At 39.5% G+C, this 288,358-nt stretch overlaps 1 protein-coding gene across 3 annotated transcripts; it reads right to left on the bottom strand.

Annotated features, from left to right (window-relative positions):
* Positions 1-115,586: 115,586 nt before the first annotated feature.
* On the bottom strand, positions 115,587-263,788 carry LOC120523507 (zinc finger protein 536-like). 3 transcript variants are annotated; one of them, XM_039744887.1, is made up of 5 exons: positions 263,681-263,788; positions 154,039-154,214; positions 147,263-148,955; positions 139,591-139,737; positions 115,587-120,626 (listed from the first exon to the last, which is right to left on the bottom strand). In XM_039744887.1, the coding sequence occupies exons 3-5, from the start codon at positions 148,950-148,952 to the stop codon at positions 119,272-119,274; spliced, it is 3,192 nt and encodes a 1,063-aa protein (XP_039600821.1). In that variant the 5' UTR covers positions 148,953-148,955; positions 154,039-154,214; positions 263,681-263,788; the 3' UTR covers positions 115,587-119,271. The 3 variants fall into 3 exon arrangements, with proteins under 3 accessions (XP_039600821.1, XP_039600835.1, XP_039600826.1); XM_039744901.1 differs by having other exon boundaries at positions 154,097-154,214; XM_039744892.1 differs by lacking the exon at positions 263,681-263,788 and adding an exon at positions 185,142-185,161.
* Between the last annotated feature and the right edge of the window lie 24,570 nt (positions 263,789-288,358).

The following is a 288,358-nucleotide window of genomic DNA, read 5'->3' as shown; positions in this document are numbered from 1 at the left end:
CGGGTGCTGTGTAAGCAGCAGGCTTTTTACTGAAGCTCTGTATTTCTCATTGGTTTTCTTTGTTGTTTTCTAGTTAGTTGTCTAATCTACCTATTTAAAGATCTTCTGTAAAAAGGGGACCAATAAAGATCTGTGCCTTACAAACAGTATATGTCTGTCTAGTATATTATATAGTGCCTTTCAAATTAACCTGTATATTTTCCATTTATATAGTACATTTCATTGTTTGCTGATGACATTGTGATCTGTAGCATGAGTAGGAAGGAGTTTGAGGAGACCCTGGAGCAGTGGATTTATGCTCTAGAGAGGAATGAAGGTCAGTAGGAACAAGACAGAATACATGTGTGTAAATGAGAGGGAGGTCAGAGGAATGGTGAGGATGCAAGGAGTAGAGTTGGCGAAGGTGGATGAGTTTAAATACTTGAGATCAACAATTCAGAGTAACGGAAATTGTGAAAGAGAGGTGAAAAAGAGAGTGCAGGCAGGGTGGAATGGGTGGAGAAGAGTGTCAGGAGTGATTTGTGACAGATGGGTATCAGCGAGAGTGAAAGGGAAGGTCTACAGGATGGTAGTGAGACCAGCTATGCCATACTGGTTGGAAACAGTGGCACTGACCAGAAAGCAGGAGACAGAGCTGGAGGTGGCAGAGTTAAAGATGCTAAGATTGTCATTGGGTGTGACGAGGATGGATAGGATTATAAATGAAGACATTAGAGGGTCAACTCAGGTTGGACGGTTGAGAGACAAAGTCGGAGAAGCGAGATTGCGTTGGTTAGGACATGTGCAAAGGAGAGATGCTGGGTATATTGGGAAACCGATACTAAGGATAGAGCTGCCAGGCAAGAGAAAAAGAGGAAGGCCTAAGAGAAGGTTTATGGATGTGGTGAGAGAGGACATGCAGGTGATGGGTGTGACCCAGGGTCACAGGGTTCAGGGTGTGAACAAGATGATGAGGACAGAAAGATATGGAAGAAGATCTGTCTGTCTATCTACAGTATCTATCCAAACAATATCAAATCTATAGTTATGGTGGCAAAACCTTCCATGGATGAAAAGACTCCCAAAAAAACCCCTGTGAAACAACAACTTTTATTTCTATAGCACATTTACATACAAAGGAAAATGCTCAGAGTGGTTTACAACATATCAAAGAAGTAGTTACATGCAAAGAAAAACAAATGTAATTTAAATAAGAATAATAATGAAGAAATAGCATACAAAACACAAATAAATAATGCACACTTACATATGAAAGTGTGGCGGACAGTTAGGGGCCCTTACTCTCCCGGTACGCCCCAACCATGGAAGGACTGGAGGAGAGTGTATTTTCAAGACCGTTTCTCCCCAGGCACGACACAGGGCAGTCCCCTTGGCTGTCAGCAGGGCCACGGATTATGAGCGTGGAAGCGAAGCCAAAAAAATTAGTCAACAAAAATCATGAGTAAAGCAAATACGTACAAATTAAAAAGTGCAAAAAGTGATGATAGGCAGTGTTCTCATGTAGTCCTCACATCCAAAAATGACCTGCAAGGAGGCCAAAGTACACAGTATAAGGTGTTTTTATTATACATTGTGGCCGGGAACAGTAAGGCAGGACAGAGATGCCAACAGGTTGTCTTGTTTAGTAACAGTTTCAAAGAAAATAAAATGTTCACAGAAGCTAACTGAATGCTGGCTGATCTGGCGCTTATTAAGCTACTTCTACACAGCACTTGCTTCCTTAACAGACAATCAGGAGGTCTGCCTCGCGGAGCACTCCCGGGTCAAATGCCGACTCCTTTCTGAGCAGCAGGTCTTCTTATCCCAATGGACCCCAGAAGGGCATTCACTGGGCAGCTTCTCAGAGCTGCAGGGACAGAAGGAGAAAAAAAGGTCAGTGACAGCACCCCCCTCCTGCGGATTAACATTTATACCTTATCAGAGCCTGTGAGGAAGTCCTCTGACACGCATGCATGACAAAATAAAGATCACATGGAAAGGAAAAGAAGTGACATAAAATACAAAAGGAACAGAAAATGTCCTCTCTTGCTGCTTCTCTAGGCCTTCCTACCTTTTGGGAGATCTATTGTCTATCATGTAGAGCCGTTCCTTCAATTCCCACGAAAATACGACGAGTGGCCAGTACTTCCACTCCTTCTATCTCGCTATACACTTCAGCCTCTCTTCCTCCTGTCAGTTTTATTCTGATAACACACCAAACACTGACCAACTGGAAAAAAGTTTTTAAATATCATCCATAAACAACTTCAACATATATTCCAGAAAAAATGTAGGGGGTCAGGGAATAGCCTTTGGGATTTCAGAGGCCGTTCCCTTTAATTGCTGCAGGTGTCCCCATAATTCTGGCCTCTCAAAAGAGTTGGGTAACCTCCAGAGTTCCCGTCCAGCACAATGGGAGTAGAGAGCCACACGTCATGGCATATGCATTTTAAATAAATAGATAATGCACTCGGGTTTTTGAGTTGGACATAAGTTACAGGAGGAAGATGTGGGTGAGTAATCCCGCATCCAAGTATGCAAGTGTGGGATCGATCTGTTATCTGATCAGTGCTGGGGCCATGATTGATTTAAAGACCCCTGAGACACAAGCAGGAAAAAAAGAGACAAATGAGAGAACCGTAAGTGAGCACAGTATCAGGGGCCTGAGACAGCTTGAGAGAGGGGATGCAGAACAGTTGGTAGCCCTGCAGAAGAGCAAATGATTGGTGGATCGTTACCCATTGATTTACTGGAGGAGCGGGTATGATAGTGCTGGAGTCCTCCTTAGGGATCGATAGGACACCAGAAGAGCATTAGGGAGGATGGGAGGACAGCCATCTCTGAGCGATCTGGCAGACCAGACAGGAGTCAGAAAGGAGCACAACAGGTGCTGGTGGTTCTGTCGGCTGAGCAACTCATTGGGCGAGAGGAACTTTTGCTGGGCTCTTTTGTGGAAAGGAGAAAGAAGAGCAAGAGAGGACTGTAGTTTTAGTATGGTTTTATCTTTAGATTATTTATTGAATTTTAACTCATGGACTTTCACATGGATTTTACGGATTATTTATTTATGTATTTATAGAAGATCCTTTTTGCATTGCACTTTGGACACTTTGTTTGGTTTTCAATTAAAGCACTTCAACACTTTGCACCAACCCCTTGCTGTCTGTGTGTGTCCTCATTTGCCCAGCTTATCCTTGGGTACATTATCGGTGGGTCTTCTCTAATTGCACCTATTCTTCTGGGATTTCTTGTTACATTGACCATTAACTACAGTATATACTGTGACCGCTGCCACAGGGGCATGTGGCCGCTCGTCAGAAACTCTCTTTTAAACAGAATTTCAATGGGAAACAAATACACTGTTACACCTCATCTTTGTGGGATCAGCTGCAGGCTTGCTGGCTTGCTATGCGGGTCTTTGAACATTTAAAAGACCGAGCCGCGGCCATCCTGAGGTCTCACTTTTCTGTCTCTCTTTCCTCAGACTCCCTCTGCTCTAGTCGCTGTTTCCGAGCTGCTGTACCCCCTTGATGAGAAAGACTTTGTGTTCATTTGACCACGACTCAGTGCCGAGACGTTAAGTTTAACCGCTGTTCCTTGTGTGGCCTGATTGCTTCTGAAAGAGACATGAATTTATATGTTTCTGGACAGTGTGGCAGATGACTGGTGACTTTGCTCCACCAGGACATCTGGAGAATGGAAGGACTGGGAGAGAGGAAATATCTTCCCTGGGATGCAAGAGGACAGCCCCCCTGGTTTGCATCAGGGCCATGGACTGCAGCACTTCCACCACACCAGGAAGTGCTGCCGAAAGAGGAACCAGGCACACCTGGAATGCTGCCGGGTGTCCATGGAGCACTTTTGCCACACCAGAAAGTGCTGCAGGGAAGTCATCAAGGAGCACTTGGAGCTCATCTGGGTGAAGTATTAAAGGGGCCGCCTCACTCAATTTGAGGAGCTGGAGTCGGGAGGCAGAAGACAAAGCTTGTAGGAGAGGAGTGGAGGTGATGCTGTGCATTGTGTGGTGCTTTAAAGCAGAAGAACAATAAACGTGTGTGTTTTTGGACTTCTGTGTGTCTTGTGTCTGTGTGTAGCTGGGCTAATTTCACAATAGCAATAAAGTTTATACTCCTTGGAAATCCTCCTGTATTCTCCTGTGCAAATCTGTGACCCAAGCTTGACAATATGTAACTCCTAGTCTTTCTCCACCACATTCTGCGCTCTGTTGTCCAGAAATCCATTTACACTGGCGCAGACACAAGAGTTGCCATTACCAGTACACCCACCCCATGGCTTCTAATGTTCTGTCTCCTGCCTTTTACCATATAAGATCTTTTACAGCCCCAGTCCTGACTGGTCTTCTGTCATAATGGGTTAAACCATGAGTGGAACCAGATAGATGACCTGCCATTATTGAAGGTACCCTGAATGTTGCTGTCTATCAAAAGGTTCTTCAGAAAGATGTCAAACCAGACATTTGTGAAATGAAACTAAAAAAAAAACCTGGGTCGTAATAATTTAGAGTTTTGGATTGATCAATTTAAAATGAAGGCCTTAACCTCACTCACTGAGGTGGTTTGGACGAGAACAGTTTATGCTTGAAAACCCTCAGGCGCCAATTCGTGAAGGGAAAGGGGTCCAAATCCCACTACAGCATTCTGAACAATAAATACTGGAGTCCTCTGGTCAGGTACTTCTGCCAAAGGGGACATAACTAGTTTTTGGTCCACAGGAGCAATTTGGTTTTCACATTGAATTGTGAATTTCCCCTTATGATTAATAAAGTATCTATCTATCTATCTATCTATCTATCTATCTATCTATCTATCTATCTGAACTTTGCATCACAATCTTTTATAAAATAAATAAGTACCAAAATGTTCTTTGACCCCTTAGGGTCCCCTTTTATTTCATATTACTGAATGGTTAAAGATTTGATAATGTTCATTTGAAGTCATTTAGAAACCTGACATGTGAAGACTGCTTTTCACAGAGCTGTGCTTATTCTACTCGACATTCCCATCACACCTGCATAAAGTCCATCCCCACCCAGCCTGTAAATTCTACACATTCCGGCTGAAATTTCTATTTCTACACCAGAGACCTGAGGCTAGTCAGGTGCTGGGAAGCCATAAAGCCTTTGCTTCACCTTTGCTTCATTTTTATTTTTCACCTGTTGTATTTGTTACTTTCAGACACCAGATGTCAGACGATTTTACTGTATGTGCAGTACAGTCTTATTTTCACTTTAAAAATAGTTTAATTTTTTCACTTTAAAATCTACCAATAATTACTACAACGCAAAAATGTGACATTATTAAAGTTTTTTTTATTTTGGACAAATAGTCAGAGGAAAAAATGTGGACGTGACTGCTGTTCATGCTGGTGTGAGTCCTGAATTCAGGGCATCGTCTGGGTGGAGTTTCCTCGTTCTCGTTTTCTTAGTGTGGTGGGTTTTCTCCATGCGATCCAAAAAAACAGAACATGGTGCCTTATTAGAACTGATTGGCTGCCCAGGCAAAATTTGTCATAATTAATTCAGAGACCTAGAAATACATTTTTTTAAGTTTTTTTGTGATTTATTTTACTATTTTTATCATTATTTAAATGACATAATCGCAAGGGGCTATTTTATAATCAGGTTTTTCTTTGTTTGTTGTTGCTGGCAACTTTTGACAATCACATGCTTTTTTAGCTTGCTGCAAGTGAATTTAACTCATCAACATGATTTATGATAGCAGCCCACAGCCTCTGGCGAGTTATGCGTGGCATCAAATGCATAAAATATTACTGGTTTGATTAGGGAATAGATTACTAGTTTGGACTGTTCACAACTACATTGATTATAATTGTTGTCTCTTATTTTGAATTTGCATGTATTTTATGCTATTCAATTTGATCCATTCACAGCACTACTTTTGTTTAGCCCTTTAACATATTTCAAATATTATAGATACTAGAGGGCTTTGCCCACTGCTCGCTTTGCTCGCCAACCCCCTGACCAACACTACGCACTAGCCTCTTTGCGGTTCTGCTGCTCGCATATGTGGATATACAATTTAAACATATTTTAATTTTCATGTGAAGTGTTACATTGGCATCCACGTGACATATAACTGTCCGTGATTGAATTTCTTTTCTTTCTCTCTATTAAATAAAGCGAGTTTTTCAAATGTTTGGCTCTGAGATTTGTAAATTGCCTTTGCAAATGCTATTCTAACCAGAAACTGTTAACGTTTTAATATGAATGGCATATCAAGATCTCATTTGTTGTGTAATGTTATTCACGGAAGATTTATTACATGGTGTTAATGGTTGTAGATATTCTTTGGGATATTGTAAGTTGTTCTTTTCATCTTCTGCACGATCACCACCAACTGTTTCAGCATAGTCTATTGATACGCATTTAACCATTTTGCCATGTTACTGATCGACATTTTTGGGGTAAATTCATTGACTTCCTCATTTCTCGGTGCTAGGATTGCCCTTGTACTCATTTTTTCTGTTGATAACCCATCATGATGAAATTCTTCAATAAGATTTGGACATAATATGTCTTCTTTAATTGGAAACTTAGTGAGAAAAACATTAAAATTTATAAGAGCTGAGAGTGCAGGAAGTGTGTCTGACAAAGGTATTCACAAGGTCTTGTTTGAAAACGGTTGCTAGGAGGGTATGACTTTTTAAAATATCATGGCAATATTCCTGAATTGCGGGGCTTGTCTAGTCTCCTAAAAAGTGTTGTTGCGTCAAAATATTTTTTTATATAGAGAGAGATTTATAAATATTATGTACCTGGTATTGCTGTTAACATCTTGTGGTCACAGATGTCCTCCATGTCCATTTCGACTAATCACATTTTCTTTTACTCTATGAGTACACTGTTCAGGAGAAGAATCATAACACAACATGAGTGAAGTTAGATTACATTTATTAGTGACGTGAAATCTGATGTTGAATTAGGGAGTATTTTTAGTGCTTTACTGCTTTTACATGGTGACAAAAATCAGGAGCTGGCTTTAAAAACTTAAAATACTACTAAAGTCCCCAAAAAAAGAAAAAATGCGTTCTGAGGAGAGAACCCATAAAACCTCTGAGTAGAGGCTTTACAGTGTGGCAGAGCAGTTAAGGGCAATTGACTCCAAATCCTAAGGGTGTGGGTTCAAACCCTGCTACTGGGGCTCTGTGGCCTTGAGTTAGTCACTTCACCTCCCTGTGTTGTAACTGGAAAAACAAAAAGTTAAGTCAAATTTATTTATAGAGCACATTTAAAGCAACAGAAATCAACCAAAGAACTGTACAGCTTCCATAAAGACATCAATACACACACACACATATATATACACAAACAACCATTTATGAGTATCAGCACGATGGTAGTTAGGCAATGGAGTTCAGTCTGCATTTTTCTCTCACTTGCAAACTAGAAGGTTTGTGATGAGGTGTTCACACCATGATATCTAGGAACAAATTGTTTTGCTGGATAAGTGAATATTTTTATTAAGAACTAGGGGGCTTCACCCCCTGCTCACTTCGCTCACCAACCCCCTAGCATGCACTACATGCCAGCCACTTCACGTCTCTGCCGCTTGCGTATGTTGATTTCACTTTTACCAAGCAACAAATCTTTTAATTCTCGTGGATAAGCATCTTCATTATGAAGAAGCACTACTTTTCCCTGATGGCAACACAAATTAGATGGTCTACGGGCAGCAGTAGCTCAGTCGGTAGAGCGGGTGGTTCCAGCAATCGGAGGGTCGCAGGTTCGATCCTGGCTCCTGGCATGAGAATGCAGCTGTTGTGTCCTTGGGCAAGACACTTAACCTACCTTGCCTGCTGGTGGTGGTCGGAAGGATTGGTGGCGCTAGTGTTCGGCAGCCTCACTTCTGTCAGTGTGCCCCAGGGCAGCTGTGGCTACATAGTAGCTTATCATCACCAGCGTATGAATGTATGGGTGAATGACTGTTGTGTTGTAAAGCGCCTAGGGGGGTTCTTGAACTCTAGTTAGGCGCTATATCAAATACAGGCCATTTACCATTTTACCATTTACAAGTCTCCGACTTAAAGTTTAAACCCAAACCATATCTACATACTTCTGTCATATCACCTATGTCCATATATTCAATCTCTTTTCGCTGGAGCTGACAGCGCAGGAACTGTGTCTGACAATAGCATTCACACGAATGAGAAGTGAGTAGACCGTGGGCTATGTCCAGTCACCTATGTCCATATATTCAATCTCTTTTCGCTGTTCCGTTATTTCACCGAGTAATAATTTCCGTTCGTTAGTGCTAATGCAATCTTTACTATCAGTTTTTGAGACCTTCGAATTTTAGTACTTTCATAATCTCTAACCTGCTCTGCATTTGCATCGCGCCAACGTTTTTGAACCTCTGTACAACATTCTACTTTGTCTTCTACTCTTTGTCTTTTATTTCCGACCCCACAGCAGAGCAGAGAGTGCAGGAACTGTGTCTGACAATAGTATTCACACGAATGAGAAGTGATCGGACCATGGGTGTGGTTGTAAATGTTTGAGAGGAGGGCGGGACTTGTCAAAATCTCTTGCCAAAAACGTCTTGTCTCATGGGACCTGAAATTATCTCACGCCAGAGTTGAAAGTCTGGTCCCAGAATTTCCTTTTATAATAGAAAGATATTTACTTTCCCTCATAAAAATAAAGGTTTCTTAATGGCACTTTACTGGGTTAAATGAACCATTGTGGAAGAAATAAAGTAAAAAATATAATAAAGAAGTTTGCCCTTAACTGGAACCTCTCTGAATCAGGAATCATGCAGGAAGTCACTTGTTCAACGCGTCTTTAGTTTCTCTTAATTTCACCTGTTATCCTTTTATGGAAAGCTGTGTATCTGATAATTGGCATCTCTTACTGGGCACATGATATCATCCATTTTTTTTATAAGCCAGCGGGCTAGAACACTCTGTTTCTTTACTTATCCCTTCAGCAGTCTTGTTATGTTATTTCTAGGGCAAATGTTATATATTTCTTTTAATGTGCACTGCATTCAAAACACTTCATATGCAAAAAGCTGTTACCCATTGATGGTTCTCTTTACTCTCTCACACCATTACTTAACAAAGAACCATTTTATTCTGGGAAGAATTATTTTGGTTTTGAAAAGGTTCCTAATATGTGGACATAGCAGAAATCTTGAACGTATAGTAGGCTACATAGATAGATTTGTTCTTACAGGGAAGCTCAAACTTTACAGAACCTCATGAGACTATAAAAAAAGCACAACACTAACAAACACACACAAGAATTTCTGGCTTGGTTAACAAGAGATAACAGGCTTGTAGGTCAGAAAAAGATGTGCTCAGATCTGTGCAGTTGTGCCACAGGTTTACATTTAAAGGCATTAACTTTTGGATAAAGCAGGTCCAGCTTGTTGCATCCACAAATTAAACAAGCTGATAGAATTTTGTCCTTCCAAAGTTCCCCTGGTTGAAGTCACCTGCATAAACCAAGGATGAAGACAGAACTCTTCAAGAACTTGGCCTGTAGTATTGTATGTAGCATGCCGGATTGCCACCAAGAAAACATGGACCAAACAAGAGGAAGAAGATCTGAAGATCCAGCACCTCAGATCTGACGATTCGACCTGAAATAGGCCAGGACCATGGCCATAGACTTTAAAACACAGAACAGTATTATGAAGGGAGTCTGAAATCCTGTGGCAACCCCAGTTGTGCAGCCATTCTCCTCCTCCAGCCACCAATTAGGGATCAGAGAGAGACTGTATGCAGCAAGAGTTCTTTTAGATTAGGGGACCAGTTGGTATTTCCCAAATCCTTTATTATCTGTTCATGGCTAGGTTTGGAACCTGTTACCTAATAAATAAAGTTTCTTTCTGGAATATTCATATTGATTGTTCTTTTGGGAAACAAAAATGGTTCCCCTATGGTGTCACTCTCAAGAACCACTATGGCACCTTTACTTTTAAGAGTTAGCCTGCATGGGTTTCTTCTAAGGTACATCAGTTTCCTATTCATATCCCCAAAGATATGCATGGTAAATTGCTTGTCAGTTCCAAATTGTTCCTATGTATATGAGTGGACTCTGAAGGACTGGCACCCTGTCAACTTCTACTGCCATGATAGGTCCTGGCAATTTAACCCTGTCCTGGATTAGACAGGTTTCAAAATGTAGTGTTATGTCAATAACTCACTCAATTGCATGCTGTATAGTTATGTTTGGTCACACCTCCAGAGCCCAGGGTCCACAGAGTGTAGTGGGACCTTTTTATACTGCTTGACAGGATGAGCAGAATTCCAAAAATGCCACTTGTCACTCGCTTTTTAAATTTTGTTTTTCAATTTAGGAAATGAAGATGCATAGGGATGTTTTATGTTTAATTTGCAGTCTAAGAAGTAGAGTTCTTCTTTCACTTTGAGATTCAGGGTGCCTAAACCTTTGCACATAACTCTATGTTCTAAATCTGTGTGAGCAGTACACTTACAATAACAAAATATTAGATTATTAGCTCTTTGGCCTTTACAATACACAAGAACTTGAGGGATAATGCCAGCCATTCCATCGTCTCTCTGGGACTCGACAGCCGCCTTTAGTGGAAGTGACGCAGCAGAAGTCATCCTGAATGTTACAAAGTGGCCTCAGCTGACAGTGGCACAGCATGCCGCCTATCACGGGCATATATTGCATTAAGTGCATAACAGTTTAATTTTATTAAACAGTTTATGGGGAAGCATTCTTAAGAGAGCAATATCCTCATGACAGCCACGTGCAGGAGAAAGCTTTTTATTTCTCCATTAACATTTGGTATTTATATGAAGGTAATGCCTAACAAAGCAGAGCTTTTCCACTTTAGAAAATTTTATTCCGGGAGCAATGACCTTTTCCAGTGTTTTCCTCTCTCTTCTTTTGTTATATTAAAGTGCTTCTATTTGAAAGGTCTTTTAGTTTTCTAACAAATGATTAATGAATGTTATCACTCAAGTGGCCTTGCATAGAAAAGCTGAAGGTATGAAGATTCTGCAAATGTAACAACAGGTAAATGTGAACAAAATACACATTGATGTTCTTTTTAATTCATTATATGACATCAAAAGTGAGTCTATAGATTACAGAAGCAGGTTAAATTGATTGAATAGCCTAAAGTACAAAACATCATTAACCTAAGACACTAGGGCTCACCATGTTAGAAACGACAATTTCAAGTCAAGCATACTTACATACATAGAGTACTCAGGACAATGACATTCTTAGGTGTACTTCTCCATAGAAGAGTGGCAATCATACAATACCAACAAAATACACACACATGCACGCAGAAAAATAGACAAAGCGTGCAACAGTTACAATTCTTCATCATAAATATTTGCTAGTATATGACCTATTGGAGCTGTAGCTAGACGGCAATGTTCACAGGTTGGGCATTGCCCTGAGTGCATTTTGAACAGTGTTAAATGAGATAAAAGTGATTGATGGAGGACATTTAGTTGAATTATGGAATGCTTGGTTAATATAGAACTAACATTGATTCTATGGTATGCGTAGCTGAGTTTCACGCCTTTTCTGAGATGCCAGTTAAGAAAGTGCATTTCCCACTGTTCCCTCAGTGTTAATCTTGTAGGCCGTAAATGAATTTGTTACGTGTTTACAGTATTTTTCATGCATATCCTGTCATTATCATATGTGTATTCTCAAATTGACGTTAACCTCTAAATATATGCAGCATACAACATGGCTGGCTTTCATGAATTCAACCTAAGACTAAACAAAAGCAATATTGATGCTTCTATTAATGTGATATTGCATTTTATTTACTTCGGGCTTAGTTTTATGACCTTGTGCTTTAATTCTTTTGGCTTTTGTTAAATTCAAGTAAGATTCACAACTAATCGGACAAAAGAAATGTTACGATGCCACTAGGGGTTTATTAGAACATTAGAACACTAGACGAGAACAGGCCATTCAGCCCAACAAAGCTCGCCAGTCCTATCCACTTATTTCTTCCAAGAAGACATTAAGTTGAGTTAAGTCCCTAACATCTTACTGTCTACCACACTACTTGGTCGCTTATTCCAAGTGTCTCTCGTTCTTGTGTAAAGAAACCCTTCCTAATGTTTGTGCGAAATTTACCCTTAACAAGTTTCCAACTGTGTTCCTGTGTTCTTGATGAACTCATTTTACAATAACAGTCTCGATCCACTGTACTAATTCCCTTCATAATTTTAAACACTTCAGTCATGTCACCTCTTAATCTTTTTTTGCTTAAACTGTAAAGGCTCAGCTCTTTTAATCTTTCCTCATAATTCAACCCATGTAGTCCTGGACTCAGCCTAGTCGCTCTTCTCTGAACCTTTTCTAGTGCTGCTATGTCCTTTTTGTAGCCTGGAGACCAAAACTGCACACAGTACTCCAGATGAGGCCTCACCAGTGTGTTATAAAACTTGAGCAGAACCTCCTTGGACTTGTACTCCACACATCGTGCTATATATTGGAGGCTTCACTCCCTTAATCTCCATGTCTCATAACAGAATCCAGCTAAAGAGATTAGTGCAGATGAAAATTTTAAAGATGACGTAATGGGTCTTCCTCCGATGTTGGATACACTGAAGAAGAAATATAGCTGTAGCTTTTTGTGTTAGAGGAGCTTTGAATTAGACAACGTGATAAAACTCTTTTTTCACCATGGCTGAGCCCAGGAGTGGACAGTACATTACAAATACTTGAGAACATAGTTTACATAGTTCGGCCTCATGGCCATGTTCACCAGTATTATGCAAGTTAAGTTCCAATATGAGGTTAACTATAGCCACAGCAAGAACACAAAATGAAGGTCATTACAATTAGTCCTTTTAAAATTTTAGACAAGAAACTGTTCTCCTTTCCCTTTTTGATTTTAGAATTTGACAGAACAGAGTATATCAAAAGCTTCTGTGACCTTTACAGTGCCTGCTCTCTGTATTAATAGAAAATACATTCCTATAGTATGAGTTCAATTTTGAAATCATGTATCTGACTGAAATTTGACTACTTTTTTCTAATTCTGTTAAATTGATGTCACCAGAACATCTACCTTGGTATGTATTTGTCAGGATGGAATCATTAAAAGCTGTATATGTTTCTTTTTATTCCATGGAAGCAAATAATATGTTTGTATTATATATGATTCTCTGTGTTTTATTTTATTTTTCTGAACGACAGTTTTCTTTAATATTATGACATTATAGGGTCATGTGATGAGATGTCAGTGCTCATGTTGTCTGCATTTGGTGAAGGGTTGGTAAGATCACATGATATATTAGTCACGATCACATGACCAGAGGTAGTCATTTTCCTGTTTTTGACAGCCCTGGAACAATGTCAGGGTCATAGGCTCACATGACTCCTCCGGAATTGCTGGACTCCATCTATTAATAGCTTATATTTTACTTTTAAATACTTTTCCCATTTGTGTGATTTGTATGTTGCATCTTGTTTTAAGTTCTCTAGATTGTTTATTTGTTTTTACCAGTTTAAATTGCTTTTTATTTTATTTTTAACACTTCAATGCTTTCTTTTTCTTTCCAGGAACTAGTTTACATTAAGCAGGCACTCACATCTTTTCAAGTAGGAACAAGAAGGGAAAGCAAATGGGAATCATCTATAAAACAAGGCCAGGACTTTTATCAGCACATCTGTTCGTTTATATTTGTCTTGTTGTCATTACTTAAACCTTTGGAAATTCAGAAGATTTTGAGTTAAATATTTTTTAAATGTAAATATTTAGATTGAAGAGGACTCTTAAACAAACAGAGCTAAAGAGAGTTGATTTGACCAAGGTCACTAAACATTCACTGACTGTATTGCATCTCATGGAATCATCACAGATCATTTAAAGTGCAGCTCGTGTTTATTTATAGTAAGGTATGAATACAAAACAGGATGCTCAGATAAACATAATAAATCAGAAATGTACTACACACACATAGCATATCTTGAAATACTTAATGGGTGCATTTGAAAGTTGTTTTAATAGTAAGCGTAGTATGCTTATGGTCCGGTCTGTCGTCTGTTTTGAATTTACATTTGTGTTTCCACAGGTTTCTTATAATAGACAAATAACTGTAAGGTGTGACCACAAGGGGTCACCACTGAACTCCAAACCTCAGACACAATTTTACCCAACACAGTCCCAGGTTCAAATCAAAGATTATATTGCACTAATATGACTCACCAGACATGCAGAACTACCAACCATCAATTACAATCAAGTGTCTCTTCTTTCTCTCCTTCCATTCCTATGGTTGAACGTCTCCCACTGCCTCCCAACTCTGGCTCATCCAGGTCAGGTGACAGGCTTCCTTTATGCTAGACCTGTAAATGTATCTAGTGCCATAGTGTGTCCCCTTTTTTGAAATTAAGTTTATTGATTTTGTTGAAATCAGATAACATTCCATACAAATAGGTCAATTTTATAAGAATATGATTGAGTTAGGATTCTTCCAGTTTAGCAAGATAAGTTTGTGTTCCAATAGTGCAGTAAAAGCAATCCCAGTTTGTTTGTCCTTCTCCACTTTAAGCCCCTCTGGGAGTCCACCAAACACAGCTGTTAATGGATTAGGAGGGATTGTGAGACCAAGGCTGTCTGAAAGGCATTTAAAGATCTTGGTCCAGAATGATGTTAATTTGGTGCAGGCCCAAAACGTGACCCAGTGAGGCTGGAACTTGATTGCAGCGTTCGCAGGTTGGATCTTGCCATGGCAACATTTTGGACAATTTTAAACGAGACAGATGTGCTTGATATATAATTTTGAGTTGAATAATTGTATGCTTTGTGCAAATGGAGCTCAAGTGAATTCTCTGCATTGCTACCTTCCACTCCTTTTCTGAGATGTTGAGTGAGAGATCCTTAGTGTGTCCCCTTTTTAGAACTTCCCTGTGGAAACCAGGGAGGTCTTCCCCCAACAGCACCGTCTGCATGTACCCAGGGATCTTGACAGTGCTGTACTTTAGGACTCCAAATACCATGTACCCCTGCAGATGCCCACACTGGGACACCTTGGGAGGGCTACTGCCACTTGTCACTCCTGACTTCTTTCCAGATTGAGAGGGTATGGGATTAAGCTGGTTTGATTTTCACCCTTGCCCACAACAGAGGTTTCTCAAAACTTTTCAGTACCCTGGCCCTGAAAGCTGTTTGTCTGGAGAAGTGTGGTAACATCATTCATGCACTGTAGCTCTAGAGTCTGCTGTAAACAGAATGGGTGAGCATTAATAACCAATAGCTACAGTTTATTTTTTTCAAGCTGCTGCCAACTGGATGTGATATTTAGGCTTGTAGAGCAGACATGCAAGTTGTTGGAGGATGCAGGTTGGTATGTGGAAGAACTTGACAACGGAAAGATCAGATCAGATTTCTCATGCTTGGTTCTCTGGATTTGCTAACAAATCATGGCTGAGTATCCTGTGCAAAATGAAAACCTTATTAATATTGTATCACACACATGTATGCAGCCAAAGTGAACGTGAAATAGCAAGAAATAAAGGGTTGGAATGGAGCACTAACGCCTTTTGTCCTCTTCCAACCAACCAACAGAAGATTAATCCAATTTTCTTACCTCAGTCCCACGCAGATAATATCACTTCTGGCTCCCCGTGATAGCATAACTTCTGGTTCCAACGATGATGCTATGTCCGGTCCCTTACTGATGAAATCACTACTGGACCCTGTTGATGACTTCACCTCCGGCTCTTCACGATGACGTCACTTCCTTCAAGACCATTTCCGTTTCCTCTCTGATACTCTGATTCCTTCCTGCCGCCATTCCACAAAAGACCTGTGAAAAAATAGTTTAGTTGTCAAATGTGTTTTTCAATTTTGACCATTAAATCAGTCTTTTTTGATGTCTCAGACTGCCAACATTATACAGGGAATTCCCACAACTCTTCTTTTGTTGTTTGTCTGTGCTACACTGTAATAATGTTGTTAGACTTACGCATAGCATTTGACACCATTGACCATTCTATTTTACTGTACAGGCTAAAAAATGATGTTGGGCTTACAGGCACTGTGCTCGCTTGGTTTAGTTCTTATTTATCAAATCGATTCCAATAGAAATGTGCTGACACTACTCCATCATTATACACAGAAGTTCAATATGGTGTCCCGCAGGGCTCAGTACTGGGACCTTTACTGTTTTCAATTTACATGCTTCCACCAGGATATATCATTAGGAAACATAATGTTAATAATCACTCGTATGCAGATGACACCCAGTTATATCTTTCTTTTAGACCAAATGAAGTTTCTCCAATGTTTTCTTTAATTGGTTGTGTTAGTGAATTAAAGGAATGGATGTATGAGAACTACCTGTCTTTAAACACAGATAAAACAGAGATGTTAATTATTGGAGGGAATGACGTTGATCACAGCAATATTTTGTCAACATTTAACTCAGTTGCAATCACCAATAATTTTACTGAATCATTCAGGAGTTTTCTTTGACTCTAGCAGGTCATTAAAAAGCGCACATTACAAAATTGTCTAAATCATGTTTCTTCCATCTTTAAAATGTTGTGAAAATAACTCATTTTCTAAATTAACAGGACACTGAGAAATTAATTCATGCATTTATTTCTAGTAGGATTGACTACTGCAATGCAGTGTTCACTGGATGTTCAAACTGTTCTTTATACAGCCTCCAGTTAATCTCAAATGCTGCTGCAAGAATCACAAGAATAAAAATACAAACACATAACTCCAGTTCTTAAATCCTTTGTGAGCGCTGGTCCGAACACCATCAGACAAAACACCAGTTCCTTATAAAACACACGTTTATTTACAATAAAGTTCACAACAGTACACAGTGCTCCCAGCACCAATCACCCTCAACACGGGCCGTTCTCTCAATGTCCATGGGCCACCTTTCTTCCTCCTATCCCTGGAGCTTCGTCCTGCTCCAGCTCCCGACTCCAGCTCCACAACTGTAGGAAGACGGCCCCTTTTATAGTCACCCGGATGTGCTCCAGGTGCTCGCTGACGTACTTCCGGTGGCACTTCCTGGTGTGGCGGAAGTGCCGCATGAGCACCTGGAAGCACTCTGGGCGTCCCTGGAAGGTCCATCCTCCTACTTCCCAGGTGTGGCGGAAGTGTCACTCTCCCAGGCTCAACGGTGCTCGGGGCGCCCCCTTGGCGGTGGCCATGGGCCCCAATGGGCTTTACCCTCCTTGCTCTGTCACTTTGGTCCCCTCCTTATCCAGGGTGGTTGCCCCCTCATGGCCCGGGGAACGTATAGACCGCCACTCGGTCCTTCCAGGTGTCTCGGCTGGATCTAGCCCCCAGCCTCATGCAAAACCTTACACTGGCTCCCGGTTAAGCTTAGGACAGATTTAAAAATCCTCCTTTTAACATATTGTAGCAACCTGGGGTCGAGTCTTGAAGTTTTTCAAAGCCGATCGCTGCCGTGCACCTTTCCCAAGCTGTCGGCAAGCGGATTGCCAGCGTTAAACACGCAGCTGTACCCAGCTCTTTAAGTAACGAGCACTCGTGTCCCATACACCGCACGACTACGAGTGTCTCGCAGCACGCAGCTGTACCCAGCTTCTCAAGTAACGAGCACTCGTGTCCCATACACCGCACGACTCCGAGTGTCTCGGCATTAATTGCTTAGATAAAATCTTAGCAATGAATAACAGCTCTGTCCTGTTGTATCTCTTTATTCACAGATAGCCAGTAAACAAAGCTCGACATTATTGCACTGCCATGGTCAAGGTCATGCACGAAGACACATTTCACATAAACGGTACTTTTTACAAAATAAATAACCCCGGACGGCGATGACCCAAACCCACCCAACTAATTGAACACAAACACAAACACAACAATTATTTACAAGTTAAGACATTAATAAATACAACAGGAAAAACATTATAAAAAGTAGTGAACGTACAACCTTCCCACAATGCATCACTCCGGCAGCGCTGACTGCCGGGTCGCTACATAGCCCCCTCCCAAGAGGGTTTAGTGTCCTCACAACCCTAATCGTTACATTCAAAGTCTAATAAATATCCCGGTCGACAACGAACATGCTTTGGCCTGCTTGACTCGCCACTACTCGTGTCAGGTTCAGTCCGGAGACTTTCAATGTCTGTCTCAACACCGAGTGTGGAGGTTGGAGAGCCACTTTGAGTTCCAATTCCTTCTGGTGCTGGGGCCAATGGGTGGTATGGTGCTAAACGATCTTTATGTAGCACCACTCGTCTGCCCCTCCAGGCATTCGGACTCGAAAAACAACTTCCGAAATCATGTCCAGAATTTCTCCCGGTCCCTGCCAATGGTGTGTCAGTTTTGGGGACAACCCCCATTTCCTTTGTGGGCAAAAGACCCACACTTTGTCCCCTTGTTTGAAAGTTGGACCATGAGCCCGAATGTCATATGCCCGTTTCTGACGGGCTCCAGCTCCCGCTAGTGCCTCCCTGGCCAGTTGATGCACGGTGTTCAGCCGCTCTTTTAATCGTCGGAAATAGTCCGTCTCGTGACCGCCAACAAGCTCAGGTTCAGGGGGCGAGCCAAACACCAAGTCCACCAGCGTGCGCATCTCTCTTCGAACATCAGCCCCGCCGGTGTGCACTGACTCGATTCCTGAGCGGCCGTCCTATCGCCCACAAGACCAGAGGCAAATGTTGGTCCCAGGCTATCTGGGTGTTGACTAGTGAGGATGGCAAGTTGGGCGGCCAGGGTGCGGTTAAACCGTTCAACCAGTCCATCGCTTTGAGGGTGAAGGGAGTGGTTGGGTCTTCTTCACCCCAGCCGCTGACACACCTCTTTAAACAAACGGCTCTCGAAGTTCCGCCCTTGATCGCTGTGCAGTTCATTGGCACCCAATCAGTGAACATTTCATCCAGCAATTTTTGGCGGCTGTGGAGGCACTTTGATCTGGAATGGCATATGCCTCCGGCCATTTAGTAAAGTAGTCCATCGCCACCAAAACAAAAGCGATTTCCGGCCTCGGTGATAGGGAAAGGACCCAGTACATCTACCCCAATCCTCTCCATGGGAGCCCGACAAGATACTGTTGTAGTGGCGCGTGAGGCGTTGGCCAGGTCCTTTCTGCGCCGTACAAGCGTCACAGCAGTGGGCGTGCATCTCCGCATCTTGTCGACATCCGGGCCAATAGAATGCTGCGCAGCGGCGCACTGTCTTTGCATTTCCAAAGTGCCCAGATCCAGCTGCTCCATGAACCCAACGGAGGACCGTTATGCGTAAAGCCTGGGGAACCAGAAGTTGCAAGCGGTCAGTACCCCCTTGGTGCCTGCCATCTTCTGTAGATCACACCATCGTGCAACTCCAGGCTGCCCCACTGCGAATGTAACAACTTGAGTTCCGGCCCTGGGAAGACACGGTTTGCCAATCGGGGCATTCCTGGGTCTCCAGCCAACCCCTTACCTCCTCTAGCACTTGGTCGTCTGCTTGTAGTTGCCGTAACTGGTCGATGGTGAATGGTTCCCCTGCTCTATCAGTGTCCTCTAGCCTGGCTGCTGATGATGATGATGGTCCCATACCCCTTTCTTCTTGCGGCGGCAATATCGACAGTCGTCGAGGACGCATGGTCGCCTGGAGAGGGCATCAGCATTTGCATGCTGCCGTCCTGGTCGGTGTTGCACCTCGAAATCATACTCCTGAAGTATTTCTATCCACCTTGCCACCTGGCCCTCAGGTTGCGGAAGTTTAACAGCCATGTAAGGCTAGCATGGTCAGTTCAATTGTAAACTTAGTGCCCAAAAGGTAAGGCTTGAAGTGTCGTACTGCCAGAATTACTGCCAATAGCTCCCGCCGGTAACGCAGTAATTTTTCTCCGGTCGACTGAGGCTGCAGCTATAGTAGGCCACCACTCTCTCTCCAATCTCCCCCCTCTGGGAGAGTACTGCGCCAACCCCCACATTACTAGCGTCAGTGTCCAAAATAAAGGGTTGGTTGGGGTCAGGGTAAGCCAGGACAGGTGCACTGGTAAGAGCAGCTTTTAATTGTTAAAAAGCGGCTTTGCGGTCCTCCGTCCACTCAAACTGTTGGCCCTTCCTCATCAGCTGGTGCAAGGGGCTAGCAATGGTTGCAAAGTTTCTCACGAATCTCCGGTAGTATGAGGCTAAGCCCAGAAAGCTCCGCAGCTCGGTGATGTTGGCTGGTGGGGGCCAGTTGCTCACGGCAGTCACCTTCGCTGGGTCGGTAGCCACTCCACTCTCGCTAACCACATGTCCCAGAAACTGAGTTTGTCGGGAGAGGAGGTTACATTTCGCGGGGTTCAAACGCAACCCGGCGCTACGAACGGCTGTCAAAACTTCCCTTAAATTGTGGACAGCCTGATCAAAGTCTCTGGCATGGATTAAAAGATCGTCCAGATAGACCACACATCGGGTTCGGGGAATGTCTTTTAGGACCCGCTCCATCAGTCTTTCAAAGGTGGCGGTCGTTACACAGTCCAAACGGCATCACCTTGAATTGCCACAGCCCTTGTCCTATGGTGAATGCGGTTTTGTGTCGGTCCTCTGGTGCCAGTTCCACTTGCCAATACCCACTGCGCAAGTCCAGGGTGCTGAACCAACAGGATCCAGCCACATAATCCAATGCATCATCGATGCGTGGCAGTGGGTATGAGTCTTTTCGAGTGACTTCGTTTAACCTCCGAAAGTCCACACAGGCGCCAACCCCGTTTTCTTCCATACCATGACCATTGGTGCAGCCCAGGGGCTGTCCGAAGGCTCAATAACGTCGTTGGCTGCCATCTCACAAATCATTTCCTCGGCAGCTTGACGCTTCGCAAGAGGCAATCGGTGGGGACAAGCGAATGGGAGCGGCATGGCCAGTGTCTATGTGGTGTTTCACTAAATTCGTTCTAGTACAGTCCTCCTCTCGAGCCGCAAAAATGTCCACAAAGTCTCTCAATAGTTGTTGAAGTTGCTCCTGCTGTGGTGCGTTCAGATGTTCCCCACTTCGACGGCCCAATTCCTCTACAGCGGCAACTGTCTCAGCTGATGGGTGGTCGCGTGAGGAAAACCGTTGGGAAGCACTGGTCTGAGCTGCAACATTCTCCTGGGGGTCCCCTTGAGTCTCTGCATCTTCCGAACAACGGTCGGGAGCCGGTGATCCGTGGTATCCAGGCAAATCCAAGCCAGCAGCCCTTCCAGGACGGTTCCAGCCCGATTGGAGCGACACAGTCTCATTACCTAGGCAGAGGACGGCCCTAGACACATCAACACATGCTCCCCAGTGGGCCAACAAGTCCAACCCAATAATGCACTGGTCTTTAATGTCCGCAAGCCAGAATTCGTGGTTGGTCTGGCTCGTCCCTACCACCACAGATAACAGTTTCTTTCCGGGCATTACTGTCCGTTCACCCGTAACCGTGCGTAGTTCGCTATTTGTCGGGGTCCAGCCCTCGGGAAGAAGACTAGCTGTTTCTGGCAACACTCCTTTTCTTAGCAAACAAATAGTGGACCCGTGTCCACTAAGGCACGGCATGGCCGTCCATCAATAGTGCAGTCTAGGTATAGTCCAGTGGAAAATCCACAGCGCCCAACTTTGAAGCAGTCTTTGTTGAGGGGTGCTGAAAAACGGAGCGAGGGTCCCCTCACGGCCTCACCCCGATGTCGTTTCCCTGCGGTGATGCTGTACGAGGCAACGGATTTGGGGCAGGGCAATCCCTGGCAAAGTGCCCTGGTTCTCCGCATCGAAAACAGCAGTCCACTCGTTGTCTCCGTCGGGGGGTTGATGTTGATTGGGCGCGGCTGACCTCCACTGCCTCAGACAGGTCCCCTTCCGCCCTTCGTTCAACGGCTCTTGTTAGTCGACTCGGTCGTGGCGTTCGTCTTGTCGGTGACTCAGCCTGTAGTACGTCTTCAACCCGCTCAGCCTCTTTTAGTGCCTCGCTCAAATCTCGGGTGACGATAGACAGACATGCTGGCGAAGACGTTCTGGTGTGAGGCCCCGCAGGAAAGCATGAAGGCCGAGTTCTTCCCTCACTGCTGTCGAGAAAGTAGTGTAACCTTTTCGTTTATATATACCCTGACGTCAGCGGCAAAGGCTCCTATACTCTCCCCTTCATGCCGACGTCGGCTAGTCAGCTTGTCTCTGCTGCATTCTGCTGAAGTTCTTTGTCCAAAGCGACGGGTGAGAGCAGCGGTGAGAGCCTGAAGATCACGACACTCTTCCGATGACAGATCAATGAGTACCTGAAGTGCGGGACCCTCCAAGGCAAGGGCTAAGTGTGTCGCAGCTTCCTCGCGGTTCCACTCATTGTGTATCACGGCCAGATCCACTTGTGCGAGGTATGGTTCTAAAGGAGTCAATCCGCTGTATCGCGGCAGCTTAGCAGGTGACCGTGAGAAGCGGACCGTCCGACTGGTAACCTGGGGTATCGCTGCGGCCGACGGCCCCCTCTGGCCGTGCTCAGAAGATCGCAACACTGTCCGGGGAATACTGGTACCATCAGGCTGGTCTGCCGCTTTTCTCCGCACAGCTCCGCTGATCAGGCGCTCTAACGTAACGCTGTTCTCTAAGATGGCACGCTCTAATTCTTCAAGACTCTGTTCCATGACGGCGTCTTCTAAACAGCCTGGTCTCCCACTTCTGACACCAATGTAGCGACCTGGGGTCGAGTCTTGAAGTTTTTCAAAGCCGATCGCTGCCGTGCACCTTTCCCAAGCTGTCGGCTAGCGGATTGCCAGCGTTAAACACGCAGCTGTACCCAGCTCTTTAAGTAACGAGCACTCGTGTCCCATACACCGCACGACTACGAGTGTCTCGGCAGCACGCAGCTGTACCCAGCTTCTCAAGTAACGAGCACGCGTGTCCCATACACCGCACGACTCCGAGTGTCTCGGCATTAATTGCTTAGATAAAATCTTATCAATGAATAACAGCTCTGTCCTGTTGTATCTCTTTATTCACAGATAGCCAGTAAACAAAGCTCGACATTATTGCACTGCCATGGTCAAGGTCATGCACGAAGACACATTTCACATAAACGGTACTTTTTACAAAATAAATAACCCCGGACGGCGATGACCCAAACCCACCCAACTAATTGAACACAAACACAACAATTATTTACAAGTTAAGACATTAATAAATACAACAGGAAAAACATTATAAAAAGTACTGAACGTACAACCTTCCCACAATGCATCACTCCAGCAGCACTGACTGCCGGGTCGCTACAATATAAAGTATTAAATGGCCAAGGTCCGGCTTACTTATCTGAACTTATCATGACTTACAAACCAGAACACACATTAAGATCTCAAGATGCTGGTCTGCTTATGATTCTAAAGATCTATAAAATAACAGTGAGAGGTCAAGCTTTTAGTTATAGGACCCCTAAACTGTGGAATGGTCTGCCTGCTACTATAAGAGATGCCCATTTGGTCTCGGCTTTCAAATCTCAGCTGAAGGCTGACTTCTTCAGTTTAGCACACCCTGACTAGAGCTGCTGATTAACTGTACAGACTGCATCTCTGTTGTCAGTCATTAGCACTAAAACATAAGTAACAGGATAAATAATTTGATACTAACCCACACCTATTCTGTTTCTCTTCTCAATACTCAAATGTGGCACTTGGTGCCACTGCCCACCTGCCAAGTTGTTTTGCCTGCCTAAGGTAAAGTCATCCCTGATGGAGGATCACAGGAATCGTGGGAAAGAGGGGTCCTTTCATCGGATTGACTGGCCCAGTGCAGTCTCTGCTGTGGAATTGCCAATGGGGGAGGCAGCTTGATGGCTGAGGTCTCCAGAACTCTGAACAAATCCAAATTATATTTTGTGATATCACCTACTGTTAAGCTCTGGTCTGTACTTGTAATATTTTTATTTTATTATTATATTGAAGAATACTTGTGTTCTGTTCTGTGTATTGTTGTATCTACCCCTTTTTTTGATGCCCACTGCATGCCCAACCTACCAGGAAAGGGGTCTCTCTTTGAACTGCCTTTCCCATGGTTTCTTTCATTTTTTTTCTCTACAAGCGTGTTTTTATTTTTTTGGGAGTTTTTCCTTATCTTCTCAGAGAGTCAAGGCTGGGGGGCTGTCAAGAGGTACGACCTATTAAAGCCCATTGCGGCACTTCTTGTGTGAGTTTGGGCTATACAAAAATAAATTGTATTGTATTGTATTGTATATTTTTCCACAATTGATATAAATAAAATTTAAACTATAAAGATATTTTAAATTATATGAAACAGGCTATTTTGTAAATATAATATATGGCAGTCAATTGTATGCCTTTCAGAATGCAATGTTGTATAAAAATAACAACAATTAAATCTGACTTTACTAACATTGCCGCTAGTTTAAGAAACAATTCTAAAAGATAAAAATATGCAACTCAATGAAAGGCCAAGGATGTTCATTTGAATGAAAGCCAGTAACCTCTCGAGTTCTTCAGGCCTGGGACTGGAAGCCCCTGCTGTAATAGGAATGTAAAACACAAGCGTCTATGCTGCTGCTTCTCTCAACGTTTGGGAATTGGAATCTCAATTAGTTCTGCATTCTGTTTCCCATGAGTTAGCTAAATTAAACTAACTTTAAAACCTTTTGTTTGGGGGTGTTGTGTGGTGGTGACGCAGTTAGCACAGCCTGTCACCTTTAGGAGGGTTGTGAAATGAATTAGCTTTGCAAAATGGGGAAAGCCTGTAACTAGATAAATCCACACAGATAGAGAGAACATTCAAACTCCACAGAGGCCGTGACTGGGCCAGGAACTGAACCCAAGACTGAAGAGCGCGATATCAGCAGCAATGAAACGAAAATGATTCCCTTTTCTTTAAAATACAGCTCTTTTTAACCTGCATCCTAGAGTTACTGATTGATGAAAATTATTTTATATTGTATAAAGCAAAGTTTAGGCTTCTTTTATTGATCCAATGTTATATGGCATTTAGATGCAGATTGTCCATTTTTACAGTCATATGATATGTCTATAAAGTGATTCACACCTTACTGCATAAGCCACTGCAAATCAACAAATGAGGGTGGCTGGTGGTGTTGCTTCACATGGCCTTGATTTGTAATCCTGCCTGGTCATTGGCTCAATATGTACTCCATCTTAATGTTATTTATTTTAAGGACGCCCCTATCCTCCTACAGCACAAAGATGGGTGACTCAGGCTCATTGCCAGATCTGAATGAGACAAACGTGTGTGTGTGTGCTAAATATTTGGTCTTGATGGTAATGTTATGACAAATCTTTTGGAATTATGTTAAAAAAAATATTCTTCTGTCATAGTATCTCTGAAAAAGCATTCTTTAATAATGCGTATTTAATGAAGCAGACCCCAAGTTAGTTTTCTCAGGCATGAAAGTTATTTTTCGCATTTGAAGCCACACATTGTATCCCCTTAGTTTATATTACTCTGCAGCAAATGGGACCGGAGTTAACTCTTTTGAGGATTTTATCTCCAAACATTCTCCTATTTGGATGAGCTTTGATCTCTAAATCAATTTTAGGTTCTGATTGTATTAGAAGGATAAGTTTGGATGTACAAAGGGAAGATAAGTAAATCTGTCATCCTGAAAACCGTTTTTAAAACTTTTTTCTTTATATAATTTTGAATTTGCTATTAATAAATCATACAGATTATTTACCTGCTATCATTGTAATTAATGCTAGAAAGGTATAGCCACTTTCGCTGTGGACACACATGGGAAGTCAGGCTCTGAGATTCATAGTCTAAATATTCACATCTGGGGCCTCATGTATAAACGGTGCATACGCACAGAAATGTTGTGTAAGAACTTTTCCACGTTCAAATCGCGATGTATAAAACCTACACTTGGCGTAAAGCCACACACTTTTCCACAGCACCTCATACCTTGCCGTACGCAAGTTCTCCGCTCGGTTTTGCAGACTGACGGCACCCAGCGTCAAAGCAATGGTACTGTTCCTGTGTGGTTACTCTTTATTTTCCTGACGCGGCTTTATAAATACACTGAAACTAACTGCATATTGTTTATTAGTGTAATGCATCTGATTGTAATTAACTTGTAACAATATAATGGTCCAGGGAATAGCCATAGTATTCCAAATACCATAACTGCTTTAGCATTGTTACTCTCACTGCACCTTCTTCTTCTTCTTCTTCTTCTTTCAGCTGCTCGCGTTAGGAGTTGCCACAGCGGATCATCTTTTTCCATATTACTCTCACTGCACGACTCGGAGTATTTATATCACTGTATCTGAGTGTGAATCACAGCAGCAGCTGATCGGAAAGAGAATTATTGGTATACAGCATCAAGCACACGTTACCTCAGCCACGGCAAAACATTTCCTGTACGGACCTCGCGGTTCAGAAACAGTTTCATCCCAAGAACTATAAATGCACTCAAACAATTGCTCCTTGTAGAACTGTTTGTACTTATAAGTACAATCACCTCACTGTAAACTTGCACTACAGTTATAATATCTCACAACCTGAGCCACTTTATAAAGCGTGTATTTACATATGATGACAATATCATTTTTAAGGTGAAATGCAGCAAAATATGTTTATTATATTATACAGATAAAACTTTAACTTCATTTAAATAATCTATATTCTTCACTGGGACTGGCGTGAAGGATAGAATAATTAAAAATGTACTACGAAGATATTTCAATGTTCCTTAAACGTTTTGAAGAATCGGCACTCTAAGCTTACAGATGGCTTAAAATTTATTACAGAGCTGATTGTGTGGCGATCGGTTACTTGGAGAAAGAAAAGCAAGGACTGCAGGGGTGGCTACGCCAATAAATATTGAATATAAAACAGAAAGAGAAAATAACAACACAGCTAAAAACGCAGTGGCAAATTTAGACAAAAGTTAAACGCTTGTGCCATGAGCACAAGGCTGCGATGCAGTATCCACAACGGACGTGGCCATCCACCGTGCATAAGATATCATATTGACATTGGCGGGCGAAGGAGCCACCGATTCTTTCTCTGTCTAGAGCCGCCCATGAGTACTGTTGCAATAAATAATTTCATCGAAGGTTGCACACAATCACTGCGCCGTGAAACCCATGTTTAATAATGTGCTTTAACTCCTATCATCATAAAAATGATATCACATATACATCTCAGTATTTTAGTTATTCAGAGCGCTGTAATATCACAAATGTAATGGATTCAATGTCCAGTTGGAGGAAGAGAGACGGTTTAAGAAGCAAGTAGTGATTCACACACATAGAGCACATAGAAGATCAAAAACAAAACAAAGCTTTTAACGTGCTACTTTAATTACGATGTGATTTGAGAAACTGGTTAATTAAACGATTTTAAGATGAAGTTTATGATGTTCTACTTTAATGGCAAAATAAATTACGTGATTAAAGTGGAAATGTCGAGACTGAAATTGACATTTCGTGCATTTTCCCCACTGTGTGCCTTTTTTTCTCTGTACCCTAATAAGCTTTCATATGACACTCAGATGGTGGGCTACAACTCGCCTTTTCACGCGACTTTGATATGTGACTTCTTTTTTATTTCCGGCACTGTGCGATTTTGTGAACGTGAGCTTTCAAGTTTCTCCAACACGCTATGTCACTTGATCAACTTCCTTTTGTTGATTATACTACGGTTTATTTGAACAAATAGTATGTTTTTCCTTTGCTTCCACTTGGTATTCGCTGAAATTCTTATATTTTCCCCCGTACTTTTTCCATTGTCTTTTCACAGAAGGCTGAGCTTAAGGGCGATTTATATTGATTTGCATATTCAAAAAGGCGTAATTCTGGGAGGAGTTGGGGCCGGGCATAAGGCGCGTGCACGAGCGTTACTTTTCACGCTGACCGGAATTTATGTAGCGGAAGAACGTGGAAGCTGGAGTACGCACAGATTCCTGCATCTGGATTTTTCTGGCTTTTGTGCTCACGCCATGTTATAGTGCGAGTTCTACGCACGGCGTTATACATGAGGCCCCTGGTGAGTTTTCTTTAATGGCCAGGCTTTGAATCAAATGTAAACACACACATTAAGTTAAGCTGCTTACTTAGTATTACTAGGGGGCTATATGTTTATGTTTTATTGTGCTTAATTACGTTTTCCTCCTTTTTTTTTCTCTCTCTTTTTCTTTTCTAATTATTTCATGTGTACCCTAAATGAGACTGTTCAATATCATACCCTTGGTTTATTGTTATTGCTATTACTGCATTAAGACTTGTTATGCTTATTTTGGACACATCTTTAACACCATCACCTGGGTTTATTATCTGGGGGTATCATCTTAATGCACTAAAATTGCTGAAGATTATATATATATATTAAGTGCAAAATTCTTTTTTTTTTTTTTCCTCTTTTAAAGACTATATTGGTAACAGATATCTCTATCTTTTAACCCTAAAGCGCCACTGCATGGGGCTTGTTGTGCTTTGGACGTGCTCTGTCTCTGGGTATGTCAGAGGACTGGGACTGTGTGAAGTGGGTTTTAGCCTCACCTGGGGAGGCAAAAAGGGAGGGTGGGGGGTTAAGGGGGGAGAGAAAGAGAGCAGGCTTGATCTATACCTAATCTATCATCTCAATCTTTATAATTATAACTATCAACGTAATAATAAGCTGCATGGCAACAACTCTTGGGGAATAGGAAATTAAGACCTAAACTATTTCACTTCTAGTTAAGACTATAAAATGACGACAAAAACTCAGAATCAGTGTCTCCATGATGGGACAGTTAACTTCGTAAGCTGGAATGTTAAAGGCCTGAATCACGAATTAAAGAGAAAGAAAGTACTTTCTCACCTAACAGGTCTAAATGCTAAAATAGTATTTTTACAGGAAACCCACTTACTAAGTAAGGATCAGTTCCGGCTGCAAAAAGACTGGACTGGCCAAATGTTCCATTCTAGTTTTACAAAGAAAACTAGAGGGGTGGGAATTCTCATACATAGAACAGTACCATTTGTAGCATCAGATGTAGTATTGGATCCTGAAGGGAGATATGTGATGGTCATGGGAGACTTATCTAACTGTAAAATGATTTTGATAAATGTTTATGCACCTAATGTTGATGATAAGGAATTTATACAAAATTTATTTGCATCCATTCCCAATCTGAACACTCATAAACTTATAATGGCTGGGGACTTTAATTGTGTTCTAAATCCACTTTTAGATAAGACTTCCTCCACAGGGGAACGCAACTAACACAGCAAAGATAATTACAAAGTTTATAACTGATCACAACTTATCAGACCCCTGGAGGTTTTTAAACCCAAATTCAAGAACATATTCTTTCTACTCACCAGTACATCATTGCTACTCAAGGATTGATTACTTCTTTATAGATAATAACTTCTTGCCTAAGATTAAATCTTGTAAATACGATGCTATTGTTATTTCAGACCATGCTCCGATGATCTTGGAGCTGAAATTACTAAGCCCCATACACTCACCCCCAGATGGCCTCAATCCGCTTCTATTAGCTGACGAGAATTGTACTGAATTTATATCCAAACAAATCAATTCTTTATAGAGACAAATACATCCCCTGAGATCTCTGCAGGAATACTCTGGGAAACTCTTAAGGCCTTCTTAAGAGGACAGATTATCTCATATCTTTCCCACAGAAATAAATCCGAAGCGAAGAAAGTAGCAGAGATAAAAGCGAAATTACTAAAATAGATGAAGAACATGCCAGACTACCAAGCGAGACTCTACATAAGAGGAGGCAGGCTCTACATTCAGAATTAAACCTCTTGACAACTAAAGAAACTGAACAACTAATTTACAAATCCAGACATCATTATTATGAACATGGAGAAAGCTAATAAGCTTTTAGCAACAAATTCACAAGCAAGATGTACACAACGCAATCTCGGTAATTACTAACACGACGGAGATAAAATCATCGAACACAAAAATATAATGTACACTTTTAGAGACTACTATAAATCCCTATATACTACTGAGTTTAAAGAAGACAATATACAATCTAATGCATTTCTGGATACATTACAGATACCACAAATTGACGCTTTTAGTGTGGAGGAACTCGATAAACCTCTGTCATTATCAGAATTACTGGATGCTATAAAGTCACTCCAAGGTGGAAAAGCAGCAGGCCCTGACGGCTACCCTGCAGAGTTTTACAAGAAATTCTCCGCTCAGCTAGCTCCTCTCCTATTAGCAACATTTACAGAAGCCAGAGATAACCAATCTCTTCCACAAACCTTTCGCCAAGCACTAATCACTGTCTTTCCAAAACAAAATAAGGACTTATTACAATGTGCATCATACAGACCAATTTCACTTCTGAATAACGACGTTAAAATACTCTCTAAAATCATAGCTAGAAGGATGGAGAAAGTGCTCCCTCAGTAATATCACAAGACCAAACTGGATTTATTAGGGGCCGACACTTATCTTCAAATCTTGACGCCTGTTTAATGTAATATACTCACCAACTAAATCAAACACCCCAGAAATATTATTATCATTGGATGCAGAAAAAGCATTGACATGATTGAATGGAAATACCTTTTACTATTTTGGAGAAGTTTGGGTTTGGCCGAACATTTGTGCATGGATTAAATTACTGTATACTAACCCAGAAGCTTCAGTTTGCATCAATAACATTTGCTCAGACTACTTTAAACTAGAGCGTGGCACAAGACAAGGATGCCCTTTGTCACTGCTGCTGTTTGCAATTGCCATTGAACCACTGGCAATACATTGTCGAAATACTGATCAGATAAAGGGGATTAGCAGAGAAGGACTGGAACAGAAAATCTCATTATATGCAGATGACATGGTACTGTATATATGGACCCAGAAAATTCTGTGCCTGCAGTCTTAGCAGCACTCACAGAATTTCAAAAGCTCTCTGGTCTCAGAATTAATCTGAATAAAAGTGTACTCTTTCCGTGAATTCTCAAGCATATAATATTAGATTAGACACCCTACCTTTTATCATTGCAGAACAGTTTAAATACCTCGGGGTAAACATCACAAGTAAACATAAAGCTCTTTATCAACAAAATTTCGTCGTCTGCATGGAAAAAATTAAACAAGACTTGCATAGATGGTCAACCCTTCATCTCACACTAGCTGGAAGAATTAACACTGTTAAGATGAATATTCTTCCTAAGCTCCTTTTTATTTCAAAACATACCAATATACATTAATAAATCATTCTTTAAGCAATTAGATTCAACAATAACCTCATTTATTTGGAATTCTAAACATCCACGCATCAAAGAGCGACCCTACAAAGACAAAAGGCAGAAGGCGGCATGGCTCTACCTAACTTCCAGTTTTATTACTGGGCAGCAAATATACAGTCGATAAGAACCTGGACACAAATAGAAGAACATACACAGGCATGGACCGCAATAGAAGTAAAATCCTGCAGTACTTCTTTGTATTCCTTGCTCTGTGCTCCAATAAACACACGTTATCGGCAATACACTAATAACCCAATTGTGCTCCACTCACTTAGAATCTGGAACCAATGTAGAAAGCATTTTAAGACGGAGAAGCTTCTTTCTGTGGCACCCCTGCAAGAGAACCACCTCTTTCAACCTCACAAACATATGCAGTTTTAATATCTGGAAAAATTTGGAATTAACTTGCTTAGAGATCTTTATATAGACAACGTCTTTGCATCCTATGAACAATTACATTCCAAATTTAACATTCCAGCTACAAATTTCTTTCACTATCTTCAAATCAGGAACTTTGTTAAACAGAACCTTCCAGATTTTCCTCATCTTGCACCCTCATCCACGCTGGAAAAATATTGCTCAATTTCAAGGAGTTAGACTCCATCTCTACAATATATAAAATCATTTTACAATCCCTTCCTTTCAAAGATCCAAGAGGACACTGGGAAAATGATCTCTCAATTAATATATCAGAAAAGGAGTGGAAAGTAGCAATGCAGAGAATTCACTCAAGCTCCATATGCACAAAGCATACAATTATACAACTCAAAATTATATATCGAGCACATCTGTCTCGACTAAAACTCTCCAAAATGTTTCCAGGTCATGATCCAACCTGCGAACGTTGCAACCAAGCCCCAGCCTCACTGGGTCACATGTTCTGGGCCTGCTCCAAATTAACATTATTCTGGACAAAAATTTTTAATTACCTCTCAGACAGCCTTGGACTCACAATCCCTCCTAACCCATTAACAGCTGTGTTTGGGGTTCTTCCAGAGGGTCTTAAAGTGGAGAAAGACAAACAAATTGTGATTGCATTCACTACACTGTTGGCACGCAGACTTATTCTGATAAACTGGAAGAACCCAAACTCTCCTCTTTTAAGTCAGTGGGAAACTGATGTGTTATATTATTTAAAATTGGAAAAATCAAATACTCAGTTAGAGGATCCGTACAGACCTTTTTCAAAACATGGCAGGATTTAATCAGTAATATTTTAAAATAAGTTTATAAAGCACAGAGAATTTGTTGATTTAGGTATTTTACAAGCCTTAAATTTTACACGTTTGGCTTGCTCTCTCTCTCAGGGTGGGGATCGATCTGTTCTTAACATAATTCTTTTTTTTGTAAAAACTTGATTGCTATGTATTGATTGTAATAAAATTAATAAAAAAAAAAAAAAATTAGCTGCCTAACATCTGAGGTTTTATTCTGAAACACACACTAAGCGATAGCGTTTAGCCCCTGAGTTACATACAGAATAAGTAACACAAGCAGGGACATGCGGTCAGGGGAGGCAAGCCATCATGAAAAGTAAAAAAACTAATAATGATAACATAAAATAAATTTGTCCACTGCTCTCTGCTATAAATTTGTTTTCTGTATGATTCCAGTAATTTTGCTCATTTTTAAAGTCAAAATCTCTGAATTGGTGCATTTCCTGTTCAAATACAGGGGAGAAACGCGAGGTGCAGCAGCAACAAGCCTTACCTCACCTCAGACTGCGCTGTCCCTCACACACCGAGTTGATGCAGGCAATTGGCGCGTGTCTGTTGCCGGCTCTCTGTATGTCACCAATATAATGTTTGCAGACATGTTTATAATACACCCTGACTTTCCACAGTCTGGCTGATATCTCTAATGAATGTGTGTGACATATTTAGTCTTGCTGATCGGACATAAAACCGCAGTGAAAAGGCACAAGGTGAGCAGACAGGGCCGTGACGACCTGAATCGGGCGCATGTGAGCCCAACAGGTGCTTACCCTTCTGTTCTTCTATGCAGAGGCGCCAATAAATTAGCAGAAAGTCAAGTGCACTGCAGCGGTCCTTTTATTTTAATTTTTTGTTCTGACTGACTGCCAAAATGGAAGATTAAGATTTTTAAAACTAAATGAAAATAAGTAGGACTTTTACAAGAAAGAGACTGAGATTTTCATGGAGAAGGACAGGCACATGGACTTCATTTAAAAATAAAGGTAAGACCATAAATGGTTCTCAATTTTATAAAAAATGGGATCAGACTAAGAAAAAAACAATCCAATATTTAAAAACTAGATTTTGACCTTAAAAAAATATTCTTTTGTTTTCTTGTTATCCTTTTGTTGAAGCCTTTGTATGTAAATTGATTAAAGCATCACAATTAAAAGCTTTTTTAAAAAAACTAAATATTTTAATTAAGGTCAAAACTGAAATCCATGTTTTTTGTACACCACTCTATACTTTCATTTGTATTGAATGAGTGTGAATTGCGGAATTGCAACGGCAAATTTAGAACACATGGAGGGTGCAGAGCAAATGCGCTCTCTCTGCTCTCTCGCTGCTATAAACGTAACGTTCTTTCTTAGTCAAATATGCACCTTACCTATGTGTGTGTAAAGAATACTGATGAGATATGAAACATAACCAGTAGTCAATGTGCATGAGGCTAAATTAATTGTGAATGAGCGACTCTTTTGGGTTCATATATTTGTAAATCTGACTCTGAAGGAGTCCGTGCCTCACCAGCCATGAACCTCACCGAACGTCACTGAACACAACCTAAGAAAGCTACTTAGCTCTTCAGGTTTTATTATAAAGCAAATGCTAGTTAGACAGCACTTAACCTCTGAGGTTACATTTGAAAAAATTAGCCAAAGTCTTATTGTTTCTAGGGGTATATAACCGAATGATTTGCAAATGATCATTAGTCACGGTAACTCGACCATTATTGTAGTGTCTGTAAAAAGGGCAGTCAGTCCAAAAATTAAAGAGTGAGACTCAAGAGAAAGAATGCGGTCAAAGGGCAAAAGCAAAAGTCAAAAAGACAGAAACGTCAAATCATAAATCAAAACTCATAGTCAGGGGGCGGTAAGTACATTAAGTTTGGTCCAGTCTTAGATGCTGGTGAATGTTTTAGGCACGTCGATGATGCCATAAATCCCCATGGAAATGGAAACTGCAACCCACCAACTAGTGGCGCAATCTCCAAAACAAGAATGATGTTGGAAAAAAGGCAAAAAAATATACAAATTCTAAACAAAAGTCTGATTTCAGGATTGATTCCTTCAATGTTAAAACTCTCAAAACAACACCAAGATTAATATTCACGCTTTAGGGAAGACCCTAGAAAAAAAATAAAAAAGACACTTCATACATAAAACATAATTATAACTATTACAGTTATGTTTCACTAAGTCATGTTATTAAGACAAAACTTGGACTTTAGGATTCAAAGCAATAATTTGGGGTCAGATTATTGTTCCACACTCCTATTCCATCATCGTTTAAGAGATTGAGTGAGCTGAAGCTTAACCTCTGTCTAAACTCATAATCACATAAAAATATCTATAGCTTAAACTGAAAAGGGCTAACTCCTTCCATCTTTCTTCACAGTTCATGAATCACAGTCCAGGAATCAACCCATTTGTTCTCCTCTGGACTTTCTCTAGCACTGCTCTGTCTTTTTTGTAATATGGGGACCAAACCTGACCACAGTACTCCAGGTGAGGCCTCGCCAGTGCGTTACTCCTTTGCCTTGTACTCCACACTTCATGAGTTTTAACCTGACATCTTCTCAGTTTTCTTGATCACTTCTGTACACTGGCTGGCTATGATTGCCAAGCCCAACTCAGAAGGTGTATTTTCTAATTTAGGCATCCCATTGTGTATTCAAATCTAACATTTTTACTTCCTACCTGTAACACTTTAAATGTACTTGTGTTCAGTTTCATCTTATTTTAGTTGTTCCTCACCCTATTGTGTTCCACTATGCTTTATGTTTTGTGTTATTATAACTAATGTACTTTTAAAGATATTGTGATAGCAATCACTGAGAAACACACCTTATAAAAATAATTCTTAATGGATTCCGTAGTTTGCTTAGCATTATGCCATACAATCCCAAGAACCAGGGGTCAATTGCAAGTCTGTTATACTCTGCCTGAAGTTAGGCTTTGTTTTTTTCCTGGCTATTTCATTTTCCTTTACCAGTAAAAATGACATACAATTTATATTAAATGGAAAATCTAATTTGGATTTGTGTAATTGAGTTTGTTATGGGATTTGGCAGGCAACTTGTTATCTCCTACATCCTGCCAGATTCTGCTTGGAAGAGCTTTAAACTTCATGTGATGCCATAATAAAAATGAAAGTTAAGAAGACAACACTGTTAAATCTGCTTAATCCATTGTGGCTGATTAAGTGCCAGTCCATTGTAGGGCCCACTCACACTCACACAGAGCCACAATGCAAGGGTGTGGGTGTGGGTGTGGGTGGGTGTTCACCCTGTGATGCACTGGTGCCTCGTCCAGGGCTGGGTCTTGTGCCCGATGACTTCTGAGATGCCCCACAACCCTACCCTAGATCTGAAAGGCACTGTATAATAGATTAATAGATAGATAGATCTGAAAGACACTGTATAATAGATAGATAGGCATTATATAATAGATAGATGTGAAAGGTACTATATAATAGATTGATAGACAGATAGATAATGAAAGGCACTATATAATAGATACATAGATAGATAGTTAGATAATGAAAGGCACTATATGATAGATAGATAGATCTGAAAGGCACTGTATAATAGATATGAAAGGCACTATATGATAGATAGATAGATAGATAGATGTGAAAGGTGCTATGTAAGATATATAGGTACAGTAGATAATGAAAGGCACTATATAATAGATAAATAGAACAATATTTGCCCCCAGGGGGAAATTTGGATTTTTACAGAATCTCTTTAAATAAATTAATACATAAATAGGTAGATAAGGACATTAGTAAATAGACGCACACTTTGGTCTGAACAAAGAAGAAAATTAAAAAGAAAGAACACTTCCAACTTGGTTGTCCTAGTCCCAGTGAGGTGTTCATTATGCAAGTGTATTGCTGTTGGTATAAAGGACCCCTCCATAGTGTTTCTTAACACACTTCTGCTGAATTATTTGTTGGCTTAAAGTCCTGAGTGTCACAGAGAGAGGATGTGCAGCATTGTTCATAATGGTACCCAGCTTGGTTTTAATTCTCTTCTTTGCTACAGCCCTCAGGGGGTCCAGAGTGTGTCACATAACTGAGTCTGTCCTTTTATTTAGCTTGTGGATTCAGTGGGCTCCCCTTGAAGTGATGTTAAACTCACACTGGCCATCACGGAGTTGTAGAAGATGTGAAGGATGTCACGTCCCTCATTAGAGGAGTGCAGTCTGCCTTTTCTTCTATTGTTCCTGTGTGTTCAGAGATCAACCCAATCTGCCATTGATGTGGACCCCAAGTACTTGTAGGAGTAGACCACCTCTACAGCCGCTCCTTGAATAGTGACCGGGTGTCAAGGTTGTTTGTTATGAAAACTGCTGATATTGCAAGGAGTTGAACTTCTCTTCTTTGATTTGCAACCATTCATTAGACTGTAAAAGTGGACTGTTTTGCACATTCATTTTTTTATTGACTTATGCCAGTTGAGAAAGATGGATTAATAATTGTCTCCCTCGGTTACAGCAGGATGAATTGCGCTGTGATTGTTATATAATCTCTTCCAAAGTTTTTCTTTCAGTTTGTTTTTGATGTCATTCTTGGAACATTCTGTATGTTTTCACTAAAAGAGAGAGAGCAAATCGCAAATTGAGTCTGTCTGGGTGAAAGTTATCTGCTCTTTGTTTGAGTACAAGTGTATGCCATGGCCCATCTGACTGTAACAACATTTACTTAGCAGTAACATTCAAGCAGCGATAATAAAGCCTGTCCATTCAGGTTCAGTGTCATGGGGGGTGGAGAATATTTCAAAACATTAAAAATGTTATCATCAAAATGTGACAAAATTAAAGACGTTGATAACCATCTGAATGTAACAAGTACAGTCTGTTGATGAGCTTCTCTGGCGTACATCATGAATACAGCCAAAGACTGATAAGAAAATAACATGACGTAGCATGAATGAAAAGCCTGCCTTGCTCCTTATGCTTTCTGGGATAGGCTCCAGCTTCTCTACGAACCTGCTAAGGATGAACTGGTTTTGGAAAATGAATGAATGACACAAGACAACGTAATATGACAAGACACAAGACGACAAAACAAAACATAGCATAAAATAACATGGCCTTGCATTTCTCAAAAATATGTAATCCAATTCTGGGTCATATCTTTTCTGGTAGCTTTGAGTCATTAAAATAGTATAACTTGCATATTTGGAATGTAAAAAAAAAAAGTTTTATTTCTGTTCATCTGCATAAGTCTGATATATGCTGTAGACGTCCACATTTTGGATTTTTTTTAACAGTATTATAAAATAAATTCCTTTAGCTACCAGTTAGCCTGATCCATTTATTCCCATCTGGGACACAGATGGCCTTAAGGTGACACTCCAGACTTCAGCAGACTCACACAGTCCTGTAGCTAAAGTTCAATCTCCCAGAGGACACCATGGAATAGCATGTGAGATAGACAGACTCCAGAGAAACGGGCCAAAGATAACTAAATGCATGAAAGTAAAGGTATTCAAAAGAAATAAAAAAACTTGTTTTTGATAAAAAAAGCAACTTTTTGGTTGATAAAGCGAGCCAGACTGTTTGTCCTTGCTGGTCAAGGTTGAATCTTTGACTTGTGTTGACTTTGTTGTGCGTAATCACAATATTGACATTTAATGAGAGTATGAAAACATTCAGCCTGTGACGTCCTTCAAAAACTGCACTTGAACAAGACTGGGAGCAGAAGAAACAAATCATTATAAGGAGGAAAGATCAGGTTAGGTGTGTCAATGAAGAGAGCAGCAATCTGAGAAAGTCACATACAACTGGAGAGATGAATAGAGATAGATTCAGTCATAATTAATGTTACTATCTATCTATCTATCTATCTATCTATCTGTCTGTCTGTCTGTCTGTCTGTCTGTCTGTCTGTCTGTCTGTCTGTCATATAGTGCCTTTTAATCTATCTATCTATCTATCTATCTATCATTTTTATATTTTTCATTATCTATCATTTTTATAAAGTTATTTTCATTATCTATCTATCTATCTATCTATCTATCTATCTATCTATCTATCTATCTATCTATCTATCTATCTATCTATCTATCTACCTACAGTGGTAGTCTCCCTAAAGAAGGTTAAATGTATTGTGATCTAGAAGAAGGAATCAAGGAACATAAAAAGTGTTTGGGCACCAATCGGTAAACGCTTTTTAATGAAGGACATGAAAAAAGGAAAACTGAATGGCATACAAGAGTGCAAAATAAGCAGGCATTCAACCAGTTACCACAAAGGCGAGGGTCAGATCCTTCCACCTTGATGGTCCTTGAATGAATGTCCGTTTGTGGTGGCCCTAATGGTTTTCTGACGCCAAACTAAAAGGGCTTTGTGGCAGATCAGAACCCGAGTCCTACTTCTTCTGGCTGGAAAGCTTTGGAACAGCAGATGGTAAAGTTAGTGACAGCACCCCTTCTCTGTTCAAATTGCTGACGATTTCCGCTAAATGTCCAAGCTTGACAATGTGCAGAACCAGACAATGGCAAAAGGTGATCTACAAAATCATTTGGAAGTGGGATGTTCATGTTCTCCATCTAACTCTGGGACCTGTGCTCAAACTGTCAACCAAAATGTGCAGAAACGGTCATAATGTATCCTGATCTTGAACATCACATTGAAACACTGCAACATTAAAGTGTTAAAACAGTATGGATGAGAACAGATTATTCCGATCAAAAAGCTTGCTAATACTATGCGTCTTATTTTTTTTTTTTCAAAATAACATCACGTTGAAATTTGAAGGCACCTAAAGTCCTGCTCTGTTTTGCACTAATTGGTATTTTATTCCATGAATCTGTTGTTGTTGTCTGTGAAGAAGTCTTCTAGGATTTTTGTAAAACCCTACCTTTAGAAAGTTTATGTTTGTGTTGTCTTTTTCTTCTTAAATAATTTGCAGTAATTTAAAGTAACTGGGATTCACTGTACTAATTCCTTTCATCATTTTAAAATACCTGTCATGTCACCACTTAGACTCCGTTTGCTTAAATGGTCTCCTCAGAGCTCACACCTCCCAGTTTTGGAATCAGCCGAGTTGTCTTCTCACTTTCCCTTTCATAATATAGTTTCATAAATAATTAAAGTATAATATTCCTTGGCTTGTACTCCACACATTATGTTATATAACCTCACATCTTATTAACCTTCTGCACACTATCTGGGTGTCGTCCACTACGTCCCCAAAGTTCTTCTTCGTGAGTTGTATTTTCACGATTCAAAACTTGTATTTTGTGTTCAAAGGACGTAACATAATAAGGCAGAAATAAAATAACGTGTCCGAATACTTTCTGAACCCACTGTACATTGTACGTCATTCATTTTTTTTTTTTTTTGTCTCTTTCAGTTCCTTATTTATTCACAACGAAGTTCTCTTTAATTTCCTTAATGCTCTTAATTTTCAGGATTAACTTGTCCTGCATTACACAAAAACACATCAACCCGGCCCCTGGTTCCCCAGTTGATTATACTCTTAAAATCTCATCCTAGTTTATCATTTTTTGATTTTGACACATCCAACCCAATTTCACCCTGCTAAAGTTAAACTAAACAGTTTTAGTTTTTCAGTTTGCACTTTGCTAAGACAGTGTCAGCTGTATCATGTTATGGTCACAGATCCTAATGGTTCACTCACATCTGCCCCCCATGTCCTCTCCTGATTATAGAGAGGCGACCCCCTCGTTGGTGCTTTTACATACTTTGTGTCACTTCTCATCTGTAAAAACTGCCGCTTTTGTATTCCATTATTTGTAAGGTTAGCCCTCTTAATGTTTGGGTCATTAAAGCCCCCCAGAACTGTAACCTGTTTTTTTATAAATTATTACAAATTATTGAAGCAGTCATCTACATTAGTTGGTCTGTAACACACACCCAACGTCAGATCACTAGTAACTGCTAGTCAGACGTCCTCACTAAGATGTGCATCATTGTCCAATTAAGAAGAATTGCATTCAAATTTAGTTTTACATAAATGGTGATCCTTCCATCTTTACGGTTTTGGCTTCTTTGTGTAATCCTTTATATTGTATTCATCCCAATGTTTATTACGTTTAACCAGGTTTCTCCCATTTATCAGGAAGACTTTTGTGCAGCTACATATTTCTGACTCTCTTGTTTTATTCCAGGTACTTTTACCATTAAGACAAGCAATTTTTGAGGTGTTACACGTTGTACTTATGCTTTTTGACTGTGTGCTAGCAATGTCCAAGTTGTCTTGTATATCTGTATTTATATTCATATTTGTTCCTGTATGATTAAATTATAAAACTGGGCCTGTGCTGAAGTTCCTGCCCCTGCCATTTCCTAGTTTAAGCAATCTTTGACTAACCTTCTCTCATGTCCTCTGATTCATTGGTGATCCTCAAGTTACAATGTAATTCACTGTGATCGAACAGGTTCCATCTGTTCTAATAAAAAGTCTAAATGTCCCATAAGCCTGTGCCCTTCTCTCCTACACCAAGATTTCAGCCACACAATAAATCTTCTCAGGTGAAAAACCTAACTCTTTAAACTTTTCAACTTATATGCCACTTTCTGGCACTGGTGCTGGCATTTTCATCCTGCTGAAGCAACGTGTTGTTAGGTCATTGAAATGATGATACATTGTAGAAGATGGCAGCCTCGTGAGTACATATCTGATTTTGAACATTGAAGGTCATCTAAATTTTTGTGAATGTGGTATTCGTGAGGGAATCTCTGCTTCACATTCCAGCTGGGAACTATGAAGAGATGTGTAAAAGTTCATAAATGACAAAGTCCATAACTTTAGACATTGCATGTGATGATAGACTATTCTTTAACAAATAACCCAAACACATTTGCTGCAGTACATCAAAATCCATCCATCCATTTTCCAGCCCGCAGAATCCGAATACAGGGTCACAGGGGTCTGCTGGAGCCAATCTCAGCCAACACAGGGCACAAGGCAGGAACCAATCCTGGGCAGGGTGCCAACCCACCACAGGACACACACAGAAACACACCAAGCACACATTAGGGCCAATTTAGGATCGCCAATCCACCTAACCTGCATGTCTTTGGACTGTGGGAGGAAACTGGAGCACCAGGAGGAAACCCACGCAGACACGGGGAGAACATGCAAACTCCACGCAGGGAGGACCTGGGAAGCAAACCCGGGTCTCCTAACTGCGAGGCAGCAGCGCTACCCACTGCGCCACCGTGCCCCCCGTATATCAAAATTTCATTCACAATGTAAGGATAATAAGAGATGAATGTATGCAATTATAAATAAATATATAGGTAGATGAAGGACAACAACAAACGCACATTACTTATGAATTCTGTGCTTAAGATGGATAAATTCTTAGTTATTATATTTTTCGTGATATTTACATGATCTGTGTGTGTTTCAGTGTGTCTGATCTATCTATCTATCTATCTACTCAATTTAGGGAGAGAAACTTGCAGCTACAAGGCTTATCCTACTTCTTTTGTTAGCATAGTTTATTCTGCTGGGTAGTCGGTGGTCATTCGACTCTCATCTCTAGTACAATGACTATGTGGCTTTCCTTTAAAACGGTTATTACTTATGGCCCCCTTTTCTAACAATATTCGACTCTTACTGGCCAGCAGCAGGTAACCCTTTGGAGTTAGAGGATTGCTCCAGTCTTTGTTGTGGCCACTCCTTATATAACAGGAGTCCTGCCATGGAGCAGAGTTACAGCCAGAGCAAAAGCACCGAGTGTACAGAGACTACAGATCTGGTGCTTGCAAAGAGTTCTGGGTTGCCATTGCTTTCTTGGGCTCACACAAGCCCAGCCTTTTAGCTGATAATTGGTGCAAAGTTGTGTCCATTAAGTATGCCAATTCTTGAACTGTGCTCTTTGTCCACTGACCAAGGGTTTACAGTGTGCTTCATGGAGACGTCCCTGGATGTCCCTTTGCCTGTGAGTGATCAGTTTATTCAGATAAGACACAATGAGGCCCAGTGAGGAGGACTGACTGTTGAGCTGAAGTTAAGAGTCAATGAAAGAGGATCTGGCAACTGCTGCTTAAGCAAAGGACTTGTCTACCAAAGCAATGCAGGATGGGTGACGCCAGACAGTCCTCCATGAAGATTTAAGGCATTTCATTTTGAAACTACTTCCGATCAACAGAGAAAATTCAGTATTTTTTTAAAAAGTTAAAAACTTTGGTTTCCTGAATCAAATCTCTCTCTCTCTCTCTCTCTCTCTTTCCCTTAAAATAAGAACATTTCCTGCTCGCTGTGAAGACGTAACCTGCAGATCCAGGGATGCAGGTTGGCGCTCGTCAGGTTTCATTAGCACCTCCATGGTCATCTGTGACTTTTGTAGACTCTCCTACCCACAGGCCCTGTTTATGAGGTGCTTACAGCATGAGGGTAGTCTTCTGAGGTCGAGGAGGAGACAGCTGACCTGACATCAAGACGTCTGTGGACCATTCTACCCATTTTGTGTCCCATTCAAATATCTCCTCATAATAAATCTGTTTAACCAGGGCTACCTGCGTCTGTAAAAATGAGTAATAAACTGAACTAATAATCAAGCACATAATTGGTGACAGTCATAAGTAGTCTGATTTTTTAAAACTGTCACAATGTTTAGTTCCATTGGACTTATTTTGAATGTTTCCATCTTTAACCAGTACATCCCATCTTGATTGGTTTCATTACATCAACATCATTAAAATGTGCAAACACTGCATACGAAAGGCTTGGTGACTTTATCTAACTTCGAAACTGCAGCCCAATGATAAATGTCTGTACCTTTAAAATAGAGGAAATGAAAAACGCCTTGTAAACGATTGACATGGGTGACTGCTACTAAAGTGTGATAAGAGTTGCTGACAACAAATACTTTATGACAATATCACAGATAATAATTCACTGACCGTGGAGCAGCCAGCTAATCACAGCGCCAGGATTGATTTACACCTCCAGGCCAATGGTCAACGTGCTCTTTAGTTTTTGGTCCAAGTCACCTACAGTGTAGCGTGGAATTTGTTAGAGGTGTTTGAGTTCAACCTCAAATCTGAATATGTGCCAAAAGATGGTTTACTGTTGGGCAAAGTCAGAAACGTCTCTAGAAATTACACTGGGCAAAAGTGGAAAGCTAGCTAGGCACTCAGGAAAGCCTATAATGCTTATTTTAAATTCCTATTCTATAATATATACACATATACAGTGGATTGAGAAACTATTCAGACCCCTTCACTTTCTGTACATTTTATTGTGATGTACAGATCATTTTAAATGGATACATTTGCCATTTTTTACGGTGGTCAGTAACTCATAATGAAAAAAATAATGAAAACTGAAATCTCTCATTCAATGAAGTATTCAGAGCCATGATTCAGTACTTTGGCAGTAATTCCAGCTTGAGTCTTCTTGGCTGAGTCTCTACAAGCTTTGTACCCCTGGATTTGGTCAGCGTAATCCTATTTGTTCAGGCTGATCCTCTCAAGCTCCGTTAGATTGGATGGGAAGCATCTGTAAACTGCCATCTTGAGACAGCACTTCCCTATGCAACTGGAGTTTGGATGTCCTCACAGAGAGACCCCAGACATTCCTTGGTGGGAACTCCATCTCCAATACCATCACGCTGAGCACTGCTACCCCCCAGAGCTGTGTACTTAGCCCACTTCTGTTCATTCTTCAGACACCTGATTTTACCACATCAGGTTTGTGGATGACACGACAGTGGTGGGCCCCATCAGAAATGATGATAATTCAGCTTCCAGAATGGAGATACGACAATTGGCAAATGCAACAGCCTGTCTCTTAATGTGAACAAGATGATTGTTAACTTCAGGAAGCACCATGCTGTCTTCACCCCACTGCACTTCATGGGCTCTGAGGTGGAACTGGTCAAGAGCACCACATTCCTTGATGTACACTTAATCTGAATAAATAACACCACCTCAACAGTGAAGAAGGCTCAGCAGTGTGTTCCACTTCCATCTGTCCATCAAGCGGGTGAGCTTTCGTACCAGCAGGTGGTGCAGCAGCTGCCGAAAGGCCCATTTGATCACCAGGGCTGCCATCTTCACCGTCGCATATGTGGTCTCGCATTCGAGCAGTTAGGTACAGCGCAGGGTGGTCAACACCATAAATGTTTTTTCTTAACGCAGCACCCAGGGCGTTGTCCGAAGCATCGGTCAGATGGAAAAAATACCATCAGAGAAATCAGGAAATATCAGAGCTGGCACTGACGTCAAGACTGCTTTAATGTAAGGTAATGCCGCCTGAGATTGTGAATCCCATGTCACAAATCAGACTGGTCAAGGGCACTGCTCTCCTAGAGAAGCCAAGCACAAGTCCACCGGTGAGCCCTAGGAAAGCCTGAATTTACCTCTTTGGTTTGCAGACAGGGCCTGTTAATTATGGCAGCAACTTTGGAATATTGTGGCTTGACAACACCTCCGCCAAAGATGTAACCTAAATATTTGGCTTTCTTCCACCTGAAGAATAATTTTTTTTCAGAATAATCTGAACCCCAGATTCACAAAGAAGGGAGAAGCAAACCGTCACTTGCAGTTCGTGTTCCTTCCAGGTACTGGAAAAGATGACGGGTAGGTGACACTGTAGACATTATAAGATTGGAGGACTTCATCCAACATGTTCTGCTTTTATTGTATGGCGGTTATTTCATACAGTAGATAATATCTCAAATCACACCCCAATGATGGATTGTTCTGGACCACCTTTGGATTAGTCAGGCAGTCAGTCAGTCATTTTCCAACCCGCTATATCCTAACTACAGAGTCACTGGGGTCTGCTGGAGCCAATCCCAGCCAACACAGGGCGCAAGGCAGGAAACAAACCCTGGGCAGGGCACCAGTCCACCACTGGGCACACAAACACACACACCAAGCACACACTAGGGACAATTTAGGATCGCCAATGTACCTAACCTGCATGTAATGAGATAAGATGACATAAGATGTTTACTTCTTGCCTAAAGAAGGGGTCCGAGTTCCCTCGACAGCTTGCATATTGTAATCTTTGTAGTTAGCCAATAAACGGTGTCATTCTTCTTGACTTCTCACTCCTTTCATAATGGCTAACACGGTACAACACCCCTGGTACTTTAGCTAGATAGCTAAACTAGTGTTGTCCCCGTGCCTTGTTTCTTTTTGTGTAACTTTCTCCATATTTTGTGAGTTTTTCTCTTTTTGACGATAAATGGAGTTTTCTTTTTTAGTTAGCTGGTTTAGTTTTTTCTGTGTTTTGTCTCCCCCTCTCTTTCTCTCACTGGTGTGCGGCCTATTCATATACCTCTAGGCCTTTCGGTAGGCCGTAACAGTGTCCAGGGTTCACCCTGTGATGGACCAGCCTTTCTGATAAGTTGGTTCAAGCATTTTGTGTTTTTTGACCTCAAGTTGCTTCTTCAGGAGACTACAGTGTAGAACACCATTACTAAGGACTGGTAGAACATTTCCAGCAGCTTGCTGCATACATCAAAAAGACGTGTGTGTCCTTAGTGAGCCCAGTCTACTCTTCCTGTCCAGTGTTGTCAGACCAGTCCAGTTTGCTGTTTATGTGAGCCCCCCCACTTCCATGACTTCTCCCTAAATGGTGACTGGTCTGGCACAGCAGAAGCCCACCACTCTTTTACCTTACTGATGTGGAATTGCATTTGGACCCCCCTGCACCACAAGATGAAGTCTTCCTGTACTCCCCATTTTTAACACAGCCTAAGATGGAGGAGTCACTTGAGACTTACTGGCTTATTGAACTGTGATGTGCAAAGAAATGCAACCATTAGACTGCATATGGAGAGGTAATATTTCTTTCTGTTTTTACTAGGGGGCTTTGCCCCCTGCTCGCTTAACTAGCCAACTGGCCCGGTTGGCCACTGTGCATCTCTGCCGCTTGTGTATTTGGATTTCATTTTCTCCAAACAAGAAATCTTTTAATTCTCGCGGATAGGCCTCTTCATTGGGAAGAAGCACTGCTGTTTCCTGATGGCAACATGAATTAGACGATCTACAAGTCTCCAACTTAAAGTTTAAATCTGAGGAATATATTCAATCTCTTTTCACTATCCCATTATTTCACCGAGTAATAATTTTCATTTGTTTGCGCTAATGTAATCTTTGCTATCATTTTTTTGAGACTTTTGAATTTTTGTACTTCCATTATCTCTAATCTGCTCTGCATGTGTATCGCTCCAACGTTTCTGAATTCTTTATGACGTTCTACTTTGTCATCTACTCTTTGTCTTTTATTTCCGGCCCTTTTGGTTAAATCTCTTGGCACAAAGTCTCATCTCGCGGGACGTGAGAGTGTCTCTCTGAGAAAGATTACGTCTTGTCCCAGGATTTTCTTATTTTAATTGAGAGATATCTGTCTCATCTCATGGGCACCTCGTCCTTTTTTTGTTTTCCCTTTATTTGCTTTCTGCCACACTTAATGAAACTGTATGGTATATATTTTTTAAAATTTTAAGTAGAAAGTGTTGGGCAGTTCACATTTCAGGGATTAAAGAAGCAAGTTAGTTAAATTGTGCCTACTTTTTTATAGTGACTTATTAACACCTAGATGTGTCTTTAACTTTTTCTGAGTTAGTTACAGTAATTTACTACATATGCTTATATAATATTTTGCAAATAATTAACTGAATCATCAGCATAAATAAGGTGACAATAACCTCCGACACAGAACGGGTCTTCAGTGCTGAGCGCTGCTGCCCTGCAGCTTCAGATTCCCACTTTCAAAGCCTGTCGTGCCCGCTGTCGGTGTGCAGTGCTTGTTCTCACTTTACATGCGCTGCTGCTCTTGTTTTTCTGACAAAGCAGTGCAAGTTACTGATACTGAGAGCCCAAAATCCGCCTGGCACCAGTAAGTGTGGGTGTGGGCGTGTGCCCTGTGATGAAGTGCTGCCCACTCAGGTCTGATTACTACTTTGTACCCGCACCTCCCAGCAGAGCCTCCAGCTCCCACAACCTAACCTTGGCTCTCCCATAACACGCTGATTGATTTTCAAAGGAGGTTTTACAGTTTATACCCCCTTATCTTTGTCTTTTAAGGTAGCCGGTCTGGTCTGTCTGTCTGCCTGTGGTCAAAATGTGCAGCAGCATGAAAATATGTAATCTAATTAGTAATTATTTACTGTAGCAATGTTTGTTTGAATTTGTTTGGCTTCCCATGCATGCAGCTGTAAGCCTTACCGTGAGAAACAGTAGATTTACATTTTCGGCTCATGCTGAGCCTCCCCCATTAGATTTGATGCCTTTACATTTGAAAAGACTTCGGTCTGCTTTATGCACTTGAAAACACGCTGCTTATACAGAAGACTTCCAGTCTGCAAGGGGGGCACAGCGCAGTACTTAGAGCTCTCACCTCACACTTAAAAAGTGTACATTCAAATTAATGTTGAGTGGCATGTGCACAGAGAACAATCAATTTATTACTTCCATGTCTCTTCTGAAAAGTCACATTATATACCAGCAAAGACATAAACACACTAAAAACATGTACATATCATGCTACACACATGTATGAGGGGCCATTCAGGAAAAAAAAAAAGAGTGGTTCATCTTATATATAAACTTCTACGTGTGGAAGTGTGTTTGTCTGTCTGTCCGGCCCGGAAGTACGAGGCTACAGCCTGCAGCTCAAAGAAAGCGACTCTGTCGCCAAAGTGAAACTGCCGAGAAAAGAGAGAAACTCGATGAGCCGGTAATACACAATCGAGTCGAACACGTCGGTAAAACAAAAACTCCAAGGACAGAGAAGCTCGCTTAGCCGCTGATCGACAATGGAGGCCAGCAAATCAGCAAAATGAAACCTCCGAAGTTGCTTAGCCGCTGATACACCATCGAGGCGAGCACATCAGCAAAAAAGAAACCGCAGAAGAAGGAGATGCCCAGAGAAGTTCCTTTCAATTTACAATTTTTTACAGCACAGGCTTACACAGTTAGTATATATATATATATATATATATAAATTGATTCTGATATATATATATATATATATATATATATATATATATATATATATATATATATATATATCAGTTCACATACATTGGTTTGAATACATATATTTAGGTATATACATTGGTTCAGATATATACACATTGCTTTTTATAAGTCCATTCTGATATATATACATTGGTTGAGATAGTGTATAGTAGTTTAGATACTGTATATACTCACATATAAGTCAGGTCTTGAAACCCAGAACAATCGATCATAAAATCAGACCCCGACTTATACGTCAGTTCAAAAATGCAACACTTATTTTTTTTTAACATCTTCTCGCCTCTTCCAACCTCACATCAGTTTCTCAGATGCATCGAATTTTGTGGCAGCAGCGCAGTTACCAATTTCTTTCGACACTTCAACGACTTTTAATTTAAAAGCAGCTTCATATTTTCTTCTGATCGAACGCTTCATCGTAGATAAGGGATGCTCTTATGATAAAGGTGTATGAGGGTGTGAGATTCAAAAAACACAAAGCAGTGCAAACGTCACTTCGGAATAGTTAGGGTATTAATGTGTGGTCATGTAGGCACAATACATAGAAAAAAAGGATGTTTGCTCCGTGGTTACTTTCTCAGGTAGGCGTTAGCATATTATAATCTCTTGGACCAATAGTGTGAGTTTTCCGCATTAGATAGATAGATAGATAGATAGATAGATAGATAGATAGATAGATAGATAGATAGATAGATAGATAGATAGATAGATAGATAGATAGACAGTGTGGACGCGGCCCGGACACAGACAGGCGGACATGTTGTTTTCCACCTCCACACGTTTATTTACAACAATATTTACAAGTTAAAGTGCACACACAAACCCCAAACACAGTCCTGGCCACACAATGCCTTCTCTTCGGGCCGCCTCCACTCTCTCTTCTCCTGCCTTGTCCTGCCTCCACCCGACTCCAGCCTCGAATGAAGGGAGACGGCCCCTTTTATATCATCCCGGATGAGCTCCAGGTGTGTCCCGGCATTACTCCCTGGACACGCCCCAGTGTGGCAGAAATGCCGGCTGTTCTCCCAGAAGCTCTCCGGGTGTCCCTTCTCTTCTTCCCCCCAGCACTTCCTGGTGTGGCGGAAGTGCTGAGGTCCAGGGTCCCCAAGGCATTGAGGCGTCCCCAAAGCAACCAGGATGGCGTCCTCCACATGATCCATGTCGGGCGTAGACCCTCTTCCGGCCCCTCAAGGCGTCCTGGCCGGGTCGTTGCCCCAGGCATCCCTGACAGTGCCCCACAGCCAGCGAAGACCACTTGGGAGGAGTGACACGTCCCGTGAGGGCAGCTTACCCCCGAAGCGGGTCCTACTCCTGGGCAGCCAAGGTCCGGCCCTGTTCTCCCAACAGGGATAGGGGCGGAGACGCCACCTGGACACCACCAGTTGGTGTCCTCCTGTGCCTCGCACAGGCTGCGCTCCCCCCTCTTACCGGCACCCCCTCGCGCCCCTTTAGTTGGAGCCACTCGCTCCCTCGCAGTCTCTTCCAGCCGCGGCGGCACCCGCACGCCAGCGGAGAGTCCTTCCAGCAGACGGCCCGTCTCCTGAGGGCAGGTCCCCAATGAAGTGGGTCCTACTGCTTGTCCGGGGTCCGGCCCTGAAACAAAGGGGCAGAACCGCTGCCGGGACACCCTTCCCTGGCGTCCCTCTGTGCCATGCACTGGCAGCGTTGCCCCCTCCATCCGGCACCCCGGATCTCACCTCCTCTGCTTACCATACTGGTCTGCACAGCTGACAGAGATGCCGGTGAATGCGGTCAACCATCTTGGGTTCCTGTTCCCACCATTAATGAACCCTCCCTCATCCCACCACAATCCTTCTGGCAGGTACCATCTCAGCCCTGAAGTGCCATTCCTCCTGCCTTGCCTCCATCCCTCTTCATCGGCTCCATCTGATCCTGCCACTCTTTCACTTCATCTCACCTTTAATTTTTCTTTCCTCAAACCTCTCTACAGTTTTAGATATTTTTGTCCTTCCTCCTCATCTCACATTTAGAGCCTTTAATACCCAGTGAGTGCATGTGTGCCAATGGCGCCTCAATGAGGGACTGCTGCACCAACTGTCCTCATGCATGTATGGCTTTCCTCCTCCACACCTAAGGTACACTCACAGGGTCTGAGCCACTTCACTGTTTTCCTAAAAGCCCAGCACTACCACAAGCCCCTGAGACCCTTCACCGCAGAGCCCTGAAGGTGTTCCCTAAGTTCTCATGTCTGACAATCTATATAATTTTATACTGTACAATATACATTTAATGTACTAGTTTCATTAAATTTTGAAGACAGATAACAGAATCAGTGATTTGATATTTGATATCTCTTGCCCTGTGTGTATCATCAGATTTCCTTTCTTCAATATTCTTGTGTGTCTCCGCCCCTTTTGTCCGTTATATCCTCTCTCGATGGTGTTCCCATAACGTTTACTTCTCAGACTTTGTCATTTTGAGGCCTTTTCCTCGGCTTCTGTCCATTTTTTCACTACCAATAATGATAGACAGGCCTCCTATGAAAACATCATTTGTATTCCTGCAAATACAGTACTTCAAGTCACTGAAGGCGACTTGGGTTACTCCTTGTTAGTATTTACCAACCCAGTATCGTTCTGTAAGTTAACTGCTGTCATTTTAACTCTTTTTTGGTAAAAATAAACATAAAATTGTCATGATCAGTAACTGAACTTTGCACCTGTAAATTATTGTGTCATCATCCCCACAACTGAGCCACCAAAGCTAAGCTGACTAATCAGATCAAAGCCAAGCTGACTAACTAGGTCAAAGCCAAAATGACCAATCAAATCAAAGCTAAGCTGACTAATCAGATCATAGCCAAAATGACCAATCAGGTCAAAGCCAAGCTGACCAATCAGATCAAAGCCAAAATGACCAATCAGATCAAAGCTAAGCTGACTAATCAGATCAAAGCCAAACTGACCAATCAGATCAAAGCCAAGCTGACCAATTAGATCAAAGCCAAGCTGACCAATCAGATCAAAGCCAAGCTGACTAACCAGATCAAAGCCTACCTGACTAATCAGATTACTTGGAAAGACCAGACACACACACACAGACAGTAGCATTTCATTATATAGCAGATATTTCTTAGACTTACTGCCTTGAACCCGGGGGTTGTCAACGATGAGCAGGGCAATGAGGACACAAAGCAGCAAGAGTTGTGCAAAAGTGCTTATATTCATCAATAAGGTGTTCCCAAAAATCAAATGAATGAATTGCAGTGATTCTTTGAATAAATAAATATTCCAAATAAATTAGTCCTCTTCTGTGGGGGATAAAGTGAATGAATAAATGAATCCACATACACAGGTTACAAATCAGACCCTGCAGACCCTGGGCTGCCTTTGCTTTTCTTTGCTTTCCTCGCTGGGTGATGTGGGCAGGGCTAGGCATCTATGGTGGTGGCCTTGTCAGAACTGATGCTGTTAGCGACGGCGCCCCCTCTCATCCAGGAGTCATAGTGCTTCCCTTATCAGAGCCAGAAAGGTGGTCCTCAGGCACACATGCATGACACAATGTATATTTTTTTCAGAGGAAAATGTATTTTACTTGGGAAAAAAATGCACTTTTAAAATATGCAGCTCACAACAAGGACATTAGACTTTTAATTTGCTGCCAGTTTTTTGGTTTTTTTAACAACAACAACAACAACATTTATTTCTATAGCACATTTTCATACAAACAGTAGCTCAAAGTGCTTTACATAATAAAGAATAGAAAAATAAAAGACACAATTATAAAACAAAATAAATCAACATTAATTAACATAGAATAAGAGTAAGGTTCAATGGCCAAGGGGGACAGAAAAAACAAAAAAACTCCAGACGGCTGGAGAAAAAAATAAAATCTGTAGGGATTCCAGACCATGATACCGCCCAGTCCCCTCTGGGCATTCTACCTAACATAAATGAAACAGTCCTCTTTGGATTTAGGATTCTCATGGAAGGGTTTCCTTTTAGAGTAACTAGAAGAAAGTAAAGCAGTAAACGTCGTCGCCATTCCTCACCTGCCTCTCAAAACTAATTCATCCCTTGCAGGATCATGTATGGCTGGTGTCTCTCCTAATGGCGCTTGGCACAAGACAAGCCCACCCGCACAAGGAAGATATGAAGTTAGCTCAACATGCACATCATTGAGAATGTGGGATGAAAAACCGAGGTACCTGAAGGAAAATCCATGCAGATACGGAGAAAATGTGCAGCTCCCCACAAACACCCGGATCAATGGATCCGGAGCCCTAAATACGGCACTACCTGCCACCCATATGCCTGAATTTTAAAATGGCTTATCGTGTGCTTTGCTTTCCAGGCTGCTCCTTATCAACCATAACATATTCAGAGTATGTTTAATAAAGAGTTTGGTTTGCACTCCATGACTAAATACAGAAATGTTTTGTTTAGGTGTGGAACAAGATAATCAATGACAGATTCCCAGAGCGGTGTGACTTGAGGATTGAGAAGACGGTTTACAGCCTAACCACGGCAGAGCTTTGCAGCACGCTCCTCTTTTTGAATGACATGCAGCTGTTTTCCACCGTCCTCTCCAGATGTTAATATCTATGGAATGCTGGACAAATGGTTTTCTGGCACTCTTCTGTCAGCCAGACTCCTGTCTTTAGTATTTTATGACTTTAATACAGGAGTTACGGTTAGGGTTAGGGTTGCTATTTCAGCAATTTTATGGGATATTGTAGATCAAGTTCTTAAGATTTATCAATCTGACAAGGTTATGACAATCTCAGCAAACTTAAAATCTTTAATTAGGAAGATTAATGTTGACACCTTCATAGACTCAAAGATAAAGGGACAGTTTTATGAGCTGTCATGGTGGGTCAGCAGTAAATCCTGGAAGTCTCCGTGTGTGCTCTTCAGTAGTGTGTGGGTTTTCCCTCAGGGATGCTGGCTTTACTGAAATACCACAAACATGTACAGTACTTGCTCATTGAAACTGGCAACTCCATTTTGGTCCAGCATTCAGTTTCAGTGCACGTACAGCACCCCCAATTCCGAGTTGGCTCCCCCTTACGCCCAGTGACAGATCCTCGATTGGTTAGAAAAGTGACTGATTGATTAGTTTATGTTAATCCCTGCGCATTTAAACCACCACATGGACTAAACTTTGAGCATCTTGTAGTTTGTGACTGACTGCATACCAGTTATGAGTGAGAGACAGGCGAGAAATAAAGTGCAACGTTAACCGTCCTTTTATTGTAGCCAGTGCCATGAAAACAAACATCTAAATTGAGTGTATGAGAGCGAGACGGGGAACAGCCAACTGGTTAGCCTTGTTAATGTCCCCCAGGTCACTAGAACTCATGGGAGTGGGGGGATAAAATCACAAAAGTATTAGACTGGTGTCCCTTAATTGGTGGGAGAAGTCTGCAGAGAAACTTAGTGCCACTACTGGAAGCCCCTCTGGGGTAGCAGTAGACCTTTGAGCGCTGGATGGATAACAGTGAGGGCCTCCTGACCTGGGCATAAAAGGCCCCAGCAGTCAGCATACAAGGGGCCTTGCAATTGGGAGGAAGCCATTGCTGAGTGGCTTGGCAAGGAAAGGCAGCTAGAGGGCTTACGTTTCTATTGGGGAACGGTTTTGAAGGTTCACCTATTTTTCTTTTGTCACTTCTGTACTTTTTTGATTGTCATTGTGGTTTAGGGCCCCCCATGTTTCACAAGTGTCGTGCAGTTCTTGCAACAACAGCCAATGAGCAATGACATGCAAAAAGAAAAATGCAAAATTGAAAAATAAATGACTATTTACACTGTGTATAATTGCACTCCCAAAATTCTATGCAATAATAAAAAGAAACAAAAAAAAAAATAGATGGTTTCCTTCCTTGAATTGAATTAATTCCTTTATTGTTATTGTACAGAGTGCATTGAGATTAAATGTGCAGCTCCTCCACAAAACAATAAGATGGGCATCACAGGGTAGATATACAGTTAAAAAAACAAATGTCAGATACTCATACCTCTCTACAGCAAATAGTAAGGGGTATGCATAGCTTGAGCCATAAAGTAGCCACCATTTCTAATCTGCAACCAGTTACCAAGCTGCTGTCATACTAAAGAGCTGACTATTCCTCATCCTACCAGATATGCAGGAGAGCCTAGCAGTAGTAGTGGATTTCTGAGTCAGTGCAGGATGGTTTTTGGTTGTACATGTTGTGGCCGAGTGCAGGAATGATAGGCCACACAAAGGTAAAAGTTGGGACACCAACTGGGTCATCCTGTTTACTCAACTGAAATGTCTCACATACGAACACTGTTTTGTGTTTATGCTCCTTGCCCTAAAGCACAATGCAAACAAAAATGATGCCGCTCTGGCCAGAGAATTTAGGGTCTCAATCTGGTCACAAAAGACCATTCCTTCCAGACAGCCAAGTTTCTTATAGCTGGTGAACCAGCAGGGGTGAGGATAAGTGCTCTCACTGGGCGGGGCTAAGTGCTCTCTCTGGGCGGGGCTAAGTGCTCTAACTGGGCGGGGCTAAGTGCTCTCTCTGGGCGGGGCTAAGTGTTCTCACTGGGCGGGGCTAAGTGCTCTCTCTGGGCGGGGCTAAGTGTTCTCTCTGGGCGGGGCTAAGTGCTCTCACTGGGCGGGGCTAAATGCTCTCACTGGGTGGGGCTAAGTGCTCTCACTGGGCAGGGCTAAGTGCTCTCACTGTGTGGGGCTAAGTGCTCTCACTGGGCAGTTTCTCAGTGCTGTGGGGAGATAATGAGAAGGGAATCTTAGCAACAGCGCCCCCTCTCATCCTGGCAAGTTATTACATACCTCAATTGAGCCCGTGAAGAGAGCCTCTGATACCGCATGTGTGACAACATATTGTGTTCATGTAATAAGTGGCCCATGGCGTACAGCGGATTTTAAATAAAGGATTTTCCTCATCTTGCACCCTCCTCCATGCCAGAAAAAATATTGCTCAATTTCAAGGACTTAGACACCATCTCTGCAATATATAAAACTATTTTGCAGTCCCTCCCTTTTAAAGATCCAGGAGGACACTGGGAAAAAGATCTCTTAATCAACATATCAGAAAAGGAGTGGAAAGTAGCAAAGCAGAGACTTCACTTGAGCTCAATATGCGCAAAACATACAATTATACAACTCACAATTATATATGAAGCACATCTGTCTCATCTAAGACTGTCCAAAATGTTTCCAGGTCAAGATCCAACCTGCGAACACTGCAATCAAGTCCCAGCCTCACTGGGTCACATGTTTTGGGCCTGCACCAAATTAACATCATTCTGGACAAAAATTTTTTATTACCTTTCAGACAGCCTTGGTGTCACAATCCCTCCTAACCCATTAACAGCTGTGTTTGGGGTTCTTCCAGATGGGTTTAAAGTGGAGAAGGACAAACACACTGTGATTGCATTCACTACATTTTTGGCACACAGACTTATCTTGCTAAACTGGAAGAATCCTAACTCTCCTCTTTTAAGTCAGTGGGAAACCGATGTGTTATACTATTTGAAATTGGAAAAAATCAAATACTCAGTTAGAGGATCTGTACAGAATTTTTTCAAAACCTGGCAGGATCTAATCAATAATATTTCAGAATAAGCTCTTAAAGCACCGAGGAAGCAAGTATCTCCACATTTCTTTTTCTTCTTCATTCATCTCTATTACCCTCATCAATTTAAGTATGTTTACAAGCCTTACGTTTTACTCCATTGGACATGCTCTCTGTCTCAGGGGTGGAGGGCAACTTGTTTTCAGTCCTATTTTTTCTAAAAATTGATATATTTGTATGGAATGATTACAATAAAATTAATAAAATTAAAAATAAATAAATAAATAATCATGTGCAGGGCTGCAATCGGGTGGATCGGTCGGGCGCCTCAATTGCCTGCACCCGGTTATATAGAATCAATCAATCAACATTTATTTATATAGCACATATTCATACAACAAAAATGTAGCTCAAAGTGCTTTACAAAATGAATAGAAAAATAGAAGACACAATAAAAAATAAACATAAGTCAAAATTAATTAACATAGAATAAGAGTAAGGTCCGATGGCCAGGGTGGACAGAAAAAACAAAAAAAAAAAAAACTCCAAAAGCTGGAGAAATAAAAAAGAGATTGGGAATAAAGAAAAGAAAAAGAAAGAAGAGAATGAGGGGAGGTTAAAGGGAAAGAGAGAGAATGAGATTCAAGACCAAGAGAGCCATGCTGACAGGAATGAAGGCAGGTGGTCAGGAGTGGGCCTAAGGACTGCAGGAGCCTGAGGCTAAAGATGGGACGCCACTATTGATCAATCACCGGGGAGAAGGAGCAGCCCGATATGCGGTGTTCCTGTAGACAATGAGGGACTGGCAACAGGAGACATATGCGGCTTGGCGTTAAACAGTTGGAAATTTAAAAATAAAGCATGAGCCGTTCTAACTATGTAGTCAAGCGGACTGGCTAAGATGGCAGCTCTTCTCTCTGTAAGGAATTCTGGGAGGAAGAGGCAGGTCCAGGTGGTCAGATCTAAGAAGCGATGTCAGAAAGACAGCAATAATTAAGAGACACGGCTCATATTTCAAGGTGCACTTCCCAGCATGCACGAGAACATATATTATGGGATGTTCAAAAAGTAAAAGAGATGCACATGTACTACAGTAGCCATTTCGTATAGAGAAACATCCATCCATCCATCCATTATCCAACCCGCTATATCCCAACTACAGGGTTAGGGGGTCTACTGCAGCCAATCCTAGCCAGCACAGGGCACAAGGCAGGAAACAAACCCTGGGTAGGGCGCCAAACCACTGCAGGGCACACACACACACCCACACACCAAGCACACCCTAGGGGCAGTTTAGGATCACCAATGCACGTAACCTGCTTGAACCAGCATGTCTTTGGACTGTGGGAGGAAACCCAGGCAGACACGAGGAGAACATGCAAACTCCACGCAGGAAAGTGAAACCTCCTAACGGTCTCCTAACTGCGAGGCAGCCAGAGAAACATTTACAATAATTAAGAGTCAGTAGTGTCCTGAATTAATAAGAAGTGTGTGTTAATGACCAGAGGTGGGTTCATTTGTGTTTTGCTTGTTTTGTATGTTTTTTATACGTTAAGATGCAAAGCTGTTTAAAATGTACTGTTTAGCGTTTGTATGTTGAGAATGTGCTTTAGTGTTATTTACATTCAGCAATATTATTTATTATTTAATAATAGTTTATGGTATTACAACAATGTACTTCACTGTAAGTTTGCTAATACTGTTTACTGATACTTGATTGATTTGGATTTCATACTGCTAATAAGCTAGTGCCTAATTTGAGTAATACTGACATCTAGTGGACTTTGTGTAATTTACCATTATGTTTATGTATTCTTTTTGTTGTAGACCACACACACACACACATATACAGCAGGTCCTCGGGTTATGACACAGTTCCTTTCCTACAACAGTGATGTAACCCGGATTTTGGTGCAAGTCGAAACACACCCTAGCCTAAGTCACTTACCTATCCTAACACAGTTGCAAAATCATATTCTAGAACATAAAAACACAACTAAGCCACAGAAAAAGGAAAAGGACACAAATATACTGTACTGTAGACTGTACTATAGTAATAGAAAAAATGACAAAAAGTGAATGTAAAAAAATTCCTTACTTTATTCCTTCTGATCTCTTTATAATGTCTAATTTCACTTCCGTCATGATGGCTTTCCTCTTCTTTGAAGCACTACCATCTGAAGACTCTGACTTTCATTTAGGAGCCATGATAAGGGCCACAAAGTCGCCAAACAAAGCCACACAAATTTACAGGTTTACTTCACCTGGTAAATTACAGTCACAAAGCCTTTTCTTTCCTTTTCCGCCTCCACTCTCCTCCAAGCAGACCTCTTTGTGGCTCTAACTCCTGGATAAGGCAGAGCAGCTGCTTTTCAACCCGAACCCTGGAGTACTTCTGGTGAAACAGGATTGCTACCTGGAAGCACTTCCTGGTCTTGTGGAACCTCTCTGTAACAAAGGAGCCTACTGTAGTACATGTGCATTCTTTCGCTTTTTGAACATTTAAATGTAATGGATTCGGTGTCCTGTCGACGGAAGAGAAAGCCCATTTAAGAAGCACGTAGTGATTCACACACATAGGGCACATAGAAAAACACATAGAAAGAAGCTTTAAATGTGCTACTATAGTTACGATGGGATCTGAGAAACTAGTAAATTAAACGATTTTAAGATTAATTTTATGACATTCACAAAATAAACTACGTGATTAAAATGTAAATTTCGAGATTAAAGTTGACATTTCGAGCTTTTTTCCCACTATGTCCCTATTTTTTTTCTTTTCTCTGTACCCTAATAAGCTTCCATATGACACTCAGACGGTGGGCTACGACTCACCTTTTCACGGTGACTTTGATATCTGACAACTTCTTTTTTATTTCGGGCACTGTGCGACTTTGTGAACTTGAGCTTTCAATTTTCCCCGCCACTCTATCACTTGATCAGCTACCTTTTGTTGTTTATACCACTGCTTAAACCAACAAATAGTACTTTTTCCCTTGCCTCTACCTGATAATCGTTGAAATTCTTCTTTTTACCCTGTGCTTTTGCCTTTGCCTTTTCACAGAACACTGAGCTTAAGGGCTATTTATACTGATTTGCATATTCAAAGAGGCGCAATTCTGGGAGGAGTTGGGGAGTGGCAACAGGCGCATGCACGTGTGTTACTTTTCACGCTGACTGGGATTTATGTAGCGGAAGAACGTAGAAGTTGGCGTACGCACAGATTTATGCATCTGGATTTTTTTGTGCATACACACATTTCGCTTTTGTTCGTACACCATGTTTTAGTGTGAATTCTATGCACGGCATTATGCATGAGGCACCTGGAGAGGTACCACTAACCAATGCAGTTATGATGTCCGTCAATCCATATCCTTCTTTTATCACAGCTTCTCGCTAAGGAACTTTCCAGCCCATTTCTTCTATGAAGAAGTTAATTTATTTTTATTTTTTTTATAATAATAGTCCTGTTGAGTCCACAATGGAGCCTAATGCAGGTCTATGCAAAATAGAATATATTTAATGAAATGTACTTTTCATTTATTTTGCAGTGACTAATGATGAGCAATCCTCACTGAATTCACTTCACCTCAAGTATGGCAAAGATCCGGAAATGCTTGGGAATTTCGATGAATTTTGAGAAAAAACTAACTTGTTTGCAGTGGATTATACTGATGCAGGGGTGTTTTCAGTGTCCCAGAGGGCTAGGGAAGTGTCTACCAACTATGCTGGACCAATTATGGTGGCCAACAAAGTCACCTGAGCTGTGAGTCAGCAGTGGTAACCATCGGGCCTCCTTGACATCAATTTGTATTACAAGTCCTTTACCTCTCTTGAGATCCTGTCACTATGACTAATGAACAGCCACAGAGCCAGTGATGCAGGGGATCAGTGTTATATCTCGGAAGTGTCTTTCATAATGAGCATTGTTCTGTTCAAAAGTCCTGATAATGTGAGACAAGCTTTTATAAAAAAATTGTGATTTTTTAAAAGTAGTCCTAGGGGACTCCGTAGGCTCTTAGCAGGGGACAAAGCTGAACTGACGGTTTGCACACATTGCTTGCTGAATGAATCTGTAATGCTTGTTATGAACCATTTCTTAAATATTCATAAGGGTGATGAGTTATTTCATTAATTCATATTTACGTCTTTCATCATTTAACGCTTTTCAATGGTTAACGGGGAGAAATCTAAATGTAAAGATCATTACGGAGTCCATCTGATTAAATGGCAGGCTATTTCCGAGCTCTGCTGGGCTGAGTGGTGACTCCTAAGTGACCCCGAACGCGGTGGTGTGTGTGTTTTTGTGACCTGTGGCATCCCGTGGAGGTTTGGTTTCCGTCTTGTGTCTGACCTCTTGAGATTCTATACGATGGAATAAACAGATCTGGAAAAAAAAAACAGGGATAGATTTGTAGCTGAAGGGAACATGGCTCCAGTTTTAATTGTTTTTACAAAGTTGACCCATTTTTTATGCTATTTCAAGCCTGTCTCCTTTAGTTTTATTTTTGGATTTCTTTGCGAGTAGTTTGTGTCACTGATAGGGACTAACAAGACACTGCACAACAAGATAGGACAAGCGTCATCACTGAATTCACTTTAATTAAATGTCTTTCAAAAAAATAGCGATAGAAAATTCCACTGAGTGTCGGACGTACATAATCAACATCTGTAATCAGGCCAGTGCTCTGGTGACTTTAGTGTAGTTAAAAATGTGCAATACTTCACATTTACCGTGGATTCAGAAATTATTCAGGCCCCTTCACTTTCTCCACTCTTTAACCCACAAATAGATACATTTCCCAATTTAGCCCTTCAATTTAAATTTACACTCAATAACCCATAATGACAAAGTGAAAATGCATTCAAGATGGTTTGCAAATTTATTAAAACTCAAAACCTGAAATATCTCATTTATATACGTATTAAGACCCTTAGTTCAGTATTTTCTAGTAGCCCCTTTGGCAGCAATTTCAGATTTGAGTCTTCCTTGAGTAAATCACTGCAAGCGTTGCATAAATGGATTTAGAAAGTTGATCTCATTCTTCATGGCAGGTCCTCCTAAGCTCCGTTAGACTGGATGGGAAGTGTCTGTGAACTGCCATCTTCAGGTCTCTCCACAGATGTTTGATGGGCCTCTGACCGGGCCGCTCAGGACAGTCACTCACTTGTCTTGAAGATACTCCAGCGTTGTCTTGGCTATATTCTTCAGGTCACTGTCATGCTAAAAGCTGAGCCATCACCTCAGTCTGAGGTCAAGTGCACTCTGGAGCAGGTTTTCTTCAAAGACCTCTCTGTATTTTACTACATTTATTGCCCCCTCTGTATTGACCAGTCTCCCTGCCCCTGCAGTTGAGAAGCACCCCCCATAGCCCGATGGTGCCACTACCATGCTTCACCAAAGGTGTGCTATTTGGCAGGTGATGAGGAGTGCCAGGTCTACACTACACATAATGCTTGGAGTTTTGCCCAACCACTTTACATTTTTGTCTCACTGGGCCAGGGTATCATTAGAGCATTAGAACAATTTAGACGAGAACAGGCCATTCGGCCCAACACAGCTCGCCAGTCCTATCCACTTGTTTCCTCCAAAAAAACATCAAGTCGAGTTTTGAAAGTCCCTAAAGTCTTACTGTCTACCACACTACTTGGTCTCTTATTCCAAGTGTCTATCGTTCTTTGTGTAAAGAAAAACTTCCTAATTTTTGTGTGAAATTTCCCCTTCACAAGTTTCCAACTGTGTCCCCGTGTTCTTGATGAACTCATTTTAAAATAACAAGTCTCGATCCACTGTATTATTTTCCTTCATAATTTTAAACACTTCAGTCATGTCACCTCTTAATCTTCTTTTGCTTAAACTGAAAACGCTCAGCTCTTTTAATCTTTCATCATAACTCAACCCCTGTAGCCCTGGAATCAGCCTAGTCGCTCTTCTCTGGACCTTTTCTTGTGCTGCTATGTCCTTTTTGTAGCCTGGAGACCCAAACTGCACCCAGTACTCCAGATGAGGCCTCACCAGTGTGTTATAAATTGTATCGTATTATATTGTACTTTGTCCATCCCCTGCTCCAACTAGAAAAACACTAAAAGCGTAATTAATTGTATCTCAAACATTAGCTGAAGGGGTCAGCCTAATAAAGTAATATGCACGCAAGCCACGTGTGCCCAGTTAACCTAACCTGCATGTCACAGGGATGTGTGGGGAAATGAAGAAGAACAGATAATTGGACTCAGGAAAACGACCGGACAAGGCATTTAAACTGACAATGGGGTGTCCAAGAGGGGGCTTTGTCACCCTCATTTGATCAACTGTTTTATTTCACGTGGTTCCATTTCTCAAATCCCATGTGTGAGGCCAATCAATGTGTCTTGGCTTTAAAACACAATCAAGGAGCACAAAACTGAGGTCATGGCTGTTTAAACAATCAGAGGGGGTCAAACCAGTAAACTTTGAGGAAGCTGGGAGGGCAGAACCAAAAGTCATAAAGTCACAAGTGAATTGAAGGAAGCTGAAATGCTTAATCTGATGGATTGTTCTGATTGACAATAAAGTGGAAGCTTTTTGCTTCGTACTGTGGTGGACAGCCGGGGTCCATGACCGGCCTGGATGCCCCTTCGTTATATGTACAGGGGGAGCAGCCATGGACTGTGCAACATCTCCCTCTGGACGCTAGATGGCTGCCCCCCCTGGGTTGGAGTGGTGCCTCGGTTTCCCGCAGGGCTCCATGGGAAATGGAGTTGGGTGCAGCCCTGTTGGGTCCCATAGGTGCCGCCAGGGGGTGCTGCAGCTGGGACTCCTGAGCCCGTATGGGCAGCGCATTCGCCACACCCGGAACTCGGCAGTCAACCACCTGGAGCACTTCAGGGTGGACTATAAAAGGGCCCTGCAGCCACCACTCAATGGCCAGAGTCGGGAGGAGGAGGAGGATGAAGCTTGAAGGAGGAGGAGGAGTGGTGGTGGTGCAAAAGGAGTGCGTTGTGCTTTATTTGTGTACTGGGTACTGTGTTGTGTCTGTGGGAGTCACGGGGAAGATGTGCCCCACTGGTGAAGAAAAATAAAAACTTCTTGGTTTTTATACGTGCCTCCGGTGTGAGTCTGTGTCGGGTCAGGCGCCTATATAGCACCTTTTCATCCATCCATTATCCAACCCGCCATATCCTAGCTACAGGGTCACGGGGGTCTGCTGGAGCCAATCCCAGCCAACACAGGGTGCAAGGCAGGAAACAAACCCCGGACAGGGTGCCAGCCCACTGCAGATATAACACCTTTAGCATTACTTAAAATTTTAGATAAGGAACATTACTACTCCTCATGCCAAAGAATAAAGTAACGATCAGCGTGACCTGCATATCTACGATGTGTTTCTAAAGGCCATGTCACATTACGCGACACAGTCACGTTCACATAGTCTTAGCGGGTCGGAGGCAGTCGTGGAGTCTAAAATCCCAGACACTCAGTCTGACCAATCCGCAGGGGTGGGCTTGTGTGAGCGCCAGGGCTGACCACCAATGAGCACTCAGCTCACAGAACGCGGCTACGAGTGCTTAGCACCTGACAAACAGAAGAGCAGCTCGTCTCTCTGATGTCTCCTGTTTTGTGTGCCACAATAGAATGAAAAGATGAGAAAAAATGGGGAGAGATTGTGAGCGAACTCGCCATACTCGAACGGTGCCAGCGGGCGGTCAGACAGAACATTATTGGGTGTCAGCAGAAGAGCTAAGCTTGTGATGCTTTGGAAACTTGAAACTGGGCTGGAATGCCATCCCTCGGTTGTCTAATTTGACATTTCTTGTGATTGTTAGTCATGTAATAGGACATCCTCAGGATCAGCAATGCCATCATTAAGCTTGGCATCCCCTCTGGCTAGAAGTCATGCAGTATGACATGGGCTTAGCAATCAGTCTGACCCTGGACAAGACAAGAGTCCCATTCAGTTTGTGTGTTGGAGTTCTTTCCGTTAAGTCAGGCCGTTCCATTTGAGTGCTGCTCTCCGATATACGACGTCTTGTCTCCTCTTCTGGTTGTGATTATCACAGCTGATGGGGTATCCAAGGGTCACCTCCGGTCTGTGCAGATGATGTTGTTCTCCCGGCCTCAGGTGTCCACTGGACAGGCTGACAGCGGATGAGAATGAGCACCTCCAAGTCTCTGTTGGTGGTCTCCTCCCAGAAAAGAACAGCTTGCTGTCTTCAGCTAAGCAGTGAGCAGCTGCCCTAAGTGGAGGACTTCAAGTACCATGAGGTCTTGTTCAGGAGTGAAGGAAGAGGTGCCAAGAAGGCTCACCAGCGAGTCAAGTCTACTGACATGGGTGGAGGTGAAGTCCTCAGAGGAGTTTTTCAGGTCACACAGCAGTCGAGACCCCCATCCTGACTTAGGGTCCTGAGCTCCCAGGGGGTGTGAAGGCCACAATGAAGATCTTCAGTACAAATAGCAGTTTCTGCACAGGATTTTTGTGGCATGAGAAGACCCGGGATTAGACCTCCTTCTTGTATGGATTAAGTGACGGCAGCTGAGGTGGTTTGGGCATGCGGCTGGATGCCCTCCTGTGCCTCCCATTCAGGGCGCTCAACGTGAAGCCCCTGAGGGTGAAGACTGGGGGCATCCTGGAGAGATTATATCTCTCCACTCTCCTGGGAGGTCTGGGAATTGGTCAGGAGTAGTTGAAAGAAGGCATTCATTGGGATAAGAGGATGGATAATGATGATGATGATGAAGAAGAAGAAGTTTAGGTTTTACTTTAGCACATTTAAAAAACAACGTATCCACTTTATTTTTTGAATACAAGCAATTGCTGTTTGGCCAGCTAATTCTTTCAGGTGACTTCTGACTAAATTATTTTAATTTGCGGATCATATCCCAGAAGGGAGGCATGGTGGCACAGTGGTTAGCACTTCATAGTTCAGATCCTAGCCTCATCACTTCTAAGTGGAGTTTGTTTGTTCTTCCTGTGTATTTTTCAAGTATGTCTGGACAACTCTAGATTGGTATGGAGTGTGACTTTGTAAGTGCAGGAGCAAATGTTCCCCATGTTTGAGAGTTTGTTCCATGTCTCCATCACATCATTTGATACAGCTATTAACTGATGTGTGTTTCCGACAATGTGCATTCAAGCGCATTTGAGAAGGGAATTTTGCATTGTACTTCTCGAATGTCGATTTTGCACAAAAATAAAGAAAATATAAAAACTGATCCATTAGTTCCAGAGTGAAAACTACAGATTGGCACAGAGCAGCGGCCGCCACTTAAATGAGCCCTCCAAGTCCTTTACTAGTCGAATTACAGTTAGGTCCATAAATATTTAAACATAGACAACTTTTTTCTAATTTTGGTTCTGTACATGACCACAATGAATTTTAAATGAAACAACTCAGATGCAGTTGAAGTGCAGACTTTCAGCTTTAATTCAGTGGGTTGAACAAAAATGATTACATAAAAATGTGAGGCAACTAAAGTATTTTTTAACACAATCCCTTCATTTCAGGGGCTCAAAAGTAATTGGACAATTGACTCAAAGGCTATTTCATGGGCAGGTGTGTTCAAGTCCGTCGTTATGTCTTATCAATTAAGCAGATAAAAGGCCCGGAGTTGATTTGAGGTGTGGTGCTTGCATGTGGAAGATTTTGCTGTGAACAGACAACATGCGGCCAAAGGAGCTCTCCATGCAGGTGAAAGAAGCCATCCTTAAGCTGTGAAAACAGAAAAAACCCATCTGAGAAATTGCTACAATATTACGAGTGACAAAATCTACAGTTTGGTACATCCTGAGAAAGAAAGCAAGCACTGGTGAACTCAGCAACGCAAAAAGACCTGGACGTCCACGGAAGACAACAGTGGTGGATGATCAGAATCATTTCCATGGTGAAGAGAAACCCCTTCACAACAGCCAACCAAGTGAACAACACTCTCCAGGGGGTCGGTGTATTGATATCCAAGTCTACCATTAAGAGAAGACTGCATGAACGTAAATACAGAGGGTGCACTGCAAGGTGCAAGCCACTCATAAGCCTCAAGAATAGAAAGGCTGGATTGGACTTTGCTAAAGAACATCTAAAAAAGCCAGCACAGTTCTGGAAAAACATTCTTTGGACAGATGAAACCAAGATCAACCTCTACCAGAATGATGGCAAGAAAAAGGTATGGAGAAGGCGTGGAACAGCTCATTATCCAAAGCATACCACATCATCTGTAAAACATGGTGGAGGCAGTGTGATGGCTTGGGCGTGCGTGGCTGCCAGTGGCACTGGGACACTAGTGTTTATTGATGATGTGACACAGGACAGAAGCAGCCGAATGAATTCTGAGGTGTTCAGAGACATACTGTCTGCTCAAATCCAGCTAAATGCGTCAAATTGATTGGCGTTTCATGATACAGATGGACAATGACCCAAAACATACAGCCAAAGCAACCCAGGAGTTTATTAAAGCAAAGAAGTGGAAAATTCTTGAATGGCCAAGTCAGTCACCTGATCTTAACCCAACTGAGCATGCATTTCACTTGTTGAAGACTAAACTTCGGACAGAAAGGCCCACAAACAAACAGCAACTGAAAGCCGCCGCAGTAAAAGCCTGGCAGAGCATTAAAAAGAGGAAACCCATCCTCTGGTGATGTCCACGAGTTCAAGACTTCAGGCTGTCATTGCCAGCAAAGGGTTTTCAACCAAGTATTAGAAATGAACATTTTATTTCCAGTTATTTAATTTGTCCAATTACTTTTGAGCCCCTGAAATGAAGGGATTGTGTTAAAAAATACTTTAGTTGCCTCACATTTTTATGTAATCTTTTTGTTCACCCCGCTGAATTAAAGCTGAAAATCTGCACTTCAACTGCATCTGAGTTGTTTCATTTAAAATTCATTGTGGTAATGTACAGAACCAAAATTAGAAAAAAATGTCTCTCCAAATATTTATGGACCTAACTGTGTGTAGTTGAAAGAGCCTCTGCTGCCACCTGCTGGGAGAAAGTTAGAACTGGTCTCTATTACAGAAGAGCTGTCCTTTACTATTTTGTAACGGCTGACCCCTTACCCAGACCGGCCACTACACTACCAAGACTTCTTTGGATAACCTGAGGCTTTCTGATCTAATTAGAAGCCGTACTGCTTATAAGTTGTACCTTTTCTCCCACACAATGAAATAACCAACAAACAGTAGACAGGAATATAAAATCAAACATGGATATATTGTAAATGGAAAGGACAAACAAATATTCAATAAAACACCACTATCCCAATGACACCAGTGACTAATTACTATATAAAAACACGATTATACAAATATTTACAAAAACCCTCCCTTGCCCCTAAACAATAAATAGAAACACGGAACACAAATGCAAACACAGCAGTTGAAATGTAGTGATAAATGAGTCCAACGTTAATAGTCCGGCAGTATTGATACTGGCTGTAATGTTATTGTGCACCTTCCCCAAAATCAAACGACCTCACCGTGAAAGCCCTGGTCTCTCTCTCTCGGTTCTCCATTGCCTTTCGCTCCTCTTTTTTAAATACGCAATGTCCCGGATGTATCAGGTGAGTTTGACAGGTAATTTCCATCTCGGGGCTGCGGTCTCCATCCATCATCCTTCCCCTTTTCATTTACGGGGACAACATTCACTGACGCACGAAACGCACAAACACAGAATCAAATGCGGAAGGTCGTGTTTCACTAATATGTGGGAGTCCTACGAGATAAAAGATAAGAGAGGCACACTTCATTTATTTAGTATTTTGTAGATGCCTTTATCCTAGGAAAATTACAAAGCAAGTTATATTACATACAAGAATGATTAGGAGGTGCAAGGAAAAAAAACGAGCAAGTGGGAGTCGTACTCCTACTACATCCATCCATCCATCCATCCATCCATCCTCTTCCGCTTATCCGAGGTCGGGTCGCGGGGCCGAGGTCGGGTCGCGGGGTAGCAACAAGCAGAGGCCCAGACTTCCCTCTCCCTGGCCACTTTTTCCAGCTCTTCCGGGGGAATCCCGAGGCGTTCCCAGGCCAGCCAGGAGACATAGTCCCTCCAGCGTGTCCTGGGTCTTCCCCTGGGCCTCCTCCCAGTTAGACCTCACCAGGGAGGCGTCCAGGAGGCATCCTGATCAGATGCCCGAGCCACCTCATTTGACTCCTCTTGCTGCGGAGGAGCAGCGGCTGTACTCTGAGCCCCTCTCGGATGACTGAGCTTCTCACCCTATCTAAAGCCCAGACACCCTTTGGAGGAAACTCATATCAGCCGCTTGTATTCGCAATCTCGTTCTTTTAGTCACTACCCACAGCTCATGACCATAGGTGAGGGTAGGAACGTAGATTAACTGGTAAACTGAGAGCTTTGCCTTATGGCTCAGCTCCTTTTTCACCACGACAGACCGATGCAGAACCCGCATCACTGCAGATGCTGCACCGATCCGTCTGTCGATCTCACGCTCCATTCTTCCCTCACTCGTGAACAAGACCCCAAGATACTTGAATTCCTCCACTTGGGGCAGGATCTCGCCCTGAGAGGGAACTCCACCCTTTTCCGACTGAGGACCATGGTCTCAGATTTGGAGGTGCTGATTCTCATCCCAGCCACTTCACACTCGGCTGCGAACCGATCCAGAGAGAGCTGAAGATCACGGCCTGATGAAGTAAACTCCTAATACAATACAATATAATACAATTTATTTTTGTTTAGCCCAAAATCACACAAGAAGTGCCACAGTGGGCTTTAACAGGCCCTCCCTCTTGACAGCCCCCCAGCCTTGACGCTCTAAGATTACAAGAAAAAACTGGTAAAAAAAACCCTTGTAGTGAAAAAATGGAAGAAACCTTGGGAAAGGCAGTTCAAAAAGAGACCCCCTGATGACTACATGATTGTGCCCACTGCAAGTTAAGACAAATCTCAGCATCCTGAACTCTTTGTCAGTAAAACATCAGCTGTCCTGCAGAAGAGACACTGAGCAGTTCCAAAATCTTTAATGTCAAGGCACATTTTTAAAAGACACCTAAACGTAACGTATACTTTGAGTAGACACATGGAGATCATTCCACAGCTTAGTACTGTAGCAACAATGAAGGAGCCACGTCCAGGCCTAGCATGTCTGGGATGACCAGCAGACAGGCAGAGGTAGAGCAGAGACTTCCTGAAGGGACACAGAGGGAGACCCTAATGAGGAGCAGAACTGTGAGTTCTGAATTGGATCTATGCAGTAACAGGAAGGCAGACGAGAGACCGAAGTCAAGGAGTAGTAAGAGTGAAACGAGGAACAGAAAACACCAGACAAGCAGACACCTTCTGGAGGAGATGGAGGGCTCTGACAGCAGCTGAAGGAAGCCCCACCAGGAGACAGAGAGATTCAATAATCCAATCGAGGGAGAACCAGTGATTGAACGAGGATTTACGTGAACGGTCAGACCCTCTGAAAATCATGAAGAAAGAAACAACACGATGGAGACGTTGAAGAAATGTTTTCACTGAATGGAAGTGAGGAGTTCAGAGTCACACTGAGGTTCATTAATGTGACTGAGGGTGAAAAGTTGACATCTTCAAGAGGCAAATCTGAGGAAGGGGAATCATAGGCTAGTTCAGGATATCCGACTCTGAAAGCCTAAGGCAGGGGTTCTTGGATTTGGTCTTGGGGGCCCACTGTGGCTTCAGGTTTTTGCTTTAGCCAGCTTCATAATCAGTGACAACAACTGATGACACACTGATCTCATTTTATTAGCTGCTATTTTTTTTTTCTTCTCTTATTATGCATTAAGAAAGCACAGCAGCATGATTTATACATTTATAAGATACTAGCTGTACCCCGTGGCTGCGTCGACATAGTAATGAAACAGGACAAACTTTAAAAATCAATAGACGTTGGCACTGTATCTGATCGTGTTCAGCTCTGACAGGAGAGAGTAAGGAGAAAAGCACATGGCCGTGATATCTCTGGTAATCAGCAGCTACCCTCTAAAACACATGGAGCTCTCATCTCTCTCTCAAAAACGTCAAACGTTACTCCTTAACAATCTGTAGATGACAATGTCTGCTGAACAAACAGGTATCGCTAGCTAAGTGGAGACGAGGTGAACTCCAACACGTGGCGACATGAAGACTAACTTGAACAGAGGCTGGTGAGTGAATGAGGAAGACCCCCCCGAAACCCACAGCCACTCTCTTGGATTTGCATTAATACATCGGCACCTCAAGCAAACTCTGGTACTTAGCGCGATGAGAAAGTCACAAAATCAACCGAAAAGTTCAAGCAAATTATAGAAAACAACCCGATCTTAATCCGTTAAGTAATTCTCTCATGAAAAGCAGACAGACATACAGACATAACGTGTTTGGACCACAAAAACGTTTAAAACCGTTTCTTAGCGAGCACCCATGGGCCAAGGGCAACCTACATTCCAAATTTCAACTGTCAAGTCCTCATGGTTGGGTAGATTTTGTGATGAGTGAGTCAGTGGTATTTGGCTTTTATATGTATATACTAGCCATTCCCTGCGTCTTCGCCCGCATATTAGTGAAACAGGACAGCTCCCCACTCCTGATGACACGCTTCCCCCACCTTGGCTTGCAGCCGCTGTCTCGGATTAGTGCAAATATATTGCTCCTGCCATTGAACTATGATTCTTAGCGCAATGAGAGAAGTCCAAATATCAACCGGATTGTTCAAGCAAATTATAGAAAAAAACGCGATCTAAATCCGTTAAGTAGTTTTCTCGTTTGGTAGCTAAGCGGAGTTAAGGTTACACCTCGAGGCAGATGTGTGATTGAAGAAGGCCCCACAGCCCAATGAGTCTTTCTCTAATTCGTGCTAATAAATCGATACCGCAAGTGAACTATGATTCTTAGCGCGATGAGAGAAGTCGCAAAATCAACCGAAATGTTCAAACAAATTATAGAAAAAAAACGATCTCCTACCTTGTGCCCTATGTTGGCTGGGATTGGCTCCAGCAGACCCCCGTGACCCTGTCTTAGGATATAGCAGGTTGGATAATGACTGACTGACTGACTGACTAAATCTCGTTCGGTAGCTAAGCGGATGTAAGTTGCGCTCCAAGGCTGGCGCGTGAGTGAGGACGGCCCCACCCCCTCCCTTCAGCCCACTGCGGGTCTCTCAGATAAATCGGTACTACTATGATACTCAGTGCGATGAGAAAGTTGCAAAATCAACGGAATCTTCAAGCAAATTATTGAATAAAACCCGATCTAAATCCGTTAAGTAGTTCTCCCGTGAAAAGCGGAGACACATACAAATGGGTCTAAAAAAACTATAAGAAATTTCGCACTTAGGCCACAAAATGTTTAAAACAGTTTGTTAGCGAGCACCAATGGGCCACCGGTAACCTACATTCCAAATTTCAAGTTCCAAGTCCTCATGGTTGGGAAGATTTTGTGATGAGTGAGTCGGTGGTATTTGGCTTTTATATTGTAACAAATGGCGCTACATGGGCACCTGACCCGACACAGATTCACACCAGAGGCACGTTAAAATAAATACACTTTTATTTTTCTTCACCTGTCGGGCACGTCTTCCCCGTAATCCCCACAGGCACAACACAGTCCAAAGTGTAAATAAAGCACCCAAAATAAAGCAAAGCACGCTCTTCTTCCTCTTACTCTACCACTCCTATCAGGCAACCTCGTCCTCCTCCACACGACTCTGGCCCCTGAGGGGTGGTTGCCGGCTCCTTTTATTGGGCGCCCGGAAGTGCTCCAGGTGCTTGATTGGCGACACCTGGCTGCATTTAGCGGGTGTGTCAAAACAACTGCCCAGAAGGGCCCCGTGGTGGCGACTGCTGAGCCAACAGGGCTGCACCAAACTCCAACCCCCATGAAGCCCTGCGGGAGTTCGAGGCACCACTGCAACCCAGGGGGGCTGCCATCTAGCGCCCAGAGAGAGGTATTGGGTCTCCCATCCTTGCTCCCCCTGAAAATATGCTGCAGGGGCGTCCTGGCCGGGCATGGGCCCTGGCCGCCTGCCACAATATATATAGACTAGCAGGAGTACTCGGCGTTGCCCAGGAATCTATAACCGGTGAATTTCCCAAATGAAAGAAACAGAACATAGAAATAGAATAAACAGTTTTCTGATTGACATTTTCTTGTAAGTTCCTCCACTCTGTATTCTGTGTGCTGTGGCATTTCAGACGCCCTTGAAATAGACTTTCTTGTGGCATCTGAAGTGGACCTTCCAATTCCACGTCTTTTTTTCGGTGGCATGGGTATATTAGCGAAAAGCAGGACAATTATAATGTGTTACATGGTATTACGTACGGAATAAGCACCACAGTGAGATGAATTTACGTTATTTACAATACGTCAGAAAGCGAACAAATAGCACCAGTCAGTCAGAAAGAGCAACACTGAAATTTTACTATCAGTCGGAAAGCAAGGAAATAGAACCACAAATACAGAAAACCAGTGAGAAAGAGTAGGCCTGAAACCGTACTACGAAAAATGGCGGGGAGGGGTGCTCTGTTTGTAAGGAGCGTCTGTGTTGAACCGTGATGCCATGTAACGGACTTTGGCGATGGTAAGTACAGAGAGAAGTGACATACAATCGGTGCTGCGTTTGGGGAAGATGGTGGGGGAAGGATGCTGTCTTTTTAAAGCGAGTCTCGGTTCAAATGTGCTTTTATATAATGGACGTTGGCGAATGAAATGGGAACCAAACATACCCCATGACCTTCTCCTGGTCACAAAGGAGCCCCATGCCCAGTTTGGTGCCGATCGGACGCCCGGTGCAGATTTGTATGGCGGACAAACAAACATACATACACACATACTGTACATCGACTCTGCTTTATATATTAGATTTAGAAACATTTCTATTTTTGCTATATATTTAAATGCTTAACTCTCTCTTTTGCTGATTTCATCCTATTTTGCCCTTTCTCTCTTCGTTGTATCTTATTAATGACAATTAAAAACGAGCAGAGCAGACACGCTGGCAAACAACACTAAACACTAAATAATAAAAGGCTGCAAGTACTTTAGCGTCAGACCCACTAATTAGTAAATAATAGATTAATTAAACAATTACAACACCTAGAAAAGAAGAATGAAAATCAGGATGAAAATATTGTTAAAAAGAAAAAAAAAATACACTATTCCCATAGAACTGCTTGGTACATTTACATTTTACATTTTTTACCAAACTTAGGTTTCTTATTTCTCTATTGCTCCCAAAACACAGAATCCCACAGTTCACTTAATAAGCCCAGGAGTCCAAATAAAAACAGAAGGTGCTTGGAACAAAAACCTGCAGCCACAGGGGGGTCGTTGGGACCGACGTTGAGAACCCCTGGCTTAAGGTGATGATCGTTCATTTGATTTTATTTATCTTGATTATCAGAAGGCCTTTGATAAGATCCCACGTGAAAGATTAGCAAACAAACTAATAGAAGTGGGAATTAGAGGCGGGCACAAAATTGGCTCAAATGCAGCTTTTCAGCTTTTTAAATATTAGGGGATGTTAAAAGTGGTGTCCATCATGGGTCAGTGCTGGGGCTGTTGCCTTTATTAATGTTCATAAATGATCTGAAGAAGAAGATAATGAGCTGGTAAATTTTGCAGATGATGAAGGGCAGAAAACACTGAACAGCTGAGAGTTTGCTTCCTGAACACTTTTGATCACAAAATCCCTTTTAAATGTTCCTATCGCGTATTATTTTATTGCAATTGCACGTTTGTGATTTGTTCTCATATTGTAAGTATACACGGTGTGACAGATAGGGGGCAGTATCGCTCCAAAGTCCAAAAGATGACTTTATTAATACAGCACAGTGCACAAAGCACCCTCCTCTCCACTATACTCATTAATTCACCAATAATCACAATAAACAATTCCTCCGCACTCCCAGACGTGTTGCCACCCTTCCACCCAGCTCAGCTCGCCGTCTAGGAGCTCCCACAGTCCTTTTATACACCCTGACCCAGTCCATGTGATTCTCTATCACTTCTGGGTCAGGTACAAGTCCTTTTCTTCACCCCGGAAGTACGTCACTTCTGTTGTCGCTCCTCCTATGACGCACTTCCGGATTATAGAGCACATATGATTCTTCGGTCCTCTCTGCAGCTCCCTCTTCTGGCCCCTGTGGTATCCAGTCCAGGATTCCCTGCTGGTCTTCGGAGGACCTCCAAACTGCAGGGAGGGCTCCATCTGGCGGCCTGGGGGTATTGGATGACAAGCCGGCCATATATCACAGTACTCCCCCCCAGTGAAAAACCCTCGTTTGGAGCATCCTGTCCTGCGAGGGACGTCTTTCCCCAAGGTGATCCAAAGGTCGGACCTCGGCGATGCAGCTGACACTCCCGTGCAAACCCAGGAGGAACAGTGTAAGAATAAATATTTTGATCTCCTGCTCTCCTAGGACAACCTCTCCACTCATGGCCCGGCCTGAGGCATTCGTAGCACAGCCGCGGTCCCCTTGGTAGTCTCTCTTGGCGGGACTTGAAGCACCTGGGTACTTCTGGCTCCGCCCCTTTCTCCACTGAGGAGAATTCCCCAGCCGCCTTTATGTTTTTATGGCCCTTTTCCAACTTGTCAGGAGACCCCTGTTTTACTTTAGTGATCTCCTGTTTCATCTAGGGCTTGTCTACAGTCTGAGGCTCTCTAGGAGATAAAGAGAGACCCTTTACTGTCTGCACCCCTTTAGATTTATATATGATCGGTGGCGGCATCTTTAGGGCCGCCTCGCTCTGAGAGTCAGCACTGTCCAGCTGCTCCGGATTGATCGGCCCTTCCCCCGTCCACTTGGTCAACAATCCGGCCTCTCTTGTAGGACACGCATTTGTCTGGCACCCGCTATTGATTATATTCGGGCCCTTATCACTCTATTTCTTTATATACGGTACGGGTCTCGCTTACCTGTACCGCCGCATCATGTATTACGGGAGGCTCCCAACCAAATTGCCTCAGGCACTCCTCGACCTTCTTCAACGGCGCTTTGGCTGCTGCTCCCAACTCCCTGACAATCCTCTCAATGTTCGCCAGGACCTGCAAGAAACTACTTGCGGGCTCGATTAACTTCTCGAGTTCCCGCAAGTCCAAAGAGTTAATTAATTCGACCGGTGGTAGGCTTACTTCCTCCTTCTGAATACTTACCGGTCGGGAGCCAATGAGCATGTCTGCTGTCGGCACGTGCTCTGACAGGTCTCATGGAGGCTGCTGGGACTTGTAGTTTATTTTGGTCGAGGGTCGGGTCGCCTCCTTCAGCGGACTGCGGTCTGTCTTTATTAATTTTGCGACATCCCAATCAGCCATTTCCCGACCCTCCTTACCTTCTTTCGGGGTGAGCGGTGCTTCGCTTGCCTCCCCCTTCCCCTTAGGAAAGTCCAAGTCCGTATCTTCGGAATTGAAGGTGCAAACAGCGGGACGCGGACCTCTTCCTTCCCAGAAATCGCCGGGGTTGCTGACGTGTCCCTCGCCGGCCACTGACATGAGGAAGTCTTCTCCCATGTGCTCTGGCTTGAATAGGAGCGTGCCATCGTCGTCGGGACAGTCTCCTCTCTCCGCGGAGCTTCCAGGTGATCATCTCCGAGGTACATGCATGGGACAAAGTGTGTTAATTTAAACGGGTTATCGAAGACGTTCCTGGCACGTACCTGAGAGCGATCGTTGGTCCCTGGAGGTTTCTCCGGACTTGTGAGGCCGCTCCGTGACTCCTCCCGAGCGTCAACCATTGCAAGCATGGCTCTTCCGCTGGCAATACTATTCTGTTTGCCCTTCTTTCTTCCCATTCCGGACTTGGTAATTGTGGGTTCTGGCGATGTTGTGGTGAGTCTGGATGCTGTCTTCTCAGGGTTCTCTGCCCACAGAAATTTTAAATACAGGACCTCTGCAAATGACGCTATAGAATCCTGCCGACTACGCCACTGTGACAGATAGGGGGCAGTATCGCTCCCTTGAACCCCTGTCCAATACGCCAGACACCAGATAAAAGTCCAAATGTTGACTTTATTAATACAGCACAGTGCACAAAGCACCCTCCTCTCCACTATACTCATTAATTCACCAATAATCACAATAAACAATTCCTTAACACTCCCAGACTCGTTGCCACCCTTCCACCCAGCTCAGCTCGCCTTCTGGGAGCTCCCACAGTCCTTTTATACACCCTGACCCGGAAGTGTTCCCAATCCCCAGTCCATGTTATTCTTTATCACTTCCGGGTCAGGTACAAGTCCTTTTCTTCACCCCAGAAGTATGTCACTTCTGTTGTTTCTCTTCCTATGACGCACTTCCGGGTTATAGGGCACATATGATTCTTCGGTCCTCCCTGCAGCTCCCTCTTCTGGCCCCTGTGGTATCCAGCAGGGCCGTGTATCAAAACTACATAGTCCATCATTCCCTGCTGGTCTTCGGGACACCTCCATACTGCAGGGAGGACTCCATCTGGCGGCCTGGGGGTATTGGCCGGGATGACAAGCCGGCCAAAGACCACAACGGACAGAACAACTGTGCTGATCTAAAAGCAGTGGCTCTGCTACTAGGAATGAAGCGAACATATCAAGTGCTGTGAACAGGACGGCTGTGACACCAAACTGAGCTGGCAAACTGTGGCACAGAAACCACACGTCGACCCAAACAAAAAGATTCTGGTCTCTTCTTCATGTAAAACCTGGACTGAGAGAATTTGTGAAAGAGACGAACAAGGTCAGTTAAGGATTTCAATATCTGAGACAGACATTTCCACAAATAACTGACGCCAAGACTAAGGGAGTTTTTTTTGTTGGTTCACATATCAGACACGTCATCAACAACATACAGTTCAAAGAAAGGAAACTGCATTGGAAGATATTTAAAGATGTTATTCAGAATTGTCTTTCACCCACAGAGAACCAAACTACGTCCAGCTGGTTGACGACATGCTTCAGACTTACAAAACCATGAAGTGCAACATGTCGGTGAAGATTCGTATTCTTGGAGTGGCAGAGCTAGGAAGATGAACCCCAGAGTGTACAGCTCACTTAGTGCCAATGCTAATCAAGTACTAGCAGAGCTCCACGATGCCATAAACAGCATGGAAACACAACATGGAGGCTTCTTCATCAAGGCTGGTGACTTCAACCATGTAAATCTGAAGTCAGTTTTTTTATGGATTTTATCAACGTGTAGACTTGGCAGCCAGGGGTGAGTACTTTCTAGATTGGTTACATCAACGTCAAGGACAAAGGCGAGGTGCCACCTCCACTTTGGTAATTCGGACCACATTTCTGTAAAAGGATTCCAGCTTACAAACCTGTACAGAGCGGGACAGTGGTGCCACCTCCGTACTAAAAGACTCTTTGAGCTCACTGGCTGGAATGGAGGCTGACACATATGAGGACAGCACTGACTTGGAGGAGTGATGGGTTATATTAGCATGCTGGACATTACCTTTCACAAGAGTGTCATCACAAGGGCCAGTCAGAAACTTGGATGACGGCAGATGTCTGGCAGATGTTAAAACCCCAAGATGGTGCCTTCAGAACTGCATGAGCCCACCTGACTCAGGCAATAAGGAAAGCACAGCATCCACATGCCCAGAAAATCCAGGGGCACTTTCAGTACCACAGGGACACACAGAGCATGTGAAGGGGCATCAGGAGGGTCATTGACTAAAAACCAGCAGCTCTTTCCTGTGATTTGCTGCACACAATAAGGTGCAAGCGATCAAATTCACCCCAGCATCTTCTGCGCTCGACCTTTCACTGAATCACCTGGACGAGAAAGACAATTATGTGAAGATGCTCTTCATGGATTTTAGCTCGGCCTTCAATGCCCTCATTCCACAAAACCAAAGCGTGAAACTAAGGGGGCTGTAGCTGCACACTTCTCTTGGTAATTGGATGCCAGACATCATGTTGTAAAGATCTCAGTCAGTGTGTATTGGCACCAACACCTCCAGCAGCATCACCCTCAGCTCAGGAGCACCACAGGGCTGCGTTCTTAGCCCACAGCTGACCCACAACTGTTCTGTGAAGTTCAGCACTAACCACATCATCAAATATGGTGACAACACAACTCTGGTGGGTCTCATCAACAATAATGACAAAGCAGCATACATGGAGGAGGTCTTGCTGACCGGTGTTAATGTTGAGAAAACGTAAGAAATTATTGCAGATTTCAGGAGGTCCCACACTGACCCAATCCCACTCAACATAAGTTTTGGTCTGTTGTTGACCAAGAACACCTGATTTCTGGGCATCCCCATTGAGGACAATCTTACTTGGTCCCTAAATGCCACCCCTATAGTGAAGAATGTGCGGCAGCGACTGCATTTTCTTTGGAGAGCAAGTCTGACTGCTTTTTTTACTGGGGCACAATTGAAGGTGTCCTGTGTGACCGGGCAACTGTTAGGTTTGGAAACTGCAATGTTTCTGATGGAAATCCTCTGCAGAGGGCAGTGAGGGCAGCTGAGATGATGATCAGAGTTCTTTTACCGTCTCTAAAGGAGATTGACTACAAGCAATGCATTTGTAGCACCTGCAGATGAGAAGGACTTTTCTTATCCGTTACATGGACTCTGTGCTCTTTCACCATCTGGAAAATGTCATCAAAGCGTCACATTCTACCACACTGTGCAACAGCATCAGGTCACAAAAGCTGTCAGAATCCGTAACAAATATGTCTAAGTCTGCTTCAGCTGAGGTAACATGACTTGTGATTTTATACACATATACACATACTGTATATGATCATTATGTTTCTATTGTGTACAATTTTGTCACTGTATTAGGGGAGATATCACAGCAAGCTACCTGACAGACTGGCAAGTTAAATACAGAGGAACTGGAGACTTGTTTTGGTTTTAGTGCCACTCAGAGATAAAATAGTTAGCACTTATGTGAAATGACATTGAATCGATCTTCTTTCAGAAACATGAAATGAAAAATAAAAAGAAAAAATAGAGAGCAGAATTTTTACCATCGCAAATTTTCTCTAACTGCTGTAACCCCCAACTCTCCAGCACAAATGTCAGTATGCAGAAGTCAAGAAAATGAACACCAGTGCTACATATTGACATGTGGCATATTGTGAACCGCATGATATGAAATGTTAAAGCTAGAATATGAATATGGCTCTGGATGTGTATGTAATTCTTTAGGCACACACTTAACTTTCTTTGTATTGTTGTTTTGTAATGTTTTTTAAAAAAAATAAATGAAACAAAAATGCCGACCTGAGCAAAGTACTGCCTGACATGATCACCTCGTTGCCAGCCCAATACTATTTAACTTATTAAACAGGCAACATTGATCACAAAAATGAATGTGTTCACTTTCCCAGGCCTTATATACGTATATAACACTAGCTGTATAAGCCTGTGCTGTATAACACCAGGGCTCCTAGAAACCATGGATTGTGGCACTTCAATCAATCAATCGCATCGGTTGTGCATTAGCGGGTCCTCAGGGGTTTCATTTTACCAATGTGCTCGCCTCCATTGTCTATCAGCAGCTAAGTGTGTTTTTCCTCTCCTTGGAGGTTTCGTTTTGCAAATGTGCTCACTTGTGCATTAGCAACGGTGGATTCACTTTGGCGCTTTCTTTGTGCTTCATGCTGTAGCCTCACACTTCCGGGCTGGACAGACAAACTGAGACACTTCCACGGGTAGACGTTTATATATAAGATAGATAGATAGATAGATAGATAGATAGATAGATAGATAGATAGATAGATAGATAGATAGATAGATAGATAGATAGATAGATAGATAGATAGATAGGACCACTAAGCTCCTTAACAGGATGGGCCAACTGAGCGTTTCCTTAATGTCACGTCACCTTTTCTGTTAGTACCGTTTATTAAGTGTTTGGTTTAGTTTAATACGTGGACGTTTCCCCCATTCATCCATTACTCAGGTCTTCAATTGTCCAGAGCCTTTATTGCCGTATTTTACATTTCACAATGTGCCACACAGATCAGGTCTGCCAGTCTTGTACCCACACTTTCTGCTGATGTAGCCATGCCCTTGTAATCCAGGCAGTGTGTGGATTGGTGTTGTCCTGCTGGAAACTGCAGGAAGGTCCCTGAGAAAAGGCTGCATATGTTACACTAAAATGTGTACCTTTCCTTTTGCATTAATGGCACCCTCACTGATGCCATGGGCACTGACACATGCCATGGCAGACGTTGGCTTTTGGACCTGACACTGCTAAGAGCTGGGATGGTCCTTTTCCTTATTGGCCTGGGTAACACGATGGCTGCTTTTTCCAAAATGTTATTTGAAATGTTGACTCGTCGGCCCACAAAACACAACTCCATCTGGCTACAGGCCATCTCAAATGAGGCCGAACCCCGAGAACCGAGTGGTGCTTCTGGACGCTGTTGATGTGTGGCTTCTGTTTTCATAATAAAGCCTTAACTTGAATTCGGTGAGGCAGAAGCCATTGGTGTTGACAGACAGAGGTTTACTGAACTATTCTCCATCCCAGGTTATAAAATCCACCACTGACACATGATGGCTTTTAAGACGGTTTTTTTTTGGGTATCAGAGATGACGACCATTCAGAAATTCTTTTCAGCCTTGCCCTTTATTCACCAAGATTTGATACATTTGAATCTTAGAATCATATTGTGCATCGTGGAGAGTGAAATGCTGCAAATGGTCCCAGTTTGTCAGTGTGGAGCGTTATTCTCATTGTGCTGCATTGTTCACAGCTGCATCTGTTGGTAAACTGGGGAGCCTCGACCCATCATTGCTCTTGAAGGACTCTGCCTTTTTTGACGACTCCTTATATACTTAAACACCTCACGTGTTATTTGCTGTACATTGTTATTCACTTTAATCAGGTGTGTCAGTGAGTTAAAGAAGTGGATGGATGAGAACTACTTGTCTTTGAATACAGATAATAAAACAGAGATGTTCGTTATTGGAAGGGATGACACTGAGCACAGCTGGAACTCAACTGGAATCATCACTAGTTTGACAGAGTCAGCCCACAATCTTGGTGTTATCTTTAATACTAGCATCTCGTTTAAAGCACACATCACGAAACTGTCCATTAATGGTTTTTTCTGTCTTAAAATTGTTGGAAAATTAAGACATTTTCTAAATAAGCAGGATACCAAAACACAAATTCATGTACAGTTAGGTCCATAAATATTTGGACAGAGACAACTTTATTCTAATTTTGGTTCTGTACGTTACCACAATGAATTTTAAATGAAACAATTTAGATGCAGTTGAAGTGCAGACTTTCAGCTTTAATTCAGTGGGGTGAACAAAAAGATTTTTTTAACACAATCCCTTCATTTCAGGGGCTCAAAAGTAATTGGACAATTGACTCAAAGGCTATTTCATGGGCAGGTGTGTTCAAGTCCATCGTTATGTCTTATCAATTAAGGAGATAAAAGGCCTGGAGTTGATTTGAGGTGTGGTGCTTGCATGTGGAAGATTTTGCTGTGAACAGTCAACATGCGGCCAAAGGAGCTCTCCATGCAGGTGAAAGAAGCCAACCTTAAGCTGCGAAAACAGAAAAAACCCATCTGAGAAATTGCTACAATATTACGAGTGGCAAAATCTACAGTTTGGTACATCCTGAGAAAGAAAGCAAGCACTGGTGAACTCAGCAACGCAAAAAGACCTGGACGTCCACAGAAGACAACAGTGGTGGATGATCGCAGAATCATTTCCATGGTGAAGAGAAACCCCTTCACAACAGCCAACCAAGTGAACAACACTCTCCAGGGCTTGGTAGTCGTAGATATCCAAGTCTACCATAAAGAGAAGACTGCATGAACATAAATACAGAGGGTGCACTGCAAGCCACTCATAAGCCTCAAGAATAGAAAGGCTAGATTGGACTTTGCTTAAGAGCATCTAAAAAAGCCAGCACAGTTCTGGAAAAACATTCTTTGGACAGAAGAAACCAAGATCAACCTCTACCAGAATGATGGCAAGAAAAAAGTATGGAGAAGACGTGGAACAGCTCATTATCCAAAGCATACCACATCATCTATAAAACACGGTGGAGTCAGGCAGTGTGATGGCTTGGCCGTGCATGGCTGCCAGTGGCACTGGGACACTAGTGTGTATTGATGATGTGACACAGGACAGAAGCAGCCAAATGAATTCTGAGGTGTTCAGAGACATACTGTCTGCTCAAATCCAGCTAAATGCGTCAAATTGATTGGGCAGCGGGCGTTTCATGATACAGATGGACAATGACCCAAAACATACAGCCAAAGCAACCCAGGAGTTTATTAAAGCAAAGAAGTGGAAAATTCTTGAATGGCCAAGTCAGTCACCTGATCTTAACACAGCTGAGCAGGCATTTCACTTGTTGAAGACTAAACTTCGGACAGAAAGGCCCACAAACAAACAGCAACTGAAAGTAAAGGCCTGGCAGAGCATTAAAAAGGAGGAAACCCAGCATCTGGTGATGTCCATGAGTTCAAGACTTCAGGCTGTCATTGCCAGCAAAGGGTTTTCAACCAAGTATTAGAAATGAACATTTTATTTCCAGTTATTTAATATGTCCAATTACTTTTGAGCCCCTGAAATGAAGGGATTGTGTTAAAAAAAATACTTTAGTTGCCTCACATTTTAATGCTATCTTTTTGTTTAACCCATTGAATTAAAGCTGAAAGTCTGCACTTCAACTGCATCTGAGTTGTTTCATTTAAAATTCATTCTGGTAATGTACAGAACAAAAATTAGAAAAAAATGTCTCTGTCCAAATATTTATAGACCTAACTGTATTTACTTCTAGTTGGATGGACTCCTTCAATGCGGTGTTTACTGGCTGTTCAAATTGTTCTTTATATAACTTTCAGTTACATCAAGATGTGATAATTTAAAAAAAAAAAATGTAATTCATAACTCCAGGTCTCAAGTCAATACACTTGGTCTCAGTTAAGTTTAGAGCAGATTTCAGAATCCTCCGTTTGACATATAAAGCCTTAAATGACCAAGACCCTGCATTCCTTTCTGAACATATCATTACTTACAAACCAGAGCGCACGTGAAGATCTCAAGATGCTGCTCTGTTTAGGATTCCAGGGATTAATAAAATAACAGTGATGCCCCTTCTGTCTAAGCTTTCAAATCCCAGCTGAAGACTCACTACTTCAGTTTAGCACACCCTGACTAGAGCTGCTGATTAACTGTACAGACTGCATCTTTGTCGTTAGTCATTACTACTAAAATACAAGTAATATTATATTTATAAACTGTTACTAACATTTGCTCGCCTAGTCTGTTTCTTTTCTTGGCACTCTCTTGGGCACTTGGCTCTACTGCCAAGTTGTTTGCCTGCTGTGGGAAAGTCACCTCAAATAAAAGAGCACTCGAATCATCGGGTAGGAGTGGCCTTTCATCTGATTGGCTGGCCCAGCACTGACTGGGTTCTTGAATGGTCAATAAGGGGGAGGTGGCTTGTTGGCCGAGGTCTCCGGGTCTCTGACTGTCTGGCTTGTCTGACTCCTTATCTACAATCTGGCTGAGGTTCTACAATTAGCCGACAGACAGATATTGAGGTCTATTAGTTTTGTTAATTGGTTTCTGCTTTGTTTTTGATGTATTTGAACAAATCTGTATCCTCGTATCCTCGATAGCTTCATATTTATGAGAGGTATCGCCCATTTTTGCATTTTGCGTTGAGTTCTCATGGCACTCAGAGTCTGCACTCGGTGAGGTGTGCTGTGTCAGAACAAAGACAGTTTTGTGTGATTGTGTCGATTTCCTCAGATGGCCATGATAAACTGACCATCCAGCTCTGTGAAGAGGATTACGCGTGTTCTGTTTTGTGAGTTGTATTTACTGCATTTTTGACACCCATTGCATGTCCAATCTTCCCACAATTCTCTCTGAATTGCCTTTCTTAAGACTCCATCCATTTTTCCCCCCTACAAGGGTTTTTTTTTTTTTTTTGTTTTGTTTTTTTCTTGTCTTCTTAGGGAACTTAAGGCCTTGTTAAAAAAACAGGGCCTGCTAAAGCCCATTGAGGCATTCTTCGTGTGATTTTGGACTAAAATTCAGAATATTCATAAATCTTCAAGAAACAATGTGGTTTATTAGTTAAAACACAAATGAACTCATGTTTATGTTGTTCTTGCTTGAAAACAACTTATATTTAAGTATACAAATCCCTCCTCTTTTCATTCTCTCTCAACTCTTTTGCCAGTGGAGTCTCAGATGTGCCAATGGATGGATGGATGGAGAGATGAGCACAGGCAGATGTGGGTGAAGGTGCCATTTTTATAGAATGAGTGTGGCAAATGCCAAAAATTCCACAATAGAAGTTGTCTCTTTAAATTCTTAGCAGCATGTGACACTTGAAAAGGGAATGTGACAAATGTGTAGTGCCACTCCCTGCTGGCTCCCCACACTGCGATGGAAGCCCGCAGACCACAAAGCTGAGCTCCAGCCCTGACCACAAACCACCAAGGACTGCAGTTGTTCCTCTGTGAAGTCCGACTTCTGTCTGCCCAGAACGGCGTCTTCTCTCAACTCGGGTGCCAAATAGAAACTTGTGGTGTGCTTGGATTTGTGGTTTATGTCCGTTCTCGTCACATTCATCTCCGCCCTCAGTGTCGTAGTGACAGCTCTTAGGGTAAAGGGAGCGACGTTGTGAACGCTGCTGTGGTCTCACAATCTCCGGAGTTATCGGCCGAGCCTTTCCTGTTTAAGGCCTTTGCTTGGAAGAAAATAAGCAGACAATAATTAACAAGTCATTTGTTCATGACATCTGAGTCTTAAAGGTGCTGCCAGGTGATGACAGCGGGTGCCAAGCACACAAGCCAGGATGTCACCTGCTAGTCTGAAGCTCTGCTGCCAGCCTTATCGAGGGACTGAGAGCTGAGAGTCAAGCAGGCCGCAGGCATCTTATGATAGAGCGACGTTTCTGTTTACAGACACACTAAAGTTATTTGCAGATTTCTGTTTTGTGGACATTGGCAGGCAGCAAACTCATTCATTCAGAATCACAGAGGAAGTGGGTGGTCAGGTCTTCGCAGCCTTTTGTTGTGTAGTTTAATGCCTTGGCAAAAAGCTTCAGCGACTGAAAACTTACTTGATGTAGCGCCTTTGTGTTTACAAATACAGGATAACAGTTGGAGTAAATTTACAGCTTGAGTGCTGGCAGCTGAAAAGCAGCACAGCAAGTAAAACACAATGAATTTAAAGACAAGTAAATAAATAGCCCACCGTTCACAGGGCAAGAACCATTTATAGTTCAGCATCTTAGCCACAAGGGGGCAACATGGTGTAGAATATGGCAGGTGAGTTTCACAGAACGGCATTTACATTTACATTGGAAGGAAACCTCACTGAGCTCACAGATCATCAGGTGACAGGATGTCAAAGAGAGGAGGCACAAAACATCATAACCAGCACTGAAATGTCTACCGCTGTCCAGTTTGGGGGGCTACAGCATGGGAGCAAAGGGTCAGACAATAAAACATTACTGTACAGAGAAAACGCAAGAGAGGCAGCTACTCTATCAATCTATCTGTTATATAGTGCCTGTCAGATCGATCTATCTATTATATAGTGCTTTACTATCTGTCTATTGTATAGTGCCTTACTATTTATCTATCTATTATACAGTGCCTTTCAGAGCTATCTATCTATTATATAGTGCCTTACTATATATCTATTATATAATGCCTTACTATCTATTATATAGTGCCTTACTATTTATTATATAATGCCTTACTATCTATCTATTATATAATGCCTTACTATCGATTTATCTATCTATCTATCTATCTATTATACTAGGCTGACCCGACTTTTAAGTTGACCACTTCTTAAGGCAATTCAATATGTAGATCAATTTGATATTTTATACAAACTCATTCATTTGGTTATATTGCATTTGAGCGGTATTACTTTAATACTCGTAGTTTCTGTTATTTTTCTGATGAAATTTAAACTTTTTTTCTATATTGAGGTCGCCCTTTTGAACCCCGTTGATATTTACTACGCGGTGAGGCATTTGTACTCCATCAACATGAATTATTTCCAGAGACATCATTTTGTCTATTTTTCCACAAAAGCAAGGGAACGATGGGAGCACCAGAACTCTGCTCACATCATGTCGCTTCGTACCGCAATCTGAAAGTAGTAAGTCTGTGATAAGCGGAATACCGCTACGCTTTCCACTCACGGGACGGAAGGACAATCCCGACCGCTTTTATATAGTAAGAAAGAAGAAGAAGATATCGCACAGTCTGGAGTAGAAAATCATCTTTTACCTGGGAAAACGAAACTACAAATCCCATCGTGCATTGCAAAATGGACGGGGCGTGTGTGAAACTCCGCACCTGCGTAGCACTCACGGGACGGAAGGACAATCCCAACAGCTTTTATATAGAAGGATAATGCCTTACTATCTATCTATCTATTATATAGTGCCTTTCAGAGATATCTATCTATTTTATAATGCCTTGCTATCTATCTATCTATTATATAGTGCTTTACTATCTACCTATCCATTTTATAGTGCCTTTTATGTCTGTCTTTCACATTTATTTCTCTATTTATTATAAAGTGCCTTTCTAATTTAGCTCTGTGTGTTTTAATCTACTGACTTTACGTAGTTTAGGTTTCCTTCTGTGTTTTGTGCTGCCTTTGTAGTTTTAGCTGCTCTTAATCAGTTTAGATAAACTTCATGGCAGCATTTTGTTATCCGCGGTTACCTCAAGTAAAGATTCATTGCCCGGCCAGTGGACTGAGCGAGTGCCATCTCCGTCTGCTTGGTGCCATTTTATTCCCTCAAAGTGGATCCTCCTTCTTGCTCAACACGGTTCTCTGGCTGATGGGTGACTTTGCGGCTCTTCTTGTCTTATACAGTACCGGGTGGCTCAAAGGGTTTTTGGGAGCTGCCTGTAATATTTCAGAGAGTTGCAGGTTCATGGGGTCAGTGTTGTGAGATGTCATTGTCCCATTACGTGGCTTTCTCAGCAAGGTTTCCAGTGTCACACTTACATAGTCTTAGTGAGCCAGAGGCAGGTGCTGTGCCCTCCCGTTAGGCCCTCAGTCGCGTAGCCCCACCAGCTTATGACCGAGAGGCTCGGGAGTTAAGCGCCGGCTCTGCGTTTGTGGGAGCTGGCAGGCAGTGAGCGCTCATCTGGAAGTGAATTGTGTTTTGGACATGCCAAGCAGAAGATGGTCTCGCCTGTCTGATGTCTTGTGCTTAACATACCACAACGGTACAGAAAACAGAAACAGAGAATGCGGCCGCACATAAACCCTTCGTACAGCCGAGGCTCCGTCAGGCGGCCCAGTATCGTTGGTCACAAACACCAGAGGGCTCGTGATACTCTGGGCTGGTCATGTGATTGGGCCGACCCTGCAATTTCTAGTCACGTGACATCACGTTGGACGTCCCCTGCGGCCGGGAGTCACGTCGTGTGACTTTGAAGCCTCAGCACGTTGCTCTTGATTTATTCAGGTGATTCATTCTCATTACATTCCACCACCTAAAACTTTTTCAACGTGCCAAGTTCTCTGCGCTATTTTAAAATGCAAAAGATAAAGAAAACTTCACTTTTGACTGACTTAGTAATTTTTTTTTTTAATTTGAAAATGAGGTATTTTTACGAGGCTGCAGTTTAAATCTCTTGCAAGAAGCGACATGACTGGCAGCCTGTATTTACAGTAATTTGCATTAAACGTAAGCTGACGACTTGCAGACTTCAAGGACGTCTTTCTCTTAATGGGTTTAGCAGTCACAGGCCACAACAGGATCCTTGTGGATATGAGAAAATGACTGGGATGGGCCGGGGGGCTCATTTCATTTGATTCCTATTTTTAACGATATCTTCCATCGGTGTGTTTGATTGAGATGAAGAATCGAGCTGCCAGAAACAGGCAGGTAGCACCTGAGCGCGGAGGCCTAATCTTTTGTATCCAAGACGCGATTCTCTTTTGATTTTTGTAGTTAAAACTATTTAAGTGAGGGTAATGGCTCAAAGCAGTCTGACAATCAATAAATAAATAAATAAATAAATAAACAACACATGCTGGTGCAGAGTAAGTGAGAGATAGGCAGGGAAACATCAAGGCACAAAAATAGCCGAGTAATGCCAAGGACAGCAGCCTCTCAAAATAGGTGGGCTTATTTATGTAAAAATACAAAAGACAGGAATAAACACAGAGAGAGCAAAGCGAACGAAGGAAATGAGACAACGCAAACATCACCGTAACTGTGCCCCCCGAAGCCCACGGCTCAGGCTTCTCGGCCCATGTCATGTCTGCCCACCTGGCTGGTTTCTTGCAGCTCTCCTCCTCGTCACTTGTAATCATTCTGAACTGGTTTCACGTTTGTGTTTTCCTCTTCTTCTCGTTTCACCGTGTTCATTTACACATCGTTCACTGACTGGTCAAACACCTGCTTACCCGTGCAATGATCTAATCAGCCAATCGTATGGCAGCATCCCAAAGCATGCAGTCCTGCAGATCCAGGGCAAGGGCTTCAGTTAATGTCCACATCTGACACCAGAACAGGGTCCAAGTGGCATCTCGGTGATGGTGGCCATGGCATGATTACTGGTGCCAGTTTGAGTATTTCTGCAACTCCTGGTAAGGTAGGTTGAACAGTTTACCTCTCCTTAATGGAGTTCTCCCCGTGTCCATGAGAGTTACCCCGGGTGCTCCAGTTGTCTCCCATTGTCCAAAGACATGCAACTCTGAATTGGCCTCAGTGTGTCTGTGTGTGTGTCCTGTAATGGACTGGCGCCCTGTTCAGGGTTTGTTCCTGCCTTGTGAGCTCTGTGCTAGCTGGGATAGGCTCCATAGTCTGGACTAATGACATGTTGTTACAGGAACTCTTGGGATTTTCACACATCACAGTCCATTAGGTTCACTCACAATGTTCTGAGAAATGAAAAACATCCAGTGAGCGGCAGTTCTGTGGACAGAAACACCTCACTGGTGGGATACGTCAGGGGTGAACGGCCAACTGTGGTGAGCAGAAAAACACCTCAGAATGCACAACACGTCAGGCCATGAGGCAGATGGGCTACTAGAGCAGAAGACCACATTGGGGTCAGAAAGCTGAGGCCTAAGTGGGCACAGGGAAGCTGATGACTGGCTGAACATGGGCTTCATCTGATGGATCTCGAATTCTGCTGAGGTGGGGTCAGAATTTGGTGCCAACAGCATGAAGACAGGCCCCCAACCTGCTGCTGCTGGAGATCGTGGTGGTATAATGATGTGAAGATTGTTTCCAACCTCTTGTGGCTCCAGCCATGGAGAGCTGAGGCTGTTCTGAGAGCACAAGGAGCTCCTACCCAGCATTAGTATGGTGTGAGTTTGAAATAAGTGGGTGGAATGAAATTGGGTCCTTTCTGACTCTTCTTTTCTTGGAAGCTACCATTTTGTTGTTTTTTTGTATGTTGTTGCTCTGATGGCCACTGTGTTCCAGAGACTGAACAGACAGTAAAGTTTGAGTTCACTGGAGAATTAAATAATAATAATAATTCTTTACATTTATATGTGGTGCTTTTCTCAGTTCTCAAAGTGCTTTACATAGACAGTGGGGAGCCACTTCAACCACCACTACTGTGCAGCATCCACCTGGTTGATGCGATGGCAGCCATTTTGATGCCAGTACACTCAGCACACGTTAGCTGTTATGTGGTGAAGTGGTGAGAGATAGCCAATTAGAAACAGGGGATGATTAGGGGGGCTAGAACAGCTAGGCCATGAGAGCAGTTTAGGCTAGACATCGAGATACACCCTTCTCTTTACGAAGTTGGCCCAGGGATCTTTAATGCCCACAGAGAGTCAGGACCTCAGTTTTACGTCTCATCCATTTTTACAGCACAGTGTCCCCATCACTACACTGGGGGCATTGGGGTCCACATTCAGACCGCAGGGTAAGCTCCCCCTGCTGGCCTCACCAACACCTCTTTCAACAGCAACTCAAGCTTTTCCTAGATGGTTTTCCAAGCCTGAACACGCTAAGCTTCAGGTGGGTGATCTGAATGAGATAAGATGAGGATCAGAAAAAGGGACAAAGACAAAAAGAAATCAATCATCAAAAGCAGAACTGTAATCAAAATCACAGTCGAAACGGGAGAAGCAAACAAACACACAAAGCAAAGGTTTTTATTTTTTTTGTTAAAGGTTATTCATGTCATTGATTGCGTCAGGCTAATGTTTAACGTGTCATATTGGTGACATCAGACATTGCGACAGATGAAACCTCAATGCGTTCTAGAAACGACCCCACGAAATGGTGACGCCAACAAGATAAATAAAACGGTGCCACAAAGCAATATATATATACTGTATATGTACACTCACCTAAAGGATTATTAGGAACACCTGTTGAATTTCTCATTAATGCAATTATCTAATCAACCAATCACATGGCAGTTGCTTCAATGCATTTAGGGGTGTGGTCCTGGTCAAGACAATCTCCTGAACTCCAAACTGAATGTCAGAATGGCAAAGAAAGGTGATTTAAGCAATTTTGAGCATGGCATGGTTGTTGGTGCCGGACGGGCCGGTCTGAGTATTTCACAATCTGCTCAGTTACTGGGATTTTCACGCACAACCATTTCTAGGGTTTACAAAGAATGGTAAGAAAAGGGAAAAACATCCAGTATGCGGCAGTCCTGTGGGCGAAAATGCCTTGTTGATGCTAGAGGTCAGAGGAGAATGGGCCGACTGATTCAAGCTGATAGAAGAGCAACTTTGACTGAAATAACCACTCGTTACAACCGAGGTATGCAGCAAAGCATTTGTGAAGCCACAACCCGCACAACCTTGAGGCGGATGGGCTACAACAGCAGAAGACCCCACCGGGTACCACTCATCTCCACTACAAATAGGAAAAAGAGGCTACAATTTGCACGAGCTCACCAAAATTGGACAGTTGAAGACTGGAAAAATGTTGCCTGGTCTGATGAGTCTCGATTTCTGTTGAGACATTCAAATGGTAGAGTCAGAATTTGGCGTAAACAGAATGAGAACATGGATCCATCATGCCTTGTTACCACTGTGCAGGCTGGTGGTGGTGGTGTAATGGTGTGGGGATGTTTTCTTGGCACACTTTAGGCCCCTTAGTGCCAATTGGGCATCGTTTAAATGCCACGGGCTACCTGAGCATTGTTTCTGACCATGTCCATCCCTTCATGACCACCATGTACCCATCCTCTAATGGCTACTTCCAGCAGGATAATGCACCATGTCACAAAGCTCGAATCATTTCAAATTGGTTTCTTGAACATGACAATGAGTTCACTGTACTAAAATGGCCCCCACAGTCACCAGATCTCAACCCAATAGAGCATCTTTGGGATGTGGTGGAGCGGAGCTTCGTGCCCTGGATGTGCATCTCAGAAATCTCCATCAACTGCAAGATGCTATCCTATCAATATGGGCCAACATTTCTAAAGAATGCTTTCAGTACCTTGTTGAATCAATGCCACGTAGAATTAAGGCAGTTCTGAAGGCGAAAGGGGTCAAACACCGTATTAGTATGGTGGTCCTAATAATCCTTTAGGTGAGGGTATATATATATATATATACATATATATATACATACATATATATATATACACAGTATACAGTGGTGTGAAAAACTATTTGCCCCCTTCCTGATTTCTTATTCTTTTGCATGTTTGTCACACAAAATGTTTCTGATCATCAAACATATTTAACCATTAGTCAAATACAACACAAGTAAACACAAAATGCAGTTTTTAAATGATGGTTTTTATTATTTAGGGAGAAAAAAAATCCAAACCTACATGGCCCTGTGTGAAAAAGTAATTGCCCCTTGTTAAAAATCACCTAACTGTGGTGTATCACACCTGAGTTCAATTTCCGTAGCCACCCCCAGGCCTGATTACTGCCACACCTGTTTCAATCAAGAAATCACTTAAATAGGAGCTGCCTGACACAGAGAAGTAGACCAAAAGCACCTCAAAAGTTAGACATCATGCCAAGATCCAAAGAAATTCAGGAACAAATGAGAACAGAAGTAATTGAGATCTATCAGTCTGGTAAAGGTTATAAAGCCATTTCTAAAGCTTTGGGACTCCAGCGAACCACAGTGAGAGCCATTATCCACAAATGGCAAAAACATGGAACAGTGGTGAACCTTCCCAGGAGTGGCGGCCAACCAAAATTACCCCAAGAGCGCAGAGATGACTCATCTGAGAGGTCACAAAAGACCCCAGGACAACGTCTAAAGAACTGCAGGCCTCACTTGCCTCAATTAAGGTCAGTGTTCACGACTCCACCATAAGAAAGAGACTGGGCAAAACGGCCTGCATGGCAGATTTCCAAGACGCAAACCACTGTTAAGCAAAAGAACATTAGGGCTCGTCTCAATTTTGCTAAGAAACATCTCAATGATTGCCAAGACTTTTGGGAAAATACCTTGTGGACTGATGAGACAAAAGTTGAACTTTTGGAAGGCAAATGTCCGTTATATCTGGCGTAAAAGGAACACAGCATTTCAGAAAAAGAACATCATACCAACAGTAAAATATGGTGGTGGTAGTGTGATGGTCTGGGGTTGTTTTGCTGCTTCAGGACCTGGAAGGCTTGCTGTGATAGATGGAACCATGAATTCTACTGTCTACCAAAAATCCTGAAGGAGAATGTCCGCCATCAGTTCGTCAACTCAACCTGAAGCGATCTTGGGTGCTGCAACAGGACAATGACCCAAAACACACCAGCAAATCCACCTCTGAATGGCTGAAGAGAAACAAAATGAAGACTTTGGAGTGGCCTAGTCAAAGTCCTGACCTGAATCCAATTGAGATGCTATGGCATGACCTTAAAAAGGCGGTTCATGCTAGAAAACCCTCAAATAAAGCTGAATTACAACAATTCTTCAATGATGAGTGGGCCAAAATTCCTCCAGAGCGCTGTAAAATACTCATTGCAAGTTAGCAAACGCTTGATTGCAGTTATTGCTGCTAAGGGTGACCCAACCAGTTATTAGGTTCAGGGGGCAATTACTTTTTCACACAGGGCCATGTAGGTTTGGATTTTTTCTACCTAAATAATAAAAACCATCATTTAAAAACTGCATTTTGTGTTTACTTGTGTTATATTTGACTAATGGTTAAATGTGTTTGATGATCAGAAACATTTTGTGTGACAAACATGCAAAAGAATAAGAAATCAGGAAGGGGGCAAATAGTTTTTCACACCACTGTATATATATATAGATATATTTCATTCCTAGTTCTGAATCGCCCTCTGATTATTTAGACCAGTGTTTCCCAGTCTCACTGTGGCTGCTGGTTTTTGTTCCAACCAGATTCCTAATCAGTGACAACACCTTATAGCACTGAGCTCATTTAATTAGCTGGTGTTCTTTTTCTTTTATTCGACACTCAGAAAGGCACAGCAGCATGATTTTTACATTTATAAGACATTTATAAATATTTCTGCTTTTGCTATTGATTTAAATGCTCAACTCTCTTTTGTTGATTTCATTATACTTTGCCCTTTCTCTAGCAGTTTTGCCCTCTTCATTGTATCTTAATAATGACAGTTAAAAATGAGCACAGCAGAAACGCTGGCAAACAACACTAAATAATCAAAGGTAGAGTCAGAGCCACTAATTAGTAAATAATGGATTAATTTAACACTTAGAACACCTTGAAAAGTAAAAAGAAAATCAAGAAGAAAATACTGTTAAAAAGAAAAACATTATTCCAATATAACTGCTTGGTACATTTAATTTTTTTTTTTTACCAAACTTAGCTTTCTAATTTCTATATTGTTCCCTAAACACAGAACTTAAGAAATAAAACATTACTTAATTAGCCCAGGAGTTCAATTAAAAGCAGAAGCTAATTGGAATCAAAACCTGCAGCCACAGGGGGTCCCCAGGACCAAGTTTGGGAAACACTCATTGAGATGGTTACCTACCAGGTAATGCTTGTGGTTGGTCGGCCAGTCGATACTCTGATCTTCCTCCTGCCATATAAGCAAACCAGAGCCCCTGTGGCGCAGCATCAGAGGCTTCGTTTCAGCCGATGACATCCATGTGAGGGAATGCAAAAGTGTGTACACCCGACGAGCACCAATAAGGGCAAAGTAGGTGTTGTGTACTCTTTGTATTGTTTGGCAGATATTGTCTCACAAATCTATACAGTATAAAGTGTATATACACATTGACATGGGACAGACTGCAGGTGATCTGTGCCCATACTGATCAGGTGTCTCCGAGTGGAAAAACCATCCTAACTGACTCCAAAATTTCAGGGTGCCACAATTCTGCTCCATCTATTAACGAGGAAGAGAACTAGCATGTTATAAATTATCTAAGTTTAGGAAACCACTCCTAACTTCACCTGGATTTAGATGAGCTTGTGAGAAGGCGGCAAGACAGAGTCTGATTTAACAGTAATACGCAAAATGTTGTCCACAGAGTATTTGGCTTTGTGCCTTTGCGTTGGTCATTCGCCAGACGTCGATGCCATTTTAGAGGCTGTTTGCTCTTTCGCTACTCATGCGCGCGTAAGGAATCGAGGTCAAATCAACGACACTAACTTTCCTTCTAACAAAGTGAGTCAAACTAAAATGTAACGGCGAGTTTTGTGGTCGTTGACAGCTGAACACCTTCCTCTACCCCTGAATTTCGACAAAAGTCAACGTCTGCCCTGAAAGAGTTAAAGTAAGCTTGCATATTGTTCTTACCTTCTGAAGATTTCAATTTGATTATCAAAAAAACAAATTAACTAAGCAGAAACTTGATTAAAATGACCATCTAATTTACCACAGCCATTAATATTAATAAGAGGAACTTTCAATGAAGGAGGCCTAACACCCCAAGAGGTAATAACAGGACCATCATTACAACAGCTGGCATCTCCCCCTCCTTTATGGGATCCAGAAGTAACTTTCAACAATCACAGATGAAGCATTGCAATACTGACTAATACAGACCAAAACCCTCAAGTCTTATACCTGCAGGTTAAAGCGGCTCTTCCTAACCCATTGGAGATAACAGCACGAGTTTGAAATTAGTGACTGGGCTACAGCTGAAGTCTACAAAGAAAGAATTTGGTTGACTTTGAGGTGAAATGAACCATACCAGGAACTTCTAAGAGGTAGTGGGTGACTTACAACCTATCGACTTATGACCTCTACCACGTCTCACTGGCAAACGATTCTTTCTCCATGCCAGCTCTGTATGCCAAGACTCATTCACCTCTGTCTCAATTTATTACCTGTAGTGGTTTCGACTACATTCAGTTACATTTGTCTTACAATTACAGGAAAAAAGGCAATTGATCTCGACACACAAATGTCAGTACTAAACACAGTACTATACATGCAGTCAGGTTTGAAAGCATATACTGGTCTGTCTTCTGTCCAGATCGACTTACGACTGGTCCATCAGAACCAAATAAGGTTGTAAGTCAACGACTTCCTGCACTGGCAGCACACACATTTTACTGATGAAAGGTTCCATCTCCAGAAGGGGATCGAGCCATGGGTCAAACCAACCAACCAATTAATTACTGAACCTTCATTCAGCTCCAGATAAGGGGTCACGGTCCCTATTGAAAACAAGCCGAGTAAAAATTTAAGGTGTTACAGTATGTGCTGGTAACCTCAGACCCTTAAAAGAAAAAAAATCATTTTTGTGGGTCCCGAATTATAGAAGACACCCATCCACAATGGTTCAAGAGTTTTTGATACTAAGTCCTTTGCTTAGGGATACTAGACCCCAATATCTATCGCATAAAACTGAATACCCCACTATAGAAGGAATTTTGCAACAACGTAATTCGTATCGATTTATCTATAGCAGCGTTTCTCAACCTATAAGTATTTGCGACACACGAGTTTTCGCGCCCCATTAATGTTTTTTTTGAAAGGAGCCCACTATATACCAAATTTGTTTTTTTTTTAAATTAATGATATCATAGATGCATATTTTATTAGACCTACTTAACTTTTATCAACATTTATCTAACTCTATATTTATTTTTCTAGTATCAGAATGTAGTTTAAGTTAATTTGTTTTGATTTCAATAGATGTATTTTTCATATTTTCGATTCTTGTTTTCTTTTTTTCACATCTTCGCACCCCCTATTTGTTACTTTGCGCCCTCCTAGGGGGGCCTGCTCCACAGATTGAGAACCACTGATCTATTGCAACATCTTTCCAGGAGAATTTGAATCATGGCTTGATGGGGGCTATAGGAGGAAATCTTAAATATCTGCAAGTACAACGAGGCAATTGAACTCTTACATGATCAACACTGAATAATCGTAACTATTGTTCATATTATTGAACATACTGCATGGTTATTCTCAACTCAATTTCTTTTGGATTTATCTGGAACACCAATGGAGTTAATTAATATAATAGCAAGTAGTTTAAAAAATGTGACTAGTATAACATGGTCAGCCTCTTAGTGCAAAAATGATGTGTCAGAGTAAATATTTTTAGATTGCCCTCAATCTATAGGCCCACTGACGACACCTTTACCTTTAAAGATTAACGTTTGCATGTAATCTGGACTGTGCCCACTACCCACTTACAGTATGTTAATTTAACTGCACAAACAAATCGCTGCTACCCGTTTTACAAGCTCTACCAGAACTGCCCAAGCTCCAAAGTGGGCTCCTTTCGCATTGGGCATGTCCCATTTCTTTTTTAATGGTACTCTCCCTGCCTGTTGATCAAATGTTTTTCCAGATTTGCCCGAAGGGTAGTGTGGGATTTGCTATTTCAGCCCATTTTAACTGTTACTCCAAACTGCCACAGCCTCCAGGTTACAGAAGGGATCCGTGCTCCACATATAAAGCCAACTCCAGACTGGGGCACTACCTCGATATCAAAACTCTGCTCTTGAATAATCTCAAATATATTTCTAGATGGTAGCAGGACTTGCTCATATCAGAAATTGGTGTTCTTATTATTTATTGATGTCTTTATGTCAAGAAGACTGAACTATATTAAATGAAATCTCTTTAAACGACTTTCATGATAATATTAAAAACTCAAGTTTAAAACTAGTTAGTTAGTTGTTCTGAAAGAACGAAAGGGAGGAAGTGTAATAGTAAAATGTTGTAGAAATTACCTGCTCATTTAATTAGGACATCCTGTCATTTGTATTAGCATGTTCAAGTTAGAAAATGAGATTATATGTGATATTTAACTTTATATAAATCTATTATTTTCTGAAAGACGTTTACATGCAAGATTATTTCTTTAAACCAGGTATCCACCAAATAGCTCTCAATATTTTGGGACTTTACATAATACTTAAAATCAAGGTGCGTTTCTAGACTATACCATTTATCTTTATGCTGATTGGTGTGTTTGAAATGCTTCATGATTGTTGTATGTTAATGAACCTAGTGGATTAAAGAAAGTTTTCAATTTCTTCAGTCTGCCATAATACTTTCAACAAGGCATGTGGGAAAAATAAAGGATGGCCACTTTTGTAGTTCATATATAACGATGACTCAAGACTCTATTTTATCGATCATGTTCCACAAAAACAGCATCAGAGAAAAATCATTTGGTATAAAAGTAAGGTAAAATTGGGTGTCATCTACACAAACGTGAACATTCATGATATGTTTTCTAATGATAGTTCCCAAAGGAAGCATGTAAATTGTAAACGATAAAGGGCCGAGTACTGAGCCCTGACTTCCGAGTATAAGATTTGGACTACTGTCAAGACACTTAAATAAGAACTAAACCAGGCCAGCACTGTGCCTGTGAGACACAAGTCATTTTGCAGCCTGTGTAGTAAAATAGAACGGTCAGTGGTGTCAAACTGTGTTCTTAAATCTAGCGACATAACTACTGTGGAATTTTCAGGATCAGAAGAATTCAGAATGTCATTTACAACACAGATTAGTGCCATTTCTGTACCATGTCCGGTGCGGAAACTAGACTGGAATTTCTCAACTAAATTGTGATGTTTAAGGTAAAGAGTGAAGCTGTGTGGTGACTAGTTTAAGTAATTTAAAGAGTAATGGTACATAAGAAATGGGTCTATAATTATTAATCATTTCTGTGTCTAGATCTGACTTTTTAAGCAATGGTCTGATGACTGATACTATTAGTGCAACATGAACTGCTGCCAGAACACCTGTCGAGCTTTTCTCTAGTTTCTTTTCGACTGGGCCTAAGGAACAAGTAGTGGATTTCACTGAAGAAATTCTAAAGTTATAAGACTTCCTGTTCTGTTACCAAATGAATCTATAAACTGTGCCTCGAATTCCAACTTCTTGTAGTTTAACAATTAACCTCACACGTGCTACTTTATCAAAATATTTCCAAAAATTTAACAATGTAATAAGCAACTCTCTTGTGGTATGACTTGGTTCTTTCCAAACAGAATTCCAGGATATTCATGAAAAATGAACTCCCCTGTCGGACCCATGCTGACTGTTTACCAGTACACCCATTCCTTGTACTGTACTTTAATTTTCCTTAATACAGGTAAAATTCCGTTATAACGAATATCTTTAAAACGAAATTTTCATTATGAGGAAATATTTTTATGGTCCCGACAGTTTCCCCATATGACGCGAGTCTATAGAAATCTCATTACTACGAAGTACATTCAGCAGATACTTTCATTACAACGAAGTGCCCAAAAGATCTTGAAATGCCTGAATGAATCATCCACTGAGAAGTTAGTTCTGTGGTCGCAGCTCAGTTGTGCACAACGATCCCCAAACAGAAATATTGTCTTTTTTTTTTTCTTTCTTCGAACTTTCCTCGTACTGTTTTTTTTTTGCCCTTTTTGTTTCCTGCGGTTTTCAGTGATACCTTTTGCTTATTGCTCTTCAACATTTAAAAAACATCTATTGGAATTTAACTCATTGTCACCCTCCTATAGAAACGGCAGACACGAAAAAATGATAACAGTTCATATAGAAAAAAAAACTTTACATTTTTGCAGCTCTCGATTGTGGCAAAAAAAAAGACGTTGCCAGTGAATTTGGAATTTCGCCATCGACACTGTCAACTTTCTTGAAAGACCGAGCAAAAAAAGAAAAAACAATCTCAGGTTGCAAATGTATGTGAAATGCTGCATTTGAAGACATCGAAAAAGCCGTTTTTATGTGGTCCAGAGATGCTCGTTCAAGAAACATTCCTATTAATGCGGCACTCATTCAAGAAAATGTGAGGTTTGTAAACTCTCTTGGGACCTCCCCTAACTGGATGACATGCAGAAGAGCGTCACAAAGTGCTATCTCTGCGTTTATGGAAGACTATTTATCTGTTGCCGGGGCAACAGCTGGCTCAAAGATATTCTGTGTCTCTCCACCAAAGCAAACAGAAAAGATATCGATGGGTGATGCTGCCTGACTGCTGTGTCTGTGTATAGCAGAGTGGCAGATCACGCTACAATAAATAAGTGTACCGTTCCTGTTTCAAGCTGAATAAAGCTGGTTTTCCTAAAGTACTGGGACTCAGCCTCGTGTTTTGGGGTTGAAGACAGGGACTTATAGCACGACCCCAATCTTTTATGATTTGCTTCTTTATCACTTCACTGCAGCGCATTGAGCCTGTTTTTGCCCTGCCCCGGCAACGGACAAACAATCTTCCACAGACGTTGCAATCGCGCTTTGGGAAAGTGTATTATCGCAAGGAAACGCTGAGAAAAATTATCATCAGCATAACTTGTAGGCAGGAGGAGATTAAAATTAACACAAAAGAAGCTATTGAAATGATTGCAAATGCCTGGGCACAAGTTAAAGAAGGCACTATAGTAACAAATACAAATTCTTATTACAATGAAATTTTCGTTATAACGAAATATTTTTTAGTTCCCTGGGAGTTCGTTGTAATGGAATTTTACCTGTAATTGCTTCCATCAATTTATCCCTAATGGATGCTAAACTTGATGGCCTATAATTATTTAAATCAGCCCAACATTTTTAAATAATGTGATAATGTTTCCTGGTTTCCAATTCTTAGGGATCTCTATCCACACAAACGACAGAGCCAGAATTAATCTCTCTATATAATCTTCATTTGGATCTTGATCTTTGTTTGTCTGCGAATGAATTAGAAGAAGAAGCACTAAATGGCAGTAGAGAGACAGCTAAAACATAGGCATTGCATTAAGAATCTCCTCCAGGCTTATACTACTGAAGACTGTAGTACTCCAGTCACACCTCAAAACACAGACATTCAAACTAAACAAATTGTTGTGCTTTAAATTAACTAAAGAGATCTTCATTTAGTTCTTGATCTTTGTTTGTCCACGAATTCCACGCATGCGTAGACCACCTTTCAGTTTAGTACGTTGTTGTTACTCACGGATGTCAACAATGTGCCAGAATAACGAAAGGGGTGGTGGGTTAGCTCCTGAGGCCTGGTTAGAGAACGAGATTGCCGAAGATAAAAGGTACGTGCCTACATACCATATGAATGAAAGAAAGACAGTGGGAAAAATGAATGACAACGTAACAGCACGATCTGGAAAATTATTATTGTTACGTTGTAGCTGAGTGCCGCGCGTCTCACATTTGAACCGTGGCTTGCTCACATGTCAGTGAAGTGATCCCTATTTATGCTTAAAGAGCCTGGATACCTATGTGTCCCCCTTTTATAACCACTGCTCCGTGTATATTGCCTTACTCTTTGGATTGCCACAAAGCAACCTGCGAGATTGGAGAAAGGTTGAGAAGACATCGTGAGAGGAAACGATAGCATCGTGAAAACGAGATGGACTGTGAACGGACAGAAGCAGAAATGCTCCTACACCACCACATAATTACTATTCGGACAGTGATTCTGAGTAGGCCGTTCCTATCGAATCAATGTCCAAGGGTTTTCTTTTGTAATTTTGTTTCCCTTATAAAATATCATAGGGCCCAGTTCACGACTGGCAGCTGCGTTTAAACAGGGAGCCCTTCACAGACAACTTTAACACGCGCAACGTAGTTGGGCGCACATGGATAGTATTAATGAAATTTTCAAGATTAGAGTTAGGCTCATCCTAGAATTCTCTATTGTGAAGCAAGGACCCGATAAACCATCAATGGGTGGCATTAGAAATCAGCATTGGGAAGGCTCCGATTAGTGTGAAAGAAAATTGTGGTGTTATAAAGAAAGTTTTGTGCCTCAGTTCGGCAGCCATCCCGCCTGCTACACGGCTTCTCACGAGAAGAAAATAAAAGTGCACTGAGAAGCTTTCTCCTGCCTGTGTTTTTGTCTCCCTGCTTTCTTCCACGTTAGACAGGCTGGTTGTTTCAGAGATACATTAAGGGAATGTGCAATTTAGAAACACAAAATGTAGTCTAATCTTGGAAGGAGGAACATGATAATGGTTTCGCAGAGGAATTCAGCAACTAAAAAGAATGTCCACCCAGCTCCATTACCATGTAACAGGATATGTTAGCACCACCTGAACCTGTGCCAATTTTTCAGGGCAACACGGTGCATCACAAGAGAGTAGCTGATCCACTCTTTCTAGGGTTGGCTAATTCAGTTTTGTTAGCAAATCTGGAAACATTCAATGCCATTAACCAGGATTCCGAAATAAACAATGCTTTAAATCTCTTTCACTGTAAAAATTTGTGTTGAGCACAGTAAATAAGAGAAACTAAGGGACTGAGGAGAAGGTAAATAAGAATGCAGGTAGCACCAGAGCGTGTCTATGTCCACACAAATCCGTCCCACTAGAACCACACACACATCCAAAAGACTCATCTCCAAAGACCTGGAAAAATAAAATGGAAGAGTGCACCAATGAATTCTGGTACAAGGTATAAATGCTGATAAATGTTATCAAAAACTAAAAGCTGCCAGGTAGAATGCAAAGGCATAAGATGTCTAATTTTTCTGCTGTGAGAAGGTGAAACATGGAGTAACAGCAGGAAAATATTAATGCAAAAAAAAGTGTCCAGTTCCTTTAGAACAGAGAAGGGTCTGGCAGCAGACCTCAAGTGGCTGCTTCGATCACAGCACCCTTTGACGTCATTTAGGGACCTGTGGCTGGAAGAGTAAGGTGGAGAGTCTTAGGACAGGGCTACCTTGACAAAGACACTGGCTGGTTCGGAGGATAAATGATAATAATAAGCTGCATTTATAAAGCGCCTTTCACAAACCCGAGGTCGCTTTACATACAGAGTAAAAAAAAAAAAAAAATCACACAGAAGATTTAAAGGTGCAGAAAGAGGAGCCATACCAGAGAGACTGAGGAAGAGAGTTCCAGAGTTGAGGGCCCATAACACTGAAGGGCCTGCCCCCCAGGGTGGAGAGTCTGCCGTGTGGGACAGGAAGGAGGTTACTGCTCGAGGACCCGAGACAGCGACAAGGAGCGTAAGGAGCTGAGTGAGGTAGAGTGGGGGAAAAGTTATGTAGGGCTTTGAAGGTGTGAAGCAGAATCTCAAATTTATTCCTTGGAGAAAACAGGAAAGACATGAGCAGAACGCTTTGTGTGGCTGTGGAGTTCTGAATATACTGTAGCCTCTGTGTAGAAGAGGGATTTACAGTAATCAATATGAGACATTAGGAAACAACGAACCCCAGTCTGGGCATCATTAAAGGACCGAAATGGACAGAGGCAGGCAATGTTACGGAGAAGACAGAATTAAATTTTGGACAGAGACCTATGGATGCCAAGCATTAATAAATAAATGAATATACATTTTGATTATAAAGTCTAACATCCAGCGGAGGGTTGGTGCCCTGTCTGGGGTTTGTTTCCTGCCTTGCGCCCTGCGTTGGCTGGGATTGGCTCCAGCAGAGATGGATGAAGTGTCTAACATCATAAATGAAGGTGTATATGACTCTAATAACAAAAGATCATTTGTTATATTCAGATTAACTTGTTACATTGTGGGTGTTTAACCAGCCATTATCTGAAAATACTCTCATGTTAAATATACTGAAACAAACACTGAGATGAAAAGACCGAGACACACATTGATAGCAGTTAATCCCAACAATGGATGCATTTATTTAATAAAGAGAAATTGTCCGCATGTACTCCAGGAAACTTAACATCACTAGCCACACATTAACATTGTTACTGGTTACTAGAAGTACCTTAAAAAATAACAATTGTACAACTTGTCACTTGACATGGACACTGCTGCACTGTTCCCAGTTGTGTAGCACAGCTAGAATCTCCGATCGTCCTTCTCACCGTCGCGTTCTCTCGCCAGGAGCTACCAGAAAAATATCCACATTTTCTTGCATGGGTCTGCTGTTGACTCTCTCCTCTGCCTGTATTTTTCAATCTTTCTGTTCTTGTTGAATGTACTACGAACCATCTCAAGATCTGTGTAATGCAGCAGTCCGTGTACTTGTGCTACCAATTTTCAGAGACATCAGCTAGCTACTACGATAATATACTATTTCCATGAGATGATGTCACAATTTAATATCAAAAAATATTCTTATGATTATGTCCTTGAGACAGTGTTATGGTCCTGTAGCACAGGAGGTATGCAGCCACATTATTTTCTTAAATTATGAAGCAGCATTTCCCAATTATTTCTTATGAGGGTGTTACAAAAATAATTCAAAAACTCTTCAAACTTAACAAGGCAAGTTTTAAATTGTAACATCATGCAATTGAAATATTATTTAACAAAAGAATACATTTATATATTAGCTAGCTAAACACGATGTACGTAGTTTTAAGGAGACTCCCTTTATGGTACAATATACCAATAGTAAGGTGTCTTTTGTAACTGAAGTCATCCATCCATTATCCAACCCTCTATATCCTAACTACAGGGTCACGGTGGTCTGGTGGAGCCAATCCCAGCCAACACAGTGCGCAAGGCAGGAAACAAACCCCGGGCCACCGCAGGGTGCCAACATACACACACCAAGCACAATTTTAAATCGCCAATGCACCTAACCTGCATGTCTTTGGACTGTGGGAAGAAACCGGAGTACCAGGAGGAAACACATGCAGACACAGGGAGAACATGCAAACTCCACGCAGGGAGGACCCAGGAAGCGAACCCGGGTCTCCTAACTGCGAGGCAGCAGCGCTACCCACTGTGCCACTGTGCCACCGTGCCACCCTCTAACTGAAGTCATACACTCGTTAATTTATGATATTAGGTTGCTGTTTTGGTGTAATGATAAATATAAATAATTTGTATGTCTTTATTTATAGGTCAGGCAAAGCAAATGTAATATTAGTGTATTATTTCAGTGATATGCTTTCATGTCTATCCAACCCAGGAGCATTATGGACTGAGTCCGGAAGTGAATTTTATGGCAGGGTTGGGGGAAATGTCTCAAACTGGTCAGGCAAGTGATTCTCTGCAGGACATACTCTTCTCAATTAACAACCACATGAAAGGGAAACTAACTGGCTGGCAAGTTTCACTCAACAAATGGTTATTGGAGGCAAGTATGAAATGAAGCCAGCAACTGGAGGATGTGTCGCACCCAAATTCTACTGGTCTAACTTTGGTCGTTTGGTTTTGAATGAGAAGCCATTCTGTACCACGATGCCCTACTGGCTGTAGGTTTTGAACAGAGAATGTATACATTTGGTTGCTTTACCCCTCCCTCTCTCTCTCTCACACCATTACCCTGAATAGGACAACACACTAAAGAGCACAGCCCAGCAGCCATATTGAGACAGACATGTGGCCTGTCGTGAAGAAAGCAAGAAATGATGACTTAACTAAAGACATTTCAGTAACTAACAAGTCTGTGTGCCGCCTGAAACTACACATCAGCATTCATCAGGTTGTATGGTTGTCAACATTCACTTATATTAGTACTTGGCTTATTGTTATTTTGTGAATATTATCAATAATACATTATTCAAAGTTGTAACTTAACTCCTGCTTGTCCTATGTAATTCCCCAAGGTTATAGATGTAGAAGAGAAGGTGGGGAGAAGTTATAAAGTACAATACCTTATACACAGAGGTAAGTCTATGAAATCTGAGGCATTTTTACAAAGGCTACATGTTAAAGAATACAAACGTAGAAAGAAGTAATAAAGAACTCTGCCAGGACAACATAGAGAAACACCCACATCGCCCTGTGCCAAGACTCTTCACTTCATACCTCTAGCCACAGGGTCATAGGGCTGGAGCAGCCAGACACTTTGGTACAACAATAGAAACTTGTATTTTAAACAAATAAGGCTGATTTTCCTTGAGATCTGCACAGTAGATTTCTCGGTGGAAAGTACATTGTTTTAGAATAGAAAGATGTCTTGGTAATGCAAGTGTGTGACCCAAAATGGCGGCAAGATCATTGTGTTTTTTTTTTAAAGACACATTTTATTTCTAATTGGTAAGATACCAGTAACCTTTTTTGTCCTTCCTGATCCCACCTAATGCAATTTGGGGTTGAATGAGGGCCAAAACAGGAACGGAGCCTAAATGAGGAGTTAGAACATCATGTTCATGCACACTGGATTGATTTACGGTCACCAATGAACCTAACCTGTATATTTTTTAAGATTTGGGAGAAAACAAAAAAAAAAAAAGCATATATAATAAAAAAAATGCCATGATGAAAGGGGAGAATCTGAAAACTCTGAACAGATAGTAACTGTGTCTGCATTTGTTTCCAGTTTCCTAGAGCTGTGACCAATGTGATGCTGAGTTAATGTTTAATGGAATTTCATCAATAACCTTGATAAATCTGGGCAAAAGAAAAAGACACAAGACAATGTATTGTCCATTTAATTTATTTCTAGAAGTTTTCTTTTTTTTTTATATTAGTCACTACTCATTAGGTTAGTTTCCTTACTGCAATAGCAGTCAGCTACAAAAGACCAGAAACCCACCAGTGAACTTAATGTGTTCAGTTAAATCAAGAAATGTTCATCTGGTAAAGAACTCTTTTCAATACCATTCATCTAGTGTTATTACTCAATAAATTCAGGTTTAATTAAATTAACTCTTTAATGCATAAAAGAATGTTAATGTTGTAATAATTAGTAGTAGGTGTTGCATTGTCATTATATGTGTTGCCCAAGCAGATTCCATTCATTTTCATCTTTTATCTAAATCATGGTGGAATGTATTAAACTACAAAAGTTGACAGGTGTTGTTTAATTTTTTTTAAAACATTCACATGTAAGGCCTTGAAGAAACAATTCATCCACCATCACTGCATTTGGTGGAAGGTTTGTTAGTGCTGGCACTTTGGTGTCAGTGGGTGGTAAGCTATTGCTTTTCATAGATCTAGGAATGATAGGATAAGTATAGGGTACTTCAGTCAGAGGTGATGAGGACTTAGTCAGAAGAGGTCGCATTAGTACACGCTTAGACAAATATAAAAGTAACAATCTCATCTTAAGTAACAGGACAACATTTAAAATACTACAGGGTATCATGACTAAATGAAGACTGAACTATATGTGGTCCCAAACACTGAACTATTGCTGGGAGCTATGAGGAAATAAAACATTTTTTGGTGCAATGAATGTTCAGGGCATGTTTTGAAGTCTGTTATGATAGTACAGATATGTGCAATGCTTGGATGGGATTACCTTTGTGCTTCTAAATTTGATCTCTCAAGGACTTGCTAGTAATATCTGGTAAAAAAAATATACAATAATAGTCACAGTTATAGAAAACAGATTAAGGAAAAAAAAATTAGTGTTACGTGCATGTATTTGGCAACCGTAGATATCGTTGCCGTTTGCTGAATACATTAAGCTGAAGTGGGTTTTCTGGTCTCGTGACACAACAGTAATTCATTCACTCTAAAGGTATCTGTACAACTTTCAAATATTCTTCAGAGACATTAAAAGACTTTTGTGGACATTTCTAAGTGCTTTCCCAGTAAGTATTTGGACGAACCACAAATTATTGAAATATCTGACATGTACCAGACTCCATAAACTCTCTATGTTCATATTGCAGTGTTTTGCTTCCTGGATTTTTTTTTTTTAACAGCAGTTCATTAAAAGCTTTTTTCTTTTACTCATAGAAAAAAAAATCTGATACAGTTTTCATTATAATATGAGGTACACCATTAATATCAAATAAAACAATAATGACAATGTCAATGATTTTTTAGAACTGAGAAGTAACAGATTAAGTTGAAATCCCACTTTCATTGCCCTCAAACTCTCCTTTTCCTATCATTTAAAAAAACTGGAAGGAAACCAAGAGGGAGAAGCAGTTCATGCACCACAAAATACACAGTAATGACTGACAAACACAATTACAAATCATTAATGAGTAAAAGCAATAGTTTGGATTTTACTTTGTAACATTTTACTGATAAATCAAACACCGAAAACACTGACACTTATCCATTGCTTTTATAAATATGCCCCATCCCAACACAATGTATGGTGCACTGGTCCTGTTTGACCTCAATGCTTATATTTCATCTGGACAACACAAGCTTTAAATGCTGCAAATTGTCCAGACAGCTCACAACTGGCAACATCAGACTCATCACATGGGATCATTGACAATAAATTAAATAACACACAAGATAACAAAATGCCCTTATTACGCTCACATTTTTGCTTTGACGAGGGTGCTTTAATTAAGTATACTAAACGAATTAAAAATATGAGAAAAGACAAACGTATGATTCTGCAAATTATGTGACCCACTCAAGTCTAGCAATCGCAGTGGCACAATATACTGGAAGGAATGTGGAAACACAGCTTTTTCGGTCAGGAATCTTACAGAAAAGGACAGTCATTTCACTAATTCCTTTGTCTGCTATTGTCTTAGTGTCTTTATCCTCTTTCCTCCCTCCTCCAGAACGTCATTGCACCCTAGGATTATCCACTTGGGGACACATACCCACTTGCCTTCCTAGTCTTTCTTGCTGCCAAGTATACACCTTATCAAACTGGTTGTAACATGAGTCTACACTAAATTAGGTGATCTGGACTATATGATTCAGCAGTCCCTAAATTTCTGAAATGCAACGTTTAGTGTTCTCATTGCGGCACAAAATTTCTTATCCCATATTTGGCCACAAAATCTACAGGTTAAGCATCTTCAATAGTCATTCTTAACCTTGGTTATGCATTTTTGAACTTATGTAAGTTCTGGAAATCTAGTAGAACATCAAATCATAATGAATGCAACTGCTGTTATCATCACTGAGATATGCTTCAGAATATTAAACAAATAAAACAAACAAAATCCGAGAACAGATACTAGATTTAGACTGCTAAAACCAGGAGGGTTACTTCAAAGTATTACAAAGCATTTAGCTTTCGTGGAAGTACGTTTTTGGAACTCTGGGGAGTAACTCAGGCAGCGATGCTAATAAAAGTGATTTTTTACGAGCTGACTGTTCCTTGCTGATCTCCATCAGGACTCGTGGTCAGTGCCTTTCAGAACTATACGTGGTTCATACTTAACACCCAAATAAGGAGATGTTTGCTAGATAGAAATCTAACATTAAGCTTAATGTGATGTTGCACAACATTAACTGAGTGGGCATTTCTAACATAGTATAAACATCCAGTGTCTTATTGCAATACTTTTGTGAACAATGGACTGTATCACATTGACAGCATTTTTCATTGGAATGTCTTATACATACAGTACGTATACATATAAGAGCATTAATCATGGGACTATACATGTGTGTATTTAGGTGGCTACATATATACAGTACATACATACGCATATACAGAATATAAATGTGCATGATTGTATGTGTGCACATACATAGACACACACATATATGTACACAAAATTTATTTATTTATATATATGTGTGTGTGCGTGTGTGTATATATATATATATATATATATATATATATATATATACACAAATTTATATATGTGTATAAGTGTACATACGTACATATGTAAATATATATAAATATGAGAGATTAATTTTTGCTGGCTTGTAAGCACCTTGTGATGGGGTGCTTTTTGAAGAAGGGTGCTATATAAAATAAGTAAAGCTTAACTGGTATAATCAATACATGCAAATTTACTCTCTTTATTACACAAGTAAACATAAATAATCCCCTGGTGAAAAGTTACTGCTAAATATTAAAATGCTAAGCTCAGAGACTGTGAATGAAAGATCCTTCAAAACATTTGATTCTCCAAAAAAATAAAAGAAGAATGACTCCTGTTGGGCTACATGAAAGTTTCTTAGCATAAAATGACCGTATTTTACATTTTTTTAAACAACATGTTGAAATAATATTAAGAAAACAACATCTAATCCACACCAGCACTGCAAACTCCCACATTTTCCTTTTCCCAAACACATATCGGTAGGTAGGCACTTTAATGTCGGAAGATTGTGACAATAGCCCTCAGTTCTCAGGACAGTACTCTATCTTTGCAGAAGGACCAGGTGTATAATTCAGACTCCCCCATAATCTGGGAGAAAGAATTAAAAGAGAGCGGGATTTAAGGTAAGACAACTTCATTCTAGGAAGTGCTTCTAAATGCAAGGCACTCTGGTTTTAAAAAGATTTGTAATTCCCTGTCATATAAAAATTAAGAAAACTTTAGATTAGATAAAGAAAGAATGTGCAGATGGTCAAAGTTTTAATGGTGATTTCTATGTAAAGAAACCCTTTTTGTGTTAAACAAAAGATTTACATTGGCCCTGTAGTGCTTTAAATGTACAAAAATTGTTTAAATAATCTTTATTAGTGTATGATGTGTAAGAAATTTATTATTTCAATATTTTCAGTAACTCATAAGTAGAGATGACTGATAAGCCAAGGTTAAACAAGAAGGGAATGAGTTAATGAGTCAGATGTACTCATGAAATGTAGAAAAGTAGGAATTACAAAGATTAGAATGAGTGAACAAAGGGGCACGACCACATTTAGACACTCCCAGCTGGGTGACACGAATGCTGTTCTTTCTTTTATTAAGTAATTATTGTTTATCCATACTACTGTAGTTTGATATTCCATTGAAATTATACCGCTTGTGTAATTTAGGCAAAATGATAATATAATAATCATATTTTCCCCACTGAAACCCTGAACAGGATATGCAGGTTAGTAAATGGAAGAATGAATGACTGAATGAACAGACTCTTAAAAGTGACAGAATCTATTATTTTAGCCTTCACATTCCCCAAGGGGGCTATATATATATATATATATATATATATATATATACACACACACACACACACATATATATATATATATATATATATATATATATATATATATATATATGTACACACACATACGTGTGTGTGTATACTGGCAGCAAATTGTGACAGTAGATAGAATTGTGACTGTGCAATTTAATTTATGACTTGTAAATATAATCATACAATCACCATCTGATCAGGATCTGCACCTCATTTTAATGACTCTGTACCAGCTATGAACATATGGGGAGGTTACAACCTGACACTACTTAGTTGTACAATAGTCTTCTTAATTATTGTAAATTATAAGATGTGTGATAAATCTAGCTTTTTAAAAAATTATGTTTTACTTGTTGTTTTGCTTAATTAGTATTTTACCAGTACACCAGTCTTAACAAATTTCAATAGATGGCTTCAAATTGCTGCCAACAGTAAAATATGCTTACTAGAAGAACATTATGAATGTAAAATTACTAGGTTTAGCATATTAGGATATTGTGCTCTTGTCAATGTTTGATAAAACTGCTGACAAATATTTTAAACAAAAAATAGTTCATCAATGTATTTATCATGGCACTTTTCATTTTTTTTCATTAAGCAGTGTGGCTTTGTAATTTAAGCTGTAATGTTGATAGCCCAGCCCTGGCCTCTCACTGTGAAAATAACTTAAAATATGTATATGCATTTGTATGTATGTACGTATGTACGTACGTACATATATATAGTATATTGTTGCCCTGTCCAGGAGTATTTGAAATACATTACAATTATATTATTAATAATAATATAAAATCTAGACTTGTTATATAATAACAAACATATAAATTTGGTAATATGTTTGCTATGAAAAAGGTATATAAAATAAAGCTACGTATGTAGGTATCTATTTAGGTATCCATTCATCCACATTTTGGTTGTTTTTAATTATAAAATCTCTCTCTCCCAGGTCCTCCCTATGTGGAGTTTGCATGTTCTCCCTGTGTCTGCGTGGGTTTCCTCCCACAGTCCAAAGACATGCAGGTTAGGCGCGTTGGCGATTCTAAATTGTCCCTAGTGTGGGTGTGTGCCCTGCAGTGGGCTGGCACCCTGCCCGGGTTTGCTTCCTGCCTTGCGTCCTGTGTTGGCTGGGATTGGCTCCAGCAGCCCCTATGACCCTGCAGTTAGGATATAGCAGGTTAGATGATGGATGGATCGGTCTATCTCTCTCCTTTCATACTGTATTGTCTGTCAATCTATTTTAAATGTGCTTTAAGTTTTACTCTGCTGGCTTAGCTCTCTTTCTCAGGAGTGGAGGTTGATTTGTAATCAATCTTATTTTTGTAAAAATTAATTTATTTTTATGGAAGATTGTGTGATTTCAATAAAATCAATAAAAGTGCTGCATGTCATAAAAGAGAATTATTTTTGCTTGCCTCTATTACATATGTGATCCCAGAATGAAAGATAAAATAATGTTTTTTATCTTAAAGATATTTAAAAGAAACATTTCATTACTTTTTCACATTTTTCATTTAAATAAGTTAAAGCCTTCCATAACACTCCTGTTTTGAAAGCTTTCTCTTTTCAGAGCAGCATTACCAAAGATGGTACCAAACATGCTTTAAATAAAATCAACTGCAATATTTTTTGTACTCAACTCTTAGGGTTTCATAATTTGCATAAACAGAAATACATTAGAAATTAGAGTTTTGGAATATCATTATTTGAGCCACACTGCTTCTTGTGCTCTAATTTTACTAACATGGCACAGCGAAAGTCAGCATCTGACTCGATAAGTACAGGCCAGAAATGAGGACACATTCTGACACAGATTAGTTCACACGGCATTTTGCATAAGCTGACATTAAGGTCCCCAGTTTTAAATCGCTGGTGTAAAAACAATACTGTATGAAAGGTAACATCATTTTTCTTGCAAATGCCAATGAGATGTTTTTCTTTTGTTAAAGTATGACTTTATTACACGTTTATATTACACGTTTTGATTCAGTCATTTGCTTGACGATTTTCAGTGGGTTAATAAAACTAGCCTGTGTCTTAAGCTTTAAAGCATTTATGGTTCTTGCCTACTACATTTGTCAATTCCTTAAAGTGCTGAGTGTGTAAAAAAACAACTCACATTACAGAGGAAGTGACACAGAGAAAGAGACAGAGAACGCCAACACAGTTAAGTTTGTATAAAGTGGACTTCCAGTGAGATATGAATTAAATGCATGAACAACGTACAATAATGGGAATTTAACATTAAAATGAATTAAAGTTAGACATTTACATATGTGACTAGGAAAACAGTACAAGCTGGTTTTATTTTTTGTTTAACTTTTAATTAAAATTTATGTGAAAGACAACGTATGTTTCCTTTGGGAAAACAAGTTGGTGACTGTTGACATACAGTATATAGGTCTAATTACAGCAATAATAAAGTGCCAGAAAAACGTCAAAGGGTTTTGCTCTGCAGATAAATTCCACTTTATTATATTTATTTATTTTTACTATTTAAATGAGAGATATCATTTGCCCTCATTTGTCTTTGACACATTCTAGTTCCTTCTGTTTTATATTTATATAGCTTGTCTAATTTGCTGAAGCACAGTTCATAGTGTCTATTTTATTAAAAATAAAGTGCTAACATTGTGTTGTGTTATTACTGTTTTTCAGTCTTAGCACCTGGTCCAACTTCTGCAGAAAAGTACAATGAAGGGTATACTAAACCCTCTACAAAAATAACCCCTAACCAATTCCACCATGCTCAATTATTCTGCTTGACAGCAAAGCTGGAAAGAAGGGGCTATACTGCCCCATGATGTTCTTCGTTTAGGACACTAAAGGGGCAAAATGCTAATAAAAATTGAACTTTGGAAATATGCAGTTGACAACTAACTAAACTAGTCTGTCAGAAACAAAAAGGCACCCTCTAAAAACAGTGGGAACAAAGAAACATAAGCCTTCCCATGCACAGGACGTGGATAAGGCACTAAAGGAGAGTTAATTATATTTTTGTGTTTTCTGATTCACTTCATTTGATATATACATATATATAAATATATAAAAAAAATCAGACATGCTGGTTTGGTGAATGCCTTTACCAAGAGGGATAACAAGAGAGGTTTGCACAGTCAGACTGCAGAATTGAATAAACATCACTTCTAGCCCTGCCCCTTCTGAGATGACCAAATATAAAGAAGGGCGTCATGAGAAGTCGGTGGTCCTTCAGAGAACAAGCTGATCCTCTCTAAAGCAACCAGCACAACATCACACAACTAGCATGATGCTCCCTTGTATCTTACCACCATAAGGTGAATTAAACAGTTTACACCTGCTGGGAGCCCAAATCTTTATGACATGTTCTTATTATATATATATATATATATATATATATATATATATATATTCTATAGAAATATAAAGGCTGTGTACAGTATATATTTAGTATGTGCGCTATTACTGTATACATTTTGTGTCAAGTTATTTTTGCACAAAGCATACGTTTACTGTATGTGCGTGTGCATTTGCAGATGATTCACTTAATCTTAGAAATGCCTGGAGTGTTTATACAGCTACGGCATATTAATCCAACAACAAAGACAGCAATTGTGGAAACGATTCTAAAAGTAAGGCAAAGACAGACAATACTGAAGTGAAATGGAAATTCAAGTTGGCACTTGCTGAAGGAATGTGAAGGCTACGTGAAGTGCATTGCCTCAAATTTCATCTTTATTATAATTTTACAGGAAGCTATATAACTTATTTTCTGCATAAAAATGCAAACATTGAAAGCAAATGTTTAAAACAATTCAAACTGATAGTCAAGATTCTTATTTTTTGGGGGAATTACCTGATAATTGTTTCCCAGGGAAAAAAAAAACCAAACTATTTTATTTTAAAGATCTGAAATGATTACTCATCCATTTGATTTAGCAAACATGGGTGCCACTTGGTGCTATTGGATATGATGATGCAGTGCCACGTTTATTTTTGAAATGTTGGCTCACAAAAGGCTACACCCCTTTTCTAGAAATGGGGTCCTTTGTCCCTAAGCAATGCCTTTGTTAGTATTCACACCTGAAACTCTTCTCTCCTAACTGTAACAGCAAATTTGGACTGTAGGCTCATTAATGGCAAGTCCCTGCCTTGCTGGGGCTGGACAGTAAAAGTAAACAGTGCTCAATGTATATTCAACCACTGATGCTTAAAGTTCTTTTCAGTGTTAAGGATTTGAGCATCTCATGTTTTCAGACTTTCAGCATTTCCAACTGTTTGACTAGTGAAACAACAGTGATTTGCCCATCGTTTCTGCAAATATAAATGAAATGTATGGTTTAGAAAAGCAGTACGCAATTGTACCACTCTTAGTCTTTAGGACACATTATACCTTGTTTTTGTACTAATAAAAAAAAAGCTTTGTAAAACATTAAGATGCCACTCAGTGCATCAAGATTGTTTAGTTCGCTAAAACAGGGCGACTCACAAAAAAAGTGTCCCTGCGTACAGTAAGGAGCCCCACCTGGATTTAGCAGCAGCAAGCACAGTCAACCAGTGCAAGCTGTTTAGTTCCATTTTCTTTTTTATGTTATCTGTGTGCTTCATGGACAGAACGCATGCTGCAGTCTTTGGAACAGTGTATTTCCAATTGTGGAGGTATATACTCAGAAGGCTCCTACAGTCAACAAAGTTGACAAACGAGGGATCTGTGACACAATATCCCATTGCAAGTGCTCCTGTGAAACACACAGTTTAGCCGATGGGTGAAAAAACTATGTACTACTGGCTCTGTGAGCAGTGCACTGAAACTAAGAAACCATTTTCTGTGCATCCTAGAGGCTATCAACAACACTGCAGATAATATGGAAATAAGCCTACATAAGGCGAGAAGGTGGTCATCACAACAAATTGGCCTGTCACAGGTCTTGTCAGCATGTACAGCATGATTTGCAGACTACTGTTGCCCCTGTATCTCATCCCGTGTCTACTTCAACTACATGACTTCATGTTCTCACAACCCTTTGTCTTTGTCAAGAACTAGTTAAGTGACTCCACCTTAAAGACAATTTCCTTTAACTTCCACTAGTTGTTCTTAAATATGATTCAATGTTTATCTCAAAGAATTCTATTGATCAACTTTATCAATGCCTTTGATGATTCTAGAGGTTGGTATTAGGTCTCCATATAGCCTTATATGTTGAAAATGAATAACTTTAACTTTTTAAGCATGCCAAATTAGGAATGTGCCCCTTAGTTCAGGTTGATGTACTATTCACTACCATATCCATAAGATCATTATCCACATTATTCACAATATACAGTTGTTAAGGTATATTTTGTCTCACATTATGCTGTTGTCAGGGATGCCAGGGGCGACAACCCAGCCGGGACGCCCTGAAGGACCGGAAGAGGGTCTACGCCCACCCTGGATCACGTGGGGGCCACCACCCTGTTTGCGTTGGGGGACACAGGTAGAGGGCTTGGAAGCCCAACCCTGTAGGGGCCTGTGGTCACCGCCAGGAGGTGCCCCAATGCCTTGGGAACCCTGGACCTCAGCACTTCCGCCACACCAGAAAGTGCTGGGGGGCAAGAGAAGCAGGGATACCCGGAGAGCTTCCGGGAGAACAGCCGGCACTTCTGCCACACTGGGGTGTGTCAGCGGGAGATTGCCGGGGAGCACCTGAAGCACATCCGGGTGCAAATAAAAGGGGCTGACTCCCTTCATTCGAGGCTGGAGTCGGGTGGAAGCAGGACGAAGCAGAGGAGAGTGTGGAGGCGGCCTGAAGAAAGGTGTTGTGTGGCCAGGACTTTGGGGGGTTTGTGCACTTGTAAATATTGTAAATAGTTGTAAATAAATGTGTGGTGGTGACTTCCAACATGTCTGCCTGTCTGTGTCCGGGCCATTTCCACACTGTATTTTAGCACTGTGCCAGTTACATAAATTGTGACACATGCGACTTAGGGAGATTACCTAGATGCTGATGCTCAATAAATTGCTGATGGCTCAGGTAAAACTGGAGGCATTCATAAACTGAGTAGAGGCTGATATGCATGTGAGAATTAACAAACACATAAGGGCACGACAAACTGCTGTAATTTAATACAGCAAAGACTAAGAAACATGAGAAGTTAGAGAACAACAGCTAATGATACAAGAATGGGTACTAAGGAGATGAAGACAGTTTACTGAGCCACTGGCATATTTGAAGGATAAAGTCTGATTTAGATGTAAGAAACAATATACATAATTGAGGAATGGTTTTGAGGCAACCAGGTGGCAAACAGAAAAGTCAAGGTATTGATGTAGTAGGGACATGTAGGTCCAAAAAATGAATAAAAGGAAAATCACTGCCATTTAATAATGTAAAAATGTCAAACATAACAGTCAGTGATAACAATAAGAACTCTAGAATGAGCATGGCTAAGATAAGCAGTTAGCAATGCACCATCAATTGAAGTTCTGGCATTTTTGTTGTTGTGAAGATTTCTATGGAAGCACTGAAAACTGTAATTATGGAATGATTTTAGAGCATCGTGGCAAATCACAGAAAAGATGAGACATCTTTAAAATGGCCAAAAGTTGGGACACAGAAGAACATAAAAATATAGACAAGGCAAGTCACGGTTGTTTAATAATGCAAAATGTCAGAAACACAAAATGTCATGGAATAATGAATGACTGTGGAATGGTTGTCTTGTACCTATTCAGTTCATACAAAAAACAGTGGCTGGCTAAATTGAATAGAAGTTGGAATTTGGATAAGCATAAACTAATAAACCAGGAAAACAGAAGTAGCTGAGAACAGTAAGTACTTTAAAAACAAGCATGTAGAGAGTGGCACACAGCTATCTTAAATACGGGTGCTGACCTAATACCAAGAGATGGCACCTGCCAAACAAAAGGCAGCCCTAGAGAAAGAACAAGCATTTTAACCCAGGACAAGACGGGAGCATGACATGACCGAAAATAATAAAAAATGAGATAGCTGAAAAGAATAGCATCAAGCGGAAGCATAGAAAACAGGGTATACTTCTGTTTCAAGTGTCATAGGAGACAATTGTCCCTCACATTAGAAATGCCTAAGAAGAGCAAGAGTCTGGGATTTGACAAGGGTTTAAATAGTAGGCTCTGTTGCACCAGAAGGCTTTGACATTTCAGCCGCAGTCTGAAAGAAAACAAATAGAATTTTTTTCCTCCTTCACCCATACCTAACAGTGCTTTATAAAATCCAGGAAACTCCCTTCTTAAAGGCCACAAACAGTAACCAGAATCAAAAATTCTAGGCTGTACAATGAAATTAAAAAATAAAAAGCACACTAAAAAAGAACATCCCACAGTGCTTTGCTTCCGGTACATCAATCAATAGTCTTCATTATTATTTCCACACAGAAAAAAGCAAGCTACAGATTTCTACTGGGTCCCTACAGAACTGTTAATGTATTGACCAACCTCTGCCATTTGGATCAGAAAATACAGTATTCTCCTCTTCCAAACTTTTATTTGATGTAATGGTTTTCTGGAAGATGTCAGATCCATTGAATCTTTACTGAGTGCTATACAGCCAGCATTTCTTACCCAAGCATCTGGGCATTGGTCACATTTTGCACAAGAAGTAACCTAATATTAAATTTTTAAAATGTTACTTCTTCTGATTATATTGGCACTTGGTGTGAAGGGTGAAAGACATCTGGTGTCGTCCGTAGTCTAAAAGCCTTCATGAAAGCATCCCCAGTTCTTCATATCTTAAACAACTTTTTAATAGCAGCGGTTCAACTCCAGCTTTTAGACACTGCAGACCATTTCTTTTATTTAAATAATAAAAAATGGTATCTTTACTTCTTCTCTAAATCTACACGATAAAGCTGTAATATCTGTAACCCATCATAGTAGCACATCGTTTCCAGATCCCATCGATAGCTTTTGAATTGGAGCACAAGGTCCAAGAAACAAGGGCATTCCAGTTGTCTTGTCTTGAACATTGTGATCGTAAAAGACGTAGACACTCAGTGACTTTTACTCTATATTTTCATTAAATACTGTATGAAGAAGACTTACGCAGTACACAAGGCTTTATTTGGTAGTAATTTAGTTTCTCCCTATCACATTTACAGCACTAATAAATCGATTAGTTTTAAGAAGGCACATATCTGAAATGGAAAAAATGAGTCTTTACTACATAACAACATTACACCTTACTAAGTTCTTGAACAAGTGGGGACGATTCAATGTTGTTTCCCAGATGAATGACAAAATAATGACACTGACTCATAACGGAATAAGAGTATTTAAATAACCAAAAAAATCAGTGTATTAAGGAGTGCTATTGTTTGTGTAAAAGAAGGCAGGGACACTGTGCGAATTTCACCAAATTTGGTCTGAACTGTGACTGCCAAAGCAGTTTTTCAAGATCAAAGGCAGCGAGTCAAAAGTCATAACCTGTCTGTCCAGTGCGAGAGACATAAATAACTATATTGATAATGACTTTTGCATTTATTTGTTTGCTTTGCATACTGATTTCTCTCTGTCTGAATTCTTCAATCACAGAATGACAGAATGCCTTTAGGCTTTAACACTGCATTTGCGTGAAAATATGCACCATTCTTTTTTCAAAGCTATACACTTAATTGTTCTTAGAAAACCTTGCTGTTTTACTATTTTTCAGTCCCAGAACTGCTACATATTCATCAATGCCTTTAACCCAGAGCCTGTTTATGTAGCCATGATACATTTCATTGTAGTAGACTGTCTGGCTCATGTGTAAAAAAAATGAGGACTTTTTGTTTGGTCAGTTGGATGCAACTATCTCATCCAACAATGCTAGAAACCTAGAAACAGAAAAGTGGTTGACCAAAACCTGCATGCATTCAAAAAATTTAGATGGTCAAATATTGGTATTTCAGCTGCACTAATAAGGAATTATTGCATAAAAGATACTATTCTTTCCGATAAATGAAGAAACGTAAGCTATGCATTGTGTTTTTATAACAAAAAGAAATGATTGACTTTCAAGGATTTTTAAAATTGATACTGCTCAGCTTTAATGCAGTTTACTTTGACCTCTTCAGGCAATGAAGGAAGCATATGATGTCAAAAGGACCAAAAAACCAATGAATGGGATATAGAAAGGATGCTTTCATATTTCTACTTAAATAAACTATTACTGCAGCTAAAGACTAGAGTTGACACCCAGCACACAAATCTATCATTCTCATATTTATCTGAGGCACAAGCACTGAGTGTCTGCAAAAATAAATATCTTCACATACTTCCAAGGCTCTGAAGACTTTGTTTATCTTTTGTTTCTTCATTCGGTGTAACACTGGCTTTCCCGTACATATAATTTAGCTCCACTTGTTTTTTAATCACCAAAAGTGTATAAATCCTTTCAGGTGTCCAACTAAACTGATATCTGACTTTTAAACAGCACAGACAAGGTCTAACCTAGGCTATAGGTTTTCATCACAAAACACTGGAACACTGGTGTTGATGGCCCTTGAAAGAATATTAGGTCTTCAGTTTCAGTCATCATCTTGGCCACACTTGTTGCTTAAAGCCAAGCGGTTTGTTTCTTGAGTCTCCATACATCGTTCCACATTTTCTATATTTAGTGAATTTTCTTCATACATGATGAGGTTTTCTTCATCTTCAGAAATGCAGCTCACATCATGTCTATCAGCCATTCCAGGAGAATACATGGGGCTTATGGGAACCTCACTGGGCATTTTCAAATTTAGAGTGATATTCGGTTGGCATTCTTTTCCTTGACCTGTTGTCCCTCCGGGGATCTGTTCACAGTCTTGAAAATGCATTACTTCATCAGACTGAGTTATATTTTTAATATTACCATCTTTATTATCATTGTCACATTTCACAGGATGCACCATTTCTTGGTCTTTAGCATCTTTATATTCATCTCTATCTTGATCCTCTTCTGACTCTCCTCCATACTGTGTTAGCCCACTTAATTCTAAATCATCTGCTGTGGAAGCTCCTGGAGATGTATCCATGGACAGGGTGCCATTGGATTGAACCTCATTCCTTAAAACAGAAGATCTCTGAATATCCATCTCATAAGGATCATCTTTTGACTCTTCCGTGTCTTTATTAACTTTCCAGCCACAAGCTGCAAGAAGTGATAAGCCATACCCTGCCCAGGAAGAAGGCTGGTGTGGGTGTCTGTTATCGTCAATGCTTCTCTCCCTTTCTTTTCGTCTTGACTTGCTAGTGTGATTCACTTGAAGGTGCATTGCCATAAGTTCTACTGAAGAAGTAGTAAAAGGACAAAACAGGCACTGATGAAGTGTTACACCATCTGGAGTCTCCTGAGAAGGTCTTCTGGACAAATCTAAAGGTTCAAATTCAGCCCTGCCATTGGAAGATGATACTGGAATCTTATTTGTTGTCAAAGGTTTCCTCCTAGATACCTTGGGTGCTGGGACAATTTTTCCATCTTTAGATTCTTTTGGTGGACATTCTTTATAAGGACTTCGCAGAGATTGGAGATTCTGGGAGCCTCGAACGCTTCCTTCCAACTCAGAAATGTTATGGAAGAGCTTGTTTACTATGCCAGTGCTCTGAGTATGTCTTTTGTCCTCAGAATGCCTAGAGTGTGTTCTCTGAGGTGGAGGTCTTCCTGGCCATTGCGGAGACATATTTTTTCCAGAGAATCCAGCAGCTGATGCACCGACCAGTCCTCTACTCCCAATGTCATGTCGGCCAAAGTTAGCCCTCTTAGATCCTAGTAGAGTAGGATGGCCATCAGCAGTGGCAGAAGCATTCCTTTGTTCACGATGGTGTCGCTGCAGGTGATACTTGAGAGATCCTGACTGTGTTCCTGCATAATCACAGTGGGGGCACTTGTAGGGTCTCTCTCCTAAAAATAATACAAACAGAAAAAAAATTTAGTGCATTCATTCATCTTCCTGACCTGTTTATTTCAATTTGAGGATATGGCAAACACAGCATTTCCAGAAGGAACCAGCTCTATACAACACATCAGTTAAACATAGATTATGTTCACTCAGTCTATTGGTGATGCAAATACAAAACCGCCCAGGGGAAAGGCACTGGGTGGAATTGGGCTTCTAATTGATCCCCTGCCTGGTCGATGCCATGTTGAACTTTGTTCCAAAGATTGAGAGGGCTTCCTTTCTGTGGCTCAAGGTTGTGGATTGGAGGACTCGGACTGCCCTATATACTTATAAAACAAATGAGAGTTCTGAGTACCAAGCCTTCTTGGAGTACCTGGAGGGGAACCTGGAAGGGGTCCCACATGGGTAATGATGGAAACACCTGGAGAGATGTGACTGGGAGGAATTGCTTTTCTAATCTAAACCCAAGCAATGTTTTGTTATTTTACTTCTGTGCTATGCATGGTTTGTCCATAGCAAACACCACATTTGAACATAAGGTGGCCCATAAGTGTACTTGTTACACTTGCATCCTGGGGGAGGTGGGGGAAAACAAGGTCCAAATGAGCCTTATTCAAAGCCTCCATTGAGGAAGAGACTAACAAGAGCTGCACCCTATAGGTGCCTCATAAGGTTCAGGATCCCTAATAAGGGCTAGTTGGTCCCAGTATAAATGACAGCTGTATCCTCATATTCAGAAAAACATCAGGGGCCTCATGTATAAACGGTGCGTATACACAAAAATGTTCTGTATGAACGTTTCCACGTTCAAATCGCGATGTATAAAACCTAAACTTGGAGTAAAGCCACGTACACTTCCACGGTAGCTCATACCCTGGTGTACGCAAGTTCTGCGCTCAGTTTTGCAGACTGGTGGCACCCAGCGTCAAAGCCGTACTACTGTTCCTGTGTGGTTATTCTTCTTTTTTTAGATCCACATCCCTGACGCAACTTTATAAATACAATGGAACCTCGGTTCACGACCATAATTCGTTCCAAAACTCTGGTCGTAAACAGATTTGGTCGTGAACCGAAGTAATTTCCCCCATAGGATTGTATGTAAATACAATTAATTCGTTTCAGACCGTACGAACTGTATGTAAATATATTTTTTTAAATATTGTTAAGCACAAATATAATTAATTATACCACAGAATGCACAGCGTAATAGTAAACTGAATGTAAAAATATTGAGTAACACTGAGAAAACCTTGAACAACAGAGAAAACTAACACCGAAAGAGTTTGCACTATAGCGATACGAACCGCTCGTTAAAAACACATTTTTTTAGGTTTTAAGCACAGGGAAAAAAATGAACATTTGAAAAATCCATAATTTAATAAACCACCAACAAAAGTAACATTGCGACAATGCACGCAAACAGAAGTGAAGTGGAGGTTAAAATCCAATAGAAAAAAGTCTTTATTAAATACAACGAGGTTAAAACGATGCTCGGATCTGTCTCTTTAAAAACAAGCCTGGTGCATTCTTTAACTTCTCGGCCTTCTGCATCAAGCTGTCTCTCTTGTGTGTGTGTGTGTGTCTCTCTCTCTTGCTCGCTGCACAGGGAATGCACAGGGAGAGACTGAACACGTGCGGAAATCATTGGCACGCACAAAGGGAAACTGGCTTGTTCGTATGCCGAGTCTGTGGTCGTGAACAGATGCAAAAGTTTGACAGTTTTTGGTCGTAAACCGATTTGGACGTGTTCAGAGACGTTCGTGAACTGAGGTTCCACTGTACACTGAAATTAACTGCATATTGTTTATTAGTTTAATACATCTGATTTTAATTAACCTGTAACAATATAATAGTCCACACAAAGGTCAAACAGATGGCTTAACGGCTATTACAGAGCTGAATGTGTGGTGATTGGGTAATTGGAGAAAGAAAAGGAAGGACAGGAATTGGAGGCGAGTACGTTTGAAAGCGACAGTACTGCTGCAATAAATTATTTCATCGAAGGTCGCACGTGGCAAAGCAAGCATTTTGCGTGATGCAGATACAATTACTGCGCCACCGTGTTTCCATGTTTAATACATGAAATCACGTATACATCTCAGTATTTTCATTATTCAGACAGCTGTAACATTATGAATGTAATGGATTCTGTGTCCTGTCGGAGGAAGAGAAAGCCCGGAAGCACGTAGTGATTCACACACATAGAACACATAGAAGATCAAATACAAAACAAAACATTTAACATGCTACTTTAGTTATGATGGGATTTGAGAAACTAGTAAATTAAACGATATTAAGATGAAGTTTATGATGTTCTACTTTAGTGAGAAAATAAACTATGTGATTAAAGTAGAAATTTCGAGATTAAAGTTGACATTTCGTGCTTTTTTTCCCCACTGCGTCCCTATTTTTTTTTCTTTTCTCTGTACCCTAATAAGCTTTCATATCACACTCAGAGGGTGGGCTACGACTTGCCTTTACACGGTGACTTTAATATCTGACAACTTATTTTTTATTTCGTGCGACTTTGTGAACTTGAGCTTTCGAGTTTCTCAGACACTCTATGTCACTCGATCAACTTCCTTTTGTTGTTTATACCACTGTTTAAACCAACAAATAGTATGCTTTTCTTTGCTTCCACTTGGTATTCACTGAAATTCTTCTATTAACCCATGCTTTTGCTATTGCCTTTTCAAAGAACGCTGACCTTAAGGGCTATTTATATTGATTTGCATATTTAAAGAGGCGAAATTCTGGGAGGAGACGGGGCGGGACAGCAGGCGCATGCACGTGCATTTCTTTTCATGATGACCAGGATTTATGTAGCGGAAGAACTTGGAAGTTGGCGTTCGCACCGATTTACGCATCTGGATTTTTTTTTTTGTGCATAAACACACTTTCCGCTTTTCTGCTTACGCCATGTTATAGTTTGAATTCTATGCACAGCTTTATGCATGAGGACCTAGGGCCGTGCTCAGAACTCTACCAGGGCCATGCTTATTCTATTTTGATTTTCATGGACAGGATATCAAGGTACAGCTAGAAAGAGGAGGGTGTCCAGTTTGGTGGCCTTAGAATTGTATCACTGATAGATGAAGTGGTCCTATTGGCTTAATTGGGCAGTGAATTCCAGCACACATTGGGATTGCTTTATGACGGATCCATTTGGGAGGTGAGTTACTGTCTCAAGTGGAGGGTTTAAGTACCTTGGGGAAAAGGGATACTGAGATTGACAGATTGATCAGGGCAGCAAGTGCAGTTATGCAAGCTCTATAGCAGTCCATACTGGTGAAGAAATAACTGAGCCAGAAGGCAAAGCTTTACATTTACCAGTAGATTTATGTCTTTATCCTCACCTATTGTCATGAGATTTGGGTAATAAGCGAAAGAGATTGCAGGTACAAATGGCCAAAATGAGTTTTCTCCACAGGGTGGACATCCAGGAGAGGCCAGGAGAAAAGACACTGACTCTCTGAATGGAGAAGAGCCAACTGAGATGGTCTGGGCATTGGATACAGATGCCTCCTGGACACCTCCCTGCAGAGGTATCACAAGCATGAGGAGGAGACTCTGGGGAAGACACATTGGGCAGGTTAAATTTCCAGGATGGCCTGGGAACACCTCAGGATCTCTAAGTATGAGTTGGCAAGTATGGCTGGGGAAAGAGATGTATAGGTCTCACTGCTAAGACTGTAGTTCCCTCAACCTGGGGCCTCATGTATAAATGGTGTGTGTTTCCATGCACACTTTGAGATGTATAAAAACTAAACTTGCGTAAAGCCGTGCACATTTTCATGGCAGCCTCCCCCTTTGCGTATGGAAGTTTTCTGCTTGGTTTTGTAAACTGGCAGCATTCAGCGTCAAAGCAGTGATACTGTTTCTGTGTGGTCTCCCTTTTTTATATTCACATCAATGACATGGGATCTATCAAACATATAAAAATAATTAACCCATGCTTCCTCAGGAAAGCCACCAGCATCTGCATGAATTCCTGCCTCGCTCTGTATGCTTGCTGGGACTGGTGCAACTCTGGATGGGTGAAATAATTAAACATGTACAAAGTAATACAAAGATTGTTTTTCAGTGTCCCTTAATAGTCTTGAAGAATCAGCATTCTGGTTTTACATTTATTACAGAGCTTATATTGTGGTAATTGGTTATGTGGAGAAAGAAAATAGAAGGACAGGAATTGGGGGTTGGTACATTTAACAGACACAGTACTGCTGTAATAAATTATTTCATTGAGGATTACACACATCCCAGCAAGCACCTTGCAGGAGGCAGGAACAATCCCTGGATGGTGGAACCAAGAATAATCCCTGGACAGGGAGCCAGCTCATCGCTACTGCTCCACCACCGTGCCCCCATGTTTAATACATGCTGTAATGCATTTCATCATGAAAATGATACCAAGCGTACATCTTAGGACTCTAAAATGTTCACACAGATGTAATATCATGAATGTAATATATTTTGTGTGGCAATCAGTGCCTGTACACTCCTGTCTACGAAAGAGCCCATTTAAGAAGTTCGTAGTAATTCACACACATTGAACACATAGAATTTGAAGCATTTAACGTGCTACTTTAGTTACAATAGGATTTGAGTAATTCTAGTAAATTAAACATCAATTATAAGAAGAATTTTAAAACAATTTACTTTAATGACAAAATAAACTACAAGATTAAACTGGAAATTTTGAGACTAAAGTCGACATTTCAACCTTTTTTTTCTTCACTGTGTCCCTATATTTTTTCTCTCTGTGACCTAATATGCTTCTGTATACTTATTATACTTATTCTGTATACTGATTTACATATTCAAATATACAAAATTCTGGGAGGAGTCGTGGTGAGGTGGCAGGCACATGCACGTGCGTTACATTTCATGCCAACCGGGATTTATGGAGTGGAAGTGCACTGAAGTTGGCGTATGCACGGTTTTGTGCACATTTCCACTTTTGTCCGTACGCCATATTTTAGTGAGACTATTATGCATGGTGTTATACATGAGACCTCTGGTCTCAGATAAAATGACAATGAATGAATGAGTTAAATGATGCAGTATTTTTACAGCATATAATAGATGTAATACCTGCAATCACGGACTGAAATTTAAGTGCTAAACTGTTGAACCAGCAATCTGGAATTCAATTTTTCATTTCCTTATAAATTCTTTCCAAAGCCTTGTGTGTTTTATTAACCCGATGTTAGCACTCCATCTTTTCAAACTAACTGCATGTGCCTGATTTTATAGATTCATAAGTTCATATGACATATTCTTAAGTTTATATGACATATACAGTAAGTGCTTAAGTCACTGGCATTCACCTTGAATCAAAGAGTAAGTTTATTATGTTTAAAATTAGTTTTTATTCAAGACAGTTTTACAAATATGTAATTTGCCCCACACAAATGACTGAGCTGTACTAAACAGCTTAATAAAATATCACAACCTCATAATGAGCACAAGGAGCTTACTATAAAAACTAATGGGCTGCAAGTCCACACATGAAACAAAAGCTTTAAACGTACTGAATAACAGAATTGCTTATGGGTTGTTTTGTGTCTATGCTCCTAAAACCTTCAATAATTTACCAACTGGGGTATTCCACGCTAGTATTGTTGAATATTTAAAAAAAACTGTTAATACACACTTCTTCTAATCTGACCGTTTTTCATCTTTGTTTTCTCTTTTCAATATCCCATTGTGGCATTCATTTCTGCTGTCTTTCCAAAGTATTCTGCAGCCTGTTTTGATGCTGAAAGAGTTAAGAGGATGCTACTGCTATGAAGATACTTAAAGCCCTGAATCTTCTAGGACTTTTCTTGATACATAGATGACACTGAATTACTTTATCATACTCCAGTACAACAGAATGTCAAGATGGGGGTCAGCGGTTTTTGTTCATGACCTAGCCGTAATTATTTCTCCTGCATCCTTGCCAGCTGGACTTTCTGTTCTTTTCTCCTTTGAGGCCATTTGACCATATGTTATCAAATAAGCCACTGACTTTTACCATTTTAACCATTACATACTCAAAAACAAGAAATTCTTCCATTTTCATCTTTTATATGTAATATTCTTGAACTAGTTAGAAACTAGTACTGTATGAAATTTACAAATAATTGATGTTGTTATTGTCCACTTCAAACATGTAAAATGTTCAGGCATACTGATTCATGTCTTGAGACTGTACAAATGTTACACGTGTGCTTATTCAAGTGTTATCACAAGGATATTACTGTATGTAAGATAGAGGGTGTTCTTGAGTTACCCTTGAACACAGAATAATGTTATGGAGGACAAAAATAAAAAAAAAATTAAATATTAACTTTTATTAGAAAATGGCAAAAGGTGAATAAACATAAGGAGAAACAGAAAGTATCAAAATAAACAGAAAACAACAAATTCTATACACTGTAATGGCCAAGCTATACAATAAAAAAGTCCCAGACATTTTTCTGGTGAGACTGGCCCACATCCCATCAAGTACTACCCAGGCATTCTCTTACTTTCTGCACTTTCGTAATTATCTATCCTCATACTAACACTGGTTGAATTTTTGTCCTGTTCACTTTTTGACTTCAAGTTATGTGATAAAAGCTAATAAAACTCTGGTCAGCAGTTACTTCCAGGCACACTTCTAGGGTCAAGACCTGCCTTGTAACACTCCAGATCTTGCAACTTTCATATGTGTTATTGTCTTGAGCACCAGCTCCCATTTAAAGGAACAATTAGCTTGTCTTTCACAATAAATAGTGGGGGGAAAAGTAAAATTTAATTTGCCTCCCTACTTTAACCTATTTGACTTGGAGACCTCTATATTTAACTGTCCGGATTGTTCTATTAACTTTTTTTTCTAACAGCAGAGCTTTACCTATCTTTATTCAGCAGTGTCAGCTGATGCCAATGCATTTGGTCCCTACCTAGCCTCTGGTCTCTATGTTAAAAGAATAATTTAGTGAGATTCTAAAACATTGCAAGTAGTCCTGTTTACCAAATCACTTCTTCTCCAACTAGTCTAATTCTATTTCGAGGTTATAGGTAACTGGCTTTCTAAAAGATTAATTTACTTTAATACTACTATGTCTTTTTATAAAGATATTCTGTTATTTCTTAAATATTTTGGGAAAGAATTAATCATCAACATTTTATGGTAAAAAGGGATGAAGTTGTTGGCAGCATACTTTAAAAACATTTGCTAAATATCATACATCAAAGGGGAAGACAACATATTTCAAAAGACATTAGATTCTGCCATTTTTTACACATGTCAAATTCCACTAAATAAAGTGCTCCGGACTGAATAAATAATTTGTTAAAATGGGGATTTCTGTATAATTGATTTGGAACATAGTGTGGTTTTTGGCACATATTGTTGAAAAAGCTGCCTGCATAATGCTCTTTTCTTCTTGCTAGCATCAACAGAAGCAAGAAGTTCCAATTTTTTCTGTAAAGTAAATTGCTTTAGTTATGTAATATAGCATCCCTCGATGTACGTAGCGAGCAGTCAGTATTATTAGACTTCAAGGTCATTTTGGAGTAATGTGTCACCCTCTGTATCCATAATGTGCGCCCCTTAAATTTCATATACAGCCCCTCTCAGGTGACTATGCCTAATGGATTGAGCAGCTCTCTCTGATCTTTATGAGTCATCATTTTTTTACCTGCAAAAGATTCACATAAAAAGATTTTGAAAAATTTTGAGGAAATAAATGTCACATTCGTAAATAAGAATCATTGGAAGTATAAATTTGCAAGAACAAAATTCAATGGCACATTCAAATGCAACAAATTTCTTTTAAAAAAGATTATGGTATGCAGGTATACAAAGGGTAAAATCTCAGTGAATTTAAGAAAAACGTTCAAATCTTTTTGAGTAGCACAAACACGAGGGACTGCAGTGGGCTGGCGCCCTGCCTGGGATTTGTTCTTGCCTTGTACCCTGTGCTGGCTAGGATTGGCTCAAGCAGACACCCCGTGACCCTGTGTTAGGATATAGCGGGTTGGAGAATGACTGACTGACTAAACACAAGGCATGCTCAGAAGTCAGCACTTTCGCTGAAGTCTGAGCCAAAAAGTTATTATCAATCTGATCAATGTGCTCAGCAGAGACAAACCATGCTGCTAGAAACCCAGAAATAAGAGACTAACTGCAGCAAACATCCAGAACTCTGCAAGACAGTGCGACATCTAGATTGTAATTCTGCTTCAAAATGTATACATACCTTGAGTAAGTCGAGTGTAATTGTGGAAAACCATTTAGATCAGTAAACATCAAATGTAAACGTGGAAAATAATTTAGATCAGCTAACATCACATTATAATGTGACCTTGAGAGATGCTCTAGACACAGTGGCTCCCTTAAAACAAAAGTGATCAAAGCACATAGAAACTCTCCCTGGTTTAATGAAAATACTCAAGCTCTTAAATTAGAGTGTCGAAAACTGGAGCGCAGATGGAGAACAACAAAGCTACATGTCTTTCAAATTGCATGGACAGAGAGTGTTAATAAATATAAAAAAGCCCTCTTTAAAGCTCGCTCAGAATACTATTCTACATTAATAGATAGCAATAATAAAAATCTTTGGGTACTGTTTAGAACAGTGGCTAAATTAACAAATGGGAATTCAGATCAACAGTGCAAAATACCAACAGATATTAGCAGTACAGACTTTATGAACTTCTTCAATGAGAAAATTAAAAATATAAGATCCCAGATCTCAGCATCACAGTACAAACCAAATACTAGCTTAGCAGACCCTGCCGCACATTGCATTCAGCACTTTAGTAATTTTAATCCTGTAACTGAGCAGGAAGTCTTAACTTTAATTACTAAAATGAAGCCCACTACTTGTTCCCTAGATCCAGTGCCAACAAAACTAGTAAAAAGTGCCATGGATGTTCTTGCAGCCCTATTCTAACATTATCAATAGTTCATTACTGCATGGCACATACCTGATGCACTAAAAGTGTCAGTCATTAAACCTTTACTTAAAAAGTCAGACCTAGACCCACACATACTAAATAATTATAGGCCTATTTCAAATTTACCATTTCTCTCTAAAATACTAGAAAAAGTAGTCGCCAGTCAGCTTCAGTCACACCTTACGCATTACAATTTATTTGAGAAATTCCAGTCTGGTTTCGCACTGGTCATAGTACAGAAATGCACTAACACGGGTTGTAAATGACATTCTGATATCCTCTGATGAAGGAAACTCCACTGTAATTATGTTGTTGGACTTAAGTGCAGCATTTGACACCATTGACCATTCTATTTTACTGCACAGGCTAGAAAATGATGTTGGGCTTACAGGCCCGTGCTCGCTTGGTTTAGTTCTTATTTATCAAATCGATTCCAATATGTACAGAAATGTGCTGACAGTACTCCATCATTATACACAGAAGTTCAATATGGTGTCCGCAGGGCTCAGTACTGGGACCTTTACTGTTTTCACTTTACATGCTTCCACTGGGATCTCTCATTAGGAAACATAATGTTAATTTTCACTGTATGCAGATGACACCCAGTTATACCTTTCATTTAAATCAAATGAAGTTTCTCCGATGTTGTCTTTAATTAGTTGTGTTAGTGAATTAAAGGAATGGATGAATGAGAACTACTTGTCTTTAAATACAGATAAAACAGAGATGTTAATTGTTGAGGGAATGACGCTGATCACAGCAATATTTTGTCATCATTTAACTCAGTTGGAATCCCAATTAATTTTACTGAATCAGCCCGCAATCTAGGAGTTATCTTTGATTCTAGCATGTCATTTAAAGCACATATTACAAAGTTGTCCAAAACATGTTTCTTCCATCTTAAAAATGTTAGGAAATTAAGGCGCTTTCTAAATAAACAGGATTGTGAGAAATTAATTCATGCATTTATCTCTAGTAGGATTGACTACTGCAATGCGGTGTTCACTGGCTGTTCAAACTGTTCTCTATACAGCCTCCAGTTAATCCAAAATGCGCTGCAAGAATTATTACAAGAACAAGAAAATATGAACACATAACTCAGTTAAATTTAGGGCAGATTTCAAAATCCTCCTTTTAACATATAAAGCATTAAATGGCCAAGGTCCGCTTACTTGTCTGAACTTATCATGACTTACAAACCTGAGCACATTAAGATCTCAAGATGCCGGTCTGCTTAGGATTCCAAGGATTAATAAAATAACAGTGGGAGGTCGAGCTTTTAGTTACAGGGCCCCTAAACTGTGGAATGGTCTTCCTGCTTCTATAAGAGATGCCCCTTCAGTCTCAGCCTTTAAATCTCGGCTGAAGACTCACTACTTCAGTTTAGCATATCCTGACTAGAGCTGCTGATTAACTGTACAGACTGCATCTCTGTTGTTAGTCATTAGCACTAAAACATAAGTAACATGATGTTATAATTTGAATACTAACCCTCACCTATTCTGTTTCTTTCTCGGTACTCAAATGTGGCAATTGGTGCCAGGCCCACCTACCAAGTTGTTTGCCTGCCTATGGTAAAGTCATCCCTGATGGAGGATCACAGGAATCATGGGAAAAAGGGGTCCTTTCATCGATTGGCTGGCGAGCAACGTTTCAGCCGTAATGGCCAAATGGGGAGGCAGCTTGATGGATGAGGTCTCCAGGACTCTAAAAATATCCAAATCTATTATGTGATATCATCTACTGTTAAATTCTGCTCCGTACTTCTAAAATTTTTATTATTACGCTGTATTAAGGATTTGTTCTGTTCTGTGTATTGTATTGTATTGACCCCCATTCTTTTGACACCCACTGCACGCCCATCCTACCTGGAAAGGGGTCTCTTTGAACTGCCTTTCACAAGGTTTCTTCCATTTTTCCCTACAAGGTTTTTTTAGGAGTTTTTCCTTGTCTTCTCAGACAGTCAAGGCTGGGGGCTGTCAAGAGGCAGGGCCTGTTAAAGCCCATTGCGGCACTTCCTGTGTGATTTTGGGCTATACCAGGGGTCCTCAATCACGGTCCTGGAGAGCCGCAGTGGCTGCAGGTTTTGCTACAACCCAGTTGCTTAATAAAAAGCACTTATTGCTAAAGTAACACTTCTGCTTCACTTTAGTGATTTTGAGCCCTTATTGCTTAATTTTGTCTTAAACAGCTATTTTAATTGCTCCTTATTATCAATAACATGCAAATGACAAGAGAGAGCAGCATGTCCCCATTTAGTTTATTTACATTTACACCTGTGTGTATTTATCTGCACTATTGGGTTTAATTAAATACTTGGAAGAAAAATGAAGAGAAAAAAGTGAAGGAGTGAGAATTACTCGTCCATTTTAGCCTTCAAATCATTTGCATGATAGAAAGGGAAAGAAAATCTGGGATATGAGAATGACCTGACATAGCAGAGTTAATTTAATTTCATAGCTTGTTAGTGCTTTATTGGCAAGAATTGCTTTCTAATTAAGCAACCAGGTCAGAACAAAACCTGCAGCCACTGCGGCTCTCCAGGACTGGGATTAAAGACCCCTGGGCTATACAAAAATAAACTGTATTGTATTGTAAGTACTGTACATCCATCCATTATTCAACCTGCTATATCCTAACTATAGGGTCACGGGGGTCTGCTGGAGCCAATTCCAGCCAACACAAGGCGCAAGGCAGGAAACAAACCCCGGGTAGGCCGCCAGCTCACTGCAGGCCGCGCACACACACACTAGGGACAATTTAGAATTGCCAATGCACCTAACCTGCATGTCTTTGGACTGTGGGAGGAAACCGGAGCACCTGGAGGAAACCCACACAGATACGGGGAGAACATGCAAACTCTACGCAGGGAGGACCCAGGAAGCGAACCCGGGTCTCCTTATTGCGAGGCAGCAGCACTAACCACTGCACAACCGTGCCGCCAAGTACTATGTGGAATTTGTACTTCCTTCTCGTGTCTTGTGTATTATTATTTCCTGGTCCCTTTGCTTCGTTTTCTCCATCTTAAATATGTTGTGACCAGTAGCAGGCATTACAATACCCTAAACCCCAGACACAACCACACAGACACAAGTCCCCCCAAATTCTCTTCCCCATTATAATAATAATAATACTAATACTAATAATACTACTCCTAATAATAATAATAATGCATCTTATTTATATAGTGCCTTTTTCATGCTTAAGGCACTTAATGGTTATAAGATAACAGTCATGCTTAGAATGCTCCATGTATGGTTGGTCTGAGGTATTTTTGGTTACAAAATTTTTTATAAATGCAGGTTTCTGCCAAGCAGACAGCCAAAAATCCGGCCAACTATGATACTTGCGACTAGTTGAGGGAGTTACAGTGTCCCAAACCCCAGGCAGAACCACACAGACACACGTCCCAGGTGCAAATGTGAGATTTATTATTATAAATTACCTCACAAATGGCTTAAATAAACACCAAAACAAATCCATACTCTTTCTACCTTGCTTCCCCTCTACTCCTCCCAGGCAAGCTTTGTCCGTCCTCTACTCCCGACTCCAACGGATGAGGTCTAGCGGGTAGAAGAGCATAGCCTGTGGGAAGCACTTCTGGGTTAAATTGAAGTTCCAAAAATCAGGCATCATGTATCCTTGTAGTATCCCCTGGTGGCATCCATGGAACCCGACAAGGCTGCTATATTGGACCCCAGTTCCCAACATGCCTTGCAGGATTTTTGCACAAGGCTGTCGTCTAGTGCAGGGCTCCTCAATCACGGTCCTGGAGAGCCGCAGTGGCTGCAGGTTTTTGCTCCAACCCAGTTGCTTAATAAAAAGCACTTATTGCTAAAGTAACACTTCTGCTTCACTTTAGTGATTTTGAGCCCTTATTGCTTAATTTTGTCTTAAACCGCTATTTTAATTGCTCCTTATCAATAACATGCAAACGACAAGAGAGAGCAGCATTTCTCCATTAAGCTTATTTACATTTAACACTTTTTTTTATTTATCTGCACTATTGGGTTTAATTAAATACTTGGAAGAAAAATGAAGAGAAAAAAGTGAAGGACTGAGAATTACTCGTCCATTTTAGCCTTCAAATCATTTGCATGATAGATGAAAAAGGAAAAGAAAATCTAGGATATGAGAATGACCTGACATCGCAGAGTTAATTTAATTTCATAGCTTGTTAGTGCTTTATTGGCAAGAATTGCTTTCTAATTAAGCAACCAGGTCAGAACAAAAACCTGCAGCCACTGCGGCTCTCCAGGACTGGGATTGAGGACCCCTGGTCTAGTGCATCAGGGAGCAAGTAGCCTTGCCAGGTTGTCTCCCTCTGTCTTTCCATCCTACTGGCCTCACAGCTGAGTAAGGAATCGAAGCTCGTCCCAGCCGGGATGCCTGCACATGCATGCTGTCCATCACAATGTGTATTTCGGGCTAACTTATGAGACCAAAATTTGTGCATGTGAATGTTGTGTGTTTCGTTTTGAGTATTTCGGGGTTTTTTTCCATACCAAAGAAGTGCATGTTGGGTTAACTGACAATGCTAAATTGGACCAGTGCAAGCCTGTATATCTACATAAGTAAACCCTGCTGTGACTGGCATCCCATCCACGGCTGATTCCATTTTTGCACACAGTGTTGACATATATACAAACACACACATATTCCTACCTACAAACATACACACACAAATATATGTAAGAGATCTTTTATTTCCAAAATTATTACCACTTTTCATTTCAAGTAGATCTAGTTAGTAATTATAATGAGACTGTCTGACTTTAAATGTACATAAAAAATAAAAGCCTTCAGGGTATATAGTACATGCTTCTGAGAAAACAAAGCAGTTAACTGTCTACCTAACCAGTATAATCAAATAAATTAAAATCTGCCTGATTGTTTCAATTGTGCATTTTCATGCTGCTGTTCTTTTTTCAAATAGTGAGAAAACTTTACACATTTAACAATAATAGTCTATGGACCTCTTCAATAAGCATTCCTGCATTTTATTTTGACAGAAACTCTTGTATACACATTTACTATTGCATACTTTGTTTCATTCTTTTGGTCACGTTTCTATATATACCAAACATTATACACTTGTCATGAGATACATTTTCTCCTAAGCTACCTTTTTTCATGATTCACAGAAGGTTTTCTGTGTTATGCATAATGAAACTAGTATAGATTAAAATCGCAGAATGTGCTGCCAAAACAGCAACAAAAAATCCCCTTGCCCTGCAGTTGTTACTTCAGCCAGTCTATTTGTAGACATAATCATCTCTTGTAGCTACCTTTAACTAACATTTATTCTTAGATGTCTCAGAATTCATAGTTTCATCAGTGAAGAAGGAGGAAGGAATTTGTATTTTCAATTTGTTCATATACTTTAGCCACCTTTTAGAAGGTGTCCTGGCATTGGTCTGTGTCTTCACCAAGCATTTTTGCTCCTGACACATTGGTTGTGCTACAAATGAATCTAAATGAATTACATTTTACAATTGCTACTACTTTATTGCTGCCTAAACAATATGAAGTATGTATAGTTTCCCTATTTTGTCGTGGTTTTCTATGGGTACTTTTATTTTCTCCCACACCTTACACTTGTGCAGGGTAGCTTCATAGGTGGCTCTAAATTGTGCCCGATACTTCTTCACATGACAAAAAAGTTGTTTTGAAAGTATCAACAAATATCTTTAAAAACAGCTGCAGAGACCTGTGTAAAATGTTCAGCTTATTGTCTATGTATGTGTACTGTGAATATTCTGCCTGTGTTTGTGTGTATTTTTTCATGACCTTCCAGTTTCCTCCCACAGGCATATTTATTAGTTTAACTGAAAACAAAGATAGAGAAAAAAAAAAAAAAAAAAAAAAACAAGAAACTATGTGTATTACAATGAACTACTATTAAAATTGGTTAACCTATTAACATAATTTATAATAAAATCAGTTAACAATTAATAAATATGTTTTGTATTTATATATTACAGGAACATGTTGAATTGCACTCAGGACATGGATGAATGGATGCTGTTTTGCGTTTATTTCTAACTCTGTTTCATCATTAATATTGGCTCTCAGTATAAAATTTAGAGGCTTTTGTATTTATGACTGCAAAATGAGATCTCCAGCATGACGCTATTGACTCTGACTTGTTTAATACGATTCATGACTATGATGGCCCACAGCCTGTCACATTAGCACTGGGTGCAAGAGAAAACCACACCTGAAGGACACAACGATGCATCACAAGACTAATTCAGAATTACCAATACCACACTTGTACTTGGGATCTGGGAAAAAAAAATTTCAGCACACCTAACTGCAGAGAACACGGCCTTTTTTATCTGTGTGGGTGCGGCAATGCGCTGTATAAGCGTGCGCTCCTAACCTCTCTCTCTCTCTGTTGTGCCTACGTGACCACACGCTAATACCCGAATTATTCTGAAGCAACGTTTGCACTGTTTTGCGTTTTTTGTATCTCACACCCTCGTACACCTTTATCTTAAGAGCATCCCTTATCTACGATGGAGCGTTCTGTCAGAAGAAAATATGAAGATGGTTTTAAATTAAACGTCACTGAAGTGGTGAAAGAAATTGGTAACTGCGCTGCTGCAACAAAATTTGATGTATCCGAGAAACTGATGTGAGATTGGAGGATGCAAGAAGATAAATAAAAAAAATGTGTCGCATTTTTGAATGGGCGTATATGTTGGGCTCTGATTTTCTGATCGATTTTTCAGGTTTCAAGACCTGACTTATACATGAGTATATACAATACAAAACCCACAATAAGCGGCTTCTTAAGTATTTACTGAGTCAGTATTTAGTAGATACAACTTTCACACCACTTCCAGCTTTGTGTCTGTGTAGGTAGCTTTCTATCAACTTTACATATATAAACACTGCAAATTTTCCTCAGACTTCTTTGCATAACTACTGAAACACTGTCAGGTTATACGACAATCATGAGTGAATAGCCATTTTCAAACCCAGCCAGAAATTCTCAACTGGATTGAGATCTGGACTCACTCGACCATTCCAGGTCATTAGCATCCATCCATTTTCTAACCCGCTGAATCCGAATACAGGGTCACGGGGGTCTGCTGGAGCCAATCCCAGCCAACACAGGGCACAAGGCAGGAACCAATCCTGGGCAGGGTGCCAACCCACCGCAGGACACACACAAACACACCCACACACCAAGCACACACTAGGGCCAATTTAGAATTGCCAATCCACCTAACCTGCATGTCTTTGGATTGTGGGAGGAAACCGGAGCGCCCGGAGGAAACCCACGCAGACACGGGAGAACATGCAAACTCCACGCAGGGAGGACCCGGGAAGCGAACCTGGGTCTCCTAACTGCGAGGCAGCAGCGCTACCACTGCGCCACCGTACTTTTTTCTATTCTTCTTTGGAAAACTGCTCAAACTCTGTCAGGTTGCATGGGAACTGTGAGTGAACAGCCTTTTTCAAGTCCAGACACTAATTTTCAATTGGATAGAGACATTAACATTGTTTTAATCCATTCCTGTGTAGCCTTGGCTTTATGTTTGGAGTTGTTGTTTTCTTCTTTTTCTAAACCTACTCCATGAGGTTTCCTCCAGGATATCCCTGCAATTTGCTGCATTCATTTTACCCTCTAAACTTAAGCCTTCCTGGGCTTGCTAAGGAGAAGCAGCCATACAGACTGATGCTAACATCACAACACTTCATGTTCAGGATAGTGTGTTTTTGATAATGTTCACTGTTTGGCTTACACCAAAAATGTTGTTTAGTCTGATGGCCAAAAGGCACAATTTAGGTCTAATCAGGCCATAGAAGCTCCTTCCAGCTCATGTCATAAGCTCCTATTTGCCTTCTAGCAAATTCAACATGAGATGTCATGGGCATTGTTTTTTAGCAGTGGCTTTCCACTTTCCATTTTCTCATAAGGCTGTGACTGGAAAAGCACCTGAACAACGGTTGCTATATGCGCAATTTCTCCAATATCAGTGACAGTAGTAGATTGCAACTCCTTTGGAGTTCTCATAAATCTCTTGGTGGCTTCTCTTTCTAGTCTCCTTTTTGCATGATTACTCAGCTATTATGGATGCCCTGCTTTAGGCAGATTTACAACTGTGCCATACTGTTTACATTTGTTAATGATTGACTCAACTGGAGATTTATTGACTTGGATATCTTCTTGTCCTTATCCCGGAGCTTTTCAATTACTTTTTCACAGAGTTGGTTGGAAAGTTCTTTTGTCTTCGTTGTCTAGGATAGTCCATGATACTGATTCACCATAAGTTTGACCATCAACATACAGGTACATTTATACTACAAACTCTCTTCTCTACAAACAGGTTACCTCCACTGAACTAATTACGTGACATCTAAAAACAACTGGCTGTACCAGTGATGATGATTCCAGGATTAAAGGGAGTGAATACTTAGGCAGTTAATTATTTTATGTTTTAAACTTGTAATGAATTTAGATCACTTTGTAGGGATCTGCTTTAACTTTGACATCATTTTTTTCTTTCTGTTGATCAATACAGAAAAAACAAATTAAATCCGCTGTGAATTAATTTTGTAATACTATACATCCATCCATTATCAGACCCGCTATATTCTAACTATAGGGTCACGGGGGTCTGCTGGAGCCAATCACAGCCAACACAGGGCGCAAGGCGGGAAACAAACCCCAGGAAGGGCGCCAGCCCACCACAGGGCACACACACACACACACACACCAAGCACACACTAGGGACAATTTAGGATCGCCAACCTAACCTGCATGTCTTTGGACAGGAAACCGGAGCACCCGGAGGAAACCCACGCAGACACGGGGAGAACATGCAAACTCCACACAGGGAGGACCCGGGAAACAAACCCAGGTCTCCTAACTGCAAGGCAGCAGCACTAACCACTGTGCCACCGTGCCGCCCTTGTAATACTATAAAATGTGAAAACTCGCAAGGGGGTTAATACTTTTTATAGGCACTGTATGTCTTTTGGGGCATAACCTGTTCTAATCTGGTACAATTAAGAAATGATGTGTTTCTTTTAATGCACTAGATAATGCAAAAAGGAGGCTAGTTAAAGTGGTTTTAAGGTCTTGGTATAGTGTATCTATTAGATTACATATAACAACAAAACATTTGCTAAGTTCTTGTTAAACAGCAATAACTGATTAATGGATTCTATTATGGCTAGTTTTGTTTTGTTATGTACTAGTTACTCACATTATTATATTGGAGAACAGCAAATATCGATAGTTTACCAGTAGAGGGCAGAAAGGCACTAAAACTCGGTTATGTATGCTGAAAAACATGTAATAAATGACATTATTGTTAAATTATCTTGTAAACAGAAAAAAAACACAGAAAGAGAAAACTGACAATGTTACGGAATACTACAAATAGAGAAGATGTAAATGTATGCTGAAACTGAGCAAAACCCTAACTAAATGGGACAAAGAAGTAAGATTCTTAAAAATAGCTTTTGCTTTACGTGGATTTTTAACAATAGACACAAATCCTGGGTGTCAGTAAAGGGGACTGAACCAACAACCTGGTTGTATTGTTCAACAGAGCTGCCACTAAGATGCACTACCTTTATAAAAATGAGTGAGAGATAACACACCTAACATCAAACCTACTTAATACAAGTCAAGGCTGCAGGGGAGCACAGCCTATCCTGAAAGCATTAAAGGTGATGAGGAAATCAATCTTCCAAAGGGCACCAGTCCACTGCTGGGCCAACTAACTCGCATATCCACAAATGACCAATCAAGATTCAACAATTGACCTAACAAGGACATATTTAAGATGAAAGGTAGAGTGCCAAACGTATAAAAAAAATCAAAATAAATAAGCAAAAAAAAAAAAAAACTAGCAAAAACAGGATAAACTTGCAAACACCACACAGACAGTAATCAGGTGGGTGATTTAAACACCAGATGCTGGACAAGTGAGGCAGCTGCACTAAATTCTACACTATTGTGCCACTTAAAAAGGGAGATAAACATTACAGTTACTTTAAAATTCTGCTTACCAGTGTGAACTCTCAAGTGCACTTTAAGATGGTGGGATGACCGGAATGTCTTTCCGCAGTAGGGACAGTCCTTTCCTGCTACTCCGCGGATGCGTTCACGCAGAGAGGGGGATGGACTAGACCCTGACGTTCTTAGTCCATTTTCTCCTGGAAAGGAAAAAAAAAAAGAAAATTTCAGTATCTGGTAAAGAATAAAAAAAATGCTAATGTTTAACACAAAACTCTATTTATATCAATGGCCATTTAGAGAGTACAAATTCTTCTTCACAATTAACCAGATTCCATTATGGGCTTCTGAACAATTTATATACAGTACTTTTTGGATTAAAGTGAAAAAGATTAAGTGAAAATGAGGTCATATACCTTGGGACTATTTAGAGAGAGCAAACTTTACATATTTCAATATTTATATCAGACAATGTAGCTAGCAAGAGTCAGCATGAAAAAAGAAAACCTGTTGAGGAAGAGGATGTCTAACAGACACTGCTTTAAAGTGTAAGCCGATAACCATAACAATAAGCAGCCTGACATAAAGGACTCTATTTTTTCCCCTCTCACAAAACATTTTTTTGTCTTGAGGTTTCAGACAGTCAAGCTTCATAAATTGAGAAATGCTACTTATCCATCCCTTTTCTTAACACACTTTTTTAATTAGGGGGTCATGGGATTGGGGGTGGGATTGATATCTGAAGTTTATTTCAGCAATAGCAGGTGCAAATTAAGTTGAAATCACCAGAGAAAAAAACATACGAATACAAAGATAACACACTGGACCAGAGTCAAAACAAGTTGTAATGACATGTTGATGTCATCCTTGAAAGTAGAATTGGGGCAAAAAGTGTGGAGCGTTTTGCGTTACTACTGTATGAGAATTAATTAAAGCACAAATTCTGCTCTAAAAACTGTTTTTGATTGCTGCTAAGGAGCTGTGCAGGAATTTTTAAAGCTTTTTTTTCTCCTTTAGAAGGGTTTTTTGCCTTCTTTGTTTCTGCCTGCACAGGAGCAAAGAGTGTTTCAGAGATGTGTGTGGAAAAGTACTTGTTACTTTTACTCAAAACTAGCATCGGCAAGGTGAGGCAGAAAATAATTGTTAAAACCGACAGGTCTGTAAGTAAATAACCAGTAATCCATCCATCCATTATCCAGCACGCTATATCCTAACCATAGGGTCACGGGGGTCTGCTGGAGCCAATCCCAGCCAACACAGGGTGCAAGGCAGGAAACAAACCCTGGGCAGATGCTACTCTACTTAAAATTGCAAGGAATAATAAAATAACAGTGGGCACTTTAAGCTACAGGACCCCAATGCTGTGGAAAAATCTGCCTGATAATATAACAGATACCCCATCGATTTCAGCTTTTAAACCTAGCCTGAAGGATCATGACTTTAGTCCAGAATACCCTGACTAGACCTGCTGATTAGCAGTGCATGCTGCATTTTGGTTTCATCCATTATCCAATCTGCTATATCCTAACTACAGGGTCACAGCCAACACAGGACGCAAGGCAGGAAACAAACCCCAGGCAGGGCGCCAGCCCACCGCAGGGCACACACACACACACAGGGGACAATTTAAGATTGCCAATCCACCTAACCTGCATGCCTTTGGACTGTGAGAGGAAACCGGAGCACCTGGAGGAAACCCACGCAGACACGGGGTGAACATGCAAACTCCACGCAGGGAGGACCCAGGAAGCGAACCCAAGTCTCCTAACTGCGAGGCAGCAGCGCTACCACTGTGCCACCGTGCCGCCCGCATTTCCGTTTGTAAGTCATTTATTCAGAAATGTAGGCAATACAATATTTTTGAACCATTATGAATCATTCTGTGCTGGCAATCAGAAGGTTGCTGGTTTGAATCCCATAAATGTCAAAAAGGGACTCTGCTCTGTTGGGCCCTTGAGCAAGGCCTGCAATTGCTGAGCGCTTTGAGTAGTGAGAAAAGCGCTATATCAGTATCTGGATATGGCACTTGGTGCCACTGCCATTTCCACTGGTGCCAGGCTGTGCTCCTTATGGAAAAAACAATCTTGGATAAAGAGGCACTGAAATCACCAAATGGAAAGATTCCCTCATCGGATTGGATGGCCAGCACATACTGTAGTCCACTACTGAAACCCCAAAAGTGGGTAGATGGCCAGTTGGTAGAGGTCTTTAGGATTTTGACTGTTTTTTACTTTCTCTTTAACAATTTTAATCCCCTCCATTCTTAAGTGGCCACAGTTCATCAATTAATTAATGTAGAGATATTTTTGGTTTCCATTTATGTTGAATCAATTTCTACCCTGTTCTTTGTGTGTTTTAACAAATCTGTATTCATATGTGTACCAGCTCTGTATTTAGTAATTAATATAATCTGTACTTGCATTTTAACTGAGAATTATTCACAATGCCCTATACCTGCACACAAAGAAAAGTTCTATGCAAAAAATAAGTTGTATGGTATTGTACTGATTAAGCCAGTTTTCTTAGTAAGAGAAAAAGTGTTACATGACGAGCAGTTAGGAAATTCAGCAAAATTAAGAGATTGTCAGCGTAAGGGTTCATTAATAAGGAAGAATACAGCTGTTATTGTCCATGTTGGAACAAATGACACACATAAGGGCAGCCTGTTGTCAGTTCTGCAAACCAAATTTTAAAAGTTAGTTGCCAGGCAGAGGAGAAAAACGGACAAGGTAGTCTTCTCTGAAGTTCTACCTGTGCCTCAGGCACTGGGAATCCATTTGGAACTAACAAGGCCTGTTCTTCTGTGAAGGGTTACATTTGAAAGCATTGGGGAGGTATATGTGTAGATTAGTTTAATAGTTTAAGATAGTTTAAACTAGGGAATGGGGGACGACAATGAGTTTAAGTCAGACAGGGTTTAAAATTATCCTTGAAGGAATAAAAATAGCATAAAAACAAATATGCATAATAATGTTAATTCTAACAAAAAGTTTGAGTGCAAAAGTAAAATAAATAACACATTAAAAGTAGTATGCCTTAATATTAGAAGTATAAACAATAAAACAAGTGAGTTGTAGTTGTATGTAGTTGTGCATAATTATGATATTATACCAATAACAAAAACCTGGCTAAATATTAAGTATGACAATGAGTATAACATAGACGGGTACACATTTTTTAGGAGGCATAGACTGAACAGAAAAAAGGGAATGTCATTTATGTAATAAAACAGTTTGTGGTCCCCGGCCGGGGACTTGTGCCTCCTCCAGACCGCGAGGGGGCGTCTGTCCTGGTTCTGTTGGGGGCCACGGGTCGAGGGCTTTGAAGCCCAGCCCTGTAGAGACCCGTGGGCCACCGCCAGGCGGCGCCCCAGTGCCTGTTTATCCCGGGAGCCCGGCACTTCCGCCACACCAGGAAGTGCCGGGGGGAAGACGACCGGGGAGACACGGACGGCTTCCGGGTGCGCAGCCGGCACTTCCGCCACACAGGGGTGTGGCCACCGTTAAGTGCCGGGAAGCAGCTGGAGCCCATCTGGCTTCCCATAAAAGGGGCCGCCTCCCTCCAGTCAGTGGTGGATGTCGGGAGGAAGCAGTCAGAGCTGGAGAGAGGACGGGAAGCGGCCAGGAAGGCACAGAGACTGTGGGCCTGGACATTGGGGAAATCGGTGCAAGAAGGCACTGGGGGTGCACGTGAGCAAAAACTGTAAATAGTAGTATTGTAAATAAACGGTGTGTGGGTGAAAATATGCTGTCCGTCTGTCTGTGCCAGGGCCAGCTTTCACAAGTTTAAATGCGAGTCATTTTCAGTTGGATGAAGAGCCACATCTTAGTGAGGATGTCTAGATTGGTCTGGAAAGCTGCAGCACAAGAGGCCTTATTTTAGGAGAGTGCTATAAACTCCCAATGCAGACAGCAATTTCAATACACATATTTTTAATAATATTAAAAAAGCAAGGTTATGGGGGATATTACATTTACAGGATACTTTAACTATCCAAATATTAACTGGGTAACCCAACAGTTGGCAAAACACAAGAGAGGGAGTTTTTAAAAGAAATCAGTTAATGTTTTCTAACACAAATTCTCAAAGTTTTGGCAGAGTGTAAATGCAAAGAATAAAACTGTTAAGCTTAACTTTGGTAAGGCAATTTTTGAACTGATGTGGCAAAGTCTAAAAGGGACAAACTTGGATAAGCTTTTACGTGTACTGTAGAAACAGTCGAGGAGCAGAGGAACAGGTTTAAAAACATTTTACGTATAATGCAGGTCAGGAACATCACAAAACAAGGATTTAGCAGGACTTTTAAATATCTCTGCAGTGGGGAAGTAAACAGATAAAAAATAAGCTGCAAAGAAAAAAGAAAATGGCTTTGTAAGACATAAAAGACTAATAACGTCACTGCAAATCGTAAGGAGTATGTATGACTGCATGAGAATAGCTATTAAGAAGGTTATTAGGGAACTAAAAGGCAGTTGGAGGGGAATATTGATAAGGCAAAAGATGACACAAAGAGGGTCTTTCAGTGTCTTAGCAGTAAAAGAACAGTTAAGTAGGAGGTGAAGTACATCAAGAATCATAAAGCGGAATTAAAATATACTGACAGCGAAATACCAAGTGCCCTAAACTTGAATTTTTCTTAGGTCTTACATGTGAAGAAGTGGATAACCTCCAGGCGGTAACAGGGACTACTAAGGAGTTACAAAGTAATTTGGAAATTATAAAGGGAATAATACTTCTCAGAATAAACAGGCAGTAATCAAACAAATTACCAGGACCACATAATATTTATACTTAACGCAGTAATGGCGCACGAAAATACTTGACTTGAGCATTTACAGTATAGTTTTCATACTGTTTCTCTCTACGTTTAGCATTCGTTTGCTCAGAAGTTAATGCACTTGCTGCTTCCTGAGCAGCTCTTCTTTTCTACATCCTAGCGACCCAGTTCTTCTCTTCTTCGCGTTAAAACTGATTAAGTCAGTGTTTGTGCTGCAATTACTTAGTATGTTTTCTTTAATTTTTCACTTAAGCTAGCACTTAAATCTTAAATCTGCCTCAAGAATGATTTAACATATGAAGAGGCAGGGGAAGTGACGCTGAAGGTGGTAGGAAATGAGAACGGCGCCCATATGCATGCGCCGCATGGCCGCTGCCAAGACTTGATTCTACAATAAAATAAAATAAAAATAAAAAGAAGAATAACTCTGGAGGTCAATCATCACCCCGAAAGCAAATAGTAGACATCACATAGTGTATGTGTACCAAATTTCAGGTCAATAGGTCAAACGGTTATTTGAGGGGATTTATGTGGATAGAACTGGCAAGCTTTGTTGGGTAAATGACCTGCTGAATTTTTCTAATGTTGTACAGCTCCCAGATATGTGAAGGAAATCCTTTCCCATTGCATCATATGCCACTTTGGTAATAATGATCAATTACAGTATAACACATGACAAATTCTGTTCAAGAGTCTATTCAGTTTATTTTGTCTGTAAAAGTAAAATCACAAGATACTTAACAGTAGCAGATGCTACTTGGTCTAAGGGGATTTTCCTATAGCTCACTAGAAGGCTCAGTTGGTTTATTATACAAGTACACAGGTTTATATTACAAGCAGTAAACAAATTGGTTAAGACTGTAAACAGCTACTAATGTGAATACTTAAGCATTTTATTAGTGACGTAAATGACTCAATAATTAATAAATTAAAATGAACATTTTCTGTTTTTTGGCCATAAATAATAGAATTAGTGATTAAGTTTGAATGCATGTTTTCTCTCATATCGTGGTACACGGATGCTAGGAAAGCATTCATTTGAAAATGCTACTGTAGTAGTAGTAGTTGCGGTATACAGTAAGTGATTGCTAAGCAGTACTCAGTAGCAGGCCACTTATAATCGATGGTCAGTTGTAAGAGTCTAAGTTAAAAGTGCATTTAAAAATAATGAAAATGAATTAGAAAATACAATACAAAAAAATCAAAAAAGGACATTGTTAGTTTTTTTTTATTAACGATACAGTTAGTGAGAAAATTAAATTCATAGTTTCCTATATTGTGGAAAATATATATATTTTTTGCTTTATATGGCATACTAGCTGTGGAAATCTGGACATTTTTTAGATAATGTACCTCAGTTATACTGCTGTTGGTTAATATGATGTATCAGAAACACAAGGGATGTTCAAAATGTTTCCGCACTTTTATATTTTCATTGGAAATGGTGAAGGCAGGAGAAGTAGTAATTGGTTGTGTCTGAGAGTGCGATGTGACTGGGAAGATTATATCACAAAGGAAGGTCACTATGTAGAAAAGTGATGAAGTTTGTTTTTGAAATTCTTAATAAATAGATTTAAAAAAAAAGTGAGGAAACTTTTTGAACGTTCCTTGTACTATGTAAATCAGGATCAGAATAGGTGTTTTTAATATGACCCAAGGACATTTGTGAGATTTTAAATTACAAAGTAAACAGTCACATTTATGTATATTTTAATAGCGAAAAGCAATATTTCATATAAGAACTTTGATAAAACTGCTGCATTAAACAGACTCTTTTGAACACAACTCCATTTCATTTGTCTTTAGTTTGGTTGCTGATTAGTGAAACAAAATAATGTCTCATAAACGCTTAACATCCCTACCCATATATTTACTTCATTGAAGGCCCCACTCACTCTTATTCTATAATTACCAACAAAACATCTCTAGACTTGCACAAGGTCCAATCTTGGGAAAAAAAAATCTAATACAGGTACACCTAATTTTGATGTGACTTTGGGCTCTTGAGGATACTAGAGAGGCACCAGACACAAATTCCTAACCAAGGACAAGTGTTCCAAAGCAATAAATTTCTTTTGTGAGCATTTGGTTGTGAGAGAAGGGAAAAGATCATGAGTACAACAGTCAGAAGAATGAGTTGCTGGGGTTGTTTCATGACAGTGGCTCTAGCCATACATCAGCAATTTCATCTAAACTGAAATAAGCCATCTTGCTGTCCAAGATTTAATCAAAGTAGTAAAGATTCCATATCAGGCCCATGATGCACTAAGGATTTATATTTAATTTCTGACCTAGGAATTGGTAGAATTCCCCAAGAAACCTCAACAAGGTATGCTCGCTTACTGTATCCATATCTCTTTCACTTACTCACTCTTTCACTTTCTCCCTCCACTTGTTCCTTTATTTTACCATTTGTTTCTCTTTTTTGCACATTCCATTTATCCCTTTTGTAACATTTTGCTTATTCCATTGCTCTCTCAAGCTTGCATATGCTATCCACCTGTTCCTTTTCATCTGTACACATGACAATACTGCTCCTCTATACCCCATTAACCTCTTCCCTTTATATCCCTCTGCTTGTTCTGTCTCTTCATTTTCTCATCAGTGTGCAGTAGCTACGTGCAAGTTAATTAAACACGTAGTTTTCCATTTAAGATGAATCATAGATTCTAGTTACATTTACATGTACCCTTTTGACTTTTGGAATACGACCCTTGTGTGTTAGTAGAATGGTTAATACAAGAAAACAAGAATAAACTTTACTGCCATAGACCTAAACTGCAATCATCCTTAATTCCATTTTTCTCTGAGACCTCCAAGAATAAACTATTGAATTTGAAATGCTGATATGGAGTGCATGGAAAAGCGACAAAAAATATTGACACTTTCTGAAAGATTGAGCCTAGCAAGTACTCCCCCAACGTATGCTTGCACATTTGTTGTCTTACCTGTAACAGAATTATTTTTTTGTTGGTGCTGAGCAGCTGCCAAGCTGCGAGCTACTAGCTGCCAAACCCCATGGCTTCCTGATCCTCCGCCACCTCCTCCTCCATCTCTTCCTCCCATCTCTGCAACCTGGGCAGCTGCCTGCAGCCTTTCTACACAACTGCTACCATCTGCCGGCTGGGCTAAACTTAAATAACCCAGGAGGGGGTTCTTATTTGCTTCATCAATGGATGTTCCATGAGCAAGGAGTTTATTCAGATTCTCACGTTCTTGATTGTTCCTTCCGCCTGCCAACAACAGACCAGAGTAGAGGGATCCATATACCTGCTCTCCTGAAAGAGTCTGTACTCTAGAACCGACCTCTCCATGACTGACCCCAGTAGCTATATCTCCTTTCAGTCCCAATTTGTTAAGATGAACTTTCATATGATTCTTCAAAAACCAAGGCTCTTTAAAGCCTCGTCCACAGACTTGGCACTTGTGGTCTAATGAATCCTTGTGCTTACGCATGTGCCCTTTTAAAAACCAGGACTGGGTAAAAGCTTGACCACATACTTCACAGCGAAAAGCTGGAGGTGCTACCACAGCTGCCAGGGGTGCCGTGGTTTGTTCCTCTGCTTGTCCCACTGTCAGTCCATCTAGGTGCTCCCCTTCAACGTGAGCAACTAATTCTTCTTCCAGAGCTGCAGAGAAGGAGCAAAGGGTACATTTATAGGGATTGTGCAGGATTCTTACATGACGCGCTAACTCTTCGGCTGTCCTGAACTTTCCTTTGCACGATTTGCAGCGGAATCCTGTCACAGGGATCTGAACAGGTGGGGCAGGCGATAATATCAAAGTTGGGGCAACAGGAGGAGGTGTTTCTAGCTCCTCTTTCAAAACCTTGCCCCGCTGACTGGCCCTTTCCTCCAGCTCTAGAAGAATCTTACTTTCTTCATTTTGATTTACTCCTGCCTCCTGAGAATCACTGTTGTCCTGGTTAGGCCTGTGTGTTCTCAAATGGATCTTTAAATTTCCTTTTTGGGCGGCCCGGTGCCCACAGTATGGGCAAACAAATGGTTTCTCTCCAGTGTGAATGCGCATATGCAAGGATAAAATACTGTTAAATCGAAATCGTTTTCCACACACTTTGCAAGGGTACTTTCGAGTGCTTCTCGGGTTGCCATCACTATCCACAGCATCAGAAATACCACCTTGGCCATTATAGAAGTGTTGGAGATCCAATTCATCATCTAAACTGAGGTCTTGATCACCGTCCAAAGAAAGAGCTGCTTCCAGTGCTCTTGGACTGAAACAAGGAACACGTAGCCCTAAAATTCCTGAAGGAACTGGACTAGCCTCCTGTACACCCAAAGAAAGAGCTTCAGCAGGTCTGAGACTGGCATCTCGTAATCCCAGGGCAAGGACGCCTTCAGGCTCAGAGTAAGCTTGACTTGGTTCTACATCTTGCAGACTAGACTCTTTGTCCCCTGGAAAGAAAGCAGCAGCTGGACGAGGAGATACAGGCTCATGTGATTCCTCTTCTTTGGGTGGTGGTGGTTTTCCTGGGCTATCTTTTCGGTTATGTATGGAAGATTCCAGTTCATTTGAAGAAGGTATTGGAGAAATCTCATCTAGGGATTGGGGAGAATGATGTAAATCTGGTCCAGGGAGGACCAGGTTGGAGTTGGCAGGGTTGACTGACGAGTCCATTCCCTACAGAAAATGAGACAAAATTAGAAAGATCTATTATGTCTAAACATAATTATAATCAAATAAAAAAATATAATGAAATATCTTCTTATCCCCAGGTAAAGGGGCTGCATGGTGGAACATCAGGTTAGAAATGCTGCCTCACAGCTCCAACAGACTTGGGTTTGAGTCGTGGTGTTTTCTTCAAAGCATTGCAAATTTTCTCATATTATGTTTAGAGTCTAACTTAGTAAATATTGGATATGTAATGTAATTAAAAAAAATGTTTGATGGCACAGTGGTTAGTGCCAATGCTTCCAATGTCCTTGGTTAAATCTTGCGCTTAAGAAGTGTCTGTATGGAGTGTGCATGTTCTGCACATGCCTATGCAGCTTTTACTATTTTCCAGGTATCCTCTAAAAACATGTAATCTAGGATGACTAATGACTCTAAATTGGCCTCATTTGAGTACGAGTGTGGGTTTGTGTAAATGCACTTTGCAACCTGGGAGTAATATATATATAAAATAAATAAAAGAATCTATTGTATGGACTGGCACCCCGGCCAGGATGGACACCATTCATTACCTGGATGGAGGCCAATATAATGGATGGTGACAAAGAGAGGAAGGGCATTCTCTGCCTCAGCCAGGAAATTGGCATGGAGGGCCACTGGCACAGATGGTATGCTAGGACTGGCACCAGACTGCAAGGAATGGAAATACCAGATTCAGTCAGGAGCCCAGAAGAAAGGGGGGAGTGTGGAAGATTGTCACCCATGCTCATGATGTTCCCCTGTACACTGGGTGGAGAGCCCCTGTCTGGACACCTGCAGGGCAGCATGGGAACTATGGTTCTATAAGACTGCTCTGTTGGGTTTTGTGGATGCCACCAGGGAGAGCTGTCGGGAGATGGATTTGCTGTTTCAGGGTGGTTACATCGGACTCAGAAGTGCTTCCTGGGAGCAATGATTTGTCCCAAAAGTACTTCCAGGTTGGATTTAAAATGGAGTTCTCCGTGTCACCAAGGAAGTCAGAGTTGGGAGTGGTGTGGGGTAAAGCTCACCTGGGAGGAGCTGAGGAGAAAGATAAACAGGAAGAAATATTGGATGAGAAAGCTGGCACAAAGATATTTTCTGTAAAATAAGATTCCTTATTTGCACCAATGATGTGTGCATTGTAGTTGTTAAGAGTTTGGGCTCAGTTATGTCTCCTACAATCCACAATGTCTAACCATCCAACAGAAATCACGTTCTAATTTGTACCCTCACATTATAACCACTACCGGAAATCCCCAAAATGACCTAAAGTGCATGTCCTTGTACATTTATTAAGATAAATTATTTGTTCCATGGTGGCCTGAGCACTATGCATTAATATTTCTATCACTGCATTTTGCCATTCTGGATGAAGTTACACTAATTGTTCCATTTTAAAATATTCATTTTTCACTTTTAGTGTATGGTCAAAAATGACTGTCCAGTCATGTTCAAGTATGCATGAATAAGCTAACCAGTGATGAGAAGAAGAAGAAGAAGAAAAAGAAGAAGAAGATTACAATTTAGGATAATGTATCAGTTAAAGAAGACACTACTCGTACCACATAATATGAAAATTACAATTACCAATGACACAAGATACTTGGCTGAATGGTGTAAGGTAAAATTTATATATAGTATTTGATTTTCACTTCTTTTAAAAACAATCTCTAGGAAAATGATCAAAAGCCTCTGTCACCTAAATGCCAGGCCCAGGTGTCCTACTGAGAGAATATCTTCAAAAATGGTTTAAAATAGCAAAAGCACAATTATAGATTTACTAGCAAAATACCCGCGCTTCACAGCGGTGAAGTACTGCCTTAAGATTTTTATTAAGAAGAAAATTAAACCTTTTTAAACTGAGGGAAAATATACCAATTATTATTTGTTAAGGATCTGTTTGTATACACATTGTCAGTTTGGCTCTCCGGTTGTAATATGACCAAGCTGTGCGCTGAGCTTATTCTTGAGCATGCAACATACAGTTGGCCATGTGAAAAGCAATCTTGTTTCAAATCTCACAGCTTGGATTGCTGCTGTCATAACCGGTTTGAGTTTCATGGTTTGTTTCAATTACAACAGTATTTGCAGGACTTGTTGTGTTGAAATGACATTCGGCATCTGTCAAGCGTTGTAAGTATACAACCGGTTTCACCGATAACTTCACATCCAGCTTTTGAGAGTTTAAACATTCATAAACATCAAAGTGTCCACTACTGAAATCGTCACCCGTGAATCTAAGATGTTTAAGAGGCATTGGTGGTTGTCGAAAGGTGTAAAATATTTGGCCATTTCGGTACACTTAAAAGCGACAACCGAACAATTCAGCAGCAGCCATCAACTCACATGCAGAACCATAGGTGAAGGGCTTAAGCATTTCACTCTTCTAGTGCTCCTTTGTAGTATAATTATTTCCTGTACCATCATCAGTCCACATCTTAAACCTGTCCCAGTCATTTAATACATAAGACATAATGTTCCTCCGGATATCAAGAGTGAGCCTGTTATGGCCGTGCAATATGTAACACAGAGAATGGAAAAGGCAGGCGCCATCTCTGGGCATGGAAACCACTCTGTAAATGACAGTTCTTTGATCGATGGTGATCACCTCGATAGACATGTTAATGGGGGTACGGTTGGAACGATAAAGGAAATGGGTACCTGAACAATGTAAATTAAGTCTAAAATACCTACACAATAACTATAAGCGTAATAAACGAACAATAAAACAGCAGAGAAGCTGTGGATTAAATAAAAAGGCTGCAGTTATCAGCAGGTGGACGTGAATCCCGTGGCGAAGCAAGGAAGGGAATGTAGAGATGCCTTATATAGGGAGGCAGCCAACAACGTGGGAGGCGTTAGGATGGGGACCCAACACCGTCTCACACAGTGACCGAGCTGCAGGCTATGGACGTATATATGTACGTAAGTAGGATTCAGTTAGCGTTGGGAACCCGCGTACCAAATTTCTTGAAGATGGGCCCATAAGTAACAAAGACTGTTGGAAAGTTCAATATGGCGGCTGACAGTGGCTTCATATCACCGAAATAAGTACATACATTGGTTTCGGTTAGCGCAAGGAAGCCCCCTACCAAATTTCGTGAAGATGGGGCAATAAATAAGAAAGTTCAACATGGCGGATGTTGTTGACCGTTATGACTGTTACATGTAGAATTTCGAAATGAAACCTGCTTAACTTTTGTAAGTAAGCTGTAAGGAATAAGCCTGCCAAATTTCAGCCTTCTACCTACACGGGAAGTTGGAGAATTAGTGATCAGTGAGTCAGTCAGTGAGGGCTTTGCCTTTTATTAGAATAGATGAACTGCTATTATAACCAAAACAGCATGTATTGTATGATGTTATTAAGATAATGTGTTATAAGAACACACAGAAGGCAGAACATTTTGTTTGGAGGCATGACGTGCTAGGCTCTGTCTCTCCCGACACCTCTCCAAATTCTTCTTTGGCTAAAGGAAGAAGATCTTCGAAATCCATATGAAATATTCTAGTATTACAAACCTGCTCCTTGGTTTCCTTAGTCATTTTTGGGCTCTCTGCCCTACCTACTCTTTACCCTACACACAGTATACAGTGTCACTGGCTCTATTTTGGAGCTTTGTTACTCAAAATGCTGTGTGTTACTATGACGCATTTTGTATGTATGCTTACAAGATATCACTTTAGGATCTAAAAGGCCAACAAGTGTCCCCCTAATGTACAGTATGTACTTTGTTTCTTAAAACCAAAGACTCGGCAGCACAAGAAGGAAGACTACTTAGGCAGTTTTCTTGTGCTTTTTAGGTTTTGTTTTTAGTTTTTGTACTTTGCCTGTTAAGATTTCACAAATCTTGTTTTCTCTCCGTAGTTTCGGTTACTGTGTTGAATTTAACATTTTTACTCGTCTGCCTGACTATTCTTTTGATATCACATCTTTTAACTTCTCATCATTCACAAAAAATAAACAAATCTACTCTGCACAATCACTCCATGGCCAACTGTATAAGCAAAACATGGAAGTATAATGAAATATAATGGAAGCACAGTATGAAATCCACATAACTGTGCCATCGCTAGGTGAAAGGCAGACAGAGTGTAACTGGCAGGAGGAAGAGGTCCTAATCAGACATGCTAGGTAAACAACTGTCAGGTGTTTTAGTGGTATTTGGGTGGAAAAGTGCATCAGGCATTTTGCCAGGCATACATTGTTAAAAAGATGTTAGCTTGGTCCAACAGGGAAGATTATTTTGTTATTTAGTTTCCGCCTGGTGCTGTTAGATTCTCTGTGCTGATATTTTAATGAATACTTTTTTTATTGTATTTCTTTGGGCTCCTTTGAGTCACTCACATTCAGGGTTGTATCATAAGTGCCTAATGCTAATCACACTATTTTTTTTTGAACTTGCAGAATCATGGTGGGCAATTTCCTATCCCGGAAGCATTGAAAACAAGGCAGGAATGGGGCAGGAAGCCATCTTTTCAGTGGGTATTAACATACATTGTCACATTCTGTCAATTTACTGTTTTCAAGCAATCTAAGCTGTAGGACTTTAGGATGTGCACTGAAAACAACGCACCACAAGAAGCCACAAGTATATCTTACCTAGACACTAAGCATATCCATGATACTGAAAGTGTGGTAGAAAATCCTGTTCTTTCAATGCACAATCCCATTAAGCAAATGAATACTTCTTGATTTAGTCAAATAATCTGTGGAATTAAGCTAGTGAAGTTCTTTCTTTAAATATTAAAAAAGATTACATTAGATTAAAAACCATATTAGGTCAAATTGTCTGATAATTTTATGTCTTTCAATGGATAATTACGTTTTCAGTATGCAGACAAAACCCTTAAGTTATTCTATATTTAATTTTGTGTTTCTTCATAGTTGAAGTGCGAGGACAGATAAATGAACTTTCATATGTATGCATATTTATATTTGCGCTTTCAAGAATAACAGGGTACAGTAATGCACTCTTTGGCAATGAACACAACATTTAAACTAAACAAACTTGTAAGCTTGCAAATTGAATGTCAGAGCTTAAAAACAATTTCCCCCCTTTAAAGTACTTACAGCTATGTTCAGAGTCACTCTTAAAGCAGCTTGGAATGTAGCTTCGGTTACTGCTTACCCCAGAGGTCCAGGTCACATGCTCTAAGGATGCTATCAAGCTGGATAAGTCGAGCAAGCAAGTGGAAACAGGGGCTCCAGTTTGCTAGACTCCCTTCCAAATGAATGACAGGTTCCTCCTGAAACAGAAAACAGAAACTGATTTAAATTAATTCAATAGTAGAAAAGGTGTGCTTGATTATTCCATTCTGGAATTGTTAATGTCATATCAGAATAAACTTGAACTTGGTTTTACATGAAAGCTGTGTCTAGAGTATCAAAAGAAAAAAAACAAGAAAAAAAAAACTATTGAAGAAAATATATATTATCTTGAAAGTCTTAAAATGAGTTACTACACATTCACTTAAATCCTGTGCATCTTTTCTCTGGCACATAAACCAATTAGCATCACGTAATCTGTTGGTCAAATGCAGCTTTAAAGATTTGCACTATGAAAACCATCTACGCCACTGAATAGCTTCACATGGACAGAAAATTTCCAATGCCTATAAATACACAGGGTGTTAGTCATCTGGTTTGCTTCATGAAAGCAGGCTTATGCTGTTTAAGAGGCTGCATTTAAACAGTTAGCATTAATTAGAACATGAGAATTGCTCAGCATGAGAAGGAAAAACCACAAGACCAATCAAGGCTCATTAATTTCTTCAAACCCATTCTTAACCACTGTAACCAATCATCTTGGGAAAAACCCATGTATTTTAACAAAATGACATACTTAGGCAGTGTGGTCTAGTAGGAAAGGAATTGGACCATAAAGAAAAAATTCACAAGCTTAACCCTCCTGCATGTCTCTCTTTGTCACTCTAAGCATAATCATTAAACTCGCCAGTGCTCCATTTATAGAAATACTGAAACAACTCTGCATTAGATGAAAACAATAATCCTTATAAAAACTGAGTTATATGGCATACACGCCTCATTCATGTCACAATTAGAAGTAGTGGAGACAACGTGTGGTTATTAACAGTATGAGGTTCTTGATTCCTGGTCACATGCTCAAATATTAAAAAAATATATATAATAATACTAACAATACTAATTAACTTCAATATAAGTTCATCCATTCCTTTGTGAAAATTATTTTTTATTGCAAGTTCACAAACTGTTGACAGCACTGGGTAGAAGCCAACTGTAAATGAGACACCTGCACATTACCGGGTTTACACATCCACATAACAAATCACCTGTGTTTGCAATGTGAGAGAAATTAAAAAAAAAACATGGAGACAACAGGGAGAATGTTTCCACTACTCAAAGACTGAGTGAAATCTTAGATTTGTGAGGCAGTAGTGCTCACCATTGTACCACCACACCACAATTAAAAACTATACAATCATCTTTTCCTTAAATAAATAGCTTGCTATGCTAAAAACATTTCAAAGCATTATACCAGACACTGAAAATTGTTTCTTGGGCATATGGATGTTCATATAGATAAAAGTATTGTTATAGCGACATAAGGTGGCAACAAGGAGACTGGAGTTCAACTTCCAGGTGCTTCCTGCGTGGAGTGTGCATGTTCTCCCCATGTCCGCTTGGATTTCGTTTGACATTCGAAAGATATGCCGGTTAGATGGACTGGCAATGCTAAATTGATAATGGGGTTGGGATGTGTTTTCACCTTGCAATGGGCTGGAGCCCTGACCAGGAAATGTTCAGGACTTGTGTCTGATACTTGCTAAGACAGGCTTCAACTTTCCCATGGTTCTGTATAGTATAAGCAGGTTTAGAAAATATATGGATGAGGTTACCTGCTGTATGCAGACTGATAGATAATAATACAGTATGTAAATTGTTGATACAAAAAAATATATATACAGTATAATTTAATAGGGGGAAGTGCTGAAATACACACATACCACTAGAGAGTTTAGTACTGGACTGTGCTTGTGACTGTTCTGTGCAGGTGGAAAACTGGGGAAGGTATTTCCCATGGGTAAAAGAAACAAATAAAAACATGTGTGTTGCACTTTTGTCCTGCATCTGTCTCTGTATCGGCTGTGGGCAGTGGGAGCGCCCTCTGCAGGATTATACTGTGTATATATATATATATATATATATATATATATAAAAATATATATATATATACACACACACACATACATAATCTCCTACATATGTCAAACTAAATAATTATATTTAAGAGGGATTCAATCAAACTGTAACTAATACCTTTTTGAGTTATGAGTTTACAATATTTCCTTAGTATGGCTTCCTGTTCTGGAAAAAAACATTCTTTTATCTTGTAAAGAGAAACAGCAAGCTACGATTGTAAAGTACTGTAGTGCCAGAGTAAAAAGATGCAGGTCAAAAAAGGAGAAATAAGATCTGGACCAGAAATGTCAGTCAGTCAGTCATTTTCCAACCCGCTACAGTATATCCTAACACAGGGTCATGCTGTTCTGCTGAAGCCAATCCCAGCCAACACAGGGCGCAAGGCAGGAACAAATCCCGGGCAGGGCAGCAGCCCACCACAGAGCACACACATCCACACACCAAGCACACACTAGAGACAATTTAGGATCTCCAATGCACCTAACCTGCATGTCTTTGGACTGTGGGAGGAAACCAGAGCACCCAGAGGAAACCCACGCAGACAGGGGGAAAACATGCAAACTCCATGTAGGGAGGACCCGGGAAGTGAACCCAGGGGAAATGTATTTTACTAAATTAGAAGGATCAAGGTAGTGTTGCTGTGTGTTGACAGCTACTTGTGTGTCAGGCCTGTGGGGTGGATGGGGAGGGTGTTTAGGGCTCAAACTCTTAGGAGAGTAATTCACAAACCAGGTTTCCATCCAAGGAATTTTTGCGAAAAAATATTTAGCGCTTAAAATTTTAGCTTACGGAAATGCTAATTATCGATAAAATGTTGTACATGTCGACATAATATTTTTCCGCACACAAATTCCATATCGATACTTCAGATGTCGCAAAAACTACATTGGAAACACTTTTTGTAGGAAAAAAAGGGCTTTAACGCAAATAAATGTGTCACATGATATATTTTCATCACATGCAATCAAAACGAGAATAGCGGAGCGGTTCGCATGGTCTGATGAAGAGACTCGTTATTTCTCGTAATGAGCCAATGCAGTAGCGGATAGGCTGGGTCTCCTGCTACTAAAAGGGGTACCTGAACTCCCTCCACATCAACTGTAGCCTGGGGGTGTCTCTCAGGATGTCTAAATAATACAAAAACCGCAAAGGTAATTTACTGTGCCAGTCAAAATATTTAATAAACCGTGTGTTTCATTATCTAAACATTTTTTTTCTTATTATTAAATGGCAGATGTTTTAGCATATATGAGAAGTTTTCTCATTAATATTAACTTTAGTTTTTTTTGATTAAACGTCGTTATTTTGTATTAATTCAAATTTCAGTTTTAAGTAAAAACCTTAAGGGAAGCAGGTTACAGTACTAATTCAGTAGTTATCGCACTGAGAAGGGATGTTGAAAGGTAGGCTCACGTGTACAGATCCGATGCTGCAAACACAGCTGCATTATGGGCACTTCCAGGAGTGCCAACGCAAATGTCTCGTTTCATGCACCTGTCATCAACAAGGGCCTGGAGAACAATAGATGGTCACCCTTTGCGATTAATGTAATCGCAGTAGCCTTCCGTTGGGGGAAGAATAGGCACATGCATGCCATCCAGCACACCATAAATCTGTGGCACAAGATGCACCAAGGAATTACGGTATGCAATTTCATTGGCCTCCGCTACAGTCGGAAGTCTGATATAACGGCGCATTAATTTTTCTTTAATAGCGGTGCACACAGCATATACACATCGATGGACGGTAGTTTTACTAACCCCGAAAGTTTCTCCAACTACTCTATACTCGGCGCAGGTTGCCAGCTTGTAAAGGGCAATGGAAATCCGCTTTTGGGTAGGAACCGGTGGTCGGTGACAACCTGTGATGGGCGCAACACCAGGACTGATGAATCCACACAACATCTCAAACATCGGCCGTGTCATTCTAAAATGTTGCAGCCAGAGATTTTCTGTGAAGTGTCTCCCCACCACCTCCTCCCAGAAGGTCTTATTCCGTCGTCTCTCCCATACCCGTGGGTTTCGTCGCACTGGGGTACTTTCTTCGAGCTCTAGGGCTATCAGACAAGCAACTGCTTCATTCTTCTGTCGTCCTCGGATATTATGTACAATTCCAATAATTTGTGAAACTGAAATAACAGTAAGCTGGCAAATTTCAAAAAACTGTCTGAATAATCTCTCCATTTCTTTGTTTCTTTGTTTAGTGGAGGGGGTGTAACGTGGAAAACAAAAGGTAGATAATTTGCGACATACACAAAATTATGTATGGAAACGGCTCAAGGGCAGATTTTTTTTCACGATACAACAAAACTTATGCGACAGTTCGTTTTGGAGGGGATGACGTCATCACGCACACCATTTTATCGATAAAAACCCAGTCGGATGGAAACAGGCTGGAGACAGCAAATTTCACACATTTTTTTACGTATATTCTGTTTGTCGATAACAAAACATCGCAAAAAACTGGATGGAAACTTGGCTATTGTTGATTATCTAGCTATGTGTCATTATGTGACCTGGAAGTGTATAGACCATGCTGGAAGTAACATTTATGTGTGCACTAGACTAACCAGAATGTTGTGGGAGAGAGAAGAAAGCTCAATAGGTTGTCCTCTGCATCGTTAGGTGGCAGCACAATGTGCCTTTTGGTGTCTGGAGTAGCACTGTGTCCTGTTATGTGGAACAGGCAAGGCCAAAAGCAATGAGGCTGCCATACCCTTTAAATATGCAAAAGAGCTCAGTAATGTGAGGACAAATTGGGCTACCTGGGGCAAGAGAAATCTGGGAGGAAGGCTTTAGGACTTTTGGAGTGTGTCGCTGACCCAATATATTATTCAGGGCATTGTCCCTGAAGTTACTCAAGGTTGGATTTCAAAAGCCAGGTCCTGCCTGTGCAGGCATTCTGAGCTAAGAGTCAGAAAAGGAGGTGATCATGGGTTCAGACTGTCAGGGAGGTATTGTGGTCAGAGTCTGCAATGAAGGTGACAGATAGAAGGAGAAAGATTTTCACGATTAGATGAAAAATGTGGTACTATATTCCGTGAGTGGGCAAGTGCACCAAGCAATACATACTACTACTACTGCCACTACTACTACCATCACATCTACTACTGAAAATACTTTGGGTAGATACTTTATGCATTTACACGCACACACAAAACCAGGATAAAGTGACTAATCCAGTTAAGGTAAAAACCTGGTTTCTTAAATACCTGTTTACATATGCATCCTATGCTTCCGAAGTTGTTTCTTATCAAAGCACCTCAAAGTCATTACATAGCACAAAAAATAATTAAACATCATCTTTGTCAGCTATTAATCAGAAAACAAGCATGAGGCCTGTGATCATTTTCTTGTGTTTTACAGATACGTTTACTCCTTCATGTGTGGTGAAGAAAATAACACCAATCCCCTTTTTATATACTCGACCTGAGCCACCGATGAGTTGTGGCATGAACAAGAGCCGCTGGTACAAAACAATCATACTGTTTCAACATAGCTATATAGCAAATAGCTGAATTAAAAGTAAACTGACATTTTATTTATATATTTCTATTACTGGACTTTTCTTTTTCTGTCATGCTGGCTATCGGACTATACCTTATTCTTTGTTAATTAGTATCATCTATTATTTTTATATTTTTATTATAAACTATTTTTTCTTCATCTTGTAAAAGCACTTTGAGCGACACCATTTGTATATAAACATGCTATATAAATATATGTTGTTGTTGATACACATAGCACGCTCTATTCTGCTTGGCTGTGTGATTGAGCATTGCATACAGGTACTATTTGCTTCTTGCCAAACAACCAGTGCTACTGGGATAATAATACGACAGGTATTTTTACTTCAATGAAATAAACATTGTGTTAGGTTACTTATTACTTTAAAAAGAAATTTGACAACATAACGCATGTTATTATAACATGCGATCGAGTTTGTGCATTTTACGTTCAGCTCATCAAAATATGTGTATCATTTCTAAAATACTGAGTCAGAGTATGTCAATCAGGGGAACGAACAATGTGATCACCTGAAATATTGATTTTGATCTTCCACCAGTGGCTGCTAAAAAACCTGTGCAAAAGTAAGCAGTGTGCAAAGGACATATGCAGACTACAAAATTTACATGGCTAAATAACTAGGTTATTAGTCAAGAAATCTATGTCTGTTAACTAGATTTCTCAGACATTAATAACTTAGTTTCTTTAACTAGAATAAATGCTTATGTGACATTTCTGAAACCATGTTTCTGTGGATAACCAGGTTAGTAAAGTGAATGTAAATGCACTGACCATCTAAAAAGCCTGTGTAGCAAAGTGAAAGAGGATGGAAATATTTGCTGCGGTCTGTTATTTTATTACTTTGATCTCTGCCCTTCCATTATTTATACTCCTCTAGAGTTTGTTTTGAAGAATATACCTGTTATTTTGCTAATGAACTCTTTGCTTATACAGGCAGTCCCCGAGTTACGTATGAGATAGGGACTGTAGGTTTGTTCTTAAGTTGAATTTGTATGTAAGTCGGAACTGGTACATTATTTTAATAAATGCTATTCTTGGCCGACTGTAACCAAGTGCTCTGCCAATGAATGATGGAGTTTCACCTTTCTCTGACCTTTTTATTATTTCTACTTTATTTTCCATGGTGATGGTTTTTCACTTCTTTACTGTATCACCAGAACTTGCATCAGATTTGTGTTTCAGAGACATTCTTGAAGAATGAAGACAAAAGGTTAAGAAGAGCTCTTCTTCTGTACAGCACTGTACATGCTATCACAGCAGGAAGGCACTCATCGTCAACACGTCTGGTGTACTGACGAGTGACAACTTCCTGCTATGTGCGTAACAGTACAAGCAGGCTTGCTATTGAGAATGAATGGAAGCACCGTTCACCCTCAATGGCCTCCGTTCAGCCACAACCGGGTCACCGCCTGCAGCATCACCAACCGCCCACCAAGAACAAACAGGACAGCCGTTCGAGGGACACTGCAAGGCTGTGTGGTGGGCTAGCAGCTAAATGCCAACATCCTTCCAGTCAGGAGCAGTAGCTGTAGCGGTGTGGTGGGTGGGCAGCGAACCGTCCCCCTTCTGCCCCATCAAGTCTCTGTCCTGCACACAAGTGGTAGCTGTGGCCCTGGATTACTGCTTGCCACACACCCAGACGCCCACTGAGAATGAATAGGGTGCAGCCCCCACCACCCCATTCATCAAATGGAGCCACGCAAGGAACACTACACCGCACAAGCAGCAAAATCTCCCCCCTACAGCCTCCAGCCACCGCTTGCAGCATCCTCAGGCCGAAGATGACAGAGCGGCAGTTACTAAGGAGCCTGCGTCACGTCTCCCAGACAGATGAAGGAGCAGCCATGGCCCTGTTCGTAAGTCGGATGTCGGATGTCCGCAACTTGCTGTGGATTCAGAAAGTGTTCGGACCTCCTCTCTTTCTGCACACTTTACTATGACGTAAACTAAACTTTAAATGGGCATATTTGCCATTTTTGTACATAATTAAATACTCAATAAACCACAGTGGCAATCTTTTCAAAAATGCAAACGATTTCAGAATGGTTTGCAAAGTTATTAAAAATCTAAAACTTCATTTCCTCCTTTACCCTGTATATAAGTATTCAGACCTTTAGCTGTGGCACTACAAATTACGGTCAGGTGCATCCTGTTTGCTTTAATTCTCCTCGAGATATGTCTAGCACTTGACTGGAGTACACCTGTGGCAAAATGAATTTGACTACTAGAGCATATGCAAGGTCTTACAATTCACACTGCATGTCAGGATAAAAACCAAGCCATTAAGTCCAATGAACTGTCGATAGATCTACGATCAATTTGCGGTGAGGCATAAATTAGGACTAGGGTGTAATCTCATTTCAAAAGCTTTGAGTGTCCCCAGGAGCACGGTGGACTTAAAAATTGTGAAATGGAAGAAGTCTAGAGCCAGAAGGACTCCTCCTAAAGTTATCTGTCTGGCCAAAATAAGTAATCGAGCAAGAAGGGCCTTGGTTTGGAGGTGGCAAACAATCCAATGGTCACTCTAACAGAGCTTCAGAATTTGTCTGCTCAAATGAGACAACCAGCCATAAAGATGACCATCTCAACAGCATTTGATTGATCAAACATTTATGGTAGAGTGGCTTGAAAGAAACCATTCTTGAGTAAAAGGCATATGGCAGTTTAAAGTTTAAAGAATTTAAACTCTGAAAACATGAGAAAAAATGAGGATAACGATTTTCTGGTCTGATGAGACGAAACCTAAACTATTTGTGCAGAACTCCAGACACTATGTCTGGTGAAAACTACAACTTCCTCATCACCTGCCTAATGCAGTCATTATAATGAAGAATGGCTGTGACAGCATCATACTATGGAGGTGCTTGTCAACAGCAAGAACAGCAAGATTGCTCAGAATCGAGGGAAGAATTAATAAAGACATTCTTAAAGAATGTGCTGCTCCAATGTGCATGTGAGTTCTGACTGGAGAGATGGCTCACCTATCAGCATAAAGCCAAGACAACACTGAAGTGTCCTCAGGAAAAGTCTCTGACTGTCCTTGAATGACCCTGTCAAAGCCCAGAATTAAACTATATAGTACATCGATGAAGAGATCTGAAGAAGAGGGCAGTTTGGATGCCTGCAATCCAAACTTATAGAGTTTAAGGGGATCTGCCAGAAAGAATGGAATAAACTGCCTAAATCTAGGTGTGATAAACCTGTAGAGATGTACCCTCAAAGTTGTTAACTGACAGCTGTAAATTGGCCACATTATAAGTTCAAGTGCAGAGGCTTGGTTGAGAGTGCCCTTTGATGAACTACCACCCTGTCCAAAGTGTTTTTTAGTCTCTGGACCCCCATGACCCCAAAATCGTTTAAGCAGGTTTGAGAATGTTATGTTGTATATCACCACACATCTCTGACATTTTCAGGTTACTCTTTGAACATTTTTGATAAAAATGAAAAGATTTCAGCTTTATCGAACATCATGTTTCTGATGAGTACAGAGATTGAAGCTCCAATACTGTTATTGAGCTTTTAGGGCACAAAACGAATAGAAACAGCCTTGCACAGCAAGTAAAAAATGCACAAATGAAATAGTGAGAAGTTCTGCTTATTTGTTTAGCTTCCAGTGGACATTTAAATAACTTACATGTAATAAACATTTTATTTCCATAACATAAAGAGCTAAAACAAATCTGTACATAAGGAGCCAAGCTCTTTGCAAACACCCCAAATACAAACATACAATTCACTCATTTCTGCTCAATACCTATTTACCTCATCCATCTATTTTCAAATGTTCTTATCCAGTTCAAGGTTTCAAGGAGTTGATGTCTATTCCAACAGCACAGTAAAAGGGGGGAACCAACCTTGGGCATTAAATTAAATACGTGAAGTCCTCGGAATTATATCTAATTATATTATATATGTTAGACATATCATCATACCTTTGCTAATTAGTTGTTTTGCTTTCTGATAGTTTCAGAGAAGGCCAAACAATATACAGTATTATAACACATACTGTAAGTCATTACTTTTGGCAGTGAACATATTTAGACATGTAATAGGCTAAGAAGCTTGTAATCTGTATTCAAAGTACAGGGCCAGGACCACCTGCTGCACATATAAACAGAACAATGGAAATTTCAGATGCACTTGTGGGCCATGATGTTTCATAAACAGTGTGGCAAACCGCCGTTGTTATCCTAGGACAGGATGGGCGAGAGCGAGTCAGCTTCCCCTCACACCCTTCCTGTATAAGTTAAACCAATTCTGCGACTGAAAAAAGAAAAAAAAAAGAGTCGAGGAACAGTCTCCTTGTCCCTTTAACTCTTTCGAAACTTAGCAAAAACAAAGTGATAAGCAAGTTTACATGAAAATATGTTATAGCTGAATACATTTATATACCAAGTAAGAGTTGGATGTCACAACATGAAATTCTTTAATGCATATTGTGACAGGGTGGTGACTTGATGTACACTAACTTGGCCCGAAGAGCACTAAAGTTTGGCTTTATTATGCATAGCAAATGAAAAGAATGAATGTTAGAGGAACAAATCTATCAAATTTGGCTTTATTATGCATAGCAAATGAATAGAATGAATGTCAGAGGAACAAATCTATCAAAGTGGAATGAAGTAAAGCTAGCTTTCTAGCTGCCCCACTGGGTCTAACTCAACGGGGTCAAGGCCCTTGAAGGCACACTTGCCCACCACTCAGAACTAGAATTTAAGTTTAGGTAGAATTTATTGTCCCAGAGGGAAATTTGTTTGCAGCAGTAAAGTACAAAAACAAGACATTGTTGTAGAGATCCAATAGATAAAACAAAGACACAACATTTGACAACCAATGTTACTGCATAAACACACACTCAAGATCAATACAAAGAGAATAATTACCTTCAAAAGTTTACAAAATAATAATAATAATAATATTCTCTTTTGTAGTCATTTACCCTTCTCTTTCCGCTCTCTGGTTACAGTACCTACTGTGCAAACTTGCCTTTCAACTCAAAAGGTGAAGAGTACCGACTGAAATTCCTGGTGCTACCTACCCCTAGTGGCCATAGATATTCCTACTGGTGTGAACTACACTTCAAGGTTAAGGGCCCAAGCAACTTTGGCAGTGCCCTTTTAATGTACCCTTCATAAATGCAAGTATCCACTTGTCTCATTTGAGAATTTTCCATAGCAAATGCCACATTGTATTGCCTTCAAACAACTGCTGCATTTATATGCTATGGGAGTTTGGGAGATCTCACATATGACATTTTCACCTTTCCACTTTGTTGCATTCACAGAAATGTCCGGTTGGAAACATGAGGTCACTGCTGATTTGGTACTTGGACTGTACAAAGAAATTAATTTCTCATGCAATTAATGCAAACTGCTTGTGTTTTGCACTGCTCCGAATACATTTTAACGACAAAAAAATGGCATTTTTGGATGACCAGGGTATTGTTTATTTTTTATTTATTATTATTGAGATAAAAAGATTAGAAGTATTTTAGATAAAATTAAATAAATAAATGAGTACACAAATAAACAAATGCATTGAGAAATAAGACTATAGATAATAAAATAAAAGTGTATAAATAATTAAATGCTACATAAAATATTTTTTTCTTGATATACTTAGATTATTTATTTCAGTAAAACCACACACACAAAATGAAATACAGCTCAAAATTAACATTTTGACAACAAAGTTGAGATGGTGTTCTCTAGGAAGTACTCTTTTTGGAATTAGTGAATCATTAGTAGAGGGGATGCTGAAGGTCAGACGTTTGCATGTGTCTCTAAGCCTCAGGTGTTCCAGAGTGCCCGCTCAAAACTGTGACTGTGCGTATTTATGGCAGATAAAAGTGTAAAAAATAAAAGGCGGACCAGAATTACTGTGCAAAGCAGCCATTTTAATTGAAAAAAGTCCTGAATTCAGCATCCTCTCAGGAGTCTGCATCTGACGTGTAGTGTCTGGCTATAAATGTAGCATTTAATGGCCAAAGATTCATGCGCACTAACTAACAATTCACCAATCAAAACACTGGGCTCACCCATATAACTTTGATGGGTGACAGCAGTTTTTATTTCAACATTTTATTATGTTGTGGGTGGTCTCACTAAAACAAAACAAATAAATAAATAAATGCATAAAAAACGTGTTTATTGTCATATTTAACAACACAATTTAATAATTTAATTAGGTCTAAAATATTCATCCATAAAGTAGGTTTATATGTCACAACTCATAGAATTTAGGTAGTTCATGTGAAATTACTAACTAGGATACTCGTATTTCCCATCTCTCCGATAGCTAGTGCTGGGCGGTATGAACAAAATTCTATATCCTGGTATTTTTCAAAATTATCCTGGTTTCACAGTATTCGATATTTTTTTTCCCATGCATGAGTGGATGTTAACCACATTTTCCACTGCAATTAATGCAGGAGACTGGCTAAGAATAACCTATTCCACTGTCATGAGAATTGTACAAGTATTAATACAGGTTTGCATGGTCCCATAAAGTGATAGTTTTCAAGGGGGTAGCACTAATGAAGGGAAGGAATCACATTGCATGACAGTTGCAGTCAAAATATAGAAGTTTTTATTGAACAAATTTTGTAAACAACTTAAACTATAATTTTGACAACATATTTTCAACCCTCCAAACAGGCATTTAGATTTAGTCAATTATCCAGAGTTGCTTGTCAAAAGTTGTATTGCACTGAACATGTCTTAGAAAAGGAATAAATAGTAAATATTTTTTTAAACCAACTACACTTTCTGTTAATGTTAACAATCTCTGCCCACTGACACATTAGCTATATGGCTTGTAATGGCGTTGGTTATCTCGATCCACCGCTTGCTTTACTTGTCGTAGGCAGTACCTCTAGCAAACGCGTCTACAAGTGACGTCTGACTCGAGTGTCCTCTAGCTGTTTCAGTTTTACCTAAGGACGTGGAGGGTGCCAATCTTAGTTCCATAAATTCATAGTACTCCAAAGCACGTTTGCGGCTAAGGTGGTGCAGCAAACTGCTCGTGTTGCCGCCTCCGCCGACAACTTTAACTTGACAGCATTTGCAGTAAATAGTTGTTTGGTTCACATCCGACCTTTTAAAACAAAGTATCGCCAGACAACAGACACGGCTAATTTTTTCGGCAAAAGTTCTTCTGTGTCATCATGTTCAACTTTATTGTCTGCTACAGCTTCAGTTTCGGAATGTTCTTTGTCTATTTTCACCGATCAATACCTCCAGTAACACACGTTTAGTGGTGTACAGTGAAACATGTCCCCCCTTAAACAGTTTCCCGCTGCACCACATTACAAACGTTGTTTAGGCTATTTAAACCACTGTTGCATTATAACAAAAATAAAAAATGGTTTTCGGTATGAACCGGTATACCTCCCAGCACTACCAAAAGCCCATGTACGCAGCATTAAAATTAATGAGGATGCTGCAGTTTGATGGTCATTTATTGGTCACTGGTATTTTGGGAGGCTTTCTTTTTACCAGTTTGGTGTCTTTTTTACAATCTGTAATTTGCTGGGCAAACCCAATAGGACATGTAAGGCCTATGCCCTCTCCACATCTGACAACCCAATGTTTGTCATTTATCCCGTGAGCATCTAAAGGGACCCCTAATCCTGAATTTTAGCTGCTTCATGCTAAACTTGTACGAATCTGGTTTAGAAAATGGATGGATATTTGGATGGATGTATATCTTTCTGAAGATCTAGTATCAAACATTAAAACTTATAATACAGAATAACTTCCAAATCTGACCTTTGTTATACCTTCCAGATGACCACATGCTATTCAGGGTATTCAATAAAGCTGGATACTCTTCTACCAGCTCAACTAACAATTCCACCTCTCACAAAAGTTCTATTAATGTGGAGTCCTGTCTGTGTTTATCATGCCATTTATTTTTGATACAAGTCACTTTGTCCAAGGCAACCTTGGTCTACTTACAGTATCTGAATCACACAGATGCCCTTCAGCAGTGGGCTCTGCCCTCTGTGTTACCCTGCAGTGATGACTTCTTTCATCCACCACATTTTCTTCTATTCCCCTTATAGATTCCTGTTAAACTTTGTTCGTTCTGCCTTAGTTAATGTGACGGCCTATCCAGATGAAAAAGGGTTACAATTTGAAGCTCTGTTTAAATATTCAATTAATGAGCTAATCAAACATCAAATTTCATTTTATTAAAAATTGGTCAGTATAAATATTACCGTAAATATATATATTTTATATATATATATGTATATATATTAAATACCATTTACAAAAGAGGGACGATTATATGGAGAGAAATAAAAGATGACAAAACAAAGCAAAGTTTACTGTACCACTGGACGTGCCCTTTCTCCACTTTCCTATGTTGCAAAGCAATGCAATGTTTTCACCTTCACCTCAATTCACTATTGTCAAAATTTAGGAAATAGCTGCAGCATGTTTGCACTGTTTTTTATTTGTTTATCCATTCTATTTGTTCATATCAAGTGTGATGACTGACATATTGTTTGTTGGTTCCTGTAACTGTTAAAGCTGCAAGGCATGTAAGCCACATGCAACATGGTGTATTAACTCATTTAGCCATCAATTTAAGGTCAAGCCACTTGTTAAAAGACATCTAAACCATTTTTATTAAAAAATAAGGATTCAAATAATCACTTTTAAAACCATAAAATATTTAGGTGTTTATCAAACTTTGTTTACAACATTGAGTTTAATTTGATCGGAGAACAAGTGGCAGTTCTTTAGGTTTTTACCCTGACTACTATTCTTGGTTTATGCTTGCATGTCTGTAGTAATGTGTGACTAAAAATCTATTTCTAAAGCTAAAACCCAAACCACTTCCAGATGATAAATTTCTTTTAGAAACGGTAAACGTGACATTTATATTCCTTCAAAACGGTTATATTTTGGGAGAACCCTTTAAGGATTAGAAGTGCACTCTAAGACTCTGAAGTCACAAGCAGACAGATAAAGCAAGTGGCTCTCAGGTAAATTACATTCCTTAGTTACAAGCCACCATTAAGAAAGGTAGGGTGTATTACTAGTTTATCAGATCTTTATTGTAACGGGCAGAATACAGTGAAATACTTAATTGCATGGGCTAATCAACATGTCATCACTCTCCAGTGAGAGTTTTAGGTATTTTGATGGGATAACCCTCTTATAATAATAATAATAATAATAATAAATTTTATTTATATAGTGCCTTTCCCATGCTCAAGGCACTTACAGAATATAAGAAAGAATGGCAGGGTATACAGTATATAGTACTGTACAAACCAAATAAATAAATAAAGAAGATTATGACAGTGCTATTTGGTATATTATTTTCATTTAAGTGAGTCAAGTTGGTTACTACATCTGCGTCAAAAATCTATGTGACACTTACGAGTGTGGCAGAAAAGTAATAAAACGGATTTTTATTTACCAAAGTTTTTATTTTTTTCAAACATCATTGTTATCCCCTTCAAAGTAGTTCCCTTGGGCAGCTACACACCGATGGAGACGCTGTTCCCACTGTTGGTAGCAGCGCTGGAAGTCTTCAACCAGTATGGTCTTCAGCATGTCCGTTACACTCTTTTGGATGTTTTCTAAAGTCCCGAAATGACGTCCTTTGAGGACATTTTTCAGTTTAGCAAAAAGGAAAAAGTCACACGGACTGAGGTGAGGTGAATAAGGGGGCTGGGGAACCACAGGAATGCCTTTTGAGGTCAAAAATTCCATTTTGGCACAGACCTTTCGCATGTGCAAATGTTCAGTCAAAATTTGATGAACGGTAAATCTGTTCAAATTTAATTGTTCACTCAACATTCTTAATGTTAAAACGACGGTCTGATCTCACAAGAGTGTTCACACATTCGATGTTTTCATTGGTTTTTGAAGTTGAAGTCCTCCCTGAGCGGTGTTCATCTTCAACGTGTTTCGCCTTCCAAAAATGATTTGTGCCAGCGAAAAACTTGAGCTCGGGATAAAGAATGTTCCCCATAGGCCTGTTTTAACTTTTCAAACGTCACACTTGCCGTTTAATGGCACAACGTTGCTCCAAATTCCGCTGTTCCATTTTGCGTGACGCACAACCAAAAACACAACTTCGCTAATAGCAGTCACAAAAATCACGTAGTTAACGGAAGGAGTTGAAACTCGCACTGAGCTATGGGAGGGTACTGATACACGTGCTCTATCAAGGACAACAGCGCAGCGTTGCCAGATCCCTTGCAGTGTTGCCAGTCTCATTACTTTTCTGCCACACCTCGTACACAGGGCCATCTTACCAGCATCAAAGGCCCCCAGGAAAAGTAGTGCACTGGGGCCCCTGTTTTCATAGCAAAACAGAAACATACATAGGTCATCAGAAACATTGCGGGCCCCTATGCTCATGGGGCCCCCGGCCGGTGCCAATTGTGCCCATATGTTAAGATGGCTTTGCAAACACATTCTCCCCATGCCAGTGTTGGTCTTACCCCGGGTATACTGGGTTTTCTCTTCAACATCCACAAAGACATGCTTTTTAGGTTAACTGGTTTCTTTAAACTGTACTCACTGTGATTTGATTGTGTTTGCCCTGCAGTTAATTGACTGGCATTCCATCTATTTGTGCTGAAAAAGGCTTCTGCCCACGCTCCCACCCCCATTAAGCAGGTTTGAGAATGTTTACGTTTATATTTTCATACAAGTAATCTTCTAATCTGCATGTATAATTCTCTGTTGCAATCGCTCAAGATCGTATAAGTCTCTCACTCTGGTGACACTGATATGTTCACATCTATGGAGCCTATAAAACACTTAGGACTAAGGGCCAGTGTGTGGTTCTCGCGATTTTCACATTTGGGACTCTCCCTAGCACCTCTGCATCCTGATGGTATCTTAGGCCCTAGTAGCAAGGCAATCCAATAAAATAAATAAAGGAAAGCACTTGCAATTTACATAGAACATTTCTGTTTCTTTCTTTTTTTCTCAAACAGGATATATTTTTATTCACTTTTAAAACATGACACATATGGAAACACCAAACTGTTTAGAATGCTACTTCGATTAGACAGTTATTTGTGCAATACCAGATTTATTCCAGTGGTCACAGTCCTCTTGGAAAAATGGAGACTTACTGCTGAAGATTACTCAATGCTTAGAAAACTGCTGATTTTGTAATGGATGCCTTGAAAGGGATCTCATGAGTGAGATATTGCTCTGTGGTCCGCTAAAGGCGCCAAATTATTGCCAGCATCATCCAACATCTACATCTTTATGACAAACTACATTCAAATATTTTGGGATGAGCATCCTGTTTTTTAGCTCACTCAATCGTTTCACGTGTGCCAGAGTGGTCTCAATGCTCTAACCCTGTCCCATTACTATAATTTAAGGGTGAGTGTGATCACTATCCTCTTGTGGTAGCAGCCAGTATAAAAGACATAGAAACCTAATCATTTGCATACCTGCCTCTGCTGATCTCCTACTTCAGTTCTGGATTTCTGCTTTTGGTGCAAACCATTTCTCTGTCACAGAGTGTATGAATGAGTGTAATTACAAGTCGCACATTTGTTACCATTTATATATCCTTGAAGTATAGCAATGTCAAGAGAAACCAAACTACTGCATGTCATGCAAATGCAGTTAATTCTGCATCAAGGAGTACACCACCACCCCTCTCATCATACTGTGGGATATAAGAAGTGGGAAGACGCACAGCTCAAAACAAACAGCGAGCCAAATCCACAACAAAATAAGGGGCAAAACAAGGAGGAGCTGGAGTCACACACATAGAACCTTTGAACAATCTGCTTAGCCCCACGGGCTTTACTAGAACATTAAATGACCAGCCCAGGACAGACTACACGCAAAGTACCAAATTATGAAAGGGCACTCTTTCTACCCAATGCAACATTCTGAAACTCACTTATTCCAATTCAAGGTGTCCAGTCCATTATAGAGCTGGTTCACAAAGAGCCCATTTAGAGCTGCCAATTAATCAACTATGCACATCTCTAGGGATGTGAAGGGAAAAGAGTAAAAAGCCACTAAAGACACTGTAGACACAAGAAGAAGGCAACTGATAAGAATCACAAGTGAAATCAACTGTATAATGTATAACTGCACTATTCTACAAACTTTTAGCATTTTGAAATTATTTTAAACTACTTCCTAAAACCCAACTTAAGGACAGTTTTGAAACAGTATTTACTGCAGTTTCTTGAACCTTTGTACCTACTGTTCTATAATGGTGCCTACGCTGTGATGTTTATTAACTTTTGTCGACATTTAATTCCACAGTATATTTTCACCAATATCCCAAACCAGATGTTTTTATTTGAAGAATGGTTGAATGTAAAGCAGAAATCATCCCTGGATGGGAAGCCCGTCCATCACGGGGCACAGTCATGCATGCATGCATCCTCACTTCTTCATTCTGGATCAACTCAAGAGTCATCAATGTCACTTAGCCTGCCCATATTTGGAATGTGGATGGAAACCAAAGTCCAGTCACCTTAGATCTCTTGCTGCTTTGTGATGTGTTTGAATAAATTTGTGCTATAGCTTGTTCCTTTAAAGTGTATTCTGGTGTACTTTATAATGTACTGTGTAAGGTGGTATGGTTGTAATAGTGGAAGCATAGTCACATGTGCAGACTACAGTGAAATTCTTACTTGCATGAACAACTAACATTTGCTCTCTAGTGCCATGATAAACAAGAATGGATTAAAATACAAAACCTCACTTTATTGAATCTAAACTACAAATGAAGTTATCTAATGCACTAGTTACTAATGTGTCAAGTAACTTACTGACATGTCACATTACTTGACATGCTACTTCCATGACATGCTTTCAAGTGACACACCCTCTATTCATTTATTCATCTATTTTAGTAAGTGCTAAGGCTGCATGGGCTGGAGGCTATCCACACCACACTAGCTTCAAAGCAGGAACCAAACTGCAAACCTTTGGGATGTGGAAGGAAACCAGAGTACTCACAAACAAACTCCTTTGGATGACAGAAGCACATAACAGCTCTGTCCAGACAGTGGCTGGACCAAATTCCTTCCATCCATCCATTATATGAACTCACCTACTCAAATTCTGGATTATCAGGAGTCAGAGCATCACATGGCCATACTCATTCACACATGTACAGCTACACTGACTGGGCTAATTTACAGCAGGCAAACAGACCTTACATTTACTTATTTGGTTGAAGCCTTTATCAGTGGTGACTTACAACATTTATGATATAATTGGTTACATTTCTTTTGGTTTTCTAAGTGGAGCATAGGCTGGTCAAGTGACTTGCTCATGATCATACAGTTTCCGTAGCAGGATTTGAACCCACAACCTCAGGGTTTGAAGTTCAAAGCCTTAATCACTAAGCCACATGGCCTAAACCACTTGTAATCCTCAAGCATAGGAAGGACAGAGTAGACCTTACCAGTTTTGGCACAGTTTTCTTTGGACAAATGAAATTAAGATCAATATATACCAGAACGATGGATAGAGCATGGTGAAGAGAAGGAACGTCTCATGATCTGCAGCATATGATATCATCTGTGAAACATGGTGACGGTCCTGTTATGACCTGGGCATGCATGGCTGCAAAAGGAAATCAGTCACCGCTGTTTATTGATGATATGACTGCTGGCAGAAGTAGAAGGATGACTTCTGAAGTGTACTGGGCTATACTGTCAGCTGAAACTCAGACAAATGCTGCAAAAATGATAGGATGACGCTTCACATTATTGACTGCAAAGGATTTTCAACCAAGAATTGAAAATGATCGTTCCATGAGCCCCTGAAAATTTAATGAGTTATGCAGCAGAATGACACAGTAAGTAGCACAACTACTTCCTAATGTTTGGTCAGAGGATCATGAAACCTTCTTTGCAGAGTTTAAATATTTAGCAAGTGATCAGGTGGACTTCCTTGCAGGGATCTCTAGCTTTATCCCAAAGCAAAAAAATATGCTCTCGGGTTGACTGGCAACATTACAATGGCCCAACTGGCTTGAGAGTATGTATGCCCTGCTATCACCTGGCATCTGAACTTTGATTTGTGCTGGTGTTGTGACCCTTTGTGACCTGGAACTGAAAAAGGAGTTTTGACAATGGATGGACAGATCTGAAGGTGATCCCTAACTTAAAGTTAAATAGGTCTATAATTTTCAACACTTGCCCTGGCAAACTATAAGATACCCATACATTAACTTGGGGTTATGTAAAACAGGCTTGGCAAGAATGAAAGAAAAAAAATAAATTTAAAAGGCCAGAGAGAAAGTGAGAGAGTGAACACTGAGAGTGCTGGCAGCCTTCACTAACACTCCCAAACCTCTGAGCGGCTGGCCTGAGGTCAGCGCTAATTGTTTAAAGACTTCCAGAGGAAACAGCAGTGAAGAGGCACTGTGCTAAAGCCAGCAAGACCGCCCAGAGCCTGAGAGACAGGGTGGTTTTTTTGGGGGTTGGGGGTTGATGGAGGCAGGGAGCGACACACACAGACAAGCTGCTGCCTTTCCTTAAGCAACAAAGCAAATCAGCCTCAATCTTTATTTAACGAGGCAGGGCTGATTGAAGTCAGCTTCTACTTTGCCAGGGAGATCTGGAAGAGGGGGGCAGAGAGGGACTGGGAAAAGGGAAGGGGGGCGGCTAACAGGCTAAATGGGCAAGACTGAGCCACTCTGCTTCCTAGGAATGAAGAGATTGTATGCTAATGCTCGGCACTGTATCCAAGTGCCTGAGACAGACCATAAAGTACAAGGCTGCTCGATATTCCTGTCTCCTGGTGCTCTCCAGAGAATATAAACTGACACAAAAACATTCCAATTAAAAAACAATTGCTAAAGCTTCCTGAGAGAGATGTGAACATTGAACCTGTATTCTTTATTGTGTGTAACAACTTTCTACACTAAACACCTTTTCTAAGTGCTTCACAAGTAAAGAGCTGCAGTATAGCACAATAGATTAGATGTATGATGTACGTTTCTGGATGCTAGGTGAGTAAATGACATGGAAGTCGGCATTCAACTTTATTCTATATTGCACCTTTTTACACTGAATACCTCTCATAAGTGTGTTACAGGTGCGGAGCTAAAGCAACATTTTTTTTCTTTTCATAACTGGAGTCCAGACAAATGAAATGACTTGCTTAAGGTCGCGACGCAGTTAGTCAAAAACTGGAATTGAATATGTGATTCTTATTTTACTGTATATAGCAACATTCAATAGCGAACAATAGCCCAAGGGATTTTTTTTTCTACCAATAAACAGCTATTGTAGAACTATCTGGAATGCTTTTTTTATAAAGATTGGCAATGAACTTGAATCCTTTATTCCATGTAGCATTCTTTTCTACTGAATGCCATTACTAAGTGCTGCACATGTACAGTGAATAGCACAAACTGCAAACAAGTAAGTTTTACAATTGGGGGCCAGAAGAGTCAAGTGACTTACCCTGAAGTCACAAAGTGAGAGTGAGTGATGGGTAGGAACTTTAAATTTTTAATTCATATCGCACTTTCCTGTATTGATAACCATCTCTAGAGGCTCTACAAGTACACAGCTATGAATCATTGGCCTACACTTTTATTAACCACAGACTGATTAATTGACTTGATCTGAATGACCAAATGAGTCCAAGATTTAAATTTACACGTTTACTTTATACAGTACCTTTAAATACTGAAAACCGCCCTAAGACGTTTCACAGTTACTAATGTAACATCCTTAGCATTATTTTAACCCTGGCCAAAAATTGGAAAAAAAAAAAAAAAACTTCCAACAACAAAAATGTTATTATATGTAACAGAAATATGTAAATACAAAAAATGCCAAGAAACATATGTCTAGTGTCCAATGCTGTACTGAATCAGATTTAGAACACATCACTTGTTTGATACTGTTTGCTTTGAAACCGTCACAGATTCACATAGATGCTGTTTGAGAGGATGTCAAAAGGGTTTTTTGCAATATTCATGATACACGCAGAGTTTATAAAGGCTGGGTGCTAGGTGATTGGTTTCATCATGGTCATTGTTTATACTGAAATACAGGCATTGCATAATGAGTGAAAAATGACACTTGCTAATTCATTACTTCGCTGAAAACGAGTGTCTTCAGCAACCAGTTTGTGGATCAGTTAAACATCTGGATTGGTTCACCCCCTATGCCCTTCTGTATCAGGAGACTGAAAACACCCACATGTCGTCAGCAGAATCAAGTTGCCAGCGACTGCGACAAGCAAATGGTTTAATGTGACTTTTCCAAAACTGCACAGCATAGCGGTTAGTTTCAACTAATCATCTGTTAATCATGATTGACTGGACTATATACATCTTTAAACTGGGGCTACCTGTAAATGAGCAACGAGGAAGTGCAGGGATTGTCAGCAGTGATGTAAAGCCATCACTGAACAAGAATATCACTGAAACGTGGCACGTCAGAATCTACCAAACAGGTGTCAGTTTCACTGTCCTTGCCAACATCTAAGTGACCAACTCACATGACCATCAATATATTGCTTAATTTGTGCAATGGTTCAGTTTCAGTTTGTTCTAAAACTGGATTTATGGCTTATTGTTTGCCGTTGTATTTTTGGTCGAGGGCTCCGCCACACTCAAGAGTATCGATGAGTTATTGTAGTGTCAGAATGCACAGAAATAGTCATGGCATTTTGTCATGCATCCATTGCATGGCAGCAGGATACTGTATTAGAGTTATTTGGGGTTAACACTGTAAAGTAGATCATTAAATGTGAACCCGAGTCTGACATAGGCTTAACCAGATTTACAAATAATTCTGAGCCACTCTCAGAGTTAACAGTGACGATACTAAAGAAGGTGAAATGACTCGCTTATGGTCACAGTCATAGGTTGGTACTGAAAATGTAACTGTAATGGTTAATTTATATAATGACTGCCTTTGTTGAGCATCGTTCTTACAGTATTAAAAATACCAAAGTTTCTGTATGTAGTATGCACACTATGTATATATTTTTATGTGTATTCTTTGGTTTTCATCTCATATCCCCAAAGATTTGTGTGTTACGTTAAATGGCAATTCTGAACTGGTCTTTAGAATAGAGTGGAATTGTACCTGATGTTACTGGATAAAGGTGTATTTCCACTGTATTCCTGTGTTGGATTAAGTGGGTTTTAGTTTTTTGGAAGTTCTGTGGTTCTGTGCTTGTAAAGGACTTTGGAGAACGTTTGCAATGGAAAGGCAGTATATAAAGGTATAAAATAGAATGTCTGTACGTCTGTATGCTTGCCATTCAGTCCTAAACACTATGACCTTTTTACACCAGATTCTGGACAGTTACTCTGTAAGACCGCATGGACAAATCGGCTACCAAGAAACCTGGGCACCCCACCCCATCCATTTGATTTCATCCCCTTGACATATAAAAATATACATAATCTTTCTTTATTAACCAATTTCTACCAAATTTGGTACCTGGGAGTTTTCTGGTTTGCAGATGACAAATCTGAAATTGTTTTTCTGAAACTCAAGATAGTGGATCTAATATGGTGAACCAAAATTTTTCCACATGTAAAACGAAAGTACTGCATTTGAGAGCATTATTTATTTTTGTTAATTTGACCACTACCTCATTGAAATGGTTCGTTTGTCACGTGTTTTTCCCTTCACACCACACTACAAAAATGTTAAAAATATTTACTTCTCTGTCAGGGCCTCTTCCCTGTACCGCACATTTTGCATTGTTGTCAACAGTGCATCCAAATGTTTGCTTCAGTGATTATTGTTAACATATGGATGTAGGCTACAATCAGGTCACTGATGCTTCAGCCTTTACGGGGGCCAGTTTATACTTCACGCATTCATTTGACAAATCTTCTTTGTACGTCGTCAGAAATTAATGCGACACATGCACGAGCTGCAGTACCAGCAAAACAATTAGGGGTGTTCAGGCTGGAACATGACGTCTGAGTCTTTGTTTACTATCAACATGAGACAGCAAGCCAATGTGCAGATCCTACAGGATCAATGATTTTAAGTGACTACAATATCCAGTGTGACTTGCATTTGCTATGATTAGGGTAGTCACAGTACCAAAATTTCAAATTTTGATTCGATACTAAAAACTGAAATTAATTTTTGATATCCAACATAGTATATAATGTAACTTAATAAAAAATGTATTTTAAATAAATTTCAGTTCAGTATGCATTAAAATTTAAAGGCAGATCACAAAACTTATATTTTCAGCCCCTGCCTTTCTAAGCTTTACAGTAATTTAGATGCAGTGATCCTTTATGCAAGGTATTACGGTAGTTGAGCCAGCGCACATCTTTTTTTTTTCCTTTTTCTTTTGCAGAAAACTTCCTGCAGTGTAAACAAAGAGCAGGGAGTAGAAGCTTGTTTATTAAGTAAATGAGAGGCGATTGGCATATTAGCCTTTGTGTTACAGAAAGTGGAGTAATAAACTGAAAAAAAAATATCAGAGAAGTCATCCTGTTCAACTAGACAAACGACAAGAAAAGCTATTTTAAGGAATTCAGACCTTTTTATTTTAACCTTTTAATTAAAACAGACACAGCTTTACTTTGCACAGTGACCTTATTTAAAAATCAGCAGCTTACATTCTTTACTGGAAAAATGAAAAATAAAGACGTATTTGAAATTGCTGCTTAGTAAACACAAGGCATTTTTTAAGATTTGTACTGTATTTATTTTTTGTTTCTGTGTGTCATACAGCCTAAGTTTTGGTAAAAAAACAAGTACTACATAATTAAAATAGTAATCCATATTTTATAACTACTACTCAAGAATTATGAATGCCTACTTGATTCACTGAAGAGTAAAAACAGACCTATATAAATAATATATAGTAAATGTATATTTCAACAACAAAAAGGTGTAGTGCAATTAATGATTTAAAATGAGTAAAACGTATAAGTGCATGTATATTTACATTTAGGCAGTGTTTAATTGCCAATATCAATTAATTGATTGTGTATACATATATATATATCTATATATATAAAGGAGAGTTGGGATCCGAGAGACTGTGTTTGTGTGTTTGTGGAGGAATTGAGAGTTAAGGCGGGTGGGGGAATCACGTGATCAATTTCATTTACTTCTTTTCGCTCTGAGCTGAGCTCCGCGGCTGACGCGGACTTGCCGTTCTTTTTCCTTAGTGTTAAGTCCTTTCTCCTTTACTAATTTACTGTTTAGTACACGCGGTACTTACACAGTCACTCATAAAAGGGGAGGAGACTCCGTGCAAGAAATGGGTATTGAAACTACCTTGCAATCAACGAGGCCATTAAACGGATCTCAAGAGAGGTCTTCTAGGTTGGAAAAAAACCGCTTGGCTGCCAAAACCAGGCAATTAAACGAATCTCAACACGAAACGACTTCTACGTTATACATATATATATTAGAGAAATGGTGAAAACTATATTTTTTTTAATTAACCTTCGACTCAGATAGGTACATTACAGAAAAAAGTAAACAATATGACAGCTTGTAATTATGAGTACTATTTTATTTTCTCTTATGCCGTATGTATTATGGATAAATATGTTTATACTTATTTTATTAGATAAAGTATGTATTTTAAGGAAATTTTATTTGTTTTAGTAAAAAATTAACACCTGTGATGTACAGTTTAATTATAAAAATACATTTTAATAGATGATATAAAGCTTCTATGTGTTTGGTTATGCAGGAGATTAGTGTAAAAAATGTTTTAAAGTGATAAAGAAAACAAAAAATATATATATCAGAGGTGGTATAGGAATTGGTTGATCAAATAACATGAAATCGGTGATCGGTATAGGCCTCAAAAAACCTGATCAGAGCATCCCACAGAAATAATATCCAGCTACCATGTCTGTCAGTTAAGTGTGCTCGTGAAGGCTCTGTCGCTGCTGAAACTGCCATCTTATTAACACTTGGATGGAAACAGGACTGCAACTCCAACCATGGCAACTAGAAGTACATTTCTAATGTAAAATGAGTATTGAAATAATGTTAGAAGGGAGAACCTTAAAATGTTAAAATCAATACCTATCGATATTTTGACACTTTAGAAAACCCTAGCTATGATTATAAATAAAGCTCAAAGACAGTCATTCAGGGTAACAGGCATTAATATATAAAGTCCGTACTTTTCCCATGGTCAACTATAAATTGCTTGCTCCTGGTTGGGCATGCCAAACCATTTACACATTTATGAACTGGAGGGGAATACCAAAAATATTATATACAGTATCGCAAATTTCAATATTTAAAATACAGTACAATACACAATGTGACTGATGTAATATGTAATAGAGACACAGTTAAAATACATTAAGTCATAAACCGCCTTCTACTCCCAAAAAGGAAAGCTGTTTGAATAAAAAAAAAACTAAAAAAAAACAATAAGGCCCATTATAAAATGGTTCCTCACATAGTGTACTGACTTGAAAGAGACAGTGAATAAGTTTTATTAAAAAAGACCAGGAGAAAAGATGTGCCCAGAAAAAGTGCCAAGTTCATAAAAGGTGATCAAATGACCAATCATTATGGCCCAAATCACTACAAGCAAAAGTATAGTTCAAAGTTGCTATAGCAAAAATAGAGAAGACAAAGGTTTGCTTGCAATCCCTTACAGAAACCTAATCTCAGATACTGGGGAAGGCAGTGACTTCAAATATACAATTATAATACTGTTAGGTTTAAGTGCAGCTTTCAACACAACTGGCCACTCTATGACTCTGGTCTATGAATCAGGTTGACATTCTTCTTGATTTAGTTCACATTCAGTAAACTGGGGAGAATGTGGCAAGTCCACACAGATCAGCTAAGCAGGTTGCTGAAACCCAGAATCTTGGAGCTGGAGGTACAAACCCCACATACACTTATTAGCTTCCAGGTATGTGGTATACATGATTCTGATTGAGAAGAATCATTATTTCTTTAAGCTGGCACTATTTCATTACATTATATGAATGTAACCACACAAAATGATTAAAAGAACTGCACCAGCAGATGGAAACTGATTTAAACATTTGCTAAAATCTAGAATTGTGATTATCTGGTACCCAATGCTGCCATGATATGCTCTTGTTCACCATAACTCTCATATGGAATAAACAAAGAGAAAAAAGTAAGAAAATAAAGATGTATGCATTATCACTTTGGTTCATACAGACAGATGGATGTGCATGGCTGAGCAGTATTATGGCTTTTTTTGATCAGGGCCTCCTTAACCCTCCTTCATACAAAATTACACAAAGCAGGTTTGAAGAATACATTATGTTTTGTTTAATTGTGTCCACGTTCTCTATGCTCTTTACAAGTGTGGAAGTTCAAAACAGAACTAAAATTGAACATAATCAATGGGAAGGCAAATGAAGTGTAATTTAAAGGCTGTTGTGGGATTTTAGCTTGAAACATTGGGCTTTTTAGGTCAGCGCCAGTGCAGAGGTGTTAGTAAAATGCCTGCTCATCATGTACAGTACAGGGTAGTTTCCTGATTTGCTCTCATGGCTGCTGGTATATTTTGTGGGCACACATGACCTAAATTGGATTAAATGGGTTTAACAATAAATGAATGAATAAATGGGTGAATGCATCAACATTATATGTATATATTATTCATTTTGTTTTCTGTTCTTGTTTGCAGCAGTTTTACTTTTTTATTTCAATTTTCTTATCTACTGTGTTTATTTTTTGTATTCACACTCTTTCTTGGAACGGTTGTGCTGACTATTAATGAATGCTCTGTCAGCCTGCAAAACAAATAAGCTTGTTATTCATTAAACACGTATACTGTATACAGCTTGTGCTGTACAATACGTCCTTGTGCAGCTGTGATGAGCAACATGTACAGAATGCTGATCCTGAATATGAAAAACGAAGCAGGACTCCATAAAATTTGGCTGTGTAATGCAATACATGAATTCAGAAAATGGTTGATGGATGGATAATTTGATATATTTATCTATGTTTCCATTTTACACGCTCACTTGTATGTTTCAAGAGCAACAGTGGGCTATAAGGATGTATTTTTATATGTGCAAGAGTACTACATACTGTAAGTCTGTGCTCCATCTTGCGTTGATTTCTCTCTGGTACCCAATGCTGTTGTGATAATTCTTCATTGGATAAGCTAATTTGAAAATGAAATGATGGATGGCTGGACTGTATGCTGTAACATTTAATTGCTTAAAATGTCAATAACTACACAGTCTTATTCTGTTATTCAGTATAGCTAGACATAAACTGCTCTGTCTTTAATAGCTTGCATTCATCCATGCGTCTCTCAAACCTGTCCATCACAGGACAAGTTTTTCTCACACATCTTACCATGCCATCTTGTCCATCTTTACAATGTTGTGAAGAAAACCAGAGTAATTGGACAAAAGCCCTTGCAGACATGGGTGAACATGAAGACTCTATGTAGGCAGTGCCAAAGCTGCCATTTGAACCCAAGACTCTGAGGCACTGTAGTGGGTGGTAAGGAAATCATGTTTTTTCTGTGATCAAATTTTCTTTTATTATTATTATATGATTAAAATGAATGAATACAGAGGGAATGAGAAGGAAGACAAATACATACTGAGGATCAACAGACTTAGGTGAAGACTGCTCTGGGATCAAGGTGCATTAACTGTCCTGCTAAGTGGCAGTCGGCAAGTCCCCATGAACTTTCACCTGTAACTGACACTGAATATTTCAATCTTTCATACAGTAGCCCTATTAAGACCCCAAGATAAGCAGAGACTGTCAAAAGTCCACCTTAAACTAAAAGTAGTACTTTTAAATGTTCACGTTACACGGAATGCCCTGGTCAGTGCTCTTAAACTCTACATGATGCAGTGTGCTCAGTTTCCTTGGTAAGGAATGATGTACCACCAGGGCAGCACAGCTGAGCAGTGGTTAGCTCTACTGTTTTACAGCTTCAAAGTCTGCAGAAAAATGAATTCTGCTTCACTCACTGTTTATGTGGGTTGTCTGTACAAGGGGCATTAAAAAATGTCCTGCAATTGTAACATAGCGATAGAGTGAGAGATCAGATTAGGCATACATTTTTGTGGGGGGAGCGTAGCAAGTCTGTAGACCAGTCACAACAGGTCTGGATTGGTTATGGCATGTAGTATTGTTTTAATTACCATTTTAGTTAGATGTGTGCATAGTTACAGTATTTGGCGTAATGTTGCAGTTTGAACAAAGTGTTAACATCAAGTTCATGTGCAAATTGGGGAAATCAGCTACAGATACAGTGCCGTTAGTTTTCCTTGGAATCGCGCTGTGTAATGTTATAGCAGATTTAAAAGCTGGGTTGATTTATTGATTGGTGTCACATTAGAAAGAATAGGAGGTACAATGTGCTGAAATAATGTGCAAGTGACACAAATAGAAGTGTAAAAAGCCTTAGGCATTAAAGGGGTGCCAGGTGGAGTGCTCCATAGGTGTTCTGGTAGCAACCCATAAGTTCTGCAGCAGATTCATTATAATAAATAATATGCTTGAAAGAAAAGGATCTAAACTAGAAAAGTATGTCTGTACGCTTTTACAGTTCTTCGTCTTGGTATCCATTACATGTTCACATTTATACAAAGCTACAGAAGTAAGTAAAATTGTAGCACGTGTTCTTTAATCACTGATGTGCGTCAAAGCAACCAAAGTGAAATTATTTCAACCTTATAATATAAATTTAACACTAAAACGTTAGTGAGACTTGAGATTGTCCTATGTAACATGTCATACCTAACTAAATTAGTTGAAAAAAAAAGTTCAACGGGCACACTTGATGCTCGCTGCCAATATATTCACACTGCATTCTGAGCTCCTGCTAGCTTTTTTGTATGATACGTCTCTTTTATAAATGTTCACTCATCTTAGCTTAGTTGTTTCAGAGCATGACATCATTCAATGGAAAATTTAATTAACCTATCTTCTGGATATGTTTAGTACATTTTTTGGTCTTGAGGCTATCTGGCACAATCCAAGTCCATTGTTGGGCACAATCATGTATATACCCATACATACCAAGACTCATTAAGGGGCAGGTAACCTAATCTGCATATCTCTGTGATAGAAGAGGAAACTAAAGTGCCAAGAGAAAAATCATGGAGATATAGAAAGAACAACCTCAAAATAGCCAGTAACCAGGCCATGATATGAACCTGGTCTCCTGGACCTATGAAACTATGTCACACAAATCCATAAAATAATGATCAACATTCTGACTGATGTATGTGTATGCTTTTAGGTTTTTTATATTTAGCCGTGGGTTGGCAATTGTACCCTTTTATATCCTAATTCCGTATTGTAATAAATCTTTTTTCAGACAGCGAAGGTCTATTCAATACAAAGCTATAAATATCAGAGCATGTGTTCTTATTGTAATGCTAATCATCCTGGCGCAGTGTGTTCTGTCTGAATGCATGATTATAGCGTTTACATCAGAAAAAAAAAGTACTGGATTTAACACTATTCAGCAACTGAGATCCAAAGATCTTTATCTTGAACAGAATCATTACACACACTTGGTAACACTGACTTCACTAATGTATTATTATAGAAGTTTGGCAAGAAAAAAAATTCATGCAACAAGTACATCTGAACACAGCAAGACAACATTTGTAAGAATTGCTGCCTATGCTTGTTTCTATATTGACCTAGCATTCTGTAGATGGTCATAGATAGCAGGATTGGCAGTGCATTATCATTTAAATAGATAGATAGATAGATAGATAGATAGATAGATAGATAGATAGATAGATAGATAGATAGATAGATAGATAGATAGATAGATAGATACTGTATCAGACAGATATACATGACAATTAAACAATTTAAATTTCTGCATAATTACCCGTTATAATGTAGGTTTAAAGAAGTAACGCGAGTACAAAATGCATTAAAATCAGAATCAAACATCAAGGCCTGAACAGAACCTTCCATTTGAACCAGAAATTATTTTTATATTTTGCACACTTGAAGAAATGTAATATCTATAGAAAGATTTTGTGTACACTGTGAGAACATGCAAACTCCAAATAAAAAGTGAAAGTTGAAAGATTTTAACTTTTCATACTAAGTGGTTCAAGTTAAGCCTATTTAAAAAGTTATTGCATAAAATTACAATGATTCATTGTATATTACTGTTTAAGAGCAATTATCTAAATATAAGGATGTAATAAAATAAGGGTAGTATGTTTAATATGTTACCTTATTATAGTAAATTCCGCTGTAAAGGGTCTGGGAGAATATGCTAACTCCACAGACACAGTGCTTGGTCAGGAATTTGAAGCCAGTTTCCTTTATGAAGCAGTAACCAACTTCCGTGCCAACATGTCACTTAACCAAAAGATCAGTTTGCCCGCTGTGGGCGTTCAAACTACTCAGGCCTTGAAAATTTCAAATAGTATCATGAATACAATATTTATGTCAAAACACATAACTCTTAATCATTCAGTACATAGTTCAAGAAAAAGAAGAAAAAAAAAACCACCCACTTGAAAGCCCCACCTGCCTTCACTTTTTTCCGCGAAAGTGCCATTCACCTTGTGAACCATTCGTCTTCCTTCCTATCTTGCTCAACTCCCTCTTCTTGTCTCCTAGGGATGTGATCACTTTTCAGTGCATCTGAGACATCATCTACAAACCATCTCTGCAGACCAAAACATGTTTTTTCTTTAAAAATAAACAGACCACCACCTTGATACCAAAACCTATCCCATTACCCCAAAATGTATTTTCTATCTGTTATGACTGCACTAAAAACCTGGTATTTTTATGTCTGCCCCATAATCAAGATTTCTGCAGTTACAAAAGCCAAACCATATTGTAACTACTTTGCCCTCTACAATAACTCCTAATCACACTAAGCATATCAAGTCAAAGTCCCATAAAAATGGAAAGCATATAGTTATGCAAAAATCCATTAAGTTAAGATTTTTGATAACATTATGACTCAATTCAGTGCTCAATAAAATTAATATCAAGATGTCAAACTCTGTGGTAACATTATTACATTGGTGAATCTGGATTTTACATTCAACTGTTCAGTTTTCAGTTACATTACTAATAATAATAATAACAATAATACATTTATATAAATAAAATGCATTATTATTATTATTACTAACATAACTGATAACTGAACAGTGCCCTCATACATGCATTGTCCTCTCATCACCTAAACCTGACTGACAGTTTTCCAGAATCTATGCTTTGTGAAACATTTCAAAATGTGCTCTGTTAAAACAATATTTAAAATATTAATAGACTTAAATGATGAAATGTATATTTTTAAGTACATTACACATTTTTGTATGAGTGTATCTACATATGCTTTGCCTATTACACTGTTTAATCCTTATGCAGGCCAGGATTAGACAGCCCTGGAAAAGTTCTTAAAAGATATTTAAAAAGTCCGTGCCTGTGGCTCCTTCACCTTTCTTAATGCCCTGATCACTTTTATTGGCAGCACTGACAATTGTGCAGCATGGTGGCGCAGTGGTAGTGCTGCTGCCTCGCAGTAAGGAGCCCTGGGTTTGCTTCCTGTGTGGAGTCTGCATGTTCTCCCCATGTCTGCGTGGGTTTCCTCCCACAGTCCAAAGACATGCAGGTTAGGTGCATTGGTGATCCTAAATTGTCCTTGGTGTGTGTGTGTGCGTGTGCCCTGTGGTGGGTTGGCACCCTGCCTGGGATTTGTTCCTGCCTTGCACCCTGTGCTGGCTGGAATTGACTCCAGCAGACCCCCATGACCCTGTGTTGAGATATAGCGGGTTGGAAAATGACTGATTGACTGTTAACCCAACATACACTTTCTTGCAATGTGATAGAAAACTGAAAATCCTAATCTACATTATGTTTAAGAGCTCAGCAAGTATATAACTAAGAAAAGTTTGAATTTAGGCCAATAATGTTTACTTTTTCTCTATTTTGCTTTTCTAAACATTTTCATTCTTTGCTATTTTGCTTACAGCTCTTTGCTATCTGTAAGTGCATTTTTCATATCACTGCATTGACAGCATCCTTATATTATGTTATTTAATTATTACACACATTGCTTTTGGCTGATCTGTTCGGTTGTTAACTTTTATTATTTTTAATTACTATATTTTCCTTCTCCGTGAAGAATTTTATGTAAATATGCCTTCTTTAATTTTATTATTTGATTTCTCTGTATGAAGTAAGATATGTAAATAACACACCAAATTTTCAAAACAGATGTTTCTTGTCTTTTTTTGTTACTCAGAGATGGAAGGATTGAGTAATGTTATTTCTTTGTGAACCTTCATACAATAAACAAACTTATATGAATGACTTAGTGCAAAATGCTGTTTGACTTTATGCAAAGACAATTTATAGTACTACCACAAAAAGCAAGAGGAAGTTTGTCTCACAGAGTCTTTATATTGCAAGTTACCCATCTCCCTTAGCTATAAACTGTTGAATGCATGCTTATATAACACTTAACCGTATACATTCTCATTAATTTACAACTTTATTTGGTGTCCCATTACGTATTTACTTAAGGGACAGCATGCTGTTTCATTTTATCCTGGAGGGGTGTAAAATGTCATTTGTTTTGTGATAATTTATCTTCTTTTTAATTTATAGGATTTGGGATCTCTTGCTTTTCAAAGAATTCACCTGGAACATCAAATTCACAAGTAATCTGTGTGGGCATTAAAATCTAATGCTGATTAGGGTCTCCTGCTAAATACAGTACCTGGGTCAAAACTTCTATTGAGTTTCAATCCCACTCATAAAACTGGATTGCAGAGATAATAAATGAATTCCCGTGTCTGTGTGGGTTTCCTCCAGGTACCCCAGTTTCCTCCCACAGTCCAAAGACATGCAGGTTAGGTGCACTGGCGATTCTAAATTGTCCTTAGTGTGTGCTTGATGTGTGTGTGTGTGTGTGTGTGTGTGTGCGCGCACACCCTGTGGTGGGCTGGCGTCCTGCCCGGGGTTTGTTTCCTGCCTTGCGGCCTGTGTTGGCTGGGATTGACTCAAGCAGACCCCCGTGACCTTGTAATTAGGATATAGTGGGTTGGATAATGGATGGATGGATACATGAATTGGGACAAGTACCTAAAAATCTTCCAAATCTGTGTAAAATGTCAATACAGTTTCAGTTACTAGCATTTTCACCTATTCTATTTGGGTTTATTCTTCACTGCTGTTTCAGTTGTACTTTTCAAGTGTTATGTTTTACAAACAGACATCAGAGAAGATGTACTTGAATAAAGCAGTGGTCTCAAATTGTAGTTTTCATTCTAACCTTTTTCTTAATTGGTGACCAATTTTTGCTGCTAATTAACTTTTATTTAAATTGACTTGTTTTTTAAAATTTGTTCCCCTGAACTTCTTCATTGTTCCTCTGAATTGCTTTATTTCTTCACTTAAACAGAAATGAAATGTGAAGTGAGTGAGTCAACAGAAGACCAACTAAATCAGGGCCTCAAACTCCAACCAATTGGACTCTAGCCTGTTGCTTAATTAGGAGCAAATTGTTGTTGTTAATTAAACTTGTTCTTTAATTCCATGGCTTGTTGCTGCTCTCATTATGCAATGGCACACATTTCCGAAATTGTTGATTTTCTCTTTTCTAAGAGCACTATTAAAATGTTTGGGGATCTGAGCAGATCAGCATTTCTGAGATCTTCATCATTCTTTATTTTTAGATATTGTATCATGGATACAGTTTGCTGGTCATGTTTTGGTTCATTTTATATCTTATTATTGTTTTGCTGCTAATTATTCGCTGCTCTTCTCTACATTCAGAATGGCTAACACGGTGCAACACCCTAGTACTGCTAATTATTGAAAAAGAAACAATTTAGGGGTCTGAGTCTTCCAGAGCAAGTCAATTGAAATTAATTCAAAAGAAGTTAATTAGCAGCAAAAACAGGTCACTAATTAAGAAAAGGTTTAGAATGAAAACCTGCAGCCGCTGCAGCCCTCCAGGACTAGAGTTTGAGACCACTAATATAATGGCTGGCTTTCACACGATGACGATGCAGTTTTGAGAAACAATGGTACTTCGTCTTCAGGTATGAATTATTCTTGCTCTGCATGTGCAAGAATAATTCATACCTGGAAACCAGGGGAAAACAAATCTAAGCTATGCTTGAATACACACTAAAGGACTCGCTGTCATACAAATCTGCTGTGGCTAGGCTAAATTTTACCTCTCATCATTTATTAGTATCTTCAACCATAATACATGCATTTCAACTTCACATTCCAGACTTACTCTCAAAGTGTCACAGCTTGAAACATGACAGGAGGGAAAGAGAATGCAAGCTATTCGTAAGGGTTTGCATTAAGAAAATGTTGTCAGTACTGTGCTAAATGGTGTCTCTTTACCTGTTATACTTCCATTTTATTTTCAACAATATTTCAAACTTTCTAACCTAATTTAGAGTAGATAGTAGACAGTAGTTTCCTCCCACAGCCCAAAGACATGCAGGTTAGGTGCATTGGCGATTCTAAATTGTCCCTAGTGTGTGCTTGCTGTGTGAATGTGAATGTGTGTGCCCAGTGGTGGGCTGGCGCCCTCTGCCCGGGGTTTGTTCCTTGCTTTGCGCCCTGTGTTGGCTGGGATTGGCTCCAGCAGACCTCCATGACCCTGTAGTTAGGATATAGCGGGTTAAATAATGGATGGATGGATGGATAGTAGACAGTAGGAGAAGTGAATAAAAGCTGCACTCAAATGCACAGTTAATGACTTATTGCTGTATGATGCTGCCATGATTATGCTAAACCAAACTCGAATGACACTTATTATGCGCTTCTCCTATAACACTTGAATTTAGTCTTCAGATGTCTTTCAGACTTACTCTTTAAATGTTATATCTAAAGTGCACACTAGGGAAAGAGAATGCAAGCCAACCTTGAAAATATACTTAAGAGCTTCCTTTCAGGTAATGCTGCTTTGTAATACTTTCATTTCATCTTCAACGTCATTTTAGGCTTGATCTCAAACTGTCATAATATTGAATTGTGGACACAAAGGAAATTGAATGCAAGTTGCACTGAACCGGTCCATAAGGGTCTGCTTTCAAGTAAAACAGCCATCGCTGTATTCATTCATTACAGCTTCACTTACTAGTGTCATCACCTTCTATGCCTGCCTTTCATTTACAGCTGTGTTTCAGGTGTATTCTTAAAATATCAAGAAGAAACGTTAACATCATGAAGGCAAACTGTACTTAAACAAATTCTTAGGTTAGATTGCAGTTGAAGCCATGGCTATGCTGAATGGCAAAAAAATAGCACTAATTAGGAACTTCATTTTTGACAATTACAATCCATTTGAGTTAAGCCGTAATCTTACACTCCGAGTCTCAGGACCTTGAGACTGCATAATAGAGGAAATAAATGCTGACTGAAGTACTGTCCATTGAGTATCCAAAACAAAGCACATACATCTAAGGCAGGGGTACCCAATGCGTCGATCGCGATCGACCGGTAGATCGGAAAGGGAGTGCAGGTAGAAAAAAAAAAGTTTTTAAATGTTAGTCTATCATATATCCTCCCTATGGCATTTGCCATTTGATTGACATACAGGGTGGCCAGTCTGAGATCTCTTTTCTTCTAACACACACACACTGGTCATCCCGCAAGCACGATCAAACGCGCAAGCTACTAAAATCGCAGTTAATCAGACAGCCGTCATTTTTCACTCGGCTGAATTCAAAAGCAAAGGCAGACACACCGCAGCATCATTCTGGGTCAGTCACTCGATCATTAAGCATAAGAAGTCCTTCCAAGATGGAGTGATGATAAAAGATGTCTTTGTTGAGATTTCAAGACCCCTGGCTGAAGAAAAAGGAGTTTCTCCTTGTCGTTAAACATGCAGAATACAAGCAATGGCCGCTAGACTTTTTTTCTAATCTGACCAACATGTTGAATGAGCTTAATTTACAGCTGTAAGGAAAAGAGAAAACCATGGTCAATATGACTAGCTCAGTTAATGCTTTCAAATGAAAAATGCAACATCTGTCCTCAAAGCTGCAGCACCTTGATTTGGGGAACATTCAAAACCTTGCGTCAGAGCTGAAGACGCAATGGAAGGCGTGTGCGCAGCTTGACAGCATACGCTACACAGAGCAGATTGAAAATTGCCTGTCAGACTTTATCTAATGGGGAAAAAAAGTAACGATTCAAGTGTTGCCCAATGTAGCGGAGTAAAAGTAGTGTTTCTTCTTCACAAATGTACTCAAGTAAAAGTAAAAAGTATGGTGCAGTAAAACTACTCTTAGAAGTACAATTGAGGTTGTGACAGACAAAACATGAAACATAGTGACAGTCAAGTTACTAGACTGTGCTCTAATTGCATACATAGAATATTTATATATATATATATATATTGTCAGGGATGCCAGGGGCCATGACCCGGCCGGGACGTCATGAGGGACCGGATGTGGGTCTGTGCCCACCCTGGATCACGTGGGGGTCGCCTTCCTGGTTGTTTTGGGGGCCACGGGTACAGGGCATGGAAGCTCCACCCTGTAGGGGCCCGTGGTCACCGCCAGGAGGCGCCCCAATGCCTTGTGGACCTGTTACCCCAGCACTTCCGCCACACCAGGAAGTGCTGGGGGGAAGAATTAGGACGGCGCCCGGAGAGCTGCCGGGAGGACAGCCGGCACTTTCGCCACGCTGGGGCGTGGCCAGAAGAGGAATGCCGGGAACACCTGGGGCTCATCCGGGGACTCTATAAAAGGGGCCGTCTCCCATCATTCAAGGCTGGAGTCGGGAAGCGGAAGGACAAAGCTCAGGAGAGCTGTGGAGGCGGCCCGAAGAAAAGGCATTGTGGCCAGGACTGTGTGTGATTGGGGTAATTGTGCACGTGACTGGGGTCTGAGTGACCAATGAACTGGGGTCTTTGTGACCATATCATTTGAATATTGTTGGAAAATAAACGTCTGGTGGTGTTTTAACAACATGTCCGCCTGTCTGTGTCCGGGCCAGGTTCACTATATATATATATACACATACAGTATAATATATTGTATAATAGGTGTGGTGCAAGGATGTTAGCACTTTCAGGGTATTGTGAAGTGTGAATAAATGCACAGTGTCATGGCAGTGTTGTATGCTATGCTTATAAATGCAGTTTTAATGGACATAGGCAACTTGTCAGTGCCTCATTGCATTTTTATTATTAAGACATGCACTGAATCGTTTAAGTTATCCAGGGGTTCATAGAGACTTCTTGCAGGGCTAAATCTGGCGGAATAACCTGACTCGGACATATTGTTAAGTATTTTGAAACTCCTCTATTTGAAAATGATCTTTCAGACAGTGATTGACTACAAATTGCAGAGATCTGCTTTAAAACCCTTGATTCTAAGTGGGTCTCAAGAGAGCTCTGTTGAACCTGGCATGATAGAGCCACACAACTCAATGGCTGAAGCTAAACGACACCACAGGTTTATGATGTTAATATAAGGGAGGGAATTAAAGATCCTCTCTAATGATTATTTAATTATTTACACCTGGGTGTACTTGATTCTCATTTTACACATTTGATGCAAAGTATGCAGTTAGAGGCATATTAACTCTTTCCATACAAGAAAATTTCATTTTCATTTAAATAGTAAAAGGGAAGCACGATGAAACAGTGTGATGCTGCCTTGCAATAAGGAGACCAGGGTTTACGTGCTGGGTGCTCCCGATGTGGAGTGTGCATGTTCTCTCTGCGGGCTCCCTCCAAGTGTTCTGTTTTCTAGTTAATGTGCTAAGATATCAAGATCAGATGAACTGCCATGGCTAAAACTGGCCTTTGTGTGTGTGTGTGTGTGTGTGTGTGTGCAAATGTTCACCCTGTGAAGGGTTAGTGTCTCCTGTCAAGGTGCTGCTCATGCCTTATGATTGCTGGGATAAGCTCCAGCTGCCCTGGATAACTGAGTTAAGAAGAGTGGAACACACAGTAAAATTAAGAGCAATAAATGACTTTTCAATGTTTTTGTTAATAACTTCACTTTTATCCACCAATATTTTTGTAAAGATGATCAAATATTATTTTGTTCACAAATGTAAACAAGATAAACCTTTTCAGGGGATGTACTTTTACATACTACTGTAAATAAATCTAAATGTTCAACAATGGGACTCAAGAGACTAGTTAGAAAGCAGAATAGCAAAAATTAAAAAAAAAAAAACATTCTGGGGCGGCACGATGGCGCAGTAGTAGCGCTGCTGCCTCACAGTAAGGAGTCCTGGGTTCACTTCCCAGGTCCTACCTGCATGGAGTTTGCATGTTCTCCCCGTGTCTGCGTGGGTTTCCTCCCACAGTCCAAAGACATGTAGATTAGGTGCATTGGCGATCCTAAATTGTCCCTAGTGTGTGTGTGTGTGCCCTGTGGTGGGCTGGCGCCCTGCCCAGGATTTGTTCCTGCCTTGCGCCCTGTGTTGGCTGGGATTGGATCCCTATGACCCTGTGTTAGGATATAGTGGGTTGGATAATGGATGGAAAAACATTCAGTTTAATGATTATCTAGACCAGCTCATACGTGCTTATTTATCCAAAAGACACAATCCCATTCATATCAAGCTATTAAAAAAAAAAACTATCATAGGGAAAATATTTAATATACCCATAGGCAATACTAAGGGTGGGTATCAAGGTGGTACGATGTTTGTAGCTTTGCTTAACAGCTTCAAATGACTGGGTTTGAATCCTGGGCTTGGACACTTTCTGTTCAGAGTCTGCATTTTCGCTTCATGTTTTTGTTGATTTTTGACCGTCACACCAGTTGGTTCTTACATTTTGCTCCGTAATGCAGGGATACCCCACCCTGAACTGGATACATAAATTTAATGCATTCAATTAATTTAAATTTCATCAAAATGTTTTTAACTTAAATTTCATGTAATTAAATTCTGCCCTTTATCAAATGTTTAGGTGTGCATATTAACATAGGTTGACCATAATATTACTATAAATGTAGTACAGTTGGAAGTAAGGGCCAAAAATTAAAAAAGAATTAGTTACACAGCTCTTTAAAAAGCTGCTTATAAATATTCAGGTCACTGGCCCTAAAAATAAGAAAGCCTGTGCAAATACAGACTCCAGCACTGTATGGACAGAGACAGACTTTTAGAGCTACAAGGTGCGAGTGAATGTGGGAGGCAAGAATTGCTTTCCTATGGCTCTTTGAAATCTAGCTTCATGGTGTAGTTTAGACTTGTTTGTTTAGATAATTCCTTGCTCATTTTGTTTGCCTTTCCGTACTGACTTCAGGGGAAGAAGGATGTGATTTAGACAAACAATCAGAACTTAATGTGAGAAAAATCACAAATGTAAACACAATAAAACTCATTTTAACATGACTTGATTTTTGTTTTTCTTCTAACACTTAAAGGTAACACTTAAAAACACTTAATTGCTGACATGCCTTTAATGTCCGCCCATCCATTCTCTGAACCCATATTTCCACTACTTGATCGTGAGGAGCAGGAATCTACACTAGCAATATTAGACTCGCCTCATTAATTCTGCATCTTGGTTTAAAAACCCCATACCCATTAACTGTCTGAGTGTAGTTTGAACATTCTCCCTGTGTCTTTGCAATGTGAGCAAAAACTGAACTCTCTTCAGAAAACACCCACACAGACAAGGGCAGGACAAGAAAACTCAACATAAACAACAACTGGCCAAAGATTTCAAACTCTGAATGCTGGATCTTTGAGGTATTTAGCTACCCATATCTACTAATAAACCCATAAAATGAAGAAAAAAAATTAAAGAATACCTCTGCTGACAAAAAGCAACACACATACTTACTCATTCAATAATTAGCTTTGGCAAACAGCTTCAACAGATCTCTGCAGGTCATTCCCTATGCAATTTTTTTTAAATGCTGACTAGAGTTGGCCCAGATGCAAACAGACATTTTCTGCTTATAAGTAACCAAACTGGGAAAAATGTAAAATACATAAGTAAAAATGAAAACTAAAATATTTTTAAGATCTTAAAATCCCCTCACAAGCAAATCAGCTCTACAGCTCACAGTGACCGTGAAGATGCCGGACATTCATAACATTCCATCCTTGTTTGCCAAACTCAGCTTTAACCTGAAAGCAGAAATGCTGGCATGAGGCATAAAACAGTTTGGGCCAAAGGAAGATGATTTTTCACCTTTCATTAAATTTAGCAACAGCTCTGCTCCTAAAACAACTCCCTGGTGTATTTTATTAGATTCTGCATAACACCAATACTTCCTAGATGAAATCTTTTTTTTCAGAAACTACAAAAAGTATAATTAAATATATCCTACTAATGAATTATACCACATCTATCCATCCCGTGTCAGGGATCATTACTGTATTCCAGATGCATGGGGTGAAAGGCGGGAACCAACCCTGGACAGGGTGTAGTTTAAAAAAATAATGAAAGTAGAAGAAAGTATGGGAAACACTAGGAAAGACAGGCTAAAATCAGGAGAAGACAAATTCATTTATCCATCCATCCATTATCCAACCCTCTATACCCTAACTACAGGGTCACAGGGGTCTGCCGGAGCCAATCCCAGTCAACACAGGGCGCAAGGCAGGAAGGAAACAAACAGCGGCCAGGGCGCAAGTCCACAGCAAGGTGCACACTAGGGACAATTTAGAATCGCCAATGTACCCAACCTGCATGTCTTTGGACTGTGGGAGGAAACCCATGCAGACACAGGGAGAACATGCAAACTTCACACAGGGAGGACCCGGGAAGCAAACCCGGGTCTCCTAACTGCGAGGCAACAGCGCTACCCACTGTGCCACCCAGATGCATTTAGATTTGGCCAATTTTTAAATAGACTTAGCAAGTTTGAATATTACAAAAAGCTAGAAACATCAACTTGCTTAGTACAGTGAAAGCACATTGCCCAAATACAATGATAGCCAGAATGTTTCCACAAAAGAGTCATGTTTCACATCAGGCCGCATATAACCCAAATGTTTCTACAAATAAAAGTAACGTTTCACACTATTGCCCTATTGCATGTATTCCCTGTGTACTATCATTTCTATTGTATGTGGTAACTCAATGGTTAAGTCTGAAATAGGTCACCCTCTGCTAAGTCAGGCACTCTGCATTATTATACAGTATTCAAAACAAAAATGTTGCATAAGGACTGATTGTTTTAAAGAGGCTTACAGAAATAAGAGTTGCGATTAGCCGAATGAGATCATACTCGGGCAATATGGCCCAGTGGCTAAGGGACCTGACCACAAACCATAAAGTTAGCCCTCAGATCTGACTCAGAGAGAAAGAAAATGAACTATGAAAATGGTAAGACTGAAGAAATGCAGAAAATATTTCTGCTGTGATAAGTAAAAGGCTTTAAAAAACCCAGATTAATAACTAAATGTAAATAAATGGTCCATCCCTATTCATAGTTATGTGCAGTAATTTCCTTTATCTCCCAGAAAATTCCAAAAATATTAAGGTTGTTGATTAAAATCTAAATATTCTTATTGCAAGTTTCAATATTCATTTTCATCAATCATATTTTCTATAAGGAGATGTACAATAAAAACATCAACAGTTCCACTTGGATTTGTTTATGACTTTAAATTACATTTTAAAGAACTGAGATAATGGAATGTAGATGGCCAAGCATAACTCCGTTTCACAACTGAAACAAAAAATGACCAAAATCTATTCAACCTACTAAAATGGATCCATTGTATACCAATAAAACATACACCATTCTATAGTTATCATTCAAATTCCAGGAAAATGAGGAATCATGCAAGAAAAATGAAGAAATACAAAACCTTCCATTGTGTGCCAATATGACAAAGTGGTACTTAAATGGGTTTAAATCCCATGTCATTATTCATGTGGAAACTGCATGTTTTACCTATGCCAGTATGGTTTTCCCTTCAGGAACTCCAGTTTCCTAAAGTGCCAAAAACATCAGTGTTAGGCTGGCAAATCCAAATTGGTCTGTGTGTGTGTGTGTGTGCGTGTGTGTGTGTGTGTGTGTGAGAGAGAGAGTGAGCACTGCAGTAGACTAGGGTCCTGATCAGGGTTGTTTTCTGCCTGATGGCTTATACTGTTGTGGACAGGCTCTAACCTCGACCATAAACTGAATTGACAGGGATTGAGAATGCCATGTTAACACCATTGTATCTATTTGTCAAATACAACCCAAATTCCAAAAAAGTTAGGATGATGTGTAAAATGTAAATAAAAAAAGAATTCAATGATTTGCAAATCTCATTAACCCATATTTTATTCACAATAGAACACAAGAGAACATATCAGATGTTGAAGGTGAGATACTTTACTCTTTCATGAAAAATATGAGCTCATTTTGAATTTGATGGCAGCAACACATCTCAGAAAATTTGGGACAGGGGAACAAATGTCTGGAAAAGTAAGTGGTACTGAAAAAGAACAGCTGGAGGAATATTTTGCAACTAATTAGGTTAATTGGCAACAGGTCAGTAACATGACTGGATATAAAAAGAGCATCTTAGAGAGGCATTGTTTCTCAGAAATAAAGATGGGCAGAGGTTCAACAAACTGCAAAAAACTGCACCTACCAATTGCTGAACACTACCAGAATAGAGTTCCTCAACGTAAAATTTCACAGTACATGATATCATGAAAAGATTCAGAGAATCAGGAGAAATCTCTATGCGCAAGGAACAAAGCCGAAAATCAATATTAGATGCCCGTGATCATCGGGCCCTCAAGCAGCAATGCATTAAAAACAGGCCTGATTTTGTCATGGAAATCACTGGATAGTCTCAGGAACAATTCCAGAAATCATTTTCTGTGAACACAGTTCACCATGCCATCTACAAATGCAGGTTAAAGCTCTTTATCATGCAAAGAAAAAGCCACATGAAATGCCACCGTCTTCACTGGGCTCATTTAAAATGGACTGAAGCAAAGTGAAAAACTGTTCTGTGGTCAGACGAATCGAAATTAAAAAATATTTTTGGAAAACATGGAAACTGCATCCCCCAGACTAAAGTGGAGAGGGGCCATCCAGCTTGTTATCAGCATTCAGTTCAAAAGTCTGCATCTCTAAAGGTATGGGATGCATCAGTGCCTATGGAATTGGAAGCTTGCACATCTGGAAAGGTCCCATCAATGCTGAAAGGTTTATACAGGTTTTAGAGCAACAGATGCTTCCATTCAGATGATGTCTTTTTCAGAGAAGGCCTTGCATATTTCAGCACAACAATGCTAACCTACATACTGCAGCTATTACAACAGCATAGCTTCGTAGTAGAAGAGCCCAGATGCTGAACTGGCCTGCAAGCACTCCAGACCTTTCACCAGTTGAAAACATTTGGCTCATCACAAAATGAAAAATACAACAAAGAAGACCCAAGACTGTTGAGCAGCTAGAATCCTATATCAGACAAGAATGGGATAACATTCCTCTACCAAAAGTCCAGCAAGCAGTCTGCTCAGTTCCTGGAAATTTACTGATTGTTGTTAAAAGAAGAAGGATGCTATACAGTGATAAACGTGGCCCTGTCCCAACTTTTTTCAGACGTGTTGCTGCCATCAAATTCAAAATGAGGTAATATTTTTCATGAAATAGTAAAATGTCTCACTTTCAACATTCGATATGTTTTCTGTGTTCTACTACAAATAAAATCTGGGTTTATGAGAGTTACAAATCATTGCATTCTGTTTTTATTTACATTTTACCCAGTGTCCCTACTGTTTTGGAACTGAGGATGTAGATTAATTGTTGCTGATTTTTGTAGTTTCTGTGATAGTGGACATAGTAGGTAAGATGCTCCAATTGATGGGAGTGTAGAACTGACTGAAAATGGTGCATTTTGAGGACCAACCAACTGAAGACTGCCAGACTGACATGGTCTAAGTATCCTAGAATTCCAACAGTCAAAAATATCTGGTCGAACTGCATTTCTCACTTTCTTTCACATCATCAGTATCCATATTGCCATGCAAAAGCAATAAAATGGTATTATTTTTCTGCTCAGGATAATTGATAACATTTTATAGAGAGAATAAGGGAGAGGTTTTCCTTTTTTGACATTAAGCCCTTGAGAATGGTGTTCTTTTAAAACATTTTAATAAAAAAAGTCAGCTTTCTTACTATAAATATTTTGGCTTTGTAAATAACAAATAGTGGTAAAACGAGCCAAAAAAACAAAAAAAAACAAAATCACAGCCTTTGGAATCCACACTGTTTTCAATTGCAGTACGATATCATAAAAAAGGGTGCGTCTGAGAAGAAAAATATTTTGAGGCTGAAATAAAGCCTACAAGCACAATACAATTACACATTTAAATTATACCTATAAAAGCACTGTGCCACATAGTAAAACAAAAAAGTAAATTCAACAAAAGAGGCTTGTGATTAGCAAATATGTTTATCTCAGGTCTAAATGAATGATACTTGTATTTATCATTAAAACACCTCAGTAGCAAAGGTTTTAAATCACAGGAACAGGAATCAGAAATCTACAGGCATAGCGGACATGACTGGATCAGCTTTCTTTATTGGGGTAAACTTAAACTAAGAGTCAGAAAGAAGCAGAAGTCAAAAACTTGAATTCATTGTTTTTGTTAGGAGAGCTTTATTTGAATTAGTGCTCCGACAAGAGGTAATGATCGTTTTTTTTTTTCATCCTGACAGAAGTTATTGTTGTACAAATCGATGCATTCTGAGTCACAACCAGGCCATGCCAGAGCCTCTGCAACAAACAGAGGGGTGATATCATGAAGTTCTCAAAAAGATCAGGAAATTAAAAAATAGAAAAGCTTAAATAAAAAAAAAAAAATGAAAAATTGTAAAATGCACCAAACTAGCCTCAAATTCAGTGCCTGCACTGACCATGTTCTGAAAATCTGTGTTGGGGACACTTTCCTATTTGCAAGACTTATTTTATAGCTGTTAATCATAAATTGGTTAATCCACTCTCACACAATATACATTTAACAGTATTTGGATACATGTTTTTTATTCTTCTAAAAGATGACCTCATTTCCATTTCCTCTGTTTCTAAGAACAAAGGAAAAGTTACAATTTCATGACACCAACTTCCTACATGCACTAAAAGAATCAATTTCACTTAAATATAGACCAAACATCCACGCATCAAGTTTTTAAAGTTCATTTCTTAAGTGTTAAGATGTGTTATGTCTCTGCCCCAGTGCTGCCTTTTACTTACTGTTTAACCCTGGTCGTGCCTGCTTGTCTTCAAGGCCAGGCAATTTTAGTTAGAAAAATTCACATGAATGGAGAGGAAAGTGAAGGCAAAACTAAAGTACTGAAATAGTTTAGTGCTCTCATACTGTGTTGTTCACATACACTCATTTTCACATCTGTAAGCCACGGAATTAAACCAAAATCCAGGAGGAAACTTCACCTACATTTTCGACTCCATAATAAAAAAAAAGATCAAGTTAGAAACTCAACACTGTTTTCATTCAGGGAGAAATATTTCCTGCAGAACAGTAAGCCATCATTACCTTACTATAAATTAAATGAACCCCCTGCTTTGAGTTGCTGTTGTAATAAAGTTTTAATCAACATTAACAACGTATCAGATTTACCTTCTGGGTGGTCTGTGCTACCTAAGTATGATACTTATAAACATCTTCAATAAACATCTTTGCAGTCGCTCCATTTTTGAATTCAAGCTCAACCAAACAAATCCAAAGCATTTACTTAACTGGTAAAATCCTTACTTTTTCATGGTTAACAATAACCTGGAAACATTTAAAAAAAAGGTTTTGATGATAAATACAGAACAGTGGCCAACCATTTGAAAAGCAAAGCATGAAAAATGTGTATTTATAAAAATAGATTTCCAGTTGACTGGCCTGCCTAATAAAGCCTTTGTGACAGACAACCAAATCTGACTATGAAAGTCAATTTTAAAATCTCATTTGCTGGTTTCTGTGGGTGGTAATGAACTGGCTGAGGATTTTTCCACAAAGTGGGGGATGAAAGAGAGGGGCACCATGAGGGCTGTTTTGCTTGCAAATGGCAGAAAATGGCACCATTATAGACAGGAACAGAGGACCCCATCTGTTATCTGAGCTCACATGAAAGCAATAATAAAGTGGCAAATCTTTGTAGATTAAAAATGAGAGATTCTCAGGCATGGGACAGTGATTTCATTATGCATTTCTCTTTGCATAATTAATAATTCATATTTTTATTTACACTGATGACATCAATGCACACTAATTATGTGGTTTTTTTTTTTAATCAACAAAACGTCAGCCTGTTTTTTGTTATATCCTATTTTTGCCGATACTGTAATTTGAAATTCAAAATAAATGAGCATTACAGCTTTTGTAAAAGGTATAAACAACAACAAATATAAAAACAGCAAAAGCAATTAATCCATTTTCAGATGTCACTTTTCTGTTCTCCAGAGAGGAACCAAGCCCAGATGGGATGACAGTTGACTGCAGCGTATACTCATGTGCATGCTCACACTCAATTCACACCAGACCTGTTCACCCAGTTACTCATATTAAAAATTCAAACACTTACCTATTGATCAGTTTATTAACTTCTGTGTACAAAGTAAAAAATAACCCAAGTCTAAATACAGCAGCATTGCGTACAAGACAGGAACAAGCTAAGAAACTGATGCCATTTTATTACATGCCACATGCATACATGCACAGAGCCACACTCACTTATTCCAGGACAACTGAGTGTGTCCAAACACACCAATCCTTCAAATTCTGAAATTATTTGGTCCACATACACTATCGGTAGGAACTGCAGCCTCTTATGGCACAAGACAGGAACCTTCCTTGAATGATATGATCGTTAATCACACAGCACAACCATTTGGCAAATAGGGGATCATTAATCACTCTTGTTAAAAATCCCTCAATTCATTCATCTACTCATTTTCTTAAACTCACTATTTCCTAATTTACTATGGTGACACATTTTGGTACAAGACAATATGCCCCAACCCTAAATGAGATACCATTCCACACTAATGCGCACCCATGCTGACGCTGAAACTCCCTCACACTTGGCCATCTTAAGATCAACCTATTATTTACCTACACTTCTTCAACCTGCTTATTCCAGTTTAGAATGCTAATTAAAAACCATACATTTTTATACATCCATCCATTTATTAATTTTCTGAAGTTGTTTTTATAAATGAAGAGCCTATAATAAATTGAAGCCTATGCTGTTAAAAGTGGGTGCCAGGCAAACATCAGCCATGTAAGGCAGGGGTCGCCAACTCCGGTCCTGGAGGACCACCATGGCTGCAGGTTTTCATTTTAACCCGTTTTTAAAGAGTGCCCTGTTTGTGCTGCTAATTAACTTCTTTTGAATTTATTTTAATTGAATTGCGTATTTTAAGATTTGTTCCCCTGAATGTCTTCATCGTTCCTCTGAATTGCTTCATTTGTTTTCTTTAATGACACCCAAACAGAAATTAAATGTGAAGTGAGGGAGCCAACAGTAGACCAACTAAGTCATGGCCTCAATCTCCAAACAATACAATACAATACAATACAGTTTATTTTTGTATAGCCCAAAAATCACACAGGAAGTGCCGCAATGGGCTTTAACAGGCCCTGCCTTTTGACAGCCCCCCAGCCTTGACTCTCTGAGAAGACAAGGAAAAACTCCCAATAAAAACCTTGTAGGGACAAACAATTTCACTCCAACCAGTTTCTTAATTAGGTGCCGATTCTTGCCGTTAATTAATCCCGTTCTTTAATTCAATGGCTTGTTGCTGCTCTTGTGGTGCATTTGCACACATTTCTGAAATTATGGATGTTCTCTTTCTAAGAGCACTGGTCAAATGTTTTGGGGTCCTGAGCAGATCGATATTCCTGAGACCTTCATCTTTCTTTATTTCCAAATATTGTATGATGGACACCAGTTGTTTTGCCTCATTTTGTATCTCATTATTGTTTAGCTGCTAATTAAGGAAAAAGAAACAATGAAGGGGTCTGAGTCTTCAAGAGCAAGTCAATTATAATTAGTGGAAAAGAAGTTAATTAGCAGCAAAAACAGGTCACTAATTAAGACAAGGGTTAGAATGAAAATCTGCAGCCACGGTGGTCCTCCAGGACCGGAGTTGGCAACCCGTGATGTAAGGGACAACACTCAAAATTTGTTAATTAAGGTCCCCAATCATCCATTGATCCATATATTTTCGAAACCAATTATTCCAAAAGTACTCTGTAGGGAAGTGCAGCCTGTGTTGACAATACTGGGCAAAACTGTAAGTACAAACTGTTATTGGGATGTCAGTCCATCGCAAGACACAGCCCAAAACAGAGCCGTATGCAGTTACGGTAGGACTACTTTTGGTTACTACTCATCCCTTGATTTAATAAGATTGTTTATTCCACAACAGGGGTGCATTGGCAGCAATAGATGTCAGGTAATAAATAAACCTTGAATGGGAGATACAGATAAATCATGTACTGGGCCAGTTTGGATTAGATTAGATTAGAGGGTTGCTAATCAGCTTCATTAACAAATCGATCCATTCCTTTTCTGAACTGTTTCCATTGCACGGTCATAGAATGTGGTAACATATAGTTACAGCACCAGGCATGACACAAAAATTCACACTAGATGGGATAATTGTAAATTATGAGGTTTAAGCACCAACACGTACACACCAATTTCAGATTGTAGAAGAAATTGAAAAGCCTGGTGAAAACCCATGCAGGCAAACACATACACAAAACCATTCACTGAATTACAGACAACTGAATTAAGGCCCCAAGGACCATAGGAACACAATAGGACCATAATATTGAAGAAATTGGCAAAACCAGTCTCATGTGTTTTCTCTCTCTTAGAAGCCCATTTAAGATTTATTTTGATCAGCACTTGCAGTCTTATTTTACACCAATGTAAACCAAGGTCCTGCAACTCAGTTTTGCCTTTCAAAATTCACTGATGACCCTCTAGCAGCAACTACAATCCACCTCCTTGGTGAAACAAGCTCACTAAGAAGCGAGGAGAGATTTTGACCCACCGGTGTACCAACAACAGCAACCCGTGACACATCAGCAGCAACCCGCGACCAAAAAGTGGGTCTTAACCCAATGGTTGAGAAAAAACATTTTACATGGACCCAGCATGCAGACGACAAGATGAGTTTGTGCTTCTCTGGACCAGTAGCTATAGCATGCAAAGCAGTGATCAACGCCAGACCCACCAGGCTTCAGTTGCAATGACCTGTACTCTGAGACTGACATACCAATGGAACCAGAACGCGGCGCATAACTCTATATACAGTATGCATATATATATATATATATATATCCGTGTCAGACCGGGATGTGGCAGAGTGCACTGAATCTTTTTCCCATTTTCCTGCAGACCATCCACGGAAGATTCCACCTGGCCCTGTTGACATCACTTCCGAGTCCAAGCCTATGAAGGAAGACCTTGTCGGCTCCGGCCCCTATGATGTCACGTCCGGGCTCAAGCCTATGGCTGAAGACCCTTATGAGCCTGCCCCATCTGAATTCACTTCCTGTTGTTCTCTTTAAAAGCCTCCACCTTTTCCCTATTCCCTCAGTTCTGTTTTGGACTTGGGTTTTGTACATATCAGTGATATTATCAATTTTACAACTTTGCAGCCAGGATACCAATATACGAGTGGCTGCCCCAAACCTTTTTATGACTATTATGTCTGGTTTTTGCGACAATACATATATACAGAGAGAGAGAGAGAGAGATAGCTAGATGGATTCTCATTCATAGTACATGGGGAGTGTACTAATGTCTTTTTTGTGCACTTCTCTGTTGCTATCACTGATCTATGCCCATACAAGGTAAAAATTATATTTACAGCTTAACGACACTCAGGCTAATTTTTGTAAATAATATTAATAAACAAATCAGCAAGCAGTAACTCAGACTATTGTATATGCTTAAAAGTGAAGGTATCATGGGAATCTAAATTAATAAGATGAACTTTAATTGATCTAATTTTAATTGATCAAATTTGCATAGTCAGTGTTATCCTTTTAATGCTACTGTGGAGGGCAGCAGCTGCATAGCGCTACCTCACTACTGGTAATGCACACTTACAAAGAGTGCTTTTTCAAGGAGTCTTATGGCTTCATAATCAGATTTACCGTGACTGCAGCATGCTGGCAAGCTCCCATCTAACATGCTAAAACATGTATTTTTATATTAGCTGTGCAAAAGCCAGTTTTGGCCAATGAAACATGCTTAAACGTAGATCCTTTATGCCACACAGTTGGAGGCTGTAAGCCAACAAGAGGTTATATCTATAACCAGAATATGAACCTGGCAAAAGCCAGGAGTATTGCTATTGGCACTCTAGGACAATAGCCTACTGTAGTCTGCAACTCATAATATTCTTAAACTTGCTTAATCCAATTCAAGGTCATAAGGTAGCAGTTATCTTTGCATTTTTGGGAGCAAGGCAGGAAACCCAACTTGAAATGGTGAGAGAGTTCACTGCAGGTTCAAGTACATGCGCACAACAATAATCATACAAGGAAAATTTTGAATTGCTAGTTAGCACTGCTCACATTGTCTTTTGGATGAGGGAGGTGACTGACTGACTAAGCCAGTTGCTTTCATACTTTAAATTTGCTTCCCACTTCAGAAGTAGGAGGGTCTTGTGGAAGTTGTGCTTCCTATATGAATTAATCCTCACACTGGTAACATAAATCAGACACATGAGGCAAGTACTGAAAGAAAGCAAAATGTTTTGAATGAGTAAATCAGCAAGGTAAAAGAGCTAAGGTATAGTGAGAAAACTGTTACGAGGAGCACTTGCAGCCAAAAAAACTTGAGAAGCTCTCCTTTGGTATGACATGCTAAAATGCTGGTTTTTAATTCACTACATGCAGGACAGAACCTAAAATCCTATGTGACAATGGGAAAGATTCACATCAAGGGGGCTGACAATATAAAATATTCCGAAATATAATGTACCGTATTTACTCGTGTACCACGCGCCCTCGTGTAAGACGCGCACCCTAATTTTTCCGAAGAAAATCATGAAAATTGTTTTGCCCCATGTACGACGCGCGTTGTGATTGTATAGTAAAATTTTAGAGAGAGAGAGAGAGAGCACTAGCGAGAGCACGAATGCGCGAGCGAGAGAGAGAGAGAGCGCGAGCAAGCAAGCGACAGAGCAAGCGAGCCCAAGCAGAAGACGTAAACATTCCAGAATTACATTTTCTCATGTATGATACGCACCTGATTTTCTAATGCTAATTTTCGGGAAAAAATGTGCACGTGGTAAATACGGTATATCAATAAGAACATATCATACTGTAGACTGATATGTTTATGTGTTGGTTGGCATATTTGTTACTTATGCTACTACACAGATTTAATATCCATAACATCACATAGAGAAAGCCAGGAGTTGCATTGCATGTTTGGGGACCTGGAGAAAGCATATGACAGAGTTTTGTATGAGGAAGTCGGGAGTGGTAGAGAAGTATGTAAGAGCTGTATAGGATATGTACGAGAGAAGTGTGACAGTGGTGAGGTCTGCAGTAGGAGTGATTGATGCATTCAACGTGGAGGTGGGATTACATCAGGGATCGGCTCTGAGACCTTTCTTATTTGCAATGGTGATGGACAAATTGATTGACAAGATTAGTCCCCTTGGACTATGATTTTTGTTGATGACATTGTGATCTGTAGAGATAGTAGGAAGCAAGTTGAGGAGACCTTAGACAGTTGGAGATATGCTCTAGACAGGAGAGGAGTGAAGGTCAGTAGGAACAAGACAGGGATACATGTGTGTAAATTAGATGGAGGTCAGTGGAATGGTGAGGATGCAGGGAGTAGAGTTGGTGAAGGTGAACAAGTTTAAATACTTGGGATCAACAGTACAGAGTAATGGGGATTTTGGAAGAGAGGTGAAAAAGAGAGTGCAGGCAGACAGGACGGTAGTGAGACCAGCTAAGTTATATGGGTTTGAAATGGTGGCACCAACTAAAAAGCAGGAGACAGAGTTGGAGGTGGCAGAGTTAAAAATGCTAAGATTTGCATTGGGTGTAACAAGGACAGACAGGATTAGAAATGAGGACATTAGAGGGTCAGATCAGGTTGGATGGTATGGAGACAAAGTAAGAGAGACAAGATTGTGTTGGCTTGGACATGTGCAGAGGAGAGATGCTGGACATATTGGGAGAAGGGTGCTAAGGATAGAGCTGCCAAGTAAGAGGAAAAAAGGAAGGCCTGAGAGAAGGTTTATGGAAGTGGTGAGAAAAGACATGCATGTGATATGGAAAAAGATAATCCACTATGGTAACCCCTAATGTGAACAGCCGAAAGAAGAAGAACATCAGTCTTGTGCAGAGTTGCTATGTGTGTAGGCTTTGTACATGTTTGCCATATTTGAACAGAAACAAAAGCTTAAATTTAAATTGTGCTTCTTTCTTACTTTAATCTGTTTTAACTGAAACTATATTCTCTAATTTCATTTTTCTGTAATGAGATTAATAATTTTTTGCTGCATGTATTTCTGTTATTCAGGTTTTGAAGTTAATGTTAAAATTCTGCTTTGTACAGTTCTTTACAATGATGTACTCTAAGAAGAACCTGATACCTTCTAGATGCTGCTTTGCTCCCATTGACCCCTAACATGGATTAAGCAAGATAAACAGTCAGTAAATTTATTGCAAGTTATGTAACTCAGAAAAGACCAAGAAGTTTTAGACTGTCTTAGAATGAAAACTTTTGCTCAGTGAAATACAAAACAAAGGACCATTTGTAGGAAATCTGAGGAATTTTAAAGAACGTATGTGCCAATCACTTTGTCATTATCATTAAGACTGATGTTCTGCTGAGATGCATGCATAGTACCATTTTAGATCTCTGTAAAGTAATTTCTGAGTATGTGGTTGTGGGACCTACACGTGTCCCCCTCTTCCTTCCATACATTTCTGCAGATACATTTTATAGTCTATATCAAGTTCAGATTATTACTAGTACTTTCCTGCAAGGACATATTAAAAGCTAACATTATAACTTACATTGGCTGTTTCGACTGAGGTTACAGTGTTACAGAATACAACAAGAGAGGCACTGAGCCAGGCTGGAGTTTATCATGCATCATCATACTCAAAGTAGATGGAACCCACACAGGGCATATTTGCATCTATCAAGAGTAGCACTCTGGGATAAATAAAACATGCAGGGAAAAAAACAGGGAACAAGGAAACAAATCTAAGTAGGCACAGGCACACAAACCCAAAACTCAACCACTTCACCACCATGCCTCTCCAAAATCAAAAATTCAGCATAGATTAAAAGTGTGATACATACTTCATTTCACCAATTTAAAAGCACCTTTTTCATTCGAGCCATCTTTCTATCTATTCCAGGTGGCCAAGGACCTTCTTATAAGGAAACGACTAACAGGAAAGAACGGCATGTCATGCCTTCTGGTGATATACCTCCTATTATATAAAGATCTGTTCTGATGATGATTTTTCACTCTGAGGTTCCTTCTACTCTCATATATAAGGTCTTTCATGCAACACTCAAACAATAAGCTATCTCTTCTAATATTTCTCATGGTGTTTTTGAGTATACTTAGTCACAGTCTACAACACACATTCAAAATGCAACTCAGTGCTCTGAATATTGATATTCATTAAGATTCCTGATTGACAAAGAGCAGCTTTTGTAGATTCAGATGTAGGCTCATAATGATCATTAGGATGCTTAATGTAAACACAAATATATATTTAAAAGAGATTACTTTGAACTCTGAGAAGCTGCCCTGTCTTCAAAATCCCTGTGATTTCAGTTGGACTTCTTGATAAGATTTGGGAGTCTTTTGTCTGCTGAAAAATAGTGTCTCTGGCATTACCCTCCCCCTCTTTTTCATACTAATCTGTGGCAGTCTCCTCCTCTTGCTCCCATCTGCACACTCTGCAGTGCCAATTTGGGCACTGGCCAACTGGCATCCTGCCAAGGAATGCTAATCACATCAGCTGGTGCCTATGAGATGGCCAACCGTTGCTTTGCCAGGGGAAAGCACCCCTTCCCTTCCCTTATCAACACATTACTGAAACAGAAAATAAATGGAAAAACATTATTAACAAAAATCAGGTTGAAGCAATTTCCAGTTTTGCTAATCACTGATTATATTTTATTTAGTCATTTTTAATGAGGTATGTATTGCCATTCTGGTCCAAACTACACTTCTTACTGGAAAGGGAAGTATTTCTTCCTTTTCATCAATTTTTAAATATGCTTCATCATCATTTAGGCCAACACTGTTAATTTAGATATGCACACTGTTTGTGTAGAATTTCAATGTGCTCCTCATGTCTGAGCAAGTATTTCTCTCGTATCACAAAAATATGCAGGTTAAGTTTGTGGCTGTTATTTAGCCTGTATACTGTATGTGAATATGCCTTAACTTGTAACTGATGTTTCAGAAACTTCTATTCATTACAAAACTCTTTTGAAATAAATGGGTATTTATTACTGATTAACAAGCGCAAGTAAGAATTTCAGTTGCACATAAGGGGCCATAGTCGCAGAAATTCCAAAGTCGAAGTAGAGGATGTTAGAATACAAGACTAGAAATCCCAGAGAATGACAAATTGCACGACTCCATGCTGACTTTTTAGCATAGTTTCACATTTTCAAAGTCTTGTGAGCGGTCTCTTTCTGAACATGCTGCCTGACAGTCCTATTGCCATAACAAAGGCTTCTGAGGTATAACGAGTTCCAGCAGCAATCCTGTCCCCTTGCTTGATCTTTTTTAGTTACGTCGTGGTAAAACAAGCACTCATGTTCTTCCTTTCCTTGAGACTGTGGTGTACTTCTAAGTGAGCACCCACTGGTTTTCAACTCTTGTACATAAATAAGTCCGCTCATCTGACTTAATACAAGATCTATTTGATTTTGTTGAGATGAGAGACAGACTAATCTGATTGAGTCAGCTGGGATGTCAAACTACATGACTAGCAGTCACAGGAATTTGACTTGACTCTGCCAGACTCTTTATGAATTTGTACCAAGGTAAAGCAGTAAGTAAAGGCAATTTGAAAATTATGCAGTTAACTGCCATGGATAGAAGCTGACACAATGCAACACATTTGTGATGGCTTATGGCCAGTATGAACGCACACATTGCAGCACCCTGCTGTTAGTCCAGTTGAAGCCAAGGTCAAATGAACATGGATGCAGGAGGTTTCACTCCCTCTGTTCAAAGAAATCTCACTATAGTGATTTGTTCAACAATGGTGTGATCCTGCAGCGAATTGTTGGAGTTTATTTGATCTTAGCTTTGGCTAGACTAATGGCAGAGCACTGCTTGTGTTCAAATTACCCATAAGCCATCATAAATATGTTGCACTGTATGAGCTTCTATCCATCGCAGTTACCATATAATTTTCAAAATGCCTTTATTTTATGATTTATACTCATTAATGGAGCCTATGATTGAAAATTTTTGGAAAAGTCATGTTGCGTAACAGGCACTTGAAATAAAATGAAGGTTTCTAAAAGTGGCTCTTTGTCACCGAGTGTGGATGTGTGAGTTTGAGCTGTCACAGGCTAGAGAGTTGTTAACAGTTGAATATTGCTTAGTAGCCAATACTGCCCAAATGAGCATTAAATGGTCCAAGTAGGTACAGATTTTGAAGGGATGTATGAGTGCTATGGCAACATGATAGTTAGCATTGCTTCCATCTCCAGGTTACATTCTTGGTGTGGCTGCTGTGAATGTAAAGAGCATGAACATTCTTCTTGCAACCTGTGAGGATTATTAGCCTTAGTATGTGTAGGTTTCCTGTCTAGTGTTGGTTCCTTCCTTGGTCATTGGATAGATCCTGGGTTCCTGAGAAACTGTAATGGAGTAAGTGGGCTCAACAAATGGATGATGCCAAAACTTACAATAGTAAATTCTGAGACTAGTTATACTGGCTACAGATACAGTATAATCTTGCTGTACAATATCTTTTTCCACAGGAAATATGTCACTGACTCCACAAAAGGAACACATTTCAGCAAATAAAATTATTATTGTTTTCTTAGACAAATAAACAAGGTTAAAGATAAAGAAGGAAGAGAGTTAAATGTTGCTTTGGGATACTGTAAATATATGATGAGTATGATGTGCACAGGCTTTTTTTACTCACTAGAAAACTCTACCTTCTCTGGTTCGACTGTAGGCATTAAATATATAACTGTATTAAGCCAACAAGAAAACAAAGGCACAAAATGGAGGCACCCATAACAAAAATAATAAGGTGTTCAAGGATAATATTTTTCAATTGTACCATTAATAAAAATACACATAAACAAAAATAAATGGGACTAATGAATTCCGTTGCCTCACACCCCATATGTAAACATCAATCTAAATTATTAAGTCCATGGGAAACAAAACTCAAGATTATGACAGATGTAAAACAGCAGGCGATGAAGACAATTTTAAAAAAAAATATGACGAGGGGATGAAATTGTGAATAAAAAAACAAAAATCAGAGATCAGAAAATCATCAGGAACTCAAAAAACACCTAACCCAAAACACTAAACAAAACTTAACGTCAAGGGACAAAACACAAATTTCAGAAACCTGAGGACTATACTAAAAAAGCACATGTAAGGTTTTGTTTTTCATACGCTATTCAATTTTGGGCTGTAGAGTGCTGCTGATGTAAGGTAGGATTGTATTGCTGTCATCCTGCATTATGACTTTCCATGCATCCAAATCACAACATGGCAGCATGAACAGAAAAACAAGATGGTGTCACTATTGAACAGCAATTAATAATATAAATTCTAAATACAAAACAAAACCACAGAATGAAGGTAAACCTACATACTATATGATCCGTTGAAATACCAAAAATACATTTGAGATTAATTCATTTAACCAACGCAAAAATTAACAAAGTTGCTGGAAATCACAGCAATCTCTTTGTGAGGATAGGATGTTAAAGACTGAAAAGGTAGGAGGTACATGAGATTATAGAATAGTGTTTAAAAATAAAAATAATGACCATAAAATGAACGAATGAGGGTGGAACGGTGCCTCGCAGTAAGAAGAACTGGCTTTACTTCCCAGGTCCTCCCTGCGTGGAATTTGCATGTTCTCTCCATGTCCTCCAGGTGCTCCGGTTTCCTCCCACAGTCCATAGTCCAAAGACATGCAGGTTAGTTGCATTGGCTATCCTAATTTTCACTAGTGTGTGCTTGTTGTGTGGGTGTGCCCTGTGGTGGGCTGGCACCCTGTCTGGGGATTTGTTCCTGCTTTGTGCCCTGTGTTGGCTGGGATTGGCTCCAGCAGACCACCGTGACCCTGTGTTAGGATATAGCGGGTTGGATAATAACTGACTGAATGAAGGAATGAATGCCACACTTCAGTTATTCATTAAGGTTTGCAGGAAGTGTTTGAAGTATTTTCAGGAAAGGATGATGAAAATCTGATAATCCCACTCATCAATATAACTTTAAAATTAAACACAATCCACCAAATAGCCTACAGCCAAAACAAGCAAAAGCCTTTGCTTTCTCAAATTAAGGAAAATTGCCTCATTAACTGTCATTAATAAGTGATTTTTAAAAAATTGTATTTAATAATTTGACAGTGCACTGTAGCTTCTCTAAATTTTAGATTAAATCTTCAGATACTCAGGCATAACATTTAAAAAGCCCTTCAACTGCGTGTCCCCACTACCAATGTCAATTGGCCTGGGCACATGATCGCCGGTGAGCCTCAGATGTGGTGACAGAGCCCAGTTGGCTTCAGGTGAGGTGAAGTTGGCAGAGAATGTGCACAGGCACCAGGATGAAACAGTCAATGACCCTGATTTTTTCTAGTATGAATTGTACTGTAGAACAAATTATTTGTGTTTAAGAGTTATTATTTTTTAGCTCTGAGAGAATGAGCAAACCTCTGCTCCTGAGTGTGTCCACTGGGCTTTTGAGTGTCTGTCTACAGGTTAAACATCTTGAGAAGGTGCGACTTACAGTAAGCGTTTTAAAAAAAAGGTCTTAGTCCAATTTATATACATTGTTTGTGCCAATACGTTATATGAATCGCCTGAGTTAGTTTCTGCTCTGTGTAATGTTGCCAGCATATGATCCAACATACTCTAACTCTGAATTGGTTTTAGCATGTTTGAGAATGTTAGGTTTAGTAAGCGCCCTGCCTGCACTTTCCTTCCTTATTGTACTGTAAAAAAGGGCCTTTCCCTGTGGTGCTAAGCCACCAGTTTTGACAAGGTGTTAAACATTTTCAAAATTCTGTATACATATTGGGTGACCAAAAAATGTTCATCAAGATATTCCATCTGACTCCAATTACAGTATCACAGTATATTGTTTTCAAATCTTTGTTTGTCTCATACTCCTGTAACTTATGAACACATTGCACTGTCCATGTCTTTGCACACAGTGTCGAAGATGAATCACCTATCACATCACTGTATTCAAAGGAGAAAAGATCGGAAAAAAACAGATTTTTTTGTTTTTGGTATGGTCATGCCTATGTCACTGCACTCTCTATCATGGAAGTTTCCTTTAGCAATGTAAACACTCTTGCGAAATAGTGCTGTAATTGAAAAATAAAACCCAGAGACATTCAGCATCCAGTCCAACACCTCCAGCTAAGAAATGACATGTTTAATCTGGTTTTGTAAAGTATAGCATGATTGTCAGTGAAAATGTCAGTAACAAGGCTGACTTTTTCTGACATGAAATTTTAAAGTTTGTGCTTAATGGTTTGTGAGATGGTCTGTTTCCGTTTTTTGGGCCATTCACATAAAATATGTATAGCACCTACTGACGTTGTCATGTCTGTCTGTCTGCATCAAACAAGTAAGCTCCCTTTGGACTGATATAATTGAAATTTGGTGAACATATTCATGGCAATGTGTCTGGAAAGTTCAGCTTTCATTAATATGTCTCAAATACAGCACTCAAAATATATCCCTTTTCATTGTCTTAGTATCGTATCAAAGTGTGAAATTTTGGTATTGTGCAAAGTAAAAAGTAAAAATAAAAAGTTAAAACTATAGTTCTCCAAACAAGAAAAAGTAAAGTTTAAATCTGGTCAACAGTATTTTTACATTGATGAAAATAAATACTGTTACTGAGGTAGTACAATGAAATGTTACAAATGTCATTAAATGTTAAATAATAATACATTTGATTTATATATTAATCAAATAAGTATCCCAATCATGGTGGCGCAGTGGTATCACTGCTGCCTCGCAGTTAGGAGACCTGGGTTCGCTTCCCAGGTCCTCCTTACATGGAGTTTGCATTTTCTCCCTGTGTCTGCGTGGGTTTCCTCCGGGTGTTTCGGTTTCCTCCCACAGTCCAAAGAAATGAAGGTTAGGTACATTGGCGATCCTAAATTGGCCCCCGGTGTGTGTGTGTGTGCCCTGTGGTGGGCTGGCACCCTGCCCGGGGTTTGCTTCCTGCCTTGTGCCCTGTGTTGGCTGGGATTGGCTCCAGCAGACCCCGTGACCCTGTGTTAGGATATAGCAGGTTGGATGATGGATGGAAGTATTGCAATCCATTACAAGCATTATACATAAAAATATTAAAACAAACATTAAAATAAAATTCAAGTAAAAAGAACATCAATGTGGTCTTTTGTAAACAGTTGTTCAGAAAATCAACATACAAAGAGACACGCAGGTTTTGCATACATGTGAGCATTGCACATAGCATTTTTGTGAAAATTATCTATGAAGTCTGCGTAACTTCAACATTTTTGTAAGAAACGACTAGCATGTCAATGTGCTCTTCTGCGAGGCATGCTTTTGTTGAGCTGCAAACGAGCCCTGATTTACTAAATACGTGCTATGAAGCACAGCTAGATATATTGGAGCGCACAGAGGAGTAATATCACTGTTTATACAATTCAGCACTGAAAAGTTGTAGGGCCTTACATTATACTGTAAATGTGGTGAACTATTTTAAAATCACATATAATGAAATAAAAGAAAGTAATGTGCTATAGCAGCACACTTAATGGTGAGAGTTGGAGCTCTACAGCTATAAAGTGTGTCTTGAATTAATAGCACAGATTATAACTGGTCCACAAGTAAGAATAATTGAAGACCCCGTCTTGATTTGTTAAATGTATAACTGGCTACAAATAATGGTTTGACCTGTAGAAAAAAAGTTACCGTTAAATCTCTACTTCAAAGACAACAGTTTACAGGTATATACTTTTGTTTCCATAATTTAGAAATAAAATTCTCCTCAGAATTCTTTGTATTGACTCTTTTGGCAACCCCTTAATTTCTGCTTACATGTATCTTGTTTTTCTCCATCCCCAATGTCTCTGAAGTTGCAGTCTTATTAACACCTGTGAGTGGGTGGAAACAGGGCTGCCACTCTAACCATATCCATTGATAGATTATGAGGTTCAATTGTTAAAAGCACGAGTAAAGTGGAAGTGCATTTGTTACACATGCTGTAGAATCAATTCCATGAAAAATGGTCACTGAAGTATTTTTAAAATGTAAAAATTGATACTCATTGGTGTTTCAATACTTTTGACAGCTCTAGCACCGCTTCATGCAAAATAGAAAGCACACATTCATATCATATAATCACAAATTTCTACAGTGAATGGATTGGTCTTCCTGCTTTATTAAAAAAAAATCAACTTCTGATTCAACTCTTCCTTTTTTTTTAATCTAGCTTGACATAAATCCATGCTTTACTGTTTTATTCTGGTAAAAGCATAATATAAAAATTACTGTTTAGTCTGAAAAGCTACTTATACTTAAGAAATCTTGACAGAACATCTCTATAAACAGAAATGAACATGCCTGGACCAAATTGTAAAGAATCTGAAACAGATGTTATTGCAGATATTTAATATGTGCTTATATGAAGCATTTAATAAGCAACTTAAACTAAAAGATTGCTACAAAATTACATACTTTAGTTACATCTGTACACAGACATATGTATTTGTTCTATACACATTTCTATAGGACTATCTACTGTATCTATCTATACATTGCATATATATATATATATATCCATCCATCCATCCATCTTCTAACCCGCTGAATCCGAATACAGGGTCACGGGGGTCTGCTGGAGCCAATCCCAGCCAACACAGGGCACAAGGCAGGAACCAATCCTGGGCAGGGTGCCAACCCACCACAGGACACACACAAACACACCCACGGGCCAACTTAGAATCACCAATCCACCTAACCTGCATGTCTTTGGATTGTGGGAGGAAACCCACACAGACACGGGGAGAACATGCAAACTCCACGCAGGGAGGACCCGGGAAGCGAACCCGGGTCTCCTAACTGCGAGGCAGCAGCGCTACCACTGCGCCACCGTGCCGCCTTATATATAGATATGTAAGTATAAAATAACCAAGCCCACTTAAACACACATATCTGATAAAAAAAAGTTACAAATTATTAAATGCAGCATTTACCCAGCTGATCTACAAAAAATGTAAATCAAAAGAAACAAAATGAAAGTTTCTTAACAATTTGCTAAAATGATTCTGGAATTAAATTTATAATGGTTTATAATTTTTTATCTTCTTTGGGCAGCACTGTAAAAAAGAGTGATTGACAAATGAAACTTCTCAGTCAAATCAAACCCAGGTTGTGACAATTATTTATGTGAAAAATGCACTGAATATACAGAATATCGTAAATATACTGGTTAGGTAGCTCCCATACAGAACTAGTGTCCTGGGTTCAAATCATGGTGTCTAGTCGATAGATAGATAGATAGATAGATAGATAGATAGATAGATAGATAGATAGATAGATAGATAGATAGATAGATAGATATGAAAGGCACTATATGATAGATAGATAGATAGACACTAATTCCATTCACTGAAGTGTATATGTGTTCAAGTATATATTTTTACTTATTCAATTAAATATAATGAGACATTCAAAGAAATTGGAGAGGAAACTGTGTTAAACTTATAATGACAACCAAATTCTAAATTTTAACTTTTTGTGCTATAAACAACTGCACCTACTTAATATTATGTTTTAATTCAGGTTTTTCCTGAGATACCTACTGGAAAGTAATTTTATATGTTAACCGTTTGAGAAAAGTCTATTTATGATATTGCTGAAGTAATACCTTATTTAATTCAAAACGTTTGGTTTCATTACAACAAACATTGTTATAAATGGTAAGTTTAACATAAGAGGAATATGGATATGTTTTATCACTAAAGGAAGTGCTAATGTGGAGAAAGATTTGTTCTCTGGTGGGGGTTGCAGGGCTTATGCTGTGTGCCATCTTGTTTCTTGGTGGCCCTACAACGGCACTCTTTGCATGAGGCTCAGAAGCAATACCATCTGCCTCAATTTTTTCAACTGTGTGAGACATTTCAAGATAAGATCCTTAAGTACACTTGCCAGTGGCCACGTACGCAGACTAAGGAGTAAGAATTTAGCAGAAGAGATGCAGTGTTATGGAGTCATTTTATAAATAATAATAATATGAATACTGTATAATGTTCAGCTATCTATTTATCTTTTTACAAACCTGTATTTTCTACTTCTGTGTTGTGCAGACTGCAGCCTTTTACAGCAGATTCAGGTGCAATCCATTTACAAACGCTTTCCAATTTAACCTAACACAGATATCTGGGATGTGGGCTGAAAAGTGGATGACCCAGAAACAGGTTAATACAAGACCATCACAAGGAACACACATCCATAAAGACCCAAACATGGCCAAATTAGAAAGATCAATTAACCCAACAAACACACACACACATTTTGGCCAGTTTAGACTTTCCATTTTAAATTAACTTCCATGCCCTTGGAATGTTGGAGGAAAACCAGAGACAGAGCTGGAGATAAACTCTGAATAGGATGTGGAGAGTGTGAAAAGTGCACATGGACTGTGACCAGGACAGCATTCACATCTAGTCTGCTGAAAACATGAAGTTCAGGCATTAACAACTGCACTACCATGTTGCCAAAAGTATACAGTAAACATGATCCAATTTACACTTGGTCTCCACTATGACCTAGGCCTAAACTACGACAGAACCTGTGTCCCATGGCATACAGTCTCAGTCTGGACTAAATGCACAAGCTAACTAGGTAAATCAAAATATGTGTCCATTTTAATAAGTCTAAATCATCATTATTTGTTGTCATCCCATGCAATCACACAACTGGCAAGAAAAGCCACTTTGATTAATTCAGATGTTTTTAATTAAAATGGACACTGCTCGTCTAAATTTAGTGAGCGAGCTTGTGTTTAGTACAGAACCTCACATTATTAATTACAAAAAGATAAAGAAGATTTTGAAATTTCAGCTTAGTAAAAATAGGCTTGTTCGTTTAAAGGTAAAGTTTGTCTATTTTTACACAGCATCGCAACGAGGAATAAGACGCCAACAAAAACACAGCACTGGCATTTATTTCTTTCCACTTCAAGCACTGTTTGCAATCTTATGTGCTCATTTGTGAAAGTGTTTTTTTTTTCCTCATGCTCTGACCCCTCTCTGATGATAATGAGATAAAGCAGACATTGGACAAATAAGGATGGGCACGCATACTACCCAAGTATTCCTGTTTGGGACTTTGAAAATCAGGTCACACAATAATTGACCATCGGTGTGCCACAGTCACCTGAAATCCATAATGTTCACTTGCTGTAATAAACTTTGCCTTTCACTTCTCTTATTCCCTAATACTTTGTATAACTGAATAGCTTTGCAAGTCCCATTTCATGAAAATTACTATTAATTACAAAAACTGTTTATATATTTAGGTTATGGTAATTGGCACTTGCAATAGTCACTGTATATAAATATATGGTCTGTGTGTGTGTGTATTTATGCGCTTGTGTCAGTGGGAGTGGACCCTGTGATAGATGGGGTCATGTCCAGACATGCTTTCAGCCTTTTACAAAGTCCTGGTGGGATGCCTTTGGCCCCCAAAACCCTGAAATGGAATGCTAAGGTTTTAGAGCCTACCTGCTGAAATCTATTGAGGACTACAGCGCCTGCTCAACCCATGAACACACCTGAATGTTACACCATGCATACATTTTCTAATTTGTTTCCTTTGCAGATGCAGGCTAATGCAGCCCTACACTAACTCCATTATATATCTACATACCTTAAATCAGTGGTCTCCTAAACAGTCGTATGACACCACTGATTGAAGGTATCCCTTCATAATTAAAAGCTACAAATCCAGCTCTATAGTTGATAGACCGTTTCAGGTTCTGCTTTATCTTTAGTGTGGACATCGCCTCTCCGTACAGTCATTCCTTGAAATGAAAGTCACATTGCCCTCAAACAGGCATTCAAAAGATGCCCAGTCCTGGATCCTCCTACAAACACCCTCATCAGACTAGCACCAACAATGCATCCTCTATTGATAACAATGTTCTTCCCCAGGTAACGTGCTCAGGGCTATCAATCAAACCAGGAGCAGACCTCGTAACTTCCACTCTAAGAAGAACCCCAAAAATGAAACGAGCATCCTGCTAGTCGTCCCATTCCATTCTATCACCTAACTTGTGCAAACTTCTTGCTCACACCTGACTTCACGCAGGACAGCTGCATTCCTCAACAGTCCCATTGAGTAGTAACAGAAGCCACTGTGTCATTTGCAAATACGTTACCAATAATAGGCTTGGTCTTGTCCCTATGGTGAATTTAATATTAAGCAATGGGCATCTTGCCAGTCTAAAAAAAATTTTTTTACTGCATTTTTTGTTGTAAGTTCCCAGCTATCTACAGAGGTGAAATATGGAGAGGGTTAAAAGACCATTTCAAGAAGCCCTTAAAATCAAAGACCTTACAAAGTTTCTCGTAGATCCTTTCACATCCCTTGATCATGGCCACACTGATCTTTCTCTCTGTGTTCTTTCACAGGGCTTCAAAGACACTTTTAAATTGAATACAGACGAAGCTAAGCTAATTTTCAGCCTTGGATCAGCTCTTATTGAGTGACAAACATTTTCGTCTCTCTCATCTCTAATTGCAGCTTTTTCTCAACTACTCTCAATTTCTTTCCTTTCATCTGACCTGCCTTTGTTCCTTCCTTCCTCTCCTATTTATGGCACCTGCTCTTTCCTTTTCAGTTGCACTCCTGAAGTCTATACAGTGAAAATGTTGTATCTTTAACCTCCTTTCCTTTCCAGCGTGGAAATGACCATTAACCTTTATTCCTATATATGTAAGTGTGTGTGTGAGTGTGTGTGCATGTGTGTAAGAAATGGCAAATCACACTAATGGGTAGAAGCTGTAACTGAGTAATTATAAATAACTATGATAAATGTAACAGCAGAGAGAAAAAGACAGAAATGTCACAAACATTAATAAAGTAATGCAGATCACGCTTAAGGAAAAGCTGAGGCTAGTAAATCATGTCACTGCTCATTTTCCCAGTGTTTATTAGTTTCACTAAACATGTCCAATAGCTCATCAAGACCATACTCTGTTTAGCTCTAATTTTCAGCTCAAACAAACACCAAGGCATTCTTTGTGCTTTTCTAAAAAGAATGTTTTGGTCTTCTGGATGCCGCTAACACTTAAAGCAGAGTTTGCACCTAACAGAAAACAAAGAATAAGCCTCTCCTAGCTTCTGGAAGTTTGAGCCTTCAACAAATTCAGCAAATCCTACAATGATGAATACAATATTTTATTGAACATAATCAGTTTTATTGAGTGTGATAAGCATGTGCCATAAAAATAAAGCTCAGCAGAAAGTACTTCCTCTGCACGGCTGAAACATGCCTTCATCTAAAATCGCCTATCTGTCCTTGACAAATAATGAAAAATTAAATTGCCCCAAAACATTAGTATCTTTCAATTACGTTTAATGAAGGCTATGACTGATAAGATTCCTATTAAAACTGAGATAATTCAATTTAGGTTAAACATTTTACAAAGTAACATTTATCTTTACAGTAACATTTTATGACATATGAAGAAAAATACAGTAGCGTGGTGGCACAGGGTTTAGCTCCAGAGAAGTGGTTTCAAATGCTTGCCCTGTCACTGTGTTTGTGGGGTTTACATATTCTACCTATGCCATAATTGTTTTTCCTCCTGGCACCCCAGAAATGTTAGTGTTAGGTTAAATGGCAACTCTAAATTCTCCCAGTGTGCATGTGAGAGTAGCTGCCCCGTGATGGATTGGTGCTCCATTCAGGACTGGTACATGCCTTCTGCCTGATGGTGCTATGATAAGCTCTGGCATCAGTAAATATGAACTGGACCAAGAAAGCTTTAAAAATGGATAACAGCTGAAGGAAGAAATATGGACAATTAAACACCAGGACACATTTTATTAGAATTCTATTTAATAATAATAATAATAATTCATATTTACATAGTGAATGGGGAGCTACTTCAACCACCAACAATAATTTAAATTGACTTCACAATCCTAAATTAGATTAATGGCTTATGATAATTTAACCTAGTATGATGTTAACTGTTTTATCAATCACTTGCACTTTGAAGTTTTGAAAACACTCAGCTGTGTCTTAAAAACGAATGTAGATTTGTTTATAAGATAGTAATTACAAATGTTCTGATAGTTTGCTGTATAAGCCATTTTTGTACACATAAGAACATAAGAAATTTGACAAAAGAGAGGAGACCATTCACTCTAGCTCATTTGTTTAGCTAATACCTAAGGTGTCCCAATATCTCATGCAGGTATTCTTAAAAATTGTTAGGGTGTCTGCTTCAACTATATTTGTTCCACATTCCCACCACTCTTTGCGTAAAGAAGTGCTTTCTGACTTTAAAAAGACTTCCCCAATTTCCATGGGTGTCTTCGAGTAGATGATTCACCCTTAAGCTGAAAAAATTCTGCAACTCTACTTTACAATGCCTTTAAGGATTTTTGATGACCTGGCCAGGGTTTCTCCCCTTCTCCCCATAAAATTATTTTTAATGTCTTTTTTGTTCATTGAGTCTTTGACTTATGCTAATACAACCTTTGCTTATTATTTGCAATATTCCTTATGCTTGTGTTATGCTCCTTGTGTTTGAGAGTGGTTCCCCAAGAGGCACGGCCACCTGCCTATCTCCACAAGGGACTGCCTTTAGCCCAATTAAAGAATGGGGCAACTCACAGTCCCTTATGGTTTATTTGAATGCACTTGGCAGTTGGTGAGTGTTTATTATGAATCTATCTATACTTTTGTGATTTATTGGATTTTTTAACCTTTTTGCTCTGTTCTTGAACACTCTTTGGATTTTTTATTGGGACTTTGTTCATCCTTGATTGCCTTTGTCTTTTCAGGTAATTCCTTTTTGCCTTTTGTGGTCATTACAGAGCATTTTTGTGAAAGATAAATCTTTTTATTTATATAAGAATACATAACATCTGGTCATCTTAATTAACAAAATGACAGTAGTAAACAATAGGACCTGTCCTTAAAAGGAATGTGGTGTGTGTAATTAGTATGGCAGAATCCGGCAAAGACTAAAAGGAAAAAAGAGCTAATACTGAATATTGATTTAAAATATGATTTTTTTGCTGGTTACAGCAAAACACAAAGAGTATAAAAACGCAGAGGCCTCAACTGACTCAAAGTTCAAGTTCAGTTTTAAGTTTATTGTTATGTGTAGGTAGTACAATAGAATTCTTATTTGTATGTCTCCTCAGATTATTGATAGTGATGCAGTACCAACAAAAGACATATACACTCATAAAAAATAAATTAATGGCATATACAAAGTGCTACATATATATGTTATACGACATATATTATAGGGTCTCCACTGTGCATATGTAGAAGTTCAAGAAAACAGAGAAATCCAGGCTTTCCTCAGACAGCTGAGCATGTAAAGGCATTAATAAACCTATTTGTCAGCAGCTGATATGCATTGTGCTCACTTTAATTTATCATTGATGGTCACTCCCAGAAATTTAAAGCTGCTCACCTTCTCAAGTACACCCCCACCTATGTAGACAGGGTGAGACTGTTGTTCTGCCACTGCTGTGTAAGCAGGTAAACCTCACCTCTGTAAGCTGACTCTACATTTTTGGAAATAAGGCCTATGAATCTATAAATGTCACAAAATTTAATGTTAATTTGTTTAAAAGTCCTCCTTATATCAAGGCTTGAATTTCAGCATGGGATTGAGAGTATCCTTTCTATTAATTAAAAATCCTGCATGGTTTAACTTAATAAAGATGGAAAATCAATCAGTGCTTTCAAAGTAAAAAAACAAAAAGCTTTTATTATTGTTTCTTTTATGTTATTTAGTCGAGAAATAAAAATGCACAATTCATGTATGCTTTTTGGGCACATTGATGGTAATAAATCAACTGTTAGTTAAGCAAATGATGAAGTATTCATTTTCAAATACAGTGACATACACAGCTGCGACAAAAGAACAGAACCTTCACATGAATCTTTGGATTATTATGAACATGGCTACAGCTGTTGGTCCAACAATTACATTTTTGGACTAGCATATCTATCACCTGTAGGGCTCACAGATCAATGGACGCTCTTTGAATTTAATTAGAATTTATTTTTTTAAAAATATCTTATTTCAATGCAAAAGCTGACATCTGATTGTCAAAGAATGCGATGGGTTCAGCTAGAGACCTCTGCAATTCAGCAGCTCCACTGAACAGCCAATTGAACTGCATGTTTGAGTTACTCAATCTACTCATCAAACCTTCCATAACCCTCATCTTAACCATAATGCAACCAGGTGTATCATGCAAAATCATATGACATACAGTGTGACAACCTCCGTAATGGATCAGAGTTCTGGAGGTCCACAGGTACACTCTGCTGGGGTGGCTTGGGGAGTGGGCCAAGAATGGTTGCTTGTTTTATGTTCACAAATTTTAGTTTAGAGTTAGTCCATACGCGTTATGTACAACTTCAGTATTTTATTTTTTTCGATTCATTTCTATGATCAGCCTTTTCATAATTTTGAAAGGTTAGCTTGTTTTCTTCACTAGTAGAACTCACAGCCAGACCCCTTCACAAAGGAGATTTTTTTACCCCTTTACACTGCTCTTTGGTCTTTGAGTGTACTCAGAGCATTTTTAAATGCTTCTCCTGTGCCCTAAAAGTATTGTTTTGCATCTGAGTCACTCTTAAACCTGAGATTACTGACTGTTGTTTAATGCTAAGACCTTCACATTAAAGCAAGTTGAAAATAAGTGCCATAAGTTTAGATTTTTCTATTATAATACTTTAAACCACAACTTTAAAGAGCCTTTTCAGGAAGCATATGATGTTCCACAATTTACTTATGTTTTACGTGGGTGTTGGCTTGACACATAATGCCTAAAACAATGAGGTGTAATTTAAACTATTCAGACCACTTTTGTTACAATATTGCTACATCTGTAAGGGAGGAAAAGAGTAGACAGATTGTGCAGACTCTGACTTGGTACCATGACGATACTCTAAATCATATAGGAGCTGCTTTTCCAGGAGAGTCTACAGGTGCTGACTGACTTTTTATTCTGAATGCCGTACAACTGCCCATTAGACATTTCCAAAATAATAAAACAAGTTCCTCTTCAACCTGCCTGCCTGTTGCCTACTCATTTACTTTGCTTGTTATTCGCGCCCTGTCACTGTCTTACTAACTGGCCTGTATTCCTCCTAATCGTAAACAGCTCTGCCTATGCATCTTTGGTAACAAGACACATCATAATTAGTTTGCACCACACTACTCCAGGAGAGCACTGCAAACGGGACCAATTCAACAGTGTCATGAGCATTTCATGATCTGCAGACTCCCGAGTAAGAAAACTAAATATATTAATAACTAGCCTTTCATGTAGTAGTGAAACAGGACAAACTTTACCAATCAATAAACAAAAAGGTATCGCTAGCTAAGCAGAGGCACGGTACACTCCAAAAAACAGAGGTAGACCGACTCCCCACTAATGACGTCACACTTCCCCCTCCCCTTGATGCGCAGCCTCTGTCTCGGATTAGCATGTATATATATCGCTCCTGCAAGAGAACTATGATTCTTAGCTCGATAAGAGAAGTCGTAAGATCAACCGGAATATTTAAGTAAATTCTAGAAAAAAACCTGATCTAAATCCATTAAGTAGTTTTCTCGTTCGCTAGCTAAGCTGTTGTACGAAACCACCTAAGGCTGGCACACGACTGAGGAGGGACCCCATCTCCCTCGTCTCTCGGATTCGCACAAATAAATCAGTACTGCAAGTGAAACACGATACTTAGAATGATGGGAGAGGTCACAAAATCAACCGGAATGTTCAAGCAAATTATAGAAAAAGCCGATCAGACAGACATTGGATTTTATTTGTTTCCTGCCCTGTGTTGGCTAGGATTGGCTATGGGAGATCCCCGTGACCCAGTAATTAGGATATTTACGGATTGGATAATGGATGGATGGATATATATATATATATGAGAGAGAGAGAGAGATAATGGAGCTACCTAATTGCAATTTTGGCTACTTTTCGTGGCTGCTTTTATGGCTGTTTGTTCCAAGAAGGACATCCAAACATCAGCACTAGACAGAAAAAAAGACAGCAGGCCAGATCCTTGAGACTTTGATGGCTCTTTATTTCAAAATAAAGAGTATTAAGTTAATGTTTCAAAACTTCCACAGTACATTGGCTAGACACTCATTAATGTTTTGAAGCACAAGGTATATCTTTCAGGATTCGAAGTATTAACAGAAGCAAATTATCTCACAGACTACAATTAGCTAAACTACTAAAATGGCAAACTTAATTTCAGATTACGAATCTAAATTTATATTGTTAGATATTTGAAATCAAACTAATGGTTATTAGTTCATTAGTACTATATAACAAATATATACAAAATTTCACTGAAGCACATACAACACATATCTGAATAGTGCCGCAGTTCGGTGATGTCGGCTCCTGTTACAACTAATTTTTGCACATACTGTCGATCCAATTTAGTGACTAATTTTGCATTAAGACACAGGCACATACAATAGCAAAGTCTCATCACTTGTGTAACATAGCTTAAAAACAACAGAACAAGGACTGTTTTATAGGAATGCTGAAATAATAATCTTAAATTGACAAGTTTGGTTTCAAACTGAAAAAGAGGGCAAGATTTGAAAAATTAAACCAACAGGTGTTTGAAATCTGAATTTGAATTCATGACTTGTCCATAACATATAAAACTTTCCATTACCCGGCTAGTGATTCCTCCATATATTGATATAAACATTAATCCCACAATAGAAAATGTAACAAATGCGACAAATTGTTTTTTATGAAAAAAAGTTGTATGAAAGTTGTGCGGTTACAAAAGAATCTGCATAAATAAAAAAATTCCTGAATTATGTTTAGAGATTTACTTTTGGCATCAAGCATTATTTATTTTTCAGCTAGTACAGAGCAAATGTCAGTGAATAAATTTAACAAGTGCATAACAGTCCACAATGATATTATTATTGTTTATAATCTCTATGCTGCAATTCCCCCCAACCCTGTAGAACACTCCCTCGTTAGTCGTTACAATGAGAGGAATTATCCTTCTCTGTCAAACATAAATTCAAACGCAATTATATAATTCACAGAAATGGTAAAGGATGAATCAAAGGAAGCTAAAGGCAATCAAATGGTAAGCTGTTTATTATCACACTTAAAGCGGGAAAAGAAGGCATTAAGTTCAATAGGGAGAGAAAAAGTGGATTAGGCTTTACTTTGTAGTCGTAAGCACTTCTAAACCCTTTCAAAATTTGACGGAATCCTTATAAATGCTATACTCTGCCTCCAGTTAATCCCCATATTTATGTTTTTGTGTCTGTATTTCTTGTATTTTTCTATATCACCATCTCAAAATGCACTGCCACACCCCTTTATTATTACATCACTATATCGATATATACGAGGTGTGGCAGAAAAGTAAGGAGACTGATTTTTTATTTACCAAAGTTTTTATTTTTTTCAAACATCAATGTTATCCCCTTCAAAGTAGTTCCCTTGGGCAGCTACACACCAATGGAGACATTGTTCCCACTGTTCGTAGCAGCGCTGGAAGTCTTCAACCGGTATGGTCTTCAGTATGTCCGTTACACTCTTTTGGATGTTTTATAAAGTCCCGAAATGACGTCCTTTGAGGACATTTTTCAGTTTAGGAAAAAGGAAAAAGTCACACGGACTGAGGTCAGGTGAATAAGGGGGCTGGGGAACCACAGGAATGCCTTTTGAGGTCAAAAATTCTGTTATGGAGAGGGCAGTTTTTCGGCACCATTTTGGCACAGACCTTTCGCATGTGCAAATGATCAGTCAAAATTTGATGAACGGTAAATCTGTTCAAATTTAATTGTTCACTCAACATTCTTAAAGTTAAACGACGGTCTGATCTCACAAGAGTGTTCACACTTTCGATGTTTTCATTGGTTTTCGAAGTTGAAGTCCTCCCTGAACGGTGTTCATCTTCAACGTGTTTTCTGCCTTCCAAAAATGATTTGTGCCAGCGAAAAACTTGAGCTTGGGATAAAGAATGTTCCCTATAGGCCTGTTTTAACTTTTCAAACGTCACACTTGCCGTTTAATGGTACAACGTTGCTCCAAATTCCGCTGTTCCATTTTGCGTGACGCACAACCAAAAACACAACTTCGCTAATAGCAGTCACAAAAATCACGTAGTTAATGGAAGGAGTTGAAACTCGCACTGAGCTATGGGAGGGTACTGATACACGTGCTCTATCAAGGACAACAGCGCTGCGTTGCCAGATCGCTTGCAGTGTTGCCAGTCTCATTACTTTTCTGCCACACCTCGTATATCATTATACTGTATATCAGTATATTGGTTCATATTCTCATTTTGGTAGGACTGTAATGGAAGTTGACAGCCCATTCAGGATGGTTGCTGCTACGGAGACAAGTTAGGGGCTACAAGCAAGAGTAACATATTGCTACAGGGCAGCACACCTTTAAGGAGGATACAAATTACACTCTTGCAAGGATACCTAGGAGTTGCAGTCTAAACAGGTGACTCTATTGACAGAATCCTTTGGGACAGCTATGGAGAATTCATCTCTCAGGAGATTGTCTCAAAGTTTCTACGAGTAAAATGATCAGCCTGAAGTACTTCTGACTATTATGTATAATAAAAGTGGCTAATGAATGGTGCTTCAAAGGAGAGAAGACAAATTCAAAAAGGCCAAAAGCAAAAGAGTAGTTTAAAACACAGGCTGAGGTCAGATGACATAAAAGACCAGGAAAAACTAATGGTCAAAACCAGAATTTAAGATAAGAATCAAAGTCACAAATGAACAAAAATAAATCACTAGATTATGTCCTTTCTAGATCTAAGCTGTCAGATGAGTTTTTAAAAAGTTTTGAGGTTTTTATCCAAAATTTGCATATTTGTGCAGGCAAACTACTACCATAAAGAGTGACAACACAATAAAGTCAAGAGCACTGCAACAAACAACCAGATGGTGATAACAATTACAGAAAGATAAAGAACCACTTCCGGTTAATGGAAATAGCCCAAGAGTTGATAGACATCTACATTTTGTACCTCATACTTGTATGCAAAATTTGGATGACCTAAGTGAAAGTGTATTCAAGTTATCATATTTACATAACACACACACACACACACACACACAACAGACAGACAGACATAATTCCAAAAATGATATTTTCAGATTCATCAAAATCTCAAAATGGAATTTTTGAAGGATTTCGGTACTTTCCCTTTATTTTGTATACAAGAAAGTCAGGGAGGTCCAAAACATCGAGATTCATCAAAATCTCAACATCAAATCTTTAAACAATTACAATACTTTCCCTATACTTTGTATATGAGAAAGTAAAAATGATACATAAAATGGTGCTGTGATAATGTCAGGAAATATATGATAAAATTTAATAATCAAGTGAAAAATTAAATAATAAAGAAAAATCCAAATTAATTACCTGCAAAACATTAAGATTTACAAACTGACAAACATTCCTTTGATCTTGGAAATAGTCCAGGGTCATGTTTTAAAAGGATTCTCTGCTATTCACTCATGTGACCTTGGAGATGAGTGAGGTAAGGGGTCATCTAGCAGTGTGGAAGAGGTGGTCAAAAAAACAGAAAGATGGAGCAGAGAGAAAAAGGGTGTTTATTGGGGTTATGAAGGCTACGTTAATAGACAGGAAGGACTGGACTGTGTGGTTGGAACCGTAAGGGGCATGAAGTGCTATTTCTTGAGTTTATTATCCTGTACCAATTTAAAATGTAAATTCTCCTATTTATTCCTGTGTTGAACCATCAATAAATCCTCATTTTTATCATAACCACCTGACCCCTCCCTTTCATTTACAATATATGTACATTCACAGACAGACAAGAAAGACACTTCCTCAAATAGATATTAAATGTGCTATATAACATAGATATAAAAGTCAGTATTTTACATTATACTAGCCATCCCCCGCGGCTTTGCCCGCGTATTAGTGAAACAGGACAGTGAGGAGGGCCCGGACCAGCCCTCTACTCCCGACATCAGTCTTCCCCCTCCCCTCGGCCCACAGTCTCTCTCTCTAATTTGCACTAACAAATCTGTACTGTAAATGAACTATGATACTTAGCGCAATGAGAAAGTCACAAAATCAATGGAATGTTCAAGCAAATTCTAGAAAAAAACCCGATCTAAATCTGTTAAGTAGTTCTCTCGTGAAAAGCAGACAGACATACAAACAGATTTAAAAAACTATTAAAAATTTGCACTTGGACCACGAAGTTTTTAAAACCGTAGCTTAGTGAGCACCTATGGGCCACCAATAACCTACATTCCAAATTTCAAGTCCCAAGTCCTCATGGTTTTGGGAGATTTTGTGATGAGTAAGTCAGTGGAATTTGGCTTTTATATAAATAGATTCGTAGATGGGTGGCTAACTACACAGATGAATATGGCATGGGATGAAATGAGGCCAATAAATATGGCATAAATGTTAATAAGTTTTGATATACCTTAAAGATCCCCAAGGGAATATTCACAATAAGTATATTAATGAGAACACACACAACAATAAGCACACACGGGCCATGTCATGTAAGAATATACACAATCATGTTACCTTGTGGCTTGATTGAAGCCCCAATAAACAAAGAATTTGGTCTAGATTTTGATAGGCGCTTTGGTCTTCCGGACAGGAGATAAATTTTAAAGCACAAGAATTCCTGTTCAACTCCCACATACAAACCACTTCTTGACCTTGCACAAACTGAGTAACTATCTTTGAATAGACTGTAAGTAATGCATGTAAAAAGCTATACTTTGCATCTTTTACTTATAAAGCGACTTGGGGTGGTACTAAAAGGTACTGTATAAAATAAGGGTTGTAAATTTTCAAATACAAAAAATTGTAACTGAAGTTGTAATGGTAAAAGAATTGCTTATGAAGGATGGTGTATAAAATAAAGATAACTGACTGTTGTGTGCTTTCAATTGGTTGGCCCCAGTTCAGGGCTCTGCATCATGCTGTCATGATATATCAAGGGGGAAGGGTTATATGTCCCAGTTTTTGTATCCAAACACTCCCATAATCCCAGTTCTCAGAATAGAAGTAACTTAATATGATAAAAAAGCACAAAGCTGTTAAATAAAAACCAGATGAACACAATACTAAAAAGAGATGACTGTAGATTATCTTATCATTGGATTCTAAAGTATGCAGTGGATTCTGAAAGTATTCAGACCCCTTCACTTTTTGTGCACTTTGTTGTGTTTTACATTTAACCTTAAATGGATAGATTTACCTTTCCTGTCCATCAATATACAGTCAATAACTCTTGATGAAAAGTGAAAACATGTTTTCAGAAAGGTTTGCAAATGTATTAAAAATCCAAAATTGTTGAGGCACTACAAATTGTGGTCAAGTGCATTCTGTTTGCTTTAATTATCCTTGAGATGTGTCTAAAACTTGTCTGGAGTCTACCTGTGGCAAACCGATCAGAAACAAAATCACACCGGTGTATATAAGGTCTCACACCTCACACTACATTTCAGGAGGAGAACCAAACCATGAAGCCCAAGAAACTCCCTGAAGACCTCCATGATCAAAGTATGGTGAAGCACAGAAGAGGGCAAGAGAATAAAACCATTTCTTAAGCTTTCACTGCTCCCAGGAGCACATTAGCATCAATAATTCTGAAATGGAAGAAGCCTGGAACCACCAAGACTCTTCAGAAAGTTCACTGCCCAGCCAAACAGAGTAAGCAGGGCCTAGGTCAGGGACTTGACCAAGAAACAAATGGTCACTCTAGCAGAGCTTCAGAAGTACTCACACTGCAATGGTTGTCAGAAGGGCAACCATCCTAAAAACACTATCAGTCAAAGTTTATAGTAGTACTATGGAAGTGCTTCTCAGCGATAGGGACTGAGAGACAGGTCACAAGTGAGGGAAGGATGAATGCACCCAAATTCAGTGAGGTCTTTAAAGAAAACCTGCTCCTGAATGTACACCATCTCAGACTCGGGCAATGGTTCATCTTTTAGCATGACGATGAACTAAAGTATATATATAGCCTGTTTGTAGTATGTAAGAAAACAGAATGATCCATTCTGATCCATAAAATGCAGTTTTTTTTCCCCCAGGAATAACTGCTGTTCTTGCTACACGTTTTCTTCCATAGGTGAACATATTTGTCCCAGGAAATGTTTCAGTAAATGCATAGTTACAAAGTTGGCCAATCAGAGTTGTAGGGGTCTGTGTAGTCAAGCACGGGTGAGCAGATTCAGTCCTGGAAGGCCGCAGTGGTTGAAGGTGTTTGTTCCAACTCAGTTGCTTAATTAAAACCCAATCTTTCTCAATTATTTAATTTCATAGCTTGCTAGTGCTTTAACTCTGCCACGTCAAGTCATTCTCATATCCTAGATTTTTTTTTCCGTTCTAAGGATATCATCCAAATGATCTGAAGTCTAAAATAGACTAGTTATTCTCAGTGCTTCATTTTTTTCTCTTCACTTTCCTTCCAAGTATTTAATTAAACCCAATAGTGCATGATAAATACACACAGGTGTAAATGGAATCAAGCTAAATGGAGAAATGCTCGTTTCTTTTGTCATTTGTATCTTTTTGCTAATAAGGAACAATTAAAAACCAAGACTACAGCTGTTTAAGACTAAAATAAGCAATAAGCGTTCACAATCTTAACCAGCGAGACCACTAAAATGAAGCAGAAGTGTTTCTAGAGCAATAAGTGCTTCTTATTAAGCAACTGGTTTGGAACAAAAACCTGCAGCCACTGCGGCCCTCCAGGACTGAATCTGCCCAACCCTGGTGGTGTTTGTGTTGACAGGATGTTGTCACACACGTGCACATGGGAGGCAGCTAAAGGGATTGAGTAAGGGCAGTTCTGAGTCATACCGGGATGTTGCAGAGTTTACTGACTTTTTCTCCCTTTACTCCAGACAATTCTCGGGAGATTCCACCTGGCTCTCTTGACGTCACTTCCGGGACCGAGCCTATGGAAGAAGACCTTGTGGCTCCGGCCCCTGTGATGTCACGTCCGGGCTCGAACCTATGGCTGAAGACCTTCATGAGCCTGACCCCTTTGATCTCACTTCTTGTCTTCCCCTTTAAAAGCCTCCATCCTTTTCCCTATTCCATCAGTTCTGTTTTGGACTCGGTTTTGTGCACAGCAGTGCTGTTTATACTTTTGCAATTTTGCAGCCAAGATACCAAATACAAGGGTGGCTGCCCCAAACCTTGCTATGGCTCTTTGTGGCTTTTGTGACAATGCGTTGTCACACACGTGCGCATGGGAAGCAGCTAAAGGGCTCAGGTAAGAACAGTTCTGAGACATACCAGGATGTGGCAGAGTGCACGGACTCTTTTTCTTCCTTGCCTGCAGGCCATTCCCGGGAGATTCCGCCGGGCTCTTCTGACATCACTTCCGGGACCGAGCCTATCAAAGGAGACCTTGCTGGCTCCAGCCCCTTTGATGTCACGTCCGGGCTCGAACCAATGGCTGAGGACCTCAATGAGCCCGACCCCTATGATCTCACTTCCTGTCTTCCCCTTTAAAACCTCCTCCTTTTCCCTAATGCCCTCAGTTCTGTATTGGACTCGGTTTTGTGCGCAGCAGTGCTATCATTTGTAAAGAACGCTTTGCAGCCAGGAAACCAAATTATACGGGTGGCTGCCCCAAACCTTGCTTTGTCTCATCGTGGCTTTTGTGACAGTGTACTTAAATTTTTGATGAGATTTACTTCAGGCTATGCTGCAGCTACGCCATAGGTTATGTGGGCTACAATGTAAAGCTCAATGCAGAAGCATAAATCAGCTTTAACTGTCTCTGCTAAATGCTAAATTAGTGATGACAGTAAAAGTGGACATAGTCTAGTGCCAGCCCGGTGCATGTACAGCATTGCTCCACTAAGACTGTTCGCTTGACAGCACAGTTTAGAATGGGGATCTTCTAACAAGACCTGTTTTAAAGTGTGGCTTAATATATGAAATATGTGCAGTGTTCATTTAATCAGTTCTGCACACAAACTGATGAGTGAAATAAAAATGGAAAATCGATTTGGTATAAAAGCAGTTTAAAAAGGAGCAAAAAACAGAGGGAGAGAGAGAAATGGAAAAAAAATTGGTTGACTTGATGGCATTAACAAAATACTGTATGATTTATATGTGGATGTGGTCAAGCATCAGCTTGAGCTCACAGTGCGGCTCTCACTTTGGCCACTTCTGCATGGTCAATAACTTCTGTCGATTCCTCAGCAAATGCCAAGGGATCAATGAATGCTGTGTGCTCTGCTTAGATTTGCGCACACTACCTTTATGGAATGCTTGTCTAGAAGACAGTGGGCATAACCATTTTGTATACAGTATAACACTTAGGTTCTGTTTTTGACATCTACTGTTTAAGCATTTTCTATTTACATATGGTACTTTATATTTGCATTTAACTTTGTTTTTTTACTCTATTTCTCAGTTACAGGCAGTATCTTTAAGTATCACATGCAACTATAATACAAGATATTTGTCCTTTATATAGAAAACTTGCTAGGTAAAGATGAATCTTGACAATTAAGTTAGCCATTTAGCATTAAAGTTGGATATTTAGCATTTAAAGGTGTAGACACACTAGACACGTTGTTCCCCCTCCCTACTCCCCCACTGGCCTGAACTCACACTGCCCTTTAAAGTTCTGGGCCCGCGCATGCTTTCGTATTCACCATATGACTTTGTGTAAATCCACAGCAAAATCCGAACATGGTGTTGCAGCATGTATGTCAAAATGATTTTCCTTATTTTGTGTTTTTGTTTTGGAGTCGTTCTACCCTCTTACAGATATATTGACCGTGCATTGCAGCGTTTTGCAGTTAATCATGCTGCATACACAAGAAGATTTTTACGGAGACAAATGAAGTTAATGGAGGAATTTGCAGCTTTTCTTGCTAACTACAATTCACATCCATTTGTAAGGTGAAAAGAAAAACCTTTTTTTTTTAACTAAAATGGTTTTGAATGAAATTACATTGTATCTTTGATGCCATGTCTGTGTTCCGTGCTCTGGCACATTTAGCGATCACACTGTTCCTGTATCTTAATGAATCATGCTCAGGCCCCCTCTTTCAAGCAGAGTTTGGGGTGGGTTACATGCAGACAAGCATGCTCAGGCACGGAACAAACTGAATTGTGAGTAAACCCAATGTGCAATATTTAAACCATTTAAGTTGGACATTTAACATTTGTTAGATATTTACCATTTAAGTGTCACATTTAACGTAAGTAAAGCATTTAACCATTTAAGAAGGATATTTGGCATTTAATTGTGGTAAATTTAAACATTTAAGTGAGTCATTTGCCATTTAGCTGGGACAATTACCATTTTAATTAAATATTTGCTATTTAAAAAAAGTGATTTCACATTTTGAACGTCAAAAAGGTACACATTTATGAAAAAGATAGCATTTTTACATTTGGCATACTGTAAATACACAATAAATAGTGGTACAAAAAACAAGATTACAATTTAAAAAATGGCATGCCATACTTGAGAGGATCTTCAAGGAAGGATAGGCCTGCCCCGGTCCAGGTGTGCCATGCTTCATTCAAAAAGACCTGAAGCTGTAATTGCTTCCAAAGAGGTTTCTACAAAGTACTGAATTAAGGGTCTCAATACTTATATAAATGAAAGATTTTATTTTCTTTCACTTAATAAATTTGCAAACCTATCTGAAAACATGTTTTAATATCATCATGGGTTACTGGATGTAAATTGACAGGCAGAACCGGCAAACTGGTCAATTTAAAATTAAATTTAGATAGATAGATAGATAGATAGATCTATCTATCTATCTATCTATCTTGGCAGCAGTAAGTACAAGGTTAGAACCATATCTGGATGGGATACCAGTCCACTGCATGGCACACTCACGTCTAAGCACCCATACTGTTTATTTAATTTACTTGGCACATATTTGGGATTTGGTAAACCACTTTAGAGTACATACATTTTGGGTCACCGATTTTCCTAACAAAGACATTTTTTGTATGTGGGAAGAAAATGTAAGAGATACCCGGTTTAAAGCCCCCACAGACACAGGAAGAATGTGCAAAATAATGACTAGGCCAAGCATTGAGTTCAGGACTCTGGAAGCAGCACTAACCACTGAGCCAGTTTTATTAAAGTCTGCTTTCTAAAAAGGTTGAGTATCCCTAATCTGAAAAGTATTTTGGATTTTGGAATATTTGCATATTTGTAATTTCTACATTGAGGAAAGCACAGAGACAAGACAGACAGACTGACATACAGACACACACACAGAGTCACTGCAGTTATCGTTCCACACATCTGAAAAGCACTTCTATCACCATTGCATCACTGTATGGCATAATCACAACAAATAAAATTTAGATAAGCATTGTGGTTATGTTTGCATTATATGGTAAAACCCTGCAGCTATACTCTGACATTGCATATTTGCATTTCAAATTAAGCAGTAACATGAACTTTTTTTAGTTATTCATTAGACGTGTTGTCAGTAGATGGATCCTGTGCTCAGGTTGTTAAGACACATTTACTAAATCAGGTATTTTGAGTGCTGAAATCTGCATCTCATGGAGCTCTTCTTTATCGACTCTCTTAACAGCGGTCCTTTTCATTCCCTTTTGATGTGGTGTGAGACATTGTTTACTCTGAAGGCATATTTTAAAATTAATATTTTCAGAACATCCCTTACAATTCTTTCAACCTTACATCCACTCCTACACTATCTTTGTAACTGAACAACAGCTGTTTCTGTTTTGGATTTTGAAGCATTTTGGAAATTCGGATTATAGACGCTCAACATTTAATATGTAATCAAAACAATTAAAACAACATACAGCAAAGCAGAAAGACTTATAAGCAGGAATTTACTACTGGATAAAAGATTTATTGCATTGAAAACTAGTAGTCAGTTCAGTCCTTTGTATCATTCACTCAACATCCCTGCTCTATTAAAATATAACACAAGATATAATTATGAAGAAAATTAAGGAAACTGGTGACAAAGACACAGTCTTCATTCTGCCACAACAATAACTTTATATGCTGGAGCTATTTTAATCCAACATACTGTATTATGTCGATACAAATATCAATAGATAAAGAATTTGGTTATATTCTCCCATAAAAAATAAGACTTCTACCCTAGACATTGTCAGAAGCAAAATCTTTTCATTAACAGCATGGTGCTGAATATCACATATAATATAACCCAAAGTTATAGTGGTTGTCTGTTCTCCTTCAGTTCCTAAAAAGCAACATTTTACAAAAAAACAAAAAAGACACAAAGCTTTACACCTTGTGTTACTGAGAAGAAAAACTGAACTAACTGTTCTGAAAGGTACCTCAGTCAATCAGTCAAGTAACCAGCCACCCAGTCTTTATTACATATAACACCTTAAAGCAGCATGTAATACCATAAAACGCTTTACTGGGTATGAACCCCAGGTGGCATTCTCAGGGTGTCCCTCAAACCCAAAATAACAATCCAAAAAAAGAGAGTTTTTATTATGTTTTAGTCGTTAACAAATGAGACGTCAAAGCGAAATGGCAAACTGAACAGATTACAATATTCAAGCTTGCATATTATACAGTCTTTTAGTTAGCCAATGACTAAACGTGTGTGGTGTCATTCAGATGATACGTAAGATTGGAATGTACTGTATGCATAACAAGTGTTTAATGTGTGTATTTTTGTGCAGAGAATTGTGTCCTAACAGTTTGTTATTTGAGTAGACACATTTAATGTTTTTTTTTTTTTTCGGCAATATTATGCAGTGCATAAAAAAGTTAACAAGGTTGATTTCCAAATTATTTTAAAGTAATAATTATTAATTTTTTATAATGTTTAGTATGTCAAAATCACGAAAGAGACAAGAAGTTTTGTTCAAAAGAAAGTTAAAGAAAATTAAGTGCATAGTGGCCAGAAAAAAAGAACAGCAACATACCATCATTTATGGGGTTAGCACAATCAACTGTAAAAACTCTCAATCTGGCAAAATTCAAATGTACAAAATCCCACTGATGTCACTACATCAAAATTAACTCACAACTACAATACCATAATAGAAAAAAATGGGAAAAATGGAGAGATGATATGCTGCAATGACATATGCCTCTGTTTATTTAATCATTTTAAGTATATTTAATCATTTGTAATCACAAGAAACTAAAGAAATCCCATGGTAAGTTTGAAACATTTTAAAAAGTGCTAGAATTCATAGTGTTACATTCACAGGTGAAGCTACAATTACCTGTGTCGAAGTGCAAATGGAATTTCTTGAAAAATTATTTAAAATGAATACAAATAAACATGTATTAAATTAAAGAAAACAAAAATCCAAACAATAAATACTAGATACATTTTCAAAAATGAATGTTGTTTATTTAGAATGTATCATTTTCATAGTGAAAAATCACATCCCTATTCTGTCCATTTTAATTTTACCTCCGAAAATGAAGTTTCTCAGAATGTATCTACTTCGTTAAGTGAGGTATTACAGCATATACTTCTGGAATAATCAGCTCACATCATAAACAGAAAACTAAAAGAATGTAAACATAAACAAGAATCTCATGGAAACAACGTTTCTGCATTGAAGACTGGACTCTTGACTGGCAAATGAAGAGGAGAGGTAGGCCTTCAGTTCAGAACATCATTTTCATGATGGATTAGTTGTACAGCATTGGTCACTATTTCCTTCTATTATATCATACATTTTTTTTCTTTCCATTCTGCTTGAAAAATGAGATGATTTTTTTTTTTTCTCGATTAAAACAACAAAGTACATGGGCTAACATATAACAACATAATTTTGGGGTAGAGCAGGGGTCCTCAATCCCAGTCCTGGACAGCCGCAGTGGCTGCAGGTTTTTGTTCTGACCTGGTTGCTTAATTAGAAAGCAATTCTTGCCAATAAAGCACTAACAAGCTATGAAATTAAATTAACTCTGCTATGTCAGGTCATTCTCATATCCCAGATTTTCTTTCCCTTTCTATCATGCAAATGATTTGAAGGCTAAAATGGACGAGTAATTCTCAGTCCTTCACTTTTTTCTCTTCATTTTCTTCCAAGTATTTAATTAAACCCAATAGTGCAGATAAATACACACAGGTGTAGATGTAAATAAGCTAAATGAAGAAATGCTGCTCTCTCTTGTCATTTGCATGTTATTGATAATAAGGAGCAATTAAAATAGCTGTTTAAGACAAAATTAAGCAATAAGGGCTCAAAATCACTAAAGTGAAGCAGAAGTGTTACTTTAGCAATAAGTGCTTTTTATTAAGCAACTGGGTTGGAGCAAAAACCTGCAGCCACTGCGGCTCTCCAGGACCGTGATTGAGGACCCCTGGGGTAGAGTATTACTTTAATGGCCCAGGTAAACCTCAGATAAGTTTACCCAACCTAATTTACAGAAGAGTTTCAATCAGAACATAGAGATCTGTCTTTTTGACGTCTAACAGTTATTATCCTCAAGTCCCTACAAAATTACTTTCAGAGTATTTTCTAGACCCATTTATTTAACCAAGCCCAAGAAATCCTTCAGTCTTCTCACAAGGTTCTCACAAGGAATTTTATTAACATCAGGACATGGTGTCACATAAGCACAACTGGTCCTTATTTAGCCATGCTCTACTATGGTTAACAATTTTGTCGTTTAGTATAAAATGCACAGATTGAATAATACAATAAAAAACAAATACACACAAACACAAGGGCTGCACCACTGGCAGTTGCTTTAAAAAGTGTGTTTCTCAAGGCTTATTTGCAACATTAACGTGCAGCATATGTACAATGTACTGCTGTTTAGTGTGGCATGTCTTTGCATTCATTTCAGGCTTTTTACCTTGAAAAGAACGAAATGTACACCAGAAATTTTACCTACATAAAAGACTATCTGCCTACACATTTTTTTGCAGTTTCACTCTTAATGTAAATCAAAATTTTGGCTTCAGTGAGTACTGCAGATATCAAGTGATTTGGATATCCTGCCTGTATGTACTCATTTCCGTGACTTAAACTTTCCCCGAACTCCACTGTCCTCTCTCTCTCTCTCTTTTCCTTTTTAATACAGTACTGTACAAAGGTCTTAGGCACATTTTAAACAATCTGTAAAGCAAAAATAATGAAATGTATCTAAAGAAAAAATATTATAAATAGTAAAAAAAAAAAAATCAATATTTGGTATGACCATCCTTTGCCTTCAAAGCTACATCAATTATCTGAGGTACATGTTCTGCAGTTTTATGAAGAAATCAACAGGTTGTTTGATCCAAGCATTGTAGATATCTCGTTCCAAATCTTCTCCAGACTTTTGCTGTCTCGCTTGTTTTGGTTACTCCACACAATCACAGCCTTTATGATGTTGACATTAGGGGCCTTTGTAGACCATACCAGACATCTTTCCTTTTACTTTTAATAAAGATGGTTCCCTATGACCAAGGCTTTGTGTTTTGGGGTCACTGCTGCAGAATGAAATGAGGACCAATCAGACACCTCCCTGATGCTATTGTGTGCTGGATTAGAATCTGTTTGTACTTCACTTTCCAGCTCTCCTATGGGCTGTTTGAGCCAATGTTAAAAGACAGTAAATGAGGGAAAAGACAACAAAAAAAAAAACACAACAGCTTGAAGTAGCAAGCAAAAGTGAAAGGAAAGAGAGAGAGAGAACCTTACTCTGCAAGACAGAAGCCATCAAGTTGCAGTTACACATCATTACACACTTCTGCTTAAAAGTGCATGACAATAACTTCAGCTCACTGGAAAGGACAATGTAACTGACAGTATGGTATCCAATGAATAATCTATTACTGGGCAGGATTCAGGATCAATGAGTGAGTTGAGAGAAAGATCATCGCTCAAAAGCTTGATGCCACTTGAGCCTGCTTCACTTTTGTACACAAGATTATTTTCCAGAAATAGTTTATTCACCAATATTTCGCAAAAAAAAAACATTGGTCACACTCCTTGCATGTATTTAAGCACGATCGATGTAACTCCTGCTGTCCAGAGTAACTATATGTATTTTATAATGCATTATGCAGAGTAAGAGGAAGCACTCACAAAACATGGTACAGAGTGCAGTTATTTAATTTCAATTTAATTCCACTTCAAGCACTGCTAACACCATTCCATTCACATTCAATTGGCACAGCTCAGGGATAACCTTAATATTCCCGACCCGTCAACCAGTTCAAGTTAAAAAGTGCCCGTCGCCAAACACTGGGTCTACCGCTGTTAAGACTTATAACAGAGAAAGGAATGTGTGATCTCTGTGTGATGACATTTCTAATGCAGGCACCAAATTAACACACACCTCCAAGAGGATGACTCTAGGAAGTCTGAATCGGCCCTAAAAGAAAATCATCATGAGCCACAATGCTGTAGAGCCCCATAAAAGTTTGCAACATTGAGATGACTTGCTCAGTATTGCACTCCATAGCACAGAAGCATGGACTCTCTCTACCACATGATATATGCCAAGATAAGCGTATAGAGGTCACCGATCCTATCCAACAGGACATCAATGCAATGCCAATTCAAAGAACTTTGGATGTTTGTTGGAAGTCAGATGTAAAGAGACATGTATGTAGTGCATTCTCCACTCATCAAAAAAAGGTCTGCATTGCCTCGAGTTCAAAATAACTTGAGTTTTGGTTTCTGCCTTTATTCTTTCTGTTCTCCCATGATTTGCAGTAATGATGTCACTCAGGAACATGACCAAATTTATATGGTGATTAGGTCATGAATAGTCAAAAAGGTCTTTTTACACCATATATAGTTATTGACAGCTAGTGATGGGGAGTGGCTAAAAGTGTGTGCACAAGCACTTAGTGGGATGAGACCTGGTGTTTATGCCTTTCTACCCGAAGCAAAATTTTAGTATGGAATCTAATCTAAAGTTTTATACTTGAGGTCCCACATCTTCAGGCAAAATATATGTATCAGACTGTCAACACTTTTCTACCTTTCATAATATGCCAACAGCCTAGAAGTGAATATAACAGCAGCTATGAAAACATACTGGGTTTTTAATGAGTTGAATCTGCAGGGAAAAACTTGAGCCCTCCAAAGATATTGCAAGAAGAACTTTTCAAATGATACCAACTGCTTGCAGACAAGCAAAAAGTACTGCTTTTTGCAAAATTGTACAGGAAGCCTATTTTGGATTTCATATTCAAAATATGAAGATGTTTATTGTCTCTATATTGATAATTCAAACTCGTTCCCATCTTACATATTTTACAAATAAACAACAGACCATTCAAATCATGAGTTGTTACAATTTTCCTTTTAAATTATTTCAGTTATTAAAATTATACTCTTATTTTCTGTTGTTTGTATTTTGAAATATTGAAATGAATGATTCACTTCCACTGAGGGAGTGTTATGTAGAATTAGGTGAGCCTCTAAATCTGAACTCTAACATTTTAAGTATAAAATCTCAAAGTATCTCAAAGTATGAAAAGGAATGGCTAAAGTAAGTATTATAGTCTCGCAAAGCAAGAAGTAAAATTATATATTTTTGATGACATTAAGTATTCTTCTCAAAAGCATGGCCAGTCAAAAAGATTGCTAATGCATTTTAAGGCACTCCAAAAATTAGTATTTTGGGGGAAATATAAAAATTAATCAAAAATCTAAATAATTTCAGGCATAGAATCGGCCCTTGGTAAGAGTTATGATGAGCCTTGACATAAATTATGAATTTCAGATGGTTCCTAAAATTAAAATATAAAAGACCTCAGATATTAACCAGCCTGACAAGTTATTTTCTCTTATTTATCTTCCATTCAGGTTAACAGAATTGGTTTAAACAATCAAACATAATACACTTTATTAAAGTTTCAAACAAACAAAAGAAACGATAAACAGCTCATAACAAATTTCCCAAAAGTACACCTTATATCTCAATATGGTGGCAATGAGCACACCTATCAACAACACTTTCTGAAAGTCAGTAGAAACGTGACAGTCTGTTTGTTGTGTGCAGTGTCTTTTAAAGGCAAAATGGCAACTGTGTCTTCAGTGAATAATCTCAACGCAAATATTTGACAAATCCCAAATCCTAAAGACTTCCTAAAACCACTGCACTTTACCATTTATTTGGAACATGGCAATTTAAACTGAGCTTTTTACCAACTGCCATCAGTTCTTTAGTGCTAGGGTGTTGTACTGTGTTAGCCATTATGAATGTAGTGAGAAGTCAGGCAAAATGACACCTTTTATTGGATAACTAAAGAGATTACAATATGCAAGCTTTCGAGGCAACTCAGGCCTGGAGTTCCCTGTGTTTATATAGATACTAGGACAGATACAACATAAGTGAAACATCTTTAACGTAACAAAGCACTAGACCTCTTCAGGCTAAGATTCATTTAGCAAGAGAGGAGAACAATGTATAGGCAAGATCTCTGGCCAGATATGAGAATTGTCTGCATCTCTCGGACTGACACAGACAGCCTGTCTACAGACCCACATTTTACTGAAAAACTCATCTGAAACTTCAAAAGACTTTGTTGGACAGTTATCTTATCCAAAGATCCTGACTAGACATTTTTCTCCTCTCTTGCTAAATGAATCTATTAATTTTTTACATTTAAGATGTCTCATTTAAACATTTTCCAATGTTGTATCTATCCTGTTGTCTATATAAAAACAGGGAACTCCAGTTTCTGTATTACATCTCACCTGAAGAAGGGGCCTGAGCTGCCTTAAAAGCTTTGCTTATTGTGATCTTTTTAGTTAGCCAATAAAAGGTGTAATTTTGCTTGACTTCTCACTACATCAATTCTTTAATTCTTCAAAATGCATTTCTACTCGAACTTGACTGCCACATCTTAAATAAATGAAATTCAGAGAACTTGACTGCCACATCTTAAATAAATGAAATTCAGACTAATAACATTATTCTGAACTTCTTGTGTTGCGGGAACAGTCAATCAACTGCACACAGATAATCAATCATACGCTCGTAATGCACAGCTGTCATCTGTAAATCATTGAGTCTAAGAAAAAAAAGAAATCTTTCAAAAAATGTCCCTGTTTAGTACACGTTCAAAGTATGGAACTATTTTGGGTCGTCTACAAAAATGGAGTGCCATGTTGTTTGTAAAACATTCTTTATACAGCATAAATATAGTGGAGGAACCACACAAACTTGAATGACCATTTGAAATGGCATCATCACATCGACATAATGAGTAAAGGTACTGAATATGTGAAATTTTTGCTTATGTATTAACAGTTCTAAGCTAGACACAGTGTCTCTCATAATGTTTGTTTCTTTCAAAATTGTTTCTGCTCTTAATGGAAATAGCCGACACAAGATTTCTCAAACTAACAAAATCAATTAGTCATTGTTTGCCATCATAAAGTGTAATGCTGTCATCCAACAAACTCATTTATAAGTTACATTAAAAGTAATTGATAGAAATAAATGTATAAAACAGGTAATATGGTTACTTAAAAAGTAGAAGAATCAACACTGCAATACAAAATTCCATCAAAACACAATTATGACTCAAAAAATGAAACCCTAATATGAAACATATCAAAATTTAATTCAGTTTATAAATGCTCAAACTGGATACTTTGCACAATTAAACTTATCTGAATAACTTTATTGCAGGTGTAACCGTTTCTGGTGATGCTCCAACAACTGTGGGAGATGTAAAACCGAAGCTATCAGGGCCTGCACTTCCATCACCATCAGGCAATTTATTCCTTATGGTTGGAAAAATAAAACTGCCACAAGCAAAAGTGAACCAAATTACCACCAGCATTACATGGTTTATTACTGAGGAAATGGGAACTTTCAGTGTAACTGAAAGCAAAGCCTTTAGATTCCTGATAAATGAATGTGAATCCTGATACAATCGCCAGCCAGGTCCACACGCAGTGAGAAAGTGACAGCAAATATACATCAGATGAGCTTAGGGGGATTGAGTCAGTGGCCTGGCCAACTGACTCTTGACAAGTTATGCCACACAATCTTAAATTGGTAATACAGTCCATTTTATAAATCATAACTTTGAACTTTGTCTTTGAGTTCAACAAACAAGAAATCTAACAGAAACTCACACGGGAGAGAATATATCTCAAGAAGCTGCAATTGAATGGAGCTGCAAAGTCACTATTCTAAAAACTGACAATGCATCAAATAGTGCATAAAAATAGCAGGCTGAACTTCCAGAATTCCTGTTCAAATGTGCAGCTTTGCCAATACCTTAAATTAGGCATATATTAAAGTACAGTATTAATTAAAGAAGTACATCAGATTTTAGCTAAGACAACTTCAATTGTTGGCTTCCTCCACAGAAGCACAGCAGCAGCATCCTTGTTTGGAAAAAAGTTATGTATGCTCTGGCTACCAAGCTGTAAACTCATTATTTTGATGGAAGGACCCACTGGAACAGCAGCTACACAAAGGCTGACCATTTTGTAGAGTAACAGGTTGCAGTATTAGCAACTCTGACAGACGAGACCATCAAGAAACTGAATGAAGTTAAATGCAGTAAGTGTATTAAAGCAAGGTGAACTGAAGCAGTGTCAGACACTCCTGACACTTGTACAGTCTCTATACCAGTGAAAGGCAACCTTTTTCGAGTTGCGGCGCACTAAGTCGAAAAGTTTTCTTTCGCGGCGCACCTGAGGGACTGCCCATAAATAAAGTTGTGACGACACAATCTATGGACAATCGCCAATAAAAACAGTTAATTTTACAAGTTTGAAAGACATTTTATTAATAAAGGAATCAAAGGATAAATCTTAAATTTAATTAATGTGAACGTTGAGATTGTTTTTCACCACATATGAGATTGATGCAAGGATCAATTTTCAAAAGACAGACGTGCATTTCCTTGTCGATCATTTGAAGTCTCTCACGTTTCTTAGACTTCATTTCCGTAACTGTTCCGTTATCTGTTTTTCCAACATAAAGTATACTTTTTTAAACATTATCTTTTTAATCAACCAAAACTTCAAAAACACTAGCAATTTTAAATATTTTACAAAAGTTTTTGCGGCGCCCCTAGAAAATCGGTTGCCCGACTATGCTCTATACCATGCTTCCCTGGCAATGTGGCATGATCAAAAGCCTGCAGCAGGACTTGTTTTTGAACCCTCTTCAAAAATTAAAAACACACTATTACTCTTCAGTTCAAAATGCACAAGGTTGTGCATGACAGCTTAAGAGACGTGCTATTTTTGAGTGAAAAATTGTCATTTTTTTACATTACAGCTCTACACTATAGAAAAAGATGATCCGCTGTGAAAACCCCTAACGGGACCAGCCGAAAGAGGAGGAAGAAGAAGATTCATGCAAAATATACAATATCTAATGAGGTGTGACAAAGGCTTACAAGTATGCTTGTCTCACAAGGGCCAGTTGCAGTTAAGGAGAAAGTTGTTGAACAACCACAAATGCCAGACATCCCAAATACTTCTACGAAATCTGACTCCCCTCCACCAAAGTAAAGTGTATTGAGCCTTCTTTTTGAAGATGATGATGATGATGATAATTGAACTTTCAAAAGCTGAAGCACTTTTGTCAACAGAAGAGACAGCCAGCAAGGAAAATAGCTTTCTACAAGGCACAACCATGAATGAGGCCTGAGGAGTACCCATTAATATTAAAAAATGCAGACAAATACCCATTATTGACAAGGATGAAATTTATCTGTGTGTTCAGGCCACATCACTTGCATCTGAAAGATTTTTTTCTACAGCTGGCAGTACAGTGACTGCCACCAGTGATCCTGTCTTGACCCGGAGCATGTTAACAGATTACAATTTTGAAAGAACTTTAATTATTATAAGGACATTAGTTATGTGTTAATGCAGTTTGAAACTGTTGAAAACAAGCAAAACAACATTTCTGAAATAAAACATTGAAGTAGTATCACAATCAGTAATCTGTTATTACAAATTTCAATGGTTGTAAATTCCAAAACATAAAGAGTTAATTATAACCTACAAGTTTTACTTTCTTATGATTTGTAAGCCACTTTGTCTATTGCTGTATTGTATTGTGAAATGGTCTGTCTTGTCCAAGGCCTGGCAATACACAGCCCTAATATCTACTATAAAACAAAACACTATGGTCTATGTTACTGTGCATGTGCATGTGTGTTTGTGTGCGAGTGTCTGTGTCCAGTCCCGAATGATCAGTTTGGCATTGGTGACGAGGTTGGCAAGACAAGCAGGAGTCAAGGCATTGTAGGCACACTGAGAGTCGCCTTCAAAGACAGGAAGTATGCACAAGAATACAAATGATGTTTTACAGTGGGAAATGAGGGCCTGTCTACTATTAGTGGCAGTCAAAAAGTGGACAGGAGGTGTGCAAGACACCTCAAAATGTAAGAGTCTGAAAAGCAGGCTTTACAGGGACACACTTGAGAGCGGAAGCACCAGGCAAGAGAGGTTCAGACACATGTAGATACTTTGGAAAGGCAAATGAAGAATACTGAATGCACTCGTTGGGAAAGAGATACCAAATATTTTCTTATGTTATTCTATGCCTTGTCTTTAACAGTAGAGTGTTGTACCGTGTTAGTCATAGACTGATACAGGAGAAAGTAGGATGAAATGACACCTTTTATTGGCTAACTAAACAGATTACAAATGCAAGCTTTCGAGGCAGCTAAGGCCCCTTACACTTTGCCTGATAAAGGGGCCTTAGCTGCCTCGTAAGCTTGCATTTGTAATCTATTTAGTTAGCCAATAAAAGGTGTCATTTCACCCTACTTTCTCTTGTCTTTAACAGGTAAGTGGTTAATAAGAATATACATTTGCTAAAGTCCCCCATGACCGTGACATAAATCAAACAGGTTTGAGAATTTCATGTTGTTTTGTGGATGGCATGGTGTTATAATGTGGTTAGTAGCACTACTGCCTAACAGTTCCAGTGTTCTGGCCTCCAAGAACAGTCATTATTGTTGAGTTTATACATTCTCCTCATGTCCACATGAAGTCTTCCTCCAGGTACTTTTGTCTCCTCCTAGAATACCAAAAAACTTGCAGTTTAATGATCAAGCTAAAAGCAGTGGGAGCTCAAGGTGGAAAATGTCTCAAAACTCAGAAAGCAAAGGGTAATTATTGAGAAGAACTATTTTTTTGAATTAGGCGATGTTAAAAGTGCTGTCCCTCAGAAATCAGTGCTAAAGTCATCCCTTTCTTTAATTTTAAATTAGCCTGAGAATTTCATTCACTTGTAGCATATGTGATCATAACAAAGAATGAAAAGCAGGTAAAGATACGTAAATTTTAGACAAGCATTGCTCGTCTTCTTACTGACAAGTTATTAAAACACTGCACTTTATTTCTAAATGCAGCTGTTTGATTATTAACCTATCATTCCACTTTCTCAATCAACTTGTTAATTATAAATGTTGAAATTCAAAGAAAAAGTCGGCATAACAAGTTAGTTTTTTTTTTCTTTTCTTACAGCTAATTAAATATATTAACAGTGACCTTCTCTGGTAGTTTCGGACAAGCTTTGGAATAACACAAAGTAGCTGTACAGTATAGCATCCAGAAAATAAAAAAGTAATCCGGTGGGCCGAAGCAGCTTTTTTTCTCACTTGGAACACTCCTTGTTGTTCAAACTGAACATTCTGCATGAATGCATAATGAACACTCTAATTGTTATCTGATGGAATAGACATTATGCATGTCATCATATTCATGAGACAGCACTAAAACGTTACACACTGAAGAATCAGCTAAGGTCTTTGATCCAATTATCAAAATAGCTAACCCATTTATAGATACTGTTTAAGTGTTCTGACGTATTCATTTATTCTTTTTTTGTTTAGAGGTCCAATCTCAGGTTAAAGTATGGAATTTCAGACATAGTCTGGAACCTGATGTTAAACAAAGGAGCATCATATGATAAGATCATTTGTCTGAAAGATACAGTATATAAGGCCTTCCCTCCATTGTGTAAAAAAAGAGCTATGCCTAATACAGTCAAAAAAGGAAATACTGTAGTCATCTATGCTTTATACTCAACTACTTCATATGCAATATAATAAAAGAGTGGTTGGATTATTGCAAAGTTAGGACAAGCACAGAGCACTACTTCTCACATTTCCAAAGAAATGAGAAACAGCTATGGCACAGGAAGCCGACTGCCAAAACAGCACTTTCCAAACTTACACAAATAAACTTTCTCTGATATTCTACAGTGAAATTGAATAACATTTTCTAAACAAGAAATACAAAACAAATTATAGTCAGATTATATAGTTCATGGGACAGATGTTTCAGTATGTTGCATAGTATTTAAAATTACTTCATATCTCATCTTACTTGGATAATTTTTCCCTCATGTCATTTATAAAAAAAAAAGGAAAAAAAAAAAGTCTGACAACCTGCAACAGACCATTCTTGCTCTAACAAAGAACTAATTTAAAGTAGTTCATTTAAAAAATTACATTTAAATGGTATAGGTACATAGTGTATATACTGCAAAATACTGCAAGTACCTACAGTACAAACACACAGACAATCAATTCAATGTGCCACAGGTTTTCTCCAATCAAGTTATAGAAACATCTCTGGGATAATTAAAGCAAACAGGATGCATTTTTTCACTTTGTCATTATTGGATATTGACTGTAGTTTGACAGGAGAAAATGGAAAATTTATGGATATATAATTAAATCTACTACAGAGAGTAAAATTGTTTGAATGCTTTCTGAATCCACTGTAATATATGCAGACATCTACATATACAAACACACACGTTTACACATAATATACATACACACATATCAGTGAAGGAGCTCTCCTGCAGTGAACCTTGTACCCAGAACAACAAAAAGAAGCAGAAAGATACATGAAAACAGATAATTTGTTTAAAACAACTATACACAATGGATGGATGAAAAAATTTACAGAAGAAGAATAACCAAACCTGTGGCCACTCAGAACACACCGTTCTTAAGCCCTGTCTACAACTGTCCACTTGCCTACCTCCAGAAACCACAAAACACTGCAAATCTAAACTTCTGTCTCCCACTCTCTGTCCTCTTTTCCTTCTACTTGTTCTGTCATGGCCAGCTCCAAGATGAGTTAGTGCTTGGACGCACTTCTTGCCAAGCCACATAATTAATTCTGGCAGCAAGAGAATCCTTATTATTGCAACAAGGAGACCAAGGCAAAGTTTCCGGTAGTTTTATACTTTTTTACAATTTTTCGGTACTCTCTGTGTGTAAATTATGCATACTGTACGCGTTTTAAGTGTTTTCATACACAGATACACAGGAAATCCATTTCTGTCATTATTGTCTTGATTGGAAACCTTATTGAAAAGTTTATGATCCTTAGGAATGTTAATAAAATGTAAAGTACAGGGTAAACTGTTTAGTAAAGCAAGTCAGTCCAATTTCATAAAAATGCAAAGCGAAACACGACACTAAAACGGGGCTGAAAAAAGTTTGGATACAACCATGATTGGAGCTCTGTCACCTCTCCATGTGCTGCCATTAAGTGCTGTTTGATTAACTCCGGTTTCCTCCCACAGTCCAAAGACATGCAGGTTAGGTGCATTGATGATTCTAAATTGTCTCTAGTGTGTGCTTGTTGTGTGGGTGTGTGAGTGCCCTGCAGTGCCCGGGATTTGTTTCCTGCCTTGTGCCCTGTGTTGGCTGGGATTGGCTCCAGCGGACCCCCGTGACCCTGTAGTTAGGATATAGCGAGTTGGATAATGGATGGATGGATGATTAACTGTTAAGAACCTACACCATAAATTCAAAGGTACAGTTTTCCAAAAAGTTTGGCTTTGGCTGTCTGTATATAATTTGATTATTGTGATATGAATACTGGTGCAGTTATGGCTTTTGCCTGGTTTTGTTTAATTATTATCAGTTTACTTTCACAGTGGGGCGGCATGGTGGTGCAATGGTAGCACTGCTGCCTCACAGTAAGGTGACCTGGGTTCACTTCCCGGGTCCTTCCTCCGTGGAGTTTCCATGTTCTCCCCGTGTCTGCGTGGGTTTCCTCCCACAGTCCAAAGACATGCAGGTTAGGTGCATTGGTGATCCTAAATTGTGCTTGGTGTGTGTGTGCCCTGCAGTGGGCTGGCGCCCTGCCTGGGGGTTTGTTCCTGCCTTGTGCTGGCTGGGATTGGCTCCAGAAGACCCCCATGACCCTGTGTTAGGATATAGCGGGTAAGAAAATGGCTGACTGACTGACTTTCACAGTGAAGCTTGTAGACGTTTAATAAAAGCACCAGTTTTGCCAACTACAGAGTAAAAGGTATCATCGGGGACACCTTAAAAAAATCGATTTTTAAAAACTGAAAGGAAGCTAACCATGTCACAAAAAAATCTGAAAGTTTAAAAAGATTACACTGCTGCATTCTGGTGTATTGAATTAATCGATCATTTGTGTAAAATCAATCTTTTTTTATAAAAAATTTGTGACATATCATTCCATACTGATGTGAACTATGATTGTTACTCTGCGGTTACAGGTACCATTGATCACTGAAGGTTATGTTACATAAACATTATTTATTTATCTATCTATCTATTTAAGGTAACATTATTATTAAGGTAACATTTTGTAAGTACTTCACCCAAATGGTAATGATTAGCCTTTTAACAAAATAAAAGAAAATCAAATGCGTCCAGCATTTCTGTGATTTTAGCAGTAAATTATTGCAAGACAATATGCACAAACACATGCAGCCTCATTATACAAATCATTCTCAAGGATGCTTAAAACAAAACTGAAAAATAAAGTGTATATACAGGGTGTCTTTATATACAGTATAATACGCTATCGTGGCAGTTCATTTCTCTGTCCAGGATTTTAAATCACCTGTAGCTCGCAAACTGTTGGACCTAATGACCTGAAATTTGGTACACATATACTACGTGACCTCTACAACCTGCTTTCGGAGTGATGATTGACCTTCAAGGTTATTCATCTTTTTATTTGATTTTATTGTAGAATCAACTCTCAGCAGTGGCCAGCAGGGCGATGTTGCAATACAAACACAGATTTAATCAGTTTTAATGTGAAAAAATGCCGATGAAAGAAGAGAACAAGCGTGCCGCTATGGTGGAGAAAAGAAGAGCTGCTCAGGAAGCAACAAGCTCATCAACCTCTGAGCAAACAAATGCTAAATGTACAGAGAAAGAGGATGAAAACTAGGAATAATCAAGTCAAGTGTATTCATTACACGTTGTATATGTGTGTATTCATATATATATAATTTATTTATTCACACACTTTGTGAACTTTGACCCCGGCTCGCTTCGCTTAATTCAACCCCTCCCCACCCCCCAAGGCGTGCTATGCGCCAGCCACTTCGCGTCTCAGCCTCTCGCGTTGTGAAGAGGACGGCTGAACGTACGCTAAGGGGATGCGGTCACTCCTCTGAAACCCCTTCTTAAATGGTAATACAATGGGACACAAATACATTTTTTTTACCTCCTCTATGCTCGATCAGCTGGCTTGATGCTGCTGCTGCTGCTTGTGCAGTGCTGCGTGATCTGCATGTCATGCAAAGCTTCGAACATTTAAAAGCCTGTACAGCAGCTGTCTTCCTTGTCTCGCGGGACGATAAAGTGTCTCCAAGAAAATCACGTCTCGACCCAACAAATGAGACACTGTAAAATAATAATAATAATAATAATAATAATAAAAGATTTCTTACTTTGACTGGTTTTGTAATTTTCTAGAACATTATTACCCTTTTATTTTCCTGTGGCTCTGTGCCATAAATACGAATCACCTCAACCTGGCCAGCCTTAAACAGGTGCAAGAATGCCTTACAACGTCCGACCGCATATATGTTCATGGTCCTATAAGGTTATAAAAGAGTTCACAAATCACAATCAGAGAATGCCACATAATAGATACAACCGCACATGTATCTTATGTCTCTTGTACACAAAGCCATTGAGCTTCCAGTAATGTACTGTACTTTCTATTGTTATATTAATATGAACTTTCCCTACTTACAAATAAAAGATTACCATACAACAGTGTATGCTTTGACTCGTTGGCAACACCATCCAAACTTGCATATCACATGTCCCTAGAGCAGGGGTGGGCAAAGTCATTCCTGGAGGGCCGCAGTGGCTGCAGGTTTTTGTTCTAACCCAGTTACTTAATCAGAAGCACTTAATGCTCAAGTAACACTTCTCCATTTTAGTTATCTAACTCATTAAGATTTTGAACCCTTATTGCCTATTTTTGTCTTAAAACAGCTGCATTCTTGGTTTTTAATTGCTCCTTATTAGCAATAAGATGCAAATGACAAACTAGCATTTCTCCATTTAACGTGTTTCCATTTATACCTGTGTGTATTTAATGTGCACTATTTGGTTTAATTAAATACTTAGAAGAAAAGTGAAGCGAAAAAGTAAAGGGCTCAGAATTACTCCTCAATTTTAGACTACAAATAATTTGGACAATATCCTTAGAACGGAAAAAAAATAGGGTATGAGAATGACCTGACATGGCAGACTTAAAGCATTAACAAGTCATGAAATTAAATTATTGGCAAGGATTATTTTCTAATTAAACAACTGGGTTGGAACAAAAACCTGCAGCCACTGCGGCCCTCCAGGACTGACTTTGCCCACCCCTGCAGTCTACAGTATTGTATTATCTCTGTATTTAGCCAAAACAGGCTCACTGCAGTATCCCATATTGCTTTGCTAAGTACTGTATATAATATGATGTTTGCACAACGGTAATTTGACAAAACGTATCAAGGGCACATACCTGTATTTATGGTGTTATATATAAGGCAAGGACCACAGTATAAATCCACTTAACTTTTCATGTGATGTTTCCATATTCAACTCTTGTCTCCAAGGGTTTCCCATTAACTTTAATTCCCTCACGCTTGCCAAAAACATTCATTTTAGGATGACTAGTGAGTCTAAATGGTCTCAGATAAGTATCTTTGAGTGTGTCCTGTAATTCTCTGGTGTACCATCCAGGGTTGCATTCTGCTTTGCATCAATGTCTAGCTCATCAATATATCCTGGTACTTTTCTGTTTTTTATGTGGGCAGTGTTGCATAGAAGTTTAGTAATAAAACCTGAAGGGCTGTCGATTCAGTTTGTTTCTGACATGCTGTGTGTCCCTGAAAATGTTACTTAAACTGTGCACGCTTGTGGTCCAACTTTTCAAGAAATTAAAAGCTATCTAAACAGTTGTGTTATATGTACATTTGTACTTTTAGACTGCCTTGAAATGGTGTAAGGAATTTAAAGATTCTATATAAAAGAATTACAGAGTGGGTGGCTTAGCTATGTTTTTGAATGGCTAAAGATTAACTGAACTCACTATGAAAATTTGAGTATGCAGCCATGTAAATATAACTGAAATTCATATACCAAAATACATTATTTGACCTATAGTTGCCATGCTAAATTTAATATTCAATTTTATGTGGTTGCCTTAAATATACACAAAATATTTACTGTTTTAATTATCCAATGGAACCTTCCTCCAGTGTCTGCAAGGGTTTTTCTGCTCTTACTCTGGCTTTCCTCCAACATTCTAAAAAGTTAGCCTGGGCCCAGGAAAACATTTCCAACATGTTATAGATTTGTTAATTGGACTCTAACTTTATTTTAGACAGACAGAATTTCTTTTTAACAACCACTCAACCTCATTCTAGAACCTTGTTTCTTTTCTGAAAAAGCAAGAAGAGACAATTGATTAAAACATAATTTCAAGTACATATTATATTAATGTAGTGGGGAGCATGGTAGCAGTGTTGGTAGTAAAGCTTGAAACAAAGGATCTGGTCATATTCTTCAGGAGGCAGCAGGCACATTATAATCCCATCTTTATTAGGGAAAATGCAATTGAGAGAGTAAGCACCTTTAAGTTTCACTTCAGGGCATATAAGACATTTGCTGCCATGTTGCACAGTTGGTTTACACACGCCTATCAAATATCTTATTGCAAACTGGCACTCACAACAGTAAACATAGAAACTGCCTTAAGTTTCTATCCACAGACCATGAGGTTACCAAACAGTTATTCATATGTAAGAAATATTGCAACGTTAAAATATATATATATATACTATATATATATATATATATATATATACACACTGTATATACACACACATACATCATTTTACGTTACTAATTTTTTATATATATATATATATATATATATATATATATATATATATATATATATATATATATATATATATATATATATATATATAATTTATATCTGGGGTGGGCAAAAGTAGGTTTACAGCTGTTTATATGGAAAAAGACAGGCAGGTTATTACCACAAGGCTATGTGCTGAGCCCTCACCTTTTCTCCCCCTTCACAAACAACTGCAAATCTACCCATGATACTAACATCCTAATAAAGTGTTTAGACAACTCCACTGTGATAGGCCTGATCTCCAGTAATGACAAAGCATACAGATAAAGATGAGAGGTCAGAGATGAGGTCAAGAATCTGGAGAGCTGGAGTCAGAACAACAATCTGGCACTCAGTTCCAAGAAAACAAAGGAACGACTTCAAGAGACTGAGCTTCAGCGGTCACTATCCCATCAGCATTAACAGTGAGTGGGTGGGGACTGTCCAGAGTTTCAGATTCGTGGGAGTCCATATCAGTCAAGACCAGTCATGGAAAACAAACACAACAACAATGGCCAAGAAAGGTCTTCAGAGGCTTCACTTTCTGAGGAGCCCGAAGAAAGCACAACTCCCACAACAGCTGCTGGTTAACTTCTACAGCTAACCATATTGTGAAGTCTGTCAACACATACTGCATTATAGTGTGGTACATCAATGGAAGATATCTTCAATACCCATTGCAGCAGAAAGGCAAAGAACCTTTTCTAGAGATTCAACACACCCTAGCCATAGCATTTTTACTCCTCTGCCATTTGGGAGGAGCCTCAGAGCCCTGAATGCTTGCACTATCAGGCCGAAGAACAGATTTTACCCCAAAGCAATCAGCCTATTAAATGCACAGCGATCACTGCCCCTTCCTAATACAGAAACCAACACTGATTGAACTGAACATCTGTATCAACCACACATAGTCACACACGTATACATTATCCATGTGGAACTCATGACCACTGCATTGTCTGTAATCTTCACTGTGACTTTGTTTACTTGTGACTTCATTTATTTCTGACTTCATTTATTATTTCTCTATTTATACTTCTATGTTCACCTTTACTTTTATTCTTTGTATATCTAGAATTGTTAACAGTGACTGTGCTTCACACAGTTTAATATTTACTTAGTTTATTGTCCACTCTTATGTGCTTTTATATAAGGCATCTATATGCTTGCTCTAAACGATATTTCATTGTTCTGTGTAGTGACAATAAAGTTTTCTGGCTCTTGCAAGTGCTCAAATTGCTGGGCTTCATTATTTACACATTCTTGTACTGTACTTGTTAATATCAGTAACAGTAAAAATAAGAAGACAAATAATACAAATAAATAATACAATTAATAAATGCATATTACAAGAATAAAGTCACAACTGTAAATTTACTTTTACCACACCTTTATATATTAATATATAAAAGCAATCAGCCTATTTTTTATATATACTGTATATAAAAACAGCATATGTAAGTATATGTTATATATTGTTACGAGAAAAGGTTAGTACATCACCCCATGAAATGATATTTTCCATTGTAACATACTGTATGTGGGCATATCCAGATTTGCTCTTTATTTAAACAGTATCTGTGTAGGCTAGCTGTGAGCCTCAGTTATAGTGCTGCTGATTAATCAGATGTATCAGAAGTTCTATGTAACTAAGTAATTTTCTGCATAGAATACTGGTATTTGTATTTTTTTTACCTGGGGCTAATATTACTACTTCACATGAACTGCTCTCTGTTGAACATACTGTATAGCCATTAGTGGTGCTGGTGTGAAAGCGATTGCAGCAGAACTTTGTACTAAAGACGTATCCAGTAATGTTACAAAAGTGATTTAAAGTCGATTCATTCAAAGCTAAAAACTGCTAAAAATCTCGACTCTCCATTAGCATTAATGCCTAAAATACTACTGCTTATATATACAGTGGGTTTCAATAAATGTCACGTCGCTTTCCAACCCGTTTAATCGAGACCAAGGCAGCAGGAGGGATGGAGCTTATCCCAGCTAGCATGGCAAGAACAAACCCTGGACAGGGTACCAAACCATATCAGGGCAAACACACACTAGGGCCAATTTAGTGTCACCAATTCACCTAAAAAACAAGATATTGGACAGTGGGAAAGTCTTCATGGAAATTCACACAGACACAAGGAGAACACGCAAACTACTCACAAGGAACTCTGGTCTCCTGACTGTGGGGCAGCAGCGCTATCACTACACCACTGTGCTATGCCTGAATAAATGTCTACCAACTCTTTTCAATCATGCTCAATTCATGAAAGGAGAAATCCCCCCCTCTTCAAATACTGTCTGTGGGTTGTCAAGGAACCTAAAGAGATAAAACAGAGTCTCAAGGCTACAAGATAAACACTGTAATCCAGTGAAACAATGAAACTGTTATCCCAAAATGTTTGAGGAAAAATTCTGCAGCTGTTCCTACCTTTGATGAAATACCATGTTTGCCAGTGCTCATATTTGGAGTTTGTGAATTCTGATGAAATAGCCTAGAGCAGCCCACAGGCTGATGGGTACTGTAGTCCCCACTTTGGCATTTGCACAAGGTTGCAGATAGGATGAAGGGAATGGGGGAAACCCACCCCTTTCTCTTCAAATGCTGCATGTGGGTTGTCAAGGAACTTCAAAATGGTAAAACTGGGCCCCAAGGCCATAAAGGTCAAGAAACACTGCTCCAGGATAAAAGTTGTAATCCAGCAAGACAACAAAATTGTTATCCCAAAATGGTTGAGAAAAAAATGCAACAGTTCCTACCTTTGACATGGCACTTTTATCAATGCTCTTATTTAAAGATGTTGATGAAATAGCCTAGAGCAGCGCACTGGCTGATGGGAATTGTAGTCCCCATTTCAGCATTTCCCCAAGGATACCGATAATAGGAAGGGGATGGGGGATAATATATATTAAATACCTTTCTTACTGGATCAGTGCACGAAGTTGACCACATTCACAGTTACAGAGCCTGGCACGCACTTGCTAATCAACTTTTCTTTGCTCCTTTTGCTTCGATTAGAAAAAGAACCTTCATTTGCATAAACCCTATTAGCCCTATTTATCTGTGAGATTGTTGTTAGCGCTGTGGTGAAATGGGAGAGACAGTGTGTTACAATATTCCACTCAATTCACCATTATTAACAATAAACATCAACAAATAAAATAGACATGTATCTGCTAATTTTGTATTTTTCTGCAACATAATCAAATTTCAGTCAAATCTGACAAGGCATTTTTGAGATTTTGGGGGTATTTAGTTTTCTATTGTGAGGGGTTTTATACCCCTAAATATTGATATATCAAAATTTCGATACCTATCACCTTACATGAACCTTCCTGCCAAAGTACAGCTTTTCAGCTAAACAGGAAAGAGTGATTTTATATATATAATTGTATATATGGGCGGCATGCTGGCGCAGTGGTAGCGCTGCTGCCTCGCAGTTAGGAGACCCGGGTTCGCCCTGCGTGCAGTTTGCATGTTCTCCCCGTGTCTGCGTGGGTTTCCTCCGGGCGCTCCTCCGGTTTCCTCCCACAGTCCAAAGACATGCCAGTTAGGTGGATTGGCCCTAGTGTGTGATTGGTGTGTGGGTGTGTTTGTGTGTGCCCTGTGGTGGGTTGGCACCCTGCCCAGGATTGGTTCCTGCCTTGTGCCCTATGTTGGCTGGGATTGGGTCCAGCAGAACCCCGTGACCCTGTGTTCGGATTCAGCGGGTTGGAAAATGGATGGATGGATAATTGTATATATAATTTTTTTTTTTTGCAGGTGTCAGAAAGGAAGGACAGGCATCCTGGCCGGAATAAAGGAAGGATCCATACCCAGCCATTAGGCCACAATAGAAGGACCAGGCAAATGGGTTTACCACGAGCCCAGGGCTGAACCCGATTAGGACACTTGCAGGGTGGCATGAGAATTTGAGCCCTGTCAGGGTCTTTGGGGATCACCAGAGGCTGCTGCCTTGGGACTGCCCTGGTTCCCACATGACCAGGAAGTGCTCCGGACGACATGGGCAGGAGATCAGAAGCATCTCTCGGGTTGACTTTAAAAAAAAAAGGCCTCACTTTAACTGAGTCAGAGTCAGGGTGGCAGTATGCAATGCCTTTTTGGAGGAAGAAGAACTGCGAATGCTGTATTTTTGCTGGTGTTATTGAAAAGAAAATGATTTGTCAAATAAAATCTTTTATTTGAACCTGGAATTGTGTTGGGTATTGCTTTTCTTTGGTTTGGGGCTCAGTGTCACCCCTAGTGGTTACTATCTCTCTCTCTCTCTCTCTCTCTCTATAAAGGTCACAATGTATAGGTAATAAAGTATAACAAACATCAAGCCACATTTACATTTTGTATTCCATTGCATAATTTAAATAAACATAAATGCAAATTTCATATGTGGAAAAAGTAAATACACTCCTACACTTATCATTACCTCATACATCTTAAATTAGAATCAGGTGGAAATAATTAGAGCATCATTAGAGAGGATCTTCTTTGAAGCTGACTTATTTAAACCTCAGACTTCTACTTTGGTTTGCTCTTTTTGTTGAAGTGTGCATCATCAACATCCCTAAATCCAAAAAGCTCTCAGAGGGCTTCATGAAAAAGGTTATAGATGCCTAGAAGTCTGGGAAAGGATTTAAAAAGATCTCCAAACAACTGGAAATCAACTATTTCACTGTCTGGAAGATCATCTACAAGTGGAGATTTCAAACAACTTCCAACTTGTCCAGGCCAGCACACACCAAAACGTTCAGCCTGAGAGCAGAACTCAAAGAGGCTGAAAGAAGTCTCCTAGGATGTCATCACAGGACCTAGAGGTAGCACTTGCCATTGTTGATGCCAAAATCTACCATTAAAGAGGCTGCACAAATTACACTCACAAGGGAGGCATGCCAGGAGGAAACCAGAAAGAGAATCTGGGCAAGTTTGCCCTGAACGCCTAAGCAAGAAATGTTTGGCAGAAACCAAAGACAGTATATGATCAGAAGAACCTGATAACAACTGTAAACCATGAGGAGGAAATGTTATGGTCTGGCTGTGCTTTGCTACATCACGGCCTGGGCAGCTCACTATTACAGATTGCACTAGGAATTTATCATTAAACCAGACAATACTAAAGTACAAGTCAGAACATTTTTCAGAAAACTGAAACTCATCTGAAATTAGACGTTGCAACGTGACAATAACACTAAACATAAAAGTAAATCAATCAAAGAATGGCTGAAAAGAAAGTAAAGGAAGGGTCCTGGAATAGCCAAGTTAAAGTCCTGAACTGAATCTCTTTGAGATGCTGTGGGGCATTTGAAACAGGTTGTGCACATGAAACAGCCTTCAAATATCACACAGCTGAAAGAATTCTCCACAGAAGACTGGGAAAATCCTCCCAGTCAATGTCAGAGACAGCTGGACAGCTATAGGAAATGCCGACTGTATAACATGAGGGAGCAACACCAGCTATTAGAGCCAAGGGGGAATCTTACTTTTTTCACAGGCAGGAATTTTATATCTGTTCATTTTTCCTTAAATATTTCTTTTAAAATCATATGACATTTATTTATAGACACTGTTAAAATAAAGATTAAAAAAAATAATCATGAGGTGTACTTACTTTTTCACATGACTTTATACAACAGTACGTAATCTTTATAAATAAAATGATAACATACTCTGTCTTTTGAATTTTTTTTTTGGCTTTCTTTAATGTTCTTTATCCATTTTGCACTCTAACGACCTCATTTCAATAATCAGATCGCATCTTGTCTGTTTGTTCACCAGTCACGCAAAAATGACTGAAACAATTTTCATGAAATTTTGCAAGAAGCTTGGCATTAAATTTAAAGTATGGGGTACAAGATGTTTCAATTAGTTAACTGGGAAGGAGAATTGTAATGGGGTGGGGGGGGGAACTGCACATTATTCTAAAGAGGCTGAATCAAACTTAATGAAATTTTGCATATATAATAAAACCAAACCATAGTAAAATTCTGGCAACAAGGCATTTCAAACATTTTATCTGGACAGGTGTCTGTAAAGAGCAGGGAGTAAATGCATCACTCCGAATGTTCTATAATTTTGCATACTCATCACAGTTGACCTATCTTAACCTGCTGAGCTGATGGAAGCTTCAAAATAGAAGGAAAAAACACAAAAAGTGGTAATTTTACACGGCTTATATGCCATATCAATGAGTAAATTATTCAACAAGCCACCCAGTTTATTAATGTGAGATTAAACATCTATTTGTGAAACCACCATAAACCAAGAAAAACTTGCAGTGTTCATGGTTCCAACTCAGCAAGGAGTTACCGCAATTATAGAATCCAATCGCACACAAAAAGAACATATTCTTAATTCATGAAAGCAGAGAAATTGGTAAAGAGGTAATGTAGATGACAAATTGTACCCTTGCATTTCAGCTACACAAGACAAAGGGTCAACATTTTAAAAACACATATTTGCTTTTTTACATTAATCCATTATACAAGTGTACCCAGCACTTTGTCTATATATATATATATATATATATATTATATACACACACACATACACATATATATATATATATATATATATATATATATATATATATATATATATACACACACACACACACACACACATACATAATATACATATATATATTTACACACACACATATGGTGTATGCTATGTATACTTTTTTTAATTTTAAATATTTAATAATTATTTTAAGTTAAATTTATATTTATTATATTACACCATGTATCAAGTATGCTTAACACTCTTACGTTTAGCTTAGTCACTGCCTAAATTCAACTTGCCGTACATTTTTAACTTCGGTTCATATTGGTTTTCTTAAGGTATTTTTAATTTCTTGCACTCTCTAAAGATATGCAGGTCAAGTTCACTAGTGATTGTAATCCATCTTTGTATGAGTGAATGTGTCCGTTACATGCTCGTTCTGGCCTTATGCCCACTGCAGCCACAACAATACAGTGCAGAGCGAAGGTTTAGAATGTATAAATGTGGACCATTATACTTTAAATTCCTGACTGGGTTCTCTTCTGCCTTAATTTTTGAACAAAATTCTGTTAACTCCACAAATAAAATATTTTCTTTTATCCAAATGAAAAATGAAAACCCTGTGTAACTTACGTATGTCAAACATGATAATACACCGTATTACCAAATCATTTCTACATTTTTCTTTCGCCAGAAATGACGCAGCGCACGTCACCAAAGCTACTATGAGACTAACACCACAGGCTCCATTGTATGGCTAAAATCAATCTATGGACAATTTATTGTTTTATAGCTGCTTGACACCTTTAACTAAAGAAAATTACAAAATCTGAATAAGGTGTAATTGTTTCAGTGTACTTTTTTTTTTTAATATTATTTTTTTATTTTACATTAACAGCACAGAGAAGTTAGGCAACTTGTTCAGGGTCACATAACGAGTCAGAGGCAAGAATGTAACCAGCAACCTAGTAGTTTATATTTAGATACACTGTCACTACGCTAAACTGACAGTTAGTTGCCATTTACTTGCGAAGGCCCTCACAGAGACGTCCCAGATACACTGCTGTTTATTCCAGACTTCACAGAGTGACATTAAAACTATACTGTCAACTGAACATTGAGTTCACTGAACAGATGGAAAAAAATTGTGCATTATTTGAATTGTAAACGAGCATAAAATAGGGCTCAAAATCTTTCCAATATACTGAACTTGTTATTGCCTTACCAGTGGTTCCTTAGTTATTCATGAGACTGGCCTAATTTCTAACAAAACATTACATTCTCAAACCCCACTTAATCAGAGTTGGAAGTCCAGGCTGGATGCCAGTCCACTGCTCGGCACACTCACGCACAAATCCTTATTTCTATTATATGGTCAATAATCATTTACAACCTCTTGCACATCCATCGTATGGGAAGCACCCATTTGCAATACTGTGAATGTAATTATTTACTGAATACAATTGTTAGAAAAGGTTAACGGGGTGCTAACAAGCGGTTTCACACTTTACCCAGCTAGATGGCAAATCTGCACAGCACATCACCAGTTGGAGAAAACAGAACAAGCAAGTAATGCTGGAGGTCATTTAGCTTCTGAAATAACAGTAGTTCATCCAGCAGCGGCAGCTGTCTACTTGACTGCAGTGTCCCCGAGTTAACCGGCGAATGTAGTATTTCGCGTTGCCTGAGTAATTAAATTGAGCGATAACGTCAGACTTTAAACAAGTCCATGTTGTAGAAATAGCTCGGTTATAATTATTAATATGCGTACTATTGGTCGCGTTATGGAGTGGGGGTGGGGATAAACTGCTATATATGGATCTGTGTAAATCAATATGACTACTCTGATCTTTAACACCGTAACTATTAACGCGGTAATTTATTTATATTGTAATCGAGATCAGTTTATATTTCATATATTCAGAAATAAATGAACATTTACGATTAATTTCCGTGCAAACGCAAGACCAAAATCTATAACCCCCCAGTGTGTTTCACAGCGCCTGAGGTGCTTCATCACGCCCGCTTATGAAATTAAATAATCGAATCCAATGCGGCATTGCTTTGTGCACCCGGCTCATCCCCGCTGTCGCCGCCGCCGCCTCGCTTCACAACAAGCAGCGTGCATTTAGAACAAAAGACAGGCACAACAAAATACGGTATGGGCCACCATGACTCTCGCTTCTTGGACCGTTCCTCGGAGAGCGCACCTCCCACCCCCTAAATTAGAAAAAAAGGAGGCACACAAACAGCTAAACTGAAAAGATTTGACGGCATGTTAGGTAGCGATCGCTCCGAGCAGCCAGATGTACAGTCTGGGGTCCCGCTCTGGCCCCACACTATAACAGAGAGGAAAAAAAAAACTCCAGCGAAATGTTCCAAACTTCCAGCAAGGAATCCATGTTTCATTAAGTACTAACTTTTTAGGAATTTCACCTATAAGTAAAGTATAAAGTAGTAAATTATTATTTTAAAAATTATTACTCTATAACCCGCCTGTTTTTCTAGATTTATTTTGTGTTTTTATAAGGTAAAACGCCAAACAAATGCTTGCCTATAAAAGCGTCCCTTATCTGCGATAGTTCAGGAAAACACGTTCACGATAACTGATCCCCTTTCCAATCATAACCCAAGACCAGTCCAGTCCAGTCCATTCTCATCACCCTGCCTTGTCTCACTCTCCGCGAGGTTTACGGTGAAAAGGAGAAAGAAAGGCAAAAAGAGTGTGCCTGTGCGATATTCGATTTCAAACCGCTGAAGAGAATCGTGGGAAAAAAGACAGGGGGAAAACAGACGAAAAAGAAGAGTGAGGGATAAGAAAAGCTAAGTTGTTGCGAGCACAGCCTGTAGTCCGCTGGACTCTTAGTGAAAAACAGTTATATAGTTCAAAAACATCATTGCTTTTTTATTTTAAAAATTGCAATCAAAAGTAACATCGGGTACTCACAGTATAACAGCCAGCGAAGAGATTAGTGATGGCACACGTCATGATTACGTTTCAGCTGAATTAAATGCATTACGAGGGGGGAAAAAAATGGAAAGCTCTTTAGTGTTGTATTGCTCCTCTCTCTCTCTCTCTCTCTCTCTCTCTCTCTCGCTCGCTCGCTCGCTCTTTCGCATTTTTCAAAGATCCATTTATTGTGTGTATGCTTGATGAGAGAGAGAGTTGGGGGCGGGGGTAGCACCGCGAATGCTCACTGCAAATGCAATTATGATCCAGCATGCACCATTTTTAAAACACTTGTAATGCAAACGGATCTCTGTACAATACCCCCTCCCCGCTTCCCTTCCTTTCTCTCCCTCCCTTTTTAAACACTTACACATACACACAGACGCACATTAATAAACAGTAATTCCAGTTCACTCTGGTATGCTATACTGATCTGCACAATCCATGCATTGTTTATGGCTCTTATTGCAAAGAACGAAGGGGAGGTGCGGTGCGGGGGGGTGTGTGGGGGTGAATGTCTTACAGGATTATCACGTTGTCTAACCCGAAATGACGTTGCTTTTCTACTAGTACAAACTACTTAATTAATGTTAACCTGCTTGGCCATTCATTTGTAACTTACTGTTTCTGCTGTTTTGTTTCCATATAAACTATCATCATAGCTAGAGAAAAATAATACGTTTTTATACTGTAATGTGCGTGCGTTTTAAGCTCTGGGACAGGAAAGTATGTCACAAAGTTTGGTGACAACTGGAACAACATATGTAGTATCCATCCATTAATCTACCTGTTTCCCTGTTTCAAGTTTTCAGGGATTTAAGCTCAAGTTGAGAACCAAAGCTGGACCTGGTGCAGCTACTTTCACACACATCTATCTCCACACTTACTTATAGAGCATCTTATACAGTTTCTACTTAAGCTACAATGCATGTGTCTGGGGTGAAAAACAATGTTTAGAAAAAAAGACAGAGATACTATACCTCTGAACAAACAAGATCCATTTCTTCCAGGCTGCTAGGAGGAAACGTGTTGTTCCTAGTGGGCCATGCGTTATTTTAAATCCATTCCGTTGTAAATGCAGAACATTGACCAGGGGTCGATGGTCTTAGAGGCCACCAGAGTGAGCAGTGCCTTGGCAACCCCAACTTTTGATATGTCCATCACTCACTACAGAAGTAATTCCAGGAAAGACCAAAGAGTGATTCCAGGGTGCAATTTAAAGGCCATACAATACCAGACGATAAGACAGAAAGTAAAGACAGAAGGTAAAATATGTACATGGAGGAGGAGAGGTCAGGTTTTAAGTGTGTAAGAGACAGAGAGGAACTGAGAATGAAAAATGCTTATTGTGCAAGTCGGCAAGTCACAAAGTTTAAGTCATTTATATAAGGCTCAATAGTGCAACAGTTTTTTTTTTCTGTTGTTTTCTTACTTTCTATATTTTTTCAATCCTTTACTCTAGTAGCACAATTGCAGGGGTTGTTAAGCACCTTGTGGAGCTTTAATTATTAATGTACACTCTGAATCAGACCACATTTTAAGATTAAACACATATTATATGTTTAAAAAATATATGTTGATATGCAGTGTGTCTGCAATATGTAATATACACTAAAAGGTTAAATTCAGAAGCTAAGTTATTTAAGAAGGCTATAGGGTCCAGACTCCCCTTAACTTTGAATTGGATTGAGCAGTTTGAGAATTTAATGTTATGTTATACAGTGGAACAGGGGCAGCCGCTGTGTGGAGTTTGCATGGTCTGCTTTTGTCTTTTTATATTATACTAACTACTTTTTGTATCCTTTGACACATCAAAAATGTACAGATTTGGTAAAGTATGAGTGAATGTGAGGGCCCTATGATGGATTGGCACTTCATCCAAGTTAAATTTTTGCTTTTTGCCTTGCGGGATCTAGATGGTTTTGAATCTAGATTGAAAAGATAAATTAACTGATGTTTGTGTGAAAGCAGAAAGCCATCCATACATGCATTCGTGCATACATTTTCTGAACTCCCTTGTTTTGATGCATTATCACAGCCACATGGAAGGCTGAACTACCTTCCAATGAGATTTTAGTCCATTAAATAGAAGAAGTGTTAACCTTTATAGAAATCATCTACTATTCTTCAAACATAGTTTCATTCCTCTAGGTTTCCAGCATATGTTTTGTAATAGCTTCATGTGTTTTCTTTTCCTGGAATACTGTGTTTAGTTTCTGTTTTCCTCCTCTGTTGCCATTTGGACTAGATTTCTGTTAGCCAGCTCTTTGTTTAGTTTGCTTCTATGAATTATAATGAATCTTTAATTTCATTATTATTTTTATTTTAAGTATGTAAATTTTCCACGGTCAATTCTGATACTGTTTAATATTTTTAAAACTGTGTAAATGCAATAAGCCTGCCTCCCGTGAAAAACACTATATGAAATGAAACCACAATCTTTCTGGAGGCTATCACAACTGTAAGGCTGGGCGTCGTACATTATTGTCACTGTTTTCACAAATACATCTATTTTGTGCATCTGCTTTTTCCAATATGGTGTTGTAGAGGTTTAGTCTTTCCCAACAATAAAGGATACAAGGCCTTAGAGCACAGTAGTCCATCACAAGGATCATTCATGCACAATCACAGTCATTTGTATCAGGAAGATGGAGGTGAAGGAGGAAAGCAGATTTAAAGCCATTCCCACAGCAGATGCAAAGACACACAACATCAGAACTCCTAATCAAGTTTAATTCCAAAGACATGCCCAATTCTCCTCTATAACACCCTACGCTACATTCAAATCTTCTTCCATCAATGAGTTAATGGGTAAAGTTCATGACCCATTTAGGAGCCATTCAGTTTCCATCTTTAACATCAAGTGTGATCCTGGGTGAGTCACTTCCCCTGTCATTGCTGATATTGTATAAATATGGAATATCTAACAAAGTTTTAGGCAGAATAGCCCCCTAGTGGATGTTGTGTAGAACTCACTCATTGTGTTGTCTTCTTGAGTGAGCCATTTAACTCACCTGGGCTCCAACAGTTGGACCATGGGAAAAATTGTGCTAAAACATGTGAGGTGCTTTATAAAGGTTCTATGTAAAATACAGTTTAAATGTTGTACTTAACAGTGTATCATTCAGCTGTATAACAAAACCCACCCTAGTCACTGACCTAGCAACCAAAACCTTTTTTAAATCTTGATGTCTTAAGAACTGGTGCCTATAATTGAAAATTTAGTTTAACATAGCATGAAAAAACATTCTCTGACCCAGGGTTGCCAGGTGCCAGAGTTGATCTTGGCATGATTAAATTCAAGGTAGAAAGCAACCCTTGGTGGGGTGCCAGGCTAAAATTGGGCTCAAACACACATGCTCCCACTCCCACTAGCACTGGGCCAATTTGAAATGAACTTAATATACAATTCTTTAAGAGTATGGGTGTATAAACCAGTGAACCCAAGGGAAGATGCACACAAACACTTCATAAAAAAGGAAAACATACAGTGCGTTTTTAACCTTGATGTCCAAAGACCTGGAGGCTGCTTAATTTTCTATATAAAATTAGTGTTTTAAAATTATTTTATATATGGTACTTTAATTCATCCATTCATTTTGCAAACCGGATCATCCCAATTAAGAGTCACTGGGGACCAAAACCTATCTCGGTATGAATGGGAGCCATCACAAGACAAGTCTACAACTTCTTATTAATCATATGCACTGTCAATTAAATATAGGAGAAAATAACACACAAATAATGGGAGAACATTACACAAAGTCTACACAAAGAGTGTTCAGACCAGAATTCTGATCTGGAACTTCAAAGATGACAGACATTCCCTTTATTCATTCAGTTCAACTAGATGCAGGTTCAGTGCATTCTTATTTAGTGCATCTTGTTTAAGGAAACTTAGAATATTTTCAGAGACTTCTAGATACAAAGCAGTGACAGAAAAATACAAAACCATCAAGCGTTTCATTGCATATAAATAAGTCTTTTCCTAAATCATTGGTTGCCAGGCTAGCATCAGCTTTGAACAAGGCTACAGTCCAACACAGGGCACATTCTCATCTACCCTTGACTGATAAATATACAGTGCATCTGGAAAGTATTCACAGCGCATCACTTTTTCCACATTTTGTTATGTTACAGCCTTATTCCAAAATGGATTAAATTCATTTTTTTCCTCAGAATTCTACACACAACACCCCATAATGACAACATGGAAAAAGTTTACTTGAGGTTTTTGCAAATTTATTAAAAATAAAAAAGCTGAGAAATCCCATGTACATAAGTATTCACAGTCTTTGCTCAATACTTTGTTGATGCACCTTTGGCAGCAATTACAGTCTCAAGTCTTTTTGAATATGATGCCACAAGCTTGGCACACCTATCCTTGGCCAGTTTCGCCCATTCCTCTTTACAGCACCTCTCAAGCTCCATCAAGTTGGATGGGAAGCGTCGATGCACAGCCATTTTAAGATCTCTCCAGAGATGTTCAATCGGATTCAAGTCTGGGCTGTGGCTTGGCCACTCAAGGATATTCACAGAGTTGTCCTGAAGCCACTCCTTCGATATCTTGGCTGTGTGCTTAGGGTCGTTGTCCTGCTGAAAGATGAACCATTGCCCCAGTCTGAGGTCAAGAGCGCTTTGGAGCAGGTTTTCATCCAGGATGTCTCTGTACATTGCTGCTGTCATCTTTCCCTTTATCCTGACTAGTCTCCCAGTTCCTGCCACTGAAAAACATCCCCGCAGCATGATGCTGCCACCACCACGCTTCACTGTAGGGATGGTATTGGCCTGGTGATGAGCGGTGCCTGGTTTCCTCCAAACGTGACGCCTGGCATTCACACCAAAGAGTTCAATCTTTGTCTCATCAGACCAGAGAATTTTGTTTTTCATGGTGTGAGAGTCCTTCAGGTGCCTTTTGGCAAACTCCAGGTGTGCTCCCATGTGCCATTTACATAGGAGTGGCTTCCGTCTGGCCATTCTACCATACAGGCCTGATTGGTGGATTGCTGCAGAGATGGTTGTTCTTCTGGAAGGGGCTCCTCTCTCCACAGAGCACCTCTGGAGCTCTGACAGAGTAACCATCGGGTTCTTGGTCAGCTCCCTGACTAAGGCCCTTCTCCCCCGATCGCTCAGTTTAGATTGCCGGCCAGCTCTAGGAAGAGTCCTGGTAGTTTTGAACTTCTTCCACTTACAGATGATGGAGGCCACTGTGCTCTTTGGGACCTTCAAAGCAGCAGATATTTTTCTGTAATCTTCCCCACATTTGTGCCTCGAGACAATCCTGTCTCAGAGGTCTACAGACAATTCTTTTGACTTCATGCTTGGTTTGTGCTCTGACATGAACTGTCAACTGTGGGACCTTATATAGACAGGTGTGTCCTTTTCCAACTCCAATGAAGCTGCAGAAACATCTCAAGGATGATCAGGGGAAAGGCTGTGAATACTTATGTACATGTGCTTTCTCAATTTTTTTATTTTTAATAAATTTGCAAAAATCTCAAGTAAACTTTTTTCACGTTGTCATTATGGGGTGTTGTGTGTAGAATTCTGAGGAAAAAAATGAATTTAATCCATTTTGGAATAAGGCTGTAACATAACAAAATGTGGAAAAGTAATGCACTGTGAATGCTTTCCGGATGCACTGTATTACTCCATTCATTGTCATATGGGAGGAAGCTGGGTTGCCAGAGAGAGAGAATAAGGGGTGAATGGGCTAACTGTGCAGTGACAGTGAACAGACCCTGGCCTAAAACTGAGCCTAAGCCCCAGACCTGAGAGGTAACTCTGATCAATTCATTCATGTATGACATAATCACTTTCAAATTGCTGGATTAAAGTGGGCATCACTGTCTGCTCTGGTGATGCTATGTACCAAGCCAGAACTTACCCAGAATGTGATACCAGTATGTTATATCCTCTGGTTCAATATAAAATTACCTGTCAGTTTGGAAGCGCTGCTGCCTCACAGTTCACTTGCCAGGCCCTCCCTGCGTGGAGTTTGTATGTTCTCCCCGTGTCTGCGTGGGTTTCCTCCGGTTTCTTCCCACAGTCTAAAGACATGTAGGTTAGGTGCATTGGTGGTTCTAAATTGTCCCTAGAGTGTGCTTGGTGTGTGCGTGTGTGTGTGTGTGTGTGTCCTGCGGTGGGCTGGCACCCTGTCCGGGATTTGTTCCCTGCCTTGCGCCCTGTGTTGGCTGAGATTGGCTCCAGCAGACCCTCGTGATCCTGTAGGATATAGCAAGTTGAATAATGGATGGATGGATGTCAGTTTGGAATTTGAGTCAAGCCTGAAGTACCAAGTGAAAATCTATATTTTTCCCCATACTGTATATGGATGGCAGTCTATTGCAGTGGTTAGTGCTGTCTCAAAACTGAGAGAGATAGGCTTCGTGAACTGGTCATAGAAATCACAAATTGTTTTTTATGTGGAATTTACATGCTTTCCCTTGTATGTGTGGATTTGTCTCGATTTTTCTCTAACATTGTTAAGACAGGCAGGTTAGGCTGAAAACGGGTTCTGTGATGGACTAGTGCCCAATCCATTTTTGTCAATGCAAGACTAGGATCAATTCTAATTCCTTTTGACCTTGATTTAAACTAAATTGGTCTGATATTGCTATATTAATGTATTCCATTTGTTCTCTGACATCCCAAAGCCATGCAGACTAGATTAACTGGTGACACGAAATTTGTCTAATGTGGCTCTGTGACATGTGCCTGTCCAGGTGTAGGTCCTGTAGTATACCTTATATTTCCAGGATGAATTATGGCTCCACTTTACCTTAACGTTATATAAAGCAAAATCAGTAAATGTAGTGACAGAGTGGTTAATGCTGCTGCCTCACAGATTCCGCATTCTTGTTTTGGAAAATATACCTAGTCACTGCCTGTGTTGAGGCTGTGTGTCCCACACCCTACGTGAAGTGCTCGTCAGGTTAGTTGACAATTCTGCTTTAGCACTGTGGATGCACATATAAAATAGACTCCATGATGTACCGCCACCATGTTTTTAGCTGTTACCTGCTTTGCTCCCGATGCTGCTAAAATAGGATCCAGCCACTCACAACCTGAAACTGGATTAACTGTACAGCCTTTGAGTTCCCTAAAGTATAATATTACAAATGCTATCCTTTCAACAGTTTCTTTAGTTAAATGTGCCTTTTCATTTTTTCCTCTTTACTAAAAATTAAAAATAAGTGATTAAATTATATTTTTAATTTGTATTTGTTTTTATTCTTCGATACAAACAATTAGTGTTTCTAGAAAATCCGAGAAAATGTCTTTCTTTCTTTTCTTATCATTTCTAGAAGAAAATTAGTACGTCTTATGGTTGTGTTTTGTCCATTAATATAAAATTTCTATATCATTTTCTAATATGCTCAATTCCAACCAGTGTCATAGGTGGTGCTAGAGCCTATCCCAGCTTGCATAGGGCATAAAGCAAGAACAAACCCTGGCCAGGGGACCAGTTAATTGTTGCACAAACGCTGGACACACACACCAAACAACCAATTTAGTGTCACAAATGTACCTAACCTGCAGGTTTTTGGACTGTAAGAGGAAACCAGAGCACCCAGAGGAAACCCACACAGACACAACAAGAACAAGCAAACTCCATACAGGGTGGACCTAGGATGTGAACCCAGATCTCCTTATTGCAAGATAGAAGCACTTCCACTGCACCACACTAACATTAACTCCTACTGGGGTGTGCAGTATTTTGGAAGAGTGTTTCATTCTGCATCTTATATTCTGTGTTATGGTTTCAAATCCTAAACACTATTATTGTCTGTGTGGTATTTGTACACATTTTACCAAATGTCTGTGTGGTTTTTCCATTGAGTGCTCCAGTTTTCCTGCCACATTTCCCAAAGATCTGAATGTCTGTGTAAATGTCAATTCTAAGGTGGACCTGTGTGAGTGGAACCTGTGATGATCTGGTACCCCATCCACAGCTGGCTCCTCTCTTGTGCAAAACATGGCTTGCAAAAGCTATGCCCTCCATAACTGTCCTTTGCGTTAATCAGGTTTGAGAATGTTAATGTATTTCCAGGGTTACCCCATGAAACCACCTCCTTAGCCTAGTATATCACTGGAAGCAACACTCTCCTGATTGATGGACACATTAATTTAGATAGATTAGTTATAAGAACCTAACAAATAAAGATGAAGAAAGGCAAATTACCATTTTGTCATTATTATAAAGGTTAACCAGGAATTTATAACATGTTCATTTGAGTAAATGTTTTGTGACATTAGCTATTGTATGAAACTTGCACTTAAACTACTTTTTATATGTAATGCACATGCATCCTTAAATCAGCTTTAGTGTATAGTTCAGTTCAATTAATTTAAAAAAAGTTTTAATTTTATTCGACCAGTTTTAAATAAGGTGTAGCACTGTATATCTCACTGATGTGTAATTCATTCATTGTAAAAAAAATCCTTAAAAAGAATAAAATAATACAAATACATTTTACTTAAAAAATTATTTAATCCATGATTTGTGACAGCAAAGTTCACCAAAAGAACTTTATGGGCTCAGTTGTCTCTTTTCATTTCTTATATCCTTATTCTTGATTAATTTGTTCATCCAGGTTATTCTCCAAATCTGCTAAATTTAGGTTAGAGGTGCAAGAGACCATAGACTGCCATATGTTGCCTGCACTGTGGCTAGGGTTGAAATTAGGCCCTGGATGAATTGCAGTCCATTTCAGGGCACACACACTCCAGGCCAATTTAGAGTCTGAAATTAATCAAACATGCTGTCCTTTGCAGGTAAGAGAAAAATAAAGAACTCACACGGGTACCCAATTAAAGCTTACTAAGAGAAGGTCATGTTCTCCTGAATTTATAAGGTAGTAGTACTAACCACTGCACCAAAGTGCTACCCCTTCAATAACTCAGTTTAGTTCAATTCAATTCAAGTTTATTCCTGAATACTTGAATCTTCACCGAATGTACCTCAGGACAAGGTGTTTGTGTGTGTGTGTGTGTTTGTGTGTGTATACTTTGAGCACAACAAAAGCAACCATCATTTTCTTGTTAATATTAATAAATAACACATTGCTGTTGAGATATGTTCCAGCTCTTGATTAAGTGAGCTCATTAAACCTATTCTTCCAATTGCTTACATGCTTAATCCAATTCAAGGTCAGAACATTGGATGCAAGACAAGTGCCAGTCCTGGACAAGATGTCAGTCAATCACAGAGCCCACACACATTCATCACTGACTCACACAAAGTTTAATCTGACACGGTATGCAGTGATGAGTTTCAGCAAATGGAGATATGAAGCAGAAATTGAAATGCATGTTTATTCATCCCAAGCCCGGATAAATGGGGAGGGTTACGTCAGGAAGGGCATCAGGTGTAAACTTTTGCCAAATCAATATGCGGACAACAATACAAATTTCCATACCGGATTGGTCGAGCCCTGGGTTAACAACGACCGCCACCAGTATTGTTAGTCAACAGTGTGTTGGTGGAAATTGGGCTACTGTTGGCCGAAGAAGAAGAAGGAGAAGAAGAGGGGTGAGACTTGTCCAGAGGCAGGAGGAGAGGAGGAAAGTAAAGAGACTGGAACTGAGGGTAGGAAACTTGAATGTTGGCAGTATGACTGGTAAGTGGAGAGAGTTAGCCGATATGATGGAGAGAAGGAAGGTTGACATATTCTGTGTGCAAGAGATTAAATGGAAGGGGAGAAAGGTCAGGTGGATCAGAGGTGGATTCGAATTGTTCTATCATAGTATGGATGGGAGGAGAAACGGAGTAGGAGTTATTCTGAAGGAACAGTATGTCAACAGTGTTTTGGAGGTAAAAAGAGTGTCAAACACAGTAATGATTATGAAGCTGGAAATTAGAGGTGTGACGATGAATGTTGTTAGTGCATATGCCCCGCATGTTGGGTGTGCAATGGGTGAGAAAGAAGATTTTTGGAGTGAGTTGGATGAAGTGATGAACGGTGTACCCAAGGGACAGAAAGTGGTGATTGGAGCAGATTTCAATGGGCATGTTGGTGAAGACAACAGAGGAGATGAGGAGGTGATGGGTAGGTATGGTGTCAAAGAGAGGAATGAAGAAGGTCAGAGGATAGTGGATTTTGCCAAAAGGATGGACATGGCTCTAGTGAATACATATTTTAAGAAGAGGGAGGAACATAGGCTGACGTACAAGAGTGGAGGAAGATGCACACAGGAAGAGAAGAGGAAGAGAGTGAGGGCAGAGCCAAGGATCAAATGGTGGAAGTTGAAAAAGGAAGATTTACCAGACAGCTGGGAAATTACAGCAGATGACAGCAAAAAGGGTGCTTGGCGTGACATCTGGAAAGAAGAAGGAGGAAAAGGAAACCTGGTGGTGGAATGAGGAAATGCAGGAGAGTATACAGAGGAAGATGATGGCAGAGAGATACAGAAAGTAGACAAGAGCACAAAGACATAAGGCGCAAGGTGAAGAGAGAGGTGGCGAAGGCAAAAGAAAAGGCTTATGATGAGTTGTATGACAGGTTGGACACTAAGTAGGGAGACAAGGACCTGTAGCGATTGGCTAGACAGAGGGAATGAGGTGGGAAAGATATGCAGCGGGTTAGGGTGATAAAGGATAAAGATGGAAACTTACTCACAAGTGAGGAGAGTGTGTTGAGCAGATGGAAAGAGTACTTTGAGAAGTTGATGAATGAAGAGAATGAGGGAGAGAAGAGGTTGCATGACGTGGAGATAGTGAATCAGGAAGTGCAACGGATTAGCAAGGAGGAAGTAAGGACAGCTATGAAGAGGATGAAAATGGAAAGTCCGTTGGTCCAGATGACATACTTATGGAAAGCATGAAGGTGTTTAGGAGAGATGGCAGTGGAGTTTTTAACCATATTGTTTAATGGAATCTTGGAAAGTGAGAGGATGCCTGAGGAGTGGAGAAGAAGTGTACTGGTGCCGATATTTAAGAATAAGGGGGATGTGCAGGACTGCAGTAACTACAGGGGAATAAAATTGATGAGCCACAGCATGAAGTTATGAGAAAGAGCAGTGGAAGCTTGGTTAAGAAGTGAGGTGATGATTAGTGAGCAGCAGGATGGTTTCATGCCAAGAAAGAGCACCACAGATGCAATGTTTGCTCTGAGGATGTTGATGGAGAAATTTAGAGAAGGCCAGAAGGAGTTGCATTGCGTCTTTGTGGACCTGGAGAAAGCATATGACAGGGTGCCTTGAGAGGAGCTGTGGTATTGTATGAGGAAGTCGGAAGTGGCAGAGAAGTACGTAAGAGTTGTACAGGATATGTACGAGGGAAGTGTGACTGTGGTGAGATCTAGGTTTAGGAGCGATGGATGCATTCAAGTTGGAGGTGGGATTACATCAAGGATCGTCTCTGAGCCCTTTCTTATTTGCAATGGTGATGGACAGGCTGACAGATGAGATTAGACAGGAGTCCCCGTGGACTATGATGTTTGCTGATGACATTGTAATGTGTAGCGATAGTAGGGAGCAGGTTGAGGAGACCCTGGAGAGGTGGAGATATGCTCTAGAGAGGAGAGGAATGAAGGTCAGTAGGAACAAGACAGAATACCTGTGTGTAAATGAGAGGGAGGTCAGAGTAATGGTGAGGATGCTGGGAGTAGAGTTGGCGAAGTTGGATGAGTTTAAATACTTGGGATCAACAGTACAGAGTAATGGGGATTGTGGAAGAGAGGTGAAGAAGAGAGTGCAGGCAGGGTGGAATGGGTGGAGAAGAGTGTCAGGAGTAATTTGTGACAGACGGGTATCAGCAAGAGTGAAAGGGAAGATCTACAGGACGGTAGTGAGACCAGCTATGTTATATGGGTTGGAGACGGTGGCACTGACCAGAAAGCAGAAGACAGAGTTGGAGGTGTCAGTGTTAAAGATGCTAAGATTTGCATTGGGTGTGACGAAGATGGATAGGATTAGAAATGAGTACATTAGAGGGTCAGCTCAAGTTGGATGGTTGGGAGACAAAGTCAGAGAGGCAAGATTGCGTTGGTTTGGACATGTGCCGAGGAGAGATGCTGGGTATATTGGGAGAAGGATGCTAAGGGTAGAGCTGCCAGAGAAGAGGAAAAGAGGAAGGCATAAGCGAACTTTTATGGATGTGGTAAGGGAGGACATGCAGGTGATGGTTGTAACAGAACAAGATGCAGAGGACAGAAAGATATGGAAGAAGATGATCCGCTGTGGCAACCCCGAACGGGAGCAGCCGAAAGAAGAAGAAGAAGTAAGCTGCTTCAGATAACAAGTGAATGAAAGGGAAGATCATTTAGAATGTAAGAACACAGGAAAAATGACAAATGAGAGGAGATCATTAATATCATTACGTTATGATTCAGGGGTTTTTGGAGCATGCTGATTTCAATTTCATTGCACTTATTGTTTGATTTTTCTTTAAGTTTGTGACGCTGGCTAAATTTTATTACTATTTTGTTAACTTTAGTACACAGTCATGTTGTTCTTTAAATCCCTGACTACTAGAACCACTACTTCAGGTGTCTTAGCATTGCCCTTGCCCTCTTACTGTGACTAAGTGTGGGAATGTGCATGAGTCAAAGGGTCACTTCTGTCTTATATTTAATACTGTTGAGATAGGTTTAGCCTCTTCAGCGCCCTCAAATAAATACATTGGTTAGAAGATGAATAGATATACCAACTGTACTTTGCCTGATTCGATACTATCTTCACATACTGCTTTGTGCACTCAGGTAAATTAATTGTCTTTTGAAATATGACGTATTTTATATTTTTTACTGTGCAATGTATTTTGTTTAACATCTTTATATATAATATGCCAATGTGGCTGTTCGTTTGTCTGTCCAGGATTTTTAAACACCTGTAGCTCGCAAACCGTTTGAACTATTGACCTGAAATTTGGTACACATATACTATGTGACGTCTACTACCCACTTTCGGGGTGATAACTGACCTCCAAGGTTATTCCTCTTTTTATTTTTTATTGTATTTTATTGTAGAATCAACTCTCTGCAGCGGCCAGCAGGGCCCGTGCGGCGCATGTGTACGGGCACCGTTCTCATTCCCTAACACCTTCGTCATCACTTCCCCTACCTCTTCATATATTAAATCATTCTTGAGGCAGATTTAAGACTTAAATGCCTGCTTAAGTGAAAAATTAAAGAAAATGTACTAATTGCAATATAAACACTAACTTAATCAGTTTTAGCGTGCAAAGCAGCAAGCACATTAACCTCTGTGCAAACGAATGCTAAACGTACAGAGAAAGAGGATGAAAACTATCAATGCCCAAGTCAAGTGTATTCACTGCATGTTATCGTGCAGTGCATCGTTACTGGTATGATATATTTATTATATGTAGGACACTATATAAAACTGATTAATTTATATATTTGTGTATAAAATTGTGCTGTTCAATTGGTGTAATTAAGGGATCAAGCTGTTTAAATTCCAGTAGAATGAAACACGTGCGTGACAAACAATTTGTGTGTCTCTTTCATTGGAAGATTATCAGTCAGTCTGACATTAAATCTTTGAATTTCATAGCAAAAGCTGAAACCTATATCAGCATTTCTCAACCTTTAAGTATTTGCGACCTGAGTTTTCATAACAGTTTTAATTGCGCCCCCTAACATTTTTTGAAAAGAGCCCACTAATTCCAATTTGTTCTATATTTATTTTTCTAGTATCAGAATGTAGTTTAAGTTAATTTGTTTTGGTTTCAATAGATGTATTTTTCATATTTTTGATTCTTGTTTTCTTTATTTCACATCTTCACACCCCCCTAGGAGGGCCCGCCCCACAGTTTGAGAACCATTGACCTATATGAAGGCAGCCATAACCATAGGATGGATGAAGGAAAAGAATATCATCCACCACATCATTGTGATCATTGTGATATAGATTATTTAATACAAAATGATGTGGTTTGTGTATTTTATTGCAAAAGTCAGCTCTTGATCTTAAAATAAGAATAGCATGTTTAGTTAACTGCGGTGGGTTGGCATCCAGGATTGGTTCCTGCCTTGTGCCCTGTGCTGGCTGGGATTGGCTCCAGCGGACCCCCGTGACCCTGTGTTCGGATTCAGCGGGTTGGAAAATGGATGGATGGATGTTCAGTTAATAAATGTATTATTGCAATCTCCATGCTTTAAATGCCATATATATTGGAACTAGTAATACTGCCCTGAAAGTATTCCTCAATTAAAATAAGTTTTCATTTTTTTATCTACAAAGAAGCAATAATATATTAATTATATTTTTACATTGTTTATTTATTTCTATGCATCTGTAGAATACCATTATTGGTAAAAAAAATAATTTCTAAATAATTCTTTCTTTCTTTCTTTCTTCTGAGTGTTTATGTCATTTTCTGCACAATAGAAGGTAATGTACCCATAGCTTACTGGTAATTTCAAAATAAATTTGAATTTCCAATTTCTTCTCACTTCACTTACCTAATAATCATCATCCTTAAACTACAATGGAACTGCACAAGATTATGGCAAAAAACATTAAGCTCTGCTTTATTTCTGCATTAGTACCGGCTGTGATATTCCAGTGACATTCACATTCTTAAGTAAACATGGAAATCAATTCTGCCATCAGTGATGAGAGACTTCGCATCTTTACTTGCCTGATGAAATGGCTGCTTCAAATGACATGATCATGAAACACAGCCTGTTATTTTGCTGTATTTGGTACCTCAGTGTATTCTATAATAATCATAGGGTTGTTCAACTGAAAGGAACAGGGATGCAGTAAAATGGGTCCAAGGAAATATTTTTTAACTTGCTCTTTTATCAAGGGGTAAATATTGCATTAATATTACATGAAGATTCCACCCTTCGGTTTAACAGCAACCCAGTATACCAGCCGATTACAGGGCACACTCGTTCACATACTAATAAAATGCCAATGTAGAATTATAAATTAACCTTATCTCCATATCTTTGGAATGTGAGAGCAAACATTAGTGTCCAAAGGAAAAAAGACATGCCAACTGTACAAAGGCTATTTACTGGGTTGCCTACATTCCACAGTGTACAACACGATCAGAAGATGCAGGCTTTCTTCAAATGTCTGGATATAATTAAATCCGGGTGTCTTTCGCTATAGATTGTCTGAACTCTGGAATGATAGTCTGCAAATACAAGCAACCCTTAGTGGTCACTCAAAACAGCAAGGTTATAGGTGGATTCCAAACCTGGAGTCCCACATGAAAATTAAATTGTCAGCAAAGGTGTGTACAACATTTCTTTCCTGTTTTGTAGCAAGTCCTGCTTTATCACTGCCAACAGAATACGTGATAGTCTTGCAGAAAAAAAACCTTCAGGTATAAAGGAAACATTACTAGCACTATAAAGAACCTGCATCAGACCGTCATCATATTCCACTAAAATCTTAAAAACACTTAACTTTTGTCCATTTTTTATTATGAGATCAGTTGAGTGGCCAGAAGGCACAGGGCTGATAGACACTGACTTGTCCTTTGTTAATGACCATGGCCTAACAGGAATTTAATTTCTCTGCTTAGGTTGGAGTTTATTTTTTTCTCCTCTGTCACCAGCAAACCGCAGTTAGTTTAAAACTTCATTACATTACCCTTTAGTTTCATTAATGCCCACACTAAAAAGGGAAACTGCATATAAGATACACTTGTGATGTAAAGTGACAGAAATATCCTCCTTGTCTGTTGGTGATTGAATTTACATCTTCAATGAAACTTTATAAGACATGCACTGTTATTCAATACATCACAATCTAGAGATACTCCATAGGCCGAATATGCACTGACTTGTCTCCCACCTTCCCAATAGTAAGGAAGTTAACAACATATTGGGTGAACCTCCACCTACTCCATTCCATACCTTGTTACTATAAACCGATCAACCACAATATTAAAACTACTTGCCTAATATTGTGTAGGCCCTCTCCTGGCACCAGAACAGCTCTGACTCATCATCAAATTCTTCCATGTGAAGCCTGAAAACCATGAGGGCTGATTGAGATCAATTATGTTAGGTAGAATGCCTAGAGGGGACTGGGTGGTCTCATGGCCTCGGAACCCCTGCAGATTTTGTTTTATTTCTGCAGCTGTCTGGAGTTTATTTATTTATTTTTTTTCTGTCCTCCTTGGCCATCAGACCTTATTTTTATTCTGTGTTGATTAGTGTTGCCTAATTTTATTATTATATTTTATTTTGTTTTCTTTTTTTTCTCTTACTTCATCCTGTAAAGCACTTTGAGCTACATCTTTTGTTTGAAAATGTGCTATAGAAATAAATATTGTTGTTGTTGACCCATCAAAGCATGGACTCCACAACACCTCTCAACCCTAACCCTACGGTATCTTGTACCAAGAAGTCAGCATCAACTTCTTTAAGTTCTGCATGTTGCTATGGATCAGACTTGTTTTTCCAGCACATCCCACAGACACTCAATCAGATTGAGATTTGGGGAATTTTGAGACCAAGTCAACACCTTGAACCCTTTGTCATCTTCCTCAAACCATTCCTGAACAATTTTTGCAGCGTGTCAAGGTTCATTATTCTTTTGAAAGAGGCCTGTGCTGTACAATAATCTTTAGGTTGGTGGTATATGTCAAAGTAATATATGCATACCATACCATACCATACCATTTTATTTGTTGAGCGTTTAAAAGCACAGCATTACAACTGACCGAAGCGCTGTACAGTTAAAAAAAAAAAGAAGCAGAACTAAAAACAAAATATTAAAAACAAACATTAAGAGAGAATTAAAACAGAGATACTAAAAACAGGTCAGAGGACCCAATAAAATTGAGAAATCGGAAGTAACAAGTGGAAATGAGACAGGTTAAGAATTAAAAGCCAATGTGAAGAAGTGCGTCTGAGGCGACTGAGGCGGGTTGCCTAACAATTAAGGGTAGGGAGTTCCAGAGCCTGGGTGCACAGACGGAAAAAGCCCTTTCACCATGAGCTTTAAAATGTGCCTTGGGAACGGTTAAGAGCAACTGATCTGCAGATCTAAGAACACGAAGAGGATTGTGACGATGGAGCAAGACACTCAAATAGGCAGGGGCTAGACTGTTGAGTGCCTTATAGGTTAAGAGGAGTATCTTAAAATCGATTCTGAATCTAATCGGCAGCCAGTGTAGGGTTTTTAAAATTGGTGTAATGTGTTGGCTTCTGCTACTTCCAGTTAGAAGCCTTGCATGAATGCTAGAAACCAAGTTTCCCCAGCAGAACACTGTCTAGAGCATTACACAGTCTGCCACGGCTTTCCATCTTCCAATAGTGCATCTTGGTGCCGTCTCTTCCCCAGGAAAATGACGCACACTCGCCCAGCTGTCCACATCATCTACAAGAGAACATGATTCATCAGACCAGACCACATCCTTCCATTGCTCCTTGGTCTAGTTCTCATGCTCATGTGCCCACAGTAGACACTTTTGGTGGTGGACAGGGGTCAGCATGGGCACTCTAAGCAGCTTGTATGCAGTAAGCTGTGATATACTCTCTGTTCTAGCACCTTTACATTTTTTAGCAATTTATGCTATAATAGCTCTTTTGTGTGATTGGGCCAGACAGGCTACACTTCACTCCCCACGTACATCATTGAGCCTTGGGCGCTCATAACACGGTCAGCAGTTCAACAGTAGTCCATCCTTGGACCACTTTTGGTAGGTAGAAAACACTACACACCCTTCAAATCCTACCATTTCGGAGATGCTCTGACACAGTTGTCTAACCCTCACAATCTGGCCCTAGTCAGATTATCTCAGATACTTACACTTGCCCATTTTTCCTACTTCCAGCACATCACCTTCAAAAACTGACACTAATATATCACACCTCTTGACAGGGGCCATTGTAATGAGATAACAAATGCTATTTACTTCACCTATCATTGGTTTTAATATTGTGATTGATTGGTGTATGTACATATATATGTAGTACATGCATAAATGCTGCAGCACATTTTCACTGTAGGTTGATCACTTTTTTGTACAATTGAATGTGTTTTTTTTTTCATTTGCCTCTGTTGTAGTGATTATTGAATTGCTTGTTGTTAAAGTCATCAAACCTTTTTAGAGTACTGCTGTGTCAGACATTTTATGTCCAGCACATCTGTATCAATGCATAGCATCATGGATTCTACTTAGTAAAAATCATTTGGCAAGAACTCACTTCTTTTTGTGAGCAAACAGGAACACTGCCAGTTCCTGACAAAAAAAAGACATAAAAGACAAAGAGCGTTAAAAATAAAAAATCATTTTTGTATGCTTTCCTTAATGGAGAGAAGCTTCACAAGGATTAAAAAGATATTCTTGGCTCTCCTCTCTTTCTCTCAGGTGTTTTTTTTTTTTTGCTTTATTAGGTTTTGAAGTTATTTGTTGTATAAGTTCTCCACATTTTATTTGCTTGATTGTATACTATGTTACTTTCTTGAAATAAAAAATAAAAACCTATTTCCTCTTTAATTGGAGAATAAAGTCACATTTATTTAGTTGGCTGATGCTTTTACCCAAGGTGACTTACAAACTTTATGATGCAAAAGTTACATTTCTTTTAGGTTTTCCAACCGAAGCACAGGCAGGGTGAAGTAACTTGCTTAGGATCTAGCAATGTCAGCAGCAGGTGATGAACCTACAACCTCAGGGTCTGAAGTCCAAACCCTTAACTACTACAACACACTGCCTCCAATCGAAAGAGCTCCTGTTTGGCCTGTAATGTTGGACTTTTCCATCTTCATATGGTATACTGCATGTTTCTATACCACTTAGACTAGCAAAAAATGTTTTATACAATATTCAACGGTAGCCTATAATAACAGTAAGTTAAACAAAATGTAACATATTTATTAAATGATATATATGTTGGTTGTGTTTTGCGCTTTAATAACTTGAATTACTTTACCTGTGTTGTAACGTGATTATGGTAAATAAATGGTAAATAAATTAAATGAAGAGATGTGCAGTTTCATTAGTAATATCGTTAAATGTTTCAGCATTTTCACCAAATTAAGACTTTCTGCTTTACTTTATATCATGTATTTTTATATATGGCTTTATATATTTTTAATAACAAATTGATAGCAAATGGATTTTTTTTTTTAAGTTAAGTGCCTGTTCTGCACATTGTTTAGTTTTAAATCTTTTTGTAAGGCTTAGTCAAAGTGTACTGAAATGTCAACATAAATTGCAATGGACAAAAAAGGACTTCAGAGATTAATTAAACTCAGTGACTCCCAGCAGAATTTGGTAAACCACAAGAGAGCTTAGCAAAACACAGAGAAAAGAGTGCAGCAAAGTGCATGGAAGCAGATAACAGTGAGCAGGCTGTTGTGAAGGGGTGAAAGTATTAAAGCATAAAAGAGAGTTTTGTTACCTTAGATTTTCAATTGGAATCCCAACAATAGATGCTTTAGGCCAGTGCTGAGTTAATTAATATTACTTTGCCTTGGCTGTGTTAGTGTTCAAATTTACACCCTGATTTACCTTTTTCAAATGTTATTTATTTTCTTGTCCAGTATCCACTTCTTCGACATATTGGTAGCAGTAGGTACTTGCATAACAATCTCAAATCCTGTTTCTGTTAGTGTGAAGTCTGGTTATTCTCCTTGCGTCTATGTGGACTTTTTTTCCAGTACTCCAGTTTTCATCCCAAAGACATGCATATCAGTTACTCTAGATTGTCCAGGTGAGAGAGTTTCCCAAACATTCTTGTATGTCTGATGCTGCTAAGATAGGATCTGGCTCCACATAATCTTAAAACAGTATTAAGCAGATTAAGTACATGGATAGACTGGTGGACTGCACTTGTTTTGGATGTCTAACATGTTGGCACTGTTCACAATACCCTAACAACACTTTCCTCAATCTAATTTTGCTTTTCACTTTTTCATGCATACCAAGAATGTATTTAATTATATCTAACATTGCATATATTTGAAGTATGTGCAGAGCAATTAGGGTCGATTTCTTGGAAATAATAGACATTCTTTCTTTCTTGTAAAAAATAATTGAATATTTTCAGTGTTTAAAATGGCATCCATCATATGCTTTACAAAATGACAAAAACACATCATGCTTACACAGTTTAATATTTTGTTATTAGAAACTAGTGTACATTTCACTTTAATAAGTCTTTTGGGTTTTCATCATCGAGATCATTTATAAAAATACAGATTGTCATTTTTTTATATTCCTAGCTTCCAGATACAGCATCTTTAGCATCTTGCACGGCCTTTTGTTCGTTTGAATTGACTGAATGATCTTATTAATATGCAAAAGTGGTGTGTGCAGCTATTGAAGTGCTGAATGTGGTATGTGTGTGCAAATTCATGTGTGTGAGGTGTGTGTGTGTGTGTGTATGCAATGCCAGGGAGGCAGTCTGCTAATTTATAATTTAGTATTCTCTTTGATTATCCCTGAAGTCAGGTAAAAAAAAATCAGCCTGAATCCCCTTTAATTTTACCTAAAACAAAGCTGAAACAGCTTACCTTATTTGTTGGCAGTTCTGGGTTGATTCTGATAAGAAAAAAAAAGCCACAGTTTGGTGGGATGTATTGAGGTCTGGCGGCCCTCTCTCTCGTTCGGGCAGTTGGTAGCTGATATGTAGCAGTCTGTGTTTAATGTCTCTGTGTCAATGTGTTGACGAGATGCGGCTAAATTAGAGAATGGATTTGTTTCTCGTACTCTGTGTGTGTATGTGTGTGTGTATAATGTCATGATGGGAGAAAGGAGGGGGGCTGGGGGCTGGCAAGGTTGTCAGGCAGAGCCGTTATTGTAAATAGAGCGTCACTCTTGTCACTAGTAAAGCTCCAGCGAACAAGCTGACATCAGATCAGTGTGAGGAAGACAGAGGGTAAGGTGGGACTGTGCTGTCTATGGATGGAGGGAGACATAGAATCTAGGGTCCCTCGAGGGTCACACCAGCTGACACTGGATCTTGCAGACATATGTTGAGTAGCCAAGTGTTAAGTTCTCTTTAGAAGAGAAGAGGAGGGAGAGAAATAAATCATATTGATCTGAACGACCAAATAGGCCTTAGCTCTGAATCCTGTGTGCATTAGGAGGTCGAGTAAGCTGGAACAAGAGAGTTAAAAGGAGAATATTTTTCTGATTCTTACTTTTCAAATTTTGAAAGGCAAGGGGTAAAAATCATCTATTTTTGTCATCTTTCTGTCTTTTTCATTACAGCACAGCAGAGAGATGGAGCCTATTCTAGCAGAACCAGGTGCACATTGGTATTAACCCTGCATTCTACATCAGTCACTGACACAGCCAACTCAAACTAGATGAATTTATTCATTCATTATTTTGATCCTTACATACTTCATTAATCCATTAATCATTTATTTTGTTCTTTCATTTTCTGTTAACTGATCTTGCCTAAACTTGTTTGTACCATAAAGATAATGGGAGGGTTTATCCAGCAGGATAACAAACACGTTAGGAATCAACCTGATCCAATTATCTGCAATAACATATACTGACTTCATGCACTCATCTCTCAGTCCAGTGCCTCAACATGCTTGTTCTAATGTGAAAGGCCTGATCCTATCCAGCAGAATCAACTGAAAGTCAGGATCCAAACCTGCAGAGAACACTAGTCACCCACATCCATGGTTACTCATTTTGGATTAATTCAGTTCTTTGAATAATTTCCCAAACTCTTATTTCTGTAAATTGGTAGCTGGGAATCATAATTTTTCCCCATATCACTGTGTAAAAGGCAGCAACATACACTGGATGGATTTAGTCGTGTGCAAATATCCATACCGTGCTCTTATAGTGCGTAATTACATTAATTAATTTTGCAAACTGGGGTGGCATGGTAGCGCAGTAGGTAGAGTTGCTACCTCGCAGTTGGGAGACTCGGGTTCGCTTACTGGGTTTTCCCTGCGTGGAGTTTGCATGTTCTCCCCGTGTCTGTGTGGGTTTCCTCTCGGTGCTCCGGTTTCCTCCCACAGTCCAAAGACATGTAGGTTAAGTGCATTGGCGATTCTAAATTGTGCTTGGTGTGTGAGTGCCCAGTGGTGGGCTGGCACCCTGCCCAAGGTTTGTTTCCTGCCTTGTGACCTGTGTTGGCTGGGATTGGCTCCAGCAGACCCCTGTGACCCTGTAGTTAGGATATAGCAGGTTGGATAATGGATAATTGATTTTGCAAACCCACCTGCTGCAGTACAGTATTCCAAGGGACTGGAACCTTTTCTTTGCATCATTGGGAAAAATTTGGAATCAACACTGGATGATTTTCTTCTCTTCATTGGTTTCATTTATTTACTCATTGCCCAAAGTAGCCTATTATAATAAATGTTTGTTGGGTTCTGAAGCCAATCGTGACAGATCAAAAGGAAGGAGCCAAAAGTGGATGGGACATTAATTAGGCAGATATCTTCATTAATTCATAATGGGTTAATGAATATCTCTATTCTTTTTTTTTTTTGCAATGCAGTCTTCCTAGACTTTGGGGCCTACTTCTGCCTGGCAAAAGCAGAAGTTACTCATGTACCATCCATCAATCCAGCTTTATCCTAACTACAGGGTCACAGGGGTCTGCTGGAACCAATCCCAGCCAACACAGGGCATAAGGCAGGAAACAATGCCCAGGCAGGGCACACACACACCAAGCATACACGCTAGGGACAATTTACAATCGCAATGCACCTACCCTGCATGTCTTTGGACTGTGGGAGGAACCCCACGCAGACACACGGGGAGAACATGCAAACTCCATGCAGGGAGGACCCAGGAAGTGAACCCAGGTCTCCTAACTGTGAGGCAGCAGCGCTACCCACTGCGCCACTGTGCGGCACAACTCATATACCATGTGAAACAATTCCTATTAAGTAAATGCAATTATTCAATTATTCATTTTAATGTTCCAAGTACCTGTCATTGCAGTAAAGAGTCCTAGATGCAAGACAGAAACCGATCCCAATACATCACCAAACATATATATTTATATATTCAGGTAGGATCAATGTACACTAAAAAATCTCTTTTTGACACAGAAATAACATGGAAGCTTCACACAGGCAAGGCCTGAGATTGTGGACCAAACTCAGAACCTCAAACTCATGAATTAACAATACTGAAAAACAGTTATTGATGAGTTTAAGCATTTAATGAAACCTTGCACGGCTTACACAAATTAAAATCATGCTGCACTGAAAACATAGAATCTCATTTTAAAAAGCTATTATTTTTTAAGTAAAGAATATAGTCCTGTTTTCTGTTCATACATTGTCTAAATTTGAGGTCCAGTACAAGATTACAGAGAAGCAGAACATTAAGATGGGAACAATCTTGCTTTAAACTGGACCAAAGCCTTTGCTGTGTTGCACAATCCATCAGATAGTGCATTTCTGCACATGTGCACACTCCACCTACTCAGACTGGGCCAATTCAGAGACATCAATTTCCAATATGCACATTTTTTGGGATCTGACATAAAAAGTGAACCACTATGTTCAAACATATAAAAGGAGGAAATTCAGCTGTGCTGAGAACTGAACTGTGTGGCAACATTGTTAACCACTACTATCTATTACAACAACAACAACATTTATTTCTATAGCACATTTTCATACAAACAGTAGCTCAAAGTGCTTTACATACTAAAGAATAGAAAAATGAAAGACACAATTATACAACAAGATAAATCAACATTAATTAACATCGAATAAGAGTAAGTTCCAATGACCAGGGGGGACAGAAAAAACAAAAAAACTCCAGACGGCTGGAGAAAAAATAAAATCTGTAGGGATTCCAGACCATGAGACCGCCCAGTCCCCTCTGGGCATTCTACCTAACATAAATGAAACAGTCCTCTTTGGATTTAGGATTCTCACGGAAGGGCTTGATGAAGATGGTCACGTAGACTTCTGCCTTTTAATCCGTCCATCATTGTTGGAGCATCATGAAGCTTTGAGTAGGTGGAGGTGGCGCAGGCCACCACCACAAAGAAACCGGAAAAAGAAACAGAAGAGAGAGTAGGGGTCAGTACCGATTTTAGAGCCACCATGAATAGTTATTTTGAGGAGATTGAACATATAGAGTATCAGGATTAAGTTAAATTAAGATTAAAATGAAGTTATAAAAAGGCCATGTTAAAGTAATGTGTTTTCAGCAGTTTTTTGAAGTGCTCTACTGTATCAGCCTGGCGAATTCCTATTGGCAGGCTATTCCAGATTTTAGGTGCATAGCAGCAGAAGGTCGACTCATCACTTCTTTTAAGTTACATTACTGCTAAATACAAATACAGTGACTGCGAACCAAACTGAAGTTTTGAAACTGTTGTTTTGTAAGGTGAGCGCCGATATTATTGTATACTAGGTGGCTTCACCCCCTGCTCACTTCGCTTGCCAACCCGCCGTCCTGTGCCACGTGCCAGCCACTTCAAGTCTCTGCCGCACATGTATGTGAATTTCACTTTCTGCAAACAACAAATCTTAATTCCTGCAGAGATGCTTCTTCATTGGGAAGAAACACTACTTTTCCCTGTTTTCAACACAAATTAGATGATCTACAAGTCTCCAACTTAAAGTTTAAATTCGAACAATATATTCAGTCTTATTTCACTAAGTAATAATTTCCATTTGTTTGTGCTAAAGTGATCTTTACTATCATTTTTTGAGACTTTCGATTTTAGTACTTTAATTATCTCTAACCTGCTCTGCATGTGTATTGCGGCAATGTTTATGAACCTCTTT

Source organism: Polypterus senegalus, chromosome 1 (assembly GCF_016835505.1).
Source record: "Polypterus senegalus isolate Bchr_013 chromosome 1, ASM1683550v1, whole genome shotgun sequence".
Taxonomy (NCBI): domain Eukaryota; kingdom Metazoa; phylum Chordata; class Cladistia; order Polypteriformes; family Polypteridae; genus Polypterus; species Polypterus senegalus.
The sequence above is the reverse complement of the archived record's forward strand: the minus strand, read 5'-3'. Positions and strand labels throughout refer to the sequence as shown.

What these genes read in the sequence shown, in the direction of transcription:
- LOC120523507 (XM_039744887.1), bottom strand. Translation starts at nt 148,952, where the DNA reads ATGGACTCGTCAGTCAACCCTGCCAACTCCAACCTGGTCCTCCCTGGA. An exon ending in AAAAAATAATTCTGTTACAG is followed by an intron (nt 139,738 to 147,262) that starts GTAAGACAACAA and finishes TTTCCTTTCCAG; the next exon opens with GAGAAAATGGACTAAGAACG. An exon ending in GCACTTGAGAGTTCACACTG is followed by an intron (nt 120,627 to 139,590) that starts GTAAGCAGAATT and finishes TATTATTTTTAG; the next exon opens with GAGAGAGACCCTACAAGTGC.